We start from the raw sequence: 288,358 nt of genomic DNA, 5'->3' as shown, positions 1-288,358 counted from the left end.
AGTGACAGAGGGAAATGAAAACAAACACCACTGTAATTTTACAGTAGTAACTCTCTGATACAAGGTGACCACAGAAAAGAAATTCAAAATTTATGGCCAGGAGTGGTGGCTCATGCCTGTAATCCCAGCACTTTGGGAGGCTGAGGTGGGTGGATCACCTGAGATCAGGAGTTTGAAACCAGCCTGACCAAAATGGTGAAACCCTGTCTCCACTAAACACAAAAAATTAGCTGGGTGTGGTGGCATATGCCTGTAATCCCAGCTACTTGGGAGGCTGAGGCAGGAGAATCGCTTGAACCTGGGAGGTGGAGGCTGCAGTGAGTCAAGATTATGCCATTGCACTCTAGCCCGGGCAACAAGAGCAAAACTCCATCTCAAAAAAAAAAAAAAAATTAAAAATTTATTCCTCCTTTCTTCTAACCATACACCACTGTGTCAACATGTCACTTTTGACCTTCAAGCTTTTACCTATGGAGGGGTAAAAAGATAACTTTTTCTCTGTAGTTAGCCTCTTAAAAATAGGTACCGGGCCGGGTGTGGTGGCCACACCTGTAATCCCAACACTTTGGGAGGCCTAGGCGGGCGGATGACCTGAGATCAGGAGTTCAAGACCAGCCTGATCAACTTGGAGAAACCCTGCCTCTACTAAAAATACAAAAATTAGCTGGTCGTGGTGGCGCATGCCTGAATCCTACTCGGGAGGCTGAGGCAGGAGCATCACTTGAACCTGGGAGGTGGAGGTTGCGGTGAGCTGAGATCGTGTCATTGCACTCCAGCCTGGGCAACGTGAGTGAAAAATCCATCTCAAAAAATAAAAAATAGTATTTGCTCTAAGTTAAGAGATACTATTAAATTTAACTTTTGAAGGCAAGGGTGTGAGCTGACTCTAGAAGCCATAGTTTTATTGGTACTCAATACAGTGATAGGATAGGTAACATTTGTAATTGAGGGGAGTTAGTGTAATCATCCATTCCTTTTAAAGAATCATGGTCTATAATTTTGAAAAGCAGACTACTGTTCAAGGATACCCAAATAAAACTGATGGTAATAGCAAGTCTCCTTGTTCATGACTTAAAATGAAATAAGAAAAACTGCTGTAAAAATAAAGCTGCTCCCAATGGGAACATTCGAGAAGGCTAACGCACCTGAAAAACCTGACTGCGAAGTTTCCCAAGATGGCATTTGTTTATACATTTAATCGAATATCTACTATGAGTCAGGTGCTATTCTATATACCCTAGGGGTGCAAAGGTTCTTATCACCTATTACCATAAATAACATATATGCAAAAAGCCTATGTCATGAGTCATAATCTGACATTCCAAAAGAAAGGTGAAGTGTTACAAAGAGTTCAGAGAAAGTTGAGAGGTAGTTAAGGAAAGCTGTTGGTGGGGGTGGCCTGAAAATAAAGAGTACGCCAGCAGGTAAAGATGGGAGTGTGAATGAGGAACACTGCCTCAGAAAGACCAGGGCAGTTCTGTGTGACTGGGGCATTGGGTACACAGAGGAGAAAGGAGGACATACACCTGGAAGCATGGGCTAGAGCCAGGGCATGGAGGGCACTGAATGCCAGTCTAAGAAACCTCAACTTAGTTTTCCATAAGTAATTATATGCCATCAAATAATTTTGAACTAGAAACCAACAGGAAGGCTTTGAGCAGAACAACCACAAGATGAATACTCTGCATTTAAGTCATTGTTTCCCAAATCCCCCCTGATTTGGGAAAGACCCCCCCTTCTTTAAAATCATTTTAGGGAATTTATTTTAAAATACAAATGTAGAGGCTATACTCCTGGAGGTTCTTATTCGTTATTCGATCTCCCGGGGATCCTGATTTTTCATCCTGATTCACCCTGTTCCCAGAGGAGGCAGCTCCCCTAGTGATGGTGACAGCAGTGGTGACCATTAGGGCCCAGGACCAGCAGAGGCCTTGCCAATGTTCTGTTCACAGCTATGGTGGCAGTGGCAGCAACAATGGCCCCCTGTCAGGCCAGTATGACCTTGGCAGTCGGCTCAGCTGCTCAACCTCCCTTGCTTCACATTCCCTATCTGAGCTAAGTTCTTCAGCTTTCCTGATGATAAATTCCTTTAAAACAATTTTTTTAAAAAATTGTTTATTTTTATTTATTTTTTTTGAGATAGAGTCTTGCTCTGTTGCCCAGGCTGGAGCACAGTGGCATGATCTCAGCCCACTGCAACCTCGCCTCCTAGGTTCAAGTGATTCTCCTGCCTCAACCTCCCGAGTAGCTGGAATCACAGGCACGTGCCACCACACCCAGCTAATTTTTGTATTTTTAGTAGAGACAGGGTTTCACCATGTTGGCCAGGCTACTCTCGAACTCCTGACCTAAGTGGTCCACCCGCCTTGGCCTCCCAAAGTGCTGAGATTACAGGCTTGAGCCACTGTGCCTGGCCATGAATAAGTTCTTCAGTGGTGATTTCCGAGATTTTGGTGTACCCATTGCCTGAGCAGTGTACACTGTACCCAATGTGTAGTCTTTTATCCCTTGCCACCCCCCACCCTTTCCCCTAGTCCACAAAGTCCACTGTATCATTCTTATGCCTTTGTGTCCTCACAGCTTAGCTCCCACATATAAGTGAGAACATATGATGTTTGGTTTTCCATGCGTGAGCTACTTCACTTAGAGCAATAGTCTCCAATTCCACCTGATGATAAATTCCTATTCTGCATAATTACCCTAATTCTTTTTCTGTTGTTTGTAGCCAAGTCCTCTAACCAGTACAAAAACCAAATGGAATTTTCAGTAATGTTCAGTGCCTGCTTATTCCCCTCTACCTGCCTCCACCAGACAGAAGAAAACTTACAGATGATCCCTTTGTCTTCTGGGAGAAAACCTAATTGCTTGACAGCGAACCTTCCCCTGGCTGTGAAATACGCTGAAAAGGTCTTCAAGTTCCAGGAGGTAAACATGAGATTAGTCTTAGTCACTCAACGTTCCTCCCTCATTGCATCGTTTCCCTCCTGGATTTTTTTCTCAGGATCTGGCTCTGTCACCCAGGCTGGAGTGCAGTGGTGTGATCAGTCATGGCTCACTGCAGCCTTGACCTCCTGGGCTCAAGCAATCCTCCTATCTTAGCCTCCCGAGTAGCTGTGACTACAGGCATACCACCACCCCCAGCTAATTTTGTTGTTGTTTATTTGTTTGTAGAGACAGAGTCTTACTCTGTTGCCCAGGTGATCTCAAACTCCTGGGCTCAAGTGATCTTCCTGCCTCAGCCTCCAAAGTGTTGAGATAGATTACAGGCATAAGCCACCACGGCTGGTCTTTTTTTTCCTACTTTGACACAGATTTATTTGGTGTAGAATATTTGCTTAGTCAATCAAAATTCCTCTTTCCTTCAAATGCTTTGGTTTTCTAAAGTCTTGATTCTTACAGCCCCCAGCTTTGTCTCTTGAATTCAGTTCATCAGATATCAGCAAAGCTGGCACTATGAGCCTGCTAAGACATTTTGGAAAGCCAGCAGCTGTCCGCTAAAGGTTTTCATTCTTCCTGTTTGGTATCAGAGGTAACTTGTGTGTCTTTCAAAAATCCCTGTTTGGCTTAAATAGATATTAGAAGAAAGTGGTAACACTTAGCCTGAATGTAAACCTTCACCCCAAGACAGGAATGTGTAGTACATGGGGTCCAAAGCCTTTGTTTTGATTGTTTGTTTTGACTGGGGATTTCCTCTAATTCTTTTCCTTTTAAAAAAGTAATTATAGAGACAATGGTCTCACTATGTTACCCCAGGCTGGTCTTGAACTTCTGGGCTCAAGTGATCCTCCCTCCTTGGCCTCTCAAAGTTAGGATTAGGGCGTGCGACGATTACAGGCGTGAGACACAGCACGCGGCCCCTTCTCACTTTCACATTTGCAGGATCAGGAAATGTAGAGGTATGAGTTTTATTTTAAAGTTAGCTCATTTGTCCTTTTCAAAAAGTCCTCATTTTGACCCAAAGACTGAATGTCATGTGTTTTTCCTCCACGTGAACTAAAGGAGTCACCTGCCATAGCCCGGAGAGGTGAGGAAAGCTGAAGGTGTTTGACACACAGAGAGTAGGAGGCTGTGCTCTGCTCCAAAAGGAAGTGCGTCCTGTGAAACAGGAGGAGCCAAACTTCCTTGGAAGATGCTTCAATAGCAAAGTTCAAGGGCTGCTGCTCCATCCTGCCATTGACACCACATGGTCACTTACAGATAGCGTTGGCATGTTAATTTAGAATGATGGGGAAAGAAGCCAAATTTCACCTAAAGCAGTGTTTAATGTGCTTCAGAACTGTCTGGGATGATTGCTAGAAATACAGATTTCCAGATACCATACCAGACCTGCAGACTAGGATTATCTAAAATCTAAGTCTGTGTGTACATGTGTGTGTTGAGTATGTTGGAGGCAGGGAGCTTGGCATTTTTTTAAATTAGCAAAGTGAGTTAATAGGGACATAGCAAGTATTAGGTTGGTGAAAAGCAGTTGCGGTTTTTGCCATTACTTTTAACAGCAAATACTAAATTTTTGCTCCGACCTAATAAATCCAAACTAACTGATGTTCAATATTGGTAAATGATGACACTATTGAACCATTGTTGAATACTAATTAACATTTTCATTTTTCACCGACCTAATAAATCCAAACTGACTGACATTCAATATTGGTAAACGATGGTAATATTGAACAATTGTTGAATACTAATTAACATTTTCATTTTTCATTACGTATTTAAACTTTTTATTTAGAAATAGTGATAGATTAACATGCAGCTTTAAGGAGCAATGCAGAGAGATCTCATATTCCTTTTACTTAGTTCCCCTTAATGGTAACATCTTGCAAAACTATAGTACAATATCACAAGCAGGATGTTGACATCGACACAATCGAGGTACAAAACAGAACATTTCCATCACCACAAGGATCTCTCATGTAGTCTTTTGTAGTGTTGGGGCTCAGAAACTGATACCCCAACATATGATACTTTGACATGGTGAAGTGAAGAAGCCTCAAGATCTCACTGACCTTCCCCTCATCCTCCAACTTTCCCTCCCAAAGCACAGGACAAAGTTCCTTTATCTGCCTAAGATCCAGATCCACCAAACAGAACAATTGTTTTCTCTTTCCCTCTCTGTAAGACCAAAAATGTAATCACACCTGAACAGACCCTTTCACAGGATAATGTACAAGTTGATCTCTATTCCCTGATCCAGTCATTCTCCCTAGTAATTCCCTTAACAGAATTATTCTTCTCCCCATTCCCATCATCTGTTTCACCAGGGTGGATATAAACTTCTGAACCTCATTGATGGGGGTGGACAATCACTCTGTGGTTCTCTCTGTTTATATACATTAATAATATTTGTATGCCTTTTTTTCCCATTAATCTGCCTTTTGTGAGTGGAATTTTCAGTGAAGCTTCAGAGGGTGAAGGGAAAGTTTCCCTTGCCCCCTACAGTAGCCATACTTACTTCCCTAACCTCATACCCCAGTCCTTAGCTCCTGGCTACCGCAGTTTTGTTTCTCTAATTTGTCATTTCAAACATGTTGTATAAATGGAATCATACATTCTAGAACCATTTTGGATTTTTTTTTCAGCCGACATAATTCTCTGGAGATTCATTCAAGTTATGCGTATCAGCAGTTTGTCCCATTTTATTGCCTGGTGGTGTCTGTCACATGGTCTGAATGTACCACAGTTTATTTAACCATTCACCCTTCAACGGACATCTGGGTTGTTTCTAGTTTGAGACTATTATGAAAAAAGGTTTTGGCTGAACATAATTTGTCATTTCTCCAAGATAACTACCTAGGAGTGAAATTGCTAGGTGGTATAGTAGGTGCACATTTAGTTTTGAAAGGAACTTTCAAACTACTTTCCAGAGTGGTTGTACCAATTTGCCTTCCCATCAGTAATGTATAAGTCATTGGGTTTCTCCATGTCTTTGACAGCATTTGGTAATGTCAGTGTTTTGAATTTTAGTCATACTGATATTACATAGTGATGTCTTACGGTTTTAATTTGAATTTTACTAATTGCTGAACATCTTTTCATGTGCTCATTTGCCTTCTGTGTATCTTCCTCAGTAAAATGTCTCTATATGTCTTTTGCTAATTTTCTGATTGTATTGTTTATTTTTTACTGTTAAGTTTTGAATGTTCTTTATATATTCTAAATACTAGTTGTTTGTTAGGTTAGCAAATCTTCTCTGCTAGTCTGTAGTTTATCTTTTTATCCTCTTAACTAAACCTTTCCCAGAGCAAAAATTTTAAATTTCAATAAGGTTCAAGTTATCCTTTTTTTTTTTTTTTTAATGGGTTATGCTTTTGGTTGGCAAGCCTAAGAACTCTTTACCTAGCCTAAAATCCTGCATATTTTCTCCTTAAAAAAAAAAAAAAGTTTTATAATTCTGGCCAGGTGTAGTTCCTGACACCTGTATCCCCAGCACTTTGGGAGGCCAAGGTGGCTGAATCACCTTAGGTCAGCAGTTCAAGACCAGCCTGGCTACATGACAAAACCCCGTTTCTACTAAAAATACAAAAAATTAACCTGGAGTGGTGGTGGGTGCCCAGCTGCTTAGGAGGCTGAGGCACAAGAATCTCTTGAACCCGGGATGTGGAAGCTGCAGTGAGTCAAGATTGTATCATTGCACTCCAGCCTGGGCAACAGAGCAAGACTCTGTCTCAAAAAAAAAAAAAAGTTTTATAATCCTATATTTTATGTGTAAGTTTATGATGCACCTTGAGTTAATTTTTACATAAGGTGTGAGGTTTGAGGTTGATTTTTTTTTTTTTTTTTTTTTTTTTTTTGGTCTATGGATGTCAATTGCTCCAGCACCATTTGTTGAACAGACTATCTTTCCTCCATTGAATTGCTCTTGCACCTTTGTCAAAATTGGTTGGACATACTTGTGTGGGTCTGTTTCTGAGTTTTCTATTCTGTTCCATTGACTGATGTGTCTATTCTTTCACTAATACAACACAGTCTTGATTACTATTGCTGTATAATAAGTCTTGAAATTGAGTAGACTGATTTCTCTCTCTTTTTAAAAAAACTTTTAACTATTGTAGCTGCTTTGCTTTCTTATATACATTTTAGAATAATCTATAGTTACAAAAATCTTGCTGAGATGTTGAATAGAATTGCATTTCAGCAGAACTGACATATTCACTATGTTGAGTTTTTCAATTCATGAACATAGGTATACCTCTCCATTTATCTAAATCTTCTTTAAATTCTTCCATCAGTACTTCATAGTTTTCAGCATACAAACTCTGTGCATGTTTTGTTAGACTTATACCTAAGAATGTCATGGGTTTTTTAGTAATTCTAAATGATATTGTATTTTTTCTTTTAGTGTCCATGTGGAATTTTTTTTTTTTTTTTTTGCTAGTATTAATTTGTGTATGTTTTTCTTGTAGCCTGAGACTTTGATAAACTCACCTGTCAATTCTAAGAGGTCTTAAAAAATTTTGGGGGGGATATTTTCTATGTAGATAATCATGCAAATAGAAACAATTTTATTTCTTTATAATGTGGTTACCTTTTATTTCCTTTTCTTGTCTTACCACACTGACTGGAACTTTCAGTACTACATTGAATGAGAGGGATGAGAGCAGACATCTTTGCCTTGTTCCCAGTCGTAGGGGGAAAGCACTCAGTCTTTCATCACTTAGTGTAATGTTAGTTGTAGGTTTTTTGTAGGAGCTCTTTGTGAAGTTGGGGAAGTTCCTCTCTGTTCCTAGTACATTGAGAGTTTTAATCAATGAATAAAAGAGAGTTTTTATGAATGGTTGTTGAATTTTATCAATTTTTTTTTACTTGGCTAGGTGCAGTGGCTCACACCTATAATCCCAATATTTTAGGTGGCTAAGGTAGAAGAATTGCTTGAGACCAGGAGTTCAAGACCAGCCTGGGCAACATAAAAGTTAAAAAACTTTTATTCTTTATCAATTCATACAATCATATACTTTTTATTTTTTAGCATATTGATATGATGGATTACATGGTTTGATTTTCAAATGTTGAACCTCCTTTGCATACCTGGAATAACTCCCACTTGGTCTTGGTGTACTATTCTTTCAATAGGTGGTTGAATTTGATTTGCTAAAAATTTGTATCCAACATCTAGGTGAGTGAGTGAGTGTGTGTTGGGGTGAGGGACGTCGTTGTTTTTAATAAATATCCCAAGTGGTTCTAATGTCTTTGGTCCCCAGACCATACTTTGAAAGATGCTGGCCAGGCACGGTGGTTCATGCCTGTTATCCCAGCACTTTGGGAGGCTGAGGTGGGCAGATCACTCGAGGCCAGGAATTCGAGACCAGCCTGGCCAACATAGTAAAACCCCGGCTCTACTAAAAATACAAAAATTAGCTGGGTGTGGTGGTGCACCTCTGTAATTCCAGCTACTCACGAGGCTGAGGTGGGAGAATCGCTTGAACCTGGGAGGTGGGGGTTGCAGTGAGCCAATATCGTGCCACTGCCCTCCAGACTCGGTGACAGAGTGAGACTCCATCTCAAAAAAAAAAGAAAGAAGAAAGAAAGAAAAAAGAAAGGAAGGAAGGAAAGGAAAGGAAAGGAAAGGAAAGGAAAGGAAAGGAAGGAAGGAAGGAAGGAAGGAAGGAAGGAAGGAAGGGAGGGAGGGAGGGAGGGAGGGAAGGAGAGAGAGAAAGAAAGAAAGAAAAGATGGTGAGTTGAATTAGCTCCAGAACCAGCTCTAACAATCAACTAATGATTTAGGTCAGGCAAAAATAACAGAATTAAAATAACTAGCTCGCGAACTAAGGCAGGATTTCCAGTGTCTAGAAGGCCTCATTCTGTCCAGGGGATAAAAGTGAAAAGTCTCAAGACCAGGTAGAATACACTCCTGCTCTAGAAAGAGACCAGGGCTGCCATGCAGTAGGTGTATGGTGCTTCTCAGTGCCAGACGGGGAGACTATAGAAAGAAAGGATTATAGGATTCTGGAAAAGATTTAGAAAACCACCCTATCTTATATAGTGCCACCCCCAAACTGTCCTAAGCTCAGAGTTCATGTACTTTGGTCTGCCATCGAGTGAAACAGCATCAGAGAAAGACATAGTTCCTATGAACCCTGGAAGTTGTACAAACAAAACCAGTCTGGAGGTCTTCTAGTTAAACTAGGATCAATAGCTTATTTTGTGTAAAAGAGCCTTTTATTTTTTATTTTTTAGAGACAGAGTCTTGCTCTGTTGCCCAAGATGGAGTGCAGTGGCACGATCTCGGCTCATTGCAACCGCTTTCTCCTAGGTTCCAGCGATTCTCCTGCCTCAGCCTCCTGGGTAGATGGGATTACAGGTGCATGCTACCACACCAGGTTAATTTTTGTATTTTTAGTACACACTGGGTTTCACCATGTTGACCAGGCTGGTCTCGAACTCCTGACCTCAGGTGATCCACCTGCCTCAGCCTCCCAAACTTCTAGGATTACAGGTGTAAGCCCCGGCACCCTGACAAAAGAGCCCTTTTTTTTTTTTTTTTTTTTTTTTTAATGGAGTCTCGCTCTGTTGCCCAGGCTGGAGTGCAATGGTGCAATCTCGGCTCCCTGCAACCTCTGCCTCTGAGGTTCAAGCAATTCTCCTGCCTCTGCCTCCGGAGTAGCTGGGATTACAGGTGTGCGCCACCACGCCCTGCTAATTTTGTATTTTTATTTGTATTTTTAGTAGGGACAGGGTTTCACCATATTGGTCAGGCTGGTCTCGAACTCCTGACCTCATGATCTGCCCACCTTGGTCTCCCAAAGTGCTGGAATTACAGGCGTGCACCATCACGTCCAGTCAAGAGCCCATTTTTTATGATCTCTATCAGACCCACTTCAGCTCCAGTGAGACTAGAGAGATCAGAGTGCCCCTAGAGGCTAAGCTTGGTATTGTCAGTAGCCCTCATAACCGGCAATTTTTAATTTGCTAGTGGTCCGAGGAAGTAACACAGGTGAGAGCTTTGCTGAGGCTGGAATCAGGGACAGCTATAGTGGCTGACTCATTTCTTCTGAGAGATGTACTTCCCAAGGGCAGAGCGGAGGAGTGCTGGGAACCAGAACAGCTGACAGATTAGCCTGGCACGTGATAACAAAGACAACTTTTTCTATTACATTGCGGCTCAACACAGAAGAATCCCAGCTGCAGGGTTAAAACCCATAAAACGCAAACATGAAATAAGAAAGGCTCTGCAAGTAGGCTTTGCAGGGTGGGGGCAGTAGAGAAAGCGCTTCACAATCTTTGCCTAAGAAGGAATAATACATCACTGCACCATCTCTGGTTTATAAAGTAGTAACAGGTACCATATGGTAATTGCTTACCACATGCCAGGAATTGGGTAGTACACACTATATACATTATGGCTAGTCTTCACATCACAGGTAAAATAGCATGACCACGTTAAACCAAAGTATTTGTTCTAAGTAATCCCTGGGGTAAAGTCATCCCATGGATACCATTGCCAGAGCCACTCATGAGGCATTCAGAACATAGAGGTTTATGTCATTATGCAGAGTGAACGCCACTCCTATCAGATGGTTAAGCCATAAAGCCTTCTGCTCTAGCAAACCATCAACAGTGAGCACATCACTGAGAAAGTGAAAAGTTGAACTTCATACTTTTTGGTCTTAGCAGATTTTAAGGGGAAAGAGGGTCTACGAAAAGAAAAATAGAGACCTTTCTCCTCTTTATTCCTCAGGGCTGACACTTGGCATAGGAATAGAAACATTCAGTGGGTGGTAGAAAGATCCAGAGATCCAAAGCATGTCAGGCTGGCCCTTCCTTCCCCAGGAATTTCCTGGGCTGGGATGGTTTCCTCACCATGCCTGGGGAAGACCGTTGGGTGAGAAGGGCTACTACCCTACAGGAAGGGAACTAGACGAGTCATATCTCACTCCCCTCCTTCCCTCTCATGGCCTTTCAGGCCTCCTCACTGGCCAAATACAACTAGAAGCCAGTAAACAAACTGTGTCCGGAATTGGTGGGTTCTTGGTCTGACTTCAAGAACGAAGGTGTGGACCCTCCTGGTGAATGTTACAGTTCTTAAAGGTGGTAGTCCAGAGTTTGTTCATTCAGATGCTCAGATGTGTCTGCAGTTTCTTCTTTCTGGTGCGTTCGTAGTCTCGCAGACTTCAGGAGTGAAGTTGCAGACCTTCGCTGTGAGTGTTACAGCTCTTAAAGGCGGAACATCTGGAGTTGTTCATTCTTCCTGGTGGGTTCGTGGTCTCACTACCTTCAGGAGAGAAGCTGCGGACCTTCGCAGTGAGTGTTACAGCTCATAAACGCTGCGCAGACCCAAAGAGTGAGCAGCAGCAAAATTTGCTGTAAAGAGCAAAAACAACAAAGCTTCCAAACTAAGAAACCGGCCCAGAAGCGGTAGCCACTTGTTGGCTCCAGCAGCCGGCTTTTATTCCCTTATTCGACCCCACCCACATCCTGCTGATTGGTCCATTTTACAGAGAACTGATTGGTCTATTTTACAGAGAGCTGATTGGTGCATTTACAATCCCTGAGCTAGACACAGAGTGCTGATCTGTGCGTTTACAATCCTTTAGCTAGACACAGAGTGCTAGACAGAAAAGTTCTCCAAGTCCCCACTAGATTAGCTAGATACAGAGTACTGATTGGTGTATTTACAAATCTTGAGCTAGACACAGGGTGCTGATTGGTGCGTTTACAAACCTGAGCTAGACATAGTGTTGACTGGCATATTTACAACCCCTTAGCTAGACATAAAGGTTCTCCAAGTCCCCACTAGAGTCAGGAGCCCAGCTGGCTTCACCTAGGGGATCCTGCACTGGTGCCACAGGCGGAGCTGCCTGCCAATCTGGCTCCGTTTGCCCACACTCCTCAGCCCTTGAGCAGTTGATGAGACCGGGCACTGTGGAGCAGGGTGCCTTGTTCTTCTGGAAGGCTCGGCCTGCGGAGGAGCCCACAGTAGAGGGGAGGCTCTGGCATGGCGGGCTGCAGGTCCGGAGCCCTGCCCTGCGGGGAAGCAGCTGAGGCCCAGCGAGAATTCGAGCACAGCGCCTGAGGGCCCACACTGCTGGGGGACCCGGCGCACCCTTTGCAGCTGCTGGCCCGGGTGCTAAGCCCCTCACTGCCCTGGCAGCCGCTCCCATGCCCACGCCCACGCCCCCCGGAAACTGGCGCTGGCCCCGGTTCCCGCCCACGCCTCCCTCCGCACCTCCCAGCAAGCAGAGGGAGCCGGCTCCGGCCTCGGCCAGCCCAGAGATTGGCTCCCACAGTGCAGTGAAGGGCTGAAGGGCTCCTCAAGCGCCACCAGAGTGGATGGCTGAGGCCGAGGAGGCGCCGAGAGTGAGGGCTGCTAGCACGTTGTCACCTCTCAAAAGGAACCACTGAAGTAGTGCATTCAAGCCAGCGTAGGCTTGCAAAGGGCATGGTGGAGGAGAGTATAACTACAAGGGGCAAATGGAGACACTTTTCATCTCTCTGCGGCCCTCCTACTTCCAACACACACGACATGCACACACACACACAAACTCACATACACACAAAGGAACTCAGCCACTCCCAACCTAACAGTTTTTCATCTTGGCTCATAGTTACTGTACTGTGGAGCTTTGTACATGTGCTTCCTTCTATCTAAAACACTTTTTCTTTCACCTATATTCATCTTTTCAGTCTCAAGTGTTGACATTGTTTCCTCCAGGGAGCCCGTCTTGGTTTCCAAGCCTGGGCTGGATGCCCTGACTCTGTGTCTCACAATAATAGTACTTAACATTTTTAAGTGTGTACAGTAGCAGGCTTTGTTCTCAGTAACACCTAATGTGTGTTAATTCACTTATTCCTTACAACCTTGTCAGAAAGGTACTATTGTCTCCAATTTATAGACAAGAAGAATGAAGTACTGAACAGTTAATGATCAAGGTCACCCAAGTAATTAACGATGCAGTCTAGATTTGGGTTTGGATGGACAGAATCTAGAGCCCATGCTATTAGTTATTGTGTTAAATTGCTTTCTGTTCCAAACTGTACTTATCCATAGACCATTCAGAGTGTCTGGTACATAGAAGACACTCAGCAAATACTAGATTTAAATAGTGGGTTAATTAATCTATGTAGGACTGGGGTCCTAAGTCAGTTTCTTAAGAACATTTGGGTGAGAAGGATTTGTTATCTAGCTTTTGCTTTGTCCCCATCAAATACTTACATGAGATTATGTTTTAATGCAGAAGATCTGTCTAAGAACTTCTGGTACACCAGAATTTATTATCCTGTTTGCTGTTGGGAGTTCAAGTGTCCATGTGATTAAGGATTTGACAGCACAATTTCTGCAAAAACCATTAATGGTATCCACTTCAGCAATTATATTTCTCATTTCCCGCCTGGGAATTCAAGCCCTATCCTTTGCTCGCATGGATGTGCAGTAACTTATGGATCTGATGCAGTGTCTGACGCCACAGTTTCTGCAAAAACCATTAGTGGTGTCTGCTTCAGCAATGAGGTACAGGAATCGTCTGTTGGAAGACATCAAAGAAAAAAAGAGGGTGGCTATGTAGATGAGTTGTGGGAAGATGGTGTAATGTACAGGAAGGAAACAGCTCTAAGGGGGGAAGAATGAAGAAGGCTTATTGGATTCGATTAGATGAAGAGTTAAACTGAGATAATGCCAAAGTGAAGAGAGTCAAGAAACTAAAATTTTAGAGTGTACCTTTCATATGACAGGCACCATGTTTTAAATAATGATTCCTTTAATCGTTACAACAAACCAGAAGGATATTTTTCAGTTTACAGATGAAAAAAACTGAAGGCAAAAGAGATTAAGTACTTGCCCAGCATTATGCAGAAAGTGGCTATGCAGGGATTCAAAGCCTGTGTTCGTTCTGCTGCTCATAGCCCTCCTGGTACACAGTTTAGAGCTCCAATGCCTAGTACAGAGGCCAAAACATCACTCCCTCGCTCACTTATTGGTTCATTCATTTATATACAAGTATTTACACAAGTGCCTACATTGTGCTATGCACTGCACTAAGTGCTGGGGATATTACAGTGAAGAAGGCACATCCATGGCTTCAAGGATCACATTCATCATTGTGAAACCTGTAATGATAGGATGCTATGGTAGTGCCAGAGCAACTAACCCAGTCTTGGTGGAGGTGAAAAGAGACACTGACCTCAAGGAAGGCTTGCAAAGGAAACACATTCAGATGGATCTTTGAGAGACTGGGGACTAGCAAGGAGAGGAACTGGAGCAGTATATTCCAGAGAGAGGATACAGCTGGTGCAAAGGCCTGGAGATCTTCCAGAATTGCCAGTAACTCTGCAGGAGGTAGGATGATGGCAAGAGATGAGACACGGCAGATAAACAGGGTTCCAAATGTGTGAAGCCTTGTGTAATATGTAAAGAATTTTGGACTTTTATTTTGAGAACCATGAGGAGCTAATGTAGGGACATTATCGGACTTGTGGTTTGGAAGTCTGGCTATGGTGTGAAGAATGAACTAAAGGAGAAAAAAATGGAGGCAAGAATAACTTGAACTAACATAGCGGCACTGGGTTAAGGGGAGAGATTCAGAAAATATCAAGAAGGCAGAATCAACCAACAGGACTTGGTGGTGAACTGGCCATGAGGAATAAGTCAGTTACAACACGGTGGTTTTTGGTTTCTATGTAGAAAGGTGAAATTGACATTTACTGAAATAGAGCATGCAGGAGGAGACCCAAGCTTGGAACAGACTGCATTGACTTTAATTCTGGGACATTCAAATGGAAATGCCCGGTGGGCAGTTGGTTATATGGGTCTGGACCTCAGGATGGAGACCTAGACTGAGTAGAACAATTTCAGTTATCAGCATGAAGATCATTGTGAGCACACTTGGTCAAGAATCAGAATTGCCTCTGGGGCTTTTTTTTTCTTTTTTTTTTTGGAAATGAAGATGTCCTCCGATTTCATCCCAAACCAACTGAATCTCAAAGTTTTCAGGGGGCAGGATCTAGAAACATAGGTTTTTAAAGAGCTCCATTGGGATTCTGTTGCCCTGTCAAGGTCAAAATTTATTGATATGTGTGGTAGCCATGAAATGTACTGCTCATACCTCCTTAAGAGAACCTGCTTTGAGAAGCACAGCCAGTCCCTTTGGATCCAGCACCATGTTCACACCAAGGTAACACTACCTGGCTGGTACAGGACGACTTAACAGGCAACTTGGGCTCCAGGATTCCAGATGGGCCTGACTGGAACTTTCTTAGAACTACCCGGAAATCTGAGACGCTTCTTACCCAGACCTCCTCTGTTCCCCCTCTTCTTTCACCTGTGTCAGAATAACATTATGATCTGAATGTTTTCCCAACCTAATTCTGCTCCCTCACCTTTATCTTTCATGGATGCTTTCCCCAATATATCTCTCGTGCATCTTGATGGATGCTTCTTGGGAAGCCAGAACTGACACAATGTGGCTGATAATTGAAGGCATAGACATGGTAGAGATCATTCAGTAGAGAAGAAAAGAAGGCCAGACAGAACCCTGAGAATCACCTACCTTCCCAAGATAGGCAGCAAAAGAGGTTTCCAGAAAAAGATGGAGATGAAGTGGCCAAAGAAGTAGGATGGAACGCAAGAGAACATGACCTCACAGAAGTCCTGGAAAGGGAACTTCAGGCCGGGCACGGTGGCTCATGCCTGTAATCCTAGCATTTTGGGAGGCCAAGGCAGGCAGATCACCTGAGGTCAGGAGTTCGAGACCAGCCTGGTCAACATGAGGAAACCCCATCTCTACTAAAAATAGAAAAAAAAAATTAGCTGTATGTGGTGGTGTGTGCCTATAGTCCCAACTACTCAGGAGGCTGAGGCAGGAGAATCACTTGAACCCAGGAGGTGGAAGCTGCAGTGAGCCAAGATCGGCCCCCTACACTCCACCCTGGGTGAGAGAGTGAGACTCCATCTCAAAAAAAAAAAAAAAAAAAAAAAAAAGAACTTCAAAGAGGCTGATATGGTTCATATAGTCACAGTGGTCAAATAAGGACTCAAAAGATTTAACAGTGTGGGTGGGAGGTCTCAGTGACAGTGTCTTCAGTGGAGTTAGAAATGTAGATTGAAGTAGGCAAGGAATACAGTGTAGATGAGGAAGTGGAGATACTGAGGGCAGACATGCCTTTGAAGGGTCTTGTCTAAGAAAAGGAGAAAATAAGATAGGGTGGATTTGGATTTGAGAATTTTTCTTTAATGAATTCTATACATTTCTTTTTATAAGATAGGATATCCTAGGGGCCTTTCTAAATGCTTCCAGGAAGGAGGTAGTGTAAGGGCAAGAGTGAAGAGCAATGTTGAGAGATGGTGGAACCAGATGAGACCACTATGAGACAGAAAGAATAGACTAAGGGGCAGGACCCCTTTCCCATCTTGGCAATGTGGAGAAGAAGAAAGAAGAGCTACAGACACAAGTAAACTTGTGCATTGGGTACCAGAAAGTCGAGGGAGTTTCCATATGATGGCTTCTATTTTCCTTGAGGTTAAGTCTCAAGTGAGAGGAGAGTGAGCAGTGGTAGGATATAGGTTAAAAAAAGAAGACAGAAGTTTAAAATAGTTTCTGTAGAGAGTGAGAAGTGAGCTACCCGGACAACAGAAGGATTATCAGGCAGCCACCAAGGACCTGGTTGGAGTCCATGAGTTCAGAGTGGCCTGACTACATGTGTTTGCATAGATTTTTCCCCCCCATTAGACTATATGTATGGGGCACAGAAGGCAGGTTCTCCAGGCTTGGAGTGTTGCTGGGCAGGTGTGATGCAAGGACCATAGGGGAAGGCAGTGAAGGAAACTGTAGAGAAAATGGTAGAAGTAATGGGCTATGAGGTCTAGATTAGTTAGAAAAGGAAACAGAGAGGATGAAGAAAAAAGAAAGTCAAGAACAGCCAATGGAAATTTTAGAGGAAGGGAAATACAAGGATAGGAGATTTTGATCATTAGTGGAATGTTTGAAGATTTTAGAGGTGGAATCATTTTAGGTGGTGGTGAGGTCTCAGGTGTGACAACTGGAGTAGGTGACTGTGATGGCATTTGGAGTTGAACAGGTAAAGAAATAAGGTGCAGAAGTGCTGGGTGGGTCTTTCATACCGACACCGAAGAAACTGTCAGTCATTATAGATCCGGGGAAAGACGGAGATGGTGGACAAGGAGCCAGGGTTTACGGGAAATGATGAGCAGTAATGAGGAGGTCCACAAGTGAGAAGAAGGAAGAAAGAAGGGCAGCAAAGCCAGATTACGGTATGGGTCTTAAAGGAAAAAAAGGATGTACTCAAGATGGGAAGAATTGTTGAGGGAAGATGCTGTCAAGCTAATCTCTTACCTGAGGACACGTAGAGTGTGGGAGAGCAAGAACCAAGTGGTCAGAGGGCTGCAGGACAAGAAATTTCCTTCGGAATGTCCGGGTTTCTCTTTAGGTGAGGAGATGCAGGAAACATTTTGTGATGTGGAAAATTCGGCAGAGTTTGTGTATGGGAAACAGGGTTTCCTGGGAGCACCCGGGAGAAAAAGGAAAAGCAGTGGGTTGAGGCAGGAAAAAGGAAGAACAACATAGTAGAGAAGAGAGTCTGGGAGAAAAGAGGTGGCAAAGCAGGTTCATCTTGACTGGTGTCCATTGTTGACAGGAAGTAAACCAGGATGCACTCATAGCAGGGTTTCTGGAAGAAGTATCCCCATAGTGGCTTCATGAATAGGAGGGCCTTGGGTTTCCGTAAGAAGTCCAAGCTCAGGTAGATTATATGTCTAAAAGAATTCTAGTGTAATGAGTCCTTGAGCAATGATAGTATCATAGTTTCAGCATTCTAAGACGATGTGAATTGTGAGTTCATCCAACTCATAACAACTTTCAGGGGGTGAGAAAGGAAACAGTATGTTTATCATGCATCATGATTTCAGAAACGTTACCACATGAAACATTTATGACTTAGTCAAGAAAATACAAAAGCTGCTTCTGAATAACTGCATCATGTCCCTGGTTAAGGGAGTGGAATGTACACTCTATTCCTTAAATGAATAAAGGAGAAAGGTGTTGAGAGATGGCCATTCAGAGAGAATAAGAGGAAATGAGATGAAAGTGCTGCCTGGGTGATGTTAGTGAGGATTTCCTAACAGCTATCATTCTAGTTTGGTCTAATCTTTGTTAATCACAAAACTGGGTTTACACAAAAAAACAAGATTGTCTCCTCCTGAGGGACTTTAAATATGGTAGATTTCTCATTCCTTGGAAATGGGTTTCCTGGCTCTAAGCCAAAATCTAGATAATCTCTCAAATTATTTACCAAAGTGACTCTTCTGCCTCCCTCACCCCCGTAATTCCCATTTGTGTCTTTACCCAGCCGGTTTAGACCCTTGCTTATGTGTAGGGCAAAGTTTCGTGTAAATAGGCTTTATTTAGTCTTTCTCTGAAACTTATTTCTTTAAATCCTAAAATAGAAAGTTAACAGAATAATTTCCTAAGTTTTTCTCCACTCTATTTACATTTGAAAATGAACATAATGCTGGAGATTTTTGTATGCTCCAAGAGGCAAAACCAAACCCCTGGTTGGTGTAATTTACTTAAATGCCAGATTCTCCTGGGGAAACTGGGCTCTCTTTATAACTTGATTCAAATAACCACTCTGATTCTCAATAGCTTTTTATGAAATTACCATGCAGAGCCTAAATTGGTGCAGCTGAATTAAATAAATATCAGAGTTTAACGTTCTTAATCGCAAACCCTCAATTTAACCAACCATTTATTATAATCAAAAAGCAATCAATATGTTGATTGTGGTGACATGCAAAATGGAGGTAGAATTATTAGTAATTACCATATATTTGTGGTTCAATGTGATGGTGAAATAACTGGGAAAAAATTTTTAAAGCACACTACAGTTAAAGGACTGGTTGCTATGTTTTGGAGCAGCATGCTATATTGATTGTAGTCTTTAAATAAATTGAATAACATAGTTGCTGTCAAACATATGAATTATTCATGAAGCTCAGTTTGAGAACACTAAAGCAGCCCTTGTTTATGAATATTCAGATGTGTTAATATATAAATGACTGACCCAACACTAACCAATTCTTGCAAGAAGAAAAGGTCTCAGAAACAAAATGGAAATCTATTAGGCAAACTTACTTGAGTCACTCGCTTGAAATGTAATCGGTCTGAGAGATGGGGACTAAAGACTGAGCTGCAAGTCAGGGAGGTATCAGGCCAAAGAAGGAGGCATGGGGACCTTCTTTGACTAGGATTGCTTGGTGATGCCAAAGTCTTTTTTGTAGGCTCCAGGGACCCTGGAATTTCTATGATCACATTTCCAAAAGTGTGACCTTTGGATCCCTTCCTATCAATATTCGGAACTACATAGTAACACACCTCTGGTTTACTTTTTCAGCCCTATTTAGGAAAGGATAAAAGGAAATTTCAGAGCATTCCATATTTGAGAAAATCCTGACATTTTCTTTTCTCTAAATAAATTTCCACAGTGGCCTGTAAGCTGTATGTTTTAATATTTACAAGGCCTTATTAGAAACACAATTCTTACTTCCCAAAAACTCTGGATATCACTGAGTCTTGGGACAATATAGTTTAGTAAAAGATAAAATAGAGAATTTTTCTGAGGCCAGCAGATTACATAGATAAGAGTCTCATAGGGAGGCAGTGACTGGTGACCAATTAGGGTGATGAACTGCCCCAGTTTGCCTGGGTCTCAGAGGATTGCCAGGACACGGGAACATCAGTTTCAGACAAGCTGGGATGAGTTGATAACCCTACCAACCATGTCAGTATGATCAGAGGAATCTCTTAGAATGTGGGACTTCTAGTGGAAAAACTAGGAGAACCCTGGGCAAACAAGGAGGGTTGGTCACTCTACCCAAACCACAAAATGAGATGAACACATTTGGGAGGATCTACTTTTGCTGATCAAGTTTCCAAAAGACTACTATACAAAACTAAAGGTTAATATATTCATTCACAAAAGAGCACACATTTTCCTGTGAGTGGAATTTTATGTACATCATCTAGGGGACCCCATTCCATTGTCAACACAACTAAATTTTTTGAGTAGAATCTTCCAAGCGTGTGTGTTATCAGAGCTAATGGAAGAAATGTCTGGAGTATTAATTCCCAAACATCATTGCATATCAGTATCACCACAGGTGCTTGTTAAGAAGAGGGACCCTTGGGCCTCACTCAGAGATTTTCATTTACTAGGGCCTGGGATGGAGCTTTGGAACTGTATTTTTTATAAACTCCCCCAGAGGATACCAGTCAAGTTTAGGATAGGGAAAATATTTCACCCAGGCCAGGGTAGAACCTGATGAATCACTCTATCCAGCCATTTATCGGGTGACCACAATTTTCATGTTGCACATGTTGCAATGAGTCCACCTACTCTTAGGTTCTGGTATCCGACACTTCCGTTCTCTTCTGACTCTGCCACTTACAAACTAAAAATTTAAGCAGTTCAGTTACACTGCCTGACCATCAGTTTCCTCATCTGTTGAGATGAACCTCATCTATTTGCATACAACCTATTTTATTGAGTTGTTATGAAATTAAGTGATACAATGCATGTGACATGTTTAGAAGCCTGAGAGTCATCAAGTTCAATGAATATTAGCTAAAATCATGATTTAATGTCTTTCCCTGACTGGTGATGAATAGAGTAACACATTCTTACTCTTAACTTTTTTTTTTAACTAAACTCTCTGAAGATCATATCTTTCCGTTAATGCACTCTTTCTTCAGTTAGGATGCCTCACACTATTAGGTTTCAAGTTAATATATTTGACTACACGAATGTTTGATTGTCCCACAACTTTGATCTGTTTGTATAATCATGTATCTGACGATGAGATCTGAGTCACCCCAGTTCAGCCTGGGTGCTGTCAGCCATGTGCGTTCAGCCAGTCTGTTGGGGGCAGTCATGGATAGCATGAAGCCATTCCATTCTGGCAAGTTCATGATGAGTTGATGGTTGAGAAAAGTGAGTCCTGCAATATAAGGCATGCGTGGAAATGCCTTCTTTTGCAATGTCCATTTAATTCTCCCCTGTTCACTGCTCCAGTAGGTGGGGATTAGATGAATTCCATATATCTGCATTAGTTTCAGCTAGACTAAGTTTCATTTCCTCATTTTCTAGTTCTCAGAAGGATGCTTACCCCTACTCTCCTGTACTAAGTAGAATCACCATGTGGAAGTGTGGTTACGCTAGTATGGCTACAATTGGCTAGTTGTTTACCAAGTTATTTCCTTTTTCCTCGTAGACACATAACTAAATATTTATCAGTCTTCCTGTCACTTAGATATGGTCATATGACTGAGTTTCAGCCAAAGGAATCAGGCAGAAGTATTGTAAGTTATTTCCAGGCTTGTCTAAGGAAACCTCCGATGCAATCCTCTAAATCCTTTTCCCTCACCTGCTGACCTAATGCACTAGATTCAGCGAAGCCACTGGATTGTAAGAGGCTTGGATCCTGGGTCACTGCTCAGAGAAGAGCTGCCCAAGAGAATGCCTGACTAGGAACAGCTAAAATAGATCCTTGCATTTGTGAAAACCAACCTCCAATTGGGACTAGTCACTGAGATGTAGGATTTTTCTTTCATCAGTTAGCTTGTCCTGATTTTTCAAGTAAGAAGGAGGAACTCCCAATATCCACTGTGAACATCGGGCAAGTTGTATTTTTGGTCTCTGACATTTTAATTTTTAAAAAATAAAATATGCTTTTGAAAATAAAGTTATACAAGTAAGTCTTTATATATTTATTCTAGAAAAATTAAAAACAAGGAAAAAATTAACGTAAGCCATAATTATACAATATATTCTTTTGGACTATGTCTATCTAGATACATTTTCTAGATTAAAATGAGCTCATCTGCTTTTGGCATTTTATAACTTTTTCCATTACTAAACATGTATTTATTTATTTATTTTTAGACAGAGTCTCCCTCTGTTGCCCGGGCTGGAGTGCAGTGGAGTCATCATAGCTCACTGTATCCTTGAACTCCTGGACTCAAGTGATCCTCCTGTCTCAGCCTTCTGAGTAGCTAGGACTACAAAGTACATGCCATCATGCCTGACTAATTTTTTATTTTTGTTTTTTGTAGAGATGTGGTTTTGCTGTTTTACCCAGGCTAATCTCAAACTCCTGGCTTCAAGTGATCCTCCCACCTCAGTCTTCCAAACTGCTGGGATTGCAGACATGAGCCACTGTGCCTGGCCCTTATTTAACATTTAATGTAAACATTTTTTCACCTGTATTATCATTTAAACGGGATATACTTCCATCTATCTAATGCACTGTTATTGAATATTAAGATTTTTCTCAATTTTTTCCCACACAATAAATACTTCTATGAATTTCCCTATATATTAGTCTTTGCTTCCATCTTTATGCTCTTAAGATAAATTTATTGAAGTGGAATAACTAATTTGACATTTTATTCTTTTTTTTTCTTTTTTTTTTTTTGAGATGGAGTCTCACTTTGTCGCCAGGCTGGAGTGCAGTGGTGCAATCTCAGCTCACTGCAACCTCCGCCTCCTGGGTTCAAGCGATTCTCCTGTCTCAGCCTCCCGAGTAGCTGGGACTACAGGCGTGCACCACCACACCCAGCTAATTTTTGTATTTTTAGCAGAGACGGGGTTTCACCATGTTGACCAGTATGGTCTCGATCTCTTGACTTCATGATATGCCCACCTCAACCTCCCAAAGTGCTGGGATTACAGGCGTGAGCCACCACACCCAGCCTGACATTTTATTCTTATAACTGGTGCAGGGTTGCCTGGTTCCACTGGCCTTGACCAAAACCACAGCCATCTTTCAATTTCATAGATTGTGAGTGAGCCTGAAGAAGGACTTGCCAACATTTGTCATTATATGACAGGCAGTTGAAGAATAAAACGTTGGGCCTCATAACTGGAATCACAATCTCTTGAAATAAAAGTTTCTTCCAAAGTTTGTTACAACTGAAATTCCTTAGACAGGGAGATGTAAGCCCATCCTGGGGCAGACAGGCCCATTGCTGTTCTTCCACACTTTTCCGTGTCTGAGGTCTTCAGGGCAGGATGTGGTTACACACTGAGATACGGATTAACCTAAGTGTTGCACTTAACATTCTGTAGAAATCATTCTGGTAAAGAGGTCTTTTATTTTCAGGTTTGAGTGAGTAATTATTTGGTTTAAAAAAAAAAAAGCCTCCTAAATATTTGGTTATTTCAACTAACACCAGAATTAGATAAGAATATGAAGGATCAGGTACGATTTTATTTATTTATGATGAACTCATAGAATGCAGACCGCAAGTTTTGCTCTTTGAAGGTTTTAAAATCTTAGTAGACTGGTAGATTTCATATATCAGCTATCTCAGGGCAAACAAGGCAGTAGTTTACATTTTTTCATTTGGAAAACAACTCTCTACTCTCATGGTAGCACCTTTTGGCCTCACTGACATTGTGCAACCGTGCAGGCCACACACAGTTGCCGAGACCCTTATCTTCTATCGGCAATGTATGTGGTATTGAGTGTGATTAGACCAGCCCAAGTCATGAATGACTGTGTATGCCATTGTCAAACAGTCCTCTTTGGATGGTGAATAACCTGTGATTAATGCCTTTCAACAGCTGGCTTCTAAGATGAAGAACAGTGCAGATGGTTGAAGGCACAGGTAATACAGGTTATGAACTGATTTATTGGCATCTGCAAGAGATACTTTTGGAAATACCGTGGCTAAGAACGTGCTGCTCTAAACACTTTTTATCAGGATTACAGATAAATATTTTCAAAATATTTTATATGGTAATGATTTTAGTTTAAACCATTTGGATGGAGGGATAGAGTCTGAAGACAGGTCATTTAAGTACTTCATGGGGTCCAGTTTCATAAAGTGCTTGTACTATCAAAAGGGTAACAAAATGACTGGGTCATTTGTTTGATAAAGTTGCACTCCCTCTACATCAGTTCCAGTTGTGTAACTACCAAAATAAAGTGTGAGAAGATGATTATGCCTCATCAATATCTTCTCTAGGAGGTCTCTTAGTGGCCACATAGAAAGTATTACTCTTGGTAGGAAAAATATGTAATTTGTTTGTTCATTTAAAACAGCAATCTACTTTCTAACAGCTGAAAGCCAAATCGATTTATTTATGTATCTTTGGAGTGTGATGATTTTTTTTTTTTTTTTGAGACCAAGTCGCCCAGGCTGGAGTGCAGTGGCTGGATCGCAGCTCACTGCAAGCTCCGCCTCCCGGGTTTACGCCATTCTCCTGCCTCAGCCTCCCAAGTAGCTGGGACTACAGGTGCCTGCCACCTCGCCTGGCTAGTTTTTTATATTTTTTAGCAGAGACGGGGTTTCACCATGTTAGCCGGATGGTCTCTATCTCCTGACCTCGTGATCCGCCCGTCTCGGCCTCCCAAAGTGCTGGGATTACAGGCTTGAGCCACAGCGCCCAGCCAGGAGTGTGATGTATTAAAAAGAACTTAACTGCAAGGTTTTTATTTTGGACTTTGCCCAATGAAAACGATGTCACTGTTTCCATGTTGAATTATTTATTGGATCTTGACAATAGTAACAGGCAGCTTTTCCCCTAAAAATTGGTAGCTGTGTTCATGACACTTTGCTGTTACTGCACGAAAAGATGTTCTAATGGTCCTGAGAGTCTTCATCATTGGGATTGTATGTTTCAAAACAGAATCTCACCTCAATCCTTCCTGATCAATGAACATCTTTCTCAGAATCTTTGAAGCACCTGGCACTGAGCTGGCCCTCAATGTTGGTTCCTTTTCTCCTGCTAAGGAGACGATACCTCTATGATAAACCATGCACGTCTAGTATACTTTGTAAGCTTAGGATTGTAAGACAAGGCTTAGTAGGCTGTAGGGCTTTTCAGAATGGGGATGGCAGAAACCCAATGGGACAGATTCATGGCCCATACCCCTAACAGTGTGATTCTAGCATGGTTTTTTTTTTTTTTTTTCCTTTCAATCAGATTGTGTGACCAATGTCCTAAAATTGGTGTTTTGCTCTTTGTAGAAAACAATTATTTTTACCGATTAATTTATAATTTTATGCCAGCCACTCTAGCACTGGAATGCCTGGAGCATGAGATTCTACAAAGCTCCCTATGTGATCCTGGTATTTGCTTCCCTCCATCACTTGAGAACTTGATATTCACTCAGAAGAGGTCAGTCACAACAGGGCATTGGGAAACATTTTCCTCCCATAGATTGGTGGATTAGTCCCTTGTGATGCTGCTATGAAGAACTACCCAAGACTGGGTAACTTAAAAAGAAAAGAGGTTGAATTGACTCACAGTTCCACATGGCTGGGGAAGCCTCAGTAAACTTACAATCATGTTGGAAGGCATCTCTTCACAGGGCGAGAGGAGAGAGAATGAGTGCAAGCAGGGGAAATGCCAGATGCTTATAAAACCATCAAATCTTGTAAGAGTCACTCACTACCACGAGAACAGCGTGGGGGAAACCATCCCCATGATCTAATTACCTCCACCTCGTCCCACCCTTGACACGTCGGGATTATTACAATTCAAAGTGAGATCTGGGTGGAGACACAGAGCCAGACTGTATCTACTGGCTAGATGAAATCAAGCTGGAGGTCACCTAATTCTATATAGCCACAGTTTTGCAACTCCACCATACAGTGCATATGAAGTATTATTTTAGCTAATTCTGGGTCCCTAGTCTTTCAGAGGCACAGGATTTCATCTGCATTAATACATTAGTTATACACTCTGTAAGTGACCCTTTTGTAGTGTCAGAGAGTAAACATTGAGGCTTCTCAGAGAAAGGCTGGTTGAGTGAAACATCCTTTGACTTGGGACCTTCGTACTCCATACCCTGTGGTTGGACGGGGAAGGGGAGAGTTAAACATGACAGCTGTCAGCTGTGAGGGTGCAGCTGCTACACAAGTCTGTTGCCATTCTAGGAATGAGGGCTTCTGAGGCACTTTGGGGCTTGTGACTCCTCCTTAGTTTGTCACTAATTCCTCTCTAAGAGCCAGAGTAACACTCTGTATCCCTATTACACCCATCAATCCTTTGGCTCTTCCTCTTTCATGCACACACAGGCAGACACTCATTATACCTGTGAACTGATGATGGTACATTGTCATTTTACTATTCTCATTGTTGATTCGTCTTTCAGTCCATTGATTCTTTGATCATTCACTGATTTGTTCATTCAGACATTCATTTACTTATTCATTCCTTTGTAGACTGATGCTGAAAAGATTTATACACAACAGTGACTCAATCCTAGCACAAAATGCATTGGACAGCCTCCTGTGTTTTCTCTCTATGCCACTTCATTTTCAGTGTCTGTGTTATATTGTTCTTGCATTACTATAAAGAAATATCTGAGACTGGATGATTTATAAGAAAAGAGGTTTATTTGGCTCATGGTTCTGCAGGCTGTACAGGAAGCATAACAGCATCTGCTTCTGGGTAGGCCTCAGGGAACTTTCATTCATGGCAAAAGGTGAAGCAGGAGCAGGCACTTTGCATGGCACAAGCAGGAGCAAGAAAGAGAGAGTGTGTTGGGAGGGGAGTTCCACACACTTTTAAATGACTGTATCTTCCAAGAACTCACCATCGTGAAGGCAGCACCAAGCCATGGGAGATCCACCTCCATGATGCAAACACCTTTCACCAGGCCCAACTTCCAGCATTGGGGATTACAACTCAACATGAGATTTGGGTGGGGACAAATGTCTAAACTACATTTGTGTCTTTCCAACTGAGACCTCTATTAGAGCTGATTCCTTCTCTTCCATATTCTTTTCCTCCCGTCCTCCCTCCCACTTTGATGTCCCTGATAGGCTGTGTTCAAGGAGACTTCACCAGCATAGGAGGTCAGGGCTGGCTGCCTGGAAAGACCTCTGTGGGTAGGTGACAGGTGCCAGGTGATACCGGGGAGCAAAAGAAGTTGACTAAAGATCAGTTGCTGAGAATACTGTAAATATTTAGAATCTCAACCCAGAGAGTTTTCCAAATTTTCTTTACCTCTCTAATAGTAACTCTGTGATACCACCTGTGAGGCTACTCCAGGAGCAGCACATGGGAAGAGAATGTTCCAGAGCCCAAGGATTACAGCATGTCTGGCACTGTGATCACGCTGGGGCCACAGAAACATTCAAGGATCCCACAGTACACTGACCAACACACTGACCATTGTTAGTCCACTGCCTTTTTTGTCCTGTCTGGAACCTGGTTCTTTATGTTCCTCTTCCCACAAAACAGTCTTTCAGTTCCAGCTCAGCTACAGCCGACCCTCATAGAGATCCTTAAGCAAAGACTACTTTGTTTCTGAAGTCTCAGTCTTCTTTCCCATGCCCCATTTCTTGCATCTGGGTTTTGGTCTTTGAGCCTATTCCCATTAACCTGGAAGGTGTCCCCATATCCTATTAGAACAGGAGCCTCCCTTTGCCTTGCCAGTTTCGCTCCCAGGGACCAGACCCACAACTATTGATACGGGAGAGCTGGGAAGGGAAGAGCATGGTCCCTTTAAATGATACAGAACCAGGGAAGGTAAGTGCTGGGTAGAGGAGGGCATGGTCCCTGGCTCGGGCTCTACCCCCACGGACATAGATGAGGACAGGCACTTCTGCCTTTGCACCCAAATGTTAAATTTTCCAAGACCACCCTGGCTCGCCACACCTCCACCCTGGACCAATAAAAACCTGAGACCCTAGCAAGGCAGAGAGAGAAGCGCTGGATGGCAAGAGCAACACATCAGCAGAAGAAGACACAAGCAGCTGGACGGCAGGAGGAGGTCAGGACATCAAGGGGAGCACCCTAGTGGAAGAGCACACCGACAGAGGTCTGCAGGCCATCAACCAGCAGAACAACTCGGAGTTTGGCCGGACAGAGGACAGCCCGGGCTGCTGAGCGGCTGGATTCCAGAGGAAAACCACCTCCCTTCCGGTTCCCCCATCTGCTGAGAGAGCTACTTCCACTCAATAAAACTTTGCACCCATTCTCCAAGCCCAGGTGTGATCCAATTCTTCCGGTACACCAAGGCAAGAACCCAGGATACAGAAAGCCCTCTGTCCTTGTGACAAGATGGAGGGTCTAATTGAGCTGGTTAACACAAGCCACCTATAGACAGCAAAACTAAAAGTGTACCCCGTAACACATGCCCAGTGGGGCTTCAGGAGCGGTAAACATACCCTCCTAGACACTGCCGTGAGATCGGAGCCCCACAGACTCCCCGTCTGTCTGCTCCCCTAGAGGTTTGAGCAGTGGAGCACTGAAGAAGTGAGCCACACCCCCGTTCACACGCCCTGCGAGTGGAACAAGGGAACTTTTCCTGTTCCGCTATCTCCACTCTTTTTTTTTTTTTGGAAACGGAGTCCTGCTCTGTCGCTCAGGCTAGGGTGCAAATTCTCTCCAAGTGAAATGTTTTTAAAAGCAAAAGACAAAATGTTGTCTAGTTTTACTATTTCCCAATTTTACCTTCTAGAACGTGACTGTTAAAGTACCCTTAGAGCATATGCTCTGCAGCTCCCCTTTATGCCAAACTTCCTTATAATGTGATTATTCCGTATTATTATTTAAATCATTTTTATGTGTCTTCAAAGGACCTACTTAGTAGCAGGATATCATAGAGAAAGGAGCACAGGGTTGGGTCGTGGTCCCTGTCTCCCTAAAATGTACTAGCTATTTAAACCATGCAAAACCCTGACCTTTGTGGGGTGCAGTTTTCCCATCTGGGACATAGGAATAGCATTTCTCTGCCTGCCTTATAAGGTTGTGAAGATCAAAAGATAAAGCCTTTTATGAACTTAAAGCATTATGCTAATGTCAGATATGGCTGTTAGAGTACAATAGTGTTAAAGATATATAAAGTTGCTTTCTTCGACACTTTTCTTCATCACCAAAGATATTTATTTATTTGTAAACCTTCCTGAAAATCACCGTTATATTATCATTTTATTACAAACCAGTTTGTGGAATAGGTTGAAAAGCATTATTGTTTTCATTTTATGGATGAGAAAACAGAGGTTAAGAAAAGACAAGTATGGGATTTTACCTAAGACACTGCTGATAAACAGTAGAACAAGGGTGAGAAGCCAGTTCTGCTTCTTTGGGCTACGCTTCTTTTGTTCTTTTCATTTGGGGTCTCTCTCTAACCAGCTTTAACCCTCGTGCTGTCCCTTTGTCTAATCGCCTCTGTGCCAGGGGCAAAAACTGAAGCAAGCCCTTGGGTGCCAGGCAGGAAAGTGAGGAGCTGAACACTAGTGGATGGGTGGAGGGCCAGGCTGTGCAGAGCAGTGGGTCCAGGGGAATTGCAGGGTGGGAGCAAAGTTCAGGGACCAAGCCAGAGATCAGTTACCAAAAGAATTAAAAAATTCTGAGTGGGTAAATATGACAGGCAAGAACAGTATAAACAGATCAGAATCCAGGCAATTGCAGTTGACCAGCTGTAACACATGGGAGCCAGGCTTAGGCACACAGTGGTCTGGATCAATTTTCTGAGAAGGGTTCTGTTTGCATCCCTTTGAAGTTCCAGGCCTTGCTCTGAGGATGTGCCACAGCATGCATCAACACAGACTTATTGAGGTTTTATTACGAACCATGAGATGAATTAGGTGCAAGAGATGCAATTATGAATAGGCACGTATAAGGTTCATGTTCAGAAGCACTTAGACTAGTGCAGGGTTTTCCACCTGGGCACTAGTGACATTTTGATGAGGAGACTGTCCTGAGTACTGGTGGATGTTTAGAATAGGCCTCTACCCACTAGATACTACTTCCACCTCTCCAGTTGTGACAACCAAAAATGTCTCCAGGGATTGCCAAATGTCCCCAAGGTGTGGGGGCACAGGAAAGGACAGATGACCCAATGTTAGGAATCACTGGTCTAGTGTTAATAATGATTAACAATTACTGAGCATTTACTAGGTGCCAGGCACAGAGTTTGACACAAGCAGCCAAAAGACTGATGATGGAAACTCTTAGCAGGCCCTACTTAAACATTTCACCAGATTCTCCAGGGCGCTCCATTTCCTCCACAACCCTAGCGACCAACTCCAACGGCATGTGGACCACTTGCAGCCAAGCACTCTGGTTTGCCTGGGTGCTTCTGCTCAACATAACACAAGTTGAGTATGTTGAGTCATATGCTTATGAGAATTGTATTTGTTCCTAAACGCTTTGAGCCTATTGTGCTTCTTAGAGTTGTACAATTTAATTAAAGAGTACATAAACTTATTAAACATACGTGTGAAGAGTTGTTCCTGAGAAAATTAAGTGCAATGCTTTGGAAAGATATAATTTAAAACAACTTTCTGTTCAATGAAATCTGAATAAGAGCAACTGTAAAAAGGCAGAAAAAATTATAAAAATCTAGAAGATGTAAGGTCTTGTTACACTTTATCATTATTTTTAGAGACAGGGTCTCACTCTGTCACCCAGGCTGGAGTGCAGTGACATGATCATAGCTTACTGCAGCCTCAACCTCCTGGGTTCAAGCAATCCTCCCACCTCAGCCTCCTGAGTAACTGGAACTACAGGCATGCACCATCCTACGCAGCTTTGTTACACTTTAATGAATACCAAACAGGACAGACATGGTGGTGAATGCCTATTGTAGTAGTTCCAGCTACTCGGGAGGCAGAAGCAGGAGGATCGCTTGAGCCTGGGAGTTTAAAACCAGCCTGAGCAACTTCATCTCTAAAAAAATTAAAAATTAAAAAATAAAGAATCACAAACTGAAAATTGTCACCAATGTACTATTAATCTAAATTAAGTAAGAGGCAAAGTGTGAAGTACAGTGAGCGGATCATTCGCAAAGAAAAGATCTATGCCCTACATAAGGATGTATAAATAAGTGAATATTTTTGTATGTTTTAAGTTGAAAGAAAATGTTTAACATATGTATGGTATTTAATGATTATTTTTATCAGCCAACTACCTGTCTTCCCAGTTGCTTTAGATGAGTAGGATTCTCTCGTATTGTCTTTGTCTTTGAGATGAAAAGTTGAAAGACAGGGAACTTGCTGGGTGCTTACTGGAAATGGTGCAGGCCTCAGGCTATTTGAACAACTGAATTCAAAACATGGATATCAGACCAAATCGCTTAATGTATATCAACAATATGAATGACAAAATTAAAGAAGAAGGATTGAAGACATTCCCATGTGCCCTGTTTTCTCAGTTTGGCCATGTGGTAAATATTGTGGCTCTAAAGACCATGAAGATGAGTGGGAGACACTGGGCTCATCCACAAATGCCTTGAGACAGTTACAAGGATTTCCATTGTGTGACAAACCAATGCAAATCCAGTATGCAAGAACAGATTCTGATATTATTTCTAAAATGTGTGGCACTTTTGCTGACAAAAGAAAAGAAAAAAGCCCAAACTGTGGAACAGACAGCAACAACTGCAAACAGAAAGCCTGGTCAGGAAACACTGAATTAAGCCGATACCCAAGGAAATTCAACACCAAGTCCTCAGGTTCTTACTACCCTCTGAATTCTGTTTTATTTTTAAGTTAATTTACCAGCAGAGACTCATGAGATGATGTTATCTGTGCTATTTAATCGGTTCCCTGGTTTCAAGAAAGTACGTTTGGTACCTGCGAAGCATGGTATTGCTCTGGTTGAATTTGAAAATGATAAGTAGGCTGGAGCTGTCAGGGCATCTTTACAAGGATTTAAGGTCACTTTGTCCTACGCCATGAAAATCACCTATATCAAGAAGTAATACTTGGGATAGTCATCATTAAAAGACTCAATATTATTTATAGTGTTTGTTTTAGTAACATTTGTCAGGTCATTCTAATAGTTAGGGATGGGGAAAGTCAAAGTGAAAAAAAACAGAGAAGTGACTTAACTAGGTAACATCTAGGACAGGGTAGGCCAGGAATGAAGTCTGTGTGCCTGGCTGTGGTTCAAGCTCTGGACTACAATGTGATGCACAGACAACCCCCTCCCCCAACTCCGCAATGATGCTCTTGATCACGCTAAAATTAAAAATGGCTGTTCAAAGCCATCATGAACAAAGTTATTAGATGGCAAATTAGGAGATGACTGCAACGTCTAAAAACAACCAGAGATCATACAAAGTTGAAAAAGAAGAATTGAAGATATTCCCCCACATCCTGTTTTCTCAGTTTGGCCATGTGGTAGCTACTGTGGCTCTTGTATCTAGAATATACAAAGAATTCCTAAAACTGAAACGAAAAAGAAAGGAATGCAAACACAAAAATGACTAAAGTGCATAGTAGGCAATTCCTTTGACAGAAAAAGAATCCCTAAAGACTAATATGTATAAGAAGTGATTAATAATTTTAGTAATCAAAGAAAAGGAATTTGAAACAACAAAGAGATACCACTCTATGGCTCTTAGGCGGGCATAGGTTAGCAGCATAATGCCATGAATAGGCACAGATGCAAAGATGCAGGAACCCATGCACTGCTGGTGAGAATCCAGGTGTGAGCAGCCACTCCAGGGGCAACCTGGCCCCACCCTATGACCCAGCAATTTCCCTCCTAGGTGTACAACTCCAAGAAACCTTTATACATCCTCCTTAGGGGATATGTACAAGGATGTTTGGTATAGGATTAGGGTCAGCATGGGTCGTCTAAGAAACAGATGGCAATAAGCAGATTAAACCAATTAAACATACAAAAATTTTCTTAGAGGGAATACCTGTGAGAGAAAATAGGGAGGGATAGGAGAACTCATACCACAATGAAATCTGACCGCAAATGAAGGAGAGGGAAGGAAGGTTGGTGGAAGCATCCTAAGAACCTGGTGGAAGGTTCTCCAAATCCACCAGGAAGTCCTCAAGCCCTAATCAGCCATGGGAAGAGTCCCTGTCTCCCAGGAATGAGCCTGTCTTAGTCACCCTGCTGTGCTCAGTCACTGGCTAGGAGCAGTCCACAGGAAGCATGGCCTCAGGTAAAACCCAGAGCTAGCTTTCAGAGCTCAGAGCTGAGCCTTAGGTTAATTACACTCCTGCAGTTGGAGGTCTATGAGGCATAGTCTCATGGGTTCCACATGTTATTTGGAGTAACAGGGACAGGAAGGCAACATGTATGCCAATCACAGAGACTGTGGATAGGTAATGTGCAGTAGACACCACCAGTGAGCAGTTAGAAGCAAAGAAGTAGATGTATACCTAACAGCACAGATGGGTCTTTAAAACAAAGTATTGAGTGAAAAAGGAAGAAACAGAATGGGATATCCAATATAATAATATTTCCAAAATGTGAGATACATATACATGCATACAAAATGGTAACACTCAATATTCAAGCCTACACATGTAAACAAAAAGACTCCCACTGTGCTCATTAGAATGGTTGCTAAGGTGGAATATGGGGGTAAAAAGGACTAAATAAAGGAATATACGAAAAAAGGACTTGAACTGAGCCTGAGTAACTCAATCTAATGACTCTGAGGGTCTAAATAAACAAATCAACATAGTGCTCACCTCATGCTTCCCCCATAGTCATGACACAGAAGCAGCCTCTCTGGAATTCTTTAATAGCAGCAACTATAAAAGCAGTCTTCTGTTGTAAAAACAGCAGCTTTTTGCACAGAAGTGTCTACGCTCTCCCTGGTGGTTTAAGTTCAGCTGGCCCTATCAGTGCCTCACTTTGAAGCAGCGCAGACCCAGCCACAGCAGCAGCACAAAACAAAAAATAATCACAAACTGAAAATTGTCACCAATGTACTATTAATCTAAATTAAGTAAGAGACAAAGTGTGAAGTACAGTCAGCGGATCATTCCCAAAGAAAAGATCCATGCCCTACATAAGGATGTATAAATAAGTGAATATTTATACCTAGGTCAGGAGGGTCTGACCTAGGAACTGCCTCAAGCTGCCTGCCCGCCTGCTCTCTCTCTCAACTTCTGCCTTCCAGTTAATGTCTGGGTTCTCCATTCCTGCCCTGGTCCCCTAGTTCTATTGTTTGTTTTTGTAATGGCTTTATTGAAATATAATTCACATGCCATACAATTCACACATTTAAAGTGTGCGATTCAATAGCTTTTCCTATAATTGTGTAGCCACAATTTCAGAATATTTTCATCACCCTCAAAAGAAACACTGTACTCCTTATCCATCAACCTCTAGTCCCTTCATGCCTCCCCCACTCCCAGCACCAGGCAATCACTAATCTACTTTTTGTTTCTATAGATTTGCCTATTCTGGACATTTCATAGAAATGGAATCATACAATAAGTGGTTCTTTGTGACAGGCTTCTTTCATGTAGCCTAATGTTTTTAAGATTTATCTATCTTGTAATATGTGTTCTTTTTAGGGTCGAATATTCCATTGTAGCGATGTATCTTTTTCTCTTTCTTAAAGACAAGGTCTCACTGTTACCCAGGCTGGAGTGTAGTGATGTGATCATGGCTCCCAGTAGCCTCAACCTCTCAACCTCCCAGACTCAAGCAATACTCCCACCTCAGCCTCTTTAGTAGCTGGGACCACAGGTGTGTGCCACCACACTTAGCTAATTTTTTAATCTTTTTTTTTAAGAAATGGGGTCTCACTATATTGCCAAGGCTGGTCACAAACTCCTGTATTCAAGCAATCCTCCTTTCCAAAGTGTTGGGATTACAAGTGTGAGTCACAGATCCGTATTTTGTTCATCCATTCTTTAGTTGATGGACATTTGGGTTGTTACCATTTTTTGGTGACTATGAATAATGCTGCTATGAAATTTGTGTATATGTTTTTGTGTAGACATATGTTTTCATTTCTCTTGGGTGTATAGCTAGGAGTGGAATTGCCGGGTTGTATACTAACTCTACTTTTAACCTTTTGAGAAACTATCAGACTGTTTTCCAAAGCAGCTGGATCATTTTGCATTCCCACCAGCAGTGCATCAGGGTTCCAATTATTCCATATCTTCACCTACTCTTGCTATCATCTGTCCTTTTGATTAGGATCCTTCAGTTTTTGCCATTAGCTCCCAGCTCCTCCTGAACTCGCTGACCTCAGCCGACCTGCACGCACTTGGCATCTTCCTTGGCTTCAGCGCTCTTTGGGATTCCCTGTGAAAGGCATCTTTCACCACACTAGCAGAATTAGCCCTTGGCTTCCTCCACTAGAAAATAGGGGTTGCAGATAATGGGGTTCTCAGATTCTACCCCCAAAATAAAAGAATAGAAAAAGGGGAAAGCTGAATGTAGCTGACAGCTACCTTAGCCCTTGTGGTAGTTAATTTTATATATCAGCTTGACAGAAGGGACGCCCAGTTAGGAGGTAAAACATTATTTTTGGGTGTGTCTATAAGGAGTTTCCAGAAGAGACTGGCATTTGAGTCTGTAGACTGAGTAAAGGCTCACCCTTTCCAACATGGACAGCCATCATCCAATACACTGAGGGCCAAATGGAACAAAAAGGCAGAGAAAGGGTGAATTATCTCTCTCTTCTGCAGCTGGAACATCTATCTTCTACTGCCTGCAAACATTGTAGCTCCTGGTTCTCAGGTCTTTGTACTTGGACTGAGTTGCATCACTGGTTTTTCTGTATCTCCAGCTCCCAGACAGCAGATCATGGTACTTCTTGACCTCCATAATTGCATAAGCCAATTCCCATAATAAATTTCATCTTTATCTCTATTATCTATCTATCTATGTATCTCCTCTTGGTTCTATTTTTATTGGAGAACTCTGATTAATAGAGCCCTTTTCTTTTTCTTCTGCTCTAGTTGCTAGAATGACAAGCTGAGGAATCCAGGACGGTCTGACCTAGGGACAGCAGCAATTCTGGAATTCCAACCTGACAGCGACAAGAATGACAGCACAACCACGGCAATTACCAATTTAGAGATAAGCTTTCATTTCCTTAAATCTTTTCATTTTCTGCAAATGCAAAAATAAGAGAAAGAAGGGTCAGCATTGGGCATGGTAATAACGAATAAATCTCTGTTTTTACTGACAGTAATTTACAGTTGATAATGTTAATTGCTTCTGTTATCAACGACATCATTTTTATGGCTGGTTTATTTAGTAACAACTGTTGGCAGTTGTACCATTTCTATGTGTTTCAGGCTGAAGCTTCCTAGTTCAGGGTGAGACAGATTTGAAGATTATCATGGTTGAAGAAGAAATGCTGTCATCGCAGAGGAAAAAAAATACCAGAAAAGTTATGGATTATGTTTCTTTTTAACCCTCCATTTTGAGGCTGGGGAGGCTGGGATCATTTAAGTAGAGGTTTATTCCTTTGGAAAATTGACTTGAGTTTGGATTTCTCAAGTGTATTTGAATTTCACCCCAGGAAAGCAGGCTCAGTGAGGATGTTTTCCTAAGTAATGATTATATGCATGGCAGAGCCTTTACTTAACAATCATTTAAACTTGGGAATAGATTAAATCCATTAACTAGGCCAGTGTTTTTCCCCTTACTGTGGTCATTAACCAAATTGCTAGCTTTAGTTGGAACTCAGATAACTATTTAAAGATACCCTAGACCTATTGTTTTAGCATTTTTATTTCAACAGACATTACTAGACGACTAATTTTCAATGTTTAGTTTTACAGAGTTTAAGTATAAACTTTCAAAGCATAAATTCTTTTTATTTTTATTTTTAGACAGGGTCTGTCTCTGTTGCCTGCACTGGAGTGCAGTGGCATGATCGCAGCTCACTGCAACCTGTGCCTCCTGGGTTCAAGTAATTCTCCTGCCTCAGCCTCCAGAGTAGTTGGGATTGCAGGTGTGTGCCACCATGCCCGGTTATTTTTGGATTTTTAGTAGAAACAGAGTTTCGTTATGTTGACCAGGCTGGTCTCAAACACTTAACCTCAAGTGATCCACCCACCTCAGCCTCCCAAAGTGCTGGGATTACAGGCATGAGCCACCACATCTGGCCTCAAAACATAAATTCTTTTTTTTTTTTGGCATGGAGTCTTGCTCTGTCGCCCAGAGTGCAGTGACACAATCTCGGCTCACTGTAAGCTCCTCTTCCCAGGCCCAAGCGATTCTCTGGCGTCAGCCAGAGATTACAGGCACCCACTACTGGGTGGGATTACAAGTAGTTGGGATTACAGGCACCCATTACTATGCCTGGCTAAGTTTTCTATTTTTAGTAGAGATGGGGTTTCACTATGTTGGCCAGACTGGTCTCAAACTCCTAACTTCAAGTGATCCACCTACCTTGGCCTCCCAAAGTGTTGGAATTACAGGCGTGAGTCATCACACCTGGCCTCAAAACATGAATTCTCTTGCTAAATGTAATTCATATACATTTAAGTGCCCTTGTTTTAAGGGTACTGATTAATGAGTTATGCATTTGTGTAACTACCACCATAATCAAGATATAAAACATATCTATTACCCTTTTCTTCTACCTTTTGCTGTCAATCCCTACCTATTGTCTGGGCCCAGGCAGTCACTAATATACTTTTGTTACTAGATTAGTTTTGTCATTTCAAGAATTTAATATAAATGGAACCAGACTGTGTTTGAAATTCATCCATGTTGTTGCATGTATCAGTTTTTTTTCCTTTTTATTACTCAATATTATCTCATTGTGTGGATATATCACAAGGATAAAGTTTACCCCAGGAATGAAAGCTTGGTTTAACGTTGAAAATCAATAATTATGATTCACTATATGACCAGAATACATGTGAAAAAGGATATGATCATCTCAATATAGTTAGAAGAGGTACTTGACAAAATTCAGCACTCATTAATGATGAATACTCTCAGAAAACTAGTAACAGAAGGGAGTATTCTTAATATGACAAGGGCTTCTACAGGAGATATGATACTTAATAGTTGCATTGGTTATCAATTGCTATGTAACACATTACCCCAAAATTTAGCAGCTTAAACAATAAGCACTCATCATCTCACAATTTCTGGGAATTAGGAATTTGAGAGCCACTTAACTGGGTGAGTCTGGCTGAAGTTCTCTTAAGAGGTTGCAATCAAAATGTCAGCTAGGGCCACAGTCATCTGAAGGCATGAGTGGGACTGGAAGAGTTACTTCTGAGATTGCTCATTCACATAGCTGTTGGAAGAAGGCCTCAGTTCCTTAATTGTTATTTGTAGGAAGCCTCTTATCCTTACCATATGGATCTTTTCATAACGTTTCTTGAGGGTCCTCATGGCTTGGCACATGGCTTCCCCCAGAATAAGTGATCCAAAAGAAAGAAAAAACAAGGAGGAAGCCACAGTGCCTTTTATCACCTAGTCTTTGGAAGTCATATACGATCATTTCCACTAGAGTATATTCATTAAGAAGCAAGTTACTAACTACAGCCTGCATTCAAGAAGAGGGGAATTAGGCTCCACTTTTTGAGGGAGGAGTATTAGAGAAATTATGCATGCATTTCAAAACTACCACAATGTGAAAGATGGACTGTTTCCCCAGGAAGATCAGAACAAAGAAGGATCTATAGATTCAGCACAGTCTGAATCAAAATATCCAAAAGCATTTTATAGAAACTGATGAGCTGATTCACCTAAAATTCATATGGAAATAACGAAGATGTTAAAAAGCCAAAATAATTTAGAAAAAGAACAAAGTTGAAGGGTTTATGCCACTTGATGTCAAGGTTTATTATAAATCTATAGTCATCAAGACAATGTGGAATTGTATGGACAGACATATAGAGCCATGAAACAAAATAAGGATTCCCCAAATAGATGCATATAATATAAAATTAAAAATATGATAATAAAATATATATATTGTTTTTGCCAATAGCACCAAGTTATTTTAATGGAGAAAGTTTTTCAACAAACACTGCTGGAACAACTGTATGTTTATATGGAAAAAATGAAACTTGACCCTTAACTAATACTAGGCATAAAAGCTATTAATAATTCAAATAGATCATAGACCTAAATGGTAAAGTTAAAACTGTAACGTATCTTTTTAAATTTATTTTATTTATTTATGTATTGTAGAGATGGGAATCTCATTATGTTACCAAGGCTGATCTCGAATTCTTGGGCTCAAGCAACCCTCCTGCCTCAGCCTCTCAATGCGCTAGGACTACAGGTGTGAGCCACTATCCCTGGCCAAAACTATAGCATATCTTAAAACAGATTGTATTAGCCAGGGTTCTTCAGAGAAACAGAACAAATAGGAGAGAAATAGATACAGATATGAGGCAATTTATTATGAGAATGGGCTCATATGATTACGGAGGCTGAGAAGTCCCATGATAGACCATCTACAAGCTGGAGAACTAGGGAAGCAGGTGGTTTAGTCCCAGTCTGAAGGCTTAAGAACCTGTGAGAAGCAATGATGTAACTCTTGGTTTTAGGCCAAAGGTCTGAGAACCTGGGGGCTGCTTGATACAAGTCACTAAGTCCAAAGGCCAGAGAATCTGGAGTTCTGATGTCCAAGAACAGAAGCCCGGGATATCCTAGCTTCAGAAGAGAGAGTGAATTCATTTTTTCCTCTGCCCTTTTGTTCTATATTTGCCCTCAACCAATTGAATAATGCCTGCCCATCCTCATATTGGGTGAAGGTGATCTTCCTTATTCAGTCCACTGATTCAAATGACAATCTCTTCCAGAAACACCCTCGCAGACACACCCAGAAATAATGCCTTACTAGCTATCTGGGCATCCCTTAATCCAGTCAACTTGACACCTAAAATTAACCATCACAAACATGTAGGATAAAAATCTTTGAAAAATTGGATTAAGAAAAAATTATTATGCATAGGCTACAAAAAGAAACCTTAAAAGAAAAAGCACTGACACATTGAACTTGATGAAAATTAAAATATTTTTTTCTTTAAGTATTACTTCAACCAAATAACAGAGCTTAGAGTAGAGAAGGCTGTGTGTAATCCAGGTATTAAGGTTCTCATTGACGAAGGGCACTGGTCAGGCAGTCATTAAGTGATAGTGACCAGGAGTCGAGGTAGGATGAGAGAATGCTAGGATTCTTAGCAGATGAAGCATCCTGACTTAGTATCAAAGGAGCAAGACACAGACCCTTCCTCCTGACCCTGAGGCTTGTGCAGTCTGAAAGGATGGTGCCCTAGGGCATCAAGGAGAAGAGGCAAATTTCAGTTAAGGCAGATGGTAGGGGAAAATGCCCAGGGAAGTGGTCCAAGATGTAAGTGGCATGTTGATCAGAGTGTCCTTGTTTGGGCGACTATAACAAAAAGACCATGAATTGGGTAGCTTTAAAAACAAACATTTATTTCTTACAGTTCTACAGTCTGGGAAGTCCAAGATCAAGCCGCTGGCAGATCCAGTGTTTGGTGAGGACCCTCTTCCTGGTTCATAGTTGGCCATCTTCTCCCTGTGTCCTCACATGGTAAAAGGGACAAGGGGATTTTCTACGGTCTCTTTTCTTTTCTTTATAATAGAGATGGGTTCTTACTGTGTTGACCAGTCTGGTCTCAAACTCCTGGCCTCAAGCAATTCTGCTACCTTGGCCTCCCAAAGTGCTGGGATTTCAGTCATGAGCCACCATGCCTGGCCAGGGGTCTCTTTTCTAAGGGCACAAATCCTATTCATGAGGGATCTATCCTTAGGAGCCAATCATCTCCTAACAACTTTGCCTCCTAAAACTATCTATCACCTTGGGGATTAAGTTTCCAAATACAAATTATGGGGGAATACAAACATTCAATCTCCAGCACAGAGTGACTTTGGTGGAATGACTGGGAGGAAAGTGAGCCATCCTGGGAAGCCATCCTGGGAAGAGGAAGCCCTGAGGATAGAGGACTGGAGAGACAGGTTTTAAACCATGGCTGCTGGAAAGCAAGGACATAAGACCAGGAAGACTTAGTCCTCTCAGTCTCCTAGAACAGTGGTCTTCAAATATTTTTGCTTGATTATTCTCCCAAAATAATTTTGAAAAATGCTCTCCCTTTAAAACAATTGAAATATAACTTATGTAAAGTACACAAATCTTAAGTGTAAGGCTTAGTGAACTTTCATATATTTATACATGTATGTTACCACCACCAAGATCAGGGTATAGAACACTTCCAGCAGCTTGAGAGGTTCCTTCATGCTCCCTTCTTGTTGATATCTGCTCTCTCCTTCCCACAGATAACCACTATTCTGGCTTGTATTTCCATCTCTCACACTTTTATGTTAACATGTAGGGCTGAGTGTGGTGGCTCACGCCTGTAATCCCAACACTTTGGGAGGCCGAGGTGGGCAGATCACTTGAGGTCAGGAGTTTGAAGCCAGCCTGGCCAACATGGCAAAACCCTATCTCTACTAAAAATACAAAAATTAGCTGGGCATCGTGGCAGGCACCTGTAATCCCAGCTACTTGGGAGGCTGAAGCATGAGAATTGTTTGAACCCAGGAGGCAGAGGTTGCAGTGAGCCGCGACTGCACCACTGCATTACAGCGTGGGCAACAGAGCCAGACTCTGTCTCAAAAAAAAAAAAAAAAAAAAAGTTAACACGTAAAGATTTCTATTATAAATATAAACAGTTGCAAAGGATGTAATCCCTGTCATATTTTATATATTATACCTTGCCCTGAAGATTTATCCAATTTAGCTTATAGAAATGTCTGTCATCAATCTTTTTTTTTTCTAAGATACAAGATTCCACTCTGTCACCAGACTAGAAAACAATGGCACAATCAGAGCTCATGGTAACCTAGAACCCCTGGGCTCAAATGATCCTCCTGCCTCAGACTCCTGAGTAGCTGGGACTACAGGCATGCACCACCACACCTGGCTTGCCATGCAAGATTTTCTTTTTAGGTGGAGTTTTGCTCTGTTGCCAGGCTGGAGTGCAGCAGTGGCATGATCTCAGCTTACTGCAACCACCGCCTCCCGGGTTCAAGTGATTCCCCTGCCTCAGCCTCTCAAGTAGCTGGAGTTACAGGCATGCACCGCCATGCCTAATTTTTTGTGTTTTAGTAGAGACGGTGTTTCACCATGTTGACCAAGATGGTCTCAATCTCCTGACCTTGTAATCTGCCTGCCTCGGCCTTCCAAAGTGCGGGGATTATAGGCGTGAGCCACCGCGCCTGGCTGCCCTGCAAGATTTTTATACCCAGATAGTATATTTGGGGTTTGGAAGAGAGGTCACTGTGAAAAGGAGGTGGGAAAGTAGAACTTGCAGAGTGTAGTAAACCAAATTTAGGAGATGGTGCAAATGGAAATGGAAGATATGTTAACCAATCAGCTTAAAGTGACCAGTGCCCACTTGCCCCTGGGAAGCCTATGTGTACCCCTAGGGCAGGTTTTCTCAACCTTGGCACTACTGACCTTTTGGGTCAAATATTTCTTTGTTGTGAGGGCTGCTCTGTGCATTGAAGGATATTTAGCAACATCCCTTACCTCTGTTTACCAGAAGCCAGTAGCATTCCTCCACTCAAGTTGTGACAACAAAAATGTCTTCAGACATTGCCAATGTCACCTGGGGGAGCAAAATTGTCCTGGGTTGAGCATACTAAGGTACTCCAGTTTGAGGACTGTTGCCCTAGAAGATAGAGGCGTCACAGAACTCCTCTGTGACCTGGGATGGGGGCCCACAGTTGCAGCGTAGGACCCAGTTTCCCTTCTTTTGTTAGTCCACAGAAGTGGCACCTGCACCTTATTTCCCAATATGCTGGCAGCGTTGGGACTGGAAAGGCAGGGAGCACAGGAGTAAGGGCCAAGTGGTCCTCCTCGCAGGGATGAGCAGAGTGGGGGCAGTGGTCTTCATCTTTCATTCTAGCCTTTGAAGCTAAGGAGACGTAGGAACCTTCTGTAAATATGGTTTGGCAACTTCATCAGAGATATCCCTATGAGACCCCAAGAAATACTAAATAAGACTTGTGGAGGGCTAGGTATCTTTTAACGACAGAGGAGGGCAAGCTTTAGAAAAATTCATTTTTAGTCTTAAGCCCATTTTAAAAACCCCATTCAAGTACAGTCTAGGGCAGTGCTACTCAAAGTATGTGTTTGTTAACTGTTTCCAGTCTCTGATGAGATAAAGACCTAGTGCTAAACTAGCAATCAACATACTGCTTCCTTCATTGAGAATGTCGTGCTATTAAAAAAAGAAAAAAAAAAGTCAGCTGAAATTAGTTTAGTACTTAATGACTTTAGGGCACAATGACATCGTTTATTCACAGTCTCGCTCAAGCTCCTTATCACTGCAGCAGTACACACTTGCAGTAGCTATAGGACAATACACTGAGGACTTTTAGAGGGTCTTGAAATCAGTTTTGGAAATTTCGATCTTCGTTTTAAAAAATATAGTGGCATAGAAAGATATTAGGGTGCATGTTATTTCAAAAGAATAAGTATTATTTTAGAAGACTTTTGTTTTGGTATAAATGTGCACTATATATAAATGTTTATGTGTACTGTGTCACAATGTAAAAATATATTTCTAACTGTGGATATTGGTGAGAAAAGTTTCAAAAGTATCGGTCTGGGGAAACACGGAAGTACAACTGTGCTGATTTTAGGTGGAATCATAGCCCACTGTGATCCCAGATCTTTTTCAGCTATACAGCAGCAGTAGCTACTAGCAATAATTAATCTATATTCCTCAGTTTGCCCAGGTCCCCTGTGGATGGCACCTGTATACACCTGGTTCTTGCATCTTATTATCTAAGGGTGTTCTCTGGCTGAGACAGTAGGCTCAGCCCTCATGAAGGGCAGGCTGAAAGTGCCCAGGAGTTAATGCCAGGAGCAGCTTTTACTGTGGATGGGAATTGGTAGCTAAAACTCCAGCTATGTCACCCCTTTTAAAAACTTTACAATTCAAAAGCATTACACATCATTTCCTAAGAGGGTCCTCTGTGGGACTGAACCCTTGTTGCCCACAGTGGTAAGCTCTTATTAATACACCATTTGTTGGCTTTCTCCCTTCTGTGTTTCAGTTTCCCACTCCCTTGCAATGGAATCATCTTCCAAATACACTACTTCATCCAAATCTTTCCTTTTTGAAGAACCAGACTGTATTAGTCAATTTTCACACTACTATAAAGAAATACATAAGACTGGGTAATTTATAAAGAAAAGAGGTTTAATTGACTCACAGTTCCACATGGCCAATAAGGCCTCAGGAAACTGACAATCATGGTGAAAGGGGAAGCAAGGACCTTCTTCACATGGCTGCAGGAGAAAGAAGTTCAAGCAGGGGAAACGCCAGATGCTTATAAAACCATCAGATCTCATGAGAACTCGCTATCACAAGAACAGCATGGGGGAAATTGCCCTGTGATCCAATCATCTCCCTCCCTCTGTCAATAAGTAGGGATTATAATTCGAGATAAGATTTGGGTGGGGACACAGAGTCAAACCATATCACAGACTAACCCAACTAGATATTGGTCTCTAATTTGTTACTTTAAGAGTCGTCTTTCATTGATTACTTATTAGATGTCAGCTAATATGCTAAGCACTTTACATAAGTAATCTCATATAATCTTTACAACACAGATTAAGGAAAGGAAACTGAGGTTCAGATAAATTAAATGACTCATCTAAGGTCACATGGCCAATAAATAGGGAAATCTTCCATTTGAACTCAGGTCTGTTTTATCCTGATACCCGCTATGCTGTAACTGTGCTATTTTTTCTCCCATTGTACACTTCCTCGGCCCATAAAGTTATTGACTATCTAACAATTTCTCCAAGTTCGCCTATCTTGTTTAGTTAGCCTATCTTGTTTTTTGGACCAATCTTCAGCCTATGCTATGCCATTCCATATCCTTCCCCTGAAGTGCTCTGAGTGACAGAGGTGGCAACTCCTGTAGGCTGCATTTCCCAGGCTCCTAGATCAACCAGCTTCTTCCTGCATTCAGGCAATGGGAGGTGCTGGCAAGAAACTGGAGGGAAGAAGACAGAAGTCAGACTATTTCTCCCTCTCTCTGTGTCTCGAGTTGCATCTCTAGCATAGCTATATCTTCAGCTCTAACTAGTCAGGCATTAGATGGTTGGTTACAACTTCACCCAGTGGCTCTGGCTGCTGGTAACATTGATTCCTCCTTTTGTCTCTCCAGCTTAGGGGCGGTAGCAACTTTCTGCTCTTGCAAATCTCTGGATTGCTTCACAGTCCTCTGTTTGGCATCTCAGCTCTTTCATGACCTGTGTAAGCAATTCATGGATTAATTTCCTTTGTTTTAAATTCTTAGGCTGATTTCTGTTTTTCTAGTTGGAACTGACTGATACATTGTCTAGTCCTATATTTCACAGAGTGGTGATGATTCCTCTGATCTGATTATACATAATGCAGGAATTTGTCATTGATAAAGTGATAGCTCAGAATCAGCCCCAAAATTGCTTGCCAGTGTTTGTCTCTAATGAACAAGGTGTTTTCATTTTTAAAAAATTTTATTTTCCAGCTAGCAGTTATGCCAATGTTCTAGCCTGGGTTCCCTAGAAAGCAGAGCGTGAAGCAAGGACTGGGTGATGATGTTGTTTCTGGGATCACTTGGGAGGTACAAAGTCACGGCAGCAAGCGCAAGGGAAAAGGGAAGTTAAACAAGGGAAGATGGGAAACCATGCAAGGTGATGCTTACCCACGCTGGTCATTGCTTCACCACAAAGCCACAGGTGACATCTGATCTCTCAGCAGGTACATCTGCTCCCCTACACTATCTCAGGACAGACTGTGTGGAGACAAAGTGCCTCAGAGTCATCAATCCAAGGAATTTAACCACCTGCACCCTTCGGTCTCCCATTTCCCCATCATCAAAGTTTGCCTCGGAGAGTGTTAATGTCTTCACATTTCTGTCATAGCATCCAACCCCTTCAGACAGTCACTCAGGAAGCCTGGTACTACGCTTGGCAGGCTGGCGCGCTGTGTGAGTACAGAAGAGGCAGGAGAAGCCAGACTCTAGGACACAGCTGCCTGGACAGAGCTATCATCCATGGTGGAGGCTGTGAGTCTGGGAGGCAGTTTGAGTGGAAGGAATCTGAGGGGGCACATGTTATGGCTGGAATTCTGTCCCCCCATATTCGTATGTTGAAGTCCAAACCCCTGGTACCTCAGAATGTCACTTTATTTATTTGGAGGCAGGGTGTTTAAATACGTGATTACGTTAAATGAGGTTAAAATTGAGATGGGTCCTAATCCAATCTGACTGATGTCTATCGGAAGAGGAAATTCAGGCACGCAAAGAGACATGAAAGATGCAGATACAGAGGAAAAGACCATGTGAAGAGGCAGTAAGAGGGCAGCCACCTGCAAGCCAAGGAGAGAGTCCTCAGAGGAATCCAGCCCTGCTGACACCTTCATCTTGGACTTCTACCCTCCAAAACTGTGAGAAAACAAATTTTTGCTGTTCTTGCCACCCAGTGTGGTATTTTGTTATGGTAGTCCAAGAAAACTAGTACAGCACAAAGGATGTTTCTGAGATAAACAGTTCTTGAAATTCCTTCTTTCTACATACAGAGGTTCTTCCAAAGGATTGGCCTGTTCTTATACAACTTTGACATCATAATTTTGGGGAGAAATCCACCCGGTGGTGGAGTGGGTTTATTTGTATGAACATACAGATGTTGGGGTTTCGTTATTTCTAAAGCTGTCATGGAAGCTGGTGAGTGAGGAGAGCTGCCTTGCAGCACAGCTGCATAAAATATTCTCATACAGATCCTAGCATAGTGAGCAGAATATGTACCTTTCTATCCCAGATGGAAAGGCCAGGTAGAGCTGAGGTGGCCAACATGGATCTTGTGTGGACCAAGCAAAACCTGTAGCTAGGGGTGAGTGGAGATGTTAGAAGTGACCCAATCATGTCCCAGAGAAAACGCTGAGTGAAAGCCTAAGAAGCATGTCCTAGTGAGTCAGACAAGTAAGGGGGCACCATGGTGCACTGCTCTGTGACGCAACATGAAGCAGAGTTAGGCATCAGAGGTGGAGGAGGGAGAAGGGGATGAGAGCAAGTCAGAAGAGGTGAGCAGCAGGGCTGACTGCCCACTGAAGCTAGAGAACTAGTGTCCATAGCTAGGCTTCCTGGTACGTGTATCACATGGGCAGAGCTAACCCAACAAAAGGCCAAGGAGAGAAATGATTTCTAAATGGATTAATAAGTGGATGACTGCTCCTGTATAACAGTCTCCCTAAGGATGCATTAGGAAGCACTGCCTGTCCTCATCGTCTATACCTTGGGCTATTTCTCTCCAAGAAAGTGATTGCTGTTGAACTAGATCCTGATGCATTCATTCAACAAACATTTGCCAAGCACTGTGCTGAGTCAATTGTATGCAAGGAGGGACTGAGATAGCTCTCTCTGCTTACCATCTTTCAAGTACTGTGTAACTCTGATTATTTTTCCTAAGTTATTGTTGCAATAAAGTTGATCTGATACACATTTTTAAAAATCCAGTTTCCCAGTTTATTCCAAAAGTTAGGATCTTTAGTTTAGCACATTTTCCCACCAAATGAGATTGCTTTTTCTCATTCATAATCAAGATTTCACTTAAATGCCATCTTTTTGTTTTATAAAGATTCCTGTTTTACTTATTAGCATCTTGATATTAAGAAAAGAGTCCAGGCTTTAAATTTAAGCAAACTTGGGTCCAAATTCAGCTCTATCATTTTTAAGCTGGGTACATTTTAATTTCTTTGAGCCTTAGTTTCCTCATCTGTAAAATGGAGAGAATAACATTCACCTTGCAAGCTAATTGGGAGATAGGAAATAATATGCATTTAATAGGTACTCAATAAATACTTATAACATGCAATTATATTGTATTTATGTTCAGTCTGTGCAAATTAAATGAAGAACAAAGGAGAAAAAATGGTATACTTTTGCTATTCCTGAAATATTTCATAAGAATAATTTTTTTAAATGAAACTTTAAAAAATGCCTTAGAAAAGTGCCACATTGAAAGTGAATATACAGCTTCCCAAAAGGTCCGATGCAGCCAATTTTCCTTCAGTATTGGGTGTTTCTTTAGTTGAACACCAGATGATGAAGTTGGCTTGTATTTACAGACCATGCTGTACCAAAAAAAAAAAAAAAAAATTGTGTATCTTTAAACACCAGAGTTACACTCAACGCAGCAAGATGTTCACACTAGGAGAAGCCAAACAAGAGTACAAAAGATTCAAGTCTCCCATCTCAAGCTAAACCTGGAGCATATTCTTTGAATGGAATGGAGAACAGAGGCACTGGCATCCCCTAAGTTGTGCATTCTTTATTCCAGATAATTTAAACAGCCATAAAATAAGTCTAGTTTTGCTAACAGTTGTACTAATAATGTTTCATCGAGAGAAATCCCTGTTTATCCTTGCCCTTTATACCCCAGCTCAAACCCAGTAACCTGCATTTGTTGCCCCCAGTTTCTTTGTGCTAAATTCTTGTATTTTCAAGTGAAGCTTTTCCCAAATTCTCTCTAGCTTCCATTCTAATACAGTACAACACAGAACTATGAAGTAATCGTCAGTTTTTATGGTTGTTTGGCTCAAGCTTTTTGGTCAATCTCAGAGAAGTAAACCTTTTTTTACCATTAGAGTTAATGAGACACAAGAAGAAATCCTTACAGAAGCTGTTTTGAAATACACTGAAATCAAGGAAATATAGTAAGGTTTTAGGCCATATTTAATACATGTTAAATCTCCCTGTCTTACATGTATTTTAGTCAAAGGTTAAGCATGGTGTGAGGAATGGGGTATTTTAGTTCTTGTTGAGATTTTGCAACATCAGATATATTATACTGTGCCACAAAGGTGGTAAAAAGGATAGCACTTTTCATTTAATGACTTCCTCTTGGCCTTTGTCAAATAATGCATTGCTCTTGAAGAAGGGTTTGGAAAGAACAAAGTGAAGAATCCAGCATCGGTAAGAAATACTAATCATTACTGAAATCTAAGCAAGTATTTTCAACTAGTCTTCACGCTCATCTGTCGGCCATAGTTTTGAAATGTTTTCAGAGACTTTCACATTTCCATGAACACTGGATAGAAGCCACAAATAAATATTCTCACATGATTTCTCTTATAATATTAATATTTTTCCACTTCTTATAAAAATAAAATGATAGGCCAACTCCTGGACTGATTATCTTTAGCAGCAGCATATTCCTTTTACTATCATCCAATACATGTATATAAGAAAAGTTTGAACATAAATACAATTAATGAAGTATTTCTGAATTTTTACTCATAATTCTCTTTTATTCCAAAGCAAATATCAGATGTTCAGCAATACCAGATTCAAAAGCAAATACTAAGTGCACACATTTCTTAGTCTGCACGGGCTTCTGTAAAAAAAAATTATAAACTGAGTTAAAAATTAAACAACAGACATTTATTTTCTCATAGTTCCGGAGGCGAGAAGTCCATGATCAAGGTCCGGCAGAGTCAGTTTCTGGTGAGGGTTCTTTTCCTGGCTTGCAGACGGTTGCCTTCTCACTGTGTCCTCACACAGGTTTTCCTTGATGCATGTACGCAGAGAAAGAGAGGAGGGAGAACGTGCGCCTATGAGAGAGCAAGCTCTCTAGTGTCCCTTCTTAAAAGGACACTAATCCTATTAGATCAAGGTCACCCTTTTCCTGCTCTGCTCTGGCCCCTGGCATCCTGGAAAGCCTGTCCAAACTTCAGAGTTGATGGCAGGTGTTGTCCGCAGTACTTGAGAAGCAGTGGGCAAGGTCAGAGAACATCTGGCAAAGGCAAGTTCAAGGTGCTGAAGGCTTGCACAGTTAAGTCCCAAAAGTACCAGCTACCACTTCGGAGGAAGCTGAGAGCCAGAAAACAAAGACAACCCAGGAAGCAGGGGCCAAGAAAGTGGCCAAAGTTTGAATATAACGAGAGCAGCAAGTCCAAGAAAGTAGCATGGAGATCTTAATTACTTCCTTAGAGGCCTCATCTCCAAATATGGCCACACTAGGGGTTAGGGCTTCTACATATGAATTTGGGGAGAACATAAATAGTCTGTAACATTTGTTTACCAAAGAAATACCGTGCCTTTTATCATATTCTTTGCAATATGCATAACATTACTTGTAGCTACACGCTACATTGTATTATAATAAGCTAAGTGATGAACTATGTATTGATTACTCTTTTTATAACTTATAAAATGAAAAAATTCAATTAGATCTGACATCACTTTAATCTTGAATTGCATGCTTTTAGTAATCTATCTTATAATCCATGTTTTGTAATTTATTTCTTGGTGGTTTCAAATATGCCTCAAAATAAGAATTAATATCCTTCTTAGAACTGAAAAGTGAAATCAGACTTTTCAAGTCAGACTTGGCAGTTTGGTTTGACAATGGGGACAGAGTTTGCTTGTCAGGTTATGTGGCAGACATTTTCCACAAGTGAAATATTTAGGTCTCCGGTCCAAGGCTTTGACAAAAATGTATTTAAAACATGTGATAAGATATAAACATTTTATTTAACAAAACTGTATATGTAAGAGAGTCTTAAAATTAAGAGTACTCCCATTTTCCTTCCCTTTTCTGAGCCTGTTGAGTTAAACAATTGCCTCTACGTGAAACAGTACAATTAATAGTCATTTGATAAGTCTTGGCAAAGGCTTTTTTTCGTAACCTTCATCAAAATTGAAGTGAATTATAGTGATGAGCTATAAGAGCTTTGTAAACAATCCTTTTTCAAGTCAGGGAGCTTTTAACTCTTAGCTTCCAGCAAAGTTGAAGGAACACATTGAAAACACCAGTGTATAGATCATTAAAAATAATGTTTGATAGAAGATCATAACATGATGTATTACTAAGGAGATCAAAACTGGGCAATGGTTTAGTAACAAAACCCTTCCATTCCTATCTACTTGTGTATGAATATGGTTTCTCAAATCTTACTTCTATACAAATAAAGACTAAGAATAAAATTGATGTTAGACTCTCATTCTAGCAGTAAGTAATATTCATCCATGGGTACATGAATTAATTTTTTAAAGATTCTATTCATCTTATCAATAGATTGATTTCCAATGCAATTTTTGTTCAAAAAGCTTTACTCAACACTTGTTAAATACATGTATTTGTTTAGATCAAATGCAAATGAGTAGTAATTGTACTGGTAATTCAAACTGGAGGAAAAGTATTTCTCTTTACTATCAATTTACAAGGATATTTTTGTTGCAGATAAAGATTGTAGGGTATCAACAAAAGACTTCTAAGCATAAAGCATATTACACTTCTTTGGAGAAAGTAGAATGGGAATATGAGTTCAAGGAGAAAAAGGAATCATGTAAAATTTCATACCATTAAAGAAACATGTTTATGTCTTTTTAAAATAATAATGAATTATCAAATTGTTATGGTATTTAGATTCCATTGCATACATTTTAAGTGTTATATAATGGCTTTATTTTTAAACGACCATCATTACAAAAGGTAAGTATATCCTTTGCAGCTATTTAAATTTATAATGACAAAATTAGAAGTCAATTAGAAAACATGAGAAAGGATACAGTTATTACAAATTCTTTTGAGGATGTTCCTGCCTTTAAAGCCATTGAATTGGAAGTTCCAATCGGGTATGCTTGCACAGGTATGTCAGCCTGATGGATCCATCTCATTTTAAGAATGGCCCTGACTCATGGGCTGGATAAATGTTCATGTCTATGGACCAAGTTCCCTTCTTAGAAATGAACTGAAATCTCTTTTGAACTGTGAGAACTCTCCCTTTTTTTAAAGTTACCATGCAGATCTTTCTTTTGTTAACAATCTTTGTTTAGGCAAAACTTATTATGATCAATTAGCTTTCTCAGAGAGTGGCCATTTATTCCAACAAAAAATATTTAATTGAATATCACACAGGAGAAGTGGATAAATTCAGAAAAATGCAAGTAGTTTGGTCTGATGCTGGGTCTAACTGTTGGCATTACAGTCTTATAAGCTATGCTGAGAAGTAATGCTAAGATGATGTTCTAGATCAGAGTTTGCAAACTGGAAGCTCCCAGGTTAACCATGATTTACTTAATATGATCTATTCGATCTACACTGTGTTTAAATTTTTTGAAAATTAGTTGACAAAATTTTACAACCAGGAGATTTCACATAAAAATTCAGTTTTCCAGCTGTTCTTGGAAAATTGAAACTGGAAACATTGGGCCAATCAGCTGAAACTGGCTCACATAGTACATAGTGGCTTCCCTGTTTAAGTAGGACACATGTCTCCAAATTTGCTATTACTTCAGCATTTGTCTACACTAGCCTGCTTCACTCATTCATTATGCCTTCCTGACTACTATGGGCATTTGAGTTTGAGACATTAACTTTGGATAGTTTATTATTTTCCAGTGGGTTAGATGGAATCTGCAGAAGCCTAAATATCTATGTTGCATTACTGTGGCCACATTAACTGCTTTCAGTAAGTCATGCATTCTTATTGTGCCCTCAACTTTCATACACAGTTACCAAAAGAAACAATGTTGTAAAAGCTGCTGGTGCATTTGGGGACCTGGTGGAGGCTGTTTCCCTCTGCATTACTGTATCTATGTAGTGCAGACAAGACATTTCTTTTAAAGTGTTCTGAAAAAAGTTTGTTTTCATCGAAGAATTTGTATATTTTTTCTACATTTGTATGCTTCTCCAATGAGAAGCAAGCAACTGATTACATTCACCTTTTTCGCTTTGGCTGCCAGAAAGCTCTACATTTATGGCTTAACTATTGTATTGTGTCACACCTCATAACTTGCATATCCTTATTCTTATTTTTTCTGTGGTGGTAACCTCCTAGTCTAGTTTCGTTGGTCCTCATTTTTTATATTTATACTTGTTTATTTTATTGTATGAATTTACTGGAAGCCTCTCAAATTACATGTTTATAAATAAACCTTTCTGATTTCCTTTCTAAAGATGGTTGGAGGATCTATGACATTTTGGTTCTCCTTAGGAGGTTACTATGGTTTTTAGTTTTCCTTGCTCACGTATCCATTTACCACCTGTAGAAATTACTTAGCCTGTAAGCTTTTGGGGGACAAGGACATTTTTATGGTGGTCCCACAGTGCCCAGCATCTAGTACTTTCTATATAATGCCCTCTGTTGCATAGTGACAGGATAATAAAAGTAAAAAGCAATAGTATTTTAATTTCAACTCCTTGGGACAAAAGGATTTTTAATCTGTACTGACTCCTGAAAGTCTTGTCAATCAGAAAAAATGAGAGCTCCATCTACATACAGTAGACTTTACACACTTTATCATAAAAGAATGTGTTATGTAAGACTGGGTGGTAAACTTTCTCCAGTGATCAGGTGGGGGAAAGTAGTTCTGCTTCCTTTAACTGCTAATTAATGTAGCTTCATTTATCTTTGTCTGAATCCTTATTTAATACCATGGACTCAGACTCCCTACACTATGTACTACAATAGGGAGCACATAAGCATCGAAATTACAAATGCCTATACAAAATCTTTACAATTGAATATAAAGAGAGTCTACAGAAACACTACTAGATTTATGGCAGTGAATAAATCTGTGTATATTTCAATTACGGCAAAACATATAATCTAAGACTACATTTATAGTTTGGATTAGCCAAGTTTGCTGGGAAGAAAATGTTTTTCCCAATGTAATGTATGAGGCAGGTTGTTGGAGACACTTTCTCGACGTGGCTCAGACTGTGGTCCAGCTGCTCAGAGCACTGTTTCATGGCTCTGTCCACAGGGTGTGCTCACTGCCTCATTTCTAAAGTTATTCACTTGTACTTAATTTCAAGCCATTTTTTTTTTTTTTTTTTACTTTGAAAACTCTGAACGCCTCATTGAGGAGAATACATACAATGTGTGCCAAGGTCTGGTTTCAAAGTTCAGCTGTTTTTGAGTTATTTGACTGGACAAAAGGTCGAAAGATATCTTTCACAGCAGGGAAAGTGTAATTTTCCATGTCTTTATGATGTTTAGAAATAGTTGGAGTGATTTTCCCTAAAATTTCCATAAATAAATAACTTTTACCCGTGGTATAAGCTTGATTTTGAGATGCCTTGGCAAAAAATTTGAAAATAACCCTCTCCCTACCTCCAGTCTCCAGCCTCATCCACAGTAGGCGCTCCAGCAATAAGGGAATTGGAGGGACCCCAGGTTAAAATCAAGACCTTTCATGTTTGGATTAAAAGTATAAAGTATGAAAAGTTCTGGCTTCTAAAAAACTTGTCTTTATCATTTAATATTATGTATGTTTTAGAAAAAAGCTGGAAGAGCTCTGGTGTCTGAGATCACTCTCTCCAAATTCCTGTAGGGTCCTGCTATAATTCCTGATTGAGTTTGCATCTCACTTATCCTGTACCTTACAGCCGACTTTCTTTTCCACAGATAAAACTGGCCTCCCACTTCAGGACAATGTGTCCTCTGAAATTGCTAGGGCAACTCCATACCTTACTTTAACTGCAGGACCTAACTCTCCAATCAGCCGTTAGCGTATATTTTTGTGTACTTGGCTCAAAGGCTTTCAGTGTGGATGTGGCCCTTCCAGAGAGTAATCTCCCCCAATGAAGAGCAAATGGTCATAAGGCACATGTAGGAGCAGGTATTCCTGTTAAGCCTTATGCTCCGTCTTTCACCCATCCACTTGCACAGGGGACTAGTTTCCTTTTATGATCCTACCCAAATGTTTGGCCTTTTTGGAGAGGTGAGGGAAGTGGGGGGTAGAATTTTTGAGACTCAGTTCAGGGCCTTTCATATGCTGTTTCCGTCCTTCAACAGATGTATCAAGTATCTCTGGGTCATCCCCTAAGACACACTGGTGATGAACAATTCCTAGAACTGGTCTAATTTTTTTTCGTAACAGGACAGTTTATATTTTTTGGGCATCTTCTTGAACTGTACAAGTATGTTCAGCATCATTTCTCTGCCCTGTCGATCTTTTGTCTTTTCTTCTGTGCTGTCAATAACCTGTTTGGCAAATGTCTACTTCCATTGTCCACTCCGTAAGCCAGTGTACACCGGTCTCCATCTCCCATTCCTGCAGGTCTCTTCGTGGAAATGGCAAAGTGCCTGACTGTTGTCCTCTCATTGTGGACTGACTCTGCCATCCACCAGCCTCTTCTCCCATTTCCCAGACTTCCTCCCACGTCTATTTCATCGATCACCTCCTCCTCTTAGGGAAGTTGAGTCTGTCGAGTTCCCCTGCACATCTCCTGCCAGTCCAAATTTCCTGCCCGCACGCCCTCCCGCGCCGCGGTGTCTGTGGGTCGGTCCCCAAACGCGCCCGCCGGCTCTTGGGCCTCCACTGGCTGGACGTGGGTCTGTCCCGCGCCCGTGCGTCCGTCCGTCCCCCACTTGCCTCCAATTCCGCAGGAACTTTACTCCAGCCGGGAGAAGGACCGTAAGCGCGGGTGCGCGTCTGGCCGGCTGCGGCGGGCACGCGGGTGGCGAGGGGCGCCAGGCAGTGTGGGCGTGCGAGCGGGCCGGGGGCGTCGCGGGCCGCCCTGCCCTATAAGGGGCCGTGCCGCCTCCGCCGCCGGGCGGGTGCCGGGCGGACCGCGGCGGCGGCGGCGGCGGCGGCGGCGGCGGCTGCGATTGGCTCAGGCGCCCCATCCGGGGACTGGGCTCGGCGCTGCTCGTTCGCCCTAAAGGTACCAATATGGCGGAGGTGAGCAGGGAAACCGGGCAGGAGCAGCCGGGCTGGAACGGGCGCCCGGCGGCTCCCCGCGGCCCCCGAGCCAGCCTGGGGGATCCGGGGCTCTTTCCGCGGCCCCATGAAGGGCGGCGTGGCAACGCGGGGGTCGCGGGGCGGCGACTGGCCGCGGCGGGGCCGGCCGGGGGGCGGGAGCGGGCGCGGGAGCGGTCTCCCTCCGGGACTAGGCCGCGGCGGCTCCGGCCCCGGTCGGGCCGGGCGACGGAGCCGGACGGAGGTGGCGGCCGGCGGCAGCGAGCCCTGCCCCAGGGACGGGGCAGTGCCGTGCCCCCGGCCGCTGACGCGGGCCGCCGGCGCCTCCGCGCCTCTTCCCGGGGCCCGGGTGGGTGTAAACCGGCCGAGCCCCCCCTCCGCGGCCGGATCGCAAAGAGGGGAGCGGGCTGCGCCACTGCCCTGCGGGAGTCGTGCGCTGTGCCCCCGGCCCACCGGGCCCGGGCTGCGGCGCGAAGGAGCCGCACGCTTTACTTTGCTGGGGGCGCGGAGAAGAGCGGGATGCGCGGCCACCGGGCTTCGCTGAAGAGCGGGACTCCCCGCCCCGTAGCCCGGGAGGTGCGGGCGCCCCTGGGGTTAAAGGGCAGACCGAGACCCTCAACGCCCTCTCCAGGAGAGAGGCTTGATAGCCCCAGTTTACTCTGGGCTGGAGGAAAGAAGGCTGGGCAAGCGAAGCTGCCCCGGCCATGTCCCCCGGGACTGGTGAGCTGGGGGGAGGGGGCGTTGTGGCAGGAGCCCCTAGGCTGGAGCTCGCCGGGGCTGGAGGCGCGCTGGCGGTCCAGGGAGGGACTGAACACTCGGAAGGAGCCAGCATCCCTGAAACTAAGAGGAGCTGCATCTCTGGACTCGGGAGAGAGGATGGGGGGCTCGCGCTTTGGTTTGGGGGCGAGTGTCCGATTCGAGCTGGCCTGTGCTCCAGGGGAAGAGATCGGCCTCGGAGTTGGGGCTCCCGGGCCCCAGGGGCAGACTGGGTGCTCAGAACGCGAGTTCATTCCAGAAAAGGGTGTTACGTTTCGAGTTGCTTGGGGCTTCGGAGAGCCGGGCGGGATTTGGGGGACTCCGGAGATGCCAGGGATGGGGGACTGATGGTGCGAGCCGACTGCTCTGGGTTTTGCTTCTCCGCTTTTTAACTTGCTGAGCTCCAAGAAGCGACTTGGAGTTGCCTCTCAGACTCCGGGCTTAGTCCCGGGTCTGTGAGTTTGTACACTGGGGACTCGGGGAGGAAGGCGAGGCAGCCAAGAGGGGGCCCGAAAGGGGCCGGGAAAGATTGGAGCGAAGCTACGTCTTGCACTTTTGGCAGCTGCGGTGGAGCGCTCGACTCCGCCTCCTCTGCGCCCTGTTGCCGACGCTGCCTCTTTCCCCGGCTGCGGGATCTAATCTCACGTTTTCTTCTCTCTCTCCTAGGCTTCTTTTGGAAGTTCGAGCCCAGGTTTGTCCTATTTTCTTACCTCTTCAGTGGTTCCTAGTGGGTAATGTGGGCTCAAAGATCTGTTGCTAAATGATTCCCCACAGAAATGTATCTTGAAGGTTTTTGTTCATTGATTTTTAAGAGTTTCAATGTGCATTTAGTAGTTAAGTTTGGGGAAGGAACAGTTATACTGTTCTTTGTTGTTTTCTCTTGCATGTTGGAAAGGTAACTGTTACAAAGCTGCTACGACAAGCGTTCTTTTAAGTAATATGGCTTTAATTATTACATATCTTATTTTTTCTCCGAGCCTGAAACAGTTAATCCCAAATTAACTTGACACCAACTTTAGCAATTTAGATTTTAATTTCGGCTTTTTCGAGAGACTTAATTTGTCAGAACTCTGGGACTACTTTACTAACCGTAACTCCTCATCTCCTCTTACTTTGTTTCTTTTTCATAATTAAATGTCTATGAATTGTGTTAAAATTGGAAGTTGAGAGGTAAAGCTATCTTAAAATAAAAAAAAAACTTCCAAGTTCGTCACAGAAAAATGATGATTTCGACTTCTGAGCTGAGACAATCTTAGATCATCTAGTACGGTGTTTCTTAACTTTCTTGAGGTCAGAAACCCCTGTGAGGATCTAGTGAAAGCAAGGGATGCGTCCCAGAACTCTGCACATATGCATAATTACACACAATCTGGGGTTTGTAGAATTCCTGAAGCAGGTCCTTGATAAGGACCTTTCCTCATGTGCTAATCATGTAAGGATATCTTTGTTTCAGTTTCTCATCCCCTTTCTGTTTACCTCCTCGCTCTCCTCCCTCTCATAGTCTACAGCAAAAGCACCTCTGGACTGGTCCAACTCCATTATTTTACACTTGAGGAGACGTTTAAATAACTTTAGTTAGTGGTGGAGCACAGATGAGCTCCTAAATCTTCCATTACAACTTGTTTCCGTAGAGTGAACAGTCTGTTTCCTTACAGTATTACTTTTTGTATCTACTCGACCTTCAGAGCCTCACTTGACTGTCATTTAGGCTACATCTTTAAAATTTATTCTAAAAATTTTTGTTAATTTTGAGATGAACTTTTTTGTTATAACTGATTTTAGGAAAATATATACACGATGTCAAGCAGCTGGATTAATGGATTTTTTCCGTTTGGCATCACTGACTTCTTTTAAGAAGTTTCAATCTAAGTAAAAAGCCAAAAGACAGTGTAACCTGTTTTTAATCAACTAGCCTGTTTTGTTGTTGTTGGTTTTTTTTTTTTTTTTTCTGAGACATCAGCCAGGCCGGAGTGCATTGGCGCAATCTCACTGTAACCTCCGCCTTCTAGGTTCAAGCCATTCTATGGCCTCAGCCTCCCAGGTAGCTGGTACTACAGGGATGTGCCACCACACCCGGCTAATTTTTCTGTATTTTTAGTAGAGATGGGGTTTCACCATGCTGGCCAGGCTGATCTTGAACTCCTGACCTCAAGTGATCCGCCCGCCTCAGCCTCCCAAAGTACTGAGATTAATTAACCAGTTTTTTTTTTTTTGAGACGGAGTCTCGCTCTGTCGCCCAGGCTGGAGTGCAGTGGCCGGATCTCAGCTCACTGCAAGCTCCGCCTCCCAGATTCATGCCATTCTCCTGCCTCAGCCTCCCGAGTAGCTGGGGCTTCAGGCGCCCCCCACCTCGCCTGGCTAGTTTTTTTTTTTTTGTATTTTTTAGTAGAGACGGGGTTTCACCGTGTTAGCCAGGATAGTCTTGATCTCCTGACCTCGTAATCCGCCCGTCTCGGCCTCCCAAAGTGCTGGGATTACAGGCTTGAGCCACCACGCCCGGCCAATTAACCAGTTTTTTAAAAAGAGAATTTTAGAGTTGGAAGGGATTTTTGAGGTCCTTTCAGTCATCCCCATGTATTTTGCAAATGGAAGACAGGAGCTAGACCTAGAAAGTTTAAATGACTTGCTTCAGGTCCCAAAAAGCCAAGGACAAAGCTGGGAGTAGACCCTCAGGTCCTTCGATTTTTGGCCCTTATTGAATACCTTCCATGTTAAAGGGGAAGCCTGTTGTGCCAAGTGATACAGGAGTAACAGAAGAGCCCAGAGGAGCTCTGCTACCAAAGAGGTGGAAAAGTCAGCATCTATTTCATTTCTGCCTCTTTGGCATACCATGGAACTTGCCAGGAATTCCTCAAAAAAAGAAAATTTGTAATGGTGGATGTGAGCTAATTAATTAATATTCGTATGTCTTTTAGTTTGTTTTTTGTTTTTTGAGATGGAGTCTTGCTCCGTTGCTCAGGCTGGAGTGCAATGGTGTGATCTTGGCTCACTACAGCCTCGACCTCCCAGGTTCAAGCGATTCTCCTGCCTCAGCCTCCCAAGTAGCTGGCATTACAGGTGCCCACCACCATGCCGAGCTAATTTTTTTGTATTTTTAGTAGAGACAGGGTTTTGCTGTGTTGGCCAGGCTGGTCTGGAACTCCTAACCTCAGGTGATCCCCCCACCTTGGCTTCCCAAAGTGCTGGGATTACATGCATGAGCCACCGCCCCGGCCCGTATTTCTTTTTAAATTAAACCACATGTAAATCAACAGGTTTTTAAATGAGCAGATATTTTTCAACGTTAAGGAAGATAACATAATGTAAACCTGCCAAAAAATTAAGTCCTGTAGAAATCGTATTTTTAAAACTAACTAGAGTTCTCTGAACCCAGAATCAAAAATAATGAATTATGTGTGTGGTTTTTCCGTAGTGAACAATCTTTGGCCTAGTTCCGTGTTTTGGTAATGATCTCACACTGTCCTGAAATGTTTGAAATTTTAAAATATTCAGTAGCTTGACTGAGAACAGATTAAACTTTTTATGTTGAGTATGCTTCCATCCACTTCTTCTTTCCCCCAACCTCAGTTTCTGATACTTTCCTTCCTTTCTCTGAGGGTTACTGGCCTAATTGAATTGGATACTAGAGTAAAACAAGTGGAGAAAGTCCTGTTTTCTTATAAATTTGATTTCATTTCTTTGGGATTGTGGATTTTAGTCATTTCTTCTCTTGGTTTTTGGAGTTTCCTGTAGATTTCATATTTGCTATTAAAAGATATTACAGTTTTATAAACAAGTATGAATTATCCAAAACAACTTGCAATGGATACATCTTCCAAAACCTTCAGATGTGATTTTCTGTATTCCCTACACATAATCCTAAGAACTTTGTTAATAATCCAAAGTAAAGCAAAGTCTTACAGTTTAATGCTTGTCTGATTAATGCTAGGGAACTTGAAGTACTGTTAGAGACATATAAAGTGATACAATGCTTTTAAAAGCTGAATGGCTATATAGCTGCTTCACAGAAACTTGTATTTGTTTTATAAAACAGATTTTTGTTGTGTTGTTGTGTTTATTTGAGGGTTAGAATTTGAGTAAAATTTATATTATCCTGAAGTGTGAGTCTTAGTGTATAGTAGATTCTTGTGAAATCTTCCGTTCTGGAAATTTAATTCTTCTGACATTTTGCTTTGCGTTTAGACAGCTGTATTAAATGAACTGATAAGCAAGTTTGACTCCTTTTTCTATTAGAATGTTTCTTTAAGACCATGCTGCTTAAATCACTTTGTTGTTATAAGATGTTTTCTTGTGGACTAGACCCCTTATAAAAGTGTTTGTGAATAACTTTGCCTTGTTATTTTGCTGGTTTAGACATATTTTCAGAATCATAGGGTCTTAATTTATAACCTATAAAGTATATAGTAAATTCATTTAGTAAAACCCTCATGTAAACATTAAAAGGAACTGGCAGAAGAACACAAATTTTTATTTTATTTTGTTAATAGCCTTGTAAATGTGTAAAGTGATTCAGTTTGTTTTATTCCAGTTGGGTCTTTGTCTTCTGAAGATCATGATTTTGACCCCACTGCTGAGATGTTGGTCCATGACTATGATGATGAAAGAACTCTTGAAGAAGAGGAAATGATGGATGAGGGTAAAAACTTCAGTTCTGAAATTGAAGACTTAGAAAAGGTATAAGATTTACTTTAATACACATTTATAAAGAGTTTGAAATTCTGTTATAATTTTTAAAATAATCTACCTGAAATAAAAATAGGATCATAATCCTTTTTTTTGTTTTCACTTTTATTTTGGGGGATAGCCTAATAAGTGTTTTCATTTAATTTTTCAAAATTATTTTGTATCTCTTAACCTAATTTTTAAGCTTATATCAGCACAGTGAAGTAGGTACACATAGGCATTTTACAGATGAGAAAATTGAGATACGGAAAACTATAGGCCCTAAGATTAGTTCTGAATCCTAGTCTAGCCCTCTTCCCATTATATCATACTGTTCTGCTAAGGGTCAAACTTGAATTTGGCTAAGTACTATAGTAGATACAGAGAGAAGTCTTTTCCTTCAAATAACTCATAATCTAGTGGAATATTTTAAGAAAATTGAAAAAGGTTTACTGTATTTTCAAATATAAATTGGTAATATCCCATCCCCTGCTCCTTTAAAAGTCATCTTTTAAAAGATTGGCAAGTAATTTATAATTTTTTAAGCCCCAAGTCAATATAAATTCAAATGAACTGTATTTTTAACATGCATGTATACCAGGACTGTATATAGAGAGGTCCCTATAGGGGTTACCTTGAAAACGTGTAGGATTTATGCTTACTTAACCATATTTGAAAATTTCTAATCAGCCAGAATAACAAAAGATTTCAGAAATGATACTTATCCCCTGAGTTATCCTACACCTCTTTTTCTTAAAAAGGGCAAGCACATTCTTATATATATATCATCTCCTCCGCTTAGTAGCTTTGTGAGGCAGGAGTGGAGTATTATTTTATTTCCTTCTTCACGTTAATACACAGGGAAACAGAAGAGTGACTTAACTGCCCTCCCACTTGCTCTGATCTATGGTTTTTATCTGTAGTAAAGTGCAACTGTATACATGTGGTCTCTATTTTTTTTTTGATGTTTAAAGAAACATGAAAATGAATTAGAAAAACAGTAGAGACACAAATATAAAGAGTAAGGATCAAGTTTTTAGAAGGAATTTCAAATTATGTTTTAATTATTTCTATATAACTTGAAATAGTGTATTAATCTTTTATTAGTGGAAAGATTAGTGGAATAGTGATTTAGGTATTGGTGCGTATTAATAGTCTTAGGGGATTGATGTTAATGTTCATTTGCAAGAATTATAAGTTTTTATGTTCATAGTAAATAAACTCAGTTGTCTGTTGACTGTAATATGGCCCATATTTTAGTGTTCACAAATTTTTATTACATCATGTGTTATGGAAAATAAGGTAAGTACAAAAGTAATTTAGTAGCTCTTTGAGTATAGAATATGTGGCTAGATTTTAGTTATTAAACATACTAAAATAGGATTTATGTAATATCTTTATATATTTTAATGTATTCATATTACTGCCTTCTGAGAGCTTTCAATAGTCCTAGATTTATAGGTAGAACTTTTTTTTTTTTTTTTTGAGAAGCCAACTTGCTCCATTGCGCAGGCTGGAGCGCAGTGGCAGAGTCTTGGCTCACTACAGCCTGTGCCACCTGGGTTCAAGTGATTCTCCTGCCTCGGCCTCCCGAGTAGTTGGGATTACAGGCATCCACCATCACACCTGGCTACTTTTTGTATTTTTGGTAGAGATGGGGTTTTGCCATGTTGACCAGGCTGGTCTTGAACTCCTGACCTCAGGCAATCCACCCGCCTTGGCCTCCCAAAGTACTGGGATTATAGCGTGAACCACTGCACCTGGCTGGTAGAACTCTTTAAAGAGTACTTATTTCTGCTTTTATTAATATATAATTATCCCCTTGGTGTTCACTGTGAGAAAAATTCAAAAATTCAGAAAAGCACAAATGAGAAAGTAAAAAATCATTTTTTCTACCACTTAGAATTTAGTATAGGTTTTTTCTTTTTTGTTAAAAGAAAAAAAGAAAAAGCATTTAGGCTGGGGGCGGTGGCTCACACATGTAATCTCAGCACTTTGGGAGGCTAAAGTGGAACGATCGCTTGAGCCCAGGAGTCTTGAGACCAGCCTGGGCCACATAGTGAGACCCCATTTCTACCAAAAAACTTAAAAATTAGCTGGGCATGGTGGTGCATACCTGTAGCCCCAGCTTCTTGGGAGGCTGAGGTGGGAGGATCACTTGATCATCCCAGGAGTTCAAGGTTGCAGTGAGCTATGATTGTGCCACTGTATTCCAGAGTATGTGACAGACTGAGACCCTGTCTGGGAAAAAAAAGATCACAAGACATTTAAGCAAATTATATGTGTATTGTTTAGCAGCCTGTGCCTTAAGGTAACAGACAGGCGTTAGTTATTAACATGAAATGCATCTCAGTCAGTCTCATTTGGTCCATCCAGCAATGCCATCAGTTGTGTCAGATGAATGTTGGCATTATTTTTCTAGGCTCAGAGACCTTGTTGATTGTAGGACGTAGTGTTGATTTCTTTTCTTTTTTTTTTTTTCTTTTTTTGAGACGGAGTCTTGCTGTGTTGCCCAGGCTGGAGTGCAGTGGCACAATCTTGGCTCACTGCAAGCTCCGCCTCCTGGGTTCACGCCATTCTCCTGCCTCAGTCTCCCAAGTAGCTGGGACTATAGGTGCCCACCACCACAGCTAGCTAATTTTTTTTGTTTTGTTTTTAGTAGAGACAGGGTTTCACCATGTTAGCCAGGATGGTCTCGATCTGCTGACCTTGTGATCTGCCCACCTTGGCCTCCCAAAGTGCTGGGATTACAGGCGTGAGCCACCGCGCCCAGCCTACTGTTAATTTCTAAACAGTGTAGGGGTAGGGGGAGGAACACTTGTATATGAAGTTTGCACTTTAGTATCAGGCTACATCCTGATTCTGATACGTGAGGGAGTGCATCATAGGATCAAGGAAATGATGGTATGTGAGGAAATGGAGGTGAGAGGGATTAGGTGATTTGTCCAATATAATGGTTAGCAATTAGTGGGTCTTCTGCCCTAAATATGGTACTCTTCCTGATATAAATCCTTTGACTTATAGAACAGTTCATTTATAAGTGTGACTACATTCTACTGTGTTCCTTAAAATATAAATAGGTTCAACAAAATACCCAAGAAAAGGAAGAGAAAAATCCTTATACCTGGGATAAGGTGTTGGATCACACTTCTAAGCTGATTTAGCTACCACAGATCCTTACAGACTTTGAGACTTACTAATTCAATTTTGAAAAAATTGTTTTTATGTTTTAAAGGACTTAAGTGCTTTATTAATAGGCTCTCATAGAAAGCTCATTTGTGAAGTGCTTCAGAGACTAGAGTCACCTTTTCCAGTTTTGCTTTAAAAGTTTTGGTACAAATGATTTGTGTTTTAGCATCAACCCTCTGGCTACCACTGTCATCACTTGAACTTATTAATGAGGTTTCTATGAAGATGGTCACCTTCTCCCTCAACAGATGGTCATGCCTGTGTCTTTATAGAAAAGTGGGGGTTTTCTTGAGTGAGTGCTGGGAACCTCCTGTCTCCCTCACATATACAAACTTTCATATTATTCTTTCCCTCCTGTCCTGTGAAGTATCTGTGATATCCCAGGCTAACCTCTAGATTCTATCCCTCCTGCCCTCAATTTATTCTTTTACCCTTTTTTTTTTAATTTCCACATAAGAATCCTACTCATGTAGATCCCACATTTGGAAGAAATTCTCTTTTGATCTTGTGTTGCCCTCAGTCACTCCCCTTTTGTAGCCAAATCTCAAGTCACATATGTACTTTCTTCCCCTCCCGTTCAGTCCTTAGCTTGGCTTCTTCCACCGTGCCATAAGGCCACCAATAATTACTTATGTAGAGATGGTCTCACTCTGTCACCCAGGCTAGAGTGCAGTGATATGATCATAGCTCACTGCAACCTTGACCCCCTGGGCTTAAGCAATTTTCCCACCTCAGCCTTCCAAAGCCTAGGGATTACAGGTGCACCCCACCACCCTGGCTAATTAAAAAAAAAAGTTTTTTATGGAGAAGGGGTCTTTCTATGCCCAGGCTGGTCTCCAACTCCTGGGCTCAAGCTATCCTACCTTGGCCTCCCAAAGTGCTGGGATTACAGGCAGCAGCCACTGCACCTGGCCCAGGTCACCAATAATTCCTGATTGCCAGATACTAAGATTTCTTGTCTTTTTCTTGCTTAATTTCTTTTTGGAATTTGACCCAAGTGACCATTCCTGATTATCCATACTTGTTTTTGCCTTAATTTATGGAATCCTACTTTTTCCTGGTTCTGTTGTCTGACTTCTCCCTCCTTATTTTATGATCTTTTCTTTCTTTGCCCGCATTTTCATTAACATTCTCTGGGGTTTTGGCTATTGTCTTCTCACTCTGTGTGCCTTTTCTGGGTGATCTCAAACCACTGCTTTAGCTTTCACCTTAAACTGATCATTACTGTCCCATCCTTAAATTTATCTTGTGTTTCTGTCTCAGTGGTGCTATAGTTACCTGACTTCCCAGGCCAGAAATCTGGCAATCCATTTGAACTCCTATGTTGCTTTCATTCTTTCTATCAAGTAACTCAAGAAATGGATCTTTCCCTAAATTTCACTCAAATAATCCCCCTTCTTAGTTCAGGCTCTCATTCTACTTCCCTTAGAACATTATTTCCAAAATACGAATCATGTTTAAGAATTTTCAGACATACCCATTGCCCATAGTGTAACATATTTGAAAGTTCTTCTGATAAGCATAGATCCCCTCCTCTTTTCTCTCTACCCTCTCCGTGGGTGAGCTCATCAACTTCTGTGGTTTTAAATATCATCTAGATGCTAATGAATGCCAGATTTATATCTTTAGCCCAGCCTGGTTCTCTGAGCTCCAGGCTCCTGGCCAACCTGACTTTTCTACTTGGATGTTTCATAGTCCTCTTAAACTTAACCATGTCCTTTGCAGAACTCTTGTTTTTGTTTTGTTTTGTTTTGTTTCCTTCAGAAACCTTTTATTCCTTTAGTATTCTCTATCTTGACAGAAGTTACCACCATCTAGGCAATTGATCAAATAGAAAACTGGGGAGTCCTCCTTCCCTTTCCCTCCCACGTCCAGTGACCCATTTGGTTCTACCTCAGAATATGTCTCTTCTCTTCACTTCTCTCCTCTTGTGTATCACTACCCTCACCTAGCACGAGGCTTTTTAAGTGGTTTCCCTGCTTCTCCTGTATCTCTCCACCCTTCTCAACTTTTCTTCCTGCGGGTGTTCAGTATTTTAAGAAGAAATAATGCCATGGTACTCCCTTTTTATGAGTCTCCGATGGCTCCTCATTGCCCTGGGAATGAAGTCCAGGTTCCTTTCCTTGGCCCTGAGGCCCTTTGTGATCTGTCCCTGCCTCTCTTTCCATTCTCTTGAACCATTCTTCATTCTGCTTACCAAACTTTGGCCACTTGGCTTAGTAGGAAACCACCTTCAGCCCTTCAGGCCTCACATGTGTCATTTTTTGTGCCTGGAATACTCTTCACGGGACTGGCCTTCTCAGACTTCAGGCCTCTGCTGAAGATTGCTGACTGTCTCTCCCTGCTACCCTCTGAAAGCGGGCCCCGAGTGTTACTCTGTATCTCAGTGCTCTGTTTGTTACACTCATCAAACTTGGCAGCCCTATATTTGTGTATTGTCAGAAGCCTTGTCATCTTACAAGACTTAGCTCAGTCTTCACCCTCTGTGCATACCTCCATACTCCATATGAGTATTCTTGGGATGTAGATCTGCCCTTCTCTATACTCACAATTGAATATTGAAGTCATCACATTGTGTTATAATGGCTAACTCATCAGTTTCCCCCACTAAGACTGAATTCCTTGTGAGCAGGGATTCTTCAGTAAATTTAATTTTTATGTCCAGTAGCCAGTAGCTAGTAGCCCTCAGCCAAGTACTTAGAACTGAGTAAATGATGGGAAGGTGGACCATCAGTGCATGAGAGGTGAAAATTGCCACTCCCCATTTCAGGAAGAAAGACTGAAACTGTGAGGTTCTGGAGAAATACTACTGACAGGTGCTTGGCAAAGGCTGCAACCCAGGCACCTCTTAAATTAGAACCAATATGAGCCAAAGGGAATGGGCTACGTGGACTCTGCAAGGAGCAAGATAGGACTGTAGAGAGACTCTAAATCTGAGTCTTGTTACCTTCAAGGGATTCTTTGGTTTGGAAGAAAAATAATTCATGGAAGTTTCCCTGTGGTGTAAGTGAACTTCACCCTGTTCTGACAATCCAACTCAATTTATGCTGACTCCATGCTCCCAAAGGAGTTTTGGTCGATTTAAATCCCAAGCTAAAAAAGATTTTCATGATCATTTATGGTCATTAGAAAGGTGTATGTCTACTACTGCAAATTTATAAATTAGTGTTCTATCATATACCTGATTGTGTAAGTTCATTTAGCATGAATCTGTTTTAGTTATACACAATGGATTATGTAAGTTCCATACCTGCAAAGGTGCATCCCCTGTGGGCCCTGTGGGCAGCCAGCTGGCCCTGTAAGGAATCGTCACTGGCTCTTCTCAGGTCACTTTGTGATCAACTGTGGGCATGTTTTGCATACTCTACTTTAGCGTTTTCATGCTGTTTGCTTTATGGATTATTTTTTTTTAAAGGGAAAACTAAACCATAAGCAAATTTTAAAAATCTTTTAATTGATGGATACAGAAATCTTAAAAATATTTAACAGATTAACTAGTTCATGAGTATATTGTTTTGAAGTTATTTATTTGAATGATAAATAGTTCCTTTTTTTTCTTTTTTGTATTTTTACTAGAGATGGGGTTTCACCATGTTGGCCAGGCTGGTCTCGAACTCCTGACCTCAAGTGATCTGCCTGCCTTGGCCTTCCAAAGTGCTAGGACTACAGGTGTGAGCCACTGTGACCGGCCTTGAATAATAAATAGTTCTATACACTTTAGTAGTTAAAACATAGTCATGTGTCGTTGAACGAGGGAATACATTCTGAGAAAGGCGTCATTAGGCAGTTTCATTGCTGTGTGAACATCATAGAGTATGCTTAGACAAAAGTAGTTAATGTAGCCTACTATACACCTAGGCTATATGGTGTAGCATATCATTCCTAACACAGTTGTATGTGCAGCCTGGCTGTATATGCAGTCTGCATGCACTGAATGTTATATAGTATATCGTAACACTTATTTTCACATGGATTCCTGAGAGGGAAACAGTGACTTGGTGTCACTATGAGGCATGGCATAGGTATTCATAACATAGGCAGCACTGTAGCCGGGGCATGTAATTTTATTAAAGAAGCCAGTAAGATAACTGGGGAACTGGGATTCAAACCCGGAATTAAGCCTCAGTTTTCTCACCTGTAAAATGGTGATAATAGTATAATCTTCCTCAGACAGTCGTTTTAAAAAAACTGGTATAAAAATATGGGATGTAGTAAGAATATAAAAGGATAATTGTGCTTTGAACATAAATATTGCTGATGTTAGTAAACATTCAGCAAAAGTTTTTCTACCAGGTGTCTTCTAATTAACATGAAGAATAAAGCAAGCGGTCAGCTGTTAAATGCATGGAAAGAAGCTGTGAATTACAAGTTATTGATTGATTAATTGGAAATGTTTTCAGGGCAAATCTTTATGTTAACTTGAAAGCTAAAAAGCACTAAAGCAAATATTTGAGGAATTTTTAAAATAGTAAAATGCTTCTGGAAAATAAAAACTAAGGTGTTAATTGTTAGGCTTTTGTTTATACATCAATTATAGGTCTAGGTGTTTGGTCCTGTTTTCTGACAACAGCAGAAAAAGAAAAACTGAAGCTTGCCTTTGATTTGTTCTGCTGTAGTGATAATGTGCTTTATGAACCTAAGGGACAGTAGAGTTTACCTGCAGTTCAGTATTGTGACATCTGCTAAGTCTGTGTTTATGCCCTGGCTTGAACAGGAAGGAACCATGCCTCTAGAAGACTTACTGGCATTCTATGGCTATGAACCTACGATTCCAGCAGTTGCAAATTCCAGTGCAAATAGTTCCCCAAGTGAACTGGCAGATGAACTACCAGACATGACACTAGACAAAGTAAGTGTGAGTATTTGAAAGAAAAATTCAGGATCTGTTACCATTGACTGCTTTTATTAGAGTTTTTTTTTTCCATTTAAAGTATTATTTAATAATTCTTAAATGTAAACTTCTTGTTGACCCATTGTGCTTATTTCGGTGGCTGATATAAACATTGTTTGGCTTTGATCACACTATGTTAAGAGTAGTATTAATAGCAGCTTCATGGTACTTTGCATGCCTGAATATTCTCCCGTAATGTTTTCATCTTTCCTGTGTAGACACATTGTATCTAAACTTAGATCTTGGCTTAACTTCTTTTGATCCTATAAACACATAAAAGCCTTGATTAATAAATCCCCCAGAAGCCTTCAAACCAAGCTGGCTTAGGCGTGGAGTGGTTGGAGAGAAGTTCTGTTTTCTTGGCTCTGGGAGTGACAGCGGCCGCAGCAGCCAAGACCACGGTGATCCATCTCTAACATAGGCTGGTTGTGGGGAGGCCTAGTCCCTGCTGAGGAAAATTCACACGGCCATGGCCTCTGCTAACAGATCCCTGGGAACCTTTCCTTGCCTTTCAGATCTCAGGCAGGGAGAGGAATCCACATCTTGGAACCTCTTCCTGTGAGTTACATTGTTCCCACTTTTAAGTCAATGTGATATTAATGTACCACAGACTTTAATGACCATAGTCATTCAACAAGTATTTATTGAGTGGCTACTATGTGCTAGGCACAAGGATGACTGTATACTTACATAAAAATTAATTCAAACGTGTTTCTTTTAAAATTATGTCAGTAGTCAGAGCTGTTCATTAGTTGGATTTTTAAATTATGAAGAGTGGAGGTTGGAGGCATTTTTTCAGTTTTATTTTATTATTGACAGAAAATGAATATAATTGTTAAGCACTTAAAAGTCAGACTATTTTTGTTGTAAATTCACTAAAAATTAGCCTACGGCTTTAGATAAGCTCTCTGTATACCCACAAATTAGGCAATTGTTTGTTATAAGTATATAGTTGCACTAATTATCATTTAATAGTATATTATTGAATATTACATAATATCAAATACTAAATATTTTTGTACGTGAAGTAAATAATAGGAGAATTTCATATTTCTTTCATAAGGTTCCAACTGCTTCTTAATTATATGTTATAAAAAGATAGTTTTCTTAATGAGATGTAATCATTTCTAACTCTAGCACTGCCTTCTTATTCTTCCAGGAGGAAATAGCAAAAGACTTGTTGTCAGGTGATGACGAGGAAACTCAGTCTTCTGCGGATGATCTGACGCCATCTGTGACTTCCCATGAAACTTCTGATTTCTTCCCTAGGCCTTTACGATGTAAGAAACCCAGTGGATTACTGATTAATAGTAACATTGATACTGTAGCTTTAGTACATTTTATTGTGTTCAGTAATTTATGTCAGAATATTCTAAATATTTTATGTGGTTGAGATAAAATACATCTGTAATTTAAACAAGATTATAACCTTTCTTTTGGGATAGAGGTGAACTAATATGTCATTTAAAAATTGAAATATTTGGCCAGGTGCAGTGTCTCACGCCTGTAATCCCAGCACTTTGGGAGGCCGAGGCAGGCGGATCACTTGAGGCCAGGAGTTTGAGACCAGCTTAGCCAACATGGTGAAACCTATTCTTTACTAAAAATACAAAAAATTAGCCAGGCATGGGGGCATGCACTTGTAATCCCAGCTACTTGGGAGGCTGAGGCATGAGAATCACTTGAACCTTGAGGGTGAAGGTTGCCGCCAGCTGGAGATCATGCTACTGCACTCCAGCCTGGGCCACAGAGAGAGACTCTGTCTCAAAAATAATAATAATAATAAGATAAAAATGGAAATATTGACTTTATTTTTACAAGGCCATTTTCCTTCTCAAGAGTCATCTGTTGCTATGGTAACCATTCCTAGTTTCACCACAAAATTTTTTAGACTTTTTTGAATTTCTATTAAAAGGCTCCTGCTCTCCTGGTTTTGAATACTTACCAGTGCTCAAAAGGTATTTTCACTTTTAATGATAATAAATCTTTTTCCTATTAGTTCTTGGTGTTACCTCTTAATGTTTATCAGTAATACTTAAAAGGTTTTGGGGTTGGGTGTGTGATCCCAACACTTTGGGAGGCTGAGGCGAGAGGATCACTTTAGGCCAGGATTTCTAGACCACCCTGGGTAACATAGCAAGACCCTGTCTCTACAAAAAAAATTTAAAATATAAAACTTAGCTGGGTATAGTGGCATGCACATGTAGTCCCAGCTATTTGGGGGGCTGAGGTAGGAGGATCACTCAAGCTCAGGACTTTGAGGTGACAGTGAGCCATGATCAGGCTACTGCTCTCTAGCCTGGGTGACAGAGTGAGACCCTGTTTCTAAAAATAAATAAATAAAATGTTTTGGACTAAAATAATTTCTTAGATGCAATCTGCAGTCTCACTCTTTTTTTTTTTTTTTTTTTTTTTTTTGGTTAATAAGTTCAAATATCCATGCATTCGTGTGTGTACAAAAACAGTTTCAGTGGACCTAATATGCAACTCTGTGTGTGTATCTCCTTCTGGATTAGTATAATCAGAACTCCAGTGTTTTACTTTCTTTTTAAGGTGGCCACAGTGGTTTCCTTTTACCTCCCAAACTATTTAATAGTATACCATAATAATTATCAGGATACTATACACTTTTTTTTTTGAGATGGAGTCTCACTCTGTCGCCCAGGCTGGAGTGCAATGGCGTGATCTTGGCTCACTGCCACCCCTGCCTCCCAGGTTCAGGCAATTCTCCTGCCTCAGCCTCCCGAGTAGCTGGGATGACAGGCGCCTGCCACCATGCCTGGCTAATTTTTTTGTATTTTTAGTAGAGCCTGTTGGCCAGGCTGGTCTTAAACTCCTGACCTCAAGTGATCTACCCACCTCAGCCTCCCAAAGTGCTAGGATTATAGCCATGAGAGCCACTGCACCGCCCAGGATACTATACACTTTACTAGGATTTTCAGTGTCTCATTTTGACCAATGTCGATTGTGAAAATCATGCCGGCGGTTTAGTATACTTATGCTGATCTCACTTATTTAACAACATTTTTAAAAATACAACAGGCATTCTTCCAGGTTCTGCAAAAATAGGCAGTAAAAACCTTTTACATTTTTGTCTTTTAAGCAAATACTACATGTGATGGTGATAAGGAATCAGAGGTTGAAGATGTTGAAACAGACAGTGGTAATTCACCTGAAGATTTGAGGAAGGTAAGTTGAGTTAACATAGTGGACTAAATGGGCTTTTAAAAATATTTCTGAAATGATTTATGATAATTTTGTTGTTTTGACCTGTAGAAACTGATTAATGAGTTGGGGCTTTTTTTCAGTATCTATTTTTATAGTAAGTTATTTTTACCTCTCAATTTTCCTGTAGGAAATAATGATTGGTTTACAATATCAGGCAGAGATACCCCCTTATCTTGGAGAGTACGCTGGTAATGAGAAAGGTAAGGAAAGCTTTTGATTTTGATAATGTTTGGTAGATCAGGTTACCACTTGATATGTTTATTTAAATACCTGGTTTCATACCAGCCTTGGCAATATATAGATAGATTTGGGAAACATGCAGAGTTAGGATATTTAGGCCTGACTTAGGAAAAATGTATCAAAGTTAATCACTAGACTCAGTTTCCCCCAACCCCCAGCCCCGCCCAAGGCACACATAGTGCTTGTTAGCCAGTACGCTCAGTGCCTGTTGGAATAGTGGAGAGCCTCCCACAGTGCTGTACCTTGGCCTTCATCCTGCTTCAGTAGAAGTGGGTAGGATCTCATCACCTGAGATGATGAGAATGTTAAGGATATAATCTTCTGGAAAGAAAACTCTTGAGGGAAAAAGAGACTGGAAGAAATTCTCCTTCCCCAGCCCTGGAAGAGCAGGAAGTGAAATGTAAGGATCTGCTGCTTTTGCTTGTATACTCCTAATTATGTGTAATCAATTTTTCCTTACGTTTTTGGTGCATTCCAACGGTAGTTGGTTTTCAAAATACGGAGGGGATAAGGTGGTAGGATATAAAAATACAGTTACACCTTCTTAGTTGAACTCAGGAACCAAGTACATTAGGAATATTTCCGTGGGTGTTTGACTTTTTTCCTAAGTTGATTTATCCCTGTGAAGTCAAAAGGGCAAAAGCAGCACCCAACACAATACTTCCTGAGTCCTTTTTCCTTTCCTCCATGCCAAGTCATCCTCCATTTAAAGGAGGGAAGGACTGGTTACCCTGGGATTGTTAGCCATGGCAGCCACTAGGAACACTGTTTTCCTAAACTGCTTTCGAAGTGTTAAAAGACAGTTGTCCCAGGGGAAACAAAACATAACTGATAATCTTCAGATGTGCCAGCCTTCTCACCCCACCACCCAAATGCCACAGTTGGCCCTTTGAGCCAAGTACATACTCAGCAACTGTAGGTCCTTAAGTCACACATAGTAGAGGTGAAATTTTGTCAGTGCTGCAGATTGGAGGGAAGGTGTACTTTATCTTTTGAGGGAATAAACCCAAATTGTTTTACCTATTTCACTTGTGACCAGAGAGAAAGTAAGTTCTAGGAACTTCTCGCAAAAGACAAGTGTTACTGCTTCACAGGCACACTTTATTTTTAACTTTCCTGCTACCTGGGACTGACAATGCCTGCTTCCTACAGTTGGGATTATAATGCACTTATCATGGTCCCTGGCATGCAGTGTGTTCTCAGTACATTATTTTTATTAGCTATAGTCAGTATTATGCACTTGAAGAATGGATTGCACTTGAAGCACTGGACTAAATACTTGGGCAGTTCATATTACTTTATTGTGTAAAGTAGAAGCTTTGAGTAAAGTGGCAGAGTGCATTAATAAAACAAACTTGTTTTAATGACATTTTGTTCATTAATGTATCAGTCTGTTTAAGAGATTGTAGAAAGTTTACTTTTCTTACTTTTTCTTCCTCTTCCCAAAAACCTCCCTAGGGAGGTTTGGTTAATCTACTTTCTCCTTTAAATAAAAGTTATCTTATTGGGAGAAAAAGTATACCTTTTTTAGCTATTTCCTTATTACCAGATATTTTGGGTTTTATTTATTTGCAATTTTTAACCCCTAGAGATTTCATAGAGCAATTTAGGGATTTCAAGAGAAAATTCCAATGAGGTTGTTAGAGAATTTACACAGGTTTTGTTTGCCCCTTCATTAGAAGAGTATAAAATAACCACTATGGGGTTTTATATTAGACTTTACTAGGCATGGAGAACCTTCAGATTGGTCAGTATATCCAGCCACCAAAAAAGCTACTTGCTTTGGCCACTGGAATCCTTGGCCTATAATAAAGTTAAATTTTTGCTTGTGTGTGAAAGGCCCTACTTAACGGATAATCAGATTACTGGTGTCTTCAAAGTTCTTTCCTTGTCCCATTGGATAGCCTATCAAGGAAGACAAAGAATTGTGTACGTCTTTGAGTGTGTTCATGATTTTTAATGTGTTAATGGGATTTTCTTTATCAGTATATGAAAACGAAGACCAGTTACTTTGGTGTCCTGATGTGGTTTTGGAGAGCAAAGTTAAGGAATACCTTGTTGAGACTTCATTAAGGACTGGCAATGAAAAAATAATGGATAGGATTTCTGCAGGAACACACACAAGGGACAATGAACAGGTATACTTCAACTTCTGTGGAAACAGCAGCCAGTTTACAGTATCTTCTTGATTTCTTATATTTGATACAGTTATTTTTAACATGTGAAGTAGGTATCTTTTCTGATAGAGTTTTATAATTTGCAAAAGACTGGTTTAAAAAACCATAACCTTGAGTTCTAGAGATAACTTCACTGTAGTTTCGTATCTTTTCTTCAGGTCTTTTTAAAAATACCTTTACATATGTCTTACTTGAGATGCCATTTTATATCCTTTTAATTAATTAATCTTATTCTCCTTTGCCATTGAGAATTATTTAATACTTCATTCTTGATGTCTGTATAGTCTATCCTATACTTTTTTTAAAAAAAAATTTCACCTAAATTTCAACTTACTGTATACTATCCTATACTTACAATTCATTTATTTAAACATTCTCTATGGTTGGACTTTTAGATTTTATAAGTGTATTCTTTGAATTGTTCTCAACTTTATTTAGGAAGTGATTAAAAAGTAATGTCTATTAAGACTGTATAAATTTGACTTAGGAGCATTTGTTAAGCACTTGTGTACCTGTAGATTCAGAATACTGTCCTGAGTACATGTGGGATGGGGGATGGGAACATTGCCTATTAAGTTTTTCAAATGCCTCTAAGTTTTGCCCCTCTGACATCATTCTGCTTCTTTCATATGCCTTTATCACTGAGAATCCCCAACCTTGACTAATGAGTATTCAGAGGTGGGCAGACACAAATTTGAATTTTGAAGTAACATAGGGAAGTCATACTAGCTGTCAGAAAGGAATCTCATTGGGTTTTTGTATTGATATTTGAAGTCTTTATTAATTTTAGAAGAATTAAAACCTTTATAACATTAGAAATTCAAATGGTTTTGCTTTTTTGAATATCACATGCATCTCACTAATTCCTCAGTATCTTTTATGTGTGTGTGTATTCAATGCTATTGGAAAGGGGATCTCTATTTTATTTATTTATTTATTTTTCCGAGATGGAGTCTTGTTCTGTCACCCAGGCTGGAATGCAGTGGCGCAATCTCAACTCACTGCAACCTCTGCCTCCCGGGTTCAAGCAGTTCTCCTGCCTCACCCTCCTGATAACTGGGATTACAGGCATGCACCACCGTGCCCAGCTAATTTTTGTAGCCAGGCTGGTCTCAGACTCTTGACCTCGTAATCTGCCTGCCTCGGCCTCCCAAAGTGTTGGGATTACAGGCGTGAGCCACCACGCCTGGCCCTCTATAATATTTATAATTGTATATTGTTGATGTTGAGAAATACCAATTTTTTTAAAAATGTAACTTAAACTGTTGAAACTACCTGACTCAGTTGTTTCTCAGGTTTTCTAGTTTGCCTTTTAAAAAATTTATGGGTGATATCATTTTTGTTTGACACATCATAATTGCATACATTTATGGAGTGGTTTTTTGGTTTTTGGTTCATGATTAAATTACACTTTTGTTCCTTCCTTACCATTATTATTCCTGCTTTATATCTTAATGCATTAGCTGTAACTCTGAGATACTTGGTAATAACAGTGATTTGGTGCCTGCTTTTGGTGGAAGTAATACATCTAAGGTTTTTACATTAAGAATAATACTGGTCCTTGGTTCTACTGTCTTTATTATAGCAAGATAATATCCATCTATTTATAAGTATTGTAGTTTTTGTCTTTGTAGAATTAGAAATGAATATTTATCAGATGCTTTTTAAGCAGCTGTTGATTTGATTTTTTAAAAATTAACATTTAATTACACATGTTTAGGTACACAGTGATATCTTGATACACATAATGTGTAGTGATCAGATCAGGGTAATTAGCTTAGAGATGACTTTTTAAAATGTAGGCTATTGATATATTAAAAGTTTTCCTAATATTGAACCATCTTCACTTCCTTAAAACTTACTTGGGAAGGTGGATTATTTAACTTTCAACTGAATTCTGTTATTCCTGTTTATTATGTTCATAATTCCAAGCAGATTTAATAGGAATATATTCTAATTTTAAAAAGTGGCACCTTTCATAGTAGATGGAAATAACTGAGACCGTTATAATCCTAGTCTGAAGTGCCATGCCTGTTATTCCAGGCCTGCTGCTGTTCCCTTATATTAAAACTAAAAGAGACAGGGAGGAAATGACATCAAGGGACAGACTGTAACTAATTTTTCCAAACTAGAAAAAAAAAGCATTTAAAATAGGGGAAACTCAATCTTAGACCTAGTGTTTTTGTTTGTTTGTTTTAAAAAAAAGTCAGAATGATACAGGCAGGTGATTTCTGAGAGGTAGCGTGAGGATGAACATGATTTCACATGGTACCAGAGTCAATCTGCACGATAGTTACATAGACTAAATGCTTGGGCAGATATACCTTCAAATCCCTGAAATTAGAGAGGATTTCAGTGTTTATCAAGACTCCAATATTTATCAAGACCCTTATACCTGTTTTTTAAAATGCTGTTAGGTATGAACTTTTAATACTTTTTATTGAATATCCACCCCAGGCATTATATGAACTTCTCAAGTGTAACCACAATATAAAGGAAGCAATCGAAAGATACTGCTGCAATGGAAAGGCCTCTCAAGGTAAGAAACACTTGGGTTTAAGAGAGGGACATGACAGGGATGGTCATTTGGGGATCAGAATAAGCAAAGTATACTAAGGGACAGAGCAATCCTGTAACACTTTTTTAAGATCTGGTTCAGCTCCATAGCAAATAATTTTTCCTTTTCTTGCGCTCTATTTTTAGATGTATCAGAGATTGTTCAAATACAAATTAGTCACCCCCCTGCCACCTCTACTTTCTGGAAGAAATAGTTACAGAACAAAGCAGACCCCAGAGATGACAATATGTCCAAAGTAATTAAAAAGAATAGTTTTATGATTTCATTGAAAAAAGGTTTTTTCTTTTTTTTTTTTTTTTTAGCCAGACAGGAAATGAAAAGATTAAAGATTAAAAAAGGAAACATGTATAATATATTCCACTGAATTTATTTCAAGAAGTATATTTTTAGTAATCATGTAATAACATTTTATAGTTCTTACGTTTTGTCAAGGAAAATGGTTAACTTCTATTTCAGTATTTTTTGTCATTATATAAATGGATTGCATGCACCATAGCTTTCATTAAATATGTGTAGAATGAAAATAATACTTAGTAATATTACTAGATGACTTGGAAAAGTATGAAAACTAAAAATAATACATTTAAACTTACGAATTGAGATAGTCTATTAAAATGTCTCCCTTAGAAAAGCTGCTTCTTTGAAAAAAAAGTATTTTAGACTCTCAAAACTCTCAAAATACAGGTTTCTTCCTCAGTTCAAACTATTTTTCACTTTTGTTACAGACTATTATTAATGGCTTTGGGGACCTGGTCTCCAATACCAAATGAGACACTTCATAGATACAGATGAGTAATAACTAATCTTAAGTCTAGGCTATGACTCTTTGAAGACCTTCCAGGTCTCTGCCCCAAGTAGATACGGAATTCATCAACATTAACATCTGCTGGGAAATTGAATGGGATTTATTATTTTGAGAGCATGGACCGTTTCTTATTTCCTTTATATTTCCAGAGTATAGCACTCCACACACCAATTTCAAATAAATATGTATTGATTATACTTTAATTATGGTCTCTAATTAAAGAATTTATGGTTTTGTTTTTTGTCTTTTTTGAGACAGGGTCTCACTCTGTCTCCCAGGCTGGAGGGCAGTGGCATGATCACAGCCTAGTATATCTTTAATCTCTTGGGCTCAGGTGATCCTCCCCACCTCAGCTTCCTAAGTAGCTGGAACTATAGGTGCCCGCCACTACGCCTGGCTACTTTGTTTTTTTGTAGAGACAGGGTTTCTCCATGTTGCCCATGCTGATTTCAAATTCCTGGGCTCAAGCGATCCTCCTGCCTTGGCCTCCCAAAGTGCTGAAATTACAGGCATGAGCCACCACACCTGGCTAGAACTTGTGGTTTCGATGTAAGACCAAAACAGAGCTGCTTTCCCTCAATAAAGGAGATAGAGGTTTTTTTTTTTTCTAATTAAAAATAAGCTCATTGTTAAAAAAATTTTTTTAATCAGAAAAACAGGCATGTTATAGAAAAATGTTAAATTCTCATCCTATAATGTAGTGGAAAAAAGCAGTGTTTATATTTTTGTATCTTAGACTTGATCTGTAGTATGCATACTTTTGGTAATTCTAAAATCTCCTGCATGCAGAGAGAGAGAGAGAGTGTGTGTGTGTGTGTGTGTGTGTGTGTGTGTGTGTGAGAGAGAGAGAGAGAGAGAGAGAGTTTATGACCTTTTACAGGGAAAACTTAACTGAAAATAAATCAGTGATTCACATAAGAGAATTTGGGGGCCGACGAATTTTATTAAAAAATTTTTTTTTAGAAGGAATGACTGCATGGACGGAAGAAGAATGCCGAAGCTTTGAACATGCACTCATGCTTTTTGGAAAAGATTTTCATCTTATACAGAAGAATAAGGTAAATTAGGCAGATTAGTACAGATAAATTATTAGTTACAATGAATGTAAGCAACGAATTTATAAGTCAGTTAAGTAGGGAAAAAGCAACAACTTACTAACGTTCCCCTGCCCTTAGCATTTCAGATATCATTCTAACATAACTAATTTGCTCAGAGATGCCACAGCCTGCTTATGGAATGGCTGGTAGTATATTCACATATCTTTCCACATGAACAGTTAACATAGAAAGTGGATTCACTGTATTTTTTAGGAAGTCTCACTCTCATTTCTCCTTGACTTTCCTTTCTTACCAAGCCATTCAGAAGTTTGTGGCCTCAAAATAATTTCTCTTCAGCAGTGAGAACAGCTGTTGCTGAAGGAAGAAACATTTTTGCTAAAACAACTAGAAACATATTCTAACACCACCAAATGCTGGTAAGGATGTGAAGCAACAGGAACTCTTATTCATTGCCTGTAGGAATGCAAAGTGGTACAGCCAAGTTGGAAGATAGCTTGGAAGTTTCTTACAATACCAACCATACTCTTACCATATAATTTAGTAATCCTGTTCCTTGGTATTTACCCAAATGCGTTGAAAACTTATGTCCACACAAAAGTGTCTATAGCAGCTTTCATCACAATTGCTAAAACTTGGAAGGAACCTGTATGTCCTTTGAGGTGAAAGGATAAACTGTGGCACCTCCAGAGCTGGACTATTATTCAGCACTAAAAAAATTGAGCTAACAAGCCACAAGGAGGCATGTGAAATCCTAAATGCATATTATTAAGTGAAGGAAGCCAATCTGAAAAGACTCCATACTGTAGGTTTCCAAATATATGGTATTCTGAAAAAGGCAAAACTGGAAACAATAAAAAGATCACTGGTGCCAGGGCCAAGGCAGGAGGGAGAGGTGAATAGGCAGAGCACAGACCATTTTCAGGGCAATGAAACTTATCCTGTATGATGATACTGTAGTGATAGAGACATGTTATTACACATTTGTCAAAACCCATAGAATGTACATCATCAAAAGTAAACCCTAATGTAAACCATGGTCTTTGGGTGTTGATGTGTCAGTGTAGATACATTGATTTTTAACAGATGTACTACTCCAATGTAGGATGTTGAAAGTGGGAGAACATCAGGATATATAGGAACTCTCTACTTTCTGCTCAGTTCTGCTGTGAACCTAAAACTGTTCTTAAAAACTAAAGTCTATTCAAAATACATATTTGTGTTCATTAGAATAGTTTGGAATAATTCTCATTAAAATATGTTTTGTTTATTCTTTTCATCCTAAAGGAAGGCAGGGTTCTGAAGCATTTGGCAGGGGTAGATCAGTATTTTATGCTTTTACAAAACTAATGGACGTTAGTTTTTAGAGCAGTTTTAGGTTTACAGCAAAGTTTACAGCAAAGCTAACCAGAAAGTATTGAGTTCCCATATGTCCCTTCCACCCCATAGTTATTATTTTATCTTTTATTATTAATATCTTACATTAGTGTGGTACATTTGTTAAAATTAATGAGCCAATATTGATACATTATTATTATTATTAATTAAAGTCCATTAAGCTTTGCTCTTCATGTTGTACATTCCATTGATTTTGGCAAATATATAATATATATCCACCAGTACAGTATCATACAGAGTAGTGTCACTGACTTAAAAATCCCATGTTATTTTCTTCCCTCTGTCCCTTCCCCCTCCTCCCTAACAACCTCTAGCAGCCATTGATCTTTTTATTGTCTCTACTGTTGCCATTTCAGAATGTCATATGGTTGGAATTATACAGTATGCAGCCTTTTCAGATTGGCTTCTTTGACTTAGCAATATGCATTTAAGTGTTCACCATGGGGTTTTTTGTTTGTTTTGAGGCTTGATAGCTCATTCTTTTTTTTATCACTGAATAGTATTCCATTATGTGGAGGTACCAGTGTATTTATTCACTTACCTATTAGAGGATATCTTGGTTGCTTCCATGTTTTGGCAATTATCATTAAAGCTACTATAAATATTCATGTGCAGGTTTTTATGTGGATGTAAGTTTTCAGTTCATTTGGCTAAATACGAAGGAGTAAGGATTACAGGATAGAATGGTAAAAATATGTTTATTTTGCATGAAACTGCCAAACTGTCTTCCAAAGTGGCTGTACCATTTAGTATTTCCAGCAGTAATGAATGAGTTCTATTGCTCCACATCCTCACCAGCATTTGGTGGTGTCAGTGTTTTGGATTTCACCACTGTAGTAGTTTTTAATACCATCTCTTTATTGTTTTAATTTGTAATTCCCTCATGAGGATGATGTTGACCATCTTTTCTTATGCTTATTTGCCATTTGTGTTATTTTTTCAGGTGTTCATTCAGATTTTTTGCCAAGATTTTAATTGGGTGGTTTGTATTCTTGTTGAGTTTAAGGAGTTATTTGTATATTTTGGATTCTCGTCCTTTATCAGATACATGTTTTGCAAATATTTTCTTCCATTTTGAGGCCTGTCTTTTTATTCCCTTACCAGTGTGTTTGCAGAGTAAAAGTTTTTAATTTTAATGAAGTCCAACTTAGAATTTCATCTGATTGTTCATGCTTTTAGCGTTCTATTTAAAAAATCATTGCCATTGCCAAACCTAAGGTCACCTAGATTTTCTTCTGTTGTCTTCTAAGAGCTTTATAGTTTTGCATTTACATTTAGGTCTATAATCCATTTTGAGTTAATTTTGAAAGGAGTAAGGCCTGTGTCTATATTCATTTCTTTTTTTTTTTTTTTTTATGTATGTGGATGTCCAGTTGTGCTAGCGTTTGTGGAAAAGACATTCTTCCTCCATGGAATTGCCTTTGTTCTTTGGTTAAAGATCAGTTGACTGTATCTGTGGGGTATATTTCTGGGCTGTCTCTTCTGTTCCTTTAATCTGTTTGTCTTCCCCCCCCCGCCCGCCAATATCATACTGTCTTGATTACTATAGCTTTATAGTAAATCTTGAAGTTGGGGAGTGTCAGTACTTTGGTTTTATCTTTTTGTAATATTATGTTGGCTATTCTGGGTATTTTGCCTCTCCATATAAAATTAGTTTGTTGATACCCACAAAATAACTTGCTGGGATTTTGATTGGGTTTGCGCTGAATCGGTAGATCAAGCTGGGAAGAACTGATGTCTTAACAATGAAGTGTCTTCCTATCCATGAACATAGACTTATTTCTTCATTAAGTTCTTCTTTGATTTCTTTAATCAGAGTTTGGTTGTTTTTCTTATATAGATTTTGCATATATTTTGTTAGATTTATACCCAAGTATTTTAATTTTGGGGTGCTAATGTAAATGATCTTGTGTTTTAAATTTCGAATTTCAATTGTCATTACTGTTATATAGGAAAGCAATTGACTTTTGTATATTAACCTTGTCTCCTAAAACTTTGCTATAAGTGCTTGTTAGTTACAGGAGATTTTTTGTTGATTCTTTGGAGTTTTCTACATAGACAGTCATGTCACCTGTGAACAGAGACAGTTTTATTTCTTCCTTCCCAACCTGTATACTTTTTTTCTTGTCTTACTGCATTAGCTAGACCTTCCAGTATTGATGTTGAAAATTTCACACTTTCTATATGTTTGAAAATCTAATGTTTCTCAAAGATGAGATAAAGCGTATAATTTAGTGAATAGATAAGACATTTTTAAAGAAGTCTGGATTGTCCTTTTAAGTAAAAATAAAACCATCAGTTTTGTAATGACTTACGAAATTTACTCTATCCATTCATTCTGTAAACAGTTACGTCCTTCCACTTCACTTACCAAACATTGTTTTAGACACTAGAGATACAACAGTAAGACAGAAAAGGTCTGTGGCCCCACAAAGCCTGCATTCTCTGAGAAGACTTACAGTTAATGATGTTTATTGAAAGGTATACTGTATTTCTTGGTTTAAAAAGCTTATTCGTATATTAGTAATCTTATAGCACAACTTGCTCAGGAGTCAGGTTAGAGATACTGAAACTTCTTTATTGGGTACTGATTAAGCAAGGGAGAAAGCGTTTATTGGATAAGGATGAAAAATTTTGTTCACACATCTGAATTCATATCTGTGGCTGTATGTGGTTAGAGGAACCCTGGTTTGGGTGTGGAACCAGGTTGGTGAGGCTCAAATTTTATTGTTATTTGCAAAATCTGTTGGATCTAAAAACCAAACATACTGGAGGGAGAAAGCCCTGCGTTTAGCTAGCAAGTCATCTTAAATTCCAGATGCTATAGACTGTTGATCCATTTGCCAAGGGTTCTTAATCTCTTTTGGATAGTGGAACTCAATCTGATAAAGCTGTATTCCTTCTCCCCAGAAAAGTATACCTAAATATAATTTTGTGAATTTAAATAGATGTCAGTGAAATCCATTTATGGACCCCTCAGAGGTTAGTTAATCCAAAGTTAAGAACCTCACTGTAGTCAAAATCATAGAGCTCAGTGAAGAAAAGTAAAGAATGCCAGTGTTTAAGATTTTCAGTAAAGGTGTAAGATAATTTTTGGATACACACTTGTTTTATAATCTAATGCATTCTGATTTTTTTTTTTTTTAAACCTTGGGCTTTTGAAAATGGCCTAATTATTAAATGTAAAGGCATTCCACTAATAAAAGTGTTCAGAACTTTATAATTTATTAAAAGTGTTCAGAACTATATAATGGGAAAATAAGACCCATGGATTGAAGTTGTAGTTTCGGGAAAAAAAGTTGCTTAAAAAAATGGTTGAGTTTGTTGGTTTTTTAAAAATTCAACTTTTTCATTAGGTGAGAACTCGGACAGTTGCTGAATGTGTAGCATTCTACTATATGTGGAAGAAATCTGAACGTTATGATTACTTTGCTCAACAGACAAGATTTGGGAAAAAACGATATAACCATCACCCTGGAGTTACGTAAGTACTGTGGCCTTGACTTCAAATACTTCTTTTTAACTGTGATATACAGTCATAGAATTACTGGGGTGTGTTTTTCAGGGACTATATGGATCGTTTAGTAGATGAAACAGAAGCTTTGGGTGGGACGGTAAATGCTTCAGCCTTAACTTCTAACCGGCCTGAGCCTATTCCTGATCAACAACTAAACATTCTCAACTCATTCACTGCCAGTGACTTGACAGGTAAAATGAAGACCTTTTTGTGTTTAGTACAGTTTGTTGCAAAATTGTGTCCTCTGTTTCGTGTCATAGGACCACTTACTTAAACAATTTTCCATTCCTTTTTAGCTTTGACCAACAGTGTAGCAACTGTCTGCGACCCCACAGATGTGAATTGTTTGGATGATAGCTTTCCTCCACTGGGCAACACACCCCGTGGACAAGTTAATCATGTGCCTGTGGTAACAGAAGAGTTACTCACCCTGCCCAGCAATGGGGAAAGTGATTGTTTTAATTTATTTGAGACTGGATTTTATCACTCGGAGCTAAACCCCATGAACATGTGCAGTGAAGAGTCAGAGAGACCAGCAAAAAGATTGAAAATGGGCATTGCCGTCCCTGAATCCTTTATGAATGAAGTTTCTGTAAATAACCTGGGTGTGGACTTTGAAAATCACACACATCACATCACCAGTGCCAAAATGGCTGTTTCTGTGGCTGACTTTGGCAGTCTCTCTGCCAGCGAGACCAATGGTTTCATCAGTGCCCATGCTCTGCATCAGCACGCGGCCCTACACTCTGAGTGACCTGAGTGAGGAGCCCGGAACTGCGTGTGCAGTACCAGTAAACTTGAGGGGAGCTATCAGGTTTGCATAGTCTTTCACTGGAAGTTTGAACCTTTCTCACTATGACATCAGTGATGTCAGTATGTATAGAACTATATCTTGATTTATCAAGAGTATTTTCATTTTTCAATCCATAAATGTGGAAATGAACTATGATCAGCAGAGTTGGGAACTAAGATTGAACTCTGTGGTGCAGCTTTAAGCTCTGCTTCTCTCTTCCTCATCTCCCAATACCTCTTCCCCACTCCCTTCTTTTTCTATTCTTTTCTGTTCCCCACTGCCCTCACTCCCAATTTTAAAACCTGTAGACAGAGGCCACCAGCTCAAAACCAGCACAGATGTTCTGAACTGAATGGTGTGGCCTCTTTTTGTGTAAATTCCTTTTGCCATAATGGATGCAGTGGAATAACAATGTTTACAGGTACCGATCCCGATCCCTGCTCAATGTAGCATTTTTTTGGTTTTATTTTCTTAATAAAAGCAGGGGTAGGTTTCTTTAAACTGCACAAACATGCAAGGATTTTTTAAAAATGGAAACTTCTCTCATGTTATTCAACTAGAGCACTTCAGTTTACAAAACAGCAAGTCCATCTTTATGGAAGCCAGCACGAGGAACTGTGTGCAAATAATGAAGACGCTTGCTTGGATCCCGTTTCAAAATTCTAGACCAGGGCTACCTTACACAGAATTGGTCATGTTACTGCCAGGAAATTTCTGTGTAACTTCATTTATTGGCTACAAATTTGGCATTTGAAGATGTGGTACTCAGATGGGGTTTTGTCCACCATTGTCAAGATTGTAACCTTAAAAATCATACCAGTCATTGATAATTTAGTTTATCCTGAGGCAGTCGACTTGCGGAGGCACAGTCTACAAAGCCTAGGATATTGCCACTCAATGGTTTACATTTTGGGACACCTTTTGTTTGTAGCACTGCAGTTCAAAGTGTTAATATTTAGAGGGACTTCTAGATTTTATACCTAATGCAGTAGAACCTTGAAGTATATTTAAGTTTTTTTGTTAAGCTTGAACAGTTGGCAAGAATAATGTGAGTTCCTATCTGAAATAGAATGGTACATTACCACTTTAAGTTTTAAAAACTGATAGATGTTCAGATGTATCTCAAACTCAGTTTTATTTTTATTCCAAATATTGTGAATGAGAAGCCATTGTCCTAAACTTTGGCCATTTTTGCGCTATAAACATGCATTTTTAAGTTATAAGGTGAATCAAACAATATGTAATACAGTATTAGGATGTAATCTTTGCTTTTATAGTACTGTTAAAATAGAGAATTACCTTTTTTGCACCGTCTTAATTAAAAGTTTTGATTTTTACTAGTTGCTTTGCAAAAAACTTAAATGTTTGGCTGCATTGCTAATATTTGTAAGTATAAGTTGCTTCAAGGTTGTGCTGATGAGTAGATAGGATGTAGTGATCTTAGTAGTGATCGAAAGGGAGGGTATTTATTATACAAACTGTGAACTGCAATGACATCCTTAGTTTTGGATGATGTGTATTCTTGTTTTTCTTTGCAGCATTTTAATGAAGATTGCTTTGAAGTGTTTACGCAGTAGCATATTAGTATAAAATTTAGTTTAGCACAGTGGACAAAAAGTAGTTAAATTAATAACTTAAAATCAATTTCTAATTTATACATCTGAAGTATAGCATTCCTGTATGCACACAGTAAATAATGGGTAGCCTGGGCTCTGCGTTACTTTCTTATATTTTTATCCAAGTTGTTAGCTTCTTATTGCTGTGTTGTTGTGCTAAACTTTGAACCTTATTTCTTTTATTAAAAATCAGTACACTTTCTATAATTTAGTAAGATACTGGCCATAATCTTCCATTGTTATAACTTTAATTTTCACTCTGGGTTTACAGTGGCTGGTCTGTATAAATAATTTACACAAAGATGACTGAATGCTAATACCAGTTGCACTTAAATGAACATGCCCATTCTCAGTAGCTGATGCAGTAATATATTCAGTTTATCTATGCATTGCTGGGGTCTTGATATAAGATGGAAACAGTGTTTCTTATCTAAAGTTTTGATTATCAGCAAGTTGAATGGACACTTTAGTTATTTAAATATTTTTGACCAAAATCCAGAAAATGATATGAGAGAAAAATAAATTCCAGCTAGTTTAATAGATTTTTAAATGCCAATCTGATTTTAGCCTCTTAGAGAGTGCTAACTAGCTGGTAATGTTTACTTTTAATTCCTTGTTAAAATGAGGCAATAATTTGCAAGATTTTTGTATATAAGTGTAAATTCTTCATATCTTTTTAGATCTAATTCAATATTTTCTGACTACTTCAGCCATGTATAATACCATTTTTGTGCATGCTTGATGTGACATTCATAAATTGTACCACTATGACTTTATCCATGTAAAATAGCTATTTATTGAATTTTAAAAGCTGGATTTACTGTTTTTTTCTCTCAGTTTAAACATCTTAACAGAGAATTTGTTACTGTTTATTAAAAGAATTGCATTTGGAAGCAAGAAAACAACCTGATTTGCAATCACATGAAGAAACAATAATGCCTTTATTATCAAGTGTTAAGCACAATTCTTATAACAAACTGTGATAAATTCTTTTTTTTTTTTTTTTCCTTTGCCACATTATTTTCTTATGAACAAACCAAAAATTCATGGTGAGCAGTTGCAGTGTTGGCTGATATATCTTTTATGTACAGGGAATTTGAAGAGGACAGTGGATTCATTTAGAAGTGTAACTGGTGCTGTGATTATAGCAATACATTTGTTAGTTGTACTTCATCTTTTTCATGCTAGCTTTTTAAATGTTTAGTTTTCCTCTTGTCATGGTCAGCTGCTGAATTTACTTGAAGGATGTAGATTACTGTTTAAAAAATACTAAAATCTGTACAATTAGGTCAAAGAATTGTGCAATCGTTTCCTTTTTAATTTTTAAAATGTTGAGGGTCATAAATATTTGAGAACATCAGATCTAATAGAGCTTAGTGATACTATTTAATTTAACCAAAGTCTCTAGTGAATATTTCAACTTTGAATGTAAACTAACGAATAAACCTGACCACCAAGGAGATTGTTTGCCCAGAGTTTCAAAGCACATTGTCTACAAATGGAAATTGAAATAATTTATAAAATATTGACGTTACTATGTTTTTTAAAAAAGTTCCTAATTTTTTCACTAAATGGAGGAAACTATTAGTTTTATTGTTAAACATGGTAGATATTAATATTCCTCTTAGATGACCAGTGATTCCAATTGTCCCAGTTTGAAATAAGTACCCTGTGAGTATGAGATAAATTAGTGACAATCAGAACAAGTTTCAGTATCAGATGTTCAAGAGGAAGTTGCTTTGTTGCATTGATTTTAATATTTGTACATAAACACTGATTTTTTTGAGCATTATTTTGTATTTGTTGTACTTTAATACCTGGTGTACAGTTCCAGAAATAAAAATCTGGGAATCTTTTTTTCTTGGTTTGTGTGAATATTTGCCAAAAGTAGACATGTTATTTAATGAATCTTAAGCTATAGCAAATAGGTAGATATTATACCACTGTTAAATTGGTTTTAGATGCAGTAAATAAGATATAGTGAAGTTGGTAGATTAAATGTTTTCCTTAAATCCTCTATAATAGTTTTCCATCTATAATGAAAGTCCCCCTGTAATTCCAGCACTTTGGGAGGCCGAGGCGGGCGGATCATGAGGTCACGAGTTCAAGACCAGCCTGACCAACATAGTGAAATCCTGTCTCTACTAAAAATACAAAAATTAGCTGAGCGACGTAGCGCGTGCCTGTAATCCCAGCTACTCAGGAGGCTGAGGCAGGAGAACTGCTTGAGCCCTGGGGGCGGTGGTTGCAGTGAGCTGAGATCCCACCATTGCACTCCAGCTTGGGCAACAGAGCGAGACTCCATCTCAAAAAAAAAAAAAAAAAAATCCCAAAGTAAGGATTATACTTTTAGCTTAATTCAGGAAACATGTTTCAAACACTGTTCTAGGTAACTGTCTTTTAGGAAGACAGATCTGAAATTTGATCAAGTATTACTTGATAGACTACATTTATGGTCAACTAGTCTTTCTTATCCATACAATTCATAGTTTGATTGACTCTAGTCATATCTTTCCTAAACATCTTTTTAAGATAACGTTCCTATCTTGGCCTTATTTCACAAGTTTGTCCCCATATTTCATTTGCTCAGACTAGAATTTCATGTAGTTCCATTTTTAAGATGCAGTGATCAGATATCCAAAGTTTGTACAAGGCCAAGAAGGGGATAAAAGGAAAGCAAAAACCTTGACTCCTCTGCTTTGGTTACTTGACTAAAACCACATTCCTTCCTTCTCAGACACCAAAGGACCTTAGCGCATAGGGCTCTGTGGTGGACACATGCACAGAAGTGCCTTCAGAGCGCACACATAATCTGAATACATCAAGAATGCAACAAAGTGCCATGTGAGAGCTCATAGTATTTCAGGCTTTAGGAGACGGAAAAGCCTGTGGAAGCAGGATAATCTCTAGTTACATCTGTGTTACTGGAAGTCATTTTGGCCATAATTTCCATCTATGGTATGTTTGCTGGTAAGTGCTAAAGAGAATGAGGAATATATCAGGGGTGGTGGCAGTGAGGGATTGTAAATTTCAATAGGGCGATGAAGCAACGCTCCTCACTGAGGTGACAGGAAGGGAGAGAACAAGCTATGTGGCTATCTGGGGGAAGATGTTTACAGGCAGAGAGAACTAAGTGCAAAAGTCCTGGGGTGGGAATATATGCCTGGCAGGTTTGAAGAGTGGCCAGGAGGCAGGTGTGGGTTGGGGTGGAGTGAGCAAGAGGAGAACAGGAGAGGAGCTCTGAGATCCTGAGCAGATCATGCATGTGAAGGACTTCATAGGGAAAGGGTTTTGAGCAGAGGTATGTCAGTACCTGACTTTCATTTAAAAGAATCACACTTGGTGATATGTTCTGTAAGGGGGACAGGAGTGGAAACAAGGAAGGCAATTGAGAGGCTACTGACATAGCAATAAACGAGGTGAGTAAAGCTGGTGGTAAGGAAGTGAAGGTGGTCAGAATCTGGTTATATAGGTTCTACGAATTTCTGAGGGGCCCAGTGAAGAACACCCTCCTTCCTATCCAAGTTTGGAACTGAGAGCGCTGGAGTCAGGTCGATGGAGGTCAAAGTAACTATTGCTAATAAAACTGGGGAAGGCAGCTTCAGGGCTGCAGCCAGGTTGGCCTACCAATATATCACACCTCTAGACTCACTCTGTCACTGGCTGGGCTGGCTACAGGCTACTGTCTGCACAAGGCAGAGAACTGCCAGGACACATTTTTTCTGCTGGCAGCCAGAGTCCACAGGGAAGGAACTAGGAGGGTATAGGACATGGGTGCTTAGTTATTTTCCAAACGTAATCAGGATGTCACTCTTCCTCCAGTGGGTGGAGAGATAGGCTAGGAACATTACTAGTGGAAGCCTCCATATGACGATATGAGACACGGGGAATACATGTTCCTCCCACCAACACTATCTTGCACTTTTTTATCACCTTTTCCTTGGTGTGAAAATGTTCAAAGAGTAAAGAAAACAGTATAATGACCTCACATTTTCCCCTTACCCAGCTACAGCAATCTTTACATTATACATACATATACCAATTTACTCATGGCAACACAATAGATATTTTTTACTCAATTCTGTAAAAATAAAGTTTTTACAGAAGTTTGTACACATCAGCAGTACTACAAGAACTGCTGATGCCTGGCTACAATTTTATAAACCACCACAGAGCTTACAAAATAAACAAAAGAAAAATTGAAATTATAATTTCAAAGAGTAGGTTTTAATTTAATAAGCTATTGTGTATTTAGGTGAAAACCAATTAAAATTGGAATTGCATTACAAATTTGAAATTGTAATGAAGCAAGTAGCTTTTATCATGAAATTGGAACATAAATATAATATGAACAAAAACATAAATTCCTATTCCAATTAAGTCTCAAAATATTTGTTTTACAGGTATAACTCAGAGAAGTGATTAACAATAAACACTTAGAATTAATAGATGAGTAGAAAACCTAATAATTTCTGATTCACAGTTAGCTGACAATTGTGTAGTAGTTTGAAAAAAGCTCTTCTCCTTGACTGATGTCCCTAAGTGCGACAAGAACAACACATCGAAGTGGGCTGAAAACAAAAAGAAAGATATACAAAAGGTAGAGCATTGACAAATATAAGCTCATATTTTTAATATAACCAACATGGCTTTTACAGATGTGACTTTACTCAGGTTTCTTACATTTTAGTTTATGCATTTGATTTCCACGAGGAAATTGTTCTTATTCCTGGTGCAGGTATTCTAAAGAGTATATCTATATCATTTAAAAAATCACAAATCAATGTTTATACAACTTACTACTTCTTCTGAAAACACTGTTTCTAAGTTTAGGCCCCCAAAACTAGTATCACAAAAAGGATTTTAAAATGACATTATAGTTTTTCTTGTGTTCATTTGTATCTTATATTCTGAAAAATGAAAACATTACTTAAAATTAGTTGGAGTTTTAAAAAATGCTTTTTCCTAGACATCATAAGATATTGTTTGTTTGTTTGTTTTTGAGATGGAGTCTCACTGTGTCCCCCAGGCTGGAGTGCAGTGGCGTGATCTTGGTTCACTGCAACCTCCCGGATTCAAGCCTCCCGGATTCAAGCGATTCTCCTACCTCAGCCTCCTGAGTAGCTGAGATTACAGGTGTGTCCCACCACGCCTGACTAATTTTTGTATTTTTAGCAGAGATAAGGTTTCACCATGTTGGTCAGGCTAGTCTCAAACTCTTGACCTTGTGATCCACCCGTCTCGGCTTCCCAAAGTGCTGGGATTACAGGCATGAGCCACCGTACCCAGCCTAGATATTGTTATATATACACATTCAACGTTCTAATAACATCATTCCCCGGAGAATATGGCTAAGAAAAGCTAATTGTTAAACACACAAACATACACATGCAGAGAAGCAAAAATTATCAAGTTTTTTGTTTTTGTTTTTTTCTTGTTTTGGGACAGGATCTGGCTCTGTTACCCAGGCTGGAGTGCAGTGGTGCCATCTCGGCTCACTGCAACCTACACCTCCCAAGGTCAAGGATCCTCCCACCTCAGCTTCCCAAGTAGCTGAGACTACAGGTGCGCACCACCACACCGAGCTAATTTTTGTATTTTTTGTAGAGAAGGGGTTTTGCCATGTTGTTTGGGCTGGTTTCAAATTCCTGTGCTCAAGCAATCTGCCCACCTTGGCCTCCCAAAGTGCTGAGATTACAGGCTTGAGTCACCATGTCTGACCTCAAGTTTTAAATATAAAGAATAGTTCATGTTTTCAATGTTATTCATCTTAGAAGGACAATTTAATAGGTCCTATATAAAATAAAGTTTGCTAGCAACTCAGCGAAATAATACAAAGATTATATCTTCCTATAGCACTGTTAAGAACGAACTCTTAGCTCTCCAGAATTACCTATATTTTAAAATTTCTATTTGAATATTCTCGGTAGACTTTCCACTGAATGAACAGAAAATAAATGCTATGTTAAAATATGTGTCTTCTGAATATAGTCCTTTTTTTTCATTATTAAGAACCTAATAGTGAAATTGGCAAAGAAATCATAGTGTAATTTGGTGGCCTCTTTTGGATGCTTTCTTATAAGGTAGAGAACATGATATTATAAATGAATAAAGTAAAAATATATTTGAAGATTTTGTAGGTAGGGAAAACAACAGAATTATCTGGAAAAACTTTAAGGTGGATACTTATGAAGTATTGCCATAGAATAAAAATGGGTAAAAATAAGCAGACTGACCTAAGTTAAATGAAAATTTTAAATTTCAAATAAGCCTACATTAACAGGTTAAGGTGTGAACATAAAAATCTAAGTTATAATTTTTCACTAAAAAAAAATCTTACCCCAAATTCTATATAGCTTTTTCTTCTATATTTTTTTAAGTACAGCATAAGCAGAAGATATGAAATGCTCTTTTAGCAAACGAACCTTTGTTTGTCATAGCTGTAGGCAATGTTTGGAAGATACTGCTTCAGTTCTACAGGGAAAACTGCAGGCACATCAAATTCCTGATAACAGACATTAGCTGCTCTGTCTAGGAACAAGCACAGAATTTTTAGAAAAAGAGCCATTATACAAGGTCATGGAAAACAGAACTGAATTATGACACTTGATGTCTGTTTTTCTAAATTATCAAAACATGCTCAAAATAATCACTACCATGTTCCAGGCACTGTTAGATTTTATTTACTTATATATATTTGCAGATACATATATGGTAAATCATAAATATATCAAATATTCAAAAAGCAAATAAGGCATATATAACACTTTTTATTTACTTTTTGCATAAACAACATATATAATAAACATATATGTTTAGATAATATATACCAACATACATAATATATATGTATGTTTTCTTGTTTACTTTTTATATGTCAGGAAATGGAGGCTCAGAAATGTTAAAGGTTAAATATTAATAAACAAGTCAGGCTTGGACTTCATTTCTCACTAACGACAAAGGCCATGTTAAATGTAGTCAAACAATCAAACTTTTACCTATGGGAAAGTCAACTCCTAAAGAAGATATAGCGACTCACAAACTTAGCAAAAGAAAGCAGATACTAGTCTAGCCATTAATCTATAAGGCTATATTGAAGCACTGACATAATAATTTCTATTTTTAAAATGCTAAAATAATAATGATCAAAGGGCAGTTATCAATTGCCTATATTCACTGCAAAATCAGAAGAAAAATAGTAAACAATTCTAAATAATGTATATCATTATTTCCCCTAATTCTCTGATATTGTCTGTCCAAAAGTGATAGTTGCTTAAGGACTTGACTAGCTTATTATATGTTACACTCAACTGCCCTTGGCACTCAGTCATATGATAAAGGAGTAGAATTAGCCATTGCTATATCGCGTCTCACAACCCCATGATGCCTTCTTACCATTGGAACAATTGTTGACATACTGTCCCACAGCCAGAGGGTTATGAATTTCTGACGTTAGCCATGTACTATCACTCATTTTTAAAGGGCCGAGTCGATCCCTCCCATTGCAAGATCTGAAACAGGTGAAAGCATTAGCTAATGGATCTGTATCTTAAAATAGAATTCCAAAATGCAGAATTAACCCTAGAATTACACAAGTGCTTTTTTTCTTTAAAAAAAAAAAAAGGCTTTTGTATAATCAGTAGGGCAATTGAGTTGTTACACAGCAGCTATCTAAACAGAATTTTATTTAAAGTATAAATGCTGGCCAGGCGCAGTGGCTCACACCTGTAATCCCAGCACTTTGGGAGGACGAGGCGGGCAGATTACTTGAGGTCTGGAGTTCGAGACCAGCCTGGCCAATATGATGAAACCTCTACTAAAAATACAAAAATTATCTGGGCCTAGTGGCACATGCCTGTAGTCATACCTACTTGGGAGGCTGAGGCAGAAGAATTGCTTGAACCCGGGAGGCAGAGGTTGCAGTGAGCAGAGATCACACCATTGCACTCCAGCCTGGGCAACAGAGTGAGACCGTCTCAAAAAAAAAAAAAAAAAAAAGTAAAAAAGTAAAAATAAAATAAAATAAAGTATAAATGCTGAGCTGGATGCGGTGGCTCAAGCCTATAATCCCAACACTTTGGGAGGCCAAGATGAGAGTGTCGCTTGAGGCCAGGAGTTTGAAACCAGCCTGGACAACATAGCAAGACCCCATCTCTTTTTATAAAAAATAAATACAGCACAAATGCTGTTAGTCATAATCATTGTGATAAGTGTGGTTCTGTCTCATTTAATTAAATTTGAACATGGACATCACTTACCTGTATACAACTTTTGATATTCCTTTGTCATTCCCATCAATGAGTACCCCATCCAGGCATCTAAAAATAAATGGATTTCCAATGGACTGGAAAAAGATCGGCTCATACTTCTGATATACTGTACCTATTATACAACAAGACAAAGAAATATTACAGCAACATGAAAAATCATAAACACTGCGGTAAGAACCCTTCTTTGGAACACAATCACATTCTGTTTAGTTACTTTCCCCCTTCTAAAGAGTGAACGCCCAATAGCAGATGGAGCACAGAACCAGGCCATCCACACAGCAAAACAGAATTTGGCTATCTTGATTAATGATAATATGAACAACACATTTTAGGCTCAGTTTTAAAAAGTCATACACACACACACACACACACACACACACACACGAACATATATATTTTTAAGTAGAATGTGATTTAACATCTAAAGAGTTTGAAGAAATTTATTTTGCTAATAATTAAATAATGTAGACACATATGGGAATAGATGAGTCTGACATTAAGGCTGTTTCTCCTTTCACTGGCAGAAGAGGAAATGAGAAAATATTTACCTTGTGTGTTCTATGTTCCAGGCATGTTAATCTATTTATTAAACTTGTTTTATTATTTATTAATTTATTCTATTTAGTTTTTACAAAATCAGGTTATTTGTACAGCAGGAAACTGAAACTCCCTTGCTTGGGGATGTAAAATTAGAAAACAGGAGAATGAATTTTTAAAAACCTGGGTCTGTCTGACTCAAATATTCACACACACACTTTCCACTATACCAAATAATATAATGTTAGTTTAACACATAACGTAGTCTATTTAGCATCTAGTAAATGATCTTGTGCCAAGAAATTGCCTACTTTTCAAGTGTAGAAAGGGCAGGAAGGTCTTTATTCGGTGATTTATGGGTTTAAACGCTATCTTTTACGTTTTGATCTGTACCAATTTTTTTTTTTTTTTGAGATAGAGCCTAACACTGTCGCCCGGGCTGGAGCGCAATGCCACAGTCTCCGCAACCTCGGCCTCCCGGGTTTAGGTGATTCACCTGCCTCAGCCTACCAAGTAGCTGGGATTACAGGCGCACACCACCACACTCGGCTAATTTTTTGTATTTTCAGTAGAGACAGGGTTTCACTATGTTGGCCAGACTGGTCTCGAACTCCTGACCTCGCGATCTGCCCGCCTCGGCCTCCCAAAGTGCTGGGATTACAGGCGTTAGCCTATCCATACCATTTTTATTTTTAGCTATCAACTAACCAAACTGACACGTTTCTCTAGTGCTTTTTAAGTAATTTGTCAAAGTGGGTCATACTATGTTCTAAATTTAAACACTGACAGGAAAGCTTTCCTTGAAAGAAAAAGTGCATTTATCCCAACGAATACTCCAGGATACTTTCTAACATATAACAATTTACAAACAGTTAATTTCCGAATTAGAATTATAAAAATCTATGGAAACTCAAGTTTCCAATTTAATACCTTACTCTAAGGATTGCAAGGCTGGGTATTTTATTGAACTTATATTTATCAATACATAAGAGGCTTGGCAAAGTATAATATTAATCGTGCTGTTACCAGGATACATAGATACGACTGCGCCTTTTGGTACCAATCCTTTCGTAACGAAGACACCTTTTCCAGCAGAAATCAATGAGCTAGTTGCTTGGGCAACACTGAAACCCAGAGTCTTGTAAAGAATTTCTTCTGGCTTAAAGGTACTTTGCTGTTGATGTCTGTTTTCAAGCAGTTTCACCCCTTGATGTTCAACTGCCAGTAGGTCTTGATATTTTGATTTAACAGATTCTGGAAGCATAGTCAAGATTTCTGGTTGTTTATTGAAATCATTTAAGAATAGAGCCTGGAAAACTTTCAGTAACGTTCCTAGGACATCTTCATCTGAGATAACTTTGTCTTTGGATTCCTCTGGAACATACCGGAGGGTCCTGAAAATGGGAAAAGTTTCTATTCACTACCCTTCAACTGGTAAAAGCCAAACTTATCTGCATAATTTTTGGGTTCTTGGCCTTAAGGAACTATAAGCTTATTCTCATGTGTGTGAAGGGCTGGGAACTAAGTTCAGAAAAGAATTGTTTGGGGGAGTTCTAGTTAGCTAACTCCCAACACTTCCCACCCAAGCAGCCAGTAATTATGAAAGACCCATTCTATACCATACGCTGTGGGGTCCTTACATTATTCCATTTTTGCAGACAAGGAAAGCAAAGTTGTTAAGGAACTTGCCCAAGGTCCCAAAGCCAGTAAGTGGGAGAGCCAGAGGCAGAAAGTAAGTTCAGCTCTTTCCCGTACTACACCCAACAGCCAAGCTGAATGTCATCACAATGACAATGAATGACCTCACATTAAATTGCTTTTTAGAAATGGCCTTGTAGATTCAAAGACAAATTCAACATCGTATACTTTGTGACACTCTCTCCAGGAGTACTAACGTCTTCAATGACTGCATCTCTTATTTCCATAATCATTATCTTTTTGTACTAACTGCATTATTTTTACTTGAACAAAAAAGTTGTAATTCCCGCCTCACGGTTCCGTAGTCATGATACAACTGATCTCCTGTTTCCCTAGTATGCAACCTTCGGGAAAGGGCTTTGTTTCCCTATTTTTCGGACACTGACTTCAGGGACGCCCGGTCGGCCTCTTTGGTGAGCACGGTGTTGAGATGATCACTGGTGAGCCCTCAATAACGCTTGCGGGACGCACCCCAATCCGAAACCCACCATCCCGACTTGCTTTTGAGTGGCGTTCTGCCCGTTCTTAACGCGCGAGCTACTCCACGCTATTCTCACAGCCGGGACGGGCTTCTTTAACCACGTGAAGTACTTGTATGAACTATGAAAATAAACCCTGGTTTGGCTTTTCTGAGGAAATTCAAGCACCTAATTAAGGCTTGGTGGAGAAAAAGCCACGCACTCTCACGCGGTAAGAGCGGTCTTTTAAAAAAGTTTCCATTTTTTCCCCAGATACAAGGTCCCTAGTCAGTGCGGAACGCAATACAAAACAGGAGACACCTCCGGCTGGCGAGCCCTGCCTCGCGGGCCCGGCAGCGCGGCGGACACTGGGAAACAGGACATAGGCCCCGCCCACCTGAAGCCACCGCCCACTTCAGGCTTCCAGCTCGCCTCTGACTCCACCAGCCTCGGCCCCGCCCGCTTCTGGCCCAGGGTCCTTAAACCCCTCCGCGGCCTCAGTCCCCGCCCACCCGGCCCGCCCACCTCAGTCCCTGCCCTCCCTGGCCTGCCCATAGCAGACCGGCAGTCCGCTTCAGGCAGTCCGCCTCGCGTCCCGCGGCCGTGGTGGCGTCTGGGAACTGAAGGCAGGCGCCCTTCGTTCTGCCGTCCCGCCCTCTCACCTCGGGTTGTGGCTTAGGTTCAGCGCGATCCAGGGAACGAAGCGGTACTTGTAACGGCCCCATCGCTGCCACAGGCCCCGCAGCAGACGTCCCGGCATGGCTGCCCCGCGGGGCCCTGACCAGGACGGCGCGGGGAAGGCGGATCGAGGCCTCGGGCCCGTCCCGGACTGGGAGGAGCGAGGACCGCGCTCGGCAGCCTTCCCCTGGCTCCGCCCTCAGTGTCCCTGGCACCGCCTGACTTCTGTTGCTCTGGGGCTCCGTCCTTCCCCTTTCCTGACCTCTACCTCTGAATGAGAGGCGCGTAGAGCTGGAAGGAGGTCCCCTGACCCCTTTTTCTTTCTCCAGTCAGTCGGGTGTTTCCGTGGGCGCACACAGGCGCTAGCCCTGGTTGCGGGCGAAGGGTCACCGGGCCTCAGGGGCCAACTCGCCCCCGAGACCGCATCCCGGGAGCGGACCGCCTGGTTTCTCTGTCACGGCGGTCTGGCCTGCCCTTTGTCCTGGCCGCGCTCTGTGTTCCATCCTCCGTCCGCCTGAGCTCTGCCTCTTCCTCGACGTTCTCTCCCCCTCTCTTCGTGGCCCCCGAGCAGTCCGACTTCGGGAACCCGAGTTTCAGCCCTCCCCGACAGCAGCCCTTCTCCTGCGTGAACCCGTGTTCCCAAAGTTACCAGTTTGGGCGTTTTGCGAATATATACACGTAAAAGAACGAAATGTCATGATGCCCTGTTTTCACTCGTTTTTCTCTTTATTCACCCCAAAGGCAAAACTACGTGGGCAAATGTTTCTGAAAAACAGCTTTATTGAGGTATGGTTGGGATACAATGAACTGCACGTATTTAAAGTGAACAATTTGATAGGTTTTCGACACCAAAACCAAGATAGGGATCCAGCCCCTCCCCCAGTCCCCAAGCAACCACTGAGATGCTTTTGTCCTTTTAATATGGTCTTGGATTCAATTTGGAAAAGTTTTGTCTAGAAGTGTTGCATCTGGGTTCATGAGAGATATTGTTCCGTAGTTTTCTTGTAGCGTCTTAATCTGGCTTTGGTATTTAGGCTAATGTTGACCTCAGAGGATGAGGTGGGAAGTAGTCTGTCTCTAGGTGAAATTTAAGAGGACCTTTACGACTGCTCCTTGTCAAGGCAAGATGCATGCACACGCACACACATATTTAGAACATGTTTGGACAAAGTTCACTTTTAAGGGGGGCAAACTACAGGAATCCCTTAACCATATTCAAATCACCAAGTGTTTATTGACAGATAAATACGTTGGTATCATTTCCTCTATTCTTTGCCTGAGAGCGAGGTTGGATCCTAAACAGTAGTTGAAATTGAACGGCTCAGATCTAATAAAAACTCAGCCAAGGCCGGGCGCAGTGGCTTACGCCTGTAATCCCAGCATTTTGGGAGGCCGAGGCAGGTGGATCACCTGAGGTCAGGAGTTCAGGACCAATCTGGCAAACATGGCGAAACTCCGTCTTTACTAAAAAAACAAAAAAACAAAAACAAAAACAAAACCAAAAATTAGCCGGGGGCTTGGTGGCACGTGCCTGTAGTCCCAGCTACTCAGGAGTGTGAGGCAGGAGAATCGCTTGAACCCGGGAGACGGAGGTGGCAGTGAGCCGAGATCCGCCACTGCACTCCAGCCTGGGTGACAGAGCAAGAGTCCGTCTCAAAAAAAAAAAGAAAGAAAAAAAAAAGCCAATTGCCAGTAGCTGCGGGACTAATTTGTTCTATTCTGAAAGAAATAAAGAGAAAAAGTATCCACCAGTGTCTCTATTTCATTCATATCGTATAGAATGTTAGCAAACTCTAGAGGCTTTTCTATCAGACTCTGTGTTTGATAATTTGGCATAATCTAGATTTACCTGACTTGATAAATGGAGTCAATTCAGTTCCAGGATGTATTAATAAGTGGCATACAAGAAAGTTTCTTTATAGTCTCCAAACTTAGTAAAGAACCCAAAAGAACTACTTTAATCTTTACCTATGGTAATGTACTTGTCTCAAAAAAGAAAATAAATCAGTTTTTGTGTATTTTTACAGTGTTTTTTGTATTTATGGTATTAAAATTAAATTTTGGTTAGGTAAGTAATTAATGAAAACCTTTTTCTAGTTTCTTAAAGTAGGTTATTAGGTCACTAATTTTAATCTTTTCTTCTTTTCTGACGGAAGCATCTAAAGTTGTACAAATAGAAACATGGTAGCTAAAGCTCAAGTCACCCTTAACCAAACTCTATACCTTGTGCTTCCACCAATCCTGGTCCTTGGCGCTTCTCAGAAATGATCAGACTGGTGTGTTTTCTGCCAGTTTTATTTTTATGTATTTACATACCTGCGTATGTTTTTATAGAAAATACATAGTATTTTGTGAGTATTGTACTCACAAAATACTATAAGGATCCACAACTTCTTTGATTTACTCAAAAATACTTCTTGAAGATCTACCCTTATTGGTTTGTGTAAGTCTACTGCATTCTTCTAGTTTTGAGGTTTTGCCTTCAAGTTTAGTATTTACTGTTATTTTCTGGTAGGTATACTTTATGAAGTTTTTTAAAGTTCTATTTTTGACTTTCCAAAAATTTTTTATTGTTTTAAATTTTAAATGAATGATAAATATCAAATACTTTTCTCTGTTTATTGAGATGACCATATAGTTTTTATTCCTTTATTCATGTAGTGAATGATGACACATTGTCAAATGTTGATCTGTCCTTGGATTTCTGACATAACTACTGAGTTATGAGTACCTCTTTGGTCAGATCCTGTAGGTTTTAACATATGCTATTGTCATCCCACATTATTTTGAAGTATGTTTTAAAATTTTTTAGATAGCATTTGCCTGTGAAAACATCTAGGCTTGTAATTTTCTTTCATAATGAATTCAACTTATTTTAAAGATACGGGACTATTCATAATGTCTGTTTCATCTTGTGTTGTTTGGTAAGTTATATTTTTATGGAATTTGTTCATTTCGTCTAAATTGTCAAATATCTTGGTATAAAGTTGTTTATAAATACCGTCTTACTAGCCTTTTAATGTCTGTATGATCTGTTGTAATAGCCCATTTTCGTTCCTGATTTTGGTGGTTTGTGTTCCCTTCTTCATCAGTGTAATTGAGGGTTTGTCAATCTTCAAAGAAACAGCTTTTGGCTTTATTACTTTTCCCTGCTTAATTTTTATTTTGTTGACCTCTGTTCTTGTCTTTTTTCTTTCTTTTTTTATTTTTAGTGATGGGGTCTCACTATGTTGCCTGAACTGGTCCTCAAGTGACCCACCTGCCTATGCCTCCCAAATCATTGGAATTACAGGCATAAGTCACTGTGACCAGTCATATTCTTATCTTTAGTATTTTATGTTTTCTACTTACAGTGGGTTTATTTTTCTCTTCTTTTTCTAGTTTGTCAGAATAAAATATTAGGTCACTGATTTTGGTCTTTCCTTCTTTCATTTCTATAGAAGCATCTAAAGTTATAACTATCCTTCCAAGCATTACTGTAGCCAAATCTCAGGAATTTTGATATGTTGTATTTTCATTATCATTCAGTACAAAATATTTTTAAAATTTCTTTGTGATTTATGTTTTTAATCCATGAAATATTTAGAAATGTGTTTTTAATTTCCAAATATTTGGGATTTCTAGATATCTTATTGTAACTGGTGTTTAGTTTAATTCTGTTGTGTCCGAAAACATGAATGAGTTCAATTCTTTTAAATTTATTGACTTGTTTTATGTCCCAGCATGCACTCTATCTTGGTGAATATACCATGTTCAGGTAAAAGGAATGTGTATTCTGTAGTTGTTGGGTTTAGTGTTCTATAAATATCAAGTAGGTCATTGGTTCATAGTGTCTTTTAAATCATCTGTGTCTTTATTGATTTACATAACATTTTAAATACAGATGAATGAAGAATGACAAATTGACAGTTTTATAATATATCATAGATAGCAAGCAAAAGATTGGCCATGATGGGCATGGAGATGTGCTGCTATCCAAAATTACTCTCTTCTTCTGACTCTTTTTCCCACTTCCTGTTGTTTCCAGTTTCCCCAAATAATTTACCCAATTGAAGATAAGAATGTATGTGCTGTGTTTTTCCATTTAAAGCCCATTTATGCTATAAATTACAAAAATACTGTGTAGGAAAAATGTTCTTTTTTGAAAAAAGGTATAGCTCACTGCAGCCTCCAACTCTTGGGTTCAAGCAATCCTCCCTCCTTATCATCCCCAAGTAGCCAGGATTACAGGCACACACCACCATGCCTGGCTAATTTTTTAATTTTTAATTTTGTAGAGATGGGGTCTCACTATGTTGCCCAGGCTTGTCTTGAACTCCTGAGCTCAATCAGTCCTTCTGCCTCGGCCTCCCAAAGTGCTGAGATTACAGGCGTGAGGCACAGCACCTGGCTGGTAAAATCATCTTTAACATCAGTGTCCTAAATATCTATAAATAGGGCATGTATGCCTGCACAGATTATAACTTCCAGAGCTCAAAATGAGATTAACTTGATTTTTAAATAATTTATTGAACTCCTACTATGTCCCGAGCTCTAGTGCAGGAGACAGATACTAAACACATAAATAATGTCAGACAGTGACTAATGCTGTGAAGAAAATAAGGCAGGATAATGAGAAGAGAGTGGGCTGGATATCTTATGTAGCCTTTCCAGAGCCACTGTCCACACCCTGGGGGATTGACTGGCTTGCACAACAACAAGGTCCCTTGTCTTCCTGCTTCCAAGTGGATTCGACCAGTGGAGAGCACTGGCAGGGAACTTCAAAAATAGAGGAGAGTGAGGTGCTGGTCTCTGTGTACTGGCTGTATCCCAACCTAAGATGCTCTCCATGTAGTCTTCTGTGTTTCCGGGTTTCATTCAGGCCTATGGATGGTAACAGCACTCTATTAATTGCCAACTCCATGGTTCTATACAATCTCCCTGTGGTTTCCCTTCATTCTGTCCATGCTGTTACACAATTATTTTCAAATGTCTTATTTTGCATGTGTTATCTGTTTCCTGCTGGGACCCCACTCTCTTTATGTGGGTCACATGGTGTGGGATTAGGGGTAGCAATTTTTGATAGGCTGATGACACAAATGACTGAGACCTAAATGACAAGAATGCAACAAACTTGAAAATATTCATGGGGAGATTCTCCCAATGGGAAATGCAAAGGCACTGAGGTAGTGATATGGTTTGGATGTTTTTTTCCCTCCAAATCTCATGTTAAAATGTGACCTTCTGTGTTGGAGATGGGCCTAGTGGGAGGTGTTTGGGTCATGAGGGCAGATCCCTCACCTATGGCTTGGTGCTGTCCTCACCTCATTGAGTGAGTTCTTGCTGTGTGAGTTCATGCAAGAGCTGGTTGTTGAAAAGAGCCTGGCATCTCCTCTCTCCCATGCTCTTTCTCTCTGTATGTGATACACCAGCTCCTCTTTGCCTTCAGCTGTGATTGGAAGCTTCCTGAGGCCTCACCAGGAGCAGATGCTCCAGCACCACACTTCTCATACAGCTGGCAGAACTGTGAGGCAAAATAAACCTCTTTTCTTTATAAATTACTCAGCCTCAAGTATTCCTTATTGCAATGCAAATGGACAAGCACAGGTGGGGAGGAGCTTGACATGTTCAAGCAAGGAAAATAAGGTTATGGAACAGGGTAAGTAAGAAAAAGGGAAAGATGAAGTCAGGGAGAAAGAGAAGAGGCCAAGTCCTGTAGGTCCTGGTGAGGAGTTGGGATTCTTAGTGTAATGGGAAGCCACTGGAGGGTTTTAAGCAGGAGAGTGATAGGATCTGATTCATGTTTTAAAAAGATCACTTTGGATATTATGTGGTGAAAAGGTGGCAATCACCACACCGGTAAGGCCAGTTAGGAGGCGAATACAGTAGTTATGGCAGAGACGATGGTAGCTTAGACTAGGGTGGTAACTGTGGAGATGGAGAGGGTGGATGGATTGGGGTTCTATTTTGGAGAAACTCACAGGACTTGCCAATGGATTGGATATGGGAAGGTGAAGTTTTGAAATGCCTCCAAGAAATGTCAAGTAACTAGTTGAATATTCTCACATCTGGAGCGCCAAAGCCATAGCTGGTGAGAGTTTTTAGCCAGAGCACTGGATGAGATCACCCAGGAAGAAACAGGGGATGGCAAAGAACATAGATTGAGCAGTGACTATGAAGTCACCTGTCAATAAATGCAGACCCCTCATAAGATGGTCAAAAGCAGTTTTAGTGATAGGTTTGAGTGTGTTTGAGTGCATTGAGAACCTAATGTGAGGCGAGGAATGGGAACAAGTGTGTGTGTCTCTTTCGGTAAATTTTATGGAAAGAGAGGAAGAAAAATGGAGCTAAAGGCAGAGAATAATTTGGTAAGATAAAAAATCTTATAGCATATTTGTGTGTTGATGGGAATGATCCAACACAGAGAAGGAAATTGTAGTGTGTGTGTGTGTGTGTGTGTGTGTGTGTGTATGTGTGTGTGTGTGTATTGGGTGTCGGGGGACAGAGGAAGTAGCAGGCACAACTTTGATTTCAAAATTCGGTGCTGGAAGAGAGATGATAATTAGAGATAGCAGATATTCTGTAGACTATTTGAATAGCTATGTAGCCTAATGTGGGTAACATAACTGGCAAATATTTATTCACTGAAAACTGTATGCCTAGGTACAACTTTAAAAGATTACAGTCTATTTGGGAAAACATATAATTTCTAAAAATTAAATATTAATTACCATAGAATTTCAGTGTGAGCTACCGGAGTTGGGGAGTGCTTCAAGGAGAAGTAAGTAGAAGAGAAGTAGAAGGGATTAATAGAAGCCAGCAATTCTCAAATGTGGTCTGGGGACCCTGGAGGTCCCTAGGATGTTTTCTGGGCTCTATGAGGTCAAAATTATTTTCTTAATTGTACTGAGATGTATTTGTCTTTACTCTCATTCTTTCTTGAGGGTACAGTGGAGTTTCCAGAGGTTACATGTGTGATAAAACAACAGATTGAATGCACAAGCAGATATGAGGATCCAACTGCCTTTTATTAAGTTAGAAATTACATAGATTTGGCCAGGCACAGTGGCTCACGCCTGTAATCCCAGCACTTTGGGAGGCCAAGACGGGTGAATCACTTGAGGTCAGGAGTTCGAGACCAGCCTGGCTAACATGGTGAAAACCTGTCTCTATTGAAAATACAAAAATTAGCTGGGCGTGGTGGTGGGCGCCTGTAATCCCACCTACTCGGGAGGCTGAGGCAAGAGAATTGCTTGAACCTGGGAGGCAGAGGTTGCAGTGAGCCGAGATGGCGCCACTGCACTCTAATCTGGGTGACAGAGTAAGACTCCCTCTCAAAAAAAAAAAAAAAAAAAAAATTATATAGATTTGAAAAAATATAAAACATGTCACTCTCCTACTTTTTTGGGGGTGAGATATAGCAATTTTTCATAAAGATATGTTATCTGATTTAACATGTAATAAGTTTTAATAGTTATTTCTTGTGAATTAATGCATTTTATGCATTTATCAATTTTAATATTGACATAGTAAATAGCAGCAGCTATTAACCACATGAACAAAAGGTCCTTGGGGGCTTCTGACAATTTTTAAAAGTGTAATGGGGTCTGAAGACAAAAATATTTGGGAAATTGAGTGTTAGAACCACATATTGTGATTCAAAATTTTGAGAAGGAAAGTATGTGACATTTCATTGAATGTTGTAGTTAATACCAATTCTGTGAATTATAGTAGTATGTTACATATTGATGAAATTAGAAAGTATTTTAAAATAATTTTGTGCTGCAGGACCTAAAATATTTCATAAAAAGGAGGAGAAAATGGTCTCTGCTAGTTCTTTGTATGAATTAGCAAAAGGCATCTTTTCCTCTGGCCACTTTACTGCCATCGACTGTAAAAACATGTAATAAATACACAAATCTATTAGGACTATACTGTACAGCATGCCACATATAGGTGTGTAGTACACAGCTAGTTTTGGCAGTCTTGGGAATCAACTGGAATATTCTGTGGCAGCACTTCTTGACTGCTCTGAGAACAAAAAGTTTGAAAACCACTGGTGTGAGGGAAGGTGCAGAGGTGGGGTGGAACACAGTGGATTCGGAGAGCAGGAATATAATGAAAGGAGTAGAACAGAAATTTTGCATTAGGGATAGTAGGAAATAAAGATTTAGGCAGAGTAAGTTCAGACCATTAAAAAACATGGACATTTGAGGTAGTCAGCAGTAGATAGTCATTGAATGTTCTAGTAGCAGAGTACTAGCTGGAAATAGAGTTTGAAAAGCTCAGAGGAAGAGTGGTTGGCAGGATGCATGGATGGATAGATGCATGGATGGATATAGATGGATGGATGGATGGATAGATGACCCTGCCAGCTGTCAGCAGAGTGGTTCTGAGAACAAGAGACCAGGAAAGGGCATCAAGTATCTTGCTACAGCCTCTCCTTTTGTTGTTAAGTAGACTGTTGGAAGGAGGTAGAGGGACTAGGAACACCCTGTTATGCAATAGATAAGCATTGAATCTAGGTTTTAGAATGGAAAAATGCAACTCTCAGTGATTGTTTTGAGTTTTTTCAGCATTCTAAGGGGAGCACTGAGATTTCTGCTCTATTCCTGAGAAAGGGGTGAGATAACGTTTGATTTTCAGATATCTGGCAGTCAGTGCAAATTAAAGAAAAGTTTTACTCTGCTGCCCTCTTCTGGATGTTGCATAATTGGCCAAATAATTCTTCCACGTTGTTCCCTTCACTTTTGCTCCTAGACAGACTTCTGGACAAAGTAGGTTATGCACGTCATCTCCATGACCATGCTTGTCCAGATATGATCATGTTTCCTTCCAGTTGGCTTCACTGGAATGGTCCTTGCCATTCCCCTTGTGAGACTGAAGTTCTTATCTTACCTGACGTCTGTGGCTTTTGAAATTACTGACCTTTCTTTAAAACATTCTCCTCTCTTGATTTCCCTGACCCTGTGCATTTCTAGTTCCTGAAGATGAGCTCTTGTCTCCTTTATCTATTCTGCTTCTGTCTATGCCTTAAATCTTGGTCTTCATCGGGGTTCTGGTGTTGGTTTTTCCTCACTGAACATATTCTCCTGAGTATTCTCCTCCATTTCCCTTGTCACTCATTGTGGTAGATGCTGTAAAGTTACCTGCTTGATGCCCATTCTTCGACTTCCTTACAGCTGGGGAGTTCTAGTCAAATGAAATGTGAGTGAAAATCTCAGAAGTATTTTTAGGAAAGTTTGTGTCTTCCTGACACAGGCACTACCTTTTTATTTTCCTTTTTCTTTCTCTGATTGTAGATTGGAGACCAGAGTTGGAGCCTGAGGATGAAAGCCTCATGCTAAGAAGAGTGGAGCGGAAAGATAAAGCATGGCAACATCGATGACATCCTAGGCCTAATACACCGGCCCTGACCTGCTTACCCTCTCTCGTTCGTAGGCTATGTGTCCAGTCACTTTTACATGCAGCTGAGTACAACCCTACATGATCTATCAATCGCTTCAGTGACCATTTATATGTCAATAGCTTTCACATTTATTATTTGCAACCAAAGTATCTCTGGAGGTACTGATGTGCATATACAGTATTACTGGAAACTTCTACTTGAATATCCTCCAGACAACTTGAATTTAACATGTCCAAAGCACATCTTGTCCTCCAGTCTACTCCCCTGTCATTTCCTTGTATCAGTAACGGCACCAGCGTTCACACAGGTGACCAAGCCTGGATAGCAGACGCATCCTCGATGTCATTCTCCATCCTCCTCATACCCTTCCCCCAAGGTCATTTCTACAATCTTTCAATTCTGCTGTTTAATATCACTCAGATTTGTCTCTTCCTCCTCATTCCTATGATGCTACCTTTACCTAGGCTCTGGATACTGCATTTGCCTTCTTTCTCCCTGCCTTTTGTATTGGCCCATGTGATTCTTTCTTCAAGATACTGCAAGGGTGCTCTAACGCACAAATATCGTCATGCCACTCTCTCCCATCTTTTTATTTCTCCTCCTATCCTTTCTCTCCATTTCACCCTGGTTACAATCCTCATCCTCTCACTATGTCTACATAGATGTTGAGAAATCTTATTAAGCAAATTGACTTTAAGGGAAGCTATCACTTAGTTATCTCAAAAATAAACTCTTAGCAGGAATCTCAGCATTGTGGGAAAAAGAATTTTGGGGCATGAAGGATTTATCCCTCACCACATCAGCTTAGGCTGGTTTTACCTCTACAGATCTGATAAGCTACAAACTGAGGGCCATGAGGCATGGGGTATAGAGATGTCAGGGTGCATACCAACTAATGAGATTGGCTTCAGTCATCGATGGAGTTCTTTTGGTAACAGATTGTGCAGACAGTTAGCTATTGCAAAATAAAACCTACAAAGTTAACTCTAACATTGACAACATATTTGAATGCTACATATGCATATTAATATTTTGTAACATGATACTTGAGCTATAGTGGTAAGCACTTCACATTAGTGTGTATAGTTAAGACATTAATTTTCTCTTCAGAGGTAAGCTCTCTAGCATCTATAATCAGCATCTCCACTTTTGTTCATCTCCCATCTTAGAAGACAAAAGTCTTGGCTGGGCATGGTGGCTCATGCCTGTAACCCCAGCACTGTGGGAGGCTGAGGAGGGCAGATCATGACGTCAGGAGATCGAGACCATCCTGGCCAACATGGTGAAACCCCGTCTCTACTAAAAATACAAAAAAATTAGCTAGGCGTGGTGGCGAGTGCCTGTAATCCCAGCTACTTGGGAGGCTGAGGCAGGAAAATCGCTTAAACCAGGGAGTTGGAGGTTGCAGTGAGCGGAGATCATGCCACTGAACTCCAGCCAGGTCACAGAGCGAGACTCTGTCTCAAACAAAAAACAAACAAACAAAAAGACAAAAGTCTTAGATCCAATTTCCCAAAGCTGAGATTCCCCTCTAATTTTCTACCTCTTTTGTTTTCTAAGTCTGGGCACAGGTCAGAGGTCAAAAGGTAGTCAGCCACAGGCCAGTAGTCTAGCCCAAATAGTTTTTATAGTTCTTAATAAGGATTTAAATTAGTTTTTAATGTTTAAACATAGGGAATTGCACCTAAAATCCAGATTTCCAGTTTCTCTTGAAAATTTAGAGCATTTGACAACACCGGGCTTTCATTCTGACATGGTAACAGTGGCCTACCTTGGACATGAACTTGACGCAAACTCTTAGGTCTGCCACAAGCCTTGCTGGGGATCTAGTCCAGTGGGTGTTTTGAGTCTGTGACCTTTGGGTCTTTCATAAAAACACATATTGTGCATTCACTACATGCCAGGTACTATTCTACACCATTTATATAGGCTCTCTTACTTCTCACAACACTGTCACTTTCATTTTATAGATGCAGAAATGGAGGTTCGGAAAGTCAAAATGGGGGTCATGTAGCAGGTAAGTGGCAGAACCAGATTTAACCTAGGTTGTATCTCAGGTCCTGTAGTCACCAAATCCGTCATTACCTACTTCAAGAGGCCAGTCCTTTCCTTTATCATCACAGCTCAACCTGGCATTTATGCTTACAGTATAATTTAAAACGGCCAAACCATGTCATGACATATAAAGACAGCAATTTGTGTAAGTTTTCATTAGTCACTGTTTTCCCTGACTGATTTCATGCATTGTTTTATAACAAATGACTTACATCAGCTCATAAACGCAATCATCGGCATTTCCATATGAGCCTAATAGCCCAACATTTTTCTGGTTTCTGACATGAAGACTGTCACCCATTTTATAAAATTATTAATATCATTTAAAAAGAATTAAGGAGCAATAGAATTGATTCTATTCATCTGGAACAAAAACTTTTCTCCAACTTAATATTTTTCTTAAGTGACAGAAATATACCCTTTTGCAAAAATACCCAAAACCTATTTAAAAGATGTACATTTAAAATCAAATTATACTTTGGGAGGCTGAGGCAGGTGGTTCACCTGAGGTCAAGAGTTCGAGACCAGCCTGGCCAACATGGTGAAACCCTGTCTCTACTAAAAATACAAAAATTAACCAGGTATGGTGGTGTCCACCTATAATCCCTGCTACTCGGGAGGCAGGAGAATCCTTTGAACCTGGGAGGCAGAGCCTTTAGTGAGCTATTGTGCCACTGCACTTCAACCCGGGCAACAGCGAGACTGTCCCCCCGCCAAAAAAAAAAAAAAAAAAAAAAAAAAATCAAATCATACAGAAACTTGAAACCAATGTAGAGAAACAAAATGGCTTCTGAACTCTGACATTAACCATCCTGCATGGAGATTGGTTACATGGGGGAGGAGAAGAATTAAGCAAGTCAGTCAGTATGTTGGGAATAATTGCAGTCACGATTCTCACTGCCTGAAAAGGAAGTTACAAATCTGGAAAAAGGGAAAGCTTGAGTGAACCCTGTTGGCGTTGGATTGCAAATGGAAGGTTGGTGTGAGCTCATGGTTTTTATGTGTATGTATGTAGGTATATGTATGCATATTTTACAAGTGTGTGCAGAACTGTATATATTCATATATATATTCTAGCTCTACCAAGAGAGCCAGTGAGCGGTGACACACAGTAGAATTGAGCCTATCTAGCACCCAGATCTTGGTTTTAAAAATACTGTTCTCCATCAAAGGAATCAGAGCTCTGGGAAAATGGCTGATCCCAGTGCCAAAGGAGACACTTTGGCGTAAGATGGGGCTGAAAGTATGGAAGTGTTTAAAGAATAATGGTGGCTTGCCAAGGATAGAGAAGCTAGCTTTCAGACATTCCCACTGGGCAAATCTGCAACTTGAGCAAATATATGATACATGAAAATAAATGGGAGAAGGGAAAGCTCTTCTTTGCAGCAAAACGCTGCAAAGAAGTGAAGGAACTAGATCACCATCTGGCAACCATCAGAGTAATATATTCAGGCAAAAAAGCTAAGAGCAGAGAGTTAAAACTGGGCAAGAAACGTGATATTTATGTAGTCTCAAATATCGCCCCTAAATACTTTCAATTATAAAGGTAGATTTTAATTATAAAAGGAAAGAGTAACTATACAGTGTTACTATCAGTTATCACCAGTGACGGGGCAAACGACCTGTCTGCATCCTGACATGACACACCGAGAGGAGCACAGCATCACCTGTGATGTTCCTGCCAAAAGTGTGTACTCTGAATCTAATTAAGAAGCAGCACCAGACAAACTCAATTTGAGGGGCTTCTATAAAATAATAATCTGAAATCTTTAAAAAATTAAGGCCATTAAGGTCAAGGAAGAACTAAGAATGGCCCTGGATTCAATGAGACTGAAGAAACATGACAACTGAGAGCAACTTGTGATCCTGGTTTGGATCCTCTTGCTATAAAGGACATAAATGGGCAGCTGGCGAAACCTGACTAGGGTCTTTGGGTGAAGGGTATACAGAAGTTCTCTGTGGTATTCTTGCAACTTTTATATAAGTATGAAATTATTTCAAAATAAATAAAAGTAACAACATTTGTTCAAAAACTTTTATTTACTATAAAGACAAAAACACCAAAATAGGTACAAATACTATAAAATCGGTTCAATGGGGTAAAAATTTTAATTAAAATATCTCAATATATTTAAAATAACAAAGGATACATTTAAGCCAAATTTTCTTAACCCAGAGATTTTTTTTTTTTTTTTTTTTTTTGTAACATTTGCTTACACAGTAAGGTGCTAATAGAAGTTAGCCCTTAAGCCCTGGAAATCTTAGGAATCATAGTCACACAGCAAATATAATTTCATTGTGAAAGTGAACTTTGGTAGAAGAAAAATCTATAGGACACCTGAGGTAGTAGAAACTGGAATAAACAGTAGTAGACGTTATTTACAACTTGAGTACCAAATAACATTAAGAACACAAAAATAATTACACGATACAATTTCCAGTCCAGCTTTGATCCAAAGAAAATAAGAATATTACATCACATTTGCATTGAAAACAAAACAAAAAACAAAACGCCACAATTACCAGCAAGCTGAGGGAACTGCAAACAAACTCAAACACAATGGATTTTGAAATCTACAGATAGTTTGAGTTTGAAATGTGGTGGGCATGGTGATCTACAAAGTAATACTGATTAGCTGAGGTTCCTCAGTTTATACAGTTTACATTTTTGTCAGACACAGTATTCATCTGACCAATGATCTTCCAGTACATAAAATGGCAAGAGTGCATCCTTTAAAGCTTGCACATGAGAGACTTGGAAACAATCTTATTAGAATTGTGAAAATTCTAAGTAGTCAAAAAATAAAAAATAAAAATAAAAAAAAACCAAAATAAAACAGAAAGTCAAGTACAACACATTTAGAGCTACCAAACTTCACATTTCTGTACTATTTTTAACTCTTCAAATATCGCCAATCTTCCAAAACAAAGGAATGTAAAATTTCACTAAGAAACATATTCACATAAAAAACAAACTGCCTTTTAAAAATTATAAGCAATATATCCCTGTAAACTTATCTTGTAACTTATTGTATTTCCAATTTGTGTTGTACATTTTAAATGTACTCTATATAGCTTATTTAGTTTATCCTGAGTCTTTGAGAATAACCAATTCTATTTCACACTGGCTTCTGAAGAGTTAAAACTAAAATCTCAAAAGTTGTATTTAATAGTTAATCAGTATTTGATTTAAAAGACTCACACACACACAAAAAGATTAAAAAGCTACCATTTTCCTTCAGGATTCCATGCATCTGAATTTAACTCCAGACTAAAACCATTAGGTAACTGTGCAAAATCCAAGGAATTAGTGTATAAATGAAATTCAATTCCACTTTTCTTTCTGAACACATTTTCCAAGTTCAAAGCAAATGTATTCTTAAAAAACATTACTGATTGGTAGTTGAATAATCTTTTTTAAAAATGATCTGCCAGGCCTACTGTAAAGAGATGATGCATGGTAAAAGGAAAATGGCAGTCATATGTTATTACCAGTAGTGAAGGTGAATGATGGATTGTTACACACAGAATAAGACTTAAATGTTGTGAAGTTTCCTACAGTTTGACAACCAAAACATCTTAAAAAATTCAAATAAATTTTAAGGTAATCTTGATCTTCGTTGTGAGTTGCATCACAGAGGACAGTTAATTTTTAGTTTATATTTAACCTGCACAATAAGAGTGGTGACTGACTCAAATGTAGGTAGTACTTTATTGTATTCCAATATAAAAAACAAAATTAAGTCTGTATTTTAAAAACTTTTACAATAGCAAGATATTTAATGAACTCTTGTTCATATCTAGTTTTTTTTGTTTTTTTTTTTTTTCTGGTTTGAAAAAAAGATCACCTTTCCCTGAATAAACAAAAATGAATGTAAATAAAAATGAAAATACAAAACCATAATTTCCAAAAACGAAATGAATGGGCCAACAGTAAAATGCACAATGAGCCACAATTGCCCAGGTGTTTAAGAAAATAAAGGCCAACTGTGGGTCATAAAGAAGTATCAACTTTTAAAAATATATGTATGTAATGCTACTCATAGCATATTCTGACCTAAAAGAGGCAGATACTGATTTTATAGCCAGTGACAAAAAATCTGAACGGAATTGTAGAACCCCCGCTTGTGATCACTATATGAAATGGAAGAATAATTCAAATATTAAAATAGATTCTGAGCCCCTCAGCCGCTAATATTGCTGAAAAAGTGCCCCCAAAAAATAAAATTACGCTTCTGCAATTTAGTCATGCAAACTTCACTGTCTTCCTGTTCACCTAGGCCAGTTCTTTGAAAGGCACGGTTTACAATTTCTGCACTAGTTGTGGGCTTTTGCATACTGAGCTTAGGTAAAGATCATGATTTGTCAATCACATACTTAGGTAAGGGTTCCCCACTGGCCTCGTTCATAGCTGTTCAGTGGCATCATGGCCAGTAGAATATCAATGTGGTTCCCCAAAAGTTTTTTTCTCTTGTTGAGCATCCTGTTTCTATTGTAGTTGATCTGCATAACTGGCTACCACGTAGTACGAAAGACTGGATGCTTTAGTAGCTCTCTTGATGGAGGTCTGTCCTGAGGTTGAAGTTCTAAACAACGAAGAGCCACATCTCGTAAGCCGGGAGACAAATGTGAAGGGATCGATGGAGCAGTCGTTGCACTAGCAATCTGTGGAGAAAAAGCCAGAGTGTTGAAGCTTTGCACGACTGGAAATTCTGATACACAAGCACATGTGCATCGACATTTACATCCTGAACAGAGAGAAATGAAGCAGAAGTGGGAGGATTTTCTGTTATCAAAAAGTCTATAAAAAGATTCATCCACCGGATGGGAGGTTTTCTCTAACAGTCTTTCAACTTTTAGGATTTTAGGATTTGATCAAATATATCCTATTCCTTATTATTTAAATCAACAAGGCTAAGTACATCAAAATGTTCAGGTGAAGTATTCACTCAAATGGATTCTGCTGTCCTCATAGTCTCCAAGATGGTTTGTTCTTACTGCACGTTTTCTATTTCTTCAGCAGAGAGAGCTATTTAGATTAAGAAAGACTAAAACTGAAGAGTCAATTTAATACATAGAAAACACAACTGCATTGTTTTTTTCCTTCCATGTTGGACAAATTCTGATTCTTAGTATCAAATACACTATGAAGAATGATTTTATAAAAAAGTTTTCAGTCTGACTACTTTAAACTCACCTACCCACTCCTAATCACAAGAAAACTCTTTCTTTTCCCTATCCCAGTAATTTCATAAATGCTTTGGGTTAAAAAAATGCAAAATAATATAAAGAAAATTCCTCTAAGGTCTGTGATCCTGTATCACAATATACTCAGCTGATATATACACATCTTACACACCACAAAAAGGAAAAATACAAAACAAAAAATTAAAGTCCCTCTTCCTTCTCCCCAAATGTAACTTACTGTTGACGATTTGTGTGTGTGTGTGTGTGTTTGTGGAGAAAAAAGGCCAATACATTCACAGACTTAAGATTTTCTAAAATGTCTACAAAAGAGAAAACTTAATTTAGAGACAGGGTCTCTCTCTCACTCTGCCACCCAGGCTGAAGTGCAGTGGTTTGAACACGGCTCACTGCAGCTTTGACCTCCTGGGCCCAAGCGATCCTCCCACCTCAGCCTCCTGAGTACCTGGGAGCACAGGTGGTGCCACTATGCCCAGCTAATTTTTTTTTTTTTAATAGAGATGGGGTCTCACTATGCTCAATCTGCTCTCCAACTCCTGGGTTCAAGCTCTGTTCCCACCTCAGCCTCCCGAAATGCTGAGATTACAGGCATGAGCCACTGTACTTGGCCAGGATCACTTTATATACCTTGCTCTTTTCACTTAATAATATAATCTTGTAGCACTTTGTAAATCAACAACAGCTTTACACTTGTTTAATTTCTGTATAGTGTGGATAATTTAATTACTTTCTTGAGTAGACTGAATAATCTTGAACTTGACTCTTGGTACTTCTAGACATAATCTTGAGTAAATTCCTAACAATGGGCACAGCTGAGTCAAAGAATAAGTGCATTAAAAATTCTGGCAGATATTGCCAAATCACTCTCTAAAAAAACATGCTACAGCAATTCATACTATCATAAACAGGGTATGGAAGTGTTTGAGAAAGCTTTGGGGTGATTCCAAAGGCCTCAAAGTATTTACTTCAAGTTAAGGAAACTGAAAATGTTATAGTACAATTCTCTTTAAACTTTACCTAGGAAGGAGAATGCCATGAAATCTGTTAAAATATGAACTGTGCCAATTTGAAAATTATTTACAATTGTTTCCAGGGTCTCACCAAAACTCTTAAAATAACATCAAACTTTCAAATTGATCCTAGCCATGAGTATTTATTGAGCAACTTCTGTATAAGACTCTGAAAAGAAAAAAATGAATCAGACGTGAGGTAGTTTGAAAAAGGAGGCAAGATAGGAACATAACTAGGAGACAAGAAACAAAGTGTCAGAAACAAGTATGTACTAAAATGCTAGGAGAATCTGTGGAAGGAGTTAAAAGCGGGTGCCTAAGCAGGAGAAGCACAAAATGTGGGCCTTAAAGAGAATAAGAATCTGAACCACGTAGAGAAGGAACATTGGACGTCTGAAAGAATAGAGGAAATGAGGTGGTAATACAAAACAGGTATTGTCAGAGAGGTGACTGAGGAGGTTATATAGTAAGTGTGGGGAGCACTGGAGGAGGTTACGGCAGGTGGAGTTGACTGTGTGGGCTGAGTGCTTGACTAAGGCCTAGGTGTTATTTTGTTTATCTTCATAGTAATCCCACGAAGTACGTGCTTCATGGGGTTCTTGCACCAATTTTACATATGAGAAAATAGAGGGTAGACACAAAAAATAATTTTCCTATGATCACATGGCCAGGAAGGGGTAGAGCCAGGGTTTAAAACTAGGTCAGTGTGACTCCAAAGCCCATGATTTCAACCATCACATCTACTGAAAAGCTAAAAATCTCAACCATTATCTATTCTATGGTGGAAAAGGAGATAACTGATTTGTGAGTTATAAAAAGGTACGAAAGGTAGACAGGACTGAACTGACTTGGGTGTGAATTTTAAAAATATACAAAATAGTAAATTAGGCCAGATGTGGTGGCTCACACTTGTAATCCCAGTACTTTGGGAGGCCAAGGCGGGCTTGAGGTCAGGAGTTCAAGACCTGCCTGGCCAATATAGTGAAACTCCATCTCTACTAAATATACAAAAATTAGCTGGGTATGGTGGCACGTGCCTGTAGTCCCAGCTACCCGGGAGGCTGAGGCAGTAGAATCGCCTGAACCTGGGAAGCAGAGGTTGCAGTGAGCTGAGTTCGCGCCATTGCACTCTAGCCTGGGCACTGCAGCGAGACTGTCTCAAAAACAAAAACAAAAAAACAAACAAAAGAAAATGGTAAATTAGATTTTAAAAATTTTGAATTATGTAAAATGCATGAGGAATTTCACGTTTTAAAAGTGATGGATGGATATAGATACACATATATATAAATGCAGTACATATTTCTTCTAATTTCTTCTAGGAGCAGTATTTTACTATTTGCTAATTCAATATTTGTAGCAACTTAACAGAGCATAACTACCTCAAATAACAAGAAGTGACTATATATGTCACTAACATTGACAACACCACTGACAATACCAACTACTGGAAATATACACAGATGCTCTTCGACTTACGCTGAGGTTATGTCATGATAAACCCTTTTAAGTTGATGATATTGTAAGCTGAAAAATGCAGTTAATACACCTAACCCACCAAACACTGTAGCTTAGTCTGGTCCACCTTGAATGTGCTTGTAATACCTATATTAGCCTACTCTTCAGCAAAATCATCTGACAACACAGTCCACTATGGAGTATTGGTTGTTTACTCTCGTGACTGTGTGGCTGACTGGGAGCTGTGACTCGCTGCCACTGCCTGGCATCATCAGATTATATCGTACCACATATTGCTAGCTCAGAAAAAAATCAAAATTCAAAGTATGGTTTTTACTTAATTTGTATTGCTTTTACATCATCTTAAAGTAAAAAAAATTGTGTATCAAATCCTCTCTGAATAAATATACAATTTATTTATTTACCTTCATGCTAGATTGTTAGGGAGAACCCATCAAAATTTGCCTCCTGCCAAATTCTGCTGTACTCCTTTTAGCACCAAGAAGTAATTTTTATCTCACAATTACCTTAAATATCAAAGCAAGATGATTGGAGTGTTTTTCTGCATTCCATGGTGGTTTTGCACAAGCCATTTCTATAATAGCACAGCCAACACTCCATACATCACAGCTCCTTCCATACTGTTGACCTCTTAGTACCTAAAATAAATCAGAGTTAATTTGGAAATATGACTCATTTGAAAAAAGAGAAGGCCAATTTGTAGTTATAGATTCTACTTTCTTACCTTAGGGAGAAAACTGGTACAAACAGCAATTATGTGGACTACCTAAATCTAATTTATTTCATTAATAGCTTAATTTTCCAGGTATACAAAAATATTTTGGAGAATTGTGAGATTCTGAAGCAGAGTCACATCACAGAATTTTGCTCTTAGCAAACTAAGTGGCAAGAGGACAACAAACATTACTACATATGAACATGAAGAATTATGAACACGACAGAAGAGGCTGAATCAGAAGAACAATGCTTAAACTCCTTCCACTACTGACAGAACCTGCCTCTGTATGCTCATCTCCTTTTAGAATAGAGAGGGAATATTTTTAAAAATTTGTTATGTGCACTTTGAGTTTACTACAAAACAACTGCTATAAATCACCCCAAAATTCTTTATTAGTAACAGCCCTTAAGCAAATCTATTAGAACCTATTTTTTGAATCGTGTCAAGGCAAAGACAGAAAGGTTGGGAAGAAGGGTCTCAATGAAAGATACTATTAAAACCGTATTTTAAGGGCCATGGACTTCTAATTGGTAAGTACGTACTAGATACCACTGCAAGATGGTTTAGTATAATGCTGTTACAGAGAACTCAAAAATATTTTCTTTCATCACACTCAAAGATGCTTCTCACCTCAGGTGCCATAAATGCAATTGTCCCCAGTAATTGTCCCTGAAACTCTCCTGCACCAGTTCCTTTTGATGCCAACCTGGCTGCAGCTCCAAAATCTGCAATTCTTAGTCTCTGACCAGTGCTGTCAATTAGCAAATTGGCACCTGTCAACAAACACAGCAAATGACCTTGTACGTTAAAAAAACAAAAATAAGGACAGATTAAAAACCCAGTAAAAATACTAATGAAATAGGACAACTACAAAAGAAAGAAGTGAACATTTCAGAGGTTCAGACAGTTATTCTCTTTTCCTTTCACTTCATTCTTGCTAAAGGCACACAGCTCTCTCTAGCATAAGGAAAATCTAAAACCTTGAAAGCAAAGTCTGAAAAACAAATATTATAAAGCACAAGGAGATCAAAAAGGCGATTTAGTGAAACTTGAAAGAATAAGTGTTGAAAACCTTTAATATGCTTTCCAACAAAATCTTTTTCCAAAATTCACATTTTAGCCTAATTTACATTTGAAGACAATTTTGTTGAAACATACTGATCTAGACCAATTCAAAGTATATGTGCTAAATTCATAATTAGAGCTTAATTTAAAAAGTTATAAAATTACTTCAATACATTATGTCAAATACTAGCTAAAAAGAATGATGACAGAAAACCAAATTTGCTCTTGAGAAAAATAAACTGAGGCCAGGCACGGTGGATCATGCCTGTAATCTCAGCACTGTGGGAGGCTGACGCAAGCGCATCGCTTGAGCCCAGGAGTTCAAGACCAGCCTGGGGGCAACATGGCAAAACTCCATCCCTACAAAAAATATAAAAAATTAGCCAGGCATGGTGGCGCACACCTGTTGTCCCAGCTACTTGGGAGGCTGAGGTGGGAGGATCACTTGAGTCCAGGAAACAAAGGTTGCAGTGTGCCAAATTTGCAACACTACACTCCAGCCTGAGCGACAGAGACCCTGTCTCAAAAAAAAAAAAAAAAAAAAAAAAAAAGAACAGGAACCACAAAAGATTTGAAGGAATTTTTCTTAAAAGAAGTTTATGATATCCCAATATCCCATTATTCTAAATAAAACCAGGTAAAGGAACTTTCTGGGAGCCTGTGTATCATGAGGCCAAGACAGGGAATCTGGAGACATGTATTGTATACTTTCTGCCATTAACTAGCAATAAAACTGTAGAAAAGGCACAGCCTCTCTTGTATTCAATATATTTTTCTATTAAATGAGGAAGGCAGATTAAATGACCCCTAAGACTTCTTTCGGTTCTAATATTCTGAATCACTCAGAAGAAAAAAATCCCATAGTTAGAAACCATCAACAAAGGTTCATTTTTTTTTCCTTCTTTGAGACAGAGTCTCGCTCTGTCACCCAGGCTGGAGTGCAGTGGTGTGATTTTGGCTCACTGCAACCTCTGCCTTCTGGGTTCAAGCGACTCTCCTGTCTCAGCCTCCCAAATAGCCAGGATTCCAGGCATGCGCCACCTCACCCTGTTAATTTTTGTATTTTTAGTAGAGATGGGGTTTCACCATGTTGGCCAGGCTGGTCTCGAACTCCTGACCTCAAGTGATCCACCTGCCTTCACCTCCCAAAGTACTGGGATTACAGGTGTGAGCCACTGCGCCTAGCCCCGAATTTTAAAATTACATTAATTTTTTTTATTGTCACTAGATAATAATTAAAAGAATTCCTACCTTTGACATCTCTGTGAATGATTTGGTTTTCATGGAGATACGAAAGGCCACGAAGTAATTGTTCAGTGTAGTTAATAACTACTGATTCTTTGAAAGCTCCATATTTACTCAGCAAATGAGCCACAGATCCCCCTATAAGACAATAGAAATAATTATCATAAACTTAAAGATGGAATTAAAAGTATTTATTACACTTTGATTTCTAAGGTTTTCACTGCATGAACTCACATTCACGTATGAAATAGAAGAAAAACATTTCAAAACTAACATATTCCTGTATCATCTCAAAAACTACTAATTAGGAGACACTTTCATGGAACCCACAGGGAACCAGTTTATTGGAGGGTCAAGATTTCAGAAAGCTGTAAAAGTTAACCATTTTGGATGAAACTATTTCTGAAATGTACAATTCACTTCTCTGTCTTCTCAAAATAACACAAAACAACTTTATTAATGACTAAAGTAAACAATGTTAACAATTATTTAGTAAAAGGTGAAATGAATGGGAGGAGGAACAGAAGACCCAGAGTTAGGCTTCATATCCTACCATTTACTAGCTCTGTCCTGGAACATGTCTCAAGTTTAGCTGCTTTTAAAAGTGTTTATAGTAGTCAACCTATCTACTGTAGCGTAAATCTTTATTAAGACCAACAACACATAATGCACTTAAGAACTGATTGGTAAATAGAAATGCACTCTTAAATACACACGCAAATCTAAGAAGTTAAACCAAACACTTAACCCGTTCATCACATCAGGTCATTAATTTTATTGTATACATTGTATAATACAAAATAAAACTCAGTCTTCATTTATTTCAGCAGATGACAAGGTTCAACTTTATGCTTCAGTGCTAGTTTACTTGTAGTAAGTTTTCAAGTTATATGTTAATTTTGTTTTTATATTGTTATGTTAAAACACCTCCTCATCTGTCCAGTTTATCATGGATACCTGGAAATATACAGATCTTATACATATCAAGTATTAAAAACAACAATGCTACACAATCATTGAAAAACACACTGGAAAAGTTTAAAAGGTAGAGATAGTCAATATTTCATTTATATTCAATGAAATACAAAATGAAGTATCTGTGGTTCATACTAATATATTCGGGTGATTTGGTTTTAGAAACCCAAACTATTTGATAAAAATAAATTTTAATTAAACCGGTTTTTCCTAAATTTAATCACAGAAAGTTAAATCCATGTACTACTATTTGTAATTTAAAACATTAACATACCTGCCATCCATTCAATGAAGAGATTGTAATTGCTCTTCTCACACGTGGCTCCCAACATCCTAATGATGTTTGGATGATTCAGATGGCTCATCATTCTTATCTCTTCTCTTAATGCTTCTACTACTTCTTCTTGCTCAGATGATGTGTTTCTGACATAAGTCACCTGTTTCAAATAAACATGTTCACAGAGTTTTGCATATTTTCTCTAGCAATCTGATCTAAAACGAACAAATGCAAACCAGCATATATATTAGCAACAGATGGCATTTATGTTCATGGATGCAATGTACTTTAAAAAAACCCAAGTCAAACTCTTTTAAACACTAAGAATCTAGCGTAAGCAGCAGTGAACATCAGAAATGACAAAAATATCCGGATATAGTCAATATTCCAATAGTCTCAGAGTAAAAATGAGAAAAGTCCAAATATGGGAAAATAATCAACATGATTTAAAAATGAAAGTTTAATAATTTTCGTATCCTAAGTATACTCATTATAAAAAGTAAAACCACTGAAACTCCAAGATGGCACTGCACCAGTACACTGTTGAAAGTACTTGAAAACCACACCTCTACTACCTACAAAAAGCAAAACCAAAAAAACCTTTGTAAGGCCCATCTTGATATTGTAGTCTTATGATAATCATACTTCAACTTTTATTTTTTTTGAGACAGTCTTGCTCTGTCGCTCAGGCTGAAGTACAATGGTGCGATCTCGGCTCACTGCAACCTCTACCTCCTGGGTTCAAGCAATTCTTCTGTCTCAGCCTCCTGAGTAGCTGGGACTACAGGTGCCTACCACCATGCCTGGCCAATTTTTGTATTTTTAGTAGAGGCAGGGTTTCACCACACTGGCCAGGCTGGTCTCGAACTCCTAACCTCAAATGATCCAACCACCTTAGCCTCCCAAAGTGCTGGGATTACAGGCATGAGCCACCACGTGCAGCCTCAACTTTTAATAATAACAGAATTCATGATATTTCTGGTGCTTTGGAAACATCTACTTTGAAATCTAAGTTTCTCAAAGTTTAAAGAGCTAAAGTACAAACGTGGACATATCCTTTATTCTTTTTACTGAACATGCTTCATTTTGTGATTTGAATCATTTCATTTATATGCTCACTAGATATTTACCTGTTTAACAGCCATTAAAGTTCCAGTTCCCACATCTTGAGCCTGATAACAAGAAGAAAATGCTCCAAGGCCTATCTGTTGACCTTTCAGCCATTCAGTATCTTCTCTATACGGTTGTTTTGCTTTGGTATGTCCCGGTAGAGTCTCTGGTGTCTACATATTAAATGAAAGCAATCTTTTTACTGTTAAAGGAGTAAGATTTTGTGAAATTAGTCGGCAAGATATTATTCTTGTTCAGTCTGGCTTCCCAAACCACCTATAAATGTGACCTCTGAATGGAAGGTATTTGTGACTAACATCAAATGCAAAAGTGATCACCATTATAGAATTAACCAGAAATGCCCACAGACAAGAATTATTGCTGTTTAAACAGTACAAACATTATTGTTGTATAAGTAATAATTTTATGTGGAAAAATCTGCTTCTAAATGTTAGAAGCAGCATTTCTGAATTAGGTTTATTTTCGTATGGTCCAAGGAAGCTCTCTGTGAGACAGTGTCTTGCTCTGTTATTCAGGCTAGAGTGCAATGGTGTAATCACAGCTCACTGCAGCCTCAAACTTCCAGGTTCAAGTGACCCTCCCCACCACAGCCTCCTGAGTAGCTGGGACCCCAGGTGTGCACTATCACGCCTGGCTAATTTTTTGTAGAGACAGGGTCTTGCTTTGTTGACCAGGCTGGTTTCGAACTCCTGTGCTCAAGCAATCCTTCGGCCTCAGCCTCCCAAAGTGCTGGAATTACAGGTATGAGTCACTGCCTAGCCCCAAGGAAGTTTTCTAACCTCTTAAAGAATCTATACTTACATCCTGTTGAATAATGATGATATCTTCTCCATTTTCAACCTGCAGCTGAGGAACTATGGGGAGGGCATCCTGAGACGCTGACATTGCCATGGCAATTGCTAAAGCTTCTTCTTCTTCAGCTTCCATCTTTTCTTTGCACTTTTGATTATGATTCACATCATCTTTGTAGGTATCATCATTTTCAGCCTTTTCAGGAGAGAGGACAGCAACTTCTGACTTGAAAGTGACTGTTGTATCACTTGAAGGCATAGATGCTTCAAGAAGGTCCTCAATACTGGAGTTGAGCTCTGTATTGACATCTAATCTGCATTTCTCCTCTACTGGGGTGAACACCGTCTCATCACTGGGTATAACAGCATTACTACTACTGCTGCTACAGCCAAAGTTGTCATCACATTTGGAACTACTGTTCAGATCAAGTGTCATGCTATTTTTTGAGGGATCTCCCTGTTTACTTGTATTACCTGGGGTAGGTCGAGATGGCTTTGGCCTGTGTATATTACTGGAGGGCAACGGTCTTGACTGAGTAAAGACTGGGGAAAGTTTATCTGAGTCTCTGTTTTCAGGACAGTTTCTGTGGAATTGTAGAGAAAACTTGCGCTGTGTTTGAGGAGATGCAGAAGGTATTTTGCAGGGAACGAATCCCTGAAGTCTATGCTTAGAGACATCTGTTGCAGTGCCAGCTGGTACAGATGGGGCCGAAGAAGAAGGGCTTGACAAGGCTGGAAACATTAATTGGGAATGATGAGATAAAGGAGAGGAGTTCAAACACTGACTATGGGGCCTGCCTTTTGTTTGAACCATTGGCTTTGGTTGCTCTGTTGTTGTTGAACTAGAAGGTCCTACTGAAATGCTGGCCAGTCTCTCAGAAATGTCCTCTGAACTGGCACTCAATTTTGTAGCACATAATCCTTTTCCAGTTTTCTCTAAATGGATTGTGCACTCAGGGGAACTCTTCTCTGTGGTTTCCGGATAGTCACTGGGAACAGATGCCTGCAAAAAGCTGTCCTGTTGACCATCCAAAGTGTCTTCTACGCCCAACTGGATGGCTTCAGCAATTTCCACCTCATCTGCAATAGCCATCAAACGGCGACGCATCCTGGTGAAGTGAGTGGAACTGGAAACACTCAGCATTTCTAACAGTTTTGAAAACACATGGGGCACTGTAGTAACCATTCTTGCAGAACTCAAGTAGATCCTTCTGGAAAGTTTGCCAACCATTGAGTGGGAATTATCAATGGACTGCAAAGCAAAGGTTAAGAGGGACAGCAGCTTCTTATACCTGAAAGAAAAAACATTCATTACAATAATAAGTTCCAATTACCGAAAAACACATGGAAACTTAAAAAATGGTAGTAATTTACAGCATGTATACTTCAAAAACCATTTCAGCATAAAGTATCTATAAATTTTAAATTAAACATCCTAGACTTTGGGTTTTCATATGTCAATCAAATATTAAGGTATCAGCAACCTATTTATGCTCTGTATTTTCTGAGTCTTTCATAAATCTAAAATGTGTCATTCTTGAGGAGGGTGTAGGGAGGGCAGAAAGATACATGTTATATATTTTCAGAAGAAAAATCACCTGATTTCAACAGGCTCAGCTTGTGAAACATCAGTACTGACAATATGAGGGTAAAATTCAGCAGGAAATTCCAACAACAGTCTATCTATAAGACAAAGGCGGCCAAGAAGTTCTTGCCAATTGTTTGATTCAGTTTGGTTTCCAAGAATACAATTTAAGACATAATCAACACCACCAATACCAATGGATCCTACAAAAAGGAAAGTAAAAATAAGTGATTAAAAAATAGTGATATTAAAATCTAAAACAAGACATGATTAAATGGTATAAGGCCAACAAAAATATTCTGAACTATTTTCAAGAATTTCTCTCTCAGATTAATTCACATTTCTAATCTAATCAATTTATAAAATTACTTCAAAATCCTGTAAACTGCCTCATGAGAGATTATGAGATTAGACAAGGCTGCTGAGGAACATGATAAAACATGCTATATTCATTTTAAGTGAAAAGTTATTACCAGCTTTAAGTATTTCTCTGCCAACTGCCAACTCTCCTGCTTGGCCTTTGCACAGTTCCAACAGTGTTGATATGGACAGCTGACTTGTGCGGCTAAAAAGCAAAGGAAAAGCAACATCAATCCTGGATCTTGGCTAAAATACTATACAATATTAGAGGCATAATGCAAGGCCTTGTGAAAAAGTGGAGAAATGATGTTTTCAGGAGTGTTTACTTTTCCACCACTAAAATCACATGAACAATGTCACCATAAATAGTAATACTCATTTATTAGGTCTAATTTTGTAAATTTAACATATCCTCTACGTTAAGCACAGAATCTTCAACAATGGCTCTTAGTATTGATTTAAATACCAAATTAGATAAAAGTCTTACATTTTGTTAAAAGAAGTAACAAAGACCTTGACATTTTGATTTCTGAACTTTTACTAAGAAGCTCTTGAATTAAAAACAAAACCTTCCCATCCAAAAACCCTCCATTTCCTTACATAGGCAGAATGAGGTCTGAATATTATAAAATCTCTCTACAGTATTTCTTACGTTCAGTCATTCAGGTGACCAGGTAAACAACCTAACTTTAAAGTTTCAAAAAGCGAGCAGCACAACAAATACCATGAGAACACTGAAGTCTCGGAAATATACCTATTCTAATACTAAAAAATGACACTTTTCCTATGCATTTTGCAAATTTTAAAATTTGCATATTTTACAGATATACAATGTTTTCTCTAAGAAACAAGAAAACATCCAGTATTTTCAATCTATAGAGAAAACGACAGAGGCAAAAGACAGACTTCATGAGATGAGAAATTCGTTGAAGGTAGGTATCTAATTTTTGAGACCCTGTGCAAACAGTCATTATGACATGCAGAGGAAGAGAAAAGTGGTACTGAGAGAGCTCTAAATGGGTGAAATGGAAGAGGCAACACAAGGGAGATTCAACACTTGCTGCTAACCAAGATCTGCTGGGATAGAAAGAAATAGGAACTACCAAATAACTGATCACAGTAGCTGTGATTATTAAATGAAAATTTTCCCTCCTCTTTTATGGAAGGGGAAAATAAAAGAGAACTACTGGTCTGAAAAAAGCATGGCTTGTACTCATCTTTACTGTCACTGCACCTCAATTCTCTACTTCATATTTTTCTTTCCAGTCAGGGTTATTCTTGTTCCCTGTCAATTTTCAAGGATATTGCAGGAATATATAAAATCTAAAATTTTTTTGACTAAAACTGTCATAATTAGAGTAAAATTCCATTACACTGAAAATAATGAGATGGATTTGTTAATTTTTTATCCTGATAATAAGGCATATACAGGTGTAATGATCTTACTGGTTCCTATCCTGTGTAACCCATGAGATTATACCTTATGGATATAAATGTCAACTACAGTTCTTACCAACTGTACTTCAGATTATGAATGTTATTTAAGAGAATAAATCACAATACAATAATGTGGAGATCCATGCAGTTTGTTTGCCTGGCTTTTACTTGCCAGTAGTTCTTTCCCCCAGTCCTTAAGAGCTTCAAGTACTGAGTTTCCATTTTAAATCTCACATTAAAAGACAATGTTCAAAGAGTCATTTAATAAAATGTATCAGATATTCACTAGGTGTGAGGCTTGCTGCGAGGCACTTTTAAGACAAGAGGGTTTGAAGTGGTTCATCAATGAAGCCTTACCTATTGGCATCTGCACATTTGACTAGGATGGTGTCTACAACTGGCCGGAGAAGTCTCTGAAGTTTGATTCTTTCCGCTAAACTGTGACAAGGAGTATATACCAGCATGGCTCTCAATGTTTTCTGAGGAAAAAAATCTGAAGGTCAGTTTATGTACACTTAAAAAGCATCAGAGATAATGGCCTAATTTGAGACAATATGAGCAACAAAATAAGATAGGAATAGATTATAACCCATAGAATAAAGTAAGAATCCCATGCGTCTGTAATGATACAAACAACTAACAAAATAAATGAATGGGGTAGAAAGGAATTTTCTGAACTCTTTTCTCTGCAATTTTTAGAAGTCTGAATTCATTTCAAGACGTAAAGTTAAAAAAAATTATTTTTAAAAAGAAAAAGAACAGGAGCCAACCTGAAAGGGCTCTCAATGGTCAACGCTGGAATAATCAGAGCAACAAAACAAATGATGGCAGTACTGGGTTGCAACCCATAGAACAAAAGGAATACCCAGGAGCCTACGCTGATATAAATTAAAAATTGAGTAGGTACATAAACGGAGAAGCTCTACTTTATAGAGTAATTCCAATTAATGTAGAGGGAATGAGGAAAACAGAAAATCACCATTAGAACACCATTTTTTAAAAAAAATATACTTTAAGTTCTGGGGCACATGTGCAGAACGTGCAGGTTTGTTATATAGGTATACACATGCCATGGTAGTTTGCTGCATCTATCATCCCATCATCTACATTAGGTATTTCTTGTAATGCTATCCCGCCCCTAGCCCCTGACCCCTGACAGGTCCTGGTGTGTGATGCTCCCCTCCCTGTGCCCATGAGAGCACCATTTTTAATGGTGTAGTAATAACTGCTATAGGCAAGATCCACAAATGTTTTTAAAATCAGTGGACAAAATTTTGAGGTGAAATAGGATATTTGCATAATCTCAAAGTAACTCTCACAAGATATCTATGAATATTAATTTTACAGCAGGGAAACTTGGTAGATATTACCTTAACTGACAGCATCACCAATAATAAAAGCCATGGACATATGTACCCACTGACATGATGCAATGAGAAAGGCCTATCACCTCTGTGGCATTCTTGTGAAAAATATGTAACTTCCATCTAATCATGAGAAAACATCAGAGAAACCCAAATTGAGGGACATTCTACAAAATAACTGGCCAGTATACTTTGAAAGTATCTGTCGAGGTCATTAAAAACTAGGAAAGGGTGAGGAACTGTCATGGGTGAGAAGACATTAAGGGGACATGGTGACTAAATGCACTGTGGGATCCTGGATTGGATCCTGGGACAGAAAAAAGACAACAGCAGGAAAGCTGGTAAAATCTGAATAAAGTCTGCAGTTTAGCTATGAAGGGCACTGTTGGGCAACGGGAGAGATTTCAGTATAAACTTTATAGTACAAAACAGTATTGTGATTAATGTTAATGTGCTGACTGTATATGGAAGAACAAATGGAATTATGTATTTGGTTTTAAGAGACACATATTTAAGTATTTGAGGAGAAAGTGTCATGATGCCTGCAAAAAACTCTCAAATGGTTCAGCAAAAAAAAAAAAAAATTATACATGGAGAGGGAGGGAGAAGAAAAAAAGGAAGAGACAAGAGGAAGGGGACATAAGGGAAAGGGAAAGGGTGAGCTTTAAGAGCAGAAGCCATTTCTGCCTTCATGGAGCCTGGTATCCTTTATACAATCTTTGTGCTCTAAGAACCCATAAGCTAGTTGGGAAACAGTCTTAACTTAAGAAGAAACAACCATGACAGTAAGGCAGTTACACTGCGCACAAAAAGAGTAACACGGCAAAGGCTTTGCAGAAAAGGAACTGGCAAAAAGAGGATTTTATTTAGTCAAGTATGCCTGAAGGTTTGTGTTGGAAAATGGTAAGAAAGTGGCAAAATGTTGGGCCAACTGGTCTTTATTCTACAGTATGCTGGTCCCTCCAGATGCTACGTGAAGAAACAGGCTGTAGCAAAATAACTCTGGGAAACAATGCATTCTACCCTTTGATCCTTTAGGTTCACAATGTACACTAGCTTACTGAAGGATCCTAGAAGTCTTTCAGTCAACAGACCTAGTTATCCTTGTGTAATCCAGTGTTCACCAATCTTAACTGAATACAGGATTCTTTCTTCAGGTTTTCACAACCCTGCCAAACTTCCACAGAATATGCTTTAGGAATGTCGTTGAAGAAACAGAAACCTCTAAAGGTTTCTAAACAAGTTGGGGGATAATCAAACTTGTGTTTAAGAAATAATGATAACTATTCATGTTCTTACAATGTGCCAGGCATACAGTTGAAAGTTTCTACATAATCTAATTTCAAATCTAAGAGGTATTTTCATTATTTTATGGGTGAGAAAACTGAAGTTTATTTAAGAGAGGTTAAGTAACCTTCGTAAAGTCACCATGCTAGCAAAAGGGAGAACCAGAATTTGAATCCAGGTCTGTCTCTATGATCTTGATCATGTGTTCAGATTGCCTAGGCTAGTCCAACTTTAACCAGCACATTATGCAAGCACTGTGGCTGGGATGATAAATTATGAGATCACTCAATTGTGACTCCAAACCCCTGTTCATAACTGTCATGCTGTATTACCTGTCAAGAAGATTCATTAGGCCCAATCGTTAGAGGATGGATTAGAAAAAGACTGAGGTTCCGGGGAAGCCTACAGACTACTCATGAATTTTAAAAACAGACCAGATAAGAATTAAAGTAGTGGTTCTGAATTGGGGGCAGTTTTGATCCCTGGAGACATTTGGCAATGCCTGGAGACATTCTTGGTTGTCATGACTGTGGGCATGACTGGGTGGGGGTGGGTTTGCTCCTGGTATCTAATGGGTAGAGGCTAGGGATGTTGCCACAGTACACACAGGACAACATTCCTGGCTCTCCCCCCACCCTGCAACAAATAATTATCTAACAAATGTTAATAGTACTGAGGTTGAGAAACCCTATTCTAAAGAGACAGATACTCCTAAATTACCTCCTTGTCACTCTATTCCACTCATGAAAGAACTTTTAACAAGTTAAACTGAAAAAGCAATTCAATGATCTATGTCATGGAACCCTTTTCTTTGAAAAGGCTTTTGAATCTCCACATGACAGTGTTTTATTAAAAATCAAAATGTTTATTAAAAACATATCTTCCTTAATATCTGATAAATTTTTTTAAAAATCAGGAGAGTAACACTGATGACTTTGCCATCCCCAAAAGCATTTTTAATTTGGTCATGTATAAGGTATCTGCTCAGAAAAACATAAAGATATGAACAGCAAGATACTAAAAAAGTCTTTAAAAATTAGCAAGCTTGTCTAGCTTGTCCTATTTGTTGTTGTTCTGTTTTGATTTGTTTTAGGCTTTAGCAGTCTGAAGCCATGGTGTTTAGTCTGTCTCTAGGGATAAGCGGAAAAGGAGGATGACGAAGGAGCTTTACTGTCCCAACCAGAAACAGAAACTAAGAAACCATAACTGTATTCTCTCCCTCGGATACCCCTGGAAAGTCTTTAAAACAATGAAACTAAACAGTGAAATAGCATATAAGAAACCTTGGACATACATCATAAAACCAGTAAAATTCAAATAAACAGAATAAAAGAAAAATTGTAATTTCCTGGAATTATGGAACAAAAATAAAATTTGGATTTTCCAAAATTAGGTAAAGTAGCTTTATTGTATCTTAAAAACACTACGAATCATCAAAAAACCCCAAACCCATAATGATATGATTATGGAATAAAGCTACTTACTAAAGCAGCAACGTACACTTTGTAGACAGGGTCAGCACAGACCATTGACAAAACGTTGCAGCATGCCTCCACCACATCTCCTGAGATACTCGTCTGGGAAGATCCACTGGCAGCTCCCCCACTCGGGCTGCTTCCACTGCTGCCCCCGGAATTTCCAGTGCTCTCCCCATTTGCCAACAGCAGGGCCCCACTGACATCATGGGAAAGACGCCTGAGGGCCATCTCTCTCACATTCCAGTTTCTAGAAAATAAGCAGCCAACGAGTTCCATTCCAAATACCTGGATCAAACACACACAATGAATTCAATGTAAAGAAAAGCTTATGGACCCAGAGTATTTTGAGTTTAGCATCATTTTTGATTACTACATAAAAACTGGGCATTTCTTAAATCTTCACCATCCTTCACAACTTCAAATATATCCAGCCACTTAAACATCATAAGGAAGAATTTTATACTCAGGTTTAACTGGTAATTATCCAAAGTCATTAATATTTATTAGTTCAGGTAAAATTAATAATAAACTCCATTAAGTCATTAGATGGCTATACATACATTCTATGCCTCTATTGTCCCCCATGCTTACCAAAACACCAAAAAAAAGGGAAAACCTCAACTCTGTATTCATATTAAGGTAGTTTAAAGAGAAAAACTGGAGCAAGATTAAGAAAAGAAAAAAAAGAGATCAAAAAAGGCACCAGGAGAAGGTTTCAAGAGATACAGAGTATTTCTCTTACAGACAAGAGCAGTAAGTAAAATACATTTAATTAGTTTTTGTCTGTACAAAAAGGTTTAAAAAACTAGACAAAACAGGTAGGACTGTAAAACGAACGGAGTGGACAAATCAAACTGAAGAAAAAAGGCTTGTGTTCGAGTAAGCAAAGGAAAACAGTAGACACAGAGTTATAGTACATGCTGTTACCGTCGTCAATCCCATGCCCCAGAAGCCAGAGTCCCTACAGTGAGGAAAGCGTGAAGGGTCTTTCCCGTCACGCTTTATGGGCCAATTAGCTAAAAGCAAGCTTAATACCTAAGATAATTCATCATGTGAAAAATGTCTAAATATTAAAGATGAATAAACACAACTTTTGGAAAAATGGATCATGACATACTTATTTACATGTGTTTTGTTATAAAGGGATATTATGGGAGAATGAACCAACTAGAATATAGTGAGCTTCTGGTACTGTTAAGTAGTGTACCACTACCTATGTTTTAATTGTCTTACCTAATATGCTTAATAAAAAGCTAGGAATATAGAGCCTAGTCTGACCTAAAGCTTAGGCAAAACAAACTAGACCATATCCTTGAAAGAATGAAATCTAACAGCTCAGAATCAACTTGAGAGTTCTTTGATGGGTCATGAAAGGGCAGGTGAGGACCTATGTTCATTAATATTTCATTAAATTTCATTAATGGACTAGATACAAGAATATGTGTTTAATATTTTTGCAGATTTTATTAGATTCATAAATGGGTTGCTAATATGCTAAGAGAATTCCAAAGGTGCAGGACTGTAATGGTCACAAAAGAAAAATGAAACAAATCCTAATGATATATAAGCTCAATGTGTTAATACATCTGTTCACAAATTTAATTCAACAGAATTTAACAGATTACTGAAAATAACTATTTTACTTCATTATTGTCTGGTACAGACCTGACTGGTTTTAGATCCTACATTTAAAAAATAATAGACTAAGCATTCAACAACCAAGAAAATCATTACAAACCAACTGACAAAAAAGCCCTACTTACTGAGGATGAAAAAGCATTCAATCAGAAGAGATGGTAAAGGGATGGAAAACTGTTCTTACAAATCAAAATGATGAACTCAAGGTAACTATCACATATTTTTTCTTATTCATCTGCTCTGCAATTATTAAGCACCCATTGTATGCCATTAGGATATGAAAGGAGAAATTAATTTTAAATGGCAGCAAATAAGAAACATGATAAAAATTCTTGGCAGGAATGGGGATTAAACATTGGGAGAAGTTAGCACTGAAGGGTTCTGGTTCCTATCCTTCTATCCTTGAATAACCCTGTATATCTGTTAGTTCAGGAAAAGATGTTTCTAGATACGTGAAGTGAAACCACAAGGAAGTTTTGAAGTTGAAGCTGTATAACAAGCAGTATAGTATTAATACCAAAAGTAACATTAAAATTTCCAAAGGAATAAAGGTCATGATGAAGGCAAGCAAAAGTATTTTTTAAATTATAAACAACTGAGGGAAGGAGACAAATACATTAATTGATCTATAAATATTTCTTTGAGAAATGAAAAAGAACTACTTACCTGAATCCATGGCTCAGCTAAATCTTTGTAAGCAGGAGGGATTTGCTGAGTTCCATAATGAGTAAGGTTAAAATTGCTCTCTTGATTCCTTCTTTGTGATCCAGCCAAAGGCTGCTGCTGTACGGTCTGCTGCTGTGCAGCTCTGAGGGAAGAAGGGGAATCCACAGGACTTGACAATTCGTGGCTAAAATGAAAAATAACAAAACTTGCTTTAAAAAAATTAACAGATTTAAACCACACTTTGAGAAATTAAAAAAAATTAAACATATACATATCATTATTTCAAAATTATTACCTGTAGAAATCATGAGACCTCCACTTAGATCTACAAAGGGGACATATTAAAGGTTCTCTATTTCTTCTACACTCTTCTGCCCCTGAAAAATTACAGAAACAAAATCTTACAAAAATGTAAATGCTTAACATTATTTATATTTCATAACTGTTTATAATTAGTTTACAGGATTTATATAGAAGGAACCTCAAAAATAAACATTTATCTGAAAGCAAGTACACACAGCAGGTTAAATGATTTTGATTTGCAAATGCTATTTTATTCATTCTGATAATGTTACTATTAACATTAATAGTTAATATTACTATTTTTCCAATGTTAATATTACTATTTTTCCAAATGTTCTGCCCTGTTTGACTACCAGGTAAAGTCCTTCCAAACCTTACTTTGATGCTAGCCTTTCTGTAATGCCTGCCCAGGTCTTCTTCCACCTCCTTCCCTTCATGTATACCTTCCAGATTGAAACTGTTTCTAATTCTATGCACTTCTTCCATTATCACCTATGTCACACTTTATTGCGTTTCTTTGCTCACATAGGTCATCTCCTAAAGATCCTACATTCCCACTTGCTGAAAACTCTTCACAGAGGACTTAGATATACTGTTTTGATTCTCTCACCAATCTCCCTTCAAGCCATGTTACACTCTTAAATAACACAGTTAGCTCAGAGAGCAACTGTGCTGAATAAGCATAGAGAGAAAAAGAGCCACATACAAATTGACATGCAGTGGTGGTGCAGCTTGTTCCTGCAGCCGTCTTCACACACTGTAAGACTTTCTTCATCAAGCATGCCCAATAAGCAAATAGGACACATCTGCTCCTCTTCATCCTTTATACTATAGAAAAGGGGAAGAAAAAGTATTAAACATAAAAGAATATAAAGCAGAACTGATATGCTAAAAACACTTTCTGCTTGCTTAGAATATAAATACAGTAGAAATTCTTGTTTAAGAGCATCTTATATACTAAGAGATACATATTTATGCTATTAATATACAGTAACTTAAAATCAGATTAACACAGGAGTACTTATAGACTGTAGGTGTGAGTTAACTTTCTTTGTGATGAAAACAATACAGACTGTAATCTTAGAAAGAACATTTGTATCTCCCAAATTCTGCTACTGTAGCTTTTGAATAAACCAACAGGTTTGAGTACGTACAAAAATATACTACATGGTACTAGTTTCAAGCTTTTAAGTGCTGGCGGACCTTAGAGCTCAAAGATTCCACATCCTAAATTTAAATGCCTATTTCAGAAATTTCTGGTGGCAGTATGAACTGGTCCAACTTTCCTAGAAATGAATCTAGGAACACGTCACATTTTAAGGGTACACAATCTTTCACCTAGACTTCTAGGAATGTATCGTAAGAAAATAAAAAGACAAATATATAGAGATGTATGTATGAAAATGTCCACTGCAGTATTATTTAGAATAACGAAAAGAAATCAAAACAACCAAATGAATGCCAAAAGGAGGTTAAACAAATTACGGCAAACCCAGGCACCTTGAAGCCTTTAAAAAGGAACAGAGAGATCCATAAATGAGGTCAAAATAAAACTACCATGTATAGAATGATTCCATTTATGGCAAAATTGCAGCATAATGGGTGATTATATTGCATATACTTGATTATCTCTAATATACAAAGTATTTTTAAAAATCAGTAAGAAAAATACTAATAGTAAAATGGACAAAGGAAATAAAAAGGCAATTGGAATAAAGAATAATAGATTGGTAACATCTGGCCCTCATAATGGCATAGAAAACCAGGTTCTCATATCTGGTAGAAGTAAAAACTAAAATCTATGGAAGGAAATTTTGTTAGTATTTCTTAAAATACTACATGTATATATTCATGATCTAAAAATCCTATTTCCTAGGATGCTATCCCTACATATTTTAAGTACGTAAACAAACAACTGGAGGTGTACTTAATGTACATTAATTAAGGCAATGGCTAAATAAATTATGGTGTACCAACAGAACCTTATACAGCCATGAAAAGAAAAAAGTGTGTAATCTGGTAATGACGTGGAAAAATATTCTTTATATATAAAGTAAAAGTAAACGAAAATTGCACACCAGAACATATGGCATGACTTTGTTTAAAAACAGTAAGACAGCTGAGAGAAATATGTTTGGGGGAACGTGCGTGCATCTGTTTGTTGGCCGAAGTACGGAGTGTGCAAAGAAGAGTTTCACTCCTTGATTTATGTAATTTTTAAAAGTTGTATTTAATAGTTAACAGTAGTTATTTTGTGTGCAGCCAGGCTAGAGAAAGAGGACTTTAGTTCTCTATTTCATAAATGTTTTAAATTAAATCTTCATGATGTGAGGGATGACTTTTAAAAATCAATAGCCGTATTTCCATTATAAAATAAAGACAAGGCTCTGGGATGTTAAGTAAGTTGCCTCAAATCAAAATCAGTTTGTGGCAGATCTATCATTACACTTTTATCTGAGAAGAACATGCCATAAACTTACAACGTCTAAATTTTAGAGTCTGCTAAGCTAGGCCCAATATTGCACTTCTACTATCTTCAACTATTAGGTTGGTGCAAAAGTAATTGCGGTTTTGGCCATTACTTGTAATTTTTTGAATCCTAATTTTGCCATTAGAAGTAATGGCAAAAACGGCAATTACTTTTCCCTGAAAAAATGGATCTGAGTAACTAGCAGCAAAATAACCAGTTCCCCAAATGCACAAAAAGCTTTCCAAAAAAGCTAATCAAACAAGTCAGCAAAGTCATCATGGGTGATTCCTGAGATGAAGGCACACTTACTAGTCTCTCCCTCCTGATGTACCTGCCCCCTCTCTTTTCCTAATTGTAGAGCTACTTAGGATGCGGAAAAACTGTCAGAATATGCATGCATTAGTAACGAAGAATTAACAGTAGCATTACAGAAATGATGTATACAACTATCTATAATAAAAATATTCATGGCAAAAATAATCCAAGGTCAACTAACTCTTCATATAATTACACCAAAATTAAGCTTATTCATAAGAGGAAAATAAAGTTTCACAATTTAGTCAAATCACAAGTGCAACTTACTAAATACTTCTCTGACAACAAAAAGAATACCATTCTGGGGTATTTCCTGTCCATCTTTTTTCCAAGTACATATTTTGTAAGCATTGTTCAGATCATTTATGTATATATATATGCACTATTTCATATTTTAAAAATTTTTATTATAAAATTGCACTTCAACTCTTCATATACATAATTCTTTCTTTTTTTTTTTGTTGTGGCAACATATGCATAACATAAAATCTACCATCTTAACCATTTGTAAGTGTACAGGTCAGTGGTATTAAATGCCTTCATGCTGTGCAACCATCACCACTATGTGTCTCCAGTATTGATCTTGTAAAACTGAAACCCTATACCCATTAAACACGATTCTTCACGATCTCCTTCCTCCAGCCTCTGGCAACCACCATTCTATGTTTTTTCTGAGACAGGATCTTGCTCTGTCTCCCAGACTGTAGTACAGCGGCACAAGTATAGCTCGCCGCAGTCTCGAACTCCTGGGCTCAAAAGATCCCCCTGCCTCAGCCTCCTGAGTAGCTGGGACCACAGGCGCATGCCACCCATGCCTGGCTAATTTTTCTTCTCTTTTCTCCCTCTCTTTTTTTTTTTTTTGGTAGAGACAGGGTCACACTATGTTTCCCAGGCTAGTCAGGAACTCCTGGGATCAAGTAATCCTCCCACCTAGGGTCACTCTACTTTCTGTCTCTATGGTTTTGACTAAGTATCTCATGTAAGTGCAATTATACAGTATTTCTCTTTTTGTGACTGGCTTATTTTGCTTAGCATAATGTCCTAAAGGTTCATCCATGTTGTAGCACACTTCCTTCCTTTGTAAAGCTGAGTAATATTCCACTATGTGTATATCCCACATTATCCATTCATCCATTGATGGACACTTAGGTTGCTTCCACCACATAATTTTTAATGCCGCCATAATTTTCCACTGACTAGAAAGATCCTGTTTTAAGTATCCATTAATGTTGGACATATAAGCTGTTTCCATATTTTTACATTTTAAGAAACCATTACAAACATCTTTGTATACCTTTTTTTTTGACATTTCAGATTTTTTTTAGCATAGTTTTTTCTGAAGCAAAATTACATGAGTATAGAGCAGGGAGTAACAAACTTATAAGGAAAACAAATTAGCCTGTGGACTACTTGTGTAAATACAGTTTTACTGAACATAGCCATCCCCATTTATTTATATATCGTCTTTGGCTATTTTCAGGCTATAAGGGCAGAGCTGAGTAGTTTTTAAACTAATACTTAAAAAATATTTAAATTTAAAATATTAAAAAAATATTTAAAGTTTAAAAAAAGTTACCTACAATAACCCCTCCTATAAATAACCAGTGAAGTTCTTATTCTTCCGATTTTTACATACCTGTAATACCTTTCCTATATAAAACTGGGTTCATGCATAATATATTATTATAATCTAGATTTGGTTTTACTTATTGACATTTTCCCAGGTCATTCAATGTTCTCCAAAAGCATAATTTTAATGCCTACATGACATTCGTAACATGGGCATACACTAATTTAATCATTCAATTGCTACTGGATATTTAAATTGTTTCTAATTTTTCACCATAATACTATGAGAAACAGTCATATATGATATATGTAAGGCTTGTGCATTTCTCAGATTAAACTTTTACTTAAGAAGAACATTTACTGGATCAATGAATATAAATGTTTTTAAAAGCCATATTACTTTTTTTCTTCAAAGCCTATACTGCTTTATATACAATCAAGCACATCCTTACAATAACTAAATGACATCATTTAAAAAGTCTTCCATTATTTCAATAAAAACTGGTATCTTTTTTTAAAAAATGAACATTTCTTTAGTTATCAGGTTGAATGAACAGTTTTTGTGTTTCTTAGCCCCTTAGAATTCTTTTTTGGTGCATATTCTCTTTATGCCCTTCATTTTCAATTGAATTTTAAATTTGTTTATCCTAATTGTTTTATTATTGTTTGTGGCATACCATTTAAAATTGTATGTAATCAGATCTCCACATACGCTTCCTCTGTATTTTCTTTTTATTGATTTTAGATACAAAAATAGTGGTTACACGAAACAAAAATCTACCCATCTACATAGTACAATCTCAGTAATCAAGATAACTTTTGTGGCTCCCCCCCATGGATATGTGAATCCAAATAATTTTTTTTTTTTAACCTCAGAGAGAAACTTTCTATTTTAACTTTGGCTACTTGGTTTTAAGCATCTGTTATTTTTCCCCACAATAAAAAGTTACAGAAATGTCACTCAAAAGGAAAAAGGAGCTGGGTGTGGTGGCTCACACCTGTCATCCCAGCACTTTGGGACGCTGAGGTGGGAGGAATGCTTGGGGCTAGGAGTTCAGCAGGCTGGAGAAATAAAGCTAATTTTTTTCATTTTATTTAGAAGAGATGAGGGGTAAAACAAAGATACCCAGGTTCTGGTTATACCTTTCCTCAAATGAACTGCATAACCTCCTGGCTTCACTTACCGCTGTCACTGAACCATGCCAACTAGAAAATCTTCAATGTCCAAAAACTCCTAAAACTCTAGGATTCTAAAATTATTTCATTTAATCAAAATTAAGAAAATCCAAACATTTACTTTTTCCACAGATGAAGAAAACCTCTCTCCTCTTCACCGCACTCTTGCTGCGGCCCTGTCACTTTTCATTCTTCATTAACTTTGAGGTAGTTACAATGCTTAACAGATCGATAGGATAAAGACAGGATTTAACCGCTCAGAACAGTGCTTCTCAAACTGGGCACTTCGGGAACAACATAGAAGGTGCCCTGGTAAGAGAAGCAGCACTTCCTTTGTGGAGTAATTTTTAAAAATCTAATTTTTACACTAACACCAATAAAGCGATATACAGAACAGAAACAAGATTCACATGAATACTGCAATTTTTAGCACAAAATGTCTATATACACACACACTCACATGACCTTTAACAACATATATATATATATACACACATACACACACCCACATATTTTTTAAGAAACAGGGTCTTGTTCTGTCACCTAGGCTGGAGTGCAGTAGTGCAATCATAGGTCACTGGAGCCTTGAACTCCTGGGTTCAAGCGATCCTCCTGCCTTGGCCTCTTGAATAATTGGGACTACAGGTATCACCACTCCCAGCTAATTATTTTACTTCTGTAGAGACAGGGTATCCCTATGTTGCCCAGGCTGGTCTTGAACTCCTGGGCTCAAGCGATCCTTCTGCCTCAGTCTCCCAACATGCTGGGATTATAGGCACAAGCCACCATGCCCAGAGAACCTTTAATATCTTCACCCTTGATTTTAACTTGAAAGCCAAGATTCAATAATTAAATCATTTTAGAGCAACTTAACAAGTAGATATAAAAAATTACCCCTAAAATTAAAAGTAACACTGGATTAATGCTTTGAAATCCTTAAAAAGTACTAACCTGTTTTCTGAACTAGATGTAGAAGTACTAGATGATGACAATGTATGAGAATTTGACATGCGTGAAACAAACTTCTGGATGGTGTTACGAGATGGAGCTTTGATCCTTGAGCTACGCCTACTGTGATATTTCTGGAACAAACTCTCAACCTAACATTGGAAAAAGACAGTAACAGTGATATTTGTGCCATAATTATACATATGAAGAGTTCTAGAGACTGAGCTATTTATCTTTTATTTGCATGTTTTTCCTAAAGTTGATTTAAGAGCTTCAAAAATAAAAACACATTATAGTTTACTAAGGACAACATCATACGGCAGGTCAGTGTTGTTTTTTTCAAGCTAGAAGAAAAAGTTTAGTAAATATCTCATGAGAACTATTTATAAGCATCAACTAATTCTTACATACCTTCACACCTTTCAAAAGGTCACTGCCTAAACTTAAAGAAGGAGAAACTTTAAGAATATATCATAAGAATATGCTGACAATTTTACTCTAAGCATTTATTAAAAACTACCTCAAAATTCTTTAAAGTTTTTCTCCATAACATTGGGTCTGAAGGTTCTAGTTGAAACACCCGGAGCATTACAAACAGCAGATGAATACAGAATGTTCCACGTCCACAGCTGCAGTTCTGAAGAGTTAAAAAGAAAACCTATAGGTTAATACATCCGTGGTTCATTAGAACTTCTAAATTCATCACTTTACACTATTTCCAAATTTTTATACTAAAGTTTCTATTAATTCATATTCTTCATTATCTTTGTATATAAGAAAAATCTACAACTATTTCCATAATTTAATCTCTCATTTCCATTGAATTTATTAAATAGATCAAATTTCTATTCTATGGTATATTAAGATAGTAAAAACCTCATAAATACATTAAAGAAAAATATTAGCCTAAAATACATTTTAAGTTTACTTTTGTCTACTAAAGGGAATTAAGTGATCCAAACTTAAGAACATTATAGTATATAAATTTGAGGTAGTACCATATACTACTACTAATAAAATAAAATGGTGACAAATCCTACCTGAGGCCCAATAAACACCCGGTATTTATTGTCTGGGCTGTCTCCTCCAATCAGGAAAGAGTTGGGCCCTATCTGCTGCAATAAGTACAGTCTGGCGCGCATCACTTTGTTAACACGGCGATTTGTTTCCTCAGGGCTATATGGTGAGAAGCCATCTGGTGAAGGGGCTCTTCGGGGTGGTGTGATTCTGCCACTCTGAAACTTCACAACATTTTTTTTTCATTAGGTATGTTTCTCATTTCTTAATTAAGAAACTATTATCCAGCCGGGCGTGGTGGCTCATGCCTGTAATCTCAGCACTTTGGGAGGCCGAGGCGGGCAGATCACGAGATCAGGAGATTCAGATCATCCTGGCTAACACAGTGAAAACCGTTTCTACTAAAAATACAAAAAATCAGCCGGGTGTGATGGCACACGCCTGTAATCCCAGCTACTCGGGAGGCTGAGGCAGGAGAATCACTCGAACATTTATTACCCTTAATTATTTAATTAGGTATCCAAAAAAACTGGAATTTCCACTGGACATTGATGTAAAGACCAAGTCCTAGGAAAATTAGTACAGTGAGAGTGTTATATATTACCCTCACCATAGGAGAGTTTTTGTCAGCTTCCACAAATTTGTTTTTATTAAGAGTCTGCAGAGTGTATGTTGGGAGGCATTCCACGGCAGCGTTTGTAAATTTCCAGTTAAAGAAGATTAATAAAGCCTTCAATAGATCCCAGAAAGCTGGATGTTTAATTTTTACTACTAGACACAGCATTCTGCCTGCTTATGATACATACTTTTTATGCTTTTTGTTTTGGTTCATATTAGATGTTTCAAAGAACTCAAATGTTTATAGAATAATTTATAAAATTACCACATAGTTGTCTCTCTCAGCCAGATATTTATCAACATTTATGGGGATGACCGAGATTTTAAAAGTCTTCATGCTAGGATGAAGAGATGCCAACAGCCCCCCAAGTGTTCGAGTATCCCAGCTGAAGCAACAGGCATGAGTGAAGAAGCTGAGCCTGCTGAGCCCTGCCCAATCTGCAGATTCATGAGATAATAACTGATTAGTTTTAAGTTAAAAAAAATTAATAACTAATTTAAAGGTGTTTTAACATATAGCCAACAACCACTGTTGGGCATCAGGTTTTACTATAAAATGTTTTTGCTTTAAATGTATTTTTTAATGAACTGATGTACCTTAATAACTCCAGATCTTAACAAAAACCCAAATTCCTCTTGTGGTCACTATCTCAACCATTTTTCCAATCAATCATTTGTTCTTCAAAGTTAGAAAGTGAGTCTTTTTTATTTTATTTTATTTTATTTTGAGACGAAGTCTCACTCTGTCACCCAGGCTGGGGTACAGTGGCGCCATCTCAGCTCACTGCAAGCTCCACCTCCTAGGTTCATGCCATTCTCCTGCCTCAGCCTCTGAAGTAGCTGGGACTACAGGCGGCCGCCACCATGCCCGGCTAACTGTTTTGTAGTTTTTAGTGGAGACAGGAGTCTTAACATGCATTTCCACCACTAGAAGTCTCTCTGTCACATGAATTTACCACCTATCTTTTTGCAAATTTCTTTGATGTTTAGCTTAATATAGAAGACAGCTAAGATGTTCATAGCTGCTTCTGCATTCAATCTGCTGTGATATGATGTATTGATTAAAGTATATGAAAGGAAATTTGGCCTCACACAGATACGCAGATGTAAAAGGAAGGAGTATTTTAATAGCTTTTTTTTTTTTTTTTTGGAGTCTCACTCTGTCGCCCAGGCTGAAGAGCAGTGGTGTGATCTCGGCTCAATGCAACGTCTGCCTCCCGGGTTCAAGCAATTCTCTCTGCCTCAGCCTCTAAGTAGCTGAGATTACAGGTGCCTGCCACCATGCCTGGCTAATTTTTGTATTTTTAGTGGAGACGGGGTTTCACCATGTTGGCCAGGCTGGTCTTGAATTCCTGACCTCAAGTGATCCGCCCACCGTGGCCTCCCAAAGTGATAGGATTATAGGTGTGAGCAACTGCACTTGGCCGCCTGTTCAAATAATGATGAATATTCTTTGGTACTATACCAAAGCTCAAAACACAGTTTCTTAAAGGCAGTTGTAATGTGGAATCTGAAACCACATCAACAAACTTTTCCTACTGGCACATTAAAAATCCAAATGGTGTTATTTTACATTTTGAATGTATCTTTTACCTATGAATGATTTTGTTGTTATAATACACTGATCATGTGGAAAATATTGGTTAAGTTAAGCAGATCTTCCAAATGTTCACATATTTCATTATATAGCATGAAAAGAATCACATTTGCTATCACCAATCTTATCAGAAAAGTCTAAGCACTGGGAAGCTGTCAAGCTCATAGTGGTGGATAGCAGCTTTCTAAAATTCTAATTTTTGTTTTGACATCTCATCTTTTAACACTGGTGAAAAAATATTTAAGTTGTTTTTCTTTTTTTTTTTTGAGATGGAGTTTCACTGTTGTCGCCCAGGCTGGAATGCAATGGTGCAATCTAGGCTCACTGCAACCTCTGCCTCCTGGGTTCAAGCGATTCTCCTGCCTCAGCCCCCCAAGTAGCTGGGATTACAGGCATCTGTCACCATGCCTGGCTAATTTTTGTATTTTCAGTAGAGATGAGGTTTCACCATGTTGGCCAGGCTGCTCTTGAACTCCTGACCTCAGGTGATCCGCCCACCTCAGTCTCCCAAAGAGGTAGGATTATAGCCACCGCTCCTGGCCTTAAGTTGCTTTTCTTGAAGTGACAGTCTAATTCATCTTAAGAAAAATATCTTCCAAATACCCAAATCTAAATAATCATAGTTTTTTGGTCACTCATTTAATGTTCCATGAAAGAACTAGTTCGGCTTGCAACTCTAACAACCGCACAAATACTTCTCCTTGAGAAACTATTGTATTTTGGTATGTAGAAGTGCTTTATGCATGCATCCCATTTCATCACACACACTATTACAAAGGCATGTATTTACTAAGAGTCAAGATTTAATAAAATTAATTTCTATTTCCTTGTCAAAGGCATTATCAAGTGTAATTGCCATTTTTTTTTTCTTTAATGGCTGATACATAGCAATAATGAATATAGTTTCTACAGCTGTAGCCTTAAATTGGGAAAAGGCACCAATAGTTTTACCCACCACTGCAAATATCAATGCAGGGAAAGAGGCAAACAACATCACAGTTTTATCACAAAATTAGTTTTGACCTAATAGACCCCAGAAAGGGTCTCAGGAACTGCCTCCCTCCCTCCATCCTCAGGGGTCTGCAGATCATATTTTAAAAACTGATGTTCTAACAGATGGCTGGCCAGTCTTTTCTCTGTTATAAATGAATCTAAAAATTATAAAAACTAACATATCCGTTGTAACATTAACTTACAGGCACTGGGGAAACTCTTTTTCTCCTTACTCCTGGAGATTCTGATTTCACTGTGCGACCTGATGGGGAGTTGCCAGGAGAAGGACTGCGTCGGCCTTTGGAAGCTGGTGAAGCCATACTCGCCTGGGCCTCTCCTGGAGACTCAGCTGCCAAGTGATTCATTTCAGATCCATCTCCTTTAACTGGGATTGGTTTTACCACCTGAATCAAAGTATTCCAAGTATTTTGATTACTTAAAAATATAAAAGGTAAGTAAATGTAAATATCATAGACTAGGAAATAAACTTAATGAGCTTTTGTTATGAAATATACCAGTATACCAGACAACATATCAACTTTTATTATTACTTTAAGCTATTAATGTAAAAGACTATTTTTACCTACACAAATTTCAGTCATTTAGGATTTAACACTAGTTAAAATGCAACCTCTTCCCTTACAATTTTGTAATGCATACAAAACTGCAGAAATGGTATTATTTGTTATTATATACCCTAACTCATTTAACACTCAAAAGTAACAATCAAAGGTTATTAAACAAATGTGAAAAATAAGCACTCATAACTTCTATAGTCAACTCATTCAACTACTAGATCAAAGACCTCGGTATGTTTTTATTTGTTTCGACAAAATGTAGAACCTTGAAACAACACTGGGCATAATTTCAAATAGTTTGATGACTATGCAATCATTTTGCCCTGCTTTTGTGTGTGTGTGGTTTTTTACGTTATATTACAACAATAGGTTAGACATATATCTCAGAAAACCAAAAGAGGTTAGAATTTTAAAGATCAATTTCTCAGGCAGAAATGCAGTTTAGAAGACCTGCCTTTTTTTTTTTTTTTTTTTTTTTTTTTAATTAAGGCTTTCAGACCTAATCTAGCCATGACCAAAGGCCAAACTCCACAGCCTTGTACAACTGCAGACCTTTCTGGACTTTCTCCCACTGCTCCTGTTCTATAGCCAGTTGCTGTGTTCACCAAACTTGCCTGACCCTTCCTCCTCCTGTGCTTTCCACTCACTCTCCTCCTAATTTAATACTCATCTCCAGCCTGCAGCACCCCAGGAGTACACCTTCACAAGAGGAAAATTTACCCATTTTTTTAGACTCAGTTAAAATTCTTCCTTTTATGAAACTTCCCTGAAGTCTACCAGCATGACATTCTTTCTCTTTCCTAAGTCCCTATTGCTCTTCTGCCCATCCCACACATTTGGCACCTAGTCACAAGTTGCTTTGTGATATTTCATGTACTACTCTATTTATTACATATAAGTCTAATTTTCCCATTTGGAGATATTTACACTTTATGTTTCAAGAATGATTTGACACAACTTACTTAAAGTATAAAAACAGAATCAGACCTCCCAAGTAAACAGTAAACTTCTTAAGGATAATATGAAATCTGTAAACCATAAAATGTAGAGTGGCATAATTAAGCTTAAGGACTGTGCTATGCATCTTATTCCACACATCTCCTCCCTCTTCATGCATATCTTACATACAGACAAGGTACGTATTTGCTAGAAAGTGAACACTAAAATTCTGTCTTAGAGAAATGGATATTCTTAGTTCATACGTAATAAAAAACAAACGGCTGGCTCGTTTTTAAAAAGTTATGATTTATGCCCTACGGTATTCTCAAAAGATTTAGGCTCTGTTTGAACGCCTCCATCTAAAGGAGCTCAGAAAGCAGCACATTCAAACTTCAGATGGCTCTGTTTGTTTAAAAGTTCTTTATATTAACTGAGTAGTAATACGCCCTTTTAATGCCAACCTTCTACAAGATGTTTCAACAGCACTTTCTCTTCTCTAAGATAAATCCTTAATTTCTTCATATTCATCTTCTGGCACAAATAGCTAAAATGGTGAGGGGTTCCCACCACACCACCTCACATGAGTAATAAATGGAAGAAATGTAGAAACTTAGCTGTAAAGACAAAGACTCATGGGCCCATAGTAACTTAAAGTGCTGGTATGGAAAGGAACAATTAGATTTATTCTGTAGAATTCCATGGGTTAGAATTAGAACCAGCGGGGAAAATATTCCTGACAGACTGCAGCTCAGTAATGAGGATATCGAAAGCCGCAGGGATTATGAAGTTAAGTCAGACACGAGTCAGTACTACACATCTAAGAGAGCTTTCTGAGGCAATGGAAATGTGCTAAAACTGCACTGCCCAAAGGGTAGCCGTTGGCCACATGTGGTTACTAAGCATTTGAAATGTGGTTGGTGAGACTGAGGAACTACATTTTTACTTTTATTTACATCTAATTAATTTACATCTAAACTTAAATAGGCATATGGGATGAATGCAGGGCAGACAATCATTTGGCAGGGGTGTACTTTAGACCCTTGTCAAAGTTTAGATAAATTTTAAGTTGCCGTATCTGTTTTAAAAGAACAAAATAAACACAAACTTGCTGATACAGGTAAGTGCTAGGATACTGTAATACTTCTTCCTTTGTAAGAATGAAGACACATATTTCATGATGGTATTCTTGTAAGAATATATATTCTTATACCTATAGCAAAGGATGGAATATCCCTGCTTTTTAAAATCTAGGACTCTAGATTTTCTTTCATCAAACCCCATACATTTTTAATTTATCTTAATCTCCATGGGTCTATTAAACTTTTTTTTTTCAAGTCAAATGAGGGTAACATGCTGACATTGTAACAAAGTTGGAGAAATGCACATCTTACACATGCATGTAAAAACCCAATCATTACACTTATGAATTACTGCAATTAAATATTTTCTTTCCTAGAAGATTTCTGAAATTAAGATCCTTGGATCCTGTCTTAGAGATAAAACATCTAAAACAAACTGGAAAAATTCTTTTTAAAATTTAGAAAGTACAGTATAAAACTCCAATGAAAGGATTTTAGATACTGACATGAGAGGGTAGTCTTGGTTTAAGCATTTACCTCTCCACCAAACACAACAGTTAAGTTCCCAGAACAGTTTAAGTTGTTTAATGAGCGTAGTTTTAATTACGGTTTCTTCCAAATGACCGCAATATCAAGTAATTAAAACTACTACATTTAAAATGAAGAAGAAAAGCTTACGAGAGGATCTATTTATGCTTACTTTTCCATTTCCTCCTATGCTTTCTTCCTTACAGCTGGTAACCCACAGCCACTTACCACAGGCCCTCGCCTATTTCTCCTTTCCAACCATTCGTGCTTCCACGCTGGCATACAGGTTGCCTTCAGTTTCTCCCTGATCATTCGTTCCTCTGGACGATCGTCCATCTTGTGCAACCCTTTGAGAGTTTCTTTATTCTCCATCTCACGACTAAAATGGATGGAGAAACAAAGAAAAGGAGAAATTTATATATGAAAGATAATTTCCAAGAACAAATGGTTCTATTTTATACTTCCAATGGACATGTAATAAAAAAGCTAACTGCTAAAAACCCCAAATGACTTAAAGGTTGAAATGATTCTGAATTATATACTACTGACATATATCATGCAGACCTTTGTTCCACTGTAGTTAAAAAAATGAATCCCAAGACATTAAGCACCGTATTAACAAATATATTCACTAAGACTGCATTGTTTTCAATTCTACCACCCAAGTATATAACAAATATTTAGAAGGGTGTATTATTACGCTTTTATCCCAGGATTTCCAATACATTAAGTCAATACAGACAGAATCTGGTGGATATGCTCATTTATCTGAAATAAGCTCAATAAATATTTAATAAGTGAAGTGAAACTTAACTACATCATCTATGATCCCAAAACAATTTTTCATAGCCTACATGATTAAATTTTTATTTTCAGAGAACAGTGATTTCTGACAAGCACTTGGGGTACTCTAAAAAGAATAAAAATTATCAGTACAAACATTTGATCTTTACTCCATTAAATGGTGTGGATTTACCAGAATAAAACAATCTCTAAACTAAGAACCATTTGAGAATTAACTCTACGAAGCCTAATAGGCAAAGCATCAAGCTCACGAAAATCACTAATTTTAAAATATACCCACATCCCCATGAGCATACACGCATACACGATATGCACAGATTTGAAAACCTGATTCATAAGCATGCAGTTAAAGCAACTGCACCTTGGGATTAGTAACAACTTTACAAATACTAAGCTAATTTCAGTAACTATTTTGAAAAGTTTATAAAGCTAGACAACAGTTTTTCTACACTGATATGAAAAGGAAATACTCAAGGAAATACCCAAGACAAGAACCTCAAGTTTACTAAAAAGACAAATTCAAACTCCTCTAGGAATTTTCCAGCTAATCACAACTATGAAGTACAATCTTCAGAGAATCAGCCAAAGAAAAAAAAGAAGAAGAAACTACTTAAAAATAAATATTCACTAGAAAGGAAACAGTTAACTGGTCTCACTGAAGCATCAAGACTGTGAGGAAAGTAGAAGCCAAAATATTAAACACCTCTGTATCAGCGACTGGCCTAGATATTTTTAGAAATACAAAGAATACATAACATTTGGTTTGAAACTTGCAAATGGGCATTAGGACCACAGAGTAAAATATTTCCTTACAGACACACACACACACACACACACACACACAGTTATATAGAAGCAATATGAGATTTTCAAAAAGTATGAAAAAAGGAGGATTATCTCATTTACTTATACGTGCTTGGCTGCTTTTTATGCTGATTATAAAATATAAATGTTAGGGGATGTGTGGAAGAATGTAAGAGAGGGAGGGAGGAGAAGAAGGAAAGAGGAAGGGGGGATGGAGAGAAGGGAAGAAAGCAGAGAAGAAAGGAGGAGGAGGAGGAAAAGGAGGGAGAGGAAGGGAGAGAAAGGAAGGTGGGGTGAGGAACACAGGGGATAAAGTGTCTTCCAAAAAATCCATCCTGCTCAGTTGGTACTTATTCCAGGAGGCTCAGCTTTGTAGGCAACTGAATTTATGTGATGACTGCATACCAAAAATTCACTTTCAAGTCTTTAGTATTAAAAGCACTTTCCCCCTCCAGTAACAATGTTGCAAGAGGTGGTTTGGTTCCTAGGCTAGTTCCCAAAAAATAAGCCTCATAGTGGAACCGCAGTGCATTTTTATACCAGAAACTCCTGCGCTCCTGGACCAAGGTGCTCGATCGTCTTTCCTCTGGTCCTAGCTATCTCTCTTCCCGCAAATCTGTTTCAGGAGTATCTCTTCTCTGTTACGGATTTTCAGTTTCTGTTCCTGGCCCCCAGTCAAACACACAAAGGACGTTCCTTGTCTAAACAAATCTTCCTGGATGGCGTGGCCTCCTTAAAGTCTAATTTGTCTCCTTCCTTTCCATTTGTTTGAAAATACTATAATCTTTTAGACCAATTTCTTTTATTATAAATAATAGGGATAAGCATTCTAGTAGCTGAACTTTTACAAACATCTGAGATTCTTTTTTAAATTTTGTTTTACCTTATTTACGTTTAAGGGCTATGAGATTATTATTATTTTGAGATGGAGTTTAGCTCTTGTTGCCCAGACTGGAGTGCAATGGCGCAACTGGCTCCCTGCAACCTACTCCTCCCAGGTTCAAGTGATTCTCCTGCCTTACCCTTCCAAGTAGCTGGTATTACAGGCATGCACCACCACGTCCGGCTAATTTTGTGTTCTTAGTAGAGACGGGGGTTTCACCATGTTGGTCAGGCTGGTCTCGAACTCCTGAGATCAGGTGATCCACCCACCTCAGCCTCCCAAAGTGCTGGGATTATACCACGTTTGGCCTAAATTATTTCTTTAGAATAAACACCCAGAAATGGAAATGCTGGGTAAAAAATGTACACAAATGAAGATTTTTGATAATATGGGCAAATAATCTTCTAAAAAACATGTCTTCCATTCTCACTTCCACCCAGGTCAAGCTGCTCTTACCTGGTCTGAATTAGCAACAGGCTCCTAACAAGGCTTCTTTAACTTTGAATCTTACCCAGATTTCACAGTGCAGCCAGGGTTACCTCCTCCATTAAAATCCTCTAGTGGCTTCTCCCGGGCTTAGACTAAAATCCAAAATGTTCAGCCCAACCTAAGTAGCCCTGCACCATGTGGTCTCACCTCAATTCCTGTCACCAGACCTGCCCCCCCCCCCCCGCTTCTTCACTGCCTCAATAACCCCACAATCTTTCCTACTCAGGGCTTCTGGACAGGCTGCTTCCTTTTCTGCCTACTTTTTACCTAATTTCTACCCACTCTCTAGATTTTCCTCAACTCCTCAGACTTTCCCAATTTCAATTAAGAACTCCCAGTTCCATTCTTTCACAGCACTTGTATTTTTCCTTTAACATGGTTAATGCAGTTTGCAAAATGTTCCTCTCTTATGAACTGTAAGCTTTGAGTGAGGGGACCACGTGTTATATCCATCTATACACCTAACATCTAAACATGTCTGGCTCATAATAGGTATGAACATATATTAAGTGAATGATCACCTATTAACTCTGGCAGTCCTACAGCCTTCCTAGTTTTAAATTTTAATGACTATTCTTATTAACTTTTTTAATAATTCTGTATTTAATTAAGACTAAATTTACAATTTAGATGTTATTCAGAACAATTTTCACTGTTTCTAAGTTAATCTGCAAATATAAACCAAAGTGTTTTTCCTAGTCTCTTTGTAATAATTATATGTCATTAATTCTAAAATTTGTATTTTTTCACATTTTAATATCTGAAATCTGAATGCCTCTTGCAATCAAATGTTACTGTAATTTAACTGGCAGGTTTTTTTTTTTCCTTCATGGTATATAGAATAATGGTACAACTTACAACCACTGGGATCTTTGAATCAATGAAATATACAGTAAATCCTATTATATTTGTCAGGAATAAATCATATCTACTCTATTTAATTTCTCTCTGAAATGGAACCAAACTCTGAAATTTTTTTTTTACATACTTGTATTGTTTTTGTTATAATCCTAACATATAATCTTCCATTAAACCAGGCATACATAGGGTTATTTTTACCAGATGAGTGTGTATGTGTATGTATGGATGTATATAGCAGTGATTTGTCATCCAATTAATATATCACAGCCATAGCAGGAAAAAAACCTTTTTTTAACCAAAGCTAATCTAAACAGATAGCTGTAAAGTCACTGGGAGATGAGAGCCATCTCCAATTCATGTTGGTTAAACATGCATGTTTCAGGGAGTTATTTTTGCCACACATTACCAAGAAACATATCTATTTTAAATAATAGCGTATATACTTCTGACCTTAAAAAAAATAACAGATTTTTTAGCAAAACAATGTGTTTTGAGAAACTACTTTGAAGACTTAAAAATAAACAAAATTGTGGTTAGAAAAATATGAGAAACTTAAGAACTGTTACAGATCAAGCTTTATCTTCATTTCCTGTTTATTTAGGAAACATGAGGTTTCTTGGTTTTGGCTTCTAGACATTCCTAAGAATGAATTTGTGACTGACATAGAACTTCAAGAACGCTTACTCCCTGAGGTTAGGTTTCTAGTCCTAGACTCTTCCTAGACCTACAAAACTCACCAGCTAAAACTCAAGATGCTTCAGGGTCCCTTCTCAGGGAAACTGTAGTCAGTCCTCCCTTTATAATGTGGTGTCAGCCACTGTTGATTGTGCTAACTCTCTTGTAGGTCTCTCCTCTACTCTTCTATGAGGACTTTTTCTCCTAGTTCTGTGTCTAATCATCTTCATCAGTACCATAAATTAGACCTTCTTCCTGGAGCCCCTTAAATACCAACTACGGCCCTCTTCTCATAGCACAAAAAAACTTCATAAATATACTATGATATTTTGCACCCATCTCTGCAGAAGACTTTTCTTTTTCCTGCCAGGAATATCCTTTGCCATCTCAATATGGCTTCAATGAAGAATTTCCTACCACCATTCTAAGGCAGTTAGCCGCTCTCTCCCTGCATGGTAAATATTAACTATATCATAAAATTAAGTATATGTTTAAGTATCTGCTTCCTTGTCCACATTGTGAGCTCTTTCAGGATAAGTTACCTCTCATTCATTGTTCTATCACACTGCCCAGGGTCCTGGATGGGCCAAAAAAGGTACCTGACACACTGCCCCCTTCTGGGAAGCCAGAGGGTCTGCCCAGTCCTAAGGGTGGTAGCTAATGCTTAAGGTGCTTTAAACATCTGAATCCATCCCACCGTCTATAGCTGCCTGGTCCAGGAATGTTCCTTGGTCCAATGACCTTCTATACTGAATGGTATTGTATGCCTGAGTCAGATCTCCCTTTCTGAGAGTTTGAAAGTAAAACACACAAATAGTGTCACTGCAGGAAGAGTGGCGTTTAACAGGGAAACAGAGCAAGGTAGTAAGTAGAAACACTGAGACAGAAATAAGGGAGAAGAGAGAGAAATTAGAAGAAAGACAGGGATGAAGAAGTAACAAAAGCCAACCTAACACTTGTACCTGGGTCCCTTGATAAGCTGTTAGATGACGACAGCCACTTTTGTACCACCCTGGATAATGAATGACTAGTTCTCCAGGAGCCAAGTGTACAATGGAGGAAACTTCTTGGTGGATTCTTTAATTTGGAATGAAATAAATTTTAACCCATCTCTGTTCCCTGCAACATCAAAGAGTCTGACTGAAACATTAGTTCTACACAATGCCTGGCACACAGGGGACGTTTAATAAACACTTAAAAATAAGAATCCTGGCCGGGCGCAGTGGCTCACGCCTGTAATCCCAGCACTTTGAGAGGCCGAGGCAGGCAGATCACCTGAGTTTGGGAGTTCAAGACCAGCCTGACCAACATGGAGAAACCCCATCTCTACTAAAAATACAAAATTAGCCGGGTGTGGTGGCACATGCCTGTAATACCAGCTATTCGGGAGGCTGAGGCAGGAGAATCGTTTGAACCCAGGAGGGGGACGTTGTGGTGAGCCGGGATTGCGCCATTGCACTCCAGCCTGGGCAACAAGAGCAAAACTCCATCTCCAAAAAAATAAACAAAAATAATCCTACCAGTCTAATGTAATTTTTAAGTTATTAAATGGCTCATCTTTAGGAAGGAAATACTGTTTGTCAACAACTAGTGATAACGGAGAAATAACTGCCAGAGTGTCATCACAGAAAAATTATATTACATGCCAGACAATGGATTTGGTGCTTTACATGTATGAATTTACTGCACCCTTCCAGCAACCCTGTGAAGTCTTTTCTATCAGAGGCTTGGGGAGGCTAGGTTATGCGCAGGGTAACACAGTTTATAAGTGAAGGGCAGGGCTAGATTCAAACTCTCACAGGTTTGATTGAAGAGCCTGTGCTCTCTGCTGCTATGAGTGTTCACTGTCCAATCTGAGTTTGTTTTTACAAGAAGTCAGCACTTGTGCTGATACCTATATGATGATAATACAAAGAAGTTTTGTAAGTTTTTACAACAATGACTATTTGATTATAATAATTTAAAAAGCATATTAATTCTCTTCATTATTAGAGCATTTCATCGCAATAGAGGCAACTAAGACTCTAATGATCTTTCGTAGAAAGCCCTTCTGGAAGTCAATGAGATTCAACCTTAGTATAAATAAAGATTTCCATATCTTGATTCTCTTAGTGTCCAAGGAACTTCAAGGAACCCTAGAAAATACATTAGATTATTTGGGACAGGCACAATTCAGAGCTAACTAAAGTCTACTCATGAAGCCTTCATAGCAGAAGAAATTCACACGCTACCAAACTCATAAGCCATATTACTGAGGAAAGAGGAGAGCAACGGAGGACCCAGCTTCCGAAACAATCGTAGTCCACTGTGGAACCCTTAAAGTGTAAGGTTCCAGGTAAAGGGCAGGAGCAGGAATGACTTAACTGAGGGTAGGAGAGCATAACGAAACAGGAAGACTGATAGTTCCTTCCCACGGACAGGGCTAACAGCCACATGGGCTACTCAGTCAATTCTCCTGAGTAACTGAGGGTAGGAGAGCATAATGAAACAGGAAGACTGACGATTCCTTTCCATGGACAGGGCTAACAGCCACATGGGCTACTCAGTCAATTCTCTTGAGACACGGCTCTTACTACTCCATTTTACAGATGAGACAAAGGATACGGGAGGTTCAGTTACATGTTCAAGGTGATAAAGTCTGTATGCAAAAAACACTATGACTTACACTCAGAGGAGTGACTTCACAGTCTGTGTCTTCTAAGAACAAAAGGAAAATGAATATGTACAAGTACTTTTAATCTGTTGACCTAGATTGCAAACAAAACTAAAACCAAAACCAAACCATCTTTTATCTCAATACTAAGACAATTCTATTTTCCAGTAAGACAGTTTTTCCAGAGACTATACAGTCTTTGCCAACTGTTGGCCTATTCCTTCTTCTAAGCAAGGAGGATTAAATAAACCATTGGAAGGGGGAATCTTCCATCTTTATGTGATGCAACATTTATAACACAGGTAGGTTTACATAAGAAGTAACAATGTATAAAAATGGCTCACATTCTGAAAATTAGTTCCCACAAGATTTCATTCCAGGTTCTATTCAGTCAAGTTTGACCCTGAGAACTAAAGACGGCACAACTTCTATTTATTTATAACAAGAAACAGGCACTACTACTTTCATCTCCCCACAGGGTAAATATCCTCTCTTTAGCAGAACACAGGATTGATTCGTTCTTTTTAAGACAGAGAGCGTTTGGCTCTGACGCCTAGGTTGGAGTGCAGTGGCGCAATCTTGGCTCACTGCAACCTCCACTTCCCAGCTCAAGCAATCCTCCAGCGTCAGCCTCCTGAGTAGCTGGGACCACAGGCGCGAGCCACCACACCTGGCTCATTTTTTTGTACTTTTTGTACAGATGGGGTTTCTCCATGTTGTCCAGGCTGGTCTTGAACTCCTGAGCTCAAAGCAATCCACCCGCCTTGGCCTCCCAAAGTGCTAGAATTACAGGCATGAGCTACCACACCCGGCTGAAATCAGTTTTATAGTATGTTGAATCTGTATCAGAAATCTTTATCGGCGGAAAAACTATTTTAAGTATTGTGTGCAAACCTTCCTATTTAGGCCTTTGAGAGATATGGGCACAGAATTCACCCTCAAAAAGCTCATGTTCTGATTAACCACATCAACAGTTAAGTAATATGGAAGTCAAGTAACAAAGACAATAACACAACTAATTATAAACAATACATATAAGCAGTTTAATACCACCTTAGTGATTCTGATCGACTCATATTTATCATATATCCACATGGTCATGCACAATAAATCCATCTACCCTAAATCATGGATTAGTTTCCATTAAAACACCACTCCACTTGAGTTTTAAAATTAAAAGTATTATCCAGCACAATCATAGGATTTTGAAAACTAGAACACAGTACAGAAACATAAAATATATATAAAATATATATAAAATTAACCAAAATTAAAATAAGACAATGTATTAATAGATAATCATATTATAAACACACAATCACTGGCTGAACTAGACAAGGAAAGGGTAACTTCTTTGAGGGCAGGGCCTTTTCCCTGTCCTGCAGCTAGGAACAAAGCACCCAGAACAACAGATGTCACAGGCTTGATAAACACTCCCTGATTCAGAGTCAGAGTCAGAGTCAGAGTAGCTGGTTATCACTTCTAATCAACAAAGATCTAAGAAGTAACACCATGCAGATGTTACACCATCATTCCTAATGGACAAACATAGTCCTTAACAACTTCTACCGTAAATTAGTGCCTCTAGAGACATGCAAATAACTTCAAAGAGAAAAGGTAAAGAACTTCAATGAGGAAAGGAAGAATATTCAAAAGGTTTTATTACTTCCAAATTAGTAAATTTGTAAGAGATTGGTTTAACAATCATGAGGCAACTATAAGAAGAAGGAATTTACAAAAGGCAGAGAACTACTAGTCAGTATCAAATCATTCTTAAAAATGGCAACTCTGTATGAATTTTTTTTGCAGTCAGTTACCTTTGAAACTGTCTATGAAATAAATTACAAGCCCAAATCTCCCTTTAGAGAAGAAAAGTGAATCAAAAAATGTGTATTAACTGTACAGTTCTCCTATACTAAATGTTCTTATATGCTCAAAATGTATGAATATAGTTAAAGCAACTGATCCTCTACTGAATACTGAATAAACCTGAAGGGATTTCCAAGTAAATTATTACTCAGACTCAGTGTGCTATAAATTTCAGACACCACTGGAACATATAAAACAATGTCTGCATAAAATACTGACAAATGTAGACCAGGGCATTATTATGAGCAGAGAATACATTATTAAGTGAAGGAAAAGATTCTCATTTGTCTTCTTACAGGAAGTACATTTTAAAAAACTCAATTCAAGATTATTTTATGATTAAAAGGCATCTTTCTTGACCACAAATAGTCACAAGAATATGACTTCTCAAATATGAATTTGAGAAAACTGCCTTGCAGGAAAAGTGTTTTTACTTTTTTTGATTGAGACCCAGTGTCACTCTGTCACCCAGGCTGGAGTGCAGTGGCAGGATCTCAGCTCACTGCAGCCTCCACCTCCCAGGTTCAAGCGATTCTGCAGCCTCAGCCTCCCTAGTAGCTGGGATTACAGACGCCCAACACCATGCCCAGCTAATTTTTGCATTTTTAGTAGAGATGGGGTTTCACCATGTTGGCCAGGTTGGTCTCAAACTCCTGACCTCAAGTGATCTGCCCACCTCGGCCTCCTGAAGTGCTGGGATTATAGGCATGAGCCACAATGCCCAGGCAAGTCTTTTTTACTTTTAAACTAACATACAAACATTATGGATGTACTTCAACAGTTTCTGAAGTCACTGACATATTTAAGGTAAAACACTAAGGCTAAACTTTCAGGTGGCCATGTCTATATATGGGTAAATATCATCAAAACACTAAGAAAAAGATAAAACGAGAAAAGGTTTTCTAAATCATCTCTTTACATCTGCCTAGTCCCAGAAAGAAAGTAAGGCAGCAGTGAAAAGCTTGGTTATAGTGTTTCTTTGGCACACTCATGTCTCTCAGAAATGTAGCTGCAGATTCTGTTAAAAATTACCACATTCAAATTACTAATGTACCACAATAAATCAATCCAATACACATTACTGAGCACATCATCACTCAATAACAGAATTGAGATATTCTGTCCAAATTTGGAAAAAGAACAGTTCTTCCTTCTAAATGTGTTAATATATGAACAGAGAAATCAACAAATTTCTACGAGAATGAAACTAAATATGTAGACTTTGTTAAGCCATGGAAACAATCATGAGCACGACAGGTTAAGAAAATGTCAAACTGCAACAGAAGTCAAAACTTGCCAGGAGGAAATATAATCCTGACAAGTCAAATATACATCAGAATTCGGAGAGGGGGACAGTGGAGAAACAGCCATGCAGACAATCCAGAAAATGCAATGACTCTTAAAATTGGTAGGGTTTTAAAATAAATCTAAAAGAGATAAGACAATTCAAGTTAGTAAGCAAGTTAACTTGGTAGTGAATGAAAATTCTAGAAGACTAGCAATTTGAGTTAGTGAATGAAAATCTTAGAAGACTATCAATTTGAGTCTGGTACAATTATTTTTTAAAGAGCAGATGAGGAGAAAAGGTAGGAGGTCAAGGAAGATATGTTTTCAAGCGAACACTCTTGGTGTATAGGCATAAAAGAAAACAAATGAGACTAGAATGAAGCCAGTATGTTGTTAGTTAGTTCTGCTGTGACCTAAGACTCAAGTTCAATGAAATCTGATGACATATCACAAATTATGAACTATAATGTGTGGGTAATATTTACATAGGCAAGTGAAAACTGTAAAAATGATCAGACCTGAACAGAAATACGAGTTTGGTGATTCTGTACGATTCATCATCTTAGAAAATATATAAAAACGTTAGCGACAGAAAAACAACATTGTTCTGCTATTTAAGACAGACAAAACAAATGAATTGTAAAGTTACTGTCTGTCTTAGGAATATTTACTACTCAGATATTGCTTTAAAACACTTCTATCACTCATCAGAGTAATCAGCTTTGTCACCGTACTTCTAAACACGAGGACTCTTTCACCCATCTTCCTGGGGGGAGGAACTCAGAACATCCATCAGGCTTCATGTAAACTATTTTCTGAGCACCCAATAGAGGGAGTTTAAGATTAATACGGTCCCATTTCCCACTTGTTCCTTTCCCACAAAAACCCACAAAAGCTTGTATTATTTTGATATTCTGTGCTAAAAATTCCACTGTTCATTCTTTCCTTTGTTGTGTCCTTGGTACTTGAGGAAGAACTTTTAGAAACCTTGGGGGAAAAATGAAACATTGAGAGTATCCTCTTCCCTAATTGTTGAACACAGATCAGTAAGAAAGAAGGATGTTTTTAAAGACAAAACAAAACAGTTTTTGGCTAAACGTGTATTTCCTTTTAGGAATCCCCCCTTGCTACTTGACAAATCTAGGGCTGGGAATGTCTACAAGACAACTGATGCATAAACCAAGGGAGATGTTACACTACAGAAGTAGGCTGGAACTTCCTATGCTACTACTGTGGGGGAAGGGGGTGTTCTCAGCAAGGCAGTACATCCTGCCCTAATTTGGGGGCACTGGTACAGAATGCATGACACAGTGAAATGAAAACCTCTGTTCTTTCACCACTTGGGTTTTCATCAAAAAGATCCCAAGACAGTGTTACATGAAGGCTGCAGTGTACGTTTCTCCTATGTTTACTCGTTATCTTTGGGGAAACGTGGCAGTGCAGTTTGAGTATACTTCTAAGTGGTCAACTCAACAGGGCTAGTATATACTTACGAAAGTGGTCTGTTAGTATATGTAGATTATGGCATAATACAACTTACTATAATTCTTAGCCCACTAACAAACTTTATAGCTTCTGTATTTTAAGAAGTTTTAGATATGTAATATTTTGAGTGAATACTTTCTATTTTAAAAAAGCCCTTGTTTTTAATGCTCTGAGATGAAGAGAGGATAACCCCGAATTAGCACACAAAGCCCTCTTACAGTCTTTGCTGGGAGAAGGATTTCTTTCCAAATTCTACAGAACAGCTAGTACTATACTACTTCCTTCCAGCTGGTGGAAAGGCATGTTAACTGGGATGCTCAGAATGAGGAAGAATGACTTCCTGACAAATGCAGCTTTTCTTCTTTATGCTCTGAATGCTAGCAAACCCACTCCATTCAATGAATGCTGGCACACCTACCACAGATAAGCACTGGCCAGGCAGCAGAGAAGAAAAATTAAAAAACGGAAGATAAATAAAACAGGGTCTGTGTTCCTCCAATCATTCTGTCTCGCAGAAGCAAGAAAACACAACGTCATCTCTGCTGTAATTTAACATCCCATAAATAGTTGCAAAGGTGGAGTGATCTCCATTCTTAATTTTATCTAGGAGAGTCCTAAAAAGATCCACAGAGGAGGTGATGTCCGAATAATCCTAAAGAACAGAACTGGCAGACAGAGTTGATGAAGGCCAAAAGATGTTCTAAACAGAAGACACAGCTTTGGCAAAAATAATATCCTATAATACTAAACATCTAATGATTCTGCAGATTAGGGAACACTTGATAAAAAGAAGTTAGTTGGCTTTATTTATCACAGGACAGCACAGAGCCTCTAATAAGACCTCCATGTGTCATGAATCTCCAAGGGGAAAAAGGTATGCAGCATTCCTCACATTCACTTGGCATGGAAGTCCTTTTTAGCAGAGCATCTTTGATAGTGCGATGTTCCTCGGAACTTACTCTAAAAAACCTGTACGGGCTCATCTCTACAGACCCTCTGGCTCCAGTAAGTAAATATTTCTAAGAAAAAAATTGCAGAGAAAAAACTAACACCAGGAATCTTTTTTTTTTTTTTTTTTTTTTTTTTGAGACAGAGTCTCGCTCTGCTGCCCAGGCTGGAGTGCAGTGGCCGGATCTCAGCTCACTGCAAGCTCCGCCTCCGGGGTTCACATCATTCTCCTGCCTCAGCCTCCTGAGTAGCTGGGACTACAGGTGCCCACCACCTCCCCCAGCTAGTTTTTTGTATTTTTCAGTAGAGACGGGGTTTCCCCGTGTTAGCCAGGATGGTCTTGATCTCCTGACCTCGTGATCCACCCGTCTCGGCCTCCCAAAGTGCTGGGATTACAGGCTTGAGCCACCGCGCCCGGCCACACCAGGAATCTTAATGTCTTAATACATCTTAAGCTATTACAAAATTTAGCATGTCTGTAGCGCAATTAAGGCTCCAATAATTTAAAATGAATATGGGGAGAAAATATTATTTAGACAGCCAGCGAGATGTGTAGTCTCATTGTATGAACCCACCCTAAGAGAAGAGGGCATCAGACATTCAAGCCTGGCCCAATTCAACCACTAGCAGAGGCCATAGTCTGTCACAAAGATTTGCCCCTGGTCCAGTCCACTCATTCTCTGCCAAGCTCTTAGGGCTGGGGTGAAAGCAAAAAAGCCGTGAGAAACAAAACAAAACAAATAAAAACCACCAAAAAACCTTGATAATTTATCTTCTCTAAAGGTCTCTGTATGGTTACAAGTCAGTCCCAGAATACAAAATAAAATAAATGGGCCTGGGGAATGGTTCTCATTTCATTGCAAAGACCCTGGAGCTCTGCATAGTGGGAACATTGTGCATCTTCAGCACTCATGGTGGTGTTACTGGCAGGACTCGTGGGTGAAGCAGGTCCAAGGGGGCGAGGCCAATGTGGCTGAAGGAGGTGATGGCAATGGCCAGAAAGCAGTGCTGACCAGAGACGGCTACTGGGTCACTGGCCAAATTCAGTACATGTAAGACCCACACTGGGGACACTTCAGGAAGAATTGGTGGGTGGGAGGTGAGGAGACTGTTAAAGGTACTTATGGAGCAACAGTCACCCAAATCAATCAAATCTGGGTAGCTTCTACCAAAATGACCCCATTTTAACAGGCTGGGGTCACATGAGGAAACGCGTTACATCTACAACAAAACCAGGAAGGACTTCTTAGTCAACAGAGATCATACCACCTGAAAGATACGTTCCTAGGATTGGACAGATAAGGTAAGAAGCCATACCACATACACAAGAAGTATGGCACAGTGATCAAGGGCATGAGTTCTGGAGCGAGACTGCCTGGGTTGAGATACAAGCTCTGATACTAGCTGTGCAATCTTGGTAGAAGTGCTTCTTTTTGCCTCAATTTCCTCACTATAAAATAGGGATAATAGTATCTACCACATAAAGTGGCTATCAGGATTAAATAAATTAATATATATGTAAAGTACTTAGAAGAAAGTTAGCTTCTTAGAGTTCCTCCCAATAATTTATTGTCCTATAAAATGGGGATAACAATAATAGCTAATACTTATGATCCACCTACTATCTGCCATACCCTGTTCTAAGTCTTTTACATATAATTAACTCTTACCTCACTTTTTAAATGAATATGAAGTACTTACAATGGCACCGAGGGCACGGTAGCACACGATAAACTGAATTACTACTATTACTACTTCCACTATTAAAGCTAGCCTCTGCAGTGCCTCCTCTGTTGTAAATACTATGCTAGGTATTGTCCATACGGTGGCTTTACATCTCACCAAAGCTAAAAGGTGAGACTCCTCATCTTCACTGGGCAGATAAAGAAACCTGCAGAAAGATTAAGTAGTTTGATTAACTCTCCACAGTAAGTGATAATTCTGAGTTTCAAAACCAGCTCTCTACGACTTCAAAGTCCTGTCCTCCTCCTCCTCCTCCACTATGCTGTTGTTATAACTTCTTTTAACAAGTTATTTGAAAAACAGATGACAGCAGCAAAATAAAACTTTTTTCTGGTTTCAGAAGGTAACAATGTTGACTAGCAACATCTAGAATATGAAGACTGCTGTACAAGGCTGCTTCTGCTAGTAGGGAGGGAGGGAAGAAGGTCTAGCCAGAAGACAAAGAAGGCTTCAACTGTTTCTTTAATATTAGTTCCTTTAAAAAATACACATTCAACCACACTGCCGCAAGTACAATAAAATATTAACATTTATGAAATACAGGTGAAGGTTTTCTGGCTGTTTATTATACTATTATCTAATATATTCCCTCTGTATTTTTCTGTATGTTTGAAATATTTCCTTAAAAATAAACACGCACCACTCAACTACTACTCCACACTGTGGGAAGCTTCACGGAACTAAAGAAAATGACAGGATTCAGGGGTCTGGAAATTCATAATCAAGTCCTGATTGTGCCATTAGCCATGACATGCTCTTAAGAAATTCACAATCTTTTTGGAACTTAAGAACCTATGAAATCAGATCAGACTACAAGATGACAGCTTAGGGTCATGCAGTGTGAACATACAATTCATTTATCACCACTGCTACATCAATATTATTCCTGTCAGGCAGATAGGCACCATCAGAAGATAGAAAGCTCAATAGCACAACAAATTCCTTTTAATTGTTAAATCTGGAGAGTACTTCCCAACATTTTTTTGAGTAAAATATTCTTTGTCATTCTATAATCCAGTGGCTCTCCATGTTTTCAAATGTGAAAATCCTTTCTTAAGGTATTATCACCATCTACGTGGTAGCTATGTGGATCTGCAGACTCCTTGTACTAACTCAGGCAGTATATCAGTATGGGGGACACACTGTTACGAACTTTCAGACTCCTCCAATATTCACTATCATAGCAATTCAAACTTTATTACTAAGGGAGGCAGGTATTATGTATAAGACTCTATCAAAGCTCTCAGAAAGTTCAGACAACTGTCAAGTAGAACATTCGAGAAAGTAGAGAGCACAAAGATTTTAAGATTGTTTTACATGAAAAATATTAACCCCTCTAGTTTTTTTTTAAATGAATAAGCCACACATTTATCTTCCTTAAAAGGCTTAACAATTTTGACCTCAGATGATCCACCTGCCTCGGCCTCCCAAAGGGCTGGGATTACAGGTGTGAAACACCGTGCCTAGCCAACATGGCAAAACCCGTCTCTACTAAACACACAAAAATTAGCTGGACGTGGTGGTGCACGCCTGTAATCCCAGCTACTCGGGAGGCTGAGGCAGGAGAATTGCTTGAACTCAGGAGGCGGAGGTTACAGTGAGCTGAGAATGCGCCATGCACTCCAGCCTGGTGACAGAGCGAGACTCCATCTTAAACAATCAAACAAACAAAAAAAAAACAAAAAAACTTAACAATTTTGCATATTTAAGTGCTATAAGTCAAAAAGATGCAAAGCAGTAGCCTGAAATGAGACATGAAACGTGGCAGCTCACAGACCAAGTTTCAGTTCCAGTTGTTCTTACGTCCCAATGTGAATTCTATTAATAACTACTTCAGGCCAGAGCTCTCTGTAGCCACACAGCTGACTTTTCTCATAATCTGGAATAATGGTATCAGATATGCTTAATCTGGGTCAAGTTACACAAGTTAGGGTTTTCTGTTTTTAAAAAGGAGAAAAGCTGGGACACAATATTAAAAATCATACTAGTTTTTTGAGTGCAAATCTGAAAACACAGTTATTGCTAAAATATTTTTGCTTTTGTATTATTAAAAGCTATAATGTTTTCAGAGAATAATTGGTATTCGACCAATTAATACTCATTATTTGGCTAGGCGCGGTGACTCACGCCTGTAATCCCAGCACTTTAGGAGGCCGAGGCGGGCAGAATACCTCAAGTCAGGAGTTCGAGACCAGCCTGCCCAACATGCTGAAACCCTGCCTCTACTAAAAATACAAAAATTAGCCAGGCATGGTGACACGTGCCTGTAATCCCAGCTACCTGGGAGGCTGAGGCAGGAGAATCGTTTGAACTTGGGAGGCAGAGACTGCAGTGAGCCGAGATCAGGCCACTGCACTCCAACCTGGGTGACAGAGCAAGACTCCATCTCAAAGAAACAAAAAACAAAACAAAACAAAACCCTTATTTAAGTAACATGAGTAGATGTCAATGGCATGTTACACAATAAGAGAAACTTCGACTTTAAAACCAACTTTACCATAGGCCAATTGATGTAAACAAGTGGGACAGTTCCCATGGCGTATTTCTGGTCACAAAAAATATCGCCAAACTTCTAGAGACCCCAAACACTTCTAACACTAAACACTGAAAAAATGTGAGCTATAACATACATTTAAGAAACATTAACAACAAGATAATTATTTACCCACTTATTCCAGTTCAGGGTCACAGGTGGCCAGAGCCTGTCCCAACAATTCAGGGTGCCAGACTTGAACTAGCCCTGGGTAGGATGTCATCCTGTTGCAGGGTGCACTAACAAACACCCACATTCTCTCAGTCTGGGTCCTTGCAGACATGCCAACGAACATAACGAGCACATCTTTGGCGTGTCAGGGGGAAACCAGAGTACTCAGAGAAAATCCACCCAGAGATGGGGGGAATTACAAACTCCATACAGACAGTAGCCTCTGCCAGAAGAGATTTTTTTTTTCCTCATCAACTTTTTACCAAAATTGTCCAAAATGTTGAACTAAATGACATTATTGAAGGATTTGCTATACTTTAAACTGGAAAAATAAAAGGCAACTAAGCATTGGTTAATAACATCTAGCGTTCAAGACACAAAGACATATATGGCTTAGAAAGCATAAAATATTTTATGTGGAATAAATGCTAATACCTGATACTATATATATATATTTTCACTTCAGGATATTAATATATCACCCCTCATGGACTATACAATTAATCTGTACACATAAGCAAGAATAAATCAATTTAGCATACAGTCCACCTCCTTTAAATATCACTCATTACTTGCATAATCCAATCGACAAGTGGAAAAAGCTGGAGATGGCTGATGTCTAGCAGTCAAACCACAGCATCAAAAATGTGCCAATATACTAAAAATGATGACCATGTGAAATTCTCAAATGATGTCCTTTAATTCTGATACTGGTGTGTTTGCTGCTGTTCATGTTCTCAACCTTTCACTGATGAGATAATGTATTACTGTTAGGAACTACCAAAAGAGCACCATATGGATTACTCTGAAGTAGGCCTTTGGATTCGCAACTTGACCTCAGGAATCCCTCCATTGACCTATGGCCAAGTTGTGATCAAGCAATCTCTGTACTAATATTATCCCCTAGGAAAATGAAGTCTCCCCAGAAGATCTCGACCAATGTCATATGCTCTTCAATCCCCTTCAATTATTTTTTGGAATAGTTCATTTCCTCTCAGCCATTTGCTCCTAGCTCAAAACAAAACAAAACAAAAAAACCTTCTTGGCCAGTGAGTACATTAACATGATGGTAAGGTTTTGAGACTTGCCAAGTGCTGAATCATGTTGATGCTTAGGTTTTTGTTTCTACACCTGGTTTGGGGGGCATAAACTCCCTCTAAGAATCCTAGCTACCTGAGTCAATCCACTGGAAGATGGGATCACTGGCCAGCAAATGCCACCCACTAAGAATTCAAAGTGAAACAAGATTCTTGGAATTGAATGGGAGAAAACAAAAGCTTTTCATTCAGTAGGTGGCACTCTTTCCTTATAAATGTTAACCCAGGCAACTATTAATATCAAAGATGTCATCTGCCCACTAATCATTTAAAAGAGAAGGCACATTAACTCCAACATCCTGTCCTAAATATAGTCTGAATCATTACTGTCTTCCTAAATGATGTCTTCCTCATTTCAATGAGATCCTGGAGTTGTTCATAAATATGCCAATTTCTTTTCACTATAGCAAAAGCTACAATTTCATAGAACCAAATAATTGCATTTACTTTAAACTGGCAGGTTTTGACTTATGACTTCTCCTGCTATATGCTTCAAAAGACATTCATCATAACTGTTTTCTAATTTTAATGATTTCAGATATAAATGACAATTTGAATGGAAATGGGGCAAAGAACTGTACTTGTAATACAGAAATTGTATTACTCCATTTCAAAACAAGACAGCTATTTTTCATAAGCACGCATATGAATATTCTTTTTAAAAGAACAGCTTTGACTCATCATCACTCTGATACTGGACCAAAGTTATCAACCTGAAAACTTTTAAACTGAAAAATGAAAGCAGTCTGACAGCTAATAAAAAGTGAGTTTGCCTAGCATACAGAAGCAGCAAAAAATAAAAACAAAACCCCCAGTTTATCCAGTTTTCCTTAGGAATATTTCTTGGTGTCAGTACTCTGTAGGGTCCACCTCATTACTGAAGCTCTAGGGTCCCCCTTGGAGAAACCATCCCAGGTCCTGCCTTCAGCCTCTCCGACTGGCCATGTCCCCTAAAACTCAGTGTGAAGAAATCTTCCTCAGTCCTCACTCAGCAAGGAGCACTGCTACAAAGGCCTCTTATCTGTTTCCCATTCTTGACTTTGAGGTCCTTGAGGACAGAAATGGGTCTCAAGTTTATGTCTCCTGCCCTAGCAGAAAGCTTGGCACAAGGGTGGTAATCAATAAATATGTACTGAATAAAATAATGGAGTGATCTTTTCCCCTTGGACTTTTACTTGAGAACAAGGCCTTTGTCTTACTCATCTTTCATCCAGCCATGCTGACTCCCAAATGCCCAGTATTTGTACATAGCAGGCTGTGAGGAAGCAATGCCTTTCCAATATGAGGTTCTACACCAGAAAAATCTCCAAGATGTAAATAAGCTTCACTGAGGTCTTTGTGTATGCCAAGTATCCACTGTTAGTCCTGGGGCACTGCAGAAAGAGAAAAGAGCTCCCACACCACTCTTGGGAAAAACGACAGCTTTCAACCCCAGGAAAAGACTAAGAAACTAAGTAAAGAAGCTAAGAACCGTGAGTCTAGATTCATCTATATTTCAGTGAAAACCTAACTTAGGACCTTATCCATGTCTATAATTTCGTTAATGGCTGTTGATTTTTCCTGTGGTTAGCAGGAATAAAATGCCTTGAAGAAAACCCTCAGAGATTCAAAGATCTTGTGGCTGGGAGGGGAGATGCAAAAGCCATGAGCTGCATCCTATTAGGGAAGCAACCTGAGAGGAAGAAAGGGAACTAGCTCAGGGGGTCAGTGAATGGGCATGTCTGGGGGGCAGTCCTGGAACTCCCGAATCCATATTCCTCAAACCTAGATTCTCCTAGCTTAAGGTAGGGGGATACTGCTGGCAGGATACATTTGAAACCACAGCATAAGCATGAAAAATGGAGCATCTATTTTCTAGAGTGTCAATTTTATTCCCAGATTTCTGAAAGGAGTACCCTGTCATGGTTTTATGTTAAAGATACAAAGGTGGCTAAAATACAAAATTCAAATGGATTAAGATAAATCAAAAGACCTGAGACGTGAATCGATTTTGTTCACTGTTTGAAGTAAGCATTACTAGGATGACAGTCTGCACGGACACTCCCGGGTCCCTTTTCTTCAGTCCTCTAAAAGAAGTGTGCTGGGTGGATGGGGCCAAAATGTTTGACAATAGGCTGAAGCAGCTGTTCTCAACAACTCTGCCATCATAATATGACAGTCACATATACAAGACAAAACTTCAATAAACTGTTTAGGGAGTGCCACACAACTAGCCATAAATAAATAGTAACAAGTCACCCCCGACCCGAAGCAGAGATAAGATAAACCACACAAATGCCAAAGTGTTAATCACATCTCTACCACTTTCCCTATCCAAGAAAGCCTACCAGTATGCAAGAGAATAAGTAATATCTATATGGGTATTTCTAAATAGGTCCGAAATTATTTCTCTAAAAACTAATCACTTTAACACTCTGACATTTCATTATTGCCAAAAAAGTACTCCTTAATTACCTTCCCAGGTGCACTGCCACACCCATGTCATCAACATCAAAATTTGACTGGCTGCTAGTCAGGTACACATACTGACCAAGTTGAAATCTGGAGATAGAGTATTTCTATGAGGTATTTAAAAGCGACTATTAGGAAGACGGTAGACAAACACAAGAGCCACTCAGAGGGCTCGGACAGAAAACAATTCTCTCAACAACCTGGGACAGAGATGGTCCTTTACAGGAACTGCTCACATCAACCTCAGTCGAGTCCACAAACCAAGCAGAAATCATGAAATGGGTTCTGAGCACACTTATAAACACATTTTTGTTAGAATGTTATCTCTCTGAGAGCAGGCATTTGTGTCTGTTTCATCACTGCCATCTTCCCAGTATCTGCATATAGCCAATTCTTCACAAAATTTGTTGAGTGAATGTTTTGTTATACTACAAGCTACAATAATTTAAACAAAGAAAACACAAACATTTCTATCTACAAATTTCCTATTTCAAAGGTAGAGCAAGCTTTTCATTACAGACTGGCTTCCTATTAACCATCAGCTGACCCCCTCCAAGCCGCCATCTCCTTGAGAAACGATGATGTTTCAGAAAAGCATGCTCACTACTTTAACCACAAATTAAACTTTTTCCTCTCTGTGCCATCTCAACTTGTAAAATTCCCCCCCTTTTTGGCCGGGCGCGGTGGCTCAAGCCTGTAATCCCAGCACTTTGGGAGGCCGAGGCGGGTGGATCACGAGGTCAGGAGATCGAGACTATCCTGGCTAACATGGTGAAACCCCGTCTCTACTAAAAATACAAAAAAAAAAAAAAAAAAAAAAAAAAAAACTAGCCAGGCGTGGTGGCGGGCGCCTGTAGTCTCAGCTACTTGGGAGGCTGAGGCGGGAGAATGGCGTGAACCCGGGAGGCGGAGCTTGCAGTGAGCCGAGATCAGGCCACTGCACTCCAGCCTGGGAGACACAGCGAGACTCCGTCTCAAAAAAAAAAAAAAAAAATTCCCCCCCTTTTTATCTTAAAACAAAAAACCACCAAACCCTAAAATGCTTCATCTTTGCAGACATTCTGGCTTCTACTTCTCTCCCATCTCCCTCCTTCTCCAGGTTTCTCCAGAGTAGCCTATGCTTCCGCACCTCCTTTATCCCTCAGTAAAGTATGTCCCACTCCCATCACTCCACTAACGCACGTCCTTAATTATAAAATTAAGTATATCTTAATTTTATATCTTATTACTTATAAGACTTATTATCACAATATCTAAAATTAAGTATCTTATTTTATACAAGTTATTCTCTTAAAAGCTGTATATAAATAAAATACACATAATAAAATAATTTTCAGGAGCCTGACACCATCACCCTTATTCTGGCTGGGGTGTCAACTCACATTTTAATTTAAAAGGCTTCCTTAAAGCACAACAATATTTCTCTCATCTTTTTTCTTTCTTTTTTTTTTGAGATGGAGTCTTGCTCTGTTGCCCAGGCTGGAGTGCAGTGGCATCATCTCAACTCGCTGCAACCTCCACCTCCTGGGTTCAAGTGATTATCCTGCCTCAGCCTCTTGAGTAGCTGGGATTACAGGCACCTACCACCATGCCCAGCTAATTTTTTGTATAGTACAGGCAGGGTTTCAGCATGTTGGCCAGGCTGGTCTCGAACTCCTGACCTTGTGATCTGCCCAAAAGCAAATTAATAGGCAGTATTCACCAAGCTGTCCTCATATTCAGCATACACACAGAATCCTGTCAAATCCAGGTAGAACCTCAACTACCCTTTCAGCTTCCTTCAAGAGTTTCTTATGAAATTAGCTACAAGTAATCAATAACTAGCTAGAGAACACAAAAATTAAACTCTCTTTTTATCTTCCCTGGCTCCAGCATTTACACCTGGGGCTTACTCAGTTCCCAGCACAGTATGCACACATAGGAAAGTATGTCAATAAACACGTATCGAGCTGAAGTGACAGTGTTTAAGTTTCCATCCATAAGCAGTTCACATAAAAAACTTACGGGCCAGCAAACTATTACTATTGAAGAAAAAATAATGGCATGTCAGAGACACAGTTAAGGATAAAGATATTTATCTTGCCTCGAAGGAGATTTCAGTTTTACCTGAGTGACCTTTCTATAAACTAAAAGATAATCTCCTTTGTTGGGAAGGCATAGGGATCAGGAAGATTACTGAATTCTCTCAGAGCCACTAAGCTCTTTTATAATTATCAAAGAAGGTGCCTGCTGAACACAAAATAAAGGCCCCACATGTGACAGGCAGGCATTCGTTAACTTACTTCACTAGTGAAGAACAACTACTAGTAACAGAATAAATGAACAGAAGTCCATCTAGGCATAACTTAACACTAGATGCTGGCCTTAGATATCATCTTTACTTAAATTAATAAAAGGGCATTACCTACCAAGAATAATTAATTCTCTTAATTAAAACACATTAATTAAAAGAATGCTGAAGTGTGAAATAAGCCTAAATTTAAAATAACTGGAAATGAAAACCAGCTTTCCCTGCCCCCGCCAAGGCCCATTTGTAAAGAGCTTTAACAAGTGTGTCTTGTTGTAAAGACATACATTTCAGAATGCCTGAGGCAATGCAGGAAGCTCCCTGGGAGCATGCACAGAGATACTCAGGTGTGAGCTGAGGCACTGTGGGGGAGGGAGTGTGTGCATAGACAGCAGTAGGTCATGAGCGTTCACTCTCCCCTTACCACTCTGCAAGGCTGCGTAGGCACCAAATGTGAAGCATGTGAGACACACTGGGCAGGCACTCTGTGAAGTACTCCAAAAGTGTTAACAATTACGGCTTTTAATGCATGTGCACACCAAGCATATCTCCAATTCTGCTGGCAAAAAACGTATATATTAACAAAGTTCAACCATACTTTTCCCTGAAGCCTTGTCTCTTCCCTGGCATGGTAAAAACACTGAAATCTAAATGTATTTGTGTTTATAACTTGCCTTATGTTATAAGAACTTCATATAAAAACAAAAAAATGATGGCAAAGCGCAGGGGCTCATACCTGTAATCCCAGCACTTTGGGAGGCCAAGGCAGGCGGATCATGAGGTCAGGAGATCAAGACCATCCTGGCCAACATGGTGAAACCCCATCTCTACTAAAAATACAAAACTTATCTGGGTGTGGTGGCACGCGCCTATAATCCCAGCTATTAGGGAGGCTGAGGCAGGAGGATCACTTGAACCCGGGAGGTGGAGGTTTCAGTGAGCTGAGATAGCGCCACTGCACTCCAGCCTTGTGACAGAGCGAGACTCCGTCTCAAAAAAAAAAAAAACCTTAAAATGCTTCACTAATGTTTTCTGTATTTTTGGAAGACGTAAACAGATAATTTAAAAATTCATCACTACATACGATTTTGACTTCATAATACACTATGTGATGAATAAAAGCTAAGACAAATAAATGAATAATTTTTCCAAGACAATAAAATCTGTGTTTTGATTAAACAAACTTATCTCTTGATTTAAAAAAAAAAATGCAAAGATAATCATAAAAGTTAAGAACGCAGGCTTGAAGTCAAACTGCTGAGGTTCAGTTTCAGGTTTCGCCGCCCACTAGCTCTGCTACCACCTTGCCAGGATACCTCACCTCTCACAGTCTCTGATTTCTCATATGTAAAATGGGAATCAAAATTCACAAGGATGATGTAAGACTTAAATGAGACAAACTACATAAGGCATCCAGTGTACCAAGCACAGAGGAAGTTAACTATTATTGCCATTTCAGATAAGTACAGTAGGAGAGTGACAATGAACTAGGATGATTGAGGTTGGGTCCCAGACCCAGCACTGTAATGAAGCAGGAAACCTCTCAACAATGGCTGAACCCCTTATCCTTGCCACTTTTACTGCTTAGAGTCAGGAGGTTGTCCTTCTGAATTCTAAAATGCTATGATCATAAATCGTAGTATTTTATTTTTACCCTTCTGAAAGGGTAGGTTTTTATATTCATCATCTCATTTGCTCTTCCCAAATTCTGTAAGTATGAAGGGTATCATTATTTCTAATTTATAGATGAGGTCAAACTCAAAAGAGGTCAAATAAAGTAACTTTACTCAAAATCCTGCCAAAGTGTTAGGACAGTAATGGGGAACAGTCTCACAAGCCTGAGCCAGTGCTAACACTTCATCTACCACAATAAGCAGTCAGACAGCAGGTTAAATATCTTTCCACTAAAGACACCTGGCAATTCCCTCTCCAACAGCTAAAAGCGGAAAGAGGAAATCAAATATGCCCACAAGGAATGTCTAGACTCTTGAATTTCAACTGCAATTCAATTAGGTTTTTTACTTTAACAGACACAATAAGCTGTTTAGTATCAAAGTAATTTTGGTTTTCAAAGTATTATCTACAAAAATCTCACCTTCACATAAAGTAGGTCTCCTTAACTCTTGTGAGGTCAAAAAAGAATTCTCATGGAACTTATTTAATTTTTGCATTAGTCCTACATAAGCAATCATAAGTATCTTGAAATACATGAGAATATTCAAAAGGATTAACGTTTAATGTTCTAAAAGAAAAAGTAAATGATACTGGATATCATTTAATAAAGGCATAAATTTCAATTTTTGAAAGTGCAAACTAAATGCCTGCCTGATAGTTGGTCTGATTAAACTCGAATTACAAAATGAACACATAGATAATTAGAAATCATGGGTTAAAAAAAAATTAGGGCTAGTTTTTTTGTGGTCTATCTTCCTCTCTCATAGACTCTGCCTAGAAAGAAGCCTGATTAGGTTTTGGAGTTCACCGGTTTGCGATGGATTCTGCCACCTTTCCTTTTCTACCCCCTGCTCTCCCTCCCATTCCTAATCCTGCAGGTGGGAATCACAGGGGACACATATAATCACAGAGGAGCGAGAGTAATGGCTTTCAGGTTTCTGCAGTGACTGCAGTCTCTGAACCTCAAATTCACACACATGATCCTAAAAAAACCCAACATTTTATCCCATTTTCACGGGTTAAAAAAAAGTTATAGAAGACAGAACTGGAATGCAGAAATGATAAAATTTCTAGGCTATTTTAATGCAAGAATACTGTACTTGAAAAGACCTGACACACATGGCTACTGCTAATAAGCATATGGGAAAGAATGAATTAACATTTTCAATATATTATATTCCTTACGCAGAAACTTCTTACAAAACATTTAAGTGCTGTTACCAATGGTTTTAATGTAGGCAATCTTTCATAGTGCGTTACCAAAAAAAAAAAAAAAAAAAAAATCAAACCTAGATTAGGTATTAAAAAAAAAAACAAACAGTAAATGACAACATAAAATTTTGTGTCTTTGGGCTAAATTTTGTGACAGATTTTTAAACTCTTTAACCAATATAAGATTTAGCTTATGTGCTCTAAATACACACAAAATGATATAGCTGGGGCAGAAGTAACCCAATAGTGTAAGGACAGGAAGTCAGACTAGGAGTAAAAAAGTACAGTACAGGTAATCCAAAGTATAAAGCAGATGGGTAGCATTTGATTACAAACACAAACCCTATCAATGCTCAATAAATGGTTTATAAAATATTTATTTTTAAATAAAGAACTGAGAAATTTACAGGAAAATGTGTGTATACCAGCACTACAGCAACTTTTCTATAGCACAGAACCCAGTGTAAGAGGCTTACTGAAGATCCCGGAACACCAAGTCCCAAAACAACTTGGCCATGTAGAGTGAAAAGGCAATAATTTAGCAAGATCTGTATATGTATGGGGGTGGGGGAGGTAGTAAATGTATGTGTTTAAGAAAGAGAGAGGGAAGGTGAAACATGAAACGGAAACAGAACTTGGGGAAAAAAAATTTCATTTTGGATTAGGGTATGGCCAACAGTATCTTCTACTCAGATAAGAAATGTCTACTAATTTGTTTTTAGTAATTAAAATCTATGACTTTAAAATTTTAAATTTACAACTAAAATCTGCAAAATCTGTGACATCTATTAGTATTCTGGGGGCATCTTCAACAAGAAGAAAACATTATATTACACAATATAACTCTGACCACATTTCTTTAGAAGGCTGCTGGATTCAGAGGTACTTCAGACACTAACGGTTTTGTGTCTTATCACCAAAACTTGGTCCAAGAAGTAAGAGGGAGAAGAAAAAGCAAGAAGTTCTTGAGCATAAACCTTTTCTCTTTAATGCCAAAACTGCTTTTTTTGGAACTGAGCCCAAAAAGGGAAGGCTTTCTTCTCGTGTGTCTTCAGCACTATTTAAAACTCTCCCAGCAAATCATCTTGCAGTGGAGGGAATGTCCTACTATCCACTTAAAAAACTGCAGGATGATTTCAGTTTGCATTGTGCAGATGACAGCTTAGTTGCCTTATTTACTAGTAACAAAATGTACAGTCAGGTATCACCATCAGCCACAACTAGCTAGAGAATGGTGCTGAGGTGACCAAGATTCAGAAGACTTTGCTCTATTCCTGATCACAGCCTTATCTGGAAATCACATGCTAGCAGCACAGAATAAGTGCCCCAAATAAATATCTAATAACTGATCACAACAATAAGAACTAGCATGGGTTGGGGTAGAAGCAGGAAGGGTCAAGCATTCTTTACTGCCAGGAATCCAAGACAAAAAGTAATTACTGCTGAATGTCCGTGTGCTCTGCAATGAATTATGAGCAGTTTCAGTTCTGTGTATAAAAAACAGCAATGCGGGCTTGGCATGGTGGCTCACGCCTGTAATCCTGGCATTCTGGGAGGCCAAGGTGGGTGGACTGCTTGAGCCCAGGAGTTGGAGACCGGCCTATGCAACATGGTAAAACCCCGTCCCTAAAACACAAAACAAAACAAAACAAACAAACAAAAAATTAGCTGGGTATGGCAGCATGCGCCTGTGGTCCCAGCTACTTGGGAGGCTGAAGTGGGAGGATCAACGGAGTCTGGGACGGTTGAAGCTGCAGTGAGTCATGATCGTGTCACTGCACTTCAGCCTGGGTTAAGGAGTGAGACCCTATCTCAAAAAAAAAAAAAAAGAAAAGAAAAGAAAAACAGCAATAGGCAAGGTGGTTTGTGTGAATACGCTTCAAGTTGGTGCAATTACAATGATTAAATCAGTTAAACAGTCTTATTCCAAGTCTATTTGAAAGTCATAATTTTTTAGAACTTGAGCCCAAAATAATAGGATTAACAGTGATATGCATTTGCATTTTCTAGTAGCTGTCAACTTTATCCAAATTACATGACAAGAGCTCCCAAAATATAATTAAGTGTGAATTTTGACAATTAGGAAGCAATATGATTGTTACCAAGCGATGCATTTTTAACCTAAAAAAAGATGCATACATATTACTTACAAAAAGGTCTTTATAAACATAGGAAGAAGTCAAAGAAGAGGCTTTTTTAGAGGTTATATCCAAGAATGTCCCTTCTTTATACAATTAACATTGAGAAGAAAAAGATAGCTTTTAATAGCAAGGTTGTCAAAAAATTAAAGTTATTTTCAAAACTGTCCCCTTAGTAAGGTAGTATTTGCTAAACACAAACATGTTAATAACTCTGACCTAATTTATTTTCTCCAATTTGTAAAATAATATTCTCCTAGCAGTTATAAGCTTTTTTAAAAACATATTTTCTCATCACTTAATGTTGCTTAACAAATATGATTTCTTTTTTCTAAGCCTTTGCTGCTTTTCATTTGCATTTCTCTTTATAGTTGTTACCCAGGTTTAAAATTCCAAGAGTTTATAAGTTCAAAAAACTAATTGTTGTTTCAATAATTACAGCTAAATTTAGCCACAAGAAGTAATTTCCAAGTTAAATTTTTGGAGAGTTGCTAGAGCTTGAAGGGAACTGAGAGATTATGTAAACCAACCTTTTCACAGATGAGAAAACAAGACCAATAAACCTGCATTAGGTCACAGAGATGAGAACTCTGAGATGCTTTATCCCATATCACAGAATTTTGAAAGTTGTCATTTTCTATTTTTCTAGTAAATCATTTCAAAATAACGGGAAAATATATTGTTATCAAGATGATGCATTACCTACACAAACTGCCTTTGCTGACCTAGTGGTAAGTAGCACGGCAACCTTGGGGGAGGCTCTTAACCTCATCCTCATCTGTACAGTTAAAGGTTTAAGTAGTGAGAAGAGATAGTTATGTGCAAGAGTACTATCTATAGTTAGTATTAACTGAATACTTTTCTGGATCAAGAATGGTGCTTGATCCAGAAAAGCACCACTAAAATGGTACCAACGATCCCATTTTAGAGACAAGAAATTCAAGGTTCAGAGAAGTGACTTCCCTGGGGTCCAAGTAGCTAACAGGTCTAATTCCTAGGGCCCAGGTTCTTTTTTTGTATTTTTAGTAGAGATGGGGTTTCATCATGTTGGCCAGGCTGGTCTCGAATTCCTGACTTCAGGTGATCCACCCGCCTCGGCCTCCCAAAGTGTTGGGATTACGGGCGTGAGCCACTGTGCCTGGCCGGACCCAGGTTCTTAATCACTACAGTATATGGTCTCTGAAATGTCAACATGTAGTTCCAAAACCAAATTCAGGACCACGGTGGATGGAATTCATTTTGCCATGAGAACACTTCCCAATCTGTGAACCTCTGAAACTATGTGGCGCTACTGAAGTGCAAAAGCCACAGCTCCCAGATTTGTGACCCCAGACTGTCTTGTCCCAGCTCTGATGTAAATCCTTCCTGGGGCCTCCTGACCCACTTCCTAACACTCTCTGGTTACCTGTCAAATTACAAAGGCTTTTTTATTTGGTCCTAAGTGCTGAGATCCAAGGATTGGTCAGTAGTGGCAATACAAGGCAGAGAGCTCTGCGTGGCGCTCTCTCTGGCCAGAGCCAGACATTGTGTCCCAGCTGGGTCTCTGCACCCTGCCTCCACTCTGACCGAGGTACCAGAACTATACTTGCAGTCCTCCATGCCATCCTAAGACTGCTGATTTCTGGGTCTGTGTGTTCTCCACCCACCCCTAGGCCACAAAACCTCCTTGCAAGTTCCCTTCACCTGGTTCACTCCTCCACATTCATCAGGACTTGGCTTGGTGCTCCACCTCACATTTCCCAAAAAAGCCCCCTGATGCCTCCCTGACTCCCAGTGGGCTGGGGCCTGCACTATCTTTGTCATCAGGTAAGCTCCTCCACAGGCAAGTGACTACAGGATGGAGACGTCCTTCCTGCTGTGTCCCCAGCACCTTGGTGCCTGGCTCACAGCTCTGGGAGTGTTTCCTGGAGGCATGGACATCTCCTTCTCAGAAGTGATAGCAGGACTGAAGACACTCGCTCTAGCATGCTTACTACTCTGACCTTTCCTTTCTCAAGAAAGAACATCCACAGATCTGACAAAAAGGGATGTGAGTGACCTGCACATCTAACATGCTTGCTCACCTACAACCTGTCAGCTTGCTGGGACCCTGTCTGCGCAGGTCCAGCAGCTGACATAAACCTTGTGATGCCTACATCGTCATCAAGCTCTCTGCTTGAAGTATTTAAGCATATCTGTTGTCTGAACTGTGAAGGCCTCGGTTTGTTCTCAAGGACGGCAATGTAGGTTGGCAGCAACATTTTTTCCCTGAGACCACACCTCTAAGCTTTTACCTCAAAATAAGAAAATCTGATTCACTTTACAATACTGTGTGCTTTACAAACATCTCTTTGTAAACTGTCGTTCAGTAAGACCTGACTACGTGCACAATGATAGAGAAAAACACTAAAAAGGCTTAAAAGTAGCAAATCTACCTCAGGTATCGAGGAACGTTAAAACCAGAGTTCAGCAGAATTCACAGTATAGCAATGATTTCTACAAAGCCACATCTATTTTTTAGTGGAATACCAATAATTCTTTATTGCAAAGAGAATAAAAACAAAACAAACAAAAAACCTCACCACAGAGCTGGAAGGAGTATTCTAGATAGAGGTTAGAGCATTGGGCATGCCGAGAAAGGGTGATCAGCTGCAGGACAGAGCTGGAATTCAGCTGGTTAACAGTCCAACCAGAGAAGCCATTTCAAATGCTTTATCTATGTATTCATGCCAACACTTTTTATAAAATAAATTTTTAAATAAAAATTGTTTTCTAAAAAAAAAAAAAAAAAAAAAAAGAAGGGTCAGTTGAGGGACTAAAACTATGAGCATGGTGCCCAATGACTGCAGCAGACTGTTCTGAGGGACTGCTGAGATTGAGCAGAGGCCTGAGAGCTAGGGGTTTCTGAACTGCGTTACAGAGTCTGAACTTTATTCTGAGGGTGAAGAAAAGGTTGACAGTGAGTTGACAGTGGCGTGACCCTGGGTTAGCAGCCATGGCAGTGGAGAAAGTTGGGTGGATTCTCAGGCTAGTAGGAGAGTGGTAACAACAAGAACTGGTGACTGATTGGAAGCTGAAGGTGTGAAAGCCAGAAGAGTAAGAGCACAGCATTTAAAGAGACAGTAGCAGTGTTTACCCTGATGGGCACCCTAAATCACATGGAGATCTGAATGCAAGGATGAAGAGGCTGAGCAGGGCAGGGACGCAGCCTGGACATGTGACTGCCACAGTGCCTGGCAGAGGGGTCCCTCCTGGAGGAACTATCCTGGAGAAAGTTGTAAGCAGGATTCTGTGATAAAAGCCAAGATGTCTTAGACACCACAGTATCAGTGAGTCAGCAAAGATACAGCTGATAATCTCCCGACAAACCCTTTCTTTCTGGTTAAATACTAGCTTTCCTTCAATCTTTGTACAAAACTTGAAATCTGGTTATTTAAGAATCTAGACCCAGCCGGGCGCAGTGGCTCACACCTGTAATCCCAGCACTTTGGGAAGCTGAGGCGGGTGGATCACCGGAGGTTGGGAGTTCAAGACCAGCCTGGCCAACATGGTGAAACCCTGTCTCTACTAAAAATACAAAAATTAGCTGGGCTTGGTGGCAGGCGCCTGTAATCCCAGCTATTCGGGAGGCTGAGGCAGGAGAATCACCTGAATCCGGGAGGCGGAGGTTGTGGTGAGCCGAGATCGTGCCATTGCACTCCAGCCTGGGCAACAAGAGCAAACTCCATCTCAAACAAAAAAAAAAAAAAAAAGAGAAGAAGAAGAATCTATACCCTTGGAGCAAGAACAATATCTTTAAGACTCTGTCTCAAAAAAAAAAAAAAAAAAAAAAGGAAAAGATCAGTATATTAGTGATAGTGGTGATTATTAAGCATTTTAAAGAAACTGCAGGGTATAAAATGACTCAGGTCAACAGTAACAAAAAAGATTTTTCCACACAGATAATAGTTAAGACATTTGGTGAGCAGCATCCAATTTTATATAATTCTAAAGTACATATTTATTCAGTATCATCAAGGCTAGAGAACTACATCTTACAGAAAAGTTAGAGGCTTACCACTGAAAGGTCAAGACACTTTCTATAACTATCTTGGATAGTAACTTTCCTTAATCTATATTACAAGCTGCCCAACTTCACTGAGTATATTTTTAAATGGTAGAGGCTACCCAGGTGGAACTAACTGTACCAATGCCAGGTGGCCCCGACTGCAATGTTTTGACATCCTCTTCTCCCTCTCTCCTCTGTGAGGTGTGCCAACACTGCTGCCTTTGGGGAACCTGCCTCCTGCAGGACTCACACTGCCACCCCCTCTAACTGGCTGCTTCTAATTGCTGCATGTTAGGAACACCACATTAACAAGATTGCATGAACAACCTCTGAAATAAGTATCAATCCTGAGCAAATGCCCTGGGAACTCTTCTAAGTGTAAAATCAAAGTGCTTCAAAGCACATATTTTGTTACAGGTCGTTTGGCTGCTTTGAGCATTTTTTCTTACTTCTTAGTGCTAACTCACGTTCTAGATAAGAGAGGCTGCTGGGTTTACTTACCAACAGTAAACTTTAAAATGTTTTCTGTTATATAGGTTCTTGGCTTCTGCAATCTCGTGGAGTACCTGCCTAACAAATACTATCTGCAATGCAAATGTGAACTTTTATTTATCCCAAGTTGAATTATGATCAAATTAATGAATTTTGGATGCAGTAGGGTTATCAAGACAAGAATTCTAAAAATGATATCTTGAGTTTAGATGACATCCTGAGAACTTAAAAAATAAGAATTATATTAATGCATGACACCTTTATGTGTATATTCATTCACACAGATGTATGTGTGAATATATAAATGCATATATATACACACACACTCTTAACTCCCTATTAAGTACAGAATAATTATATATACATAGCAGACTCTTCTTACCTATAAAGTTGTCATGCAGTATAGCTATTTGCTCTCTACTACATTAAGCTGTCCTATTTCACTCGAGGCACTAGGCATGTCTACAAGTCCAGATACCTCTCAATGAGTCTACCACAAATCTACAATGTGGAAACACCAATAGTCTAGACTTTTGTCATTTAACACCTTTTTAGTTATGTCCTAAATTACGTCTGACTAAACAGGAAAAACAGTGGATCCACTAATTTGAACATGCCATGCCATTATCTCTCTCATTCATTTATTCAACAAATATTTACACAGTGTCTACCCTATGCCAGGCATCTTGCTAGGTGCTAGGTCCAGGCCCTGCCCACTCAGTCTTCAGTCTTCTGGGGAAGGTAGTCATTCATTAAATAACAAATGTACAAACACAACACTGACAGTAGGGACACCCTGCTACAAAGCCCGTCCGGGCGGATCAGGGAAAGCTTCCCTGAGGAAGTGTCAATGACTTAACAATGAGGAGCTGACTTTATGGAGAAACAGTGTTCCTGGCAGAGGGAGCATGTGAGGGCCCTATAGCAGAAGGCAGTGAGTCTGAGGAAATGAAAGCAGGCAACCCTGCCATGGAACAAGGGCAAGTGTGAGCTGAGATGGGCCTGGAGAAGCACGCAGGGGCCCGACCAGGCAGGGACTCGGTAAGGCACGTTAAAGATTTCCTGGTCTTTATCCAAATGGAAGGCATCTGAACATCTTAAAATTAAATTACATTTACTTTTCTGGAGGGAGAAAGTTATGATCAGATTTACATTCTGAAATGATCACTCTGGCCACCTAATACAGAGAACAGATTGGAACAGACTGCAAAGGAGAAAGGACACAGAATCAGGCAAGGAGGCTACTAAGTTAGTGGAAATGAGAGACAATGGGCACCTGGCTAGGGGTGTGATAATAGGTCAAACTGCCAGCACCTAAGGATGGACTGAATCTGAGGAGGTGAGAGGAGGAGGTGTCAAGGGTGACTTCTCGGTTCTGGTTCTGCCATTTAACGAGCAGGGAACATGTTAGGAGGTTTAGGGAAGATCTTGAATTTGGTTTTAGACATCTGACTGCACAGGTGTCATGTAGCCAGGTGTAGGTCTGGACTTGAGGAGAGGTCATGGTTAGGACAATAAACTCTGCAATCATTTGTAAATGGTCCATAACTGATCTAAGGGCATTAATAAGACTGGGGTGGGGATGGACAAGACAGAATGATAGAAGGCCTAGGACCACCCTGGGGATCTTCTAGTATCAACATTCAAGAGGATGAAGATGGGCGCCACGGAAGAAGTGTCATAGTTAAGAGGAAAATCAGGAGGGCTTACCAATTAACTCAAATAACCAGACACTTTCAAATACCAGGAATTCAATTTTCTCAATATTTGACAGTTTGAGCATGGCTCCTATTATTTTGTAACTACACTAATTATTAGAAGGCTCACATAATATAAAATTGGTCAATATTATCAATGACTGCTTGTTAAATGCCAACTACTGCTATCAAACATCAAGCAATGGTCTGGGCGCAGTGGCTCATTCCTGTAACCCCAGCACTTTGGGAGGCCAAGGTGGGCGGATCACTCGAGGTCAGGAGTTCAAGACCAGCCTGGCCAACATGGTGAACTACTATCTCTACAAAAAAATACAAAAATTAACGGGGCATGGTGGGGCATGCCTATAATCCCAGCTAGTTACTCGAGAGGCTAGGCAGAACTGCTTGAATCTAGGAGGAAGAGGTTGCAGTGAGCAGAGATTGCGCCACTGCACTCCAAGCTGGGTAACAGAGCAAGACTCTGTCTCAAAAATAAATAAATAAATACCAAACGTTGTACAAAAACTCACAAAAAACAGTTCTTGCCTTCAAAACTTGTCTTAAGCTAGAACATGATTAAAATCACACTACATTATTTTAATCTTCAGATAACACTAATTTAACCACTTTGGGAAAATTAATTCATGTTAACATTTCTGGGCACCTAATATTCATGGGTGCCAGACACTAGTCTAGATGCTGGGAGATGGTGCAAAGAATCAGATAAAACTCCTGGTCTATTAACAACTGGTATTTAGTATTCAGAATGCCATAAGACCAGTTTGAAAATTATGTGATAACATATCACTTAAATTATTGTTTAGGCAATGAAGAAAAGTAAAGCCGGACACAGTGGCTTGCAACTGTAGTTCCAGCTATGTGGAAAGATCACCTGGGCCCAGGAGTTCGATGGGCCCAGCCTAGGCAACATAGTGAGAACCCATTTCTAATTTAAAAATAAAAAAAGTAATGATAACATCTGTCAAGAGCAAACTTCCACCTACACCCCAGTATTGACTCTCTTCTCACTACACATCTATCCATCATCATTATGCTTACAGGTGATAAACTTATTTAACGCACTAACTACAGTACTGTGTAGGCTGTACCATGTGGCTCCAGGCACTTTTTCCAGTCTTCAAGAGGTCTGATGGGTTAGTTAATTCCCAGGTGACTGATGTGTACTTGCAGAATTATACACTTGGTGAGTTTTAACAATTCCCCTTAGTATTCTACAACATCTCGATCAAATTAACATCTGTATCAAACCAGCCTCGTATTCCAAAGGACTCAGTCACTAACAATACAGAACTCCCTTCCATACCAAACATAACTAAATCACCTATGACATGCCATAGAGTAAATAAAGGCTACCTTCCTTGATCATCTTATGCCCTAGAGCATTATTTTACATTTCTCCATGTTGTTTTCATAACTAGTAGAGTTGCTGTTACTAATAATAAAGACTGAATTTCAGAACTAGCATCAGCAGATGTTGAATTTCTTGCTCCTCGTATCTCCTTTTTAATTTTCTCTTGCAAGAAAAAAAAAATCATGCCTGAACATGCAGTTTTGTATATATTCCTCTTATGAGAGTAGGCAGAAATAGTTTGAAACCAGTATGTTGTATCCCCTCTGTATCCCCCATCTCTCTTATAGCACTTAACACAGTATTGTGAAACATGTTCATACTACAACCTACCGACAGAAACAGCTTGTGCACTCATAATCTTTTTCTCCACCACCCAAGACCACTACCTTGCAGAAGTTCATAAATGTTAAACGGATGCAGTCTAAAACAATAACAAAGGGGTAGGGTATAGCAATACTAAAAGTTTCTCTTCCTGTGTGATTATCATGAATGAACCACGTTAATTTCAGCTTCTTTATCTCCTTTCATTTATGATTTAATACAGCACAAATCAATAAATCTAAGAAACATTCAACACTAATGACTAATCCTCTCTGGCAGACATGATAGGGTGATCTAAATACAGTTTACTTGTATTACATATACAAGGCCAGGTTACAGAAACATACCTATTGGCAAACTTAGCAGAGGGTAGAGATCTAGCTCATGATCTATTAGAATTCCTGCAAAACAAATTTCTCCTTAAAAATAATCAATTAATTTGATTGTTAATTTGAAAAAGAAAATAGAAGAAGCAGAGTAGTGGAAAGAAACAGACTGTGCAGTCAGACTGACTTGGGATTGAATCCTAGCTTTCTTCTAGTTGTGTGATCATAAGGCTTTACCATCTCAGATGAGTTTGCACCTTCAGAAAACAGAAATTACACTATCTTACGGGACTGCAGTGATGATTAAATGAGATTATATAAAAATATATATATAATACATATAATAGATATTATACACACACACAGAAGGCAAAAAAGGTGATTATATAAAAGGTATCTAGGCATATCTATATGCTCAATGAATATGTTTTAAGCCACAGATAAAATCCTAATATATTTTTGCAATCTGAAAAGAGTACCTGACTAATCTCACACTTTGCAATGAACCATCTACTAATTCTGGCCCTGATTATTTCTTTCATGATTAAACATGTTCTTAAATAATTTCTTAAAGACAACTTTGGGTTACTCCTAATCTTACACATTTCCTCACATTAATACTCTACCATTTACATCTTTAAGTTGCTTAAGCTTTTAACTTAGGATATGAAAAGAGGCTAGGACTAAGGAAACAACCACGTCCATACTTGACGTATTTGATAGAAGCAAAGAATTCCAAGATTAAAGGTGTAATATACAAGGAGTTCCTAAGCAGCCTCTAGAGACTATTACTTTTCCATGACACATTTTCCCATTGCCTTCTGTGTAAGAGATAGCCCTCAACCCAAGAAGATGACTAGAGTACAAAATGCAAAAGTGGTGCTTTCTACCTGAGAGCATTTCTGAATGTCCCATATTTTTCCTCATGGTAATCCATTCCCCATTAACTAACTTGCCACTCCATCATTTCTTCCTTTGGGATGCACACAGGCAGTGTCAAGGACTGATTAGCCGACTCAGCCTAAGCAAGCTGTAGCTAGTTTTTTTTTTTTTTTTTTTTTTTTGCTCTTGTTGAAAGCAAAAGAACACTCCTTTCTTCCCACATTTTGAAATCTGCAAGTTGACAACTCAGTGGCCATTTCTAAAACATGCAACATATTATGCTCGAGGTGCTATGGAAGTCGTAAAAGAATACCAATGAACAGGGCTACTTCCTGTTTTTCATATCTAACAAAATGGAGTTATTATAGTGCATTGGAAATCATATATTAAGGAATGTTGGTTAACCAGTCATTCTTGCCAAAATCAGATATGAAAAGAAAATAAAAGTTGGCAACAATTCTAGCTCTGATATTTCTCTTCCAGAATTTTATTTAATAAGGTTCATCTTTGAAGAATGCATTAATTTTCTTACCTGATTTAAAATGAAATTGAGACCATGCTTAACTAAAACCTTACAAATTCATGGAATACTAACTTATGTGACTACCTTTATTTTTATAAAGTCACCAACTTAATATTTTAAGAGTAATTTTTCAGTAATAACGCTCTTATAACTCCTCTTTACTAAAAGGTCACTAAATTATATTTTTGGCCTAACAGCTTTAAAAAGGAAGTGAAATCTGAGGGCTATATGAGGATATAAAAGCAGCCTGTGAAATATCTTTAGTTTTAAACAAAAACTAACATTAACAAGTACAGCATATCTTGTTCTTTCACGGGGCCAGCAAATTGATAGTTTGGTTTTTTTAAGTTACAAAAATAGGATGGGGTAATTATATCTACCAAACTCACAATAGCCTGTTCAATGGAGAGTAACACTGTAATTTTTCTTCAAAGACAGTAAATAGGAAGAAAAAGCCCCTAAATTCTGTAATATAAGGAAAAATTCCAAACCCTTGGGCGCCACTTACAGGCGCTTTCACTGATTTCAGCTATTAACCCTGAAAAAGAGGGACAAACTTAAAATCTTCTATTTAAATGAGTATTATTTATATAACTTCTAATTCAAAGTGTATTTTCTACATCCAAAGATCAGAAGGAAATTCTAAAATTAAAAAAAAAACCACAGAACTCTCAAATATTTCAAAATCTTAGATTTTCCTCTTGGAAGTATGAATGTAACTTAACAACTGTCAAAAAAAAAAAAAGTAAAACATAAAGTTCAACTGATACTTTATTGAGTTGGCTATAATCAAGGGGTTTTTTTCTAAAGCTTTAATTTAAATGGTAAGTAATCATGTATCATAACCAACATGTAACACAAAATATACACACACAAATAAGATACAAGCCGTCTCCCCACAAAGTCTTACACCAACAGATTCAAATGAATTTCAACCCAATTGTTAAGGAAAAAAAATTCACTATAATATTTCATAAGGTTAGGGAATCAACATTTTACTATAAATGAAATCTTTACATATGACATTTGGGATAAAACAACAGCATTCTGACTAGTAAAAATAATTTTTTTAAAAAAAGATTATTCTTACTAGCCCATTATTTTCTTATACTGTGCAATTATAACCTACACCTTAAGCAAAGGGTTTGAAAAAACCTCGGTTATAAAACGCAAATACTAAGCATGGATTACTTACTCCCTAAATTCTATCTGCCTCCACCTTAGACCTCTTGTTTTGTGTCGAGACAACACTAAGCAATTTCAGTACATTATTTTTACAATGGATGCTCTTCTACTATATTCACAGCTCATTAAGAGGACTAGAATGCTGACGTTTGCTAAATTATTTATTGCATCCAAAAAGTTAGGTCTCCTTAGATACAATTTTCTTAAATTTGGGGAGTTTATCTGGAGTTCATTTAAAGTAAAAGTTGCCTTCAAAGAATTATTCTAGTTAAGTTTTAATACAATCTGCACAGAAACAGAAAAACTATAGAGGTTCATAACTCTTGTAAGAATAAATTACATGTACAAGTGCACAGAAAACTGTTATCAGTCACAAATCTCCTTTCGTCTCAGTAGTGCCATGGCACAGTGCGGAGCATGTTTTTTAGTTCTTGGGGGGGTGGAAGAGGACATCTAAATATTAAACGGATCGTGATTTTAAGCAAATAATCAAGTGCACAAAAAATGCCAGAGCACTTTAGATAATTAATCCAAACCAAGGACTCCTACTGTCAAATTCGTCTCACAAAATGACACGCTTTATTCTCATAATAAAGGTCAGGGAATTCTACAGGGCAACGAGGGACTATCACAAAAACATTTCCAGCAACTCAAAATACCCATCAAGACTTTGTGCTTTGCATACGTTAATTAGATTTTTAAAAAGCAAACAAGGACGTAGCTGTCACACTTAAAATAATTTCCTTTAACATAAAAATTTCCAGTAGCCAAAAATGGGAGAGACCAATAAACCGCTGGTCTAAATTACCTTACACATACTGTACTTCATATGCACCAGAAGACGCATCTGAACCGAAGCCCACCGCACTGTGGCCCCTGGAATTCAGCGGGCGGCCCGCGCCGGGACACCGAGCAGGAAGCACCGCACCCGCGACGTGGTCCGCGGACCAAGCCGGAGGGGCTGCGGGGAGCAGTCACCACTGCTTTGAAACTGAATGGCTGACACATCCGGTCCTGGCTCTTACACCACTCCGCCAAATGCAAACTTCAAAGGCCAAATTCAAACTCCAAACAGAAGTCACTCAAGTGACTTAGCAGTGCAGTTCGCATTCCCAGGAACACTCAGAGCCCCTTGGGGGCCGCAATTAGACAAACCGCACTTCCTAAAAGACTGCAAGCCCCTGCGAGTGTGCAGCCTCCCGCCGCACCGCTTTGACAGGCGTTACCAAGCCGTCCTCCTCCAACCCTGCGGCCGGCGCTGGGGGCGCGCCGCCTGCGTCCGGGCCTGGCCCGCGATACCTGCCTAGGGTCTCGAGTCCCGGGCGGGCCGAGGGGCTCTGCCTGTCACGGCCGCTGGGACCTGCTACTTTCTCTTCGGCCCTCTCAGTCCCCCACCCGACCTCGGGCTTCCCACCCACCCCGCCCCTTTTCCGACCACCGCCCGCCGCAGGCTCGGGCCTCGCCCCCAATGCCTTTACCCCGGGGACACCCGTTCGGGGGCGCCGCCGCAGGGCCATGCCCCGGCCCCGGGCTCCTCGGAGAGCCCCGATTCCAGGAGTCCCATAGAGCCAGCCATGGCCCCCTACACCTTTTCGCAACGGTTCCCCGCAGAGAGGCTCGCACGCCTGTCACATGTCTGCAAACAATAACAAACTCTTCCGCACGTCCCCGTCCGGTCCCCCAGGCTCTAGGTCCGGGGCGCCGCCCGACTCCGGAGGGGTCGGGGGGTGCTCAGGGGCGCGGGTCCCGGCGAGCGGCGCGTAGCCTCACTGCGCTGAGCCCCGGGACGCCGTGCATGGTGCCCAGGGTTCATTCATTGCCCTCCGCCCGCTCCCAAGTCCCCGCCGTGCCCCGGCCGCGCTGCTCACCCGGCGGGGGCCGCTGCAGGAGGTGGCTCGGCGGCGGGCGCCCGCTTCTCCCCGGGCTCGGCCGCTGCGGGACTCGAGGCGCCGCTGTCCGGCGCGGCCACCGGCTCGGCAGGGTGGGCGCCGCCGCGGCTCGCGGCTCCGTGGGGCGGCGGCACCGCCACAGGCTGGAAGCCGGTCCCACTCCCCGCTGCGTCCGCGGGCTCCGGCGACGGGGAAGTCGAGGAGGACGGCGGTGAGGCGGCAAGGAAGAGCGGCGGCTCAGGCAGCTGGTCCAGCTCCACACTCCGCACTTTGCGCAGCTGCCGCCGCCGCCAGTCCGCCCGCTCGCGGCCCCCGCTGCCCGCCTCCCGCAGCAGTCCCGCGGCCGCCGCGGGCGCGCTGCTCGCCTTGAGGGCCCCTCCGCCGCCGCCCGCCTCAGGGCTTGCAGCCCCGGCGCCCGGGAATCCAGACGACGAGGCGCGATTCCCCGCCGCCGCCGCCATTTTCTCTCGCGGGCTACATTCGCTCGGCCCCTGCGAGGGAGGGAGGGGGCGGGGAGAGCGCAGGGGGCGGGCACTGCGCCGCCAGCGTAAGGCCTCCTGCGCCAACTGCGTGAGTGCGGCCCGCCGGGCGCCTGGCCTGGACTGACCGACGGGCGGGCGCGCTGGGTCCGGCCTGCGGCAGAGGTGTGGGCGGAGGGCGGCCCGGCGGCCGCAGGTGGGAGGGAGTGGGCTGTGCTCTCGGCCGGGCGAGAGGGCGGGCGGACGAGGTGGACTGGGAGAGGGAGGGGGCGGGGGCGCCCTGGACTCAGCGCTGCGCGCGCCGCGCCGCCAGGTAGTCCCGGCCTCACCGGCGACAGGAGGAGCCTTGGCGGCGGCGCCGCGCCGCTTCCTCCGCAATCTCGGCCCGGCTCCGCGGGAGCTCGCCGGAGGGCAGTTGCGGCTTCCGAAAGAAAGAATTAGTTCCGACTTGGGTTTCTGGTGCTTGAAAAGGACGCAGGCCAGAGGGTTTACAGTCTGTCATTCGCACTGCCCTTTGCAGTGGGCGTCGAGGGACCAGGGCGCGGACCAGCCTCCCACCGACGCGCAGGTGGCGCCCGGGACCGTCGCCTGCTGCAAAGCGAAAGCAAGTCAACGTTTAGCAGGCAGGCTGCCGCGGACCAAAAAATAAAAGTTTTGTTTTTGTTTTCTTTTGAAAAGAAAACACTTCTCTATTGTCCCACTCCTATCCCTGTGCTACAAATAACAAAACTTCAAAGTTTTCTGTAATACGTTACATCCTGAAGCTGCTGATTTGGGACAACTACCCCCTACCCGCACCAAGTCCCCACAGCCTCTGAGAAACCGTGGTGGGGAGGAAAGGAAGGGGGTGTCCTGGTCGATCTTTAGTAGTTTTTCCTTGGCTGTCTTTGGGAAAGACAGTCGCGTACAGGACCACTTAGAGCGCGTTTGGGGAGGGGACCAGCGCTGTGCCAGGAAGTGCTCGGCAATGTCACCCTCGGCCAGGTCGGCCCTCCCCGAATCCGATGCTTCTCGCCGCACGTCCTTCTTCCCTGCAGGGTCGGGCCACCGGCCGGGTTCCCTCTGTCCCCACCCCTGCAGGGCCGGGCTGCCCCTAGTTCCTGGACTCTACGTGAGAAGGTGCTTTGGGATGGAAAAAGCAACATTTACACGTCAATGATTTTTGACCTTTTGTCAACTGAGGAGAGCTTCTGTGTTGCGTATATTTCTTCCTTCCTTGCCTTTCCTCCCGCTGGTTTGTTTAGGATGGGGAATCTCCCAAAACCCAGGAGGAGCGTCTATAGATTTACTTTGTGAAACATGATTAAGGAGGGGGGAAGTTAGGGGTGGGGAGTACGGATTCTCACGGAGGTAATCTTGTCAGTCTTCACATATTTAGACAAAAGCCTGAACTATTTACAGAAAAATTCCATTGACTTCTTGAGACTAGGTAAAATGAAAGCCCCTTTCCCAGATATAATGTTAACTGCGTAAGCAGGTTAGATCAGAGGGGTTTTAAAAAGTCCGGATTTCATATTAGCTCAATGTTTTGAAAACTGCTGTAACATCTCCCGTAAGATAGTTTTAGATCGTTATACTCAACGGTACAAATTTTGAAAGTTCAGATAAATCTGTTAAAAATTAAGTCTACAGTTAGGCTATAATTATATGCTCTTTTAATGGCACTCAAATGTATCATTCAAACCAAACAGTAGTTATTTCCTAGGTTTTCCCGGATTGTCACACCCACCAAATCCTAAACTGAAACGGATAAACTTTCCTTGTTCCTATTTTGATCTAAAGACTTTTAAATTTGCACGCACATATTCAGGTACCTGTAAGTGAGAAAAGTAAGTGGAAGACTTTAGCCAGAGTAGCAAAGTAAAAAGGAGTTTCCAGCAAAACTTTGATTTTTGACTCTCTGTACAGTGGTTGAAACTGGGGGGGATCAAAGGGAGAGGGCTACCCAGCGCAGCGCTATCAACTAGACCCAATTCTCTAACTTCCTCCAGCCACCACATATTACTATGGAGAAACCTCAGTGTTGGCCTTTTCCCACAGTTTTTGGTGCTTTGAGTCATTTTTTTTCTTTAATTTTTTACGTAAATATTCAGGTTGTCATTATGCGTCTGCATATGGACAGACTGATTTCTTAAAGAGAGAACCAAAGGGCATGCTTAACTAAAAAGGGTGTTCTCCCTCCGCCATATGTTAATAGAAGTTTTGAGGAGTGTTTAACTGTATGGGATTGCTACCAAAGTTTCTGAGTCTTATGCGTGATTAAGACTCTAGCTCTGGTTTTGGTGCTGTTCAATCCTGCTCTATGTTACTGCAGAGAGGTGGATGTCAAATATCAAGTACTGTAGGCTCTGAATTCTCTTAATATGATTTCTTTAATGACATTCAGGAGACTTGTATTTCTTCCAAGGTTGTTTCTAGACTGAAAGCTCCGGTTCCTATTTCAAAGCTCTTCATTTCCATCCTCACTGGGACGTAAACCTTGCAATGATTTCACGCATGCAATTTCATGACAATTTCAGTAACCTTTATACCGTTGCATTACAGATCACTGCCTCCACATAGTGCTGCTGGAAACTACATCACACTTCAGTTCCTACACCATATTCACGTTGAGGATCGCTTTTGACACTGGGCATTTCCTCACTGTGCATAAATATCACAAATATTAGAATGAGCAGACATAATATACATTGGGAGAATTATTTCAGCCTGTACATGATTCATCATATATTTAGTAAGCACCTACTGTGCACATGCAGGAATTTTTCTCCTCTGAGGATATTGTTTGTTGTTTTTAATTTCTACAAAAATGAATAAACAAAATATTCCGATCTACACATATTTTTATTAGTGGGTATTTATCAGGCTGACTGGTAGAATTCCAGATCCATCAGTATGTGAGTGTATTCACATATTCATGGCTGTTTGTGAGTTCTGTACCTCAGATAAACATAAAAGAATAATGTAACCTTGAGAATAGGGTAAAAGCTGGTGTTCTTTCAAGCTTACAAATATTTGTTATGGAATACTTGCAGGAGTGCTGGGCCTAGGATTTGGTTTCTGCATGCTCTTTCCAGACAACATACTTCCCAGGTGTTTTCAGATGTTCTAAGTCAGAAAATCCTGTCATCAGTGGGATAATTGGTTCCCTACAAGGGCACTGTAAATGACATTATAGTAGAAGGTCTCTTAACCAGCCTCCATTTAGCTGACTCATCCAGTAACAGATACCAGCCATTACTGTGTGGTGTACAACATGCAGATGACACAGCACAATAAATGCTCAGGCCAGTGGCTGGTGTGCACCTGCATACTTCTGTTCCCACTAGGTGAGTTATGGGTCCCGTGAGAATCCATTGTACTTGTTCCCAAACTCGATTCCACCTATTACAATGTTCCTTGTGAAATTTAATTAAATAATACACAATTGATTATTAAATTAATAAAACATGAGTATGTGTGTGCAAAAAAAAAGTTCCAGTGAAAATGAAGTGAAATGCTTTGAGAGAAAATGATTGAAACTGGGGATCAAAGTGAGGCGGTACCCAGTGCAACACTGTCAATTTAACAATTCTCTAACTTCTTCCCAGCCACCACATATCACCATGGCGAAACCTAAGTGCCGGTCTTTCCAATAGTTTTTGATGCTTGTAGTCATTTTTATTTTAATCACTTATGTGAATATTCAGGTTATCATTGTGCATTTGCATATGGACACACTGATTTTTTAAGAGAAAAATAATCAGACGACATACTTAATTGAAAGGGTGTTCTTCCTTTACCATGTGTTAGTAGGAAGTATTGGAGGCAAGGCACTGAAAAAATCTTTGTCAAATTAGTTGTGGGTATGACCATTGTGAAAGATTGGGAAGAAAGCATTCAAGCCTAGAATTTACTTTGCAGGTATCTATCAAGAGTCACTTTGCTTTAAAGAAACTAAAACTGAAAATTGTAGACAATGTGAAAGATACATGGAACTCTAAACGGTGGACCCACATTCTAAAGACTAAGGCCCTGCAGCCAAATATTGACCAAAAAAACCCCAAACCAACCAAAACAAAACACTGTTGTTTATATGTTTTAAGCTAAAGTAAAATACTTAAGAGATATATATGATTCCCTTTTATTAATAAACTTTCTAAACATTTTGCATGTATTTGCATGTTCTTAAAATTAGAAATTAATTTTTGTAATAAATAATGAAAAGTACTTGAATTGGAATTTTATATTTAAGAATACAACTATAACTTATTAAATTTAATTTGCCTCAGAGTAAGCAAAATTCTTCTCACTTTACAATCCTGCACTGATTGAATTCTTTGAATGGCCATCGTGGTTGCTATTTTTTGATGCATACTGAGATATTCTTTTTCCATTTGACCTTTGTGGCTTAATCAGGGCTATCATTTTTGCAAGCAATATTTGAAGGGTTCATACATTTTCCCAAGATCCTCCTGTAATACTCAATTGCTTTCTTTAGACTAGTGTCCTTGTCAGTTTTTTCTTCCTTTTACCAACTTCCTGGTACAACTCTGCTGAATCCTGCATTCACAAGGCTTTGCATGTGACCTGAGTAGTTCAGGACCACTTTCATTGGCTCTGTTCACTTCTGCATCTTTTGCAACGTTTGCACCTTCACTTTGCAATTGATTTCCATTGTTTTGTGGCCAAAGCTGCTATAAAGAGGTATACAAAGTTGGCATGGTGTTGGGCACAGTGGTTCACGCCTGAAATCCCAGCACTTTGGAAGACCGAGACAGTAGAATTACTTGAGACCTGGAGTTTCAGGCCAGCCTGGGTGACATAGTGAGACCCTCATCTCTACAAAAATTAAAAAAAAAAAAGTAACTGGGCATGGTGGCACACGCTTATATTCCCAGATACTCAGGAGGCTGAGATGGGAAGATGGACTATGCCCAGGAGATCCAGACTGCATAATCACACCACTGCACTCCAGCCTGGGCCACAGAGCAACACCCTGCCTCTAAAAATAAATCAATAAATACAAATTTTCAAAAATTGTCATGCACTAGAGGAATGCTGTCTAACAAAATATAGTGCAATCCAAGTATATAATTTTAAATTTTCTAGTAGACACGTTTAAAACCAGGTGAAATTAATTTCAATAATGTATTTTATTTTACGTAACATATCCAAAAAATTATTTTCATGAGTAATCAATCAGTGAATAACGTATTACGAATGAGATAGTTTCTCTTTTTTGGTGCTAGATCTTTGAAATATGGTGTGTGTTTTACACTGACAGGACATTTCTAACATCTTAATTCAGACTAGCCACATTTTGAATGTTCAAAGGCTGCAGGTAGCTGGCATATTGGACAGTGCAGACCTAGAACTATAGTACCTAACACCAATGAGTTTTATGAATTGTTAAATGCTTTATTAGGTCAGGATTAACATATAAGAAAAATAATCCACATGTATATGTTCAGGAAATAAAGAAGAAATGCATTAGATATAAATTATAGTCATGTACTGCATAATGATGGACACATATATGATGGTGGTCCCAGAAGATTATAATGCCATATTTTTACTGTACATTTTCTATGTTTAGATATATTTGGATGCCCAAATACCTACCATTGTGTTACACTGCCTACAGTCTTCAGTACAGTCACATGCTATATAGGTTTGTAGCCTCGGAGCAATAAGCTATACCATATAGCTTATGTGTGTAGTAGGCTATACTATCTAGATTTGTGTACATACACTCTATGATGTTCACACAATGACAAAATCACCTAATGATGCATTCTCATAATGTATCGAATGTATCCCAGTCATTAAGTGATGCATGACTGTAGTTACACATAACTAAGAAAATTAGTCTTTCCACCTCTACTAGCTACCTTTTCAAATACATTTTAGCCACTACTGTTGGAGTTACCTTTCTCAATTACAGTTCTGATTCTGTCCTCTCTCCTCAAACCCTTTAATGGTTCCACACTGTATGGAATCTACATTCTTTGATTCATTAAACAAACATCAAGTGCATTTTCTCCTATGTGCTATACACTGTGCATACCCTAGAGATCAAAGTAGGTATGACATTTACCCTCATGGAACTCCCAGTCTATGACCTCCCTTTCCACCATTGACAGTTCAGTTCTCACCATAGTACATTCTATCCTGAGGCCTGTGCTCCAGCCACAAATATCTGTTCCCCCTAGTTAGGAATATATCGTGCTGTCTTTCCTCTTCTCCTGAAAACACTTCCTTAAATCCACTTCACCCCTAAAACCCTCACTACACCACCCCTGGGCCAATCCTTTTCCTAACGTTTGCAGGGTCAGGGTGAGAATACAGATGGAGGCCCCTTACAACATTTTTAATTATTTACAAGTTAAACTGTAAGCTAACAGTAAGTAAAATATGTTCTAGAGTTCCACTTTGATAAGTATACTTTTATAAAGACAAAATTGAATATTATATGTAAAGTTCTGGCTTTTATATGACTGATATGACAAAATATCAAAGATAGTTGTATTTAATTGCAGTCCATTAATGGGCTGACAATGTTTGGATGAGGAATAAAGACACGTAATTTGCAATTTTTTTATGAAATTAATTTTCTATCTTTAATTTCAACAAAATTACTAATTATGTTGTTATATTAAGATATTTCACATAATTTGTGTTCAGTCATTTGAAACAATCCAATGATCTATTATTATTAAAAGGTAAAAATCAATTCAAAATACAAATTTGACAAACATCAAAATTTTAAATAAAAATATTTAAATAAAGCTGAACTTTTAAAACTTTTGAAAATTTGATTATCAAAAAAAAATTTTTTTTTTTTTGAGACGGAGTCTCGCTCTGTGGCCCAGGCTGGAGTGTAGTGGCCTGATCTCAGCTCACTGCAAGCTCCGCCTCCCAGGTTCACGCCATTCTCCTGCCTCAGCCTCCCGAGTAGCTGGGACTACAGGCGCCCGCCACCTCGCCCGGCTAGTTTTTTTTTTTGTATTTTTTAGTAGAGATGGGGTTTCACCGTGTTAGCCAGGATGGTCTCGATCTCCTGACCTCGTGATCCACCCATCTCGGCCTCCCAAAGTGCTGGGATTACAGGCTTGAGCCACCGCGCCCGGCCCGATTATCAAATATTTTATTAAAATAAAGCTATTTGAACTTCTAGCATTCAAGAGCCACATAGTTCCTAAAATATGGACAACATACTTTAAATGTTTTGTGAAATCTATATAAATACAAATATAAGTCACACATAATGCTTAATACTGCAAAATATTCCTTAGTGTTTGTATGTAAATGTTGTTAATATTGCCCATATATTGTGAGTAGTTAGGGATCCATGAAATGGAACACAAAGGGAAACGAGAACATGGACTCTCAGACAACCAAGATGTGACATGTTATTCAGGAATCCATTGCATTTCTGTTATGTGAGGGAAGAGATTTGACAAGTTAGCGCATTTGTCTCTTCTCCTACTGAAAACTTCTACCAGTGAGGTCTTCCCTGTGTCCAAAGTGGTGGTGTTTCCAACATCAGTGGCAGCATCAGCATCCACAAAACTTGACATTTGAAGGCGCTGGGGCAAGGCATGTGAAGCTGCGCTTCTCTGGGGCTCATTAGTTTTGATCGCCGGAGCAGATGTTTGCCCAGCCACCGCTGTGCACTAGATAGATCCCAGTGATCAGGGCAGCTGTGTGTTCTTGAGTCTATTTCAATTTCCAAATTTGTGACATGTCATGTACTCTAAAACACAGGGCCGGAGTAATCTCCTGCCCAGGTCCGAGGGAGGTACTGCTAAGCACCTGCTAAGGGGCAGGCCCTTTTCTGGGAGGAATAAGAGGTGCTGAGAGCAGAGAAAACAAGACAATGCCCTTTTCCTCTGGATATTTACAAAGCCTGCCTTGCATTGGAGCCACTTGTGTCTGTGTGCACATTTTCCAATTTCTATGAGACCCTGGAGCAGAGACCATTTCGTTTTCATCATCTCACCTCCAGAGGGTCCCTATCTTGGTGCCTTGCATGCAGCAGATGCTCAGTGAACAAGAGTTGATTTAGATGATTACGAAACACCAACTGTCTAAGAGTTCTTAGGATCTGACCTTTAATCACAACGCTCCCTCCCTAACAGGGAGTTCCCCTTCCTTGTAATAAACCTACCTCATCTGCGAACTCAATTGTGCCTTCATTTTATGAAAAGGTAAGAATTTAACTCTATATTCTGAACCTCTTACTGGGGGCAATTGGTGGGAATGGGGGTCAGGGAAACTGGGAATCTAAAAGGCAGAAAAATAGAATGGCAGAAAAGAAGCAGAAAGTTTTGCAATGAAGACTCAGGAAAGTTTAAGGAAAACGAGGGGTAGTAAACTCAGGTCTTGAAAGTGCACTTCAGGGCCTCTGTGAGGAGAAGGGATTGGTGGTAGTGTAAGGGAGGAGGTGGAACGTGGAGAAGTAGACTGTGGTCAAGGTGGTGCTGGGGGTCATACAATCGAAAGGCATTGAGTATTTGGATAGAAGCCTATAAAACGAAGGAAAAATGTCTCTAGGTGTGTGTACCACCGCAACATAAAACCAACCTGAAAAGTTTGGGGAAGAGGATCCTGGAAGTTTCTGGAGAACAAAAGGTGTTTAAAATTATCATTAAATATAAACATGTATTAAACATTTACTATGTGCCATTACAGTGATAAGTGTTTCCTATATATTAACTTATTTAATCTACACAATAACCCTGTGAGGTAGGCACTGTCATCATCGCCATTTTCCAGATGAAGAAACTGAAGCAGAGGGGTTAAGTAACTTAACCAAGACTATTCAGAGGCAGTGGAGGTGAGATTTGAACTTAGATACTCTGGTCCCACCGCCCATTCTTTTAACCTCAAAGCGGCAATGTGTATCCATTATGATAACATAATATATGTAAAATATCTTTGTTGTTTTTCTGTGGTTAGCTACTGTTTTCTTAGTGAGAAACCTATTTATGAGATCTTTCAGTGTTCTTGCTTCAATACAGCTTTCATTCTCTAATGCCTTAAGCTTCTCAAGTGAAAATATTACCATGAAGTTCTTCACCAATACATACCCCTTTGAATGCAGAAAGGGATAATACACTCTGCATTATTTTTTAACCCAAAGTACCAAGCTGTTTTAAATCTTATTTTTGAAAAATCTTCATAAACTAGACATAAAAATTTACCTTTGAATTACTATAGATATTAAAATTCATTATACAAAGAAATAGAAAACAATAATATCCTAAAGACTCTATGGGAAACTGTGATAGAGAAGGTTAGCTGCCAACCAGAGTCCTTCTCTGCAGCGATTGCCATGCAGCTGTAGTGGGGAAGCACTTGCCTAGCCAGTGGCTGAGTTTTCCAACCTGCCTTGTAGCTAGGTATGGCCATGCGACTAGCTGCCATCAACGGCATATGATCCATAGATTTCAAGAAATGGCACAGCTGAATACAGATGACTACCATGGCCCAGAGGATGGCAGAGAAACAGTGAAAGGGTCCCTGAATGACTGGATGGAGGACCGTCCCCTAGATAACTCGAGTTCCCACCCAGGAATATAGTTCCTTCGTCTTAAGCCATTGCCTATTTAGATCTACTTGTTAGAGAAGACTAATTGACCCTAAGTAACACACTACAGTTTATTTGTTCACTAAGGCATTGTGAGATGTACAGCTTTCTGTAGGTGGAACAGCATGACACAGACTAGAAGGCTTTGCTATCAGCCAGGTCTGTGTTTGAATCTCAGCTCTTTCATGACTGTGTGACTTTTGGCAAGCCGTACACACTTTAGTCATCATTAATACAGAGATGTAGTAGTCACTTTTGGGGCCTCGCTCTTTTCCTCTCACCTTACCACTATCTGGTGCACATAAGCCACATTTCCACGGCAGCACCTGTATTTGTCTGGCTTGTGACACTCAATTTGCTGAGTATATGGCCGGCTGGAAGTGGGCTCTGCTGCTGATCCTAAGCGGTCCTTAGCCAATGATGCGAGTTGCAGATGGCGTGCTAGAGGCGGCTTGCATCAACTTGAGAGCCTAGAGTGCATACCTCTTCCAAACTCTTAAGTTCAATGATGTCGCATTGGTGCTTGAAATTGGCCACGGTGGGAGCATTTACACTACAGAAATCGGCAAATGCTACAAATTAGAGCTTTCCCATCTTCTTCCAGAGCTGGCTGCTAAAAACTGACCAACATACTACCTCTCCTGCCCTTTGGGCAGGACAATTCAGGTATGTTCTACAATGACTTCTGGATTTTATTTTCCAGCAGGGTTAGGCTCTAGTCACCCACAGTAGTAGCCAGTGTTTCCTTCACCTCCTGAGTCAACTATTTGAACTGGAATCCCATCTGAAGGTCCCCTTTTGGAGGAACTCAAAGTAGGATGGGGGATAGCAATAAATAAAGTTGAAATTATCTAAAATGCATAGAATTTAGTAGGTTCCTTGCAAATATTAGCTCTTCCCTAGCTGAAATAATATATGGCTGAAACAAACTCAACAGAGTTATTATAGGTTAACTAACCATAATAGGAGTTTAAGTTATGCATTTAAAAATCACTTATCCTAAATATATGAATCACCTTCAATGACTTTTAACTTTCATTATTTTAAATAGTTTTATTATAATAAATAAAAACTGTACATGTGAAAACTTAAGGTAAATCTCTAATGTATCCAAAGAGACAAAGTTAACTCTATAATGTAGTCTTGTGAGATCTAGATGTCCAGGCTTCCTTATGCTGGTAGGTATAGGCTTCTAAAAAATTTAAGATCTCTGACACTATTTATTTATTTATTTATTTATTTATTTATTTTGAGATGGAGTCTTGCTTTGTCACCCAGGCTGGAACGCAGTGGTGTGATCTTGGCTCACTGCAATCTCTGCTTCCCGGGTTCAAGCTGTTCTCATGCCTCAGTCCCCCAAGTAGCTGGGATTACAAGCGTGTGCCACCACACCCAGATCATTTTTGTATTTTTAGTAGAGATGGGGCTTCACCATGTTGGCCAAGCTGGTCTTGAACTCCTGATCTCAAGTGATCTGCTGCCTCGGCCTCCCAAAGTGCTGGGATTACAGAAATGAGCCACTGTGCCTGGCCTATTTATTGGTCTTAATTTTGCATTAGCAACTCTCAGTTTTGTTTTGTGTATTTTAGATACGCTGACCTCATATTTTATGTCACCTTTAAACTGGTATCCCAGTATTCTAGTAATAAATTGCAGTTTGGGCCACTTCAGAAAGCTCTTTCCGGAGCTCACCATTATAATGTTTCCTACAAAGATATCATGTCTCTGGATATTTTTCTTTAAAAAAATCATTCTTTGTGATGCCTTTATAGTGAAATTATAACATTTCTTATTTCAATAGTAAATGCGGTCTTATAAAATACCACGAGTGAGGATGTTTTGGGAAAGCCAAATGATCAATTTCTGAAGAAAGGGCAGCATGACTTAGCAAGAAAAGCATCAAAGAGTCAGGAGTTTCAGGCCAGGGCTACCCCTGTCTGTGTCACAAATGGTGAGTCTCTCCATCACTTCTCCTCACTGGGTCTTAGCGTCTCCATTTTCTAAGTCAGGATACTCAATTTGGTGATATTTAACATCTAGTCCATCTCTAACAGTTTATGAAAGTCCGTCACATGTAGACAAAGGCCCAAATTCAAATAACACCAATCATTTCCTGATCCTGTGTTAACATTTCAAGAGCTATAAGGTAGTAGGAAAAGACTTCTGGTATGTTGTTTCCTTGGCATCATATCTGTGGTGTGAAAATCAGAAAGTAATACCTTCATTACTTTCTGAAGTAGGCAACAAAGTGTCGGTTTTTATCTTAGGAGGAACTACTGATTTTTTATTGCGGTTTACTTGTGATTTTTAAAAATGTTTTCTCTTTCACTTACTAATAATCACAAATGCAAATTAAAACAGTGAGATTTGTTTACTGCCAGACTGAAAACACTTTAAAAAGTAGATAATGTCTGGTATTGCTAAGGACAAAAAGAAACAGTCACCATTGGTAGGAGTTTAATCTGTATCCCTTGAAAGCAGATCCTGAGATGAGGAAAAAGGAGTGAGGGAGGTGAAAACCAGGCCTGGGTGGCCTTATCCAGTTGATTTCCACCGTCATGGGCGGTTGGGGCTCGGTTCCTCTGGGCCCATCTGGGGAGCTCCACATTATACACTGGAGAAATGGGAGAGGGTAGGGTAACATTTACCCATCAGTTCCTGTCTTCAGTGGACAAGCGCTGAGCCAGGAGGTGTTACCCTTCCACATTTCAAGCTTTGTGCCTGTGCAGAAGGTAATCGGCTTACTACCGGGCACCCTCACCTGGGGCAGAAATAAGAGGCAGCAGGGTGGAGCTGGAGTGAGATGCTGTGGGGCCACAGTGAGCTGCCGCCAGAGCAGAAGTAAAAGGTAGAACAAGAAGATGTGAGGTGCTAAGCTCAAGAAGCAAACTGAAAACAACACATGAGATGAGAGAATCTTGGTTTTTGATTTTAGTTTAGTACTGCTCTGCACATCCTAAGATGATACTCATCATTGACTTCCATCTCAAATTACAAAGAAAAATCATTTCTAAGATGAAAAACTAAAAGTGTCATTGCAGCAAAAGCTCTAAAACACAGGAAATCTCTGCAGCAAGTCTCCCCTTTCACAAATACTTATTGGCAATTGTGGGATCCATCTGTTGCTTCAGATGATTTAGTGGGCAGAGAATCTGCTGGGCCAAATGTAGTAGAACATGGTAATGTGTGGAAGCTGAGATAGAAGCTCTTCACTCTGTTTTGTGGACTACAGAGCAAGTCATATCCTATCCCAGTCTGAGAGAGGCAAAATAAACTAAGAATGATTTTTCTTTGAGGAGGTGCTTCAAATGCTGGTAAAATCACAAGGCTATCTTCTTTATTTCTAAATAGATTAGTATAAAATCCATGAGTATTATTGTTAGCTCATTAGTATATGTGAAAACATTGGGATGCCAACTCATTTAAAGGAAAGAAAGCATTGGGTTAGGCAAAGCAAGACCATGGAAATACAATTTTCATGTTATTTTAAATCACTTTTGATATCTTAGAGGTTCCCAAAATTTTGTCTTAATGATTCACCGCCTCCATTAGAAGTAGGATATTGGCAAAATGAGTAGAACCTAATTCCAGGAAGATTTAGGTTTTTAATTTTTTTTCAAATATTAACATGTTCAGGGGTGATATTCTATAGGAATGTTTTTGGAAATAAAAAGCTTCTGAAATATAAGAACAATCCTAAGCTGATTTTTAAATGGCTATCTTTTTCTAAAAACATTTATTTATCTTCCTGAAACAGCTGACTATATACTGGTACTTAGATTCTGAATTGATGGCTGAGGAGACCTAGGACATTTGCATTTTTCTATTCTCCAACTGTTTTGCAGGCTTGTTGGCTGGGACCTGTGCCCCTCCCTGCAGTTTCAGGCCCAGGCCCAGCTATTCCTATTCATGTGTCAGTTGCTAATCATCATCTGGTCTGGCAGAAGGAAGGGGCAGCTCCCAAACTGCCTGGCCCGTCACATACTGGAGCTGTCAGTCTCTTGAGAGGCTAAGCATCTGTTTAGAGTGGCCCCTGCTAACTCAGCTGATTTTTGCCCTCTTCGCTTGTATTTTTTCCTTATTCCTTGGATGTTGTTTTCATCTTATTTGAAGGGAAGTATCTCAGCACTTGTCATCCTTCTCATATTAATTTAATCAACAATGATAATATGAGCTTAGGTAACTGTCAAGAAGCCATTCTTAATAAGAGGATGGCATAAAATTACAATGGGTTGGGTTCTTTGTGAAAATCTGCCATTGCCCTTACATAGGGAAGTTATTAACATTATTGGATTCACTGCCTTCCTTGACAATGTACACCAAAAAGTCTGGGCTGCTCTGTGAGCTTATTCATATCGCAAAGATTTTAATTATTTTTATTGCTATTGCAATATTTTATATTCCTTTTATTCTTACTTGTGTCTATACTTTGCCCAAAATGAGTTGATTATTTTTGAAGGGAGGAGGACTACTCAATAATCCAGAGAACAAAATAAACGTATCAAACTTATTGATGGAAAGACTAAAATTAGAGATGAACTCCTTCCCAAGAATGAGTAATCTAGAATTCAATTCAACTAGCATTTGCTGAGAACCCCTGTGTGTCAGGCATTTTGCATACTGTCACCCCATTTAATTCTCCCACAACCCTTCTTCAAGGTAGACATAATTCTTCCCATTTTACAGACTTGAAAATAGAACCTTAGATTTTAAAAATATTTTCCCAAATCACTTAGCTGGCAAATTGATAGGATAGACTTCTAACTCTAAATTCAGTATTTTGTCACTACACACTGCTGCTTCCAGGAGGAATAAATATATCCTTTGTACTATAATCAGGCACTGCTTAATCAGTCAATAAATATTTATCAAGTGCCTATCAGGTACCACGCAGTTGAAGGTCTTTTGAATAGCGATAGTTTAGTAATCACTCACAGTCTTCAACCAGTCCTATTTCGAGGAGTAGCACAAAATTTCCCAGCAGTTTGCTAGGGTTAGAAGGTTAGTTGGTGGCAAAAATGAATTTCTCTGAATGATCCTGAATAACTCAAACAGGGACCATAACTGCCATCTCTCCTCATCAGAATTATGTTTTAATGGGGCACTGGAGTTTCAACACAGATTTTTACCTATTTCACTAGAATTATTCAACATGCATAGTAGGTATTCAGGGTACTCAAATACTGATATAATACTTTCACTTTTATATTTTCTCAGCTTTGCAAACTAAGTTCTTCACATTCACCTTCTTAGTAAGTCTGTTTCAAAGTTTGGCTCCATCCTTTCCTCCTCTAAAAATACTTGCATGGATAAGGAAGGAAAAAAAAAAATCTAACAAAGGTGCCAAGAAAACACTTTGCTTTATAAAGGCCTCGTAACCGAAGGAATGTTAATCAAACTTTCTCCCTAAATTAAATTTTGGGCTGACTCCAATATGGAAAGCTCCAGCTGCAAAGGATATAATCCCAGAAATTGTGAATACCTGAAAACAGGCAAGGGTTTTACTTATTCTTTGTCTTTGATGCTAATCTTTGCTATTAGTTTCCAGTAAGGCTGATACAAATCCTTTGGAGATGGACAAATGGAGATGGTCAAAACTGAAAAAATACGGGAACAAAATGAGCTCATAAAAAAGCATTGTTTCATCATTAGTGAACAGTAGCAGATGAAAATCTCATTGTTCTTCAGCTCTTAATTTTGGGAAAATCCTTGGTGAAATGTCACCTCTCCTTCCCCATGTGTCTCCTTTTACTGAGTAATTAAAAATTTAATTGAACTCAAAAGGACAGAATAGGCCTTCAGCATTTTACACTTGAAGTACAATCAGTATCTAATTTGTTTAAATGCATAGTGAAATGAAGAGATATACAATAGCATTTGGCATATGTTTTTTAAATCATTTTCCCCTCAGATACTTAACATGTCACTGAATTAGAAATTACATCATAAAATAGTGGTTTTAGCCAGATGACCTGAAAGCCAAGTCAGTACATCCCAGGTCTGGCTTTTCTTGAAATGATGATGAATCAACTTTACAGCACTTGAAAACCCACCACCAGAATCCATGTGCAATTCTATCTTTTCCTCCAGGGTCCCAGGGAGAAGAAAAAGGGATAATGCAAATACAGCAAAAAATTTAAGAAACCTCAAACGATTGGTGACTTGATTCCAGGACAGGAGAGGAAGTGAGGAGCTTAAGATGGTGTTTGGCTTATTAGTCCAATAAGGAAAAGAGCAGCTCCTAAAGGTGGCAGATAGCAAGTTCTAGCAGTGGAGAGTGAAACAGGTAGATTTGGTAGAAAAGGAAAAGGACAATTAGTGAGGTATCTTAGGATCAAGGCATGTCCCTCCTAGTTCCTTAACCAGCCACTCGTCGGGCCATGGCAGTCATACCAGGGATCTGGAGCTGCAAGATCTCCCCAAGTCCTACAGCAGGATTTAGAGCAGCGCAGCCCATTGCAGTGCAGAATTGTATTACAGAACACAAAGTTGGAATTACAATCATTATTTTCTCCAAAAATGTTAAACGTATTTGTTTGGTTCTATAGGAATATTGGCCTTCCACTATATAATCAAGTTTAAACAGGTTTGCTGTTACAAGGTTTTCTAAACTGCAGGTTTAAGCCAGTATTTTTTTTAAGAAAAGAAGAAAAGAAATATGATAAAAAATATCAGAGTGCATTGTCTGAAGTAAGGACAATGTGAATCTTTTGTTTTGTGTGTGTGTCCGTACATGCATGCATGTGTGTGTAGTTATGGTGTAAAGTATATTCCTTACTTCTGGTTGCAGTAAAAAAGTATTCAAGATCATTGGGTTGGGGCTGCAGAATGGAATCAGTGTTTATACATTTCAGTTCTAGATGTTGAAGCAGGCCCACATAGCAAAAGTCAATTCACTGGCAGTGAGTTTGCCACAAGCCGGTTTACCAGAAGTCAATTCCACAAACTGATTTGCTGAGGCATCAATTTATCACATTAACTGGAGACTTTCCCCACATTTTAGTTTCCTTAAAGCTTTATTGTAGCACTGTAGCTAGAGATTTGTTAGACTTCTCAAATATCTATCAATTTGGGCTACCAATAGTTTAGACATCTGTGTCCCTTTCTGCTCCTGGCTATGTGGATGTCTCTTGGGGTGACACTGCTGCAAATGAATTTTCTGACAAATTTTAGCAAATTTGTCATTTGGCAAATTGATTATTTGATAAATTGACTGTTATAACAAACAGGCCTATTGCCTGCTCATATGTTCTTTCCTTTGAAATTATTTCCCAATCATTTTCATTCATAATGACTCTTTTCTAATCCCATTCACATTCTCTCTCTGAACTGCACTGTCCATTGTGGTATGCTGTGCTATTCGCCAATTATGGATACTATATAATGATGATGTTTATGATGTAGTTCATGAAAATGATAGCCCTGTACAAATAAAGTGCTAAATTCTACAGTTACACAATTAGAAAACAATGTAGTATGTGATGCACTAATTGCATGAGATTGACAATGTGTGTAATATGTTAGTTTATTTTTCTCTAAGTATATCCTACTCTCCCAGTAAACTGGCTTGAGACTTCAACCATCTCAGTATCTCTCCTCCACATTCAAGCACTAAATCTTTTCCATGTTTCCTAAGAAACTCCTTTCAATTCCATTTATCCCCATTCCATCCTTTTACCAGAGTTTAGTTGTTCCCGGATTATTGAGTTTACTCATTTGTTGTCTCAATTCCTCTCCCTTCTCCTCTTGTTCTTCCTCCTTCTCCTTTTAAAAAGTTTTATCAATAAAGGTAGTTTAAGAACGCAAATGGTTCTGTAAGTTTTGATATAAAAAGTAGTGGTCTTCTGCTTCCCTTCCCACATTCCCACCTCATACCCCTACCAAAGAGATGATTGCTGTCATCTGCTCTCCTTTGGCTGCTTATTTTTAATGTTTATCTTTACATATCTATTAATGTACTGTGTTACCACTTATTATTTCATTCCAGTCATTCTCTGTTGTCTTCTCACTAGAGTAGAAGAGGATCTAGTCCCCTTTCCTCCCTCCCTCCCTCCCTCCCTCCTCAAGATATACCCCCCATCCTCCAGTAGAATTAAATTGTAATTTGAGTTGTGTAAGGGATCAGCATTTACATGTTTATGGCCGCTATTCATCCACTGAAACAATTTTTTCCCTGAAGTGTTAGCTGTGATATTGCTGTTTTCATGTTTTCAATTTCTAAAAGTCTTCATCCAGTTCTGCCCCTCTGTGGTTATTAATTCACTCCTTAGAAGCCCAGGGTTTATTCCTGACTCCTCTATACACAGCAGGAGCTCTGTTCTTGGGAATGTGTATTTATCAAGATTACCCCTGTATCATAACATTTCCTTTCCAATATTCATGACTGGTGCTTTGCACTGTTCTAAAGTATCAAGTAAGTTAGTGACTTCATCTGTGCATTTGTACACTCAGAATTCCCAGGTGGTCTGTATCTGTAAAGGTCCTTCTTTGTCCACTGGTGAAACCTATTGGGTGCTTTGCAAATCATGATGGCCCTGCCATCAGACAACCCCTTGAATGTGCTCTTCTTGGCCCTTCCATAAACCTGGAAAAACTGCTCTCCACGACATGCCACAGTGGCTACCTTCTGAAAATCTTGGCTTGTGTTCACACCGGTTCCCTATCCAAACTTCTTCAGACCCTTTTGCAACTCCTCTGATGGGAGATGGAAAATTTGGGGAAGGTTATCTTGGACTGAAATGTGTGGGATGATCAGGCAGGCTAGTAATTCAGTACTTTCCCAACAGGTATTATCTAAATATTTGGCCAATGTTCATCTAGTGGGCATGTAAAAAAAAATCAGTGTTATACTAATAAAAACTGGATACCTCAATTTATTTTCAAAATACTAAAAGGACATTCATAAGTGCTATAAAGCAAGTGATTTGTTATGGGCATAAATAGCATATCTCTTGTTTGGACCGTTGCCATGTCAAGTCAGTTTTCTGTCACTGTTACCTGAAGAGCCTTGGCCACTCCCATTCACCAAAGATACAGGTGACTTGCATGGACACTGTTACTCTGTTCAAAATAGGCAGAGGGATCCTCTCCAAACACCATGATTTTTATGTGAGCAAAGTGTAACTTTTTTTAGCTTTTTGGAAAGTGTTTTTACTATTTTTTAAAACATAATTTCTTGAGATATATATTGGATAGTTTAAAATTTTAGAAAACAACAGAGTCTCTCATTCCGGGTAAATCCACTCACCACACGTTACTTTGCTTTCAGAATTTTAGCTGACAGTCACAAATGGTACCAGGTAACAGCTGGCCACTAGTCTTAGCGTTGGTGGCACAGACCTTGTGGTGGCACCAGGGAATGTGTGCTCCACAAGACACAAAAATAGTCAACAGAGATAGCCTAGTGCCAAAAAATGGCTGAGGGACCGTTTGTTGGAAATTAAAATGTACACTCTGTGGAGGATCAAAATCAAATTTACATTTTGCCAGTTATGAAAGGAGTTGTATGTGGAAAACACATATGCACACATATATATGTTTATGTCTCTCACAATATTATTTGCATAAATTAAATATATATGTATATAGCTATATCATTATGATTTGTGCTCTTGTCTCTGTGTGCATGTTTTTATGTGTGTGTGTGTATGTGTGTGTGTGTATATATATATATATATTTTTTTTTTTTTTTTTTTTTTTGAGACAGAGTCTCTCTCTGTCACCCAGGCTTGAGTGCAGTGCCGTAATCTCAGCTCACTGCAACCTCCATCTCCTAGGTTCAAGCAATTCTCGTCCCTCGGCCTCCCGAGCAGCTGGGATTACAGGTGAGCACCACCATGCCTGGGTAATTTTTTATATTTTTAGTAGAGATGGGGTTTTGCCATGTTGCCGGCCTGGTCTCAAACTCCTGGCCTCAAGCGATCCGCCTGCCTCAGTCTCCCAAAGTGCTGAGATTACAGTCATGAGCCACAATGCCTGTCCATATATACATATAATTTTAATATATTCCAAAAAAGTCTATTATTAGGCATTCACTGAGTTTCAGTTTGAGCAGTTCAAATGGAATGATCAGAGACAGAGCAATTGTCCCAAAGTTCTAAAGAGGTTTAACAAAATTCTATGTCTAAGATTTAAAAAAATTAAAAATAAAAAAAAAAAAATGCCAAGAGAAGGGACCTGGTCTAAGAACAGATTTTGAGGAAGAAGTAAGAACTGCCACCATCCCAGAAAGGGTTTGTTCAAGAGTCAGCTTTAGCAAGGGGGCCTTCGGGTCTATGTCAATCCCAAAAAGAAAATGGCCAGAATCTCTCTACAAAGAGGAAGAGGCAGTTTTTATATATAATTATTACAGGGACTTTGATTTGAATCAACTGTAAGAAGGACATGTGGTAAAAAAATGAAATATGTTATAAATCAAAATATATGCACCCAAACAATCTTGAAAAAGGAAAAAAGTGGAAGACTCACACTTTCTGATTTCAAATCTTAAACAATCTTTCAAAGCAGTAATTGAGACAGTGTAGTACTGGCATAAAAACAGACATACAGAGCAATAGAATTGGGAATCCAGAAATAAACCTATATCTGACACTAAAACCACAAGCTACAACACCAAAATAGACAAATTAGACTTCATCAAAATTTTAATAATTGGTGTTTCAAAGGACACTATTTGGAGATTGAAAAGACAGTCTTGATAAAACACTCTATCTAGAATATACGAAGAATTCTTACAAGTCAATAATAAAAAGACACAAACTCGATTTATAAATGGGCAAAAGATTGAAATGGACATTTTTCCAAAGAAGATGTACAAATGGAAATGAGCACGTGAAAAATGCCCGACGTTGTTACCTATCAGGCAAATACAAAACAAAAGCACAATGCAATACCATTCCACACCCACTATGATGGCTAGAATAAAATGGACAGATAGTAAGTGTCCATCTCAGTGAGAATGTAAAGAAATTGCTGGTGTAAATCATCTAGCCACTTTGGAAAACAGTTTGACGATTACTCAAATTATTAAATATACAGTTACCATATGGCCCAGAAATTCCACTCCTAGGTATATGCCCATGAGAATTGAAAACATATGCCCACACAAAAACTCATATATGAATGTTAATAGAAGTATTGTTCATAATAGTCCAAAGGTAAAACAACTCAAATGTCCATTAACTGATGAATGGATAAAGTAAAATATGATAAATATATACAATAAAATATTATTCAGCCATTAAAAGGAATGAAGTACTAATAAATGCTATAACATGGATTAACCTTGAAAATTTGCTAAGTGAAAGGAGACAGACAGAAAAGACCACATGATACAGGATTCCACTGATATGAAATGTCCAGAATAAGCAAATCCATAGAGCCAGAAAGCAGATTAGTGATTATCAGAGTTTAGGCAGAGGGGGGAATGGGGAGTAGCTCCTTAATGAGCACAAGGGTTTTTTTTTTTTTTGGCAATGATATAAATATTGTAAAATGGATTGTGGTGATGGTTGTGCAATTCTGGGAACAGACTAAAACCACTGAATTGTACACTTTTTAATTTAATTTAATTTAATTTTGGAAACAGGGTCTCACTCTGTCACCCAGGCTAGAGTGCAGTGGCTCGACCTCCTGGGGTCAAACCTTGACTTCAGGGGTCAAAAGATCTTCCCTCCTTGGCCTCCTGAATATCTAGGACTGCAGGCACCCACCAGCATACCTGACTAATTCTTTTTTTTTTTTTTAATTGATGGCAGCTTCCTCTTTTGCCCAGGGTAGTCTTGAACTCCTGGGCTCAAGTGATCCTCATACCTTGGCCTCCCAAAGTGCTGGGATTACAGGTTCACACCTGGCATGCCTGGCCTGAACTGTACACTTTAAGAGTGAATCAGGTAGTATGTGAATGATACCTTGATGAAGCCGCTACAAAAAATACAGGCAAAACAATAATATGCATTTTGTAAGAACACATGGAAATGTCACCATACACATTAAACACGGCAGAATGGCTGTCTATGAGGAAAGGGGGAAAAGTGAGTGACACGTGGGAATAAAAGGGAATAAGTAAATGAGTACATAGAGAAACAAGGGCTCTTCCACTGTCTGAGGACTGTGCGGTGAGCTGAGGTGCATGATTAGCTCAGCTCTTGACACCTGTATTTAAAAAGCGAGGAAATAAATTTTAAACATTGAATTCAATGGCACCATATTGTCAATATTTCAAATGATAGATACTTTAGGTCTCCCCAGAAACTGATCCTTTGATGTACCCCTTAATCTGCTCTAGGTTTTCATCTCTCTCTGTTGTTCTTCCTCCCATTTCCTGTTCTCAGAAAGGTGTGCAAGGTGCTCTCTGCATTTTGGTTTTTCAAGCATAGCTTGTTCACCCAATCATTCCTCAATTCATGATCTTAATTTGCTATCTGAAAGACATGTAAATACCCAATAGTTTTGACCTACAAATTTGGCCATAACATTGGAGCAAGGGAACACTCTTGCCAAACTGTTGTGAGGCTGCTGTGTTTCCCTCTTTCAGTGTTTCTTGGTTAAATAATGAAACTTTCACATACACAATTTTGCTCTGCAATAATTTCTCTTCTGAAAGCATTATTATTTTTGTTTCTTTGTTTCTGAGACAGGGTCTTACTCTGTCACCCAGGCTGGAGTGTAGAGGCACAATCTCTGCTCACTGCAACCTTGACCTCCTGGGCTCAAGCGATCCTCTCCACTTAACCTCCCAAGTAGCTGGGAAGCACATGCCACCGTGCCCAGCTAATTTTTGTATTTTTTGTAGAGACAGAATTTCATCATATTGCCCTGCCTGGTCTCAAACTCCTGAGATCAAGAGATCCGCCTGCCTTAGCCTCCCAAAGTGCTGGGATTACAGGCCTGAACCACCGTGTCTGGCCACATTATGTTTACTTAGTGTTTACATTACTGATTTGACCACTGGTCATCCATTTCTTCTGTCTGCTTTTGTGTTGCTTTTGTATGTTGCCATTTGTGTTTTAATGTACTTAGCATTTCTTCCTGACCAAATTACAAATCTAAGGGCAAAACCTATACCTTATGCTTTTTAATATTCTACTCAGTCAGGTACGGTGGCTCACGCCTGTAATCCCAGCATTTTGGGAGGCCGAGGCGGGTGGATCGCCTGAGGTCGGGAGTTTGAGACCAGCCTGACCAACATGGAGAAACCCCATCTCTACTAAAAATACAAAAAATTAGCTGGGTGTGGTGGTGCATGCCTGTAATCCCAGCTACTCGGGAGGCTGAGGCCGGAGAATCGCTTGAACCTGGGAGGTGGAAGTTGCGGTGAGCTGAGATCGTGCCATGGCACTCCAGCCCGGGCAACGAGAGTGAAACTCCGTCTCAAAAAAAAAAATATATATATATATATATATTTCTCCTCGGTAACTGTCATGATTCTTTTCATATACAGTAGTTCCTTCTCATCTGCGCTTTTGCTTTCTGTGTTTTTTTTTAAATCCACAGTAAACTGCAGTCCAAAAATATTAAATGAAAAATACCAGAAACCATTCACAGGTTTTCACTTGCATACCATTCTGAGTACCACAATGAAATCTCAAGCTGTCCTGCTCTATCTTATGTGGGATGTTTCGCTCTGTAGAGGCCCACCCGTTAGTCACTTAGTAGCTGTCTCATTGATCAGATTGGCTGTTTCAGTATTACAGTGCTTCTTTTGTTCAAGTCACCTTTATTTTACTTCATAATGGCCGAAAGCACAAGAGTAGTAACGCTGATATATTCTTATAATTGCTCTATTTTATTATTAGTTATTGTTGTTAACCTCTTACTGTGCCTGATTTATAAGTTAAACTTTATCATAGGTATATATGTATATGAAAAAGCAGTATATACTGCATAGGGTACTATTTGGTACTATCCATGCTTTCAGGCATTTACTGGAGGTCTTAAATGCATCCCTCAAGGATATGGGGGGACTACTGCAACAGGGACTGATAACACAGATTGATAAATTGATTGATTGACAGTTCATGGATTTATCAAACCATCTTGGAGCCTCAAAGAAAATACTGTTTAAAAAAAGGCCTCAGCGAATATTTTTCATTTAGTATAATGTGATTCGTTTTTTAAAAAATCAGCGTATTGACCTTTTAGGAGTATGCAATTTTAACTCATACAGTTTTTTTTTTTTTTTTTTTGGAGATGGAGTTTTGCTCTTCTTGCCCAGGCTGGAGTGCGATGGCGCAATCTTAGCTCACCACAACCTCCACCTCCTGGGTTTAAGCGATTCTTCTGCCTCAGCCTCCCAAGTAGCTGGGATTATAGGCATGTGCCACCACGCCGGGCTAATTTTGTATTTTTAGTAGAGACCAGGTTTCTCCATGGTCAGGCTGGTCTCGAACTCTTGACCTGAGGTGATCCTCCCGCCTCGGCCTCGCAAAGTGCTGGGATTACAGGCATGAGCCAACTCATATACTTTTAAACATTTTTACCTGACTTGAAAACAAGTGACTTGTTATGATGTGCAATGTAACAACCAAATATTTATCTCGCCACCTCCTTGGGTTCTATATTAATCTATTCGTGGTGCTACAACAACACACCTAAGACTAGGTAATTTATAAAGAATAGGAATGTGTTTTCTCACAGTTCTGGAGACTGGGAAGTTCAAGATAAAGATGCCAGCATCTGGTGGGGGCCTTTTTACCACATCCTTCCATGCAGAAGGCAAGAGAGGGCTGAAGGCTGTGAAGCCCCTTTTATAAGCACCTTCATCCCATTCTTGAGGGAGGACCTATCACCTCTTAAAGGCCCCACCCCTTTTTAAAATAGGTTTTTGGGGAATACGTGGCATTCGGTTACATGGAGAATTTCTTTAGTGGTGATTTCTGAGATTTTGGTACACCCATCACCTGAGCAGCGTACACTGTACCCAATGTGTAGTCTTTTACCCCTTGCCCCCTTCCCAACCTTCTCCACTAAGTACCCAAAGTCCATTGTGTCACTCTTATGCCTTTGCCTATCCATAGCTTAGCTCCCACTTATAAGTGAGAACGTGTGATGTTTGGTTTTCCATTCCTGAGTTACTTCACTTAGAAAAATGGTCTCTGATTCCATCCAGGTTGCTGTGAATGCCATTATTTCTTTCCTTTTTATGACTGTATTCCATGGTGTGTATATACATACATATACATATACACACACATAAACGTGGTGTGTATATATATACATATATATGTATACACATATATGTTGACTTTATCCATTCGTTGACTAATGGACATTTGGGCTGGTTCTACATTTTTGCAATTGCGAATTGTGCTGCTATAAACATACGTGTCCAAGTATCTTTTTTGTATAATGACTTCTTTTCCCCTGGGTAGATACCCAATAGTGGGATTGATGGATCAAATGGTAGATCTACTTTTAATTCTTTAAGGAATCTCCATACTGTTTTCCATAGTGGTTGTACTAGTTTACATTCCCACCAGCAATGTAAAGCTGTTCCCTTTCACCACATATTATTTTTTTATTTTTAAGTTATGATAAAGGCCCCACATCTTAATACTGTTATATTGGCAACACTTGAATTTTGGATGAGACACATTCAAACCATGGCAGGTATTGCACAGAATATCATAGAAAGACAGTTTCTGCCTGCAACAAGTTTGTTTAAAACAAGTTCATAAAAATAACCCTTTGGTAAGATTGCATAGACTTAAAATTATTTGGTTTAAAGCTATACCTACTGGTACAACTAACCTTATTTCTGAAACATAAATGTTCATATTCTTACATGACTTTTGTTTGCAAAGATATTTGTAGCATTGGCTGGGAAAAGTATTTCAGCAATTTTCCTTTAGTGTTTTATCAAACACAACAAAGACAGTCCTGAGGCTGTATACTCTTTTTTCAAAAAGGGTTCATGTAGCATATTCAGAAGGTCACAGTTCGAAATTCCACTGATGTCGGCCAGGTGCTGTGACTCATGCCTGTAATCCCAGAAATTTGGGAGGCTGAGGTGGGTGGATTACCTGAGGTCAGGAGTTCAAGACCAGCCTGGTCAACATAGTGAAACCCTATCTCTACTAAATATACAAAAATTAGCTGAGCATGGTGTCACATGCCTGTGGTCCCATCTACTTGGGAGGCTGAGGCAGGAGAATCGCTTGAACCTGGGAGGTGGACGTTGCAGTGAGCCGAGAGTGCGCCACTGCACTCTAGCCTGGGGGACAGAGCAAGACTCCATCTCAAAAAAGAAAAAAAAAAAAAATTCCACTGATGTCTTGCATTTTAGTCTCGTGACAAAGAGTGGAAGAGTGTGAATGAACATTTCAATGGTAGACTTCAGCTATGTAGTATTACTCAATTGAATGTTTGCTGCTTCAGACTAGAATCTGAGTCTTGAAACCAGTGAGAAAACTTAACAACCTTTAGTAGTCTTTCCTAGTCACCTAGTCACCTGGTAGGTTGAAAATTATGGGTTGCGGCCGGGCACGGTGGCTCACGCCTGTAATCCCAGCACTTTGGGAGGCTGAGGCAGGCGGATCACGAGGTCAGGAGATCGAGACCATCCTGGCCAACACAGTGAAACCCTGTCTCTACTAAAAATACAAAGTTAGCCAGGCATGGTGGCGGGCACCTGTAGTCCCAGCTACTCAGGAGGTTGAGGTAGGAGAATGGTGTGAACCCAGGAGGTGGAGCTTACAGTGAGCCAAGACCGAGCCACTGCAGTCCAGCCTGGGGGACAGCAAGACTCCGTCTCAAAAAAAAAAAAAAGTATTGGTTGCTTTAAAGAGTGCTTTAGCTCCCTAAATGATAGCTGAGCCAGTGCAAGATACCCAACAGATTATGACATGTTCAGGGCGCCAGCAAAGCAGGGGCACCCCCACCCTAAAAATAAACAAGTTAGCTTTGACAGATTTGTTCAGAACTTTGTACAAAAAAATGTTGGAAGAAACTCTATTGATTTCAGCATGCACGGAAATTTTGCATCATAATAAAATGTTGAATTACCACTGGTGGGGTGGTAGGACTCCATAATCTTTTCAATATTTAGGACCTCCCAAGGGTCTGGCTACGAGAAGCCACACGCTACATGTATAAAGTCACATGAAAATTACTTAACTCTCAATACACAAATTGAATCTAATTTTTGCAGGTATTATCTAAAATTAAGATAATGTTTCAGAGGCTGAAAGGAACTATGAGAAGTATACATGTGGATATCTTGTTCTACCAGAAAGAAATCAATTGTAATTAAGGCCCAGATGTTTCTGAAAGCTGAACAACCACTTCTGTCTTTATTCAAGAAGTGCCTTCTACATGGATTTTTGGAGGATAAATTACTGACCTCTTTTGTTTCTTTATAATCTTTAAATCCATTTCTACACCCCTCACCCACCCCCCCAAAAAAATACAGGAGATTCTCTTCTTTTGTGTTTACCCTGATCCATAATCAACTAAAAGGTTTTGTTTGTACATTTTTTGTTTTCATTTTCTTCATAATTTTATAGATATTTCATATCATAATGAAAGTTGAGAAAAATCAAGTTTTCTACTTTTTTTATTATTTTGTAAAGAATGCTTTTCTCGGCCAGGTGCAGTGGTTCACGCCTGTAATGCCAGCACTTTGGGAGGCCAAGGCAGGTGGATCACTTGAGGTCAGGAGTTTGAGACCAGCCTGGCCAACATGGTGAAACCGTGTCTCTACTAAAAATACAAAAATCATGCAAGCGTGGTGGTGCACAACTGTAATCCCAGCTACTCAGGAGGCTGAGGCATGAGAATCACTTGAACCCAGGAGGTGGAGGTTGCAGTGAGCCGAGATCATGCCACTGCACTCCAGCCTGGGTGACAGAGTGAGTCTCTGTCTCAAAAAAAACAAAAAAACAAAAAACGCTTTTCTCATATGTGCTTAAGGAAATGTACATTTAGTTGACTACTTGAAACAAAATTTTAGGAACACAGAAATAAATGAAACATATATATATATGTATGTATATATATATATATATTTTTAAGATGGAGTCTTGCTCTACCACCCAGGATGAAGTGCACTAGCACAATCTCAGCTCACGGAAACCTCCGCCTCCTGGGTTCAAGCGATTCTCCTGCTTCAGCCTCCCAAGTAGCTGGGACTATAGGTGCACGCCACCAGGCCCAGCTAAGTTTTGTATTTTTAGTAGAGACGATGTTTTACTCTTTTGCCAGGATAGTCTTGATCTCTTGAACTCATGATCCACCCGCCTCAGCCTTCCAAAGTATGGGATTACAGGCATGAGCCATGGCACCTGGCCAATATTTTATTTTTAATATTTTACAATTATATAAAATTACAAAAAGTGGTGGCAGTAGTAGAGAGTTTGATATCAACTAGTTTTATTTTATTTTATTTTATTTATCCAACTAGTTTTAATATGTGCTATTTTGCCACTCTTGCTTCAATATTTTTTTGAATAAATAAAATCGATATAGATGAAGGCCTCCCTTTCCTATTCTCTTCCCTGATACCCAGTGGTAATCACCAGCCTGAGGTTGGTGTATATACTTCTTGTTCACATCTTTTGTGCTCTGACTACATATTATGCTCCCACTGCAAAATATTGCTTTATGATTTGTATATATCTATCTTGAAACATTGATTTTGAGATTTAATTATGTTGATGCAAGTAGTAATATTTCATATGTTTTAAGATTCTATATTGTTTCACTGTGTAAATGTACTTAATTTATCTATTGATATAGCAATTAACATTTGAGTTATTTCTAATTTTTCCCTAAAACAAAGGCTGCTACTGGGGAAGATCCTCAGATAGCTTTCCTATGATGATGCCCACAGGAACGCTAGCTCAGTTCCTAGAATTAGAATTGCTAGTTTGTAGGGAATGCAAATTTATTTGACTAGATATTGCCAAATTTTACAATTAACATTGGGGATGCTCATTTCTATACATACTCCTCCATTAGACTTTAATTTTTCTGCCTGTCGTTGAAGTATCGAATAGTGTTTCATGTTATTTTCATTTGCATTTCCCTGATTGCTGATGAGAAACAGAATCTTTTCACATACCATTCTCACGTGAACTATCTGTTCTTACTCTTTGCCTGTTTTAAAAAAATTGTTGTCTTCCAGCTGATTTGTAGGATTTTAAGAAAGTTATGCTAGGTATACTAGATTTTGAGAACTTTACATTGCATGTATGTTCTCTTAGTATGTGATTTGTCTTTTAATTTTTTGTGTGATGTCTCTTGTTGCCTAGACACTTAATTTTAGTGCAAATGTTTTAAGTTTATTATTTATATTTATGTATCTTTTTTTTTTTTTTTTTTTGAGACAGAGTCTCGCTCTGTCACTCAGGCTGGAGTGCAGTGGTACAATCTCGGCTCACTGTAATCTCTGCTTCCCAGGTTCAAACGATTCTGGTGCCTCAGCATCCTGAGTAGCTGGGATGACAGGCACCCGCCATCATGCCTGGCTAATTTTTGTATTTTTAGTAGAGATGGGGTTCCACCATGTTGGCCAGGCTTGTCTCCAACTCCTGGCCTCAAGTGATCCGCCCGCCTTGGTCTCCCAAAGTGTTGGGATTACAGGCGTGAGCCACTGCGCCCGGCCCTATCTATACTTATATTTTCAATCAGCATAGATTTAAACGTGTAATGTTGTGAGGTAAGCCCTAATTTATTGTTCCTGACTTAATACAGCCTAATTTACTGTTTCATATGGATCGCCAGTTAGAATAGTATACCCCTGCCTCCACTGATTGAGGGTTATCGTTACTATGCTCTATAGAGGCTGCAGTGGTTCTAACTTTGTAACATACATCAGAGTCACCTGAGGACTTGTTAAAAAATGTAGATTTCTTGGCTCCACCCCAAGTTTTTGATTCAGTAGGTCTTGGGCTTGGGTGTGGTCTGAGAATTTGTTTCTCCAATAAATTCCCAGGGATGCTGATGCTGCTTGTCCTAGGACCATACTTTCATAACCACTTATATAGAGGAGGCAACATGTTTTGTTAGTATCTCTTGACATCAATGCCTTGAGGAAACTGAAATTTAAGCCTATTTTATAGATGAAGAGCCTGGTGAGGAAATCAATTAGGTGATTTTCCAAGGTTTGTACTAACGAGTTAGAATTGGAGACTGCTGGCCGGGCGCGGTGGCGCACACTGTAATCCCAGAACTTTGGGAGGCTGAGGTAGGGCAGATCACAAGGTCAGGAGTTCGAGAGCAGCCTGACCAACATGGTGAAACCCCATCTCTACTAAAAATACAAAATTTAGCTGGGCGTGGTGGCACGCACTTGCAGTCCCAGCTATTCCGGAGGCTGAGGCAGGAGAATCGCTTGAACCTGGGAGGCAGAGGTTGTGGTGAGCTGAGTTGTGCCATTGCACGCCAGCCTGGGCGACAGAGTGAGACTCTGTCTCAAAAATAATAATAATAATAATAATTGGAGACTGCTGTGATTTCTTTACTTGGTTTTGGTTCCTACAATATATAACTAGCATTAAATCATAACAAGATTTAAATTTTTTAAAAAAACACCTTTTTTTTACTTGGAAATTATATCTTTATGCATTTGGTTCTGTCTCTTAAAAATAATTATTTCAAATGACAGTTGTCTGGCTTTAGTAATATGACATATAGAATGCATAAAATGAATACAAGGATGGAATATAAACATTATCAGAAAACAAATTGAAGTACTACCTTCATTAAACAGAAAAGGATAATAAGCAGAAAAGTCTTATGATCTATCTAAAGTCAAATAATTCAATCATAAAAGGATTAGTCACAGACTGTGCTAAGTAAATATTTATTAACTACTTATCTTATTAAATCTCTTTGTTTTAGTTAGATACGTGGCAAGTGCAATATCATAATGGGCTCTTTCCCTAGGTCTTGCTACTCAGGAGGTGGCTCAAGGACTAGCTATATAGGCATCACCTGTGAGCTCATCAAACTGCAGAATCTCAGGCCCCAACCCAGACCTCCTGAATCAGCTGCTTTTTAACATCCTCAGCTGGTTCAAATGCACATTAAAGTCCGAAAGTTCTGAGATTCTGCATTTCTAAGATGCTCTTAGGTGATCCCCTGCTGTGTTGAGGGTCCTCTTAACTACACTTAACATGGCAGAACTCTGCTCTCCTATCTACTTGTTAAAACAAACAATATCTTTAAAGAATACTAACTTTGCTAGGTAGTTTAATAGTGAATCCCTTCAGTAAAGATTTATGGACACTACAGTGGGTATTATCCTGAAGAGAGAAAAATAAAGACAAGACAGGCACAGCTCTCAGAGTGAAATAACAAGTTTGGTAGTCAATGTTATAGAACAATGGTAATTGTATCTGATTGCTAAAAGAAAGCCCCAAAGAACAACACTAATCAGCTGAAATATAGTTATAACAAAGGAAGTCCAGAATTTGACTTCTATAGAACTGTTTTCCATTTGAAAGAATATAAAGCAATGGAAAACAGACAAAATTATACATTATTTAGATGGAACCTATCACATTACATTAAGTACATCATTAGATTTGTAAAAGCAATCTTGCAGTCACTGTTTTGATTCAGAGGCTTTTGTATCTTAAGCTACACTAAATACAGAAGTAATTGGTATGAAAGATATACGCTTTTTTTTTTTTTTTTTTTTTGAGACAAAGTTTTGCTCTATTGCCCAGGCTGGAGTGCTGGAGTGCAGTGGCATGATCTCTGCTCACTGCAACCTCCACCTCCTGGGCTCAAGCAAGATACTCACGTTTTAATAGAATGTGTATTTGAATTAAAGTGCCTTGAAGTTTTTCCAGCTTCAAATATAGAAGGAAACTTTTCAAGGTTTAGTTCCGATATCTCAGTGCTGATTTGTGCCACTTAAAATGCATAAAACATGGACTCTTGGTTTGAGTATAAATGTCAAACAGTCTGGGTAGTTTGTGTTGTGACAAAGCATATTATTAATGCAACTGTTACCACATACAGTGGATTAAGACTGGATTAAAACCTGGATTCCACTTCAGAAAAGGCAAATCTATTATTCATTCATTCATTCACTCATCTTTTTTTTCCCCTGGAGGTATCCAGGCCACATTTGTAATGAACCAGGTTTCCTGTTGATGCCAGAGCATAAGGCAGATTCTCTTTTTGTTTTGTTCTTTTTATGAGATAAAACACGAATTCCTGACAAGACATATTATTTCCATAAACAACATTCCTTTCTTTTTCATCTTTTTTGGTTTCTGCGGGGTTTGAAATGCTCATGAGTGGGATAGTATTTCCTCCCTGAAAAGGCTTGGATAACATCAGAGATAATTTTTTTTTCTATACGTTGGTTAGCAACAGAGCATTATCTCATTAAGAAGAAAGTCTGTGAATTTATTTTTATTTTTTGGAGACAGAGTCTCGCTCTGTCACCCAGGCTGGAGTGTAGTAGCGCAATCTCGGTTCACTGCAAGCTCAGCCTCCTGGGTTCATGCCATTCTCCTGCCTCAGCCTCCCAAGTAACTGGGACTACAGACACTCACCGCCACGCCCAGCTAATTTTTTTTTGTATTTTTAGTAGAGACGGGGTTTCACCGTGTTAGCCAGGATGGCCTCGATCTCCTGACCTTATGATCCGCCTGTCTTGGCCTCCCAAAGTGCTGGGATTACAGGCATGAGCCACCGCGCCCAGCAAGTCTGTGAATATTTTTATTGGCAGGTGAGATTTTCATCCCTATTTCAAGGACATTCATATTCCAATGGCTATCTAGTAAGTTGGGATAAATCCATCTATCCATCCATCCATTTTTAAAAATCGTTTTTTCTTTCATCCAACTATCCATCCAACAAGTGCCTACCATATACTTTTTACGTACCAGGCACTGTGCTCAATTGTGTGTATTTACTGTTATGTAAATACAAAACTACTTCAGTCCTTGTTCTAAAGGAATTTTCAGTCTAGCAGGGGAGACAAGTATTCAAAGCAACGATTACAATATGGTAAGATACATGCCATTATGCAGGTATTATAGAAGCTAATGCATAGGCATCCCGATTACTTACTGATTAGTATGATGATACCTTGCCAGGCCTTCAGGTTTTAGATGAGCTAGAGTCTAGCTCTAGACTGCCTAGGTTTAAATCCTATCCCTGATACTTGGTAATTGTGTGGCCATGGACAAGTTAGGTGATCAGTCTGTACCTCAATTTCATCATCTGTGAAGTGGAGATAATAATTATACCTGTTGCATAAGGCTGATACCAAGATAAAACTAGGTAATACATGTAAAGCACTGGAATTAGTAATATTTAGCAGTATTTACATACACTATGTAAATGTTAATTATAATTATCACCCCTACTTTTCAAAATGAACTTATCCATTAAAGAGTAGTCTCCCAAGATGATCTGCTGGGAGCAGTAAAAAAATAGTAGAAATACTAGAAAATGAATTCCTATTTAATTTTCATATCCTTTTTCAATCTCCATTTTTGTGTATCTTATATGTATATATATGTGCATCTCATTAATATATATGTATATTAGCATACATAAATGTTATTCTATTTTTTTTCTACTGTTAGGGCCCTCAACCAAAAACTTAAAGATTATTTAAATAAATATGTGCATTAAATAAATATGTGATACCCTATCCACAGACAGGACTTGCAATTTATAGTTTATAAAGCACCTTTATGTATATTATCCCAAGTCCAAGAAGACACTGAGCATATTATCAACTATATACTTTTCATCTGCTTCTGATTCTTACCACATCTAAATGGACAGAGCTGAATGGTGAGGCTACAGGCATACTAGAGTCAATGACTTGAGCAGTCAATGCTTCCTTCTTCCCTGATGAGGCACTTGATAGGTTTTGCAGGGCCTCAGATAAGTTGGCTCATATTTTGCTAGCATGTATTTTCATCATACTCACTCAGCTGCAGCTTGGCAATGACACATGAAATATAAATCTCTTGAAATATAAGCTGAACATATCATTGGCCAACATTTTCTCCAGTGTGATAGTTGATAAATGGTCTTTTGTGGTGTTTACTTTTCAACATCCTATGAGACAAGCATACAAAAACGTTTACCATAGACTGCAATCTGGTCTCTCCTGTCTGCATGATTCATTTTCAGATTTTCTTGTGTAAATGAAGCTGAAGATGCTAACAAAACAACAGCTGCTTAGCTATAAATTAGTAAAACAAGTTTCCCATCCAAGATTATTATTGAAGGGTTTTATTTAAAGCAATTTACAAATTCATGAAGGATTTTACTTAACACATTTACACTTGAAGCCATTTAGAGAAGGCCTGGGGATTAAATGGGAGCTGCCTCCTTTCCTCTTGCTGAGAATTTGGAGATTAATTTATCTAAACAAAAAGGAAAGCCACATTTGCTAGAAATTCCATAAGCTCACTACATATTTAATTGGGGTTCCATAAGAATCTGCTCATTAAAAAGCAAAGAATATAAGCTCAAAAGAGAGTTATCATCAACCTCTCATTGATTAGAAAAATAACACAGACAAGATAGGGATAATTAATGGGAACTTTAGGCACACAAATTATTAGCTTTTAGAATTCTATTCTCAACTTAAAAAAAAAAAACTATTTCTTTTCCTTTTCCTTTTACCAAAGCTTGTTTTTCTAAATTGAATTATTTTGTCCTTTGCTTTTGTTTTGTATTTCTTCATTTTTAAGGAACAAAAATCCAAAGGAATTGTCTTAACATAGAATCTACTCTGCAAGGAGAGCTGACTCAGCCCTGCTGTGGGCAGGTCATTATCTACTTTTTCCTCAGTTTCCCCATCCTTGGATGTTCCCCATCCAAGGATAATCACACCTACCTCATCAGCTTGTTTCACTAACATTAGCTAATGAATTTACACAGAAGCTTTCTAAAGATGGACTGTACTGATTACCATTACTTATGGTATACTTATTTACATAATTTGGGACATTGAATTTCTTAATGAGAATAAATGAACCTCAAGTTTAGAGAAACTAAACTTTTTTTTTTTTTTTTTTTTTTTCAGACGGAGTCTCACTCTGTCGCCTAGGCGGGAGTGCAGTAGCGCAATCTCAGCTCACTGCAGCCTCTGCCTCTGGGGCTCAAGCATTTCTCCTGTCTCAGCCTCCTGAGTAGCAGGGATTACTGGTGCACACCACCACACCTGGCTAATTTTTGTATTTTTAGCAGAGACGGGGTTTCACCATGTTGGTCAGACTGGTCTTGAACTCCTGACTTCGTGATCTGCCCACCTTGGCCTCTCAAAGTGGAGAAACTAAACTTTTATTGTATGTGTCAATGTGATTTGGTCTTTTAAGAAAAGCAAATATTATAAAATGCAGGTTAATTTGTTAATGAAGGATGCCTTACTCTGTATGTTTAATTGACAGATTATTCCTACACTATATATATAATATGCTCATAATAATTTGTTAAGTGTTAGGAAACATGAAGAAGACTATATTGGCTTCTTATGTCTGTTATTTTTTGAAGATCTTGATTTGTACTCTCTGAAAAGAAAACAAAAGAATGATGGGAGCATGAATCCCAAATATTGCTTTTCTTATGTGGGTACTTCCCACATAAGAATCTGGTATTTTCAGATTTAGTGAATTTCATCCTTTAAACCTGAAGGAGTTTTTTTTTTTTTTTTTTTTTTTTTTGAGACGGAGTCTCGCTCTGTCACCCAGGCTGCAGTGCAGTGGCCGGATCTCAGCTCACTGCAAGCTCCGCCTCCCGGGTTCACGCCATTCTCCTGCCTCAGCCTCCGGAGTAGCTGGGACTACAGGCGCCCGCCACCTCGCCCGGCTAGTTTTTTTTTTTTTTGTATTTTTTAGTAGAGACGGGGTTTCACCGTGTTAGCCAGGATGGTCTCGATCTCCTGACGTCGTGATCCACCCGTCTCGGCCTCCCAAAGTGCTGGGATTACAGGCTTGAGCCACCGCGCCCGGCCTCTGAAGGATTTTGTTGTTGTTGTTGTTGCTGTTTGTTTGTTTCTGTTTAAAAAAATTTCAGAGCCACAAACACACTAGGTATAGCATATTATCAATGAATCAAAATACTCTTATTGGGCATCTTCTATGTACTAGTTATGGTATAAATAATGTGGATGAGTGATTTTCAAAGCGGTCTCAGAACCAGCATTATCAGCATCACCTGGCAACTTGCTAGAGTGGTAAATTCTTGGACCTCATTCAAGACCTACTGAATCAGAAACTCTGGGAATGGGGCCTAGCAATCTATGTCTTAACAAATGCTCTAGGTGATTCTGATGTTAGCTAAAGTCTAAGAACACAAAGGTGAGTTAAATGGAGTGTTTGTAACTTGCAAACTGTGCATACCTGTCCTTGTTTCCAGCATTTGGACCGACACAGTCTGTCAGAGCATGTCTTCCATATAAGTGCATCTATTCACTAATTATGTACTTGTGTTTTCAAGGTTGCGTTTGAGAAACACAATCTGTATTATCACTTCTTGCACCTTCACTCTGTAAGCAGGAGTAGGTATTGAAGTTGTTCTGGGAGTGGGAGTTTCTCTCATCTGAATTTAATTTCTCTTGAATGCATGATCAGCCCCAAGCTCTGGGGGTTAGAATAGGGACTACACCTGGCCAGATGGATATTTAAAGACAGTGAAGGTGAAGCCCCGCTTCTAAGAGCAGGTACGATGGAGGGTGGCGGTGGGAGAAGTGGCAGCTCCTGGCTCATTCCTGGGCTCTTGGCTCTGGGTCTTTGGTGCATGTGTTTGAGCTCGGTAGAGACATTTGACTGTCGCAACCCAATGCTGCCTTCCCACATAAATGAGATCTTTTCTGCCAGGCAACATGGTTTTACCCTCACATTCAAAAGTAAGTATCTGGAGCTCTGGTCTTTGCCAGGGAAGGAGTGATCCAAAAGCTGCCTGGCAGCATTTTGAGGGACTGGTCGGGGAATAGGGTGTAAATGACAACAGATATTTAGGGCTCTTGTGAGTAGAGCAAGGAGCTGGGGACAGAATACTCCTCAGCTGGTCTAGCAGAAGAGGAATCTGCTTCCTGGTTTCAGCTCTGCAGGCCTGGTACGTAGGATGTCTTTAAGCTTTATGGCTGATGCCCTAAAGTTCTCTGTGTAAGGATGCTCCAAAGTGTGAAGTACACAGCTGGTGGGCTGGGCAACTACAGTGTTTTAGGACATACAACAGGGCAAGTGGCTTGTCTTGGGTCATGGTGACTGGAATGGTTTTCAGTACTAGGGCAGTCAGTCTGACTTAATTCTAGGGGTAGGGTGATGGGAGTTGAGAAACCTCAGCCCATTCCTGGCTGCTGTGGACTAAGCACTGGCTTTGACAAGCTGAGACTGCTAAATCTTTGTCCTATCCTGCAAGGCTGGGTAGTGGGGAGTAAGAAGCCGAAAGGGAGGTGGGACTTTCCATGATAGCGGCCTCCTGGAGCTTCCCCTCTTCTTTCCCTACAGGCTCACAGTTCCTACACAGCTACTGGCTCCTCTGTTTTGAGGCAGTTCCCTTCTTGGGGGTTTCCTTGATAAACCTGTGGGCTTGGGTGCCCATTGTCCCCCATGCCACTGAGCTTGTTCTAGAGTTCGAGGACCATCAAAGGGGCCTCCAAAGATTCCTGTTGGGATCTTTCCCCATTATCTTTTCATCCTACCAGTCAGAGGGAGGGTCATTATTGGAGATCTACTGTTTACTCACATATTGGATGGAGGTGGTGCCCACCCTCTTGGCAGAGACAAAGATTCCAGCCACTGATGTTGCTGACGCCAGCCTGAACAAGTGTTCCAGCATCGAAAGGAAACGAGATGTAGTGTTGCTGTTCGTGACCTCGTCCCACACACAGCCATCTCTGTTTCACCTGCCTTACGTCCAGAAACCCTTTATCCCTAATGTGGAGCAGCTGATCCTGGGGACCCCATGCCAGAATCACTGGGAGATAGGCGATGGCCAGAATACGTTTCCTGTAGAGAAGCTCTGCCATCTGCAGGATCGCAAGGTGAACCTTCACAGAGCTGCCTGGGGCGAGTGTATTGTTGCACCCAAGACTCTTAGCTTCCCTTACTGCCAGGGGACCTGCCTGGCCCTCAACAGTGAGCTCCGTCATTCCAGCTTTGAGTGCTATAAGGTAAAACATGGAACCTTGTTCTTTCTCTTCTGGGGTCATATTGGGAAAGCACTAAGTGCTCAACTCTCTAGGCCTGGCTCCTTTTGAGTCAAGGAAGCCACTGAACTTGGCAATTATGTAATCCAGCACTGATGCAGTGTGTAGCATCTTTCCCGCACTGTGACCTTATCCCTTATCTTTGCATAAGAAACAACAGCTTCCTAAAGATTGTTCTGAAACAGCCCTGATCCAGCAGCTTCTCCCCAGGCCCTCCTCCTCCCCCCTTCCCATCTATCCCTGACAAGTCTACCGATGCCCTTAGGTATGAGGCTGTGGCTATGAGGCACTCACCGTTCTGCCATTTGTTTCTGCAGAGGGGAGTACCTACCTGTCCCCGGCTCTTCCAGACCTGCCATCCCACCAGGGTCAGACTCTTCTCCCTGATGGTCCAGGATGACGAACACAAGATGAGTGTGCACTATGTGAACACTTCCTTGGTGGAGAAGTGTGGCTGCTCTTGAGATACCCCAAAGCCTTCTACTGGCCTCAGGGCCATCTAAGTCTCAGGACTCTAGTAGGGGGTGGGATTAGTTTTCGTAGCAACTAGAGCTCTTTGAAGGGAGGTGGGATTTGGTTTGTTTCTCAAAGTGCAGCAAGAAGGATGGCATTATGGCAGTAACCCCTCTTAGATGCTTCTCTTTGATGTGGGCAGGGGACCCCTAGTGCTGTTCTCAGTCACTCCTACTACTGGGAAGCTGGGCCCATTGTGATGTCTGACTGTTGCTGTCCTAGATTGTGACTGGGCTGGGCTTAGTGCCACCTCTGGGGTCATTTAGGTGGGGAAAGAGGAACTGGAATTGGACGCATGTCAGCTCTTGGGGTAGGGGTAAAATTGTTACCGGTGTTAAGCTGGCTTCGGACTCTTCTGAGCTTTTCAGCTGCTATCGTCCTTCTCTGTACAATTGGCATGGGGCTGGTCCAGAACTGACCTCAGCATGTACGTTCCTCCTCACCTAACACTCCTGGCCTCTTTAAAGTGAGCAAGGACTCTGTGCAAGAAAGCATTCTGTCATGGGCTAGTCATGGGTAAAGGGCCCCGAAGCCTTCACAACCTGGTGTCAGATGGGAGCTTGAGAGCGCAGGTTGTCGCTTGACTGATGGAGGGGGCCTCTGGCCTCATGGAAAGTTTGTCTCACTATCATTTAAGGAACTTGATGATATTAGTTTTTCTACTATCTTTAATAAAACTACAGTACCATTGTTGTGGGTCTCTTATGTTGGATATCTATTACTTAATGCCCTTGAGCCTCTGAATCAGAATGAGTAGATAGATGTTGGGTTTCAAATCCTATTGTCAAGGATCACAGGAAAGAAGCAACGCAATGCACTTTGAAACCAATATTCAGTCATAGCACTCACTCAGTGACTTCTAGTTTTAGGTTCTAAAACGTAGGTCCAAAGTAAGATACAAGGAAGTACTCCAACGCGGACATTAATACCAAAACTACTTGTTAGATTTCTTGAGGCAGAAGAGAAACTGAAAGTTAGATGACACTCAGAACCTTAGTAACATATTATCTGTCCTAGTGGGAGGAAGAGCATATCAGTTAAATTTACAATTTTAAAATGCAACTTTCTCAGTGGACATTCATAGTTCACGTTAGCCTGCGCCTTGCCGAGTATGCCTGTAGAATGATGGTCAGGGTGAGGGCTGAGCCTAAAGGAGGCAGAGAGCCATCCCTGGCTCTAGACTTTCCCAAGCTCGGTCTTGGCTGTGTAGTAGGTTTCATGAAATAAGGATGAACTAACTTCTGTCTTTTTAGATTCCTTTATATCTCTGCAACGGAAGTTCTGACCAATCTATGCAAGTGGTTTGTGCTTTTAAGTTTAATAGCAAAGTATGCAACATGAGAAGCTGACTTTGCAGCCCCAATCCTAAACAAAGGTAGTGACTGTCAGGTGTGACATGTTCCCTGCCAGTCTGCTTTCTTTGTATATGAACATAGCTTTAAAACAATCCTATAGCTCCTTAACAAGGTGTGGAGACATTTCAAAATCCTAACACCTTTTTTTCCCATGGACGTTAGCTTGTATTTAATAGTTCTATACCCATTCAACTGATTCCCTTACTGATGGACATTCAAAGAGGGCATTTTAAAGTTACCCATTATTACAGTGCTGTGATCATCTTTGAATATAGATTCTTATATGCAAGTAGAATTGCTAAGAAAATGTCAGATGAAATTTGGTCTCCCCCAAAACTATGGCAGTTTACATTTCCCTCAACTGTGAGACCATTTTCCCCACACAGGGCAAGTCCTTTTGATAAGGGATACATTTCATTGTTAAGTTACATCTTTAAAAATGAAAATTTGAACATATCAAATTAGCCAGTTGAATTCTTTGAATTTATCAAGGATCAAGCATTTTTTGTCTTATAGAAACTCTTAATATAACAAAATATAGCAAATATATTTAAGTTTCTTTTCTACATGGGGGTATTATAGGGATAAGTCAATCTCTGACTTTATTGGTTCTAGGTTTCATATTTGGTCATCCCCACAAAAAGATAATACACATTCTGCCTCTTGTAGTTCTCGTGTTCATGGTCTTATTTATACATTAATACTTCTGGGCAGGGAGAGCTGGAGGCTCCCAGGCCATTTGTGTTTAGGCCTGACAGTGCCAATCTCTGGCCGGTCAAATGTAAGTGGGAGTCTGCAGGGTTTCCAGGAAGGCTTCTGCTTCGGAGTTGAGGGCCTGGTTTGCAGTAATAAAGTACTACATTACTGGGGGCAATGTAACAAAGATGACAAAGCTGGAAAGAGTACGGGTGCCTTAGGGCAGGGATTGGCAAGTTTTTTCTGTAAAGGGCCAGATAGTAAATATCTTGGGCTTTGTAGGCCATACAACCTCTGTCTACTCAACTCTGGTGTTGACACATAGAAATGGCCATTGAGGAAATATAAACGAGCATCTTTGTATTCCAATAAAACTTTATTCATGGGCCTTAACATTTAAACTTAATGTAACTTGTCACAAAATATTCTTTTTCCCAACCAATAGGTAAAGACCATTCTTCATTTTTGAGTTGTACAAAAGTGTAGTGATTGGCCCATGGGCTGTAGACTGTCAAACCCACCTTAGAATATCATTGAGCAGGTGGGCCAATACTAGCAGAGACTTCTAATTTATGAGAAATTGTATCTCTATTTAATTAGGCCACTGTTAGTTTGGTTTTTTGGTTACTTGCAGTCAAATACATTCTTATCTGATAGTCTTTTTTTTTTTTTTTAATAGCCCACTATTCTAACCTTTTATTGACTATTTGAACTTCCCCCCACCTTGATTTGGGCACTATTTTTTAGATCACATGTTAAATTTCCTTAAGCCTAATAAGTTTTTTTCTAACATTCTATTCTAATCCACTAATCTTTGTTCATTTTCATATCCATATTAATTCCTATAGTTTTAATGGATACTTAGGATTCTGAGAGAATGTGTACCATATACTAAATCATTTTTCTCATGGAAGATGTCTGAATATCTATATCTTCCCACCCACGAACATGATATAACTTTACATTTAATGGAGAAAAAGATCTGAATGAGTTCTCTCATTTTTATTTCATTTAAGCCATGGCAATTTCTACTCGGATTATTTCTTGGTGATCTAGGTTACTGTTAGTGTAAATGGAACTGCTAACTAGAATTACTTTTATGGCATCAGTCCATATTACTCTTCCCATTCTGTAATGAAACCCTGTAGATTCAGAGCATTGTTTTTTTGTCCAACATGGAAGACCAACTCAGAGTTTAGTGCTTTCTACCATTGTACTTAGTCTTTGGAATGTGCTACTGGGTAGTTTTTTTGTTCTGTGTTTGAATTAGGTGTTATTAAATACTAGTGAGTCCTTAGACTTGACATCATCTAGAACAGTAAAATGGTATTATGTACAACTATTGGAAAGTGGATTGAACCTGGTTGCTGATACCGATCTAAGTGGTTTGGATTTGTATATATTCTAAGCATCATGTTTTATGTCAGTGGGAACCCAGAATAGAGGCTCAAAATAAATTTAATCTGCATGTGCAGACAACTTCTAAAAGATAAAGAAATAGAGGTAGCAAGTGACAAGACCTGGGCAAGGGGAGAATGCCAGCGCCTCATCTTCAGACTTACATTCCAACAAGAAGGGACTCACGATGACATGCATTTTGAGGAGGCATGCTTTGTGCTTTGGTACCAGTTCTCAAAGGGGCTGAGGTCTGAGAGACAAACAGCCATCAAACCAGGTAGAAAGAGGGTACAGGTTGAATGAAGCAGCACCCACAATGGCCTAGGGAGGAAAGAGTAGGAGAGGGGTGTTCAGCTAAGCAGAGAAAGCTCAATAGAGCTGGTGTGTGGGGTTTGTGGTGGGAGGAGTTGAGTGGGTAGGCAGTTTTACTCTTCTGGGCAGAGTCCAGAGCCTCATGTGAATCCAAATACATAATTGCTTTCCTTCATGAAAGAGATTGTATAAATCATGTATTAATGATCACTTCTCTTTGGTGACTTGAATGTATTAATAAGTAATGGGAATATCTACTAAAGCTGAATACATGCATACCCTATGCTCTAGCAATTTCATTTCTAGCCACATATTTTACCAAAAAATATAGCAGCACTACAGGTAAAAACCCCACATTGAAAACTATCCAAATGCCCATCACCAGTAGAATACATTAATTGTGGCATACTCACACAGGAGAGTACTATTTAATGAGGAGGAATAAAGTAGAACTCTGTAAATGAACTGATAAATCCCACAGGCACGTTGAGGGAAAGAAGCTAGATACAGGGGAAAACATAGCTGTATGATTCTACTTATGTAGAGAACAAACATGGGCAAAAGTGGGATGAGGCCGGGCGCAGTGGCTCAAGCCTGTAATCCTAGCACTTTGGGAGGCCGAGATGGGTGGATCACGAGGTCAGGAGATCGAGACCATCCTGGCTAACACGGGGAAACCCCGTCTCTACTAAAAAATACAAAAAAAAAAAAAAAAAACTAGCCGGGCGAGGTGGCGGGCGCCTGTAGTCCCAGCTACTCGGGAGGCTGAGGCAGGAGAATGGTGTAAACCTGGGAGGCGGAGCTTGCAGTGAGCTGAGATCCGGCCACTGCACTCCAGCCTGGGTGACAGAGCAAGACTCTGTCTCAAAAACACACACACAAAAGTGGGATGAACACTTCAATTCCATTTATAGTAAAGAATCCAGAGTGGTAAGATTCATAAAGACAAAGTAAAATAGTAGTTGCCAGGAGCTAGAGGGAGAGAGGAATAGGGAGATATTGCTGAATGGGTATTGAGTCTCAGTTATGTGAGATGAAAAGAGTTTTGGAGATGGATGCTGGTGATGGTTGCACAACAATGGGACTGCACTTAGTACTCTACTGAACTGTACACTTAAAAATGGTTAAGATGGGCTGGGCGCAGTGGCTCATGCCTGTAATCCTGGCACTCTGGGAGGCCAAGGCGGGTGGATCACGAGGTCAAGAGATGGAGACCATCCTGGCCAGCATGGTGAAACCCCGTCTCTACAAAAAATACAAAAATTAGCTGGGTGTGGTGGCGTGCACCTGTAGTCCCAGCTACTCAGGAGGCTGAGGCAGGAGAATCGCTTGAACCCAGGAGGCGGAGGTTGCAGTGAGCCAAGATTGTGCCATGGTACTCCAGCCTGGCAACAGAGCGACTCTGTCTCAAAAAAAAAAAAAAAAAAAGATTAAGATGCTAAGTTGTATATATATTTTACCACAATAAATGTTTTACAAATGGCAAAGCAAATGTTGTTAGATTAACATTACTGTTAGCTGAGTGTAGGGTGTGGGGTGCAAGTATAAAAGGAGCTCTTAAGTGTGGGGGAATGTTCTGACTCTTAATCTGGGCAGAGGCCTCAAGGGTGTGTTCAGTTTGTGAAAATTTATTAAACTGTATACTTACATGCACGTCTGCATGCATATTACATTTCAATAAAAGTTATCCTCGAAGAGAAAGAAAAAAGCAATGGGAAGATTTAAAGTGAATTAATTTGCAATAGGTTACACTATTGAGTGCCTGGTGCAAGGCATTCTTCTATTAATTCTCTTACTATGAGGAAGGTGCTGTCTTACAAAAGAGGAAACCAAGGAACAGTGGTTTATTGAGGTAAAAAGTAGCCATTTACAGATTCCTAATAGGAGAAATCTCAAATGCTTCTGTATACATCTCCAGAGAAACATTACCTACTCAGTTTAAAATTTTTCCATCTTTAAAATAGAAGAACTTCTAATTCTTAAAACTAGGCCCTGACATTAAATTACACGTCTCTTGGCCAGAAGGAAAAAAAAGACATTCTCTAATTTGAACTGGAATAATGAATTTTCTCACCTATGTTAATTTTAGGGTAAACTGAGATCATAGGATGGGCGCTAACTCTGCATAGTTCAAATGCAATCATGATAGGCTTATTTTTATCTTGGAAGTAAATTTTTAAAAGAAAATTTAGACTGGGCATGGTGACTCATGCCCATAATCCCAGCACTTTGGGAGGCCAAGGTGGGCAGATCACGAGGTCAGGAGTTCAAGATCAGTCTGGCCAACATAGTGAAACCCCATCTCTACTAAAAATACAAAAAAATTAGCTGGGTGTGGTGGTGTGCACCTGTAATCCCAGCTACTTGGGAGGCTGAGGCAGGAGAATCGCGTGAACACGGGAGGTGGAGGTTGCAGTGAGCCAAGATCACACCATTGCACTCCAGCCCAGGCAATAGAGCGAGACTGTGTCTCAAAACAAAAAAACAAGAAAATTTATCATAGCTTTAAAATTTAAGGTGTGGGAATCAAACTAGGAATGCATTTGAAATTTTTCAGTATCCCAAATCATATTTCACACAGTTCATGCACTAACCATACTCTTGCCCTTTTCTTTCCTTTTCTTTCTTTTCCTTTTTCTTTCTTTTCTTTCTTGTCTCACTCTGTCACCAGGCTGGAGTGCAGTGGTGCAATCTCGGCTCACTGCAACCTCTGCCTCCTGGATTCAAGCGACTCTGCTCCCTCAGCCTCCAGCGTAGCTGGGATTACAGGCATGTGCCACAACGTCTGGCTAATTTTTGTATTTTTAGTAGAGATGCAGTTTTACCACGTTGACCAGGTGATCCTCCTGCCTCAGCCTCCCAAAGTGCTGGGATTACAGGCGTGAGTCACTGTGCCCGGCCACAAAACATACTATTTTCTATCAAATTTGACCTTCTTTTTTTCTTCATCTCTATTTTACAGAGTGAAGGAACATTCTGCTAAATCTTTCCTGATGGATCCCTGCTCCCCTGTGCCTTTCTTTTGTGCCACCGTCTTTATTCCCACATCTGTGTGTCTCACCCCTGTTATCCTCCCCAGCTTAGTCTTACTGAGCTTTGCGACAATGCCTGCATCCACCTTCACCCTCCACCACATCCAGCTGTCTCTGGCTGGCTGGTCAGAACTCAGAGCAGCCGTGGGCGGATCTGCTGCAGTACAGAGAGGCCTGTGCCCATGGCTGGCTGCCCAGAGACCTGTTCTCTGTCACACCTGATCAGATCTTTGAGATACCACCTCGCCCCAAGGACTGGTTCTGGTTAAAATAAGATGCTCAGGAACACTCTTTCATAGAGAGAGGTTGTCAACGAGGTTGTGCAAGAAGGAGAGTCATCTTGGAAAAGATAAAGGGAAACAACAGGAAATGGAGAAGAAATGGGTAAGGGATTAGTTCTTATCACAGTTAAACTAGTGCATCTTGTTCTGTATCATCGAAAATATCTCTTGTGACCAGCACTTTACAGGACATCTGCTGGTAACCGCCACTTATTTCACAATCCTGAATTCAAGGGTGCCCATGAGAGAAGAATACAGTATCTGTTGAAACAGACTCCCACATGAAGCCCATTGTTCTCTCCCCATAATTTTCACTCGAGTTCAAGGCATGCTGACATATTTTAAATGGGAGATCTGTGTGCAACCTCATTCACTGCAGACTGCAGACAAGTCATTCTCCTGCTATGTGGAAATCTCTCATTTCCCTTCCCTACTGTGTCTTTGGTCAACAGTTATAAACTCTCCCTCAGACAGCTGGTTGTGTATTAAAGTCTATTTATAACAGTCAATGGACAACTGATTGTTTATGGGGAGTCGTGGCAATTTTTGCTTAGGAAAGACAATTGGGGCATTTCTTCTGGAGCAGAGCGGGTTCAGCCGCTGGACTCCACAAACATTGCCTCACTTGTCTTCTTACATTCTGTGGATTGAGGTTACCCCAGGTGCTAATGGTGAATTCAAACCTAGCACAGATTGCTGACTGGGTTTTCAGTCAAGGGTCTTGGGGGCTAGACAATAGAAAAAAAAATGAAACAGTAATACTTTGTGAGGAACAAAAAAATGCAAAAGTACCCATATCTATGAGGAACAGTATACTATACTCAAAATTTTCAGTAGAGTTTATGAAACTAGATTTCCACCCCACTAACCACAGTTCTGGATTATAGGGTTTTTTTTTTGTTTTTGAGACAGAGCCTTGCTGCTGTTGCCCAGGCTGGAGTGCAGTGGCGCAATGTTGGCTCACTGCAACCTCTGCCTCCCGGGTTCAAGGGACTCTCCTGCGTCAGCCTCCCAAGTAGCTGAGATTACAGGTGTGCGCCACCACACCCAGCTAATTTTTGTATTTTTAGTAGAGATGGGGTTTTCCATATTGGCCAGGCTGGTCTCGAACTCCTGACCTCACCTGATTCTTCTGCCTCTCCTCCCAAAGTGCTGGAACTACAGGCATGAGCCACCATGCCTGGATGCCCCTAACCACAGTTCTAATTAAAATATGATCACATGACAACTTTTTAGCATTGAGAAAACTTCCTATTCTGGTGGGTCTTGAGGTGCTTTTTATTTTCCTTTGTAATTTCAAGATTTTTTTTCAACTAGAACAAAAACATAGACAAAACTAATTTAAATCTCATCATTAATCGATAGTGAAGTAAAAATGCTAATGGGAAAAAAATCTGGATTTCTAGAAATGTCTTGCATAATATTTTTCTACTAGCTCTGACTTCAGTAAGAGGGTTTTGAACTCTTCCTTAATTTTTGGAAAAATAGAATGGGTGATATGTAATTTTTAAGTGACATATTAGGTTTTTAATATAAAAAAATAGAAAAAATTAAAATGGTTTATACCCTCCCTGCCTAGATAACACTTGTTATGTTAAACTGTCACTTGTATATGATTAATAAGCTCAATTGAGCATAACATAAAAACATAATCATTGTTCATATTACTAACCCAGAAAATATTGTGTACAGATAGATATATTTATATCCATGGAGGAGTTTTAAACAAGTGTAATTAAATGATGCAATGACCTGGTCTACCTCTTGGTTTGCTTATTCTGATTCCAATTTATTCTATTTTATCTGTAAATCTTAGCACATCACATTTGTCTTATTCTGTCTTCTCCAGAAGATGTTAATGAATTATAATTCATACATAATGTTATAGGTGATTTTTAATAGCTAATAAAAAGCTTGAGGATTTCAAAAATTTCAGTCACATTGTTTTCAAATCAGTAAGTTACCCCTAAGTGACTAGTTATCTAATTTTTAGTGCTTTTGCTGCATTTAGTAACTTTCTGAAGTCCTGTTTGACCCGTATTTTTCTATGTATTCTTTTTAGGGCCACTTTAGGAAAAAAGCAGCCTTGTGTTACTGGAACAATTTGTTCATAATTCTGGATTAGTTTGGGACTGCTTTTTCATAAACAGCAGGTGAAGGCCCATCCATTTGGCTCAGGAGGTCCTCTCTGAGGAGATTTGGTCCTTGTGCATTTCTCTCTCCGTCTCTGCCGCAGCAAAAGGTAAGTTAATAATGAGGTGCAGATGAACTGAGTCAAAGCTCTTTTAAGAGGAACCTGAACAGCAATACCATGGTTTCAGCTCTTATATTCTGCTTAAAGTCTTGGATTCTTCTGGGATGTAAGACTACAAAAATGTTCTATAGAGTCTGGAATCAGTTTCAGGTTGTTCAGACAAGATCATCATTCTTATTCCTGGTTCCCATCAGAGACAGAGCTGAAGGTTGAACTATTTAAAGCTTTCCTTGTGGCCACATTGACGTTAAACTGTCAGAGATAGGAAGAGAGAACCGTCAATTCATCCCAAACAGCCCTTTTCTCTGGGTTTATCAGTTAAAAGTAGTAAAAGTTTTGCATTGATTGATGCCTCTGTGAGCTATTTGAGGTAGGGACAAACAACCAAAATGGGAAGTTGAGGACTTAAATAGGTCAAAAGAAGTTAGTATTTTCAGAATTGTATTCCATACGTGAATATAGAACACACAAGGGGGAGTAGTCAATAGAAATAACTGACACATGATTTTAAGCAAAAACCCTAGATACATCAGTTGGGGGCTACATTTTAATGTGGTTTTACCAGTGAACAAATCAGCGAGATTTTCCCTTCTAGCAGTTAAAGTGCTTGAGATTTTTAAGGAACTGAACTCTGAGCAAAAAGATCCACATAATACAAGTCTTCCACAGATCAAATGTAATGTAACTTTCAGAAAACAAAAGCCTCAGTTCCTCAGGGCCAGCGGACTTCCAAGATACAGGATGACCCTCCCTCCAGAACGCACTCTTCAAAAGCCAGCACAAATGTCTGCCAGGCAATTTGCGGGGCAGGGGTATCTAAGTTTTCCTTTATTCTTAAAATTCACTGATAGGATAGGTTCCTAGGAACAATAAGTGTTTGATTTTTGGAGGTCCCTTTTTTTTTCCTTTTTTGTTTTCCTTTCTATTGTTTAAATCACTGAAGGAGTGGTTTCCCAAGCTCATTGAAACAAAGGAATGGAACATGCTTTCACTAAAGCCTTCTAGGAAGCTTTGAGACGGGGAGGAGGGTGGGCGGATCATTCAGGAAAGTGACTTAAGGTCACTGGTGACAGAGCAGAGTCAGCGATGGTGAGCATAAGAGCAGACCTAGGACCAGAGCTGCAGGTGCTGGTGGATGGACAAAGAATCCCTGGGGAGGCAAAGGGCTGGGGAAACTACTTGAATGTCCTTGGAAGCAATGGGAGCCTCAGCGCCATGGAGGCCAATGCTGCTTCATGCTGGCTCGTTACACCCAATGGGCCCTTGGCCACTAGACTTAGTACATTAGAATCTCTGTGGAAAGGATTGGTATATTAAAACACCTGTCCAGGTAATTTTAATGAGTAGCGATGAAATCAGCTTCTGAGCAGGGAGATAATTATATGTGGGGTGCAAGGGAATGAAATGACAATTCCAACATGGAAACCCCCTGAGGTGTTAACTTGGGTGGTGTTGAAGGTAATACCTACTTTATGGAATTGTTAGGGAGATTATCCTTATGGTTGAGCTCAGAGGTTTGGAATCAAACACACTGGCTTCAAATCCTGGTTCGGTCTATTTGACCATTTGTGTGTCCTTAAGCAAATTACTTAATTTCTTTAAGCCCTAGTTTCTTCATTTGTAAAACGGGTAATAGTGCTTACAGGGAGGACTCAGTTCTGCAGCTGCCCTGAGCGTGCTGCTTGGCATATGGAAAGCATGCAAACATTGGAGCCGCCCTTCATTTCTTCCCTCGTCCTCCTGTTCTTGCTGCTATTATATCTAATGACTGATAAAATGTGTACAAACCTAAATGCTAATCTTTTTTTTTTCTTCCATTTCCAAACTTTGTTAATACTTATCATGGGATATTAATAGACTGTAGGACATTACTTATTTTGATGTTTTACTATACTATGGTACAGTACTATATACTGTATAGTGGCTGCTGATTTTTTTTTCTTTTTCCTAAATTCAAGTATTTCAGTACAATGTATACAGAATATGGGCAAGGACTAAATGCTGGTTGCCTGGGTGGGGTTCATGCCAAATCAAATGTGACAGCCTTTTCTGGAAAGAAAGACTAATGACACTATTACCACCTAGATATTAACTGAATATGCTAAGCTCATCATATAGACTGCCCAAGTCAATCTGTACAACATCCTTTTGAGGTTGTTAGTAGAATTACCTCTGTTTTTCAGATACGGAAATGGGAGCGTACAGTCATTTGCCCAAGGTCAGAGAACCAGTAAAGGAGGATTCCAACTCAGGCAGGCTGGCTCCGAGCCCTGCCTGTTACTATTATGCTTACCAGGCCTCACAGGCCGTGACTGGGAGCTCAGGTTCAAGGATTCCTTCCCGGCAGGCCAGCTATCATAAGAGGAAAGGAAGTACCAGAAAGCTTTTTCTCTAATTTGCTAAATATCAACTTTCCTAATATATGAATTAGTGCTTAGAGGCACAGTTGTTACACTGTGTAATACATTTTGAAGTGTGGTGTGTATGTTCCTGTGGTTGCATTTTTTATGCATTATACACACATCTCTGCAAACCTTAGAGGAGGGATAAAAGGCAATGAGATGTTTTGAGAAAAGTTACAATTATCTATATTAAGATGTATTTTCTTTTGATTATAAAACAGGTACAAAAATCAGAATATAAAATAATATAGTATCCTAACATTTAAAAATGCACATTTATATTAATGTTAAATTCTGAATGTTAACATTCAAATGTTGACAGTGGTTATCTCTATGATGGTAGGCTTGGGTTGACTATCACTTTACCTTTCTGCCCCTTTGAATTGTCTGAATTTTTTAAAATAATGGGCATGTATTACTTTTATGATAAGAAATCTAAAAACATAATCCTGTTTTAGAAAACTTAGAAAAGCCCAGAAAACTATAAAGAAGAAAATAACAATCTTACCACCAGTTAAGAATGCTGATAACATTAGCAGATATACTTCCAATCATCTCTTCTTGTATGTATATTATGTGGCAGAGATCATCTACAATTCATAATTTGGTGACCCATTTTCTTTTCTTCCTTTTTAAAAAGTCAAAAGAACTTTTAGGATATTAAAGACTCTTCTTAAGCATTATTATTATTATTTGAGACGGAGTTTCACTCTTGTTGCCCAGGCTGGAGTGCAATGGTGCGATCTTGGCTCACCACAACCTTCGCCTCCCGGGTTCAAGCGATTCTCCTGCCTCAGCCTCCAGAGTAGCTATGATTACAGGCATGCACCACCATGCCCTACTAATTTTGTATTTTTAATAGAGATGGGGTTTCTCCATGTTGGTCAGGCTGGTCTCGAACTCCCAACCTCATGTGATCTGCACATCTTGGCCTCCCAAAGTGCTGGGATTACAGGCGTAAGCCACTGCCTGGCCTTAAGCATTATTTACATTATTTAAATGTTACACAATAGATCATATGTACAATATACTAACTATTGCCCTATGTTTTTTCTCTTTTTTAAGGTAATCAACAATGATGTGTATTAGATATCTTTATCATGAATATTGGATTATATTTCAGATTATTTTCTAGATTCCTAGAATTAGTGGGTTAAAGTGAATGATCATAATTTAGTTATTTATTGCTATGTAAAAAAAAAAATCCAAAACATGGTGACTTAAAACGATAATATATTATTGTTTTTCATGGTTCTGTGGGTTGAATAAGCTGAGCTCAGTAGTTCTTATTTGGGAGTCTGGGGCTGAGCCATCCGGAAGCTTCGATGGCTGGACATTCAACATGGCTTCTTCATGCACATGAGTGATCCCTCTGTGTTCCTCCACGTGGCCTCTTTCCAGTACAGTGGCTGGATTTCTTCTGTGTCTCTCAGGGACCCAAGAGGCAAGAAGTGGAAACTGCCAGTCCTCTTACAGACCAGGGCCTGGAGCTGGCACAATGTCACTTCCACCATATCTTCTGTCGAGAGTAGTCACCGGCCAGCTGAGCTTCAAGGATGTGCAGGAGCAGCCTCCCTTCTCCATGGAAGAGTGGCACGTGTCTACAAGAGGGCAGCAATTGATGGCAGCCATCTTTGAAGTCAGGCTACCACAGATCATTTTTGCAAATGGAATAAAATATAGTTTGGTACAGTTTTAAGCAAACTTGTGAAGTAACTGAATGTTTACAAAAGTCTACAGAAAGACATTTCTGTCAGAAATAAATCTTGCTAAAGCCCCTTGAAGGAAGTGTGAGGGAGGAAAGCAGGCCAATGGAGGCTAGTCTTTTCAATCGGCCTAAATGTCCCCATGTCCCCTGAGAAAGTCTCTGCAGAGGGATGGAGTGCTAAGGAGCGAGAGTTACTGACCGCTGAATGACTCGTCATGCCTCAGGCAAACACTGAACTTTCCTGTTCCTTGAGGTTCAGCTCAGGCTGTCCCTGTCCTGTCCAGACCTCCAGGGCCAAACCACAGCCCGGGCAGAGGTGCCAGCCGAGAGGGTGTGGGGAATGCAGGGACAGCCCTGGAGGGAGAAGGGCAAGTTATTGCTGGGAAGTGATTTGAGATAGGGCTGTCAGGGGAAGGAAGAGGGAGGTGCGGGATGAGGTGACCAACTGAACACAGAAATCTGCAACTCTGGCTTGAAGACACAATGGATCTACAGTGCTTAGCAGTGAGGGGCATGCTTCGGAAGTTACTATTCTTTCTGGGAAGGGCCCAGTGGCCCGAAATCTAGCATTCTGCCCCCATAGACACTCCAACGCAAGCTATTACAAGGCTCTGTATTGCTTCAGTAACAGGAGAGAGGAGGACTCCTACTCACTCTTCATCCGCCTCAAATACTCCCCCACCGCCTCCCCACTAGAGATTCCACTTCCCACCCCACCTTCCCTCACCTGAGGGATCCCTCCATCCTTAGTTGTCCTAACCCTCCACAGAGGCAGAGGAGACAGGATTAGGAGTGAGGTTTTTGAGCTCACTGTTCAGGTTGGGATTCGGGCTTTACCACATACTCTGAGTGACTTTTGGTTAGTTAGTTAGCTTCTTTGCATATTGGTTCACTCATCTATAAAAGGGGGACTTAAATACAGTCTCACCTCATTCTGTTGTTGTAAGGATTGAATGAGTTAATTATGTAGAATTTTCTAGAACTCTGGACCACAGTAAACACTCACAAAGCATTATTTTAACTTTCTATTACTTAAAAAAAGAAAACTTTTTTTTGGTTTCAATAGACTTTATCTTTAGAATGATCTTAGGATCACAGCAAAACTGAGCAGAAAGTACAGAGATTTCCCATATGTGTCCTACTTGCATACACACATAAGCACAGCCTTTCCCACCATCGGCATCCTGCACCCGGTAGTACATTTGTTACAACTGATGAACCTACAGTGACACATGATTATCACCCAAATCCATAGTTTACCTTAGGGTTCACTTTTGGTGTTGTACATTCTATAGGTCTGGACAAATGCACGATGACATGCACCCACAATTCCAGCATCAGACAGATTTGTTTCGCTGCCCTAAACATCGTCTTTTGTATTACTTTTAATTACTGGCCTTGCCTTGAATTGTAGATAAGACATTATTACATATCCTTTATTACTTCTTTTAAACTAATCAAGCTGGGTTAGTTTATGTGACCTGTACAATATTACTTGTTCCACAGAGCCATGCATGAAACTTGGCAAATGGATAGTGAATTAGTGGTAGAAGAGGTGAGCAAATGAATGAATGAGACCTGTGGGTAGGGGTAAAAAGACAAACTCAGGTAAGATTTATGATTTTTATTTTTTATACTTTTTGAGTATTTTCTATATTTTCTCCAATGAGCATATTATTTTTATAGTCAGAAATAATAAAGACAATTTGTTTTAAGCTTTTAAGTTTGGGGTACATGTGAAGGTTTGTTGCTTAGGTAATCATGTGTCATGGGGGTTTGTTGTGCAGATTATTTCATTACCCAGGTATTAAGCCTAGTACGCATTAGATCCTCTCCCTCTTCCCATGCTTCAACCTCCAATGGGCCCCAGTGTGTGTTGTTCCCCTCTATGTGTCCATGTGTTCTCATCATTTAGCTCCCACTTACAAGTAAGAACATGCAGTATTTGGTTTTCTATTCCTGCATTAGTTTTCTAAGGATAAGGGTCTCCAGCTCCATCCATGTCCATTCCATGGTATAAATGTACCACATTTTCTTTATCTAGTCTAGTACTGATGGACATTTAGGTTGATCCCATATCTTTACTATTGTGAATAATGATCCCATATCTTTACTATTGTGAACATACACAGGCATGTAGAAAAATGCAAATCAAAACCACAATGAGATGCCATCTCACACCAGTCACAATGGATATTATTAAAAAGTAAAAAAATAAGACATGCTGGTGAGGTTGTGGAGAAAAAGGAACCCCTATACATTCCTGGTGGGAGTGTAAAGTAGTTCAACCATTGTTGAAGACAGTGTGGTGATTCCTTGGAGACCTAAAGACAGAAATATCATTTGACTCAGCAATCCCATTACTGGGTATATGCCCAAAGGAACATAAATAATTCTATTATAAAGACACATGCACATGCATATGTGTGTGTGTTTTAAAAAAATACCTTAAACTTGCTCTCTGTTCCTCAGCTCCTTCTTTACCCATTGATACTTAGCTCTGGTTCCTCTGTTGCCAGTGTGCGCCATGGAGTCTATGCCAGGCAGTGTGGGGTTTGTCAGTTAGTGTTCACGTTGACCACAGCTAAGAGCACAGACTCTGGAGCCAGGTGCTTGGGTTCAAATTTGGGTTCCTCCCCTCCTAGCTGTGTGAACTTGGGCAAGTTAGTTACTTCTCTGTGTCTGCCTTTCCTCATCTGTAAAATAGGTATGATGGCACATACCTCGTAGGAATTTGTGAGGAATCTCTCAGTTAATACAGGTCAAGTGCTTAGGACAATGACTGGGACGTAATAAATATTTGCAGGTGTTAGCTCTTGTTTCCGTCATACACTGAAGCCTATTAGGACACACAGAATCAGCCCAGAGAAGTTTCTGTTCTAATAAAGGACTGTTGAGGGCCTATTTATGCCCTGCCTTTTCTACTACCACACCCACATGCTGGTCTGAAGAAATATAGATAATTCTGGCAAAACAAGCTGCTTTTTAAATTTTTGTACAAATCTAACTTTCAAGTTTCTGCTACCTTTGAACTAAAGCTCTGTTGTAATAAATGCATCAAGAAAATAATTAAAGAGTTAGAGATTTGGTTATAAGCTAAATAGTAAAAAGGGAATCTGCTTGCTGACTGGATCATGCTTCACCCTTTAATGGGAACAGCAAAATGTCACAAGCAAGACTGGAACAAGAGTTGAGCCCCTGCTGAGAGTATCTGGTTAGAGGTGGTTCAGGTAGGTCTTGTTACTCTCGATCTCAGTTCATCTTGGTATGAGAATGTACATGGCTGGAGGATGTCACTTTCCCAGCAAGGCATCAGTCCCTAGAGTCTTTACCATTAGAAAATATTCAATATTGTGACTTCTTCCAATGAATGTCAAGCCTAAAGTTAAGCCCAAATCCAAACCTCTTTGATTATTATTTTCAATTATTATTATCCTTCTGTTAGCCTGAGGTTTCTTTAGTATTCCTATACTGAGGAAGGTTTGATTCGGCCAGCATAAAAATCTCAAAACAATCCTATTTTCAAGAAATAGCTGATGTGTATGCAGATACAGCAGACTTCATTCATCCAAAGGATGCTATGAACAGGTGCTAGGCTCCAGGTACTGAGCTAGGTGCTGGGGAGATGGTAATGAACAGGCCAATGAAGATTCTCTCCTCATGGGGCTTCCTGTCTGGCCAAGGGTCAAAACTTACTTTCGGATCTGTAACGCCCAGTCCCTCAGCACTGAGAGAGAAAACAAAAGCCTCATACCCCTTGTCTTTTCTGTAAAGCGGCAGGATTGTTTCCTGTGATTCCAGGTCAAACCTCAACTAGGAGTATCTAATCAACTCTCTATTTCCCCTCCCCTCTTTGCAAAGCCCACTCTCTCTGGATCTTTCTGTTCAGAATCTGAGGATAGTACTTCTGAGGATAAGGTTTTCCAGAGAAACAGAACCAATAGGAATTATATATATATGTGTGTACACACACACACACACACACACACAAATATTAAGTAAAGAATTGGCCCACATGGTTATGGAGGCCAGGAAGTTCCAGGATCTGCAGTGGGTAAGCTGGAGACCCAGGAGAGCTGATGGTATAGTTTCAGTCCAAAGCTGAAGGCCTGAGAACCAAGAGAGTTTATAGTATAACTTCCAGTCTGAGTCAGAAGACAGGACAAAACTAATGTCCCAGTTAAAAGTCAGGCAGAGTGAATTCTCTCTTACCACATCTTTTTGTTCTATTCAGGCCTTTGATGGATTGGATGAGACCCACTCATCCTGGGCAATCTGCTTTACTCTGTCTACTGATTTGAAAGTTAATCTTATCCAGAAATGCCCTCACAGACACATCCAGAATAACATTTGACTAAGTATCTGGGCACCTGTCATTCAGTCAGGTTGACACACAATTAGCCATTGCAGTGGAGTTTAGGCCATATGCCCAAATTCTAGCTGCAAGGGAAGCTGGGAGAAATAAGTATCTGGCCATTTAGGCTATACAATGAAAGATGGATTCTATGTTTTAAGATGAGGGATTCTTCAAACCAGTAAAGAAAGGGTCAGATGCTGGGATACTAAAGTGAATAACAAATGTTTCCTACAGACTAGAATCCAGTTTTCCTGGTTCCGAGTTTAATGCTTTCTTCATTACATTGCAGTTGCCACATTATTGGAAAACATTTTTTTTTGTTGTTTACTTTCAGAAAACAGGCTGATGGGGTGAGAGAGCACTGAGAATTCCATTCTTCAGTGTGTATTTAATTATTTCTACACTGGAGCAAATGCCGTGGACTGATTTTTTTTCATGGGAATTCAAGCCCCACTCTCTTTGGCAGAGAGTCCTAACTATTTTTGGAAGTTGGAAAAAAATTCAGAGAATCTGGTTCACTTTTGGTCATGTACAGTAATGTTATTTTTGTGTATCTAGGACAGTGACATGGTCAATGCTTATTTTTAATTGGCTTTCTGGGGACACAAGGTCAGGAACAAGGCAGAAGAGTCACTCACAATTGATTAGGATCCTGTCCTGTTGGTCTGTATTCACTGGCAGGAGCCCTCCTCTCCCTGAGTGCCTGAAGTGACTTCTCCTCAGAGCCTGCCAGGCCTCTTTCTGGTCTTACTACTGTCTTTTGATTGCAGCTAGAATGTTCTACAAGGGTTGGTGGAAAGTGCTTTAGTGCAAGAATCAGGACACTAGCGTTTGAGTTGTAGCTCTGATACTTAATCAGTGTAGAGCAAGTTATTTACTCTGTATCTGTGAAACACAGATAGTAGATTAGATAATCCCTAAGATAGCAGCTTTTGGCTGCAAATCAGAATATCCATACAAAAATGACTTAAAAGTAAGGGAATGTTATACAAAAATAAAAAAATTCTGGACTCAGGGTTGTTTGAGAGATTAGTTCAGAAATAGCTCAATGATGTAACAAAGGACACAGACCCTTTTGTTTTACTGTGTAGTAGCATGTTCATGATGTCTCTCTTCATGGTTGCATGTGGCTACCATAGTTCTATCAAGAATAGACAATGTGACATCAAAAAGATCACAGAAGATGAGGGGTTACTTTCTTGTGAATATTTTTATTGGGGAGGAAACCTTTCTGGAAAAGGTCCCATGCCATAGTCCCAGAGGAAGGCAGGAAAACAATGATAAGCATTTGAAGGCTCCACTGTGTGCATCAAACTCTACCAGTGAGAGCAAAGACCTGCAAAGTCTTTCCCATGTCCAACATGCTATGATTCTATGGTTCCTTGATGATCTTCATCAGTGAATATAAAAATCAGGCTTTGGCACTGGTACTTGAGTGTTGAGTCTTACCTGACTTTGGAAAGATAAAGAACAGTGGCTTCCTCCTGTGAAAAGTATATGGAGTGGATATTGACGGTATACTTCAGAACATTTTTCACGAGGAGATAATGAGTAGCCTGCTAGTGAGGGTAATTGCCCTTCTTAAAATAACATCATGTAGATAGACCCAATGTATGCTTCCTATCAAGTTTTTATTTTTACCCAATTTCTTTCTGTATTGCATTCTGGTCATGTGCAATGTTGGAAGAATTCCATGTACCCCAATCACAGGTTGGGTTGTCTGGAGGTAGACACTGAGACAGAAGGATTAACACCTGTAGTGCTCTGTAGTGTAATTCTTCCGCTGAGACTTGCTGTAAATTCTACATGGCATCTTTTCCCATTACTGATGGCTATGGTTTAACTATATCCCTTCCAAAATTCAGGTGTTGAAACTCAATGACTTGTGTGATGGTATTAAGAGGTAGGGCCTTTAAGGGATGATTATGTAGGCTCCTCCCTCATGAATGGGATTACAGATTTTATAAAAGAGGCTTCTTTATGTGATGTTTGGCCATCCTGCCCTTCTACCATGTGAGGAAATGATATTCCTCCCCTTCAGTGGATGCGGCAACAAGGCACCGTCTTGGAAGGAGAGAGCAGCCTTCACCAGACAACTGAACCTGCTGGCACCTTGATCTTAGATTCCCAGCCACCAGAACTGTGAGAAAATAAACTTCTGCTCTTTATGAATTACCAAGCCTGTGTTATTCTATTATAGCAGCACAAATGGCCTGAGACGCTGATACTTTCAACACCATCGTGACTGCCAGATAATACGGCCCAAGTGGCAGGGATACTTATACTATAGCCTGAATATGCTGTAGAGTCCTTTTATTTTCTGGACCATACAAAAGTCTTGTAACCTTTTTTATCACCCAGTATATGGGCTGGCAGAGTAACCCTAGATGTGGGATACGCTGTCACTAGAACTTCAAGAGGCTCACCAGGTATTGCGCTTTCTTCTTAATGGTGTAGCATGGTCCTTACTCCTGGGGACTCATCACATCTTCAATGAGTGGGTTCTGGATCTGAAAACTGACTCAGGTCCAGAAACTGGGCAAGAAGTGTTCCTCTTTACTGGGGTGAGTGCCCTTAGCCTCTTAACCATCTGTCTTGACTTTTTCTGTCTGTACAGAAAAAGTAATGTATTTTTTTCCTGTAGTACACTTCTCTGCTATCTATTATTTTTGACCTTTTGGATGCTGTTTTCTGAGCTAGACACTCTAGATTCTCACTCAACCTTGCTGGTTCCTGTATTAATTGTAAACCTCTGGCTTCTGGCAGTTAAAAGCTACAACCTGGACTTTATGGTTTGGAGTTCTATTATTCCCTTTGCTATCAATAAGCCCAGTTCTATGATGGTGTCTCCTGCCATCAGTCCTGGCCCACAGAGGGGAGCCACCACCAAGTATTTTATTCTTGGTAGTGCATTCCTTATGGCTTGAAAAATGGTGTGTCCTCTGGGCTTTGCTATGGAACAATTATCTTCTGGTCATATATATCATAGTAGATCCATTCAAGCATTCCTACTTCTCCGAGACTCTTAATCCCTTTGTCCAACATCTATCATGGAAATGCTGGCATGTCCACTTCACACTTAGTATGCCCAGTGCATTTTCCATACTTTTGGGAGCCATGATAGTAGTCAATTTGCACATCCTCCCCTGGATCCTGCTGGTACATGCCAGGTTGGTCTTGGTGCTCCTCTGTGGTATAGCCTCTTTCCTCCTTCTGAACTTAGTAGCAAAGGGTACTTGGGTGGCAAATCTCTGTGTCTCCCACAGTCCCAGGTGCTTATTATTCTAAGTATCAAAGACAGACAATGGAAAAAAAAAATGGTTACTGAAATTTGCTAAGAGTCCTGGAGCTTCTACTCAGGGACCTTATCAGTCAGAATGGGTGGGACTCCCACTCTTTTAATGTCTAGTTCTAACTCTTTATGTTCCGTCAAGTCTCAGTGAGGTGCCTCCTGAGGTCTATTGCCCATGGAGTGATTTGCAAGCTCATATGAAACTGCCTCCCTTTATGGATTCTCAAAATGACTGGAAAGGGGTGCACACTTCAGAGGGAGACACCCTATGGGTGCAGGTAAAACAAAAACAGGATTTGTGCATTACTATGTTTCTGTGACTTTTCTTGTATTAATGTACTGGGAAAGCATAAGAACTTTTGAATATATTAATTTTTATCTTTTTTGTTTTACCATTTTAAGTCTTTATAGAAATTCAGTGAAGTGTTAAAATGTTTAGAATCAAAGGCATGAATTTGAGTCATAGCATAAATATCTTTTGGTAAATTAGTCCCTTTTGGTAAATAATTTACTCTTCTTGAGCTTGTTTCTTTGTTAGTAAAATGGAGATAATATAATAATAATGTTTTAGAGAAAATAAGACAATGTAACAATATCTTCAACATAATAAGGCTCAACAATGTCATACACATTATAATTATTATTATCTTCCCACTTCTATTTTAGGCTTCCATGAGGTAGAGACAGGGCCATATTCATTTGTATATCCCCCACAGTGGTAAGCACAATGTCATGAGCATTATAGGCACTGAATAAATGTTGGTTAAGATAATTTACGATAGCTTTAGTAGTACTTTAATTTCTTTCTTTCTTTCTTTTTTTTCTTTCTTTCTTTTTTTTTTTTGAGGTGGAATCTCACTCTGTCGCCCAGGCTGGAGTGCAGTGGCGCGATCTCGGCCCACGTCAAGCTCCGCCTCCTGGGTTCACGCCATTCTCCTGAGACTCCCGAGTAGCTTGGACTACAAGCACCCGCCACCACACCTGGCTAATTTTTTTGTATTTTTTTTAGTAGAGACAGGGTTTCATCGCGTTAGCCAGGATGGTCTCTATCTCCTGACCTCGTGATCCGCCTGCCTTGGCCTCCCAAAGTGCTGGGATTATAGGCGTGAGTTTAGTGAAAATACCCTGTACAAATTCAGGACATAATAAGAATTACATGCACTTTAGATCATACTTTTGATTTTTCTATCAATAGTAAATGTTTTGGGAGTTGGCAAAGCAGCGTTGGATTCTTATCAAGTCAACTCTGCTTGCTGAGGATTCTGTGAGTCTGTGGAAAGCTTAATGCAAGATGGTAAGCTGGGGCTGGGGATTAGTGGAGTGAAACCAATGAGATGTCAGCCATACATCTGAAATCTTGACCTCATTATCACAATGCTGTGATGAGGGGCTCATCAGTTATCAATAATTCAAATATACATAATGAGGTAAACACCTGGGCAAGAAATGGAGGGTTCAGTAACAATGATGACAGTAAGCAATGGCAGAAATATTCGTGTTCCAATAAAACATTTCACCCAACAGAAATGTTCTCTGCACTACAAGAAGCTTCTTAATATCATTTATACCTTTAATTGAATTAGGCCTTAAGAACATTGGGGCTTGGGCTGTGGTTCTGTCAGAGTATATTTAGTACTGTAAATCAGGAGCCAAGAGAAACTCTTCTTACAGAACAAAGACAGGGAAAAGAAGGCAACTGAGGTCACAGACCAATTCAAAATAGCAATTCTTTTCTATAAGTATTAAATTAGAGAGCAGTTTCTGTAATACTAATAAAGATTCAACAATCAAATTGGAAGAAATTAAAAGCTCTGCTTCCAGGCATTTATTAAAAGTGGTATCTACAGACTGCCGTGTAGGATAGGATGAGCCAACTAATACTTAATATTTATAAAAAGAACACGGTGCATATTTAGAATATACTCCTGTAACTAAAAGGCACCATGGAAAAGCTTTCCTGGTAAACTTTCACTTATTTTCTTTCTTTCTTGTTGCTGACTGATAATTTATTCATCATTCACTGTCACGATCACTCCTTAACTAACATCCCAGATGTTATCAGCAATATGACTAAAAAAATTAGACTAATTTTTATTTGTGGGATCTGTGGTGGGAGGTGGTGTTAGATAGGAAGGTAGGATATGAGCCTAGGTCCTCAAATTCCCCAGACTTGCTGGCCTAGGAAAAAACACATTGGGCAGAGAGTATTAAAATCTTATATTTGTCCACTGATTTTAGCTGTCACCTAAACCTTAGTTGCCTCAGTTTCTTCATCTATAAAGTGAAATTACTTACAAATATTAATAATATTACATTACAGATAAAATCATGTAGTGTATGCAGGAGAATTTTTTCACAGAGTCCCTTAAGTATTGTTTGTACACAGCATAAAAGACTTTGAATAACCCCTACCTCAGCTGTTGCTTCTTGTTACCAAAATAGCAACAAAGATCTCATCAGAATCAATGGAAAGAGAGATGTCACTTCTCAATAATAAGAGTTCTTAAAAATATAAAATAAGTGATTCACACCAAAAATAAAAATTGCAAGATTATACTATGAACATGAATTCTTGGAGCCAAATTATGAGATGTTTATTCGAGATCTGGGAGTCCGATTTTGGGATGGAAAGGGACGAGCTGCTACTTTGTGCCTCTCTTGAAACCCCATGGTCAGTATGGGACTGGGGCATGGAGGTATGTGCTGAAAGGGATCTGGGGGAAAGAGAAAGATGCTGACAAAGAAGTCCTGCCAACTAAGCCACAGAGACAGGGAGGGGCCTTCAGTGGCCTCTGGCATAACAATGTCCTCATTGGAAATACCCAACTCACAGATGCCAACAACCTCTGCTTAAGCTCCCTCTTGCCTCAGGCCACCTAAAATGCCAGATACCAGGCCCTTCTTTCCTCCCAGTGACTCCTGGCATTTCTAATGCCTGCCAGGTATAGGGATTGGGCACTGGCTCCCAATCAACTAAGTCAGTTCTGTCATGGAAACTTCCTGGGTCCTTCCAATCATATCTGCCTGAGCTCCTGCTGCAGCTCCCCTCTCCTCACACCAATGGTTAGTATCATCTACCATGTGATGACATACATGAGGAACAATACAATTTTTCAAGTGAAAATGGCATTTCAACACATAACATTTGATCTTTAGTCAAGAGTCTTCCTTCTTGTAGGCCATCTGCTCGGCTACCACATACTACAGAATTACAGAGCTATTGTCTCAAAAAGAACTCATTTTAGATGCAATCAGTTTTATGTGAACTATAATCTGTTCCAGTGGTTCTCAAAGTGTGACCCACTAACCCCGGGCCATCTCTAAATCTCTGAGACCACTTCCAGGAGTCTACAACATGAAAGACCATGTTTCTAATAATACTAAGACTCAACTCACCTTTTAAACTGTATAGTGATTTGCACTACTGATAACAAAAGCAATGATGAGTATGGCTGCTAATGCTTTCATGCAAATCAAGGCAGGGGCGCCAAACTTTACTAGTTATCATTGTATTTTTCACTATCACACAGTTGGTGCAATTTTTAAATATTCTGTGCAATGATATGGGAAGTCTGCTTCATGAAGCACTTCTGCTGTCAATCAAAGTATATTGTCTTGAAAAAACGGATGTAAGCAAATTGTTTGAATTAGAACTTTATTTTTGGAACAGCACTTTTATTTGAAGGAATAACTGACAAAGCGTAGATATTCAAATTTGGGTATTGGCAGACATTTCTCCAAAATGAACAAAGGAAGGCTGTCACTTGAGGAAAAACAACTCACAGTGTTTTTATTAGTGTTAAACCCTAAGATTTCAAGCAAAAATTAGAATTTTAAAAACCTCGCATCCATCACCATGAGTTCGACAGCTTCCCAATATTTAAAGGTTTTTCTGAAATCAACGTTATATTAACAAGTTTTATATGGTAGCATTATTTTTATATATCAACAAATGTAACTTTTTGTTAATGTATCAACATTTGGAAGATTTTTGTAACTAGTGAACTAAACGCTTTCCAAATGACAGTGTGTATAGCATTACATGGACAACATGGGTAAAAGATTCATTAGAAGTGCATAAGACTGATGGATTTTAATGGGACCATAAAAAGTTCGTCAATATGGTTTTAGATTCCACATTGCAGCTAATCTTAAGGAAACTACTATCTATTGAGTTTTGCTATAGTATCAAAAAAGCTCACTTTTCTTTACCTTTAGGAAGCCTCTGATCATCTTTCTCAAGTTAAATGTATCTTTAGTGCCTTCAGGTCCTGATGGAAATGTGCTATGCAAATCCAGAGGTACAAGATAGCAATCTGGCCTTTGGCAAGCAAATTGTGTCTGAATTACAGTTTATTGAGAAATGTCTTTTTGAAATAGAGACGTTGTCAGTAAAAATTGTAATTTAAGACTGCAGGTGGGATTGAAATAAACTGGGCTGTTTCCTGACTCAATATGGTCAATATCCTTCAGCCTCTTCCTCCTTTGACCCACCCAGAGTATGAGCTCTCCCAACATTGCCACAGCAAATTGATAGATGAGTCTTGAGTCCATGTGAAAATAGCTCCTTTTGGGCTGTTAATATTTTGTACATACATAGAGCCTTTTTACTCGTTAATGAAGTATCAGGCCTAGAAGGAGCCTAATTTTCGTTGAGGGATGTAAGTAATTTGGAAGGGAATTCAACGGCCTTAGAAATAAAAAATGTGCTGATATTATTCAAGTCCTAGCTTTTTATAATCAAGCCTGCATTCCAATGAGCTATTCTTCAAAAAGAAACCTCAGCATAGCCCTAGATTGTAGTCCTCCTGATATAAACTCCCCTAAGTAGCTAAAATGAACTGAAGGATTCAATAGAGGCATTAGTGTTCTTCCACTTGAATATTGCAGATTCTCTGCCAAATATAAAGTCTTTTTTCTTGACAGTAATTAACTAGCTGGCTCATATGTTTCTAATGACTACTCCAAGTGAGAGTGAATAAAGACATATTATAGAAGAGGATGCTTGCTAAGAAAAGGACATGCTTCCTAATTTACTGTAGCTCTATCAAGCAGTTAAGAGCAGCCCTGTTTGACCCTATTTATGACTGGAATTAGCAATTATAATTAAAATTAGCAATTGAGCATCATGGCAAAGAACAGGGCACTAGAGTCAGAAACTGCCACTTTGTGGCTTTGGATGTGTTTAATTTTCTGAGTCTTCATTTTTTTTTTTTTTTTTTTACTGTGAGTTGGAGATGATAATACTACCTATCTCACAGGGCTGTTGTAAGGATTCTATGAGATAATCCATTTAAAATGTGTAGAACAGGGCTTAGCACAGAGTTAGGGTACCATAAGGTTTAGTTGTATGTATTATTATAACTATGATTCTGTTTGGAAAAACAGGGTACAGATTCCAAAGAACCATTGACCTGGGACATATGTCAAAATTTTCTTTCTTTTTTATTATACTTTAAGTTCTGGGATATATGTGCGGACATGCAGGTTTGTTACATAGGTATATGTGTACCATGGTGGTTTGCTGGACCCATCAACCCGTCATCTACCTTAGGTATTTCTCCTAATACTATCCCTCCCCCAGGCCCCTACCCACCGACAGGCCCTGGTGTGTGATGATCCCCTCCCTGTGTCTGTGTGTTCTCATTGTTCATCTCCCACTTATGAGTGAGAACATGCGGTGTTTGGTTTTCTGTTCCTGTGTTAGTGTGCTGAGAATGATTGTTTCCAGCTTCATCCATGTCCCTGCAAAGGACATGAACTCATCCTTTTTTATGGCTGCATAGTATTCCATGGTGTATATGTGTCACATTTTTTTTATTGAGTCTGTCATTGATGGGCATTTGGGTCGGCTCCAGGTCTTTGCTATTGTGAACAGTGCTGCAATAAACATACATGTCCATATGTCTTTATAGTAGAATGATTTATAATCCTTTGGGTATATATCCAGTAATGGGATTGTTGGGTCAAATCGTATTTCTGGTTCTAGATCCTTGAGGAATCGCCACACTGTCTTCCACAATGGTTGAACTAATTTACACTCCCACAAACAGTGTAAAAGCATTCCTATTTCTCCACATCCTATCCAGCATCTGTTGTTTCCTGACTTTTTAATGATCACCATTCGAACTGGCATGAGATGGTATCTCATTGGGGTTTTGATTTGCATTTGTCTAATGACCAGTGATGATGAGCTTTTTTTCATATAAAATTTCAGTTTGGATTAAAGATAATTCATGCCACTGAAATCACAGGCTGATGAAAGATTAATGAATGTTACAAATAGCCTCATACTGTTTAAAACTTTCTTGGATATTGGAGTAAAACAAGTTCAGCAGTGGAATAATTATGGTTGAAATCCGCTTACTCTTAATCAACTATAGTCATTTGGAGAACTCTACCATTCAATTCTGAAGAGAGGTCTGGTAGTCTGGTGGCTAACTGGGTGATACAAAAGATTTCTCCTTTTGTGGCAATTAAGTGAGTCATATTTAGCCAATTATATGAACGTTAGACCTCCTGAAATCTTCAATTCAGGGAACTAGATTGGCACTTTGGGGGCCCATCAGACAGAACAGATTCTAAACAATTCTGACAAGAAATCTTCTCCCAGGAGGTTTTTCAATTTTAAGCAATTAATCAGTCACATTACAGTAGATGAAATTATTAGCTCCCAACCTCGGATTATTCTAGAATTAAGGAGGGGGTGAGGGTGGGGGGGGAGAGAGAAAGAGAAAGAAAGAAAGAGAGAGAGAGAGAGAAAGAAAGAAAGAAAGAAGAGGAGGAGGAGGAGGAGAAAGAGCAGGAGGAGGAGGAAGAAGGGGGAGAGGAGGGGAAGGGAGGAGGGGAAGAGGGGAGGGGAGGCGAAGGGAGGGGAGGGGAGGGGAGTGGAGATCCTGTTCAAGGACCATATAATTAATTAAATAAAGTAACTTTTCCTCAGCAGAAATTTGTGCTATGGCAATTCCTATTTCAAAATTCATTTGGGGGAGTGGAATTAGTATGTCCCAAACTGTGAATTTATTATGGATTATTATGGACAGCTGAATCCCAAGTTTCCATTAGAATTTTTAAAAGAGATGTAGTCATTGTGAAATATTTTCAACAATCATTAGGGCTTGTTTGTAATTTTGCCTTGTAGTGTTTATCAAACAAGTTATAAAATGATAGATTTTTCATTGAAGGGTAATCAAGGCTGGTTTCAGCCCTTTATCATCCAGTGATACATAACTGAGAAGAAATTTCAGATGAAAGATGATATATGTGGATCTTTAGCTCCTCGATACTCAGTGCATCTGTGAGCCAGTAGCATCTGCATCACCTAGGTTTCAGAGAACCTCAGGCCCCTCCCCAGACCAACGAAATCAGAATCTTCATTTTAACAAGATGTGAGAAGCACTGTTTTAGGCCACAAGAAATGAATCTTTTCATTAAAGAGACAACCTTCAGCCTTCAGTACCTTATCCCATGTTCTTACCATTCTACCTGACAGAGAAGGTCTGATGATTTTAAGAAAAACTTTCCTTCAAACCTTGTAACAATTAATAAAGAGTGTGTGGAGATAATGTCAAACACATAGAAAAGTATAAAACTGATGAAAATAAACCATCAGTAAACCTACTACTGAGTTTAAAGACATTTTAATTTTAACATTTTACCATATCTGATTATCTTTCCCTTTACTGATTGAAAAAATATTTTTATTGCAAAAAATACATAACAAAAATGACCATTTTAAGTCTCTTTGAGTATAGAATTCAGTACTATCAAGTATATTGAGATTGTTGTGCAACATCATCACTATTTTTTTTTTTTTTTTTTTTTTTTTTGAAACAGAGTCTTACTCTGTCACCCAGGCTGGAGTGCAATGGTCCGATCTTGGCTCATTGCAACCTCTGCCTCCTGAATTCAAGCGATTCTCCTGCCTCAGCCTCCCTAGTAGCTGGAATTACAGGCATCTGCCACCATGCCGAGCTAATTTTTATACTTTTAGTAGAGATGGGATTTCACCATGTTAGCCAGGCTGGTCTTGAACTCCTGACCTCAAGTGGTTCACCCACCTCGACTTCCCAAAGTTCTAGGATTACAGGCATGAGCCACTGCACCCGGCCACCACTATTTATTTCCACAGTATTTAAAATCATCCCATACTGAAACTCTGTAGCTGTTAGACAATTGCTTTTCATCCTCCTTCCAGCAACCCTTGGTAACCACTATTTTACTTTCTTGATAAATTTGTCTGTTCTAGGTACCCCATACAAGTGGAATAATGCAATATTTGTTCTTTTGTGTCTCAGTTATTTCACTTAGCATAATGTTTTCAAGGTTTATCTGTGATATAGCATGCATCAAAATATTTCCTTCCTTTTAAAGGCTGAATAAAATTCTAAAGCATGCATGCATATGCCACATTTTGTTTATCTATTCATCCATTGATGGGCATTTGTGTTGTCTTCACACTTTGGCTGTCATCAATAATGTTGCTATGAACGCTGGTGTACAAATATCTGTTCGAGTCCTTGATTTCAACTTTTGGGTATAAACCTAGGAGTGGAGTTGCAGAATCATACAGCAATCATATGCTTAACTTTTTGAGGAAACATCATACTGGCTTCCATAGTGGGGCACCATTTTACATTCCTACCAGCAATTCACAAGATTTCTAATTTTTGTACATCATCACTAACATTTGTTTTCTTCTCTCTCTCTCTTGTTCTTTCTCTCTCAGAACCTAGTGGGTGTGAAATGGTATCTGATTTGTATTTCCTGAATTATTAGTGATGTTGAGCATCTTTTTCTGTGCTTCTTGCTCATATGTATATCTTTTTTGGAGGATACGTATTCAAATTGTTTGCCCTGTTTTAAATTATGGAGTTATTTTGGTTTATTTATTTATTTATTTTTTATTTTTGCTGTTGAGCCGTAATAGTTCTTTATATATTCTGGATAGTAATCCTTTATCAGATATATGATTTACAAATATTCTCCCATTCTGAGGGGTGTTCTTTTTTAATATGCTGATTCACATTGATTCACAGTATTTAAATCCATTTCTCCAATGAGGGGCAGTTAGGTTGTCTACTTAAGAAGTTAATTGTTTCTAAGGTTTAAAAAATAAACAGCATGGCCACAAATGTTTTTGTGCATGTCTCTCTCTCACACACACATTTTTCTAGGATAGAAAACTAGAAGTGGAATTGCTGGTGTCATAGAATGGATTGGAAAATGATAATGTTTAACAGTGTAACCTAGACATGACTGAGGTGTATAAGTAGCAAGGAGCTTACTATTGGAACTATCACCAGTTACTTGGTTACACTATATGTCTCATTTCCACTAGATAAATTCTAAGGGCTGCTGTTTTTATTGTAAAAAAATATTGTGATGATGAATGAGTTTGACTGTCTAGTGTCATCATTTGGTCACATGACTGAATTTCTAGGAAACAGGCCTTCTGATGGATCATTGCCAGCTTTAGCCTTAAAATGTTCTCCAATTGTTTTGCCAGTGAAACTATTACATTCTGGAGCCAATCAAATTGGTTTCAGGCATCTGCAATGACAAATAGGAAGGTATTTTTAATTTTTAAAAATAGTTTTTCATTTTTATTCGGGAATCTGAATTAGGATTGAGAGAGATAGGTTGTTATAGAAGCAGATATCTCAGAGGCTATTATTAACTGAAATCAGTTAATGTCTTATTTCTCCAAAATGTATGTGGCGGAGCACTGCATGAAGAAGGACCTTATTCTTAGCCTCTAACGTGCAAGTTATTGATCTAGAAGGGGAGCCAACACACTAGGCTGTCCTGTCACATAGATGTTGGTGCTCAAACAAGTAAGAACTGATCAACTATAGACGCACCTTTAGAACTGGCCTAGACCATAAGTACTCTGCAAGATCTGCTTTAAACTTAAGTGTTTTCACATTAAAATGAACATCATACTTTCTAACATTCCTAAATCAGCCAAAGACAACCAAAATAAAATCACAAAAAAACCTGGTCTGTTTAAAACATAATTTTTAGGGAACACTTACACACTGTTGATGAGAATGTAAATTAGCTCCACTCCTATGGAAAATAGTATGGAGATTTCTGAAAGAACTGAAAATAGAACTGAATAGTAATTCAACCCAGCAATCCCATTACTAGGTACCTAGCCAGAGGAAAAGAAATCATTTCATCAAAAAGACACCTGCATTCTTATGTTTATCATAGCACTATTCAAAATATCAAAGGCTTGGAATCAATGTAAGTGTTCACCAGCAGTGGATTGGATTTTAAAAATGTGGTACATAGCCCAAGTGTAGTGGCTCATGCCTGTAATCCTAGCACTTTGGGAGGCTGAGGCGGGTGGATCTCTGAGGTCAGGAGTTTGAGACCAGCCTGCCCAACACGGTAAAACCCCATCTCTTCTAAAATACAAAAATTAGCCAGGCATGGTGATGAGCTCCTATAATCCCAGCTACTCAGGAGGCTGAGGCAGGAGAATCCCTTTAACCCGGGAGGCTGTGGTTGCAGTGAGCTGAGATAGTGCCACGGCACTCCAGCCTGGGCTCTGGACAGAGCGAGACTCCCTCTCAAAAAGAAAAAAAAGTGGTATATATACACCATGGAATACTATGCAGCCATAAAAAGAGTGAAATCATGTCCTTTGCAGCAACATAGGTACAAATGGAGGACATTATCCTAAGTGAATTAATGCAGAAATAGAAAACCAAGTATTATGTGTTCTCACTAATAAGTGGGAGCTAAACAATGAGTACACATGGACATAAAGAGGTAAACAATAAACACTGGGGACTCCAAAAGGGGAGAAGGAGGAAGGGGAGAAGGGCTGGAAAACTACCTATTTGGTACTAGGTTTACTATTTGGGTTCACCAGAGCCCAACCCCAGAACTATGCAATACACCTATGTAACAAACCTGTACATAGAATCCCTGAATCTATCATTTAAATAAAACATGATTTTTGATACTGTTGCTATTGGCTTTTATAATTCCATGAACTTGATCAAATTTTTAAGATTATTGTTATGCTTTGGATCAATTGCAACAGAGAGTATAGTTTTATAGACCAAAATCTTTAGAGTGGAAAACTAGATATTCAAAAGCTAAGTCATCGAGGTTTTCAGAATAGGTCATTGCTCATCCTCTCACCAGTCAGGGTGAATACTTGTCATCCCAGAAGTAGATAAACCTGTCTCTGATGCAAAAGGCTCTGAGATGTCTCCGTTTGAACCAGAGGGCTGTTATATTAGCAAGATCACTGATTTGAGCCAGAAGGCCTGGGATGAAGTTCTCGTTCTGTCACTCACTGCTTGGACAGTCTCAGACGAGTCTCTGAACTTGTCTAAATTCTCAATTTCCTCATCTACCATAGGGTGATGACAAAACCATACTTACTTCAAAGGGCAATTCTGAGAATTTAATGAAGCGGTCCATGTCACAGTTGTTGAGGAACTGTGAAATCTGTAAATTGTCACGTAAACAGTGATAGAATGAAGGCCCACACCCTGAGCAAGAGCATGGTTAATAACGACAGCCACTGGCAGAGCCAGTGCAGGGAGATTTAGTTAAAAAAAAAAACTAAACAAACAAAAAACCCCAAACAAACTTCAGACGGAGTACTTAGTGGGGTTTTCTATTCAGCCATTACCAGAGAACTTCCAATTTAATATGCAATAAAAGGTACTTAACACACAATTAGTATTTCATCACCTTTAGTTTTGCCAGGGGAAGTTTTGACCCCAAATAGTTTTAATATTTGCATGCCACAAATTTAATATATATGTGTTGTTTGCATATCAATTTTGCCAACTGTGATATGAATCATAAACCTAACCTGAATAGATCGGTAAGGGTTTATAGTACAATTGAAGCTATGACCTTGGAAAAACAACCTGTCTCAATGATGGGGGTTATTATCTTTTTTCTTTTGGCTAAAGTTTAACCAGTTGTTTCAGTAAAACATGCAAGAATTTTGAGATAAAAGCAGTTAAGAATCTCCAACTGTTCATCATATGAAGCTCAGATGTTCTTGTGTCTTAGTTAAGGGCTGCGCCCAGAGTATAATGAGTCAGAGCAGTTTGTATCTAGGCACATATCTTGATCCTGACAAATAAATATAAATTGTATTAATCCTGAGAGTTATTCATTGGATATTAATATGATTAACACAAAGTTCTTTTGAAATGAGCATTACATTCATCCTATGAAATATGACAAAGATAAACTGCTCAACTGGATAGCTACTTTGGAGAAACCAATTTTGCTAACTATCCTTCCCCACCCCCCATCCACCAGCAAAGCTCTATGATTCAAACAGGATTTCCTGTATGCTACCAGAAGCATCCATGACTTTTTTTTTTTTTTTCTCCTGCCAGTACTCCTAAAGTTCCCCATTTGGGCCTTTCAATCTCTTACCCACATTTTTTCCTGGGCCCCCACATATGGTATCATGCAGGGTGTGCCTTCTAGAAGATTACCTGGCTGAAGGGAAGAGCACAGGCTGAAATCTAGCCATGCACTCTTGCATGGGTTTGTGTGTGCTCAGAGGAAGTGATGCCTTTTTCTAACTTGTATGAAGGTTCTATATGGGCTGGAAGAGGCCCTGCCCTGTCTTCCTCAATGTCTTTCTTATCTCCTTTATCCTTCATCTCCTCTTTTCCATTATTTGGACTTCAAATTGCCTCATCACCACCCATCAACTGGTCCCTTTCCTGTAACCCTTCTTGCCCTCTGTGCCTCTCTAGCCACCCCATAGGCCATTCCAAAGGTCTGTCACCCTTTTGTTTCCAAAGAACCTGTCCCAACTTGGACATATCCAAATGCAAGTTTTTATAGCGTCATTTAAGGCACATGAGATAAAATAAACTTTATTGGTTTGTCGCAGTTTCCTGAGTATTGAAAAAGGGATGAAGGCTAGGTTGGGTTGAAACATAAAATTATTAAAAGCAAAACAGGAAATGAATGTTTGCTCAGTCGATCATTTCCTATCAAGGGTTCTCTGTGCAATGTGATCTATGAAGAGTTCACTGTTCAGCTTTAAACAGATTGAAATGATCCGTGGGGAGAAACAACACTAAACCCAAGGACTGTGTGGAAGCGATGCTCAATGCCGGCCCCCAGGCTGCTGTGGAAAGGCCGGCTGTGCAGGCGTACGTGTTCATGTTGAAGGAAGCCTTTGAAAGCTATCTTTTTAACAGGATGAATGTGAAAAACTACTGGGGAGGAAGAAAAAGGCAGCACAGAACTGCCACTTGAGTGTTGCTTCCTGTCCATGTGGCTCTAGCTCTTTGCTGACAGTTATTCTTAGGCCTTCTTTGGCTTCAAAGGTTTCCTCTTTTCTATTTTTGGTAGCAGAATATGGATTTAGATCTGCATAACCCCTCTTGACTACTAATCTGTGCCCCAAAGAGAGTAGGGCTGTTGTTTTCTGTAGCTATCAGTTCTCTTTCTTTTCAGCACCTCCAAATGATTTTTAATATTAAGGACATAGATTTATGGGAAGGAGTCATTGAGTTTTCAAACTGATTTGTAGTCTCTTAATTTGCACATTCCTTTCTCCAGCCGGGGCATCTCAGAGATCATCTCAAGTAATGGGGCCTGACTTGTGGGATGAGTGAAAGAATCCAGGTTGGTAAAACAGATGGCCATCAAATGACCAAAAAGTAAGCAAGGAAGATTTGCATTGGAGTAACATGTAATTGATTAAGCACAATTATATTTCGGAAAGGAATAATTGATGCCTATGTCATCTAAAATTAGCTTAATCTATACAAATTGCATCACAAAGCTACAAGCCAGTCCAGACTGGAATGCTGAGGACCCAGGCCCTAGCAGAGGAAAACACACTGCCCAAAGTGAAGCGTCTGTGAAGGGTGTTTCATTTTGTGCCCTCTAATTCTATTTTTTAAATCACTTCTGTTTTTTCTGATCTCATGGCCTGACTTTACTGGACCATTAGTAACAAAAACCTTTCACAGATTCTTTTTCATCCAGGTACCTTAACCTTTTTTTTTTTTTTTTTTTTTTTTAAAGAAATGCAAAGCCCTTGAGTCCTCTCAAAAAATATGGGGCCGCCTACTTGGCTGACTGCAGAACCAGGGATCAGGAATGCTGCCCGCTCAGCTCAGCTGCCTCTGCCACGTGGTCTTAATCAGGGTCTCCCTCTGTGGCTTTAAAAGGGTGACAATCTTATTCTTGAGAAGGATTACTGTGGGAATGTGTAAACTGAAGCATCAAGGCTCGTGCCATCTTCCCAAGGCCACTCAGCCAATTTCTGTCTGCCACAGCATCTGGTTTGACCTTCACAATCCTCTAGAAACCATGAGCCCATACTCCATGAATATTCCACGTGTGCCATATTTTATTTTATTTTGCAAAGAATAAAATGAACAGAAGCATATTGGGAGAGGAACTTTGAGAATTAATCTAGGCAGTTTGCAAATGGATGATTGGCAAGAAGAAACTCAAACTAGGTCATATATTGGGTTTCCAACACTGGGAAAGTGTCTTTTAATATATTTTACATAATGGTTTTAAGCAGCAGGCTGCATTATCTGTTCAGTGTTGACAGTGAGCTAAAAAGCTGCATAATCAAGTTCAAAAGAAAGCCCCCCTTAAGTCTTCTCAGGAGCATTTTGACCCTGCTGAATTTTTCAGAGGTTGTTTTAAATGTGTCCCAATGTCAGACTTGTTCAGAAAGAGAGCATTGTGTCTCCCAAGAGAATGATAATTTGCTCTTTCTTTTTAAAGTGGAGCAAAATGCTAACTTTTAATAGATGATCTAGCCTTTTCTGCACTGAAAAAGTCCTCCTTCAGAATTCCTATGCAAATATTCAAACTCCCGGGTTGAGAAAAGGTTAAAAGGAACTGAAAAAGTCTATAGTGGCTCTTTCTGAGATGCACTGCAACACTTGGCAGGATGAGGTGTTCATAGCAGGTGCTGGATTTGCTATAAATGGACAATTTATAAACAGAGCTGACAACTGGGAAAACAGAGCAGTGGGGAATGCTGGCATTCCAGGGGCCAGTGGTTGATTTCCTATCAGATGGTCCTCAGCATGGAATTATTGATAGCTGCTGCTCTGAAAGAAAGCCAGTTGGCTGACGCATAAAAGGGCTGTACCTCAATTCATGCATGATCTGCTGCTAGATATTTTAAATAGGTCAGTGCAAATTAGCTTCTTCAGGTTGGTACTTCCTTAATTAGCAATTTAATTGCAAAGTCTTTTCCTCCCTCCTCAACCTTGACTGAATTTAACCCTCTTCCCTCCATGTAATGCCAGAGGAATGGGACCTGGGAGAAATCTAGCTTAATAAACAAATGAGGACCTTGGGGGCGTGGGGGAGGAATCAGAGCAGCCTTCAGTGACTAAAGCCAATACAGAACCTGGCTAAGACAAGTCGTGTGTGAGCAAGGGCAGCATTTTTGGCTGTGTCCTGGGGGAGAAAGGAGCAGGGCCTTTGTGCATGGAGCCCAGGGGAGAAACAGAAATGTGTGGCAAAGGCATCTCATTTCTCTTTTGCTGTTTGTCAGGAGCTGCCAGTACACTAAGACATTCCTGAGGTCCCCTCAGGAAGGTTCTGTTTTCGGAGGGTTCCCATGGGTGCACTCTAATGATCACATTCAAAGTTTCCATCGTTTTTATTTATTTTTGGACAAGTTTTTCCCCTGTAGAGATGTTCGATGGTGGTCCCTGGATGGACGGCATTGGATAGCATTCCAATGTCTCTATCTGCAGCCTTGAGTCAGTGCAGAGTTCTGCCCGGAGCTAGTGGAGTGACCATACCTGTTTGTTCTAGCTGCATGAGTAGTTTTTCCAGGAGACATTTGTTTGGCTGCGACTCTATTTTTCTCCTGACCACACCCTATTGTTTTTCTCTTCAGAGGAACAGACTGAAGACCTGATTCTGGAAGGACTTTGACTTCCTTACAGGGAGTGAAAATTGCACAGGTCTGAAGACTAGGGTGTTGAATTATATGCACGTTCAGCACAAGGGATTGTCTAGGCATGAGGGCTGTTGGAGGCAAAAACACAGGACCTTGAGGGAATCCAGAACGGGGACTTCTGGGTGCCACATAAGGGCAAAACACACCCAGAGTAGAGAGGGACCTAAGGCATTGAGGGGGTGGGGACATTTTGGTGGGAAGTCACGTCTGTGAGTACAAACTCCTAAGAACCTCTCTTTCCTATGGTAATCTCAAGTTCATTAATTGTGGTGAGCTCTTTGATAAATATGTGACAAATCTTACTGAGCATCTATTATTTGCCAAGAGCCACACTAGGTATAGGAGATACAAGGAAGTATAAGGTACAGTTCTACCACCAGAAGTTTATGATGGGATTAGGGAGAGACACCATATTCTCATGAAAAGGTGCTAAGTTGGGAGAAACATGGCATGTTGAAGCCATAGATAATGAGGAAATGCCCTAGAAGTGCCCAGGAAGAACGGCAGCAGGTGAGCCAGGAATGGCTTGAAGGAGAAGACGAGACTGGAGCTGAGGGTGGGAGAATTTCAGTAATTGGAAATGTGAACGACAGACTATTCCAGACAAGGGGATGCCGGGCTGAAAGCCCTGGTGAGGAGCTGACCCCGGTGCTTCGGAGGAGAGAAAAGAAGGTCCTGGAAGGTAAAGCTGAGGGATCACACAGATCCACAGATCTGATGGCCACACAGAGTGTAGAGTTCATCTTGCAGGACATCTCTGATCAGGGCAGGGAGATGAGGAAAGCAGCATCTCAAGAAGATAAAAGAAAACAAGAGTGGCAGTCACAGCAGGAGGACCTCGCAGTCCAATCTCAAAGTGACCAAGGCTTTAGGTCTGAAAAGGTTTTATTTAGAGCGAGGGGTGTGTTCTGCACCAGTCTGTGTGTAAGGAGCCTTCCTTCCCCAGCCTCCCTCTTCCTCACTTACAGCCCCTGTTAACTCTAGAAAACAGGGCTGAGCCTCTACTCATTGGAGTTTCCCCACAAACACAGAGCCAAAGCAAAACAAACACTGATTTAAAAAAAAAAAAAAAAAAGAACTTCATTGCTTGACTCTTATTCACTCACTCTTGTATTCCCATTGGTGTCACCCTGATTTATGTGAGGCCTTACTGGACTATTTGGACTATTGCTTATTTCCATAGCTAACTCAGAAGGCCATCTTTGAGCTCTGGAAGCATCTGCTCAACTTGATGGAAGGCTAAGGCAGAGCCACAGCTCTGGGGTGGGTGGGGTCTCCCCTGGCAAGGGAGGGCTCACCTTCCGAGAGCTCTGACACTTTTCCCATTCCCTAATACCTCGACATACAGCCTGCAGACGAATAACTTGGGTATCATCTGGAGCTAGTTTAAAATACAAAATCTCCACCCAGACCTACTAGATCAGGATCTGCATGTTATGCCACATTTGGAGGGATTCATATGCATGTTAGAGTTTGAGAGGCACTGCTTTTAACCTAGCTGGATGGAAGAATCACCTGTGGAGCACTAAAAACATTCCCCGACATATTCCCCACTCCAGACAAGTTAAGCCAGAATCTCTAAGGGTGGAGCCCTGGCACTGGTATTTATTATTATAATTATTATTATACTTTAAGTTCTAGGGTACATGTGCACAACGTGCAGGTTTGTTACATAGGTATACGTGTGCCATGTTGGTTTGCTGTACCCATCAACTCATCATTTACATTAGGTATTTCTCCTAATGCTATCCCTCCCCCAGTCCCCCACCCCCAGCAGGCCCCAGTGTGTGATATTCCCCGCCCTGTGTCCAAGTGTTCTCATTGTTCAATTCCCACCTATGAGTGAGAATATGCAGTGTCTGGTTTTCTGTCCTTGTGATAGTTTGCTGAGAATGATGGTTTCCAGCTGCATCCCATGTCCCTACAAAGAATATGAACTCATCCTTTTTTATGGCTGCTTAGTATTCCATGGTATAAATGTGCCACATTTTCTTAATCCAGTCTATCATTGATGGACATTTGGGTTGATTCCAAGTCTTTGCTATGGTAAATAGTGCTGCAATAAACATACATGTGCATGTGTCTGTATAGTAGCATGATTTATCATCCTTTGAGTATATACCCAGTAATGGAATTGTTGGGTCAAATGGTAATTCTAGTTCTAGGTCCTTGAGGAATAGCCACACTGTCTTCCACAATGGTTGAACTAATTTACACTACCACCAACCGTGTAAAAGCATTTCTATTTCTCCACATCCTCTCCAACATCAGTTGTTTCCTGACTTTTTAATGATTGCCATTCTAACTGGCGTGAAATGGAATCTCATTGTGGTTTTGATTTGCATTTCTCTGATGACCAGTGATGATGAGCATTTTTTCACGTGTCTGTTGGCTGCATAAATGTCTTCTTTGAGAAGTGTTTGTTCATATCCTTTGCCCACTTTTTGATGCGGCTGTTTTTTTCTTGTAAGTTTGTTTATTTGTAGATTCTGGATATTAGCCCTTTGTCAGATGGATAGATTGCAAAAATTCTCTCCCATTCTGTAGGTTGCCTGTTCGCTCTGATGGTAGTTTCTTTTGCTGCGGCACTGGTATTTTTATAAAGAGTTTCCAGATAATTCTATGTGCAGACTGAGTTGAAAACCACTGACCTATGGTCTGGGTTAGCCACCTAGTTTCCAAGGCACTGAATTCCCCCCACATTGTAAAACAGAACACCATGAACCATTTAGCCACAGGCTCAGATGGAGTTGGAGTAATGTTAATTAAGCATTTATCCAGGAACTGGTTAGGAAACTCCTGGTCAGAAGCAGATGCAACCACTGGCTTCACCCAAAAGTGTCAAGATGGCCACTTGCTACAATTTCTGGTCTTGAGTATTCTCTTCTGGCTTTGGAAGGCATCCTTCACATAGAACCAGGCCCCTAATATTCTTTATGCCTAAGGAGACAATATCTAGTCCTGGCCCCCAGGAAGTTATCTTCTCTACCTATTGATAGCAAAGACATACTGAGGGATTGAGTGTTGATTTTCACACAAGTGCTCACTTTCAGAAAACACAAAAGTGTTTAAAAGCAGTTTTCCACCGGTCTTTGGGCTGGGATAGATGCCAAGGTTCAATAACTCTCACAGATATTTCAATACATTTTCTTTCCCACTGTGCCTTTCAGTTACTGAATGCCAGCATACTGAGATTCTTCCCCAGTCAATACATCTCAAGCCAGTCCCTGATTTGTCTCAGTATCTCCAGCTCTACGAAAATATTGAGGAGATTTCCACCAATAGATTGGGTGCCTGAACCGATCTTGGTCAAGGCTTGGAGGTATTAGCAATTCTGTTTCTTCTTCCTGCCTTAGACTTGCCTTTCCATGCACCTGATATTGCTGTGGTCCTGAGCATGGCTGCATGAGCAGTGGTCTTTCTCCTCTTTCCTTATTATTTATTATCCTCTTTGAACTAGATTTAAAGCATACCTGAGACTCCTGCTTACCTGGAGTCTACGCGAGCTCCTTAATTCTTCCTAGATACTTTTATTTTTTAGGTTATGATCCTGCTTAGACCCAAGACCTCCTAGAATTAGCGTGCTGAACCTCATCTATTTGGGGTCCCCAGATGTTCTGTGCACTCAGCAACTCAGACCACCATATACACTGGACTGCATTGAGGTTAGGCCACACTGTAGTTTGGACTGCTGGTCTCTCCTCTTAGGCGTCGCTTTCTTATGGGGCCACCTTGGCTCCTTCCTGTCTTGTTTTCTCTCCTTTTCCCTTGGCTTGGCATTAAGGTCTCAGATCACTGCTCCTACCCCCACCCAAAATAATACAGTGGCAGCATCTGCTCAAATGCAACCATGGGGACTATGCCATCATGACTGCTTTTCTCAATAACAATGGTATCACTAGTTTTTGCTGATGAGGAAACAGATTTGGAGATAAACCAGACAGTGGTGGTGAGAAGACCCCAACTTTCTCACTTCTGGTTTAGAATACCCAAGGCTTCTTCAGTTCCATGTCATCACATTGCAAGAAGACCATTAAGAAGAAATCTGAAAACCCAGATTGAAATCCAGAAATGAGGCTAAACCAAAGTGACATTTGTGTTTGGCATATACTGAAAATGTAACCAGGGTGTTTCTGTAATAAGCACCCAGTCCAGAAATAAAGAGCCTTCCTTTCACAGAAGGTGAGATTGTCCTAGGAGGTTTCTGGGCTGCTGGTCATGGTGACTCCTTCAGGGATAACAGAACACTCACTAGTCTCTGGAAGCAGATTCATCAGAGGATTTCAGATGTTGTTGCTGTCTGTAAAAGAATTTATAATTTGCATCTTCCTGTGCCCAACTTGCTCCTGGGCACCTTCCTCTGGTGCTTGAAGTTGGTATGCCTTCTGTCCAGACAAGTAGCTTCTTGGCCTATTAATTATGTAATTGAAAGTCTAAACCTTCTCATTTTAAATGATAATAAAATGTTTAAAGGTGTGTTGCTTGTAAACCTATATATATATATATTTTTTGCCTTTCCATTTATTGCCATTCATTGCTTTTTATCATGGGCTGGCTGGCTGGCCAAGCCAAGCTAATTACTGCCCTATTGTTTTTGGAAGACTAGGTGACACCCAAGACTATTAATGAGTCTATAAATTAGGGCTACAGAGGAGCCTGGCTGCTTTCCTCTTACCCCTTCTCTCATTAGGCATGTTGTTCTGCTTTGGACAAATCTGAGAAGATGGGCACAGTGGAGTTGGCTGCTGATAAGACCAAGAGCATGGGTTGATCAAGAAAACAGCAATGAGCATCAGAGACTCCAGGGTCCAGGAGAGTGAGAGAACCAGGGGGACCAATATAATGGGAAAAAGGAAAGGAGAATTCTAAACTGAGAATTGCCACCCTGTATTACTAGAAAAGTGTCTACCATGTGATCAAGACCCATGGCTTACATGTTAATGATGTTACGTTGATTCTTACATGAATACACTCCCCTGAACTGGAATGAAACCCAGCAATTATATGATGTCTATGGGGACAAGGTACATGTTAAAGTGTCAGAGCAGGTGGCTATGTATCTCTTCTTTGTATGTTACCATTAAATCTAATCCATTCTTATAGTGACATAAAATCTAACAAAACTTTTTATTCAGGATTCCCACTGTTTTTAAACTTTATAAAATAAAGATTATTATCTTTTTTGGAGGAATAATGCCGATCACATAATGTAACTTAATAAATTATGGAACAAACGAATTGTTGCTTTCTCGATAAAACTCTATTTGCCCTAAAAGTTATATGGAGTATACCTTTATTTTGTTTTTAAACATTTTTTTTAAACAAAGTGTATTTTTTTTTCCATTGCAAAAGTATTATGGTAACTACAAAAGAGTAAAAAGAAAAAAAATCATCCCTGGTTCCAAAGACCACCTCTATTAGTATTTTTGTGTATTTTCATGTAGACTTTTCTATCAAGAGTTCTTTCGTTTGTTTGTCTGTTTTTGTCGGGGGGATGAAGTGGAATGTGGGATATAAATAGTTATTTAAAATTTTTAATTCAACTAAAATTGGTTTGGAGGCTTCTGCCATTCTTTGGAGTCACTGGGGATTTTTTGGCATATTATAAATATCTGCTGTAAGAACTTAGAGCTGGCACATTACTGATAAAGAAGCTGAGATGTAGAACAATGCAACAGCATTGTTCTTAGTTACCCAGTTAGCTGGGTTTAGAACTACATCTACGATTCCCACCCCAGGCATCCTTTTTGTGTCTTTCAAGTAAGTATCCTTGTAATGTAATCACAGCAAGGAAAATAACCAGAGAAATTAAGGATAGCCTGGAATTCCTGCAAAATATCTTAATGTGAAATAATCCAATTCCTTAGAAAGAGAAAATGAATAGCCTAAGTGCAATGGACTGAAGTTTTTGTGTCTCCCCCAAATGTATATGTTGAAGTCCTAGCCCCCAAAGTGCTAGTATTAGTAAGTGGAGAATTTGGAGGTACATAGGCCATGAGGGTTGAGCCCTTATGAATGGGACTAGTGCTTATAACAGAGGCCCCAGAGAGACTGCTCATCCCTTCTATCATCAAGAAGCAAGAAGATACCATCTATGAACCAGAAAGAAGGCCCTCATTAGTCACCTGATCTGCCTTGATCATGGACTTTCCAGCTTCCAGAACTGTAAGAAGTAAATGTCTGTTGTTTATAAGTCACCCAGTCCGTGGTATCTTGTATAGCAACCCAAATGGACTAAGATGCTAAGTGACCTCAAGTAACCAAAATGTCTGGTTTGAGGGCAACAGTCCAGCTGCAAATACTGTGTCCACCAATTACAAGCTGGCCTTGGGCAAGTTTCTTTAATAATTTCTTTATTCAGCAAATATTTACTGAGCACCAACTATATGCCAGGTACTCTCTGTGCTGGGAAAATAGCAGTGGGCAAAGCAAAATCAGTTTCCCCATGAAGCTTATATGCTAGAAGGGTGAGATAACAATACAAAAGTGAATATATGTGTGTCAAATAGAAACAAGTGGCAAGAAGAAAAACAAAGCCAGATGAGAGGAAGAGGGAGTGGCAGGGTGGTGCTGCTATTTCATAAAGGGAATACCTCCCAGATAAGGTTATATTTGAGTAGACATTCAGAGAAATTTCTTAATATGTTCCAGCCTCAGTTTCCTTATCTCTAAATGGGATAATGATAGTACCTCCCTCACAAGGTAGCACTAAGAATTCAATGAGAAAATACATTAAAGCAAAATGCTCCATTGATGGTCACTATAGTTGTTATCATTTATTTCCTCTCCTGTCAAATGGAAAAATTCAGCAGATTTATAAAAACCTTTGCAGCAATAACACCCCAGTTATTCTTACTCTTTGACTTGTATGATGACACGTGCTCTTAATGGAATCCTGGACCTAATTCTCAATCCTTGTTTATGCTTAGTCTTACCTGTGAAAACTGCCAACCCATCTGGCATCAGGTGGAGATATTAATGCATAGCTGAAAACAACTAAGCTATATTGAATAAACGATAACTCTAGGTTTAACTCCCTATGCAATGCAACTTTTCACTGCAACTTTTAAACCAAGATTTTATCCAGTAGGGGAAAGCAAATGAGTCTCCTATGCTTAGATTCATAAGGATGTTTCTATGGATATAAGACACTCCCTTGCTTGAAGGGATAATATTAAAACTCATTAAACTTTGAGTAGACAAATGTACAATGGTGCTATTATAGGGAAGCTCAAAAACAGCTAAGGGCTCCACCCGGTTGGCATTTCTAAAGTTAATGTATCTTACCTAAAAAACAGCTCTCATTTCCACAATCCTACAAGGTTCTGGAGTCTTTGTATTTTTCACCCAATGTTTGAGAAATGACTTGCTGTATTTGCAAATTGAATAAAATGATGAAATCTGTATGCAAATGTTCATGTACCAGGAAATGTGTTTTTGAAAAAGTGATGGGAAATTGATTTCTAAAGTAAGCATTTGGAGAATTCCTCTCCTGAGTTCTGATGGTGTTTCTTCTTTTTGAATAAAAAGTGCCTACTTTAAACCCTGTGTTTTGGAATCTCCCTCAACAACATGGGTCTAGACCTCACTGACCAGGCACTGATAACCATGAGTGTTTTGACTTCCTCATTGCCATTATGATACAATTATTTTGTTTTGTTTTACTTTTTAGATGATTTGATTCAAAATGAGAAGTGGTTCTCCATGACATTTTGTCTGACAGACGAGACTCATGCATCCCCCTGAGGCCTCTTGATACTCTGAAGAGAATGCCGGTTTGAGGAACATTCCTGAGAGTCAAGTTGTCCCAATTCCTTTGGCTTAGCATTGTAGAACTCCTTTTTTTCTGGCTAATTCCAGATCTATGAATGGGTTCTTGCTTATGGAAGAATGTGATCTCTCTATTTTAAAGACATTTCCCTGTTTTTCTTCTTTTTTTAAGTATACTTTAAGTTTTTTAATTTTTTTAAGTTATACTTTAAGTTTTAAAATTATACTTATGAACATTTGCACACAGATTTCATCATTTTATTCAATTTGCAAATACAGCAAGTCACTTCTCAGACATTGGGTGAAAAATACAAAGACTCCAGAACCTTGTAGAATTGTGGAAATGTGAGAGCTGTTTTTGGTAAGATACATTAACTTTAGAAATGCCAACTGGGTGGAGCCCTTAACTGTTTTTGAGCTTTTCTGCACATACATATGCAGAAAGTGCAGGTTTGTTACATAGGTTTACATGTGCCATGATGGTTTGCTGCACCCATCAACCTGTTACCTACATTAGGTATTTCTCCTAATGCTATCCCTCCCCTACCACCCTACCCACCGACAGGCCCTGGTGTGTGATGTTCCCCTCCCTGTGTCCATGTGTTCTCATTGTTCAACTCCCACTTACGAGTGAGAACATGCGGTGTTTGGTTTTCTGTTCCTGTGTTAGTTTGCTGAGAGTGATGGTTTCCAGCTTCATCCATGTCCCTGCAAAGGACATGAACTCATCCCTTTTTATGGCTGCATAGTATTCCATGGTATATATGTGTCACATTTTCTTTATTTGGGTATTTTCCAAGTCTGGATTAAAGACTTAAACGTAAGACCTAAAACCATAAAAACCCTAGAAGGAAACCTAGGCAATACCATTCAGGACACAGGCATGGGCAAAGACTTCATGACTAAAACACCAAAAGCAATGGCAACAAAAGTCAGAATTGACAAGTGCGATCTAATTAAACTAAAGAGCATCTGTACAGCAAAATAAATGATCATCAGAGTGAACAGACAACCTACAGAATGGGAGAAAATGTTTGCAATCTATCCATCTGACAAAGGGCTAATATCCAGAATCTACAAGGAACTTAAATAAATTTACAAGAAAAAAACAACCCCATCAAAATGTGGGCGAAGGATATGAACAGACACTTCTCAAAAGAAGACATGTATGTGGCCAACAAACATATGAAAAAAGTTCATCATCAGTTCATGTCCTTTGCAGGGACGTGGATGAAGCTGGAAACTATCATTCTCAGCAAACTATCACAAGGACAGAAAACCAAACACTGCATTTTCTCACTCATAGGTGGGAATTGAACAATGAGATCACTTGGGCACAGCGGGGGGAACATCACACACCAGGGCCTGTCAGGTGGTGGGGGCCTAGGGGAGGGATAGCATTAGAAGAAATACACTAATGTAAATGATGAGTTGATGGGTGCAGCAAACCAACATGTCACATATATACCTATGTATCAAACCTGCACGTTGTGCACATGTATCCTAGAACTTAAAGTATAATTAAAAAAAAATAAAAGCTCATCATCACTGGTCATTAGACAAATGCAAATCAAAACTACAATGAGATACTATCTCACGCCGGTTAGAATGGTGATCATTAAAAAGTCAGGAAACAACAGATGCTGGAGAGGATGTAGAGAAATAGGAACACTTTGACACTATTTGTGGGAGTGTAAATTAGTTCAACCATTGTGGAAGACAGTGTGGCGATACCTCAAGGATCTAGAACCAGAAATACCATTTGACCCAGCAATCCCATTACTGGGTATATACCCAAAGGGTTATAAATCATTCTACTATAAAGACACATGTACACGTATGTTGATTGCAGCACTATTCACAGTGACATTTCCCATTTTAAAGGTACATATTGGCTGTTGTTCCTTTTTCACTTCTGGCAAAGCTGCATTCTTGGTGATGTAAAGGATGAGTTGGATTGGAGGGGGCTGAGCCAACTTATCAGCAGTGTGTATAGGCTGTTCCATGGTCATCTTGCAGTTGACAGGTGATTGTTTTAGGCTGCTAATTCTCCTTATTGTCTCTTCTTGAGCCTCTTCACCATAAAAATAAGCCTTCCTAGAACACCACAGGGTCTAAGATAGATAGCTAAAATGATTTAAATCTAAAAGTCCTTCACTCTATATTTGTAGAAATTTCTACCAGGAGATGTAGGTCTCAATATGTTTGGATTAACTTTTTTTAAAAAACACAAAAACTCAGAGAATCTAAGAGGGAAACAAGACAAGCATTAAATTTCAGTGGTAATAGGAATATCCGGCATGCCGCTGTGTAAGTGTACCACATACTAAGCAAGAATCTCCAAAGACAGGCAATCCTGTGTGACAGATATCAAAGAAAGAGGTAAGGTGGCTTTTTTTGGTTGTTTGATCTTTCCATTTGGTCCATTTTATAGATCAAAGTGCAGGTAAAGTAGCTTTCACAGTGAGGACTTCTGAAATGTTGTCTTTCTTGCATTCACTTTTGTGGCAGCAGCAGGTCCGTAAGATACTTTCCTGCTCAATGTACCTTAGTATGGTCTCCTAGCCTTGGTCATGGTCTTCACACATACTGGATTTACAGATTCATAATAATGCCAGATTACTTTTCTAGCCCCACAAACATATCCATTAATTACATAAACAGGCACATGGCTAAGGACAGAGATCATCAGGAATGTCATTGTGAGGCCCATTGTGCCTCAACAATTTTCATGAATTAACATGACTTTTTAGTATCTGTTGATTGAGAAATTACATAAGGTGAAAAAGAAGCTAGTGTGAATTCAGTTACATGATCTCTGTTTAAATGTACTTAAATATAACCATTGATTTTTAGTTATATAACTAATATACATCTACATTTTCATTGACTAAATTAGATGCAATCCATAAAGTTGTAGCCTCTTCTCATTTCTTGACCTGAGTTCCAATTCTAAGCTCAACCTATAGTACTACTACTATAGCATGTATCTATCCATACCTTTTCTCTGCTCTCACATATGTATATATGCATCTATAAAAATATTTGGTACTGCTTCTTATACGTATATATACATGTATACATCATACTATATGTATTATGCTGCAACTTCAAACTATGTCTTGGAAGTCATTATTATTTTTTAACCCCTGTGTAATATAACATGGTTTATTTACCATTCTCCTACTGTATTTACTTCCATAAATGCAAAACCCAGAGTCAGGAATGCCTGCTCCTTCAGTAAAAGAGAAATTTGAAAACTGCCCACTGGCCCAGGGAAGCTCTCAGGAAATGCATGACTACCCTGGGTTTCAATGGAAAAAATACTTTCCATTATAAATGGAAACTTCACAAGTGTGCCATGCATGGGTGTGGAATTCAAATTTACCCTACAGGTATGTTGTGGAATCCCAAGCTGAGAAATTAATGTAGAAACTGACTATGGCCTGATGAAAACACGGGGGCTTCTTTTATATGAAGTCTCAAAATCACTCTCTAAGTCCTTTTTTACAATTCCCAACATGCAAAATATACCCCACCCCATGCCATAGAACAAAATGATAGAAAAAGCAGAAAAGTTTATACCATAAAACTTAAGCAATATGAAATGTAGAATGCTATAAAATAAACATGTTTAAGAAAATAAGGGAAAATCATAATAATGGAACAGAGTGCTAAAAAAGAGAACAGGTTCAGGTATAAAATATTAATATAAAACTTTAGAGGCTGGGCATGGCGGCTCACGCCTGTAATCCCAGCACTTTGGGAGGCTGAGGTGGGCGGATCATGAGGTCAGGAGATTAAGACCATCCTGGCCAACATGGTGAAACCCTGTCTCTACTAAAATGCATACAATTAGCTGGGCATAGTGGTGCACACCTATAGTCCCAGCTACTGGGGAGGCTGAGGCAGGGGAATCGCTTGAACCTGGGAGGCAGAGGTTGCAGTGAGCCGAGGTTGCACCACTGCACTCCAGCCTGGTAACAGAACAAGACTCCATCTCAAAACAACAACAACAAAAAATCGCTTTAGAAAGGAAAACTACAGCTATTGAAAATAATTGTGCCTTGTAAATAAACACTGATGAAAGGTAAAGGTTTATCATTTCAAGATCTAATTATTAGTGATTAAATAGTGAAAGTGAAGCAATAGTGCATATTCCATGCCAGTATTCTATAAATGTATTGATTTGTCATGATTTCTCATTCATCTAATTTTAAGAACAAGTCCTCTTTATCCAAAATAGCATAAGCCATATAAATAGTTACCCAAGGCAGAGAAAATATAAATGAAATCCAAGGTCTTCAGACGTCTCTGGACTGAAGTCTTTTAGTCTTCTTTGACTTTTGACTTCTGTTTTAGGAAATAAATTTGCCTGTGGAAATTGAAGGACCCTACCATGTAAGTATAAAATAGTTCTGAAAGCAAAAGGAAAGTGCCTGTAAAAGTCGAACTTTAAACCTTAGGAACATCTCGCATCCCATCAGAGTAATGAAGAAAATCTTGTTTTGCTTTGCTTCTGGGATTTGGCATTGCAATAGCCTGGGGAAATGGACACTGCTTCCCTTCAACAATGAAGTTGTCCAATATGTTTAGACTGCAAAGAACTTCTAGTTGATGGTAGTGCTAATGAAGCAGTTGTGTATATTCTATGCTGAGGGGACAACAGAGCACAGGAAGAGGCCCAAATAATTTTTGCTTTATAAGTAGGTGAGGTGTTTTTTTTTTTTTGCTGACTTTGTTGCTGTTAGGAAATGCATCCTCCTCCCAATTCACTGTTGCGAGTCTGGATCTTTTGTGTACAGTTGTCAAGGGTTTTCTTATGCTTTCAAAATAACACTATCCCAAGAATACTCATATTTTTGTTTCTACAACATTTGGGATGCCAGCTTATAAACTGAGCAATACAATGTAATCTGCTAAATATGAAGGAATCTTTATTAAGATTTCAATTCTTGTCTGAACTTCTAATCCATCTCTTCTACTTAGGAATTTTTTTAAATGAATATTCTTTGTCAAAGAGAATATCAAGTGCTAAATGATTTATTAAAATAAGACAGTACAACTCTAAGTTAATCACCATAGAAAATATAACTTTTCTAGAGATCAGTGTCTACAACTTAGATTTATTGGAAGGCTTTAGAGTACATAAACTTAAACCATTTGAAAAACTGATATAAACAGCTAAAGGAAAAAGAAAGAAGCTATGAAATTTACAGTTGGGTGATCCTGAAAGAAGAACAAAAAAATTCCTGTTAAGTTTACATAAAAACAACAGAAAATAAGACATGGCACTATTCCTTTTGGGAATAATAGGATTCATGTTTAAATCCTGACTTGTTTCTAGACTGTAGGCTTCAGTGGGATCCTGGAACCAAATTCAGAGCTTTACAGTGAAGTCTGGAGAAGGAGTGGCTGCCTGGTTGGAAAGACTTAATTATAAAGAACTTCTTCTGAGCTTCTTTTGTTTTGGTAAAAACTAAAACATGCCCTGGTCGTGTGTGTATGATGCCAAAACATCTGAATGAAAATCAAATCGCAGCCCCAATTTAGAGATGCATGCCTTACAACCATTCCAAATGCAGGGGCAGTCTTTGGAATGGAAGCTTATTTTACTCAGGATCAGGGACGGGCAGTCAGGAAACAGGGCTACTCTCCTCTCGCAGCTGACACTCTTTGGGACTTCCTTCTGTCCTCCAATTGGTTATTGGCTTTGTTCCTGCGAAGAATGGCATCCTCGCACTGCTCCACTTTTGTCCTTGTTTCTTACTTAACCTCCCTGAGTCTCATTTTCTCTTTTGCAAGAGCTCAATTCCTGATCCATGACAAGAACTTGGGAAATGTTCATTCCCTTCTTAATGTACCTTCATTTTCATTCAGATGGCGGTGGCGATTATAATAGCAAAAGGGAGGAAAAGAAGACAGGAAGTTGATTCTTCCATTGGTTTTCTCCTTTTGCTACCTGTGAGGGCCTTAGGAGGAATTCCTAGTCTCTGCCTTTAGGGTCTGGCTCTTCTTTCCTTTTTTTCTGGGGCTCCATGTTCAGAGAGGTCATTGACATGGAGTGTGCCTCGGAAATGCAGACGCATGTTTTTCTTTAGACCTCTATGTGCTGTAAGACCTGCCTTATTTCCTACTGTCATCCTTGTCTTTCCCTGTAGAATATTAGAATTATGAGTTGACTCAGGAGGGAGCTTTGAATTTTCTTTTCCCAGTTTCCTAGCAAGGTGCTTTTTTGAAAGCCTAAAAAAATATTTTGAACTTGCTTTAAGAAAAAGATGGCTTAAGAGGATTGGGAAGTGCGTCAGAGTAGAGTGTGAAGCATGAGGCATGTGAAAAGGTGATGATGGCAGAAAGTCGAAGCAAGTAGAGCCACCCTGAGGTGCTCAGAGAAGAGTGTCCGGAAGCTGATGGACACCAAGAGCGTCCAGAGGAGGAGGCAGATTTCCCTGGAACCTTCCTTTCCTAATTCTGCTTCTTGAGTTTTCCAAGATTGTCCTCTGGAATCCTCATTCCTGCTGCTAGCCAGCTGGGGTGAAAGGTGAGAAAGAGTCATTTATCCTATCAAAGTGTTCGGAATTCATTTTCTTCCAGTGTCATCACTGCGCTGTTGGATGGAACTCCTTGCATGGCATGTGATGCCTCAGGGTCCTTGTCAGCTGCCCACCTATTAGAGCTCGTTTCTTTGGGAGAAAGTTTCCTGAGAGCTCCAAACAAGCTTGAAAGCAGACATTGGGAATAAATAGTACCTGTTCAAAAGTTAAGTCCTACTGATAATGCAGTCAATTACCTAGATTTTTCTAAATGGCAGATGGTCTAATATTAAACGCCATCTGTTGGGTTAAAAGGTTTCTGAATGTTTGGGAAGACACAGTGCCATCACCAGAAAATGAAACCAGCCTACTGTAGCACCTAAAATCATAAGAAACAAGCAATCTCTTATTTATAGGAGGTGGACTTTGACTGTAGATAGATACGGCTGCTTTGCGAAATAACTGCTGGCTTATGTTTCTTTAGTGGCTTATACCATCGGTAAATCTTTCCTGATGTGCTTAGTGTTTTCAGTTTAATTGGTTGCACTTAAAAGTGACTAAACTTGGCCGGGCGCGGTGGCTCACGCCTGTAATCCCAGCACTTTGGGAGGCCGAGGCGGGCGGATCACAAGGTCAGGAGATCGAGACCACGGTGAAACCCCGTCTCTACTAAAAATACAAAAAATTAGCCGGGCGCGGTGGCGGGCGCCTGTAGTCCCAGCTACTCAGGAGGCTGAGGCAGGAGAATGGCGTAAACCCGGGAGGCGGAGCTTGCAGTGAGCCGAGATCGCGCCACTGCACTCCAGCCTGGGCGACAGAGCGAGACTCCGTCTCAAAAAAAACAAAAAAAGCAAACAAAAAAAAGTGTCTAAACTTGCAAAAACAATAGAGAAATACATTAAATGAATACAATCAAACACAAATGGCTTAAAGTTATATTAAAATGGAAAATATCCATATATTATTTAATGTACTGCACTCAGACTGTTAAAGCTTGAAAAAGAATAGCAATTATGTAGTCATTTAAAAAAGGGGGTTTTCAAAGAATATTTAATGGCTTGAGAATGTTTCCATTATAATAAGTAGAAAAAAGCAGATCACAAAATGATATTTTGGAAAATCCCAATTTTGTAAAATAACAATAAATATATGCGTGTGTGTGTGTGTGCATACACACACATATGAACATATACACACATAATGAAAACTTAAAGGACTTGAAAATAATAAAGAAAACTTAAAATAGTAACAGTGATCATCCAAATGGTAGAATTAGGTGTGATTTGAATTTTCTTTTTTGTATTTTTCCATGTTTTCTATAATGAGCAACTGTTAATTTTCATATAATGTTTTTAAAAAGAAAAAACACGGAAGAAAAGAAAATTAAAGTGAACATAACCTAACTTTAAAATCAAAATCCCACTGCAAAGGAAACATTTCTTTCAAGTAAGGAAAGAGATACACTCCTGAACCAGCAGGAAAAAAGAGAAAGGAAGATTGTAACTGGGTCAAGTACATGTTCAGCTTTCTCTGCAAAGCTCAGGCATTTTTCTTTTTACAGCTGCATCCAAGCTCTCCAAAGCTGCTTTCTTTTAATCTCTGGAAGGCAAGTTTCTGAACTAATCGCAAGAAGAATCACATTTACTCCTGGCTAAGGAGTCCAATTGGCATTGCATTGGCGAGGAGCGTTTGTTTCAGGGTTGCTGACTGTACAAGCTGCTTTCTGTGCCACTGCTTGGACCGCCCTCCTGAGCTGGGTTGGTGTGGAGCTGCTGTTGGCTCTCCTGGTTTTCCCTGGTGTACCAACAGGCACCCAGAAAACCCAGGTCTAACTCTGTCATGACCCATGGCTGTCATATTAGGAGGATGGGTCTGTCTCCAGCCTGAACGGGCTTCCAAAGCTGACAATTGCTCCGCATTAACCAGTTGTCAGAGTCTCCATTTTTTGTTGTTATTGTTCTCATATTCTCTGATTCAACTTACTCAGAACCTCAGCTTTCTTCCTGAGATCCAGGACTCCAGCCACATGGTGACAGTGCTCTAAGTTTGCCCCAAATGCTGATTCCCAAACAGAGATGTTTACATCTCCTGTCTGGGCATGCCAGCCACACCCAGTGAGGTCCGAGTCTTATGTAAAGGCTGGGTTTGCAAACAAGAGTGTAAAATTGAGACAAGGACAACTTTAAGGTTGGGTTTAGAGGACTGTGTTATGTTCTTTTGGCTTGTTTCTGAGCCAAGAATTTTTTCTTTTTTTTAATCAGGGCTTACAAAGTAGCTGGTGAAGTAGCTATAATTATTTTGGTGAAATAGTTTCTCCAAAAATAATAATCTCTATCATGGATTCTGTGCTGTAGGCATGAAAGTAACAAATCTTTGTTCCAAAAAGCTTTTCTTTTTTTTTTTGAGACGGAGTCTCACGCTGTTGCCCAGGCTGGAGTGCAGTGGTGCGATCTCGGCTCACTGCAAGCTCCGCCTCCTGGGTTCACGCCATTCTCCTGCCTCAGCCTCCTGAGTAGCTAGGACTACAGGCGCCCGCCACCGCGCCCGGCTAATTTTTTGTATTTTTAGTAGAGACGGGGTTTCACTGTGGTCTCGATCTCCTGACCTTGTGATCCGCCCGCCTCGGCCTCCCAAAGTGCTGGGATTACAGGCTTGAGCCACCGCGCCCGGCCTCCAAAAAGCTTTTCAAAAGAGAGAATGTGCATAAGTGCTCAGTCTGCACCGGCAAGCACTCAGCAAAGGTTAACCCCTTGTGGTTGTGTGAAGTCCTAGGGCTGTCAGCTGGGGGCACTGGGCCGGTGTCCCCTGTGGTACAGAACAATTTTCATTATGGTGGTGGCGCTTTTGTTTCCAAACTAGAAATTTGTCTCAACTCTAGCGTTTTTTCTTTCACTCACATTTTGAACTTTCTACAAAGCACATTTTCTCTTGGAGCAATGGGGGATGGGAAAGGATAGGAAGCAAGTTGTGGTACATAATGATCTCTCATCCTGCTATTTCTGTATTTTTTTTTTAACTTCAAGGAATGAATCAACTATACAACTACCTGGAGAAAATTTCTCTTAATTAAGAGATGGGCTTGGCCCGGCACGGTGGCTCACCCCTGTAATCCCAGCACCTTGGGAGCTGAGGCGGGCGGATCATGAGGTCAGGAGATCGAGACCATCCTGGCCAACATGGTGTAACCCCATCTGTACTAAAAATACAAAAATTAGCTGGGTGTGGTGGCATGTGCCTGTAATCCCAGCTACTCAGGAGGCTGAGGCAGGAGAATCGCTTGAACCCGGGAGTTGGAGGTTGCAGTGAGCTGAGACCACATCATTGCACTCTAGCCTGGCGACAGAGCGAGACTCCATCTCAAAAAAAAAAAAAAAAAAAGAGATCGGGCTTAATTAAGAGATCTTTTCTAGATGGCCAGAGGAGTGTGGCCAGTGGCCTGATGAGATGGACGTTTTGTTCCAAAAACAATCCTCTTGCCCACTCAGTAGGTTCTTTAGTTTTCTGTGTTTGTCTTTTTGCATATGAGACTTGGAGATGATCCACTGCAGACAAGAATCTGAGCACTGGGAGGACTGGAGGACGCCTATCTTTCTTGGAAAGAAGACACTTATTCCATTCTGGGTGGAGGGGATTAGTATGATTAAGTTGGTAAACTCCTTCATTCATGAGGCTGTTATCTAGCAGTTTAAAAGCAAAATTCAAAAACCCTTACATCTTGGCCAACTTGCTTCTCTGAGGCTCTCCACAAAGGCAGGAGGAACCTGCTTGGGGAGGCTCTCCCAAATCCCTGAGATGTGAAGAAACGAACAGACTCTCTTAAAGCTCTACCGTGATATCCTGCTTGGTCTTGAAATCCATTCCTTTTCCTCCTTTCCTCTCTCACAACAGTTTCTTCCAACTAATGGAATTAGGGGCTCCTTCCTCCCTTTCTTTCCTCTTCCTTTTGTTCCTTTCTCCATACCTTTTTTGTTTTGTTTTTTTTCTTTTGAAGGAACATATTTTGCATTCATTTGTTCTTTGCCTTTTTTTTTTTTTTGATTGTTTCAACATCTACTCTGTGATAGCAGCATATTTCTAATCACATAGAACAAAAAAATTCCGTCCTTTAAATCCCTTTAGTTCTGTGAATCAGAACATGCCCACCCACTGCTGGAAAAGGCACATGCGGAGCAGTGACTATTCCACAGTGAACCTTTCTTTGGGGAAGATCTTCCCATAAGATTCTTTCACAATTCTCTGAGGCCTCCCGTGCTCTCTCTGTCATTGGAACAAGATATTCTCCATGAAAATAATCCATTGTACCTGAATAGCACCATGATTATGATAACCACAATATTTTTTTGTTTTCAGCAAAAAGCTTACTTTCACCAATAACTCAGAGCATTTGTGTGGTCACTGGTCACTCATCCTTTTTTTTTTTTTTTTTTTGTTTTGAGACAGACTCTTGCTCTGTCGCCTAGCCTGGGGTGCGGTGGCACAATCTCGGCTCACTACAACCTCCACCTCCTGGGTTCAAGCGATTCTCGTGCCTCAGCCTCCTGAGTAGCTAGCATTACAGGTGTGCACCACCACGCCCATGTAATTTTTGTATTTTTAGTAGAGACAGTGTTTCACCATGTTGGCGAGGCTGGTCTCAAACTCCTGACCTCAAGTGATCCACCTGTCTCGGCCTCCTAAAGTGTTGGGATTATAGGTATGAACCACTGCACCCGGCCTCAAAAATCTTTAAAAACACTCATGTTTTCAGATTGTACACATATTGTAATTATAGTCAGCAAATGTTAGATAAGTGCCCAAGGGTCTTATCCTCCATATTATCAAAGCATAGCTTTTAGTAATAGTTGCCTGATTGCTTCCTGTGAATTTCTAGAATGATGATGATTTTGCTAATTTTCTTACAGCAATAGCATTCAAAATTTGGATTGAGGATTTGACATCAATCTATTCATTTCAAAGCCTGTATCCTGGGCCATTGCTGGGTTAATATCTGACTTTGCATTCATGTCAAGTGGTAGGAGACAGAAAGAAACTCTCCCTGCTAATTACAGAACAATGGGATGCAATTAGTATCATAATAGGAGGAGCTGTAAAGAGCATGGGAAACGAGGTGAGGGAGCAAGATTTTGACCTGACAAGAACCTTAAGAGACAATTTTCTAGTCTATCAAAAACTTGCCTCACAAAGAGAAAGTTGGGACACAGAAATAGGAAGAATCTTTATTTTCATGAAATGCCTTAAAAACCTACATTATGATTTCTGTCACCAACACAAGGACTTTGCAAATGATACTCTTTTTGTGTTGTTGTTGTTTTTGTGTATATATGTGTTTGTGTGTATTTTGGTATCCAAATGAAAAAAACCTGTAAAAATTATGACATTGTTTTATTTAATTGTTCATTTTACACAGTTCTTTAGTTCATCTGAAATACCTTGGCCACTGGGACAATCCTTCATCTTGTGTTAACTTGGTGAGTTGTTTACACAGTTGTGTTGATGAGCACACATGCTTCTCAAAAACACAATTTCTCAGCCACTGGGGACCAGCCTGGCAGAGCTATTGATTGAGTATAATAACTCAGATATATGGTTTTACTTTCTGCAACCTCACTCCTTGCAGGAAAATAAATGCATTTTGGGAAAGAATTTGGTCAGATTTTGGCCCATGGTATGTTTAAAATCTAGGTACCTAAAGCCAAGCAATGATAGCAAACAAACAAAAATAAAGAATGGACACAAGAAAGAAATGTCTCTTCACACCTTCCACTTCTAAGTGTCTAGCAGTGCTGGCAACAGGCAAGAAAATAATGTCTCTCCATGCACCCACTTCTAAGTCTCTAGCAGTGCTGAATACAAGAAGGAAAGATTTTTTTGAACAGCATTATTCCTACAGACAGGTCTCAGTTGATTGCTGAGTAGGAGGCTACAAGAACAAGGCTACACAAGAGAGATAAGCAGGAATGGAAGGCTTCCTTCAGGGGTAACATTTAAACAGTTACCAATTATTAAATTGCTCTCCTGGCAAGCTCTAATTTAGGACTGACAGAAAATAAAAGATTTTAATGGTTTATAGTAGAGCCCATGGCCATATGATTTCTAAAACACAGACCAGGTAACAAAATTTAGCCTGGGTATGATGGACAACTACATGGTTTTGCTTAATCCATGTGTTAATGTTTAATTTGTGGTCAAAAATAAGGCAACTCAATCTAATAATTTTATATGTTATTATAAATCATTCTGTTATATTCGGGTAGTCTAATATAGTGATAAAGAGCACAAATGATGGAACCATATGCCTAGACATAAATGCTAACTCTATAAATATTATCTCTGAGACACTGGACAAGTTAACATCTTTGTGCCTCCATTTCCTCAGATGTAAAATAGATGATTATCATCGTCATCATCATTCTCTTAGGATTGTTGTGAAGATTGAATGAACCAGTCCATGTGAAGCACTTGGAAAGCTCTCAGCACACAATACAGACTATAAGTGCTATCCTTTATTTCTTTTACCAGGGTTAACTTGTAATTAACAGTGGCTTAAGCCATAAGAACACATGCTGGTCTTAAATTCATTTAGCTTTTTTTCTGAGCTGATGAGGTGGGGATAGGATCGCTGAGAAATGGATAATCAGGGTCTATCAACAAAGAAATGGGAGAGGGGTTGTTGATTGAAAATGAATAGTGCCAATACAATTGTGTTTAATGTTCTTGGGAAGAAAACCTTTTAAAATGCTTTATTGATTGAGATATATTGACTGTCTTAGGTCTATGGAAACCAATAAGACTAGTAGGAAATTAACTTAAGGTGCTGACCCACCTCCCAAAACTGGGAGTATCAGAGAGCTCAGAAGGACTATGAATCCATGGTCAGAAGAGTAGCTGGTGGGAAACAACATGCCCTTTTATTTTATTGTTTATTTATTTTGAGACAGAGCCTCCCTATGTGGCCCAGGCTGGAGTGCAGTGGCACAATCTTGGCTCACTGCAACCTCTGTCTCCCAGGTTAAAGCAATTCTCCTGCCTCAGCCTCCAGAGTAACCAGGATTATAGGTGTGCACCACCACATTCGGCTAATTATTGTATATTTAGTAGAGATGGGGTTTCACCATGTTGGCCAGGCTGGTCTCGAACTCCTGACTTCAGGTGATCCACCCCCACCTTGGCCTCCCAAAGTGCTAGGATTACAGGCATGAGCCACCATGCTCGGCCTGAGAACATACCCTTTTATAGTCACATATTAGGCTCTGCTCCTTTCTTTCTCTTGGTTGGAACTACCAGGGCAAGTCTAAAGCGGTGTGGGGTAAGGAAGTGGGTGGAGAAAACTCACCATTCAAAACACACACCTTTCTTTAAAAAAAATAGTTTTGACTTTTATTTTAGATTCATGGGGTACATGTGCAGATTTATTACATAGGTGTATTGCATGATGCTGAGGTTTGGGGTACAAATGACCCTGTCATTCCGATAGTGAGCATGGTACCCAAGAGTTAGGTTTTCAACTCTTGCCCTCTTCCTTCTTCCTCCCTCTATATTAATCCCTAGTGTCTATTGTTTCCATCATTATATCCGTGAGTAATCAATGTTTAGCTCCCACTTATAAGTGAGAACATGTGGCATTTGGTTTTCTGTTCCTGTGTTAATTTGCTTATTATGGTAATGGCCTCCAGCTGTATCCATGTTGCTGCAAAGGATATGATTTTGTTCTTTTTTATGGCTGAGTGGTACATAATGTATATGTACCACATTTTCTTTATCCAATCCACTGTTGATGGAAACCTAGGTTGATTCCATGTCTCTGCTATTGTGAATAGTGCTGCAAGAAACATACAAGTGCATGGTTTTTTTTGTTGTTGTTTGTTTGTTTTTTGTTTGTTTTGGTAGACAAGCATATTTTCTTTTGGATATATACCCAGTAATGGAATTGCTAGGTTGAATGGCAGTTCTGTTTTAAGTTCTTTGAGAAATCTCCAGATCTCACTGCTTTCCACAGTGACTGAACTAAATTACATTCCCACCAACAGTGTATAAAAATTCCCTTTTCCCTGCAGCTTCACCAGCATCTGTTCTTTTCTGAGTTTTCAATAACAGCCATTCTGACTGGTGTGAGATGGTATCTCATGTGGTTTTGACTTGCATTTCTCTGATGATTCATGATGTGGAGCATTTTTTCATATGTTTGTTGGTTGCTTGTATGTCTTCTTTTGAGAAGTGTCTGTTCATGTCCTTTGCCCACTTTTTAATGAGGTTGTTTTTTTGCTTGTTATTTAAGTTTCTTATAAATTCTGCATATTAGGCCTTCGTTGGATGCATAGTTTGAAAATATTTTCTTTCATTCTGTGGGTTGCCTGTTTACTCTATTGATGGGTTCTTTGGCAGTGCAGAAGCTCTTTGGTTTAATTAGATACCACTTGTCAATTTTTGTTTTTATTGCATTAGCTTCTGAGGACTTAGTTACAAATTCTTTCCTAAGACTGATGTCCGGAATGGTGTTTCCTAGGTTTTCTTCTAGGATCCTTATAGTTTGAGGTCTTACATTAAAATCTTTAATTCATGTTGATTTAATTTTTGTATATGGTGTAAGGTAGGGATCCAGTTTCATCCTTCTGCATGTAGCTAGCCAGTTTTCCCAGCACCATTAATTGAATAGGGAGTTATTGCCCCATTTTTTATGTTTGTTGACTTTGTTAAGAACAGACAGTTGTAGAAGGCATGCAGCTGCATTTCTGGGTTCTCTATTCTGTCCCATTGGTCTATGTGTCTGTTTTTGTACCAGTACCATGCTGTTTTGGTTACTGTAGCTTTATAGTATAGTTTGATGTCCAGTACTGTGATACATTGGGCTTTGTTCTTTTTGCTTAGGATTGCTTTGGCTAGTCGAGCTCTTTTTTGGTTCCATATGAATTTTAAAATAGTTTTTTCTAATTCTGTGAAAAATGACATTGGCAGTTTGATAAGAATAGTGTTGAACCTGTCGATTGCTTTAGACAGTATAGCCATTTTAACAATGTTGATTCTTCTAATCCATGAGCACAGAGTGATTTTCCATTTGTTTGTGTCATCTATGATTTATTTCAGCAGCATTTTATAGTTCTTCTTATAGACATCTTTCACCTCCCTGGTTAGACGTATTAGTAGGTATTTTCTTTTTAGTGTGGCTATTGTAAATGGGATTGTGTTCTTGATTTGGCTGTCAGCTTGAACATTATCAGTGTATAGAAATGCTACTAATTTGTGTGCATTGATTTTGTATCCTGCAACATTACTGAAGTTATTTACTGGTTCCAGGAGCCTTTTGCCAGAGTCCTTAGTTTTCTAGGTATAGAATCATATTGTCAGCAAAGAAAGGTAGTTTGACTACTTATTTTCCTATTTGGATGATTTTTATTTCTTTCTCTTGCCCAACTGCTTTAGTTAGGACTTCCAGTACTATCTTGAATAGGAATGGTGACAGTGAGTATCCTTTTCTTTTTCCAGTTTTCAAGAGGAATGCTTCCAATATTTGCCCATCCAGTATGATGTTGTCTGTGGTCACAGATGGCTCTTATTATTTTGAGGTGTTTTACTTCAATGCCTACTTTGTTGAGGGTTTTTTATCATGAAGAGATGTTGGATTTTAGTGAAGGCTTTTTCTGCATCCATTGAGATGATCATATGGTTTTTGTTTTTAATTCCATTTATGTAATGAATCACATTTATTGATTTGCATATGTTGAATCAATTTTTCATCTCAGGAATGAAGCCAACTTGATTGTGGTGAATTATTTTTTTGTTGTGCTGTGGGGTTTGGTTTGCTAGTATTTTGTTGAGGATTTTTGCATCTATGTTTATCAGAGATATTAGCTTGTAGTTTTCTTTTTTTCATCATGTTTTTTCCAGGTTTTCATATCAGGGTATGCTGGCTTCATAGAATGACTTAGGGAGGAGTCCCTCCTCCTTGATTTTTTTTGGGATAATTTCAGTTGACTTGGTACCAGCTCTTCTTTGTATGTCTAGTGGAATTTGACTGTGAATCCATCTTTTTTTTGGTTGGTAAGTTTTTTCTTTTTTTCATTACTGATTCAATTTTGGAACTTGATATTGGACTGTTCAGGGTTTCAATTTCTTTATGATTAAATCTTGGGAGCTTGTGTGTTTTCAGAAATTAATCTATTTTCTCTAGATTTTTTAGTTTGTATGCATAGAGGTTTTCATAATAGTCTTTGAGGATCTTTTGTATTTCTGTGGGATTGGTTGTAATGTCACCTTTGTCATTTCCAACTATGCTTATTCGAATCTTCTCTTTTTTTTCTTT

General features: G+C 39.6%; 3 protein-coding genes, 1 non-coding gene and 1 pseudogene across 14 annotated transcripts; 2 read left to right on the top strand and 3 right to left on the bottom strand.

The window, feature by feature from the left end:
* The first annotated feature begins 31,024 nt into the window (after nt 1-31,024).
* On the top strand, nt 31,025-31,672 carry LOC100425887 (U2 small nuclear ribonucleoprotein B'' pseudogene; annotated as a pseudogene).
* A 23,334-nt stretch (nt 31,673-55,006) lies between these two features.
* MIER3 (MIER family member 3) lies at nt 55,007-88,162 on the top strand. Of its 8 annotated transcripts, none has more exons than XM_078004745.1 (13): nt 55,007-55,126; nt 56,824-56,848; nt 60,686-60,831; nt 68,723-68,857; nt 70,059-70,179; nt 72,003-72,088; nt 72,255-72,327; nt 74,354-74,505; nt 77,002-77,083; nt 78,891-78,985; nt 83,737-83,864; nt 83,946-84,088; nt 84,194-88,162. In XM_078004745.1, the coding sequence occupies exons 3-13, from the start codon at nt 60,733-60,735 to the stop codon at nt 84,649-84,651; spliced, it is 1,572 nt and encodes a 523-aa protein (XP_077860871.1). In that variant the 5' UTR covers nt 55,007-55,126; nt 56,824-56,848; nt 60,686-60,732; the 3' UTR covers nt 84,652-88,162. The 8 variants fall into 8 exon arrangements, with proteins under 8 accessions (XP_077860871.1, XP_077860872.1, XP_001099786.2 ...); XM_078004746.1 differs by lacking the exon at nt 55,007-55,126 and adding an exon at nt 55,276-55,366; XM_001099786.5 differs by lacking the exon at nt 55,007-55,126 and adding an exon at nt 55,354-55,383 and having other exon boundaries at nt 78,894-78,985.
* Nucleotides 88,163-90,358: 2,196 nt separating this feature from the next.
* On the bottom strand, nt 90,359-98,413 carry SETD9 (SET domain containing 9). Of its 2 annotated transcripts, none has more exon segments than NM_001194171.2 (6): nt 90,359-90,877; nt 92,732-92,837; nt 93,702-93,817; nt 94,565-94,688; nt 96,140-96,507; nt 97,932-98,413. In NM_001194171.2, coding segments are annotated over 6 exon segments (900 nt in total). In that variant the 5' UTR covers nt 98,030-98,413; the 3' UTR covers nt 90,359-90,789.
* Nucleotides 98,414-111,411: 12,998 nt separating this feature from the next.
* On the bottom strand, nt 111,412-188,495 carry MAP3K1 (mitogen-activated protein kinase kinase kinase 1). Of its 3 annotated transcripts, none has more exons than XM_002804368.4 (20): nt 187,989-188,495; nt 147,460-147,610; nt 144,311-144,511; nt 140,923-141,123; nt 140,403-140,519; nt 139,886-140,034; nt 134,111-134,232; nt 133,397-133,478; nt 133,102-133,285; nt 130,804-131,082; nt 127,026-127,147; nt 125,345-125,436; nt 124,885-125,074; nt 123,297-124,578; nt 122,495-122,647; nt 121,362-121,524; nt 120,119-120,250; nt 118,433-118,575; nt 117,591-117,722; nt 111,412-114,055 (listed from the first exon to the last, which is right to left on the bottom strand). In XM_002804368.4, exons 1-20 carry the CDS (start codon nt 188,468-188,470, stop codon nt 113,906-113,908), a joined length of 4,527 nt encoding a protein of 1,508 aa, XP_002804414.3. In that variant the 5' UTR covers nt 188,471-188,495; the 3' UTR covers nt 111,412-113,905. The 3 variants fall into 3 exon arrangements, 2 of the variants coding, with proteins under 2 accessions (XP_002804414.3, XP_077860868.1); XM_078004742.1 differs by lacking the exon at nt 187,989-188,495 and adding an exon at nt 186,929-187,521; XR_013418347.1 differs by lacking the exons at nt 111,412-114,055; nt 117,591-117,722; nt 118,433-118,575; nt 120,119-120,250 and having other exon boundaries at nt 121,474-121,524; nt 122,495-122,676.
* On the bottom strand, nt 146,958-147,066 carry LOC114679190 (small nucleolar RNA U13). The gene has a single exon (XR_003730863.1). It is a non-coding gene; the product is annotated as a small nucleolar RNA U13 (small nucleolar RNA).
* Nucleotides 188,496-288,358: the final 99,863 nt, after the last annotated feature.

This window comes from Macaca mulatta, chromosome 6 (assembly GCF_049350105.2).
Source record: "Macaca mulatta isolate MMU2019108-1 chromosome 6, T2T-MMU8v2.0, whole genome shotgun sequence".
NCBI lineage: Eukaryota > Metazoa > Chordata > Mammalia > Primates > Cercopithecidae > Macaca > Macaca mulatta.
This window is presented reverse-complemented; position numbering and strand designations above follow the sequence as displayed.

What these genes read in the sequence shown, in the direction of transcription:
- SETD9 (XM_078004128.1), bottom strand. An exon ending in ATATCAAAAGTTGTATACAG is followed by an intron (nt 93,818 to 94,564) that starts GTAAGTGATGTC and finishes CACCTGTTTCAG; the next exon opens with ATCTTGCAATGGGAGGGATC. An exon ending in TGTCAACAATTGTTCCAATG is followed by an intron (nt 92,838 to 93,701) that starts GTAAGAAGGCAT and finishes GCTTGTTCCTAG; the next exon opens with ACAGAGCAGCTAATGTCTGT.
- MIER3 (XM_078004743.1), top strand. Translation starts at nt 55,490, where the DNA reads ATGAAGGGCGGCGTGGCAACGCGGGGGTCGCGGGGCGGCGACTGGCCG. An exon ending in AAATTGAAGACTTAGAAAAG is followed by an intron (nt 60,832 to 68,722) that starts GTATAAGATTTA and finishes TGGCTTGAACAG; the next exon opens with GAAGGAACCATGCCTCTAGA. An exon ending in AACCATCACCCTGGAGTTAC is followed by an intron (nt 83,865 to 83,945) that starts GTAAGTACTGTG and finishes TGTGTTTTTCAG; the next exon opens with GGACTATATGGATCGTTTAG.
- MAP3K1 (XM_002804368.4), bottom strand. Translation starts at nt 188,470, where the DNA reads ATGGCGGCGGCGGCGGGGAATCGCGCCTCGTCGTCTGGATTCCCGGGC. An exon ending in AGGTCTCATGATTTCTACAG is followed by an intron (nt 133,286 to 133,396) that starts GTAATAATTTTG and finishes TTTTCATTTTAG; the next exon opens with CCACGAATTGTCAAGTCCTG. An exon ending in GCTGAGCCTGTTGAAATCAG is followed by an intron (nt 124,579 to 124,884) that starts GTGATTTTTCTT and finishes TTTTTCTTTCAG; the next exon opens with GTATAAGAAGCTGCTGTCCC.